Source organism: Balaenoptera borealis, assembly GCF_965194805.1.
Source record: "Balaenoptera borealis genome assembly, chromosome: 13".
Lineage (NCBI taxonomy): Eukaryota > Metazoa > Chordata > Mammalia > Artiodactyla > Balaenopteridae > Balaenoptera > Balaenoptera borealis.
The window spans coordinates 23,758,134-24,046,491 of NC_138870.1; the positions used below are offsets into that span (position 1 = coordinate 23,758,134).

General features: G+C 39.7%; 7 protein-coding genes across 21 annotated transcripts; 4 read left to right on the top strand and 3 right to left on the bottom strand.

Moving 5' to 3' along the window:
* Window positions 1-483: 483 nt before the first annotated feature.
* On the top strand, window positions 484-176,595 carry PPFIBP1 (PPFIA binding protein 1). 12 transcript variants are annotated; one of them, XM_082352116.1, is made up of 32 exons: window positions 516-675; window positions 56,084-56,176; window positions 91,042-91,217; window positions 110,297-110,395; window positions 115,220-115,425; window positions 128,011-128,097; window positions 129,189-129,302; window positions 130,327-130,458; window positions 134,351-134,443; window positions 134,765-134,857; window positions 136,228-136,342; window positions 138,122-138,154; window positions 139,594-139,655; window positions 143,108-143,183; window positions 146,020-146,174; window positions 155,999-156,114; window positions 156,697-156,753; window positions 158,039-158,099; window positions 158,429-158,458; window positions 160,890-161,061; window positions 161,544-161,576; window positions 163,708-163,858; window positions 164,118-164,246; window positions 166,191-166,341; window positions 167,045-167,156; window positions 167,971-168,059; window positions 170,786-170,908; window positions 171,457-171,582; window positions 172,175-172,363; window positions 173,626-173,805; window positions 174,524-174,589; window positions 174,731-176,595. In XM_082352116.1, the coding sequence occupies exons 3-32, from the start codon at window positions 91,184-91,186 to the stop codon at window positions 174,815-174,817; spliced, it is 3,171 nt and encodes a 1,056-aa protein (XP_082208242.1). In that variant the 5' UTR covers window positions 516-675; window positions 56,084-56,176; window positions 91,042-91,183; the 3' UTR covers window positions 174,818-176,595. The 12 variants fall into 12 exon arrangements, with proteins under 12 accessions (XP_082208248.1, XP_082208239.1, XP_082208240.1 ...); XM_082352112.1 differs by having other exon boundaries at window positions 517-675; window positions 143,108-143,192; XM_082352118.1 differs by lacking the exon at window positions 161,544-161,576 and having other exon boundaries at window positions 517-675; window positions 143,108-143,192.
* Window positions 63,347-76,185, bottom strand: LOC309609669 (uncharacterized protein C12orf71 homolog; the record flags this gene model as incomplete). The annotated part of the gene is given in 4 exon segments (XM_082351371.1): window positions 63,347-74,846; window positions 74,849-75,086; window positions 75,447-75,483; window positions 75,485-76,185. Coding segments are annotated over 4 exon segments (1,038 nt in total), but the record flags the coding sequence as incomplete, so codon positions are not given.
* A 373-nt stretch (window positions 176,596-176,968) lies between the features above and the next one.
* On the top strand, window positions 176,969-179,262 carry REP15 (RAB15 effector protein; the record flags this gene model as incomplete). Its single annotated transcript, XM_082351372.1, is given in 4 exon segments — window positions 176,969-177,014; window positions 177,261-177,740; window positions 177,743-177,950; window positions 177,952-179,262. Coding segments are annotated over 4 exon segments (765 nt in total). The 3' UTR covers window positions 177,983-179,262.
* Window positions 179,263-184,507: 5,245 nt separating this feature from the next.
* MRPS35 (mitochondrial ribosomal protein S35) lies at window positions 184,508-234,326 on the top strand. Of its 3 annotated transcripts, XM_082352260.1 has the most exons (8): window positions 185,069-185,246; window positions 188,527-188,573; window positions 189,706-189,873; window positions 191,930-191,990; window positions 199,828-199,967; window positions 209,982-210,091; window positions 211,725-211,794; window positions 233,172-234,326. In XM_082352260.1, exons 1-8 carry the CDS (start codon window positions 185,135-185,137, stop codon window positions 233,439-233,441), a joined length of 978 nt encoding a protein of 325 aa, XP_082208386.1. In that variant the 5' UTR covers window positions 185,069-185,134; the 3' UTR covers window positions 233,442-234,326. The 3 variants fall into 3 exon arrangements, 2 of the variants coding, with proteins under 2 accessions (XP_082208387.1, XP_082208386.1); XR_014233667.1 differs by lacking the exons at window positions 211,725-211,794; window positions 233,172-234,326 and adding an exon at window positions 204,970-205,074 and having other exon boundaries at window positions 184,508-185,246; XM_082352261.1 differs by lacking the exons at window positions 209,982-210,091; window positions 211,725-211,794 and having other exon boundaries at window positions 185,044-185,246; window positions 233,172-233,979.
* A 3,553-nt stretch (window positions 234,327-237,879) lies between these two features.
* Window positions 237,880-244,226, bottom strand: MANSC4 (MANSC domain containing 4). Its single transcript, XM_082352259.1, has 3 exons — window positions 243,803-244,226; window positions 241,078-241,212; window positions 237,880-238,666 (listed from the first exon to the last, which is right to left on the bottom strand). Exons 1-3 carry the CDS (start codon window positions 244,029-244,031, stop codon window positions 238,023-238,025), a joined length of 1,008 nt encoding a protein of 335 aa, XP_082208385.1. The 5' UTR covers window positions 244,032-244,226; the 3' UTR covers window positions 237,880-238,022.
* A 1,428-nt stretch (window positions 244,227-245,654) lies between these two features.
* LOC309609977 (uncharacterized protein) lies at window positions 245,655-250,031 on the bottom strand. 2 transcript variants are annotated; one of them, XM_082352292.1, is made up of 2 exons: window positions 249,045-250,031; window positions 245,655-245,913 (listed from the first exon to the last, which is right to left on the bottom strand). In XM_082352292.1, the coding sequence occupies exon 1, from the start codon at window positions 250,028-250,030 to the stop codon at window positions 249,368-249,370; it is 663 nt and encodes a 220-aa protein (XP_082208418.1). In that variant the 5' UTR covers window position 250,031; the 3' UTR covers window positions 245,655-245,913; window positions 249,045-249,367. The 2 variants fall into 2 exon arrangements, with proteins under 2 accessions (XP_082208418.1, XP_082208417.1); XM_082352291.1 differs by having other exon boundaries at window positions 245,655-245,709; window positions 248,941-250,031.
* On the top strand, window positions 250,029-270,729 carry KLHL42 (kelch like family member 42; the record flags this gene model as incomplete). The annotated part of the gene is made up of 3 exons (XM_082352232.1): window positions 250,029-250,900; window positions 260,774-260,967; window positions 265,251-270,729. 3 exons carry the CDS (start codon window positions 250,029-250,031, stop codon window positions 265,700-265,702), a joined length of 1,518 nt encoding a protein of 505 aa, XP_082208358.1. The 3' UTR covers window positions 265,703-270,729.
* Between the last annotated feature and the right edge of the window lie 17,629 nt (window positions 270,730-288,358).

Here is a 288,358-nt window from a genome sequence, read left to right on the forward strand (position 1 = left end):
AAGATAAAAGGGTAGCAGAGCGAGCTGGCGGTTTCTTTTATTTGCCTGACTTCAAGCTAGCCATTTTCTGCTCCACGCGCCGCCGGACTCGGACTTGCCCGTGACACAGAGGCGATTGTTTTTCCTTCAAAAGGGGTCTTGGGTGGGTTAGTTTCGTTTCTGACCCGGGAGGTGGTAAATGCGCCAAGAGAAGTTTAAAACAGGACCCGCAAGGATCTGCCCCATACCTTTATGCTCCTTCCCTTAGAGAGAGCAGGAAAGGCAGCATTTTTTTTCCAGCAACACCCACTTCCAGCCCTCGCCGGGCTCCGCGAGGAATGTGTAAAATTAGTGGGCTCCTCTGAGTGACAGTCCGCGGGCCCAATCAGCGCGAGGCGGGGCGCGCCGACGCCCCCCCCGCGCACTCTCTTTGGCTCATTCCTGCGGCGGGGAGGAGGGAGGGCGCGAGGGAGGGGAGGTACCTGGGACTGGGAGTGATGTCAGCTCCCAGCTCGGTGCCTGCCCGGATTCCTGACATGGTGTAGGGCCGAGAGGGTGGGGAAGGCGGGAGCGGGGCGGGAGAGGACTCGGGGTAGCCAGCCTGTGGCGGGGCCAGAGTGCCGGCGCTTTGAACTCCGGGCGAAGGTGAACCAGAACTTTTGCAAGTCGTGCAGGCGGCTCTCTTCCCTCAGGCAGGTAAGGGAGTTCGGCTCCTCTCTGGGACCGGAGGGCAGTGGCACCGTTGTGCGGTTGCAGCTGCTCCTCCTTCTCGCCGCTCGATTTCCTTTTCCAGCTCCCTCCTGTTTCCCAGTGGGAACGGGCATTTTTTTGGGGGTGGGGTAAGGGCTTAACTCCTGGGGCTCCCAACTAGCTTATGTGTGAAAAATACCTCCAGGATAGGACCTGTAAGATCTTGTCTGGGTACTTAAACCCTCCACACCCCAGTCTCCTAGCAATACTTGAGACCCCCAGTCGGAGACGTGGAGTGTGTGTGTGTGTGTGTGTGTGTGTGTGTGTGTGTGTGTGTGTGTGTAGGAGGGGTGTTATTTTAAAATGTCACAAAAAGTTTATGGAATATCGACTCAAAAATTATGCTCTTGGAGAGAGAACAAAAGTTTTGTATTTTTTTTTGGCTCCCCTGTGGCCATGTTGATTTAAATGAAAGTCTGTCATTGTTATTCTTATATATTCTTATATAGGAATATAAAAAATCATTTTATACAGTCCAGTCAGGTTGTGAGAAATTCATATGGGGTGTATTAATTATGAGCTTGTGGGAAAACCGGTCTCTTGGGGGCATATTTCGACGCCAGCTCTTTTTCACTCATATTTTAACGGAGACTTCCTTTGGTTGCCAACTTTGTGTTCTGGAGGGTTTAGGAAGGCTGCTGAGAATCTTCAGATCTGTCTTCTGTGGCTGTTTGAGAGAAGGATGAGGGCTGGTAGTTGTTTTCATGGATCTATTTTAGAGAAGCGAGTTTTAACAGGGAAATGTGGCAGAAGGCGCGGCATACAAACTCTTAATTAGAGGAACATGAATTTTTCAACATGTGGGACCAAAACAAATCCTTCCTTTCAATAAGAAGTGCAGAGAGCAATAGAAGGAGAACTTGATTTAGTGCCCCAGTTTGGTATTTAGGGGAAGCAATTGCCTGTCGGGAGCAAAAGGGTATTTTGATAAGTGGAAGTATAGAATTCTGATTTTGTGTTTATTTCCTGTTTCAAATCCTTTCTATTTCTTGTTTAGAGATTTTGTGTGCCTGGGTCACTAACCGAGTATGATTAACTTTCTGGGGAAAAAATTATGGAGTCATAAGCTTACTCAGAACCCTCCCTTCTCAGTGCTGAAGGCTTTTTCTTTTGGAGAAGGAAAGAAAGTGTCTGGGCTGAGACTTCTGAGTCAAGTTTCCCTTTTCTTTCACCAGAGTGCTTCAGCAGTGAGGATACTTCTCTTGCCAGGTCGGGAGGAAACGGGCGTGGACTTCTTTGTGAGTCAAAAGCTGCATCCCAGGTGCCTGTACGTAAGGGCATTTCCGGGAGAGGAGGAAAGAAAGAAGCCACATCACTGCATCTAATAAACCCAAGTCGGGAAGTGTGGAGATACAGGACTTCGTCGATGGGGTTCTCCCTCTTTCTAGCCAGATGACATTTAGGTGTCAGGGCAAAAAAAGAAGTGTTTTGTTTGCTGTTGTTTATAAAACACCTGGGTCTGTATTGCTCTTGAAAAATTTAATTAGCACAGGGTAGATTAAAAGTAGGCTTTTTGCAAAGGCAAGGTATGCTTGACTGGAAAGACCAGAACATTTTAATTTTGGTTTGTGTTTTGGACTAAGAAACAGAAGTTGCCTAATGTCACTGAAATAATGGTGACCAAGTCTTTTCTGTTTATGTTCTGTAGGAAGTACATAAAACATATGGTATTTTCCAATGTACTTTTTCAGCAGGAAAGAGCAGGAGGTGAGGTGGAATTCCTGTGGGCTGGTGTGAGCTCACTGGAGCCTTGGCTGTTGGAGTATTCAGGCTGCTGTTTGTGATACCCAAAGACAAAGCTGCAAAAATCAGTCAAGTAGTATCTTTAGGATGTTATCCTGATGTGCCAAATTCAGATTTATACTTCTTTCCAAGAAACGAGTCCTGGCTTAGGGACTTGAATATATCAAAGCTTTAAATTGTATTCACAGTTTGTGGAGTAACAGTAATTTTACATACTTAGTTTTAACCAATATTTCTCTTTCTCCATCTGTGTGTAGGAGGCAGATGTGGTATAGTAAAACATGGTGCTTTTAAAGGACAAAACTTGAAAGACGTTTGAGTTATTGAGAAAGGTAGGATCAGGTTTTGGTTAAATTCTTTGACCAGCAACTCTCATAGTTACGATAGCTACTTTAAAAAAAAGGATAATCTGGCCCTTGTGGGCAGATGTTGACTTGAAATTCAGGGCACACTGTTGTTGCAGATCAATAGTGCCTAATTTCAAGGGCATTGTAGACATTTTTTGGAAACAAGTTCAGTGAGAGAGAGTTCATTAACTGTTTATGTAGTCTTTTTGTCACTCACTGTGCCAGCATGAGATAAATCAGAACAAGGTCATTTTTTTCCCCTTAGTTACTGACTAGCTGACTTCTTTTTAAAACCTGTTGTTCATATTCATGAAATGTTTGTATTTTTATAGTTAGTTTAGATTATGTTGGTAATTTGTTACATTAAAAGTAACTTTTTGAGGTTTTCAGCTCCCATTTTTAAAAATATGTATATCCCAAATAGCACATTTTTCCAACTTAACTCAAAGAGGACCTCATTCATCATTCTGTCTTTTATTACATTTTTCTGACCTGATTTGAATTACCTGTTCAAAACAATGAATGAATGAGTGAATGAAATGTATGAATATCTATTCATATTTGGGTCTGTGTCTTGATTCTTTATTAAAGAAACGTTCCTTCAAGGCGAAAACTTAGGCAAGAGACAGTGTACAATGATGACTTCTTTATTCCCAGAGATTTCCCTAGAAAGTCATATTAGTTTTCAAATTAAGAAAAAAATCCCAGTTGAGCAGCCAACTGTGAAATCTTTCAGGGAGCCATGATTTTATTATTGTTTTTTAACCATGGTGGAACAGATGGGTTTAAGTATGAGAGTCAAACCTGTTAAGGTTAGTGACACTGGGTGTTGTTTGGGGACAAAGGGAACAAAGTGTTTGTCCTCTGGCCAGCATTTCCCTTCACCTAAAGGTTGATAATTTCACAATTCAATCAGTCATCAAACTGACCCCAAATCGACACTATCCAAAAACCACTCTGGGCTTGTGCAGTTCTTTGCATCTGTAGTGTGTTATGTCCTTTGTTTCTCAAATTCATAGCAGTGCATGTCAGAACCATTTTCCTAGCCAAAAGCCTACAGCTTTTGTCACACATATCACCACCATCAAGACCGATGCTTTATTAAATGGAGCTAATGGATTAAAAAACCGAAACTGAACTAACCCACCCTAGAAAATACAAAGACTCTTCTATTTCTTTTACTCTCTTTATTTTAAATATAGTAATTATTGATGCCAGTTTGGCATTGGTTGATAATGTTTCAAAAAGCCAAGTGGTGAGGGTTTCTTTCCCTTCAATACTTTTTCCCACTTTTAAGGATCTAAAACACCAAACAACTGGATTTTAGATGGAAAAGTGGGCCCTGCCAGCAGTTTTAAGTTTGCACACTTGCTAGGCAGTTTTTGAAGGAGAGGAGGGTTTGAGTGAAACCTCTACTAGCCTGTACTCCTTGAAGAGCTTCTATTTTTGAAATGTGGGTTTGGACTCTGAGTGATCCAGGTGGGTGTGTTGTCTCAGTTTGTTATTGAACTTTGGTTGCGTGTCTCCCTAGAACTTGGTGTGACTCACATTTTGACTGACCCACATTCACATCCTTGTTTCTGTTGGCAAATGTAATGAGTTCAGAATAGAAAGATCGTGGAGTGGTTTCTGTATAGAGGTGCACCTAAAAATGCCCGTGACTGAAGGAATTGTACAAACTCAGATTGCATTGACTCTCAGTCATTCTGGTAAAGGCTCATGCCTCAAATGTGGACCGTGGAGGAAGAAGATCAAGTACCATAACTTTTAGGGCTGGCCACAGATTTTATGGACACCCTTTGAACTCGAATAAGGCTAGGTATTTTCACCTCTCCTTTAACTTAGAGAAATTAAGCATTTGTCCAAAAAAAGCAGATGCAAGTTCAAGGGAGCAGGTGTGCTGATTCCTCGTGTTGTGTGTGGGTTAACAAAGGAAAACTTAAGTTTACCTGGTGAGAGAGACTAAAGATGCTGTTTTCAGTGGCAAGTCCATTCATAAGTAAGTGGCCAAATTCTTTAGGCAAGCAAGGTAGTTCTTGGGAAGAAGTAGGTGGGCCCATCTGAAACTGTTTTACCTCTTCCATGCTATGAATGTAACTATGAACCATATCATTGAATATGGCTATGTCATCTTGTATTTCCTGTGATCCTAGGATATAGCTCACAGAAGTCCTTTTGCTGGCTTTCTGTCACCCTTCTCTCCATATATAGTACTTTTCACAAATATAATCTCGCCATCACAGAACTGTATGAGGTTTTTTTTTTTTTTTTGTATGAGGTTTTTATGAGGAAAGTTTATTGAACTTACTTTATTTGAAAAAAAAATGAAAACAGGCTAAAACTCTATGGTCTACTTAACTTGATAGTGTGGCTGCAGTTGCATAAATAATATCCCTGCAACCATTATCTTTTTCTAAAGATAATGCTTCTCATAACAACACATGGTCGAGGATTTTATTTTGCTTGAATTGGAATTTGAACTCGCTCTACTTTTTTGTATGAATGATGGAAGAGTCAAATGAGCCTGTAGGTTCTCATCTAACATAACTCTGGCAAGTGAGTGAGTTGGAGGAAGGGAAACAGCGACGACGCAGAGGAAACGCTGATTGAACCTGCGAGTCTGCCAGGACGGTTTGTGTGAAGTCACCTGGGTCTCGGTGTTTTTCCTCTGGATCAGCTGCTTGGATGCTTCTGTAAAACTTTCACATTCTTCCAGCCTCCACCCCCATCAGTGGGTGACTTTGCACAACGAAGAGGGCTTTTAAACACAGATTTAAGGTTCTTCTATTGCTTTCTTCTCAGGGTACCTTGATTCTCTAGGGTGACTTGCATTCTACATTACCCTGTGGAGCAGACACAGATAGATGCCCAATCATATCCATCCTGCCCACTTTTTCCCTACAGCTGAACTATTTTAATTCACCATGATAGTTAAAAAAAAAAAAAAAAAGTTTGATTTCCCAGAATCCCTTGCAGCTGGGTGGCGTCTAAGTGACATAGTCCTGGCCAGTGAGATGCAAGTAACTGGGAGGGGCTCTCCCGCACACTCTTATAAGGGGACGGCCTCTGTGAGCTCGCCCGTGAGGCTATTGCTCTTTGTACTTCTCCTTTCTCCCAGGAGCAGGGATGCTGTTTTCTAAGCGGAGAAGCCATCTTGTGACCAAAGACGAGAAGCTTGAGGGGTAAGCAGGTTGGCAAGTTGATGGCCTTCTGGAACGGCTGTACCAGACCTGGTCTGCCCACCTCTTGATTTATTTTGAGAAAAATAAATCTCCATTTGGTTCAACCACAGAAGTTGGGTCTGTTACTTGAAGCCAAATGTGATCCTGACAGTTTAAATTTTAAAGAAGTCATAGTTCATCTTTTCTCTCAGAATTAAAAGGCAGCATCCTGGATAACAAAAAAAGGGTTCGGACTTTGGAGCCCTACCGACCCTCAACTTGAATCTTGGCTTGGCTATTCATTACAGTCTAATCTTGGCAAGAAATTTAACTTCTTCGGGTCTCAGGTTTCCTCTCTGTAAGATGTGGGACTGATGTTTGTCTCATAGAATTTTCGTCAGTATTGGAAATTATTAATAGAAATAATAATGACAAATTTGGTACATAGATTTTCAACAAATGGTGGCAGCTATTACTGAAGGAGAGTGTAGTGAGGAGCCTTAAGAAGGAGAGGCAAGTAATTCAACTTCTAGTAGGTTCTCAGTAAACATGGATTGAATGGCTGAATGGTAGATTAGCTTTATGGCTGCAACCACTTGCCTCCATCTACTTAACATTCATTCCAAAACAACACCCATCTCTTATCCTCAGTCCCACCTGCCTACACCAGAATACTTGGAGCTTTTCTGTTCTCCAACTTTGGTTGAAAAAGCAAAGGGTATTCTTATGACAGTTCTATTACCTGTAAGCGTGGAGATGAAGGGGGTGGGCTCCCGAGTCAGACAAATGTATTATAGATTAGAATCTCCTGTCCTTCTGAGCTGTGTGATCTTGTCTTCTGTGAAATGGGAATAACTGGGTGGGTAATGAGGATTACATACAATATATGTGAAGCATCAACAGCTGTGGTCCTGGCACACAGTGAACACTGGATTGATGACGGATATTTTTACTATTTCATTGAACATTTGTTAAGCAATTCTTGGCCTTGGTACTCTTGGAGATATAAGGACAAATAAAACATGGTCTTTATCCTTAAGAATATGCATATACAGGAGATGGGGGCAGAAATGGGGTGACTCTCCTTACACATAACCATAGTAAAAAACAGATTTAGAAAACTATTTATTTGTTAAAAAATTGGGCAAAAATATACTGACTTAAACAGATGTCTGTGATATGTATTTTAAGAAAAAAAGCCACCAAGCATACATGTATAAGTTATATTTGTCAATGCAGGAGAAAAATTGCTAAATGGGGTGGTTTGTGGAGGATGGGATGAGGATGGCAGGGAAGTTGAGGGACCTTTAATTTTTTTTTCTTTTTTCTTTTTTTTTTAGAAATAGGTAATCCTAGGAACTGCTTTTCTTTAAGTGGATTTTTTTTTTTTTTAAATTTTTGACTGTGTTGGGTCTTCGTTTCTGTGCGAGGGCTTTCTCTAGTTGTGGCAAGCGGGGGCCCCTCTTCATCGCGGTGCGCGGGCCTCTCACTATCGCGGCCTCTCTTGTTGCGGAGCACAGGCTCCAGATGCGCAGGCTCAGTAGTTGTGGCTCACGGGCCCAGTCGCTCTGCGGCATGTGGGATCTTCCCAGACCAGGGCTCGAACCCGTGTCTCCTGCATTGGCAGGCAGATTCTCAACCTTTGCGCCACCAGGGAAGGTGGCCTCTTGATATCAAGAGGCCTATCAAGGCCTCTTGAAGGTAGGTGGTGGAAGATTGTGCTGTGAGAGAGCACATTGGGCTATGAACTTGAGCAAAGGATTGGGTTTAGTGGGATCCCACTAGAGGTGGTAGGATTTGAATGGGCCTTGAAGGATGAGTAGGAATTTTTGAGGAGGCAGTGTGGGGAATGAGCATGCTTGGATTTGGAGCAAAATGTAGAATATAATTAGATTAGTTTTAGAGAAAGATAAGATGGAAAGATCAATATTGTTAAGAGAGGTAAGATATACGATAGCCAGATCTCAGAGGGTTTAAAAAGAGTGACATAATGCTTTAAGATGAGATTTTTTTAGTGTGTAAGTTGGGGAGGGATCTGAGAACTATTACTTTATAAAAATGACTCTTGGAATAGTATGTTGAGTGTTAGGAGGGGTATTAGGAGGGGCAAGGGGAGGGGGGAGGGATAGAACAACCTGAAGAAAGGCACACAGCAAAAGTTAAATTTTAATGGGAAATATGGTGAATTAAGATTTGATCATCTGGAGTTTGAGATTCCATCATGACCCACAATAACCTACCTTCATTTTCTCATTGTGTAAACACGTAAAATCATAGAACCTGTCTTATTGGGTTTTTAAGAGAAAAACCACCACAACAATAATAATAGCTAACGCTTGCATAGCACTTGGTATGTACCAAGCACTGTTCTAAGTGTCTTACATATTTTAACTTAGATTTAATCCCTACATCAGCCCTGAGAAAAGGTACTGTTCTTATTCAAGATGAGAAATCTGAGACACAGAGAGGCTAAGTGAATTTCCCAAGGTCACACAGATTGTGTGTGTTGGACTCAGGATTTATTTATTTATCTATTTATTTATTTAATAAATTTATTTATTTAATTTTGGCTGCGCTGGGTCTTCATTGCTGTGCGCAGGCTTTCTCTAGTTGTGGTGAGCGGGGGCTACTCTTTGTTGCGGCGCGCGGGATTCTCATTGCGGTGGCTTCTCTTGTTGTGGAACACGGGCTCTAGGCATGCAGGCTTCAGTAGTTGTGGCATGTGGGCTCAGTAGTTGTGGCTCACGGGCCCTAGAGCGCAGACTCAGTAGTTGTGGCGCACGGGCTGAATTGCTCCGCGGCATGTGGGATCTTCCCAGGCCACGTCCCCTGCATTGACAGGCGGATTCTTAACCACTGCGCCACCAGGGAAGTCACTGGACTCAGGATTTAAATGCAGATAGGTACAGTCTTCAGGGTCAGTATCCTCAACCACTTGTACATGGCATGTGAAAAGCTATTAAGAATTGTTAGTTGATTTTATTCACATGAGGATGTTAAGCAAGAATTTAGAAATTCAGGTTTGGAGTTTAGTCCCTCGAGTGATGGACCATCTCCATAGGGCTGCTGCCTAAAGAGCGAGAGTAGGTGAACTCGCCAAAGAAGAGGATGCAGAATAAAAAAAGAAGCAAGTACACAACCTTCAGGGAATTCTTGACATTTAGACATGGTCAGGCCAAAGAAAAGTTATTAAAGGTGATAGAGCAGGAATGCCCAGAGAGGTGGAGGTTGATGGTGGCAAGGGAATGAAGCACACGCAACACAAGTGGACCGTCCACGCCATCCACTGCCGCAGACCCGTTACAAGGACGAGTCTGAGAAACGGCCCCCGGTCCAGCCCTCTGGCTGTTCGTGAGCTGGGAGAGCAGTTTCAGCACAGTAGACGTGGAATTCAGAATGCAGGAGATTGAGGAGTACATGGGAGGTGATGAACCTCAGGCTGTCCCGTTAGCCCAGCCTTTCAAGGAGTTGAACAAGGAGATTCGTGCTCTGACAGCGTGGGTTTGAGGAAGGTCCAGGCAGAGAGGGTGATATGAAAGCAGCAAACAAGAGGGGAGAAGGAGAGGGATAGATGGAAATTAGGCGGAGAGTGTGGGTTAGCTTTGAAATCTGTAAGAATGCTCCTTCAGATGGAATGGAAGAAAGGATGGGGGAAATTGGGGGAAAAATGTGATTGGAAGAGATAAGAGCTGAGTGAGTTCACCCCAGGCAGTCTGCATTTTTTTTTTTTTTTTTTCTTCAGTCTAATAGGAGACAGTGGGAGGAAATTCATAGACAAGTAACTCAGGCTCCAGAGAGCCTGGCTCTCCAGGATTATTGGGACAGAGGAAATTTGAAAGAATGACAGAAGTCTCTCATCTAAACAATGCAAACTGACACATTTGCCAGGATGTGTCTCCAGGCAGGAAATTAATTTATTGAAGTGGAAAGTAGTGGCACAGAAAAGAAGAGGAGAATGAAATGAGACAAAGGAAAACTTGACTGTATTTGAAGGAGGAATTTTTACACACCAGACTGAATGGTTCGCAGAACAACTTCTCAGGGGAAACCTGAGCGTCCTGAGTGATGGGAAGCAGCCGGGTTCTGGAACCGCAGCCTGGGTTTGGTTAACACTGAACCACCAGAGCACCAGGGAATACTCTATAAGGGGGAGTTGTCCAGCAGAGAGACCTCTGCATTACATGCTGCTCCTGGTAAGGTCTTTAATCTTCAGTTTAACTGATTATTTCTAGAAAGATCTTTGGCCGAAAGACATTGGGTTGCACTGTTTCAGCAGATTTGTTGTTGCAATGACATGAGTGGGATGAGAAAAGGACTGAAGCAATCTAATAATTAAGAGTGTGGTACTAAAAATCAGCACCACTCCCATCAATCCATAGGTGGGTCCTTTGGGGGTTGCTTTGAATGATGTCAGTAAAAACGTATCCAGGCGTGGGCAGCATATTTAGATGGGCATAATATTCTTGAGTTCAGTGGTTCTCAGTGGGACCAGATACATAATTAGTGGAGCCCAGTGTAAGATGAAAATGTGTGGCCCCTTGTTCAAAAAGCAGGAAAAAGTGCTGTTAAAGGTACTAACATAAAAAGCTTTTCCTTTTCTCCCATAGTCTCTCTCTTTACTCATCATGGTGTTTATTTGCTATTTAATGTCATTCTAAGTGAAGGAAAATTAAAAGTAAAAACTATCAATGTGAATTTCATTGTTCATCTTTATATTATGCAATGCCAGTATTAAATGCAAATATAAGAGTGTTTAACACATATGCAGAATTACTGAAGTCACACACTTCATAGTATTTTGTAGTTTGTAAATGCATTTGTATATTCTTCCTACCAGAACACAGGAAACACTGCACAAAACTGACTACCCTTATTTCACGTCTCCATTTGCACAGTCTATCAATCTTTGGCTTATAGAAGGAAGGACTGAAAGGAAAAAGAACCATGGGTTGCTCTATCTTTCCTTCTTCTGTGCCGTCATCTTCAGCGTCAGTGGTTGGTTAATACAGGGGAGTAACAGGAGTAAGAGAGGATATGCAAGGATTCTTTGGTTGTCAGTGTTTCTTAGAAAGACACTGCCTTGTTTCTACATGTACAGCAAGTTCTGGATTGAATAGAAAGCATGGCCTCTTGTTGCTGTCAGCACCCACCCACCTGCTTACTCAGCTGCATTTGTAACACATTTACCTTGAACTTGCTTTGAGTCTTATTGAAGTCCATGCATCGTGAGTCCACCGAAATTCTGTGCTTATGGGGCCCTGCAAACACTATTATGAATAGGGCAGCGAGGAATGGTGGCCACACGTATTAAACAGATCTCCTCTGCTCACATGCATGGTCCACTGTGCCATCAGACCTCATTTACAGAACACAAGTTCAAAGTTTATTAGGAATCTTGACCTCATTTACAGAACACAAGTTCAAAGTTTACATTATTAGGAATCTTGATGATGACAGCAGAGCATTAAACCAGGTGTGGGGCGTTTCTGAGCCTGGGGTTCTGTGTGTGACTACAGGTTACAAGTCCATGAAGCTTGCCCTGGTTCTTGGAAGTCAAAGAGCTCAGTTTTAAGCCTGAGCTACATTCTGCTCTTAAAGTCTCAGCTTCATTATCAAAGTTTACAGTGGGTCAGGTTTGCGTGTGGTATCCTAGAGACCCCCCTCCTGGCCATCAGCACTGTCAGTTTTGCCTTTCAAGTGTTTTCTGAATCACTCTCCATTCCTTCCACCAATGCCTTGGTTTACATCCCCATCAACTCTGACATAGACCCTGCAGTTAGTCTCTTCCCTGTATTCTGCACCTCATCGCCAGACACATCTTCCAAATAAACCTTTGGTACAAGGACACCCTGCCCTGCCTGGTCCTTGCTTTGATCTCCTGCAGGCTCTGGCTTGCAGCAGAGTTCTCACACTGGTGGGCCTGGGATGAAGACGGCCTGCAGACAGGTTTGGTTTGACCTACGCAGTATTTTAAGAAATTTACGCCAGTACTTAAATTTTTTGGAGATTTCACTTATTGAAATTCAGATTTAACAAAGAGAAGATCTGGCTACTCTGGGCTCTTGTTTCCTTGGGCTATGCTGGTGCCCTAGAGAACAGGAGGACCTGTGGACACGGGGAGGAAAATTGACTCTTTGTTCTGGCAAAACCTTCACTTTCGTAGATCTAGAGCATGTATTTGCCTGTTGTTCTCAGGGAATGCTGTGAAGCAATTGGAATGCTGATCTTTTAATTTGAGAAGTTAACTTCTCCAACTTTATAATGTAAGTTGGGTGTATGCTTTGTAGCAGCCCTTGTTTTTTTTTATGTTTTTTTTGGCCCTTGGTTGCTTTTTTAGGAGAAAAATTTACTAGGTCTCACCTGGTCAGTGTCACCACTGTGTCACTTTGTGACCTCACCTGATCTTGACCTGTTTCTCCAAGCTTGTCTTCGTGCTCCCCTGTGCTCAGACCCAGGCTCTGCACCCCTGGAGTGCTTTAAGTCCGTTCAACCTTCTACATTTCCTATTGTTTTTCTCTTTGCTTAAACCCTCCTCTTTCCTCTAGGACCCCTTAAAGTAGTTCACTGGGAGACCCTTGCTGAGAGCCTCAGTCTGAGCTCAGACTGCAAACTCTGCTGGAAGCAGGTAATTAAATTTTTAGAGCTCTAAATGCTAAAGTACCAAGTGGGTGATGAGTTCAGGTTGTTTGTGAAGGTTCCTTCCAGCCCAGTGATTTGGAGATGCCATGATTCTGCCAATGCCTGTGCCTGTATATTACCATGCACTTGGTATCTAGTTGTTTTTTGAAGTTATTCTTTGTGCTAGGAACTTTGCTTGCTCCATTTCACTTAAATATGAGGGCGACATTAGCATTATCTCCATCATACAGATGAGGAAACTGAAAGCTTTCCCCAAAACTGATGCTCCAAATGGCTTATCTCTGGTTATATCTTAATTCTTCAGATAGATTATAAACTTGTTGAAGGCCATGACTGTGCCTTTGTTGCCAGGCCCTGCTACCCAGTAGAGACTCAGTGAATGTTTAAAGTGATGAAAGTAATGGTTCATTCGGCCAATATGCATTGGGGCCTAGACGAGGCTCCATGGGGACGCAAAGGAGACTCAAGTAGTATCAGTCATATTGTAAGATAGACCTCCTCCCTGTGCACAAAGACAGGATAGTTTTTTTTGTTTTGTTTTGTTTTTTTTTTAAAGAAGCAATTTTTTTAAAAATACAATTTAATTCTATTTTAATTGATAGGAAATCACCTCCAAGTTTATGTAAATCTTTCAAATTCCTAGTACATTTATTTTTATTTATTTATTTATTTTTGGCTGTGTTGGGTCTTCATTTCTGTGCGAGGGCTTTCTCCAGTTGTGGCAAGTGGGGGCCACTCTTCATCGCGGTGCGCGGGCTTCTCACTATCGCGGACTCTCGTTGCGGAGCACAGGCTCCAGACGCACAGGCTCAGTAATTGTGGCTCACGGGCCTAGCTGCTCCGCGGCATGTGGGATCTTCCCAGACCAGGGCTCGAACCCGTGTCCCCTGCATTGGCAGGCAGACTCTCAACCACTGCGCCACCAGGGAAGTCCAAGACAGGATAGTTTTTGATCTTGGGCTGTGGATTTAGATGAACCTATAGCTGTGTCTCAGTTTCTTCATTTGTAAAATGAGGGCAACAATAGTACATAGTTTGTAGCAGTGGTTTTAAACTGGGATGATTGTGCCCCGTAGTAATCATTTGGCAATGTCAGGGAACATGTCTTGTGTCACAACTAGGGGTGGAGGGAAGACTGACCTTCAGTAAGTCACGTCCATGGATGCTGTTAAACATCCTACAATGCACAGGACAGGGCCCTTCCCACAACGAAGAAATAGCCCCCAATGTCAGTAGTGCTGAGGCTGAGAAACCCTGCCTTGTAGGCTCCTGAAGATGAAACAAGATAATGAATACAAAGAGCTTGACATAGTTAACTGTTACTCTAAGAAAACAATCTCAAAGACTGCAAAATCAGCTTTTGGGAGGGTGAACCCCAAAAAGATTAATTTCAGAATATCTGTGATTCTTGCTGAGGAAAAGCCTTATGCTAAGGATTTCATGCTGTCTTGTTTAGAAATGACAGACTCACTGGAGATTGTGTGTGTTAAAGGATTTCATGCTGTTTTGTTTAGAAGTGACAGACTCACTGGAGATTGTGTGTATTACACTGTGTACTAACATGAGCTGGCGTGGATTTATCAAAGCTGTAAAAACAATTATTAATTTTTAGGGTGTTCCTGATAAACTTCCTGCTTGCTTAACTGGTTTGTTCTGTGGATATAATTTTGGCGTGTGGGTTTAAATCCTCTGATGGAAAATGTTTTGGTTAGTGAATTTCCAAAATGTGTTTTGATAAGTGGGACATGAAAAGTTTTTGTTTCCACATCAAGAAGCCTATTGTTTTTGTAGCCCTAAGTTTAAAACAAAGCCACTTTCCCCCTGCTTACTGCCTTACCTGTCTACTGCACAGTGTTTTGGTGTTTGTAGGCTTGGAGAGCTTTTGGATTTCCATCTGTTTTTTTTTTGTTTTTTTTTTTTTTTTGTGGATTTGAAGTTGAGGCTGTTATTAAAATTTTTTGTAATTATAAAAGTAATATATGCACCTTCTAGAAGATTTGGTTAGTATAGAAAAAACATAAAGAAGACGCAATTAAAAAAAAATACTCCTCAGTATTCCTGCCACACAAAAGTACAACTACCTTTGGTGTGTTTCCTTCCATTTTCTTCATTCATGTATTTTTTTCCATATTTGAAATATTCTGAGTGTGTAATTTTGTGTCCCACTTTATTTTTACTTACTTAATTTTTATTTATTTATTTATTTGGCCACACCGTGTGGCTTACGGGATCTTAGTTCTCTGCCCAGGGATTGAACCCAGGCCTACAGCAGTGAAAGCATGGAGTCTTAACCACTGGACTGCTGGGGAATTCCCTTTAACATTGTTTTATTTGCATGTCCCCACACTACTATAATATCTCTAAATATTATTTCTAAGGACTGTGAGATGTTCCATCTATGGGTGTTTTGTGATTTACTTAATCCCATCCAGCACATACAGCCTGTTTTCAGTGTTTGCTGAGCATCTTTCTGTATTTCAGATCATTCCCATCTTTACAGGAGATGACCAAAAGTAGAACCAAAGGGTGTGGGTCACAGTGCCTGGATATCTTGATCCATGTTGATATCAGTTGCCAAAAAGTTTCTACTAATTTTTGCTGCCATTAGCAGTGATATTCTCATTTTAATAACATTTGATAACTTTCTAGTAGAAAAGGTATTTCATTTTTCTTTTTTATTTATTTGCTATTTATGAGGTCAAACATGTATATGACTGTTGGCCGTATTTCCTGTTTAACAAACTGTTTATATACTTTCCCCATTTTATCAATTGGGAATTAGTGTTATTCTCATTTGTCATAAACTCCAGTTTATGTATTTCATTTATTTACCCTTATTAACCCTTTCTCATAGTTATTGCAAATATTTTCACCTAGTTTTTTTCCCTAATTTTTCTGATTAAAAAATTTTTGTTTTTAGTGATATAGAAGTTTAAAAATTTTATGTAGTCAAATCTGTTGATTTTCTTTTCCCCTGGGGATCTTCAACCTTCCTTCATCTATATTCAGATGAACCCTTTCTGCTCTGGAAGTCACCATACTGAGTCATCAGTGTTTAAAATTCTGTCCCAAAGTAGACTGCTATCGAGTTTCCTAATGAGGATAAAAGTGCTTGGTCTAATATGGGCACCCACTATGTACCATGGACACCCTTCACATGAGCGTGAGTGTGTATGTCTGTGTGTGTGTGTGTGTTTGTGTGTGTGTGAGTGAGACAGAGAGAGAGAGAGACTAGGGAAAGTTGATTAGAAAGGATGAGCCTCTTGTTGGGACCCCGCCCATTCGGTTTTGTTTTAAATTTCCTTTCTCTCAGGGTGGGAGTGAGCTTCTGCAGGCAGGGGGCCTTCCAGAGATTCCCAAGTGGCTGAGTGCCTGGGACCAGCAGCTGGCTGAGCCACCTGTAGCTGTGCCTGGCACAGCGTTGGCCCGCAACGACTTGTTTGTTTAGTGCAGGAGAAGGTAGGCTGAGCCGAGACGGGGCCTCTCTACTCCTCGCCATCGAGGTCCATTCTCTCAGGCTCCAGGTTGTGTGCTGCTCGGCCTCTGGAGGTGGCTCTCTGCCCTGCAGTGGACTCGTGGTAGCCCACAGCCCTGCTCACCTGCAGGTCACCAGCTGCATTAGCCGAAGCCCGAAGAGGGAGGTAGCAATAGCAACCAGCGCTCACCTGTTCTGCACATTCGTTTCACTCGGGCTTTTTAAATGCTTCTCACCTCAACTTTATGAGGTTATACACTATTTTCATCGCCGTTAATTTGGAGGAAACCACCACTCAATAAAAGCATACTTAAAATCTGGAGCTTATGAAACAATTCCATCACTGTAATTTCTTGGTGTAATTTCTTAGTGATGCTATTGGGCAGAGGGTAACAGCAACTGTTTTAGGTTTTCGAGTCAGATATATCTTGGATGGAACCCTAAGATAGTCATGTCTTAGCATATTGAATTGGTTTTTGCGTCTCTAAAATGGGAACAACAGTGTCTACCTTGTAGGAACGTTAAATTGAGATAGTACATGCGAGATGCCCAGCACAGTTCCTGGCCCATTCATTGTGGAAGCTCAGTAACGATTGTTTCCTAGTCTCAATGCTGAAAATGCCTTTGTTCTTTTTTGTTTAAAAATTTCAGAATAGCTGGTAAACCTGCTCAGACTTGTGAAATTTTAGTGAATGTTATTTATATTTAAGTGCAAGAAGCATTTCTTTATCTGCCCTACTTATTTTCCTGTACAGTAGATTTTCTTTTCGGGTGTGGCTAAGTTGCCTACTTCTCTGAAATCCTTCTGCTTGGAGAATTTCCTGATGAACCCCCAGTTTAGGACTATACTCACAGCCAAAATAAAACATGCTTTGTCTATGTGTTTATGTACAAAGCACAGACAGCTCTCTAGAAGGGCGATAACTCAGGCATTCCTTTACACATAGTTGAGAATTTTGACATTATTCGTGGAGTTGTTACTTGTCCATGTATCATAAACATTCAGGTACCAGAGCAGCGTTAAAGAAAGTTATAGAAAATCCCAAGAAAATACAAAGTTGTTAAATAACTTAGAAGAGTTGTTAAATAAATCTTCATTTTTTCATACCATATAAAAGTTGGGTTAGATCTGACTGGTCCTTATGCTAGACCTTGTTAACCACTTTAAAAAAAAACTTTGCTAATATTATTGTTACTTCTGACTAAAGAATCTCAACATGAGGGTTGTCTTGCCATTTAACTTCTACTGTATGTTTATTCAGACTTTTCCATTTTAATAAATTGAGCCAAGTATTTATAAATGTTGTTATCGTAGAATTATATTATAATCCAGTGCAGTCTTGTTTCTATGGAGTTAGAGATAACACCCTGTAGGAGTCTTCTTTAAAATATGCCTTGGACCTTCTTGTTTTTTTGTCCCTGAAGCCATGATTGCATTTTCAACAATACATCAACCTAGTATTGGAATGGGGAAAAGTTAATGAGGATGGGGCTTTATTGGGTTAATAACTAATGCTCTCATTCCTATTCTGAGAAATTTAGATCTGTAGCCTTGTGGTTTTTCCATTCCCTGCCCTCTCTTTAGTAGCAATAGAGAGACAAGGATGGGAAAGCCTTTTAAGAATATAATTTATATAAATTCATAAATTAGAGTTGTGCTTTTATATAATTCATACCGTGTGTATATGCTTTCTGAGAAACATGGATATAGTTAAGTATCAGTGATTAAGTGAAATTTACATGATTTCTCAGTTCCCTTTTATGTCTTGAGTTCGAGGATTAAAGTGAGTGAACTGTTGGCCAAATCTTGCGAATGTTGCAAACGGAGTGCAGTACATTATAAAATGCCACACCCAATTTTAATGGTCAGTAGGCAATTGTTTTCCTAAAGTTCCAGGCCTATTGTTTGATTTCTTAATTTGCAGCCAAAGTGGACATTTGGGGGCAGAGTGGGTAGCGATGTTAAGGGTTAAGAGAGTAGGTTAAATCTGGAAGAATAAAATTGGTGCTGACCTGACTACTGATTTACAGGATACAAAGGACTAAAGACTAGGCTTTGTGATCCTGAGATAACAATCCAGTTCAGCCCTGTGCCCATCACTTCAGCCAGATCATTTTGGCACCAGCCCTTCGAACAAAGCCTGAGAACCCAGCAAGTTTTACCAGGCATTTCTTGTTGCTACTGGTTGGCTTTTGTGGCGTCGGTAGAGTAATTAGCTCTCATTAGCATGCCCGCAAGCCGTACTGCATCCACGTGCCTCACAGAGATGCTTGCTTCTCGTCCTGAAACCATAACATCCCCATCTGATCTCTTTAGTCCCAGCATTTTTGTATTGCAGAAACAGAATGCCAACTTGGCAAGAGTAAAATCCACCAAGTGCCTCAGATAACAGTAGCAAAACCTATTGACGAGGGTAGGAAGGCTTTCCTAAGAACAATTACTGTGTCTAGGAAATTGGTGAGCTGTTTAAAGCTTTTTCTTCTTTTTTCCCCTCTTGTGTATGTGACTGACATGAAGCAGGTTACACTGGTAGTCGTATAACTTGATCCCCTAGTCTCTTGTCAGCCGTATTCCAGAAGCTGTGGTCTGTATCAACAAAGAGTCTGGAGTGTTTGGAGTCACTGAGAGACAGAGAGACCTTTGGTGGTGATTTGTGACCCTGTTCAGGACCCCATGCCATCGGTAGTCCTTGTTCCCATGAAATATAGGTCTGTAGTATGAAGGTGGGAGCCATAAAGGCAGAAGGAGGGAGGCAGGGTTTTGGGGCTTTGTACACAAGCCTGGAGAAATATGTAGACAAATTGCAAATTGGCAGAATTTTATATGAAAGGACCTTGGAACCAAGAATCTGGCAGTCTGATCCCAACATTGATCAGCTGTGTCATCCTGGGCAAGTCACTTAACCAGGCATAAAGTTGAGATAAAAATACCAGCCCAGGGGTTTCCCTGGTGGCGCAGCGGTTGAGAATCTGCCTGCCAATGCAGGGCACATGGGTTCGAGCCCTGGTCTGGGAAGATCCCACGCGCCGCGGAGCAACTGGGCCCGTGAGCCACAACTGCTGAGCCTGCGCGTCTGGAGCCTGTGCTCTGCAGCGGGAGAGGCCGCGATGGTGAGGGGCCCGCGCACCGCGATGAAGAGTGGCCTCCGCTTGCCGCAACTGGAGAAAGCCCTCGCACAGAAGCGAAGACCCAACACAGCCAAAAATAAATAAATAAATAAATATTAAAAAAAAAAAATACCAGCCCAGCCCTTGCAGGGAGAGCTGTGAATGTCAGATGAGACAGCGTGTGAAAAGCTATAAAACATTAAGCAGTAGTATGATTTTAAGTTGAGTTTTTTATAGAGAATACATTATCTACATTTTTAACATTCTGAATCCAAACCTCTGGTAATAAGATACAGGCACTGTGCAAGCACCTGCTTTTCCTCTGATTTCTACTCCTGTGACATCCCTAACTCCATCCCTGGACCCTAACCTGGACGAGAGCCTGGATGATGGCTAGGTACTTCCTTGAGGTTTATGTGGGAGACAGTGTGCTGCCTCCTGGGCAACGTGGTAGCAGTAGCTCTTGATTCCTACGCAGGCCTGTCTGCCATCTGCTTTCTCGGGGATGCAGTAAAGAGTACAAAGTCATCAATAATCGTTCAGCTCCAGGAATTGTTCCCTGTTATTAAAAGTTTGGAATGTTGGGAATAAAGTGTTCAGGACTCATTGTCATACATTTATGTAGCACTGTTCTCTTCAAGTGGCTTTAGAGTAAAGATTTCCTCTGATGTAGGTTATAAAGCATGTGTGTCTTATGTGGGGAGGGGGTATACTCGAATGGGCAAGGGTAGCTTGGCACCCTGTGGTCTGGTGTCAGTTTCCAGTACCACGTGATGTGATGTTGTGATGCACAGATCACTCACCTGGCGATGTCTCACCTCCCCTACTTGTGAAACTGTGATACTCCTGGGCATTATTTAAACTCCTGTCCCTGTTGACTGCATTGGGTTGGTGTTCAGAAAGTGGTCTGAGTTGATTATCAAAATGTGTAACTTTTAAATGGAATCACAAGTATTTTTCAAAGACTGTCTTCAGCCTTCACAGGACCTTTGATAGAACATGTCCCTCTAGGGCCTGTAACTTCCTCAGTATGATTTAAAAAATAACTTTCTACACTTAGAAAACAGCTTGTCTTTTTTTGGATTGGCTGGAAGCACACCAGGAGTTGGATGCTGAAGGAGTTTAGGGGTGAGGAAAAGAAGGCAGCAGGGTTGGGCAGAGGACAAGCTGACTGGCAGTGTGGGTGTAACTGAGGCCCCGGCTGCCCTTATGGTGAGGTCTGGAGCTGGGGTGGCCCTGCCCAGTTGTCTCTGACTGAGGCAAAGAGCTGGACCTATGTATCCCTGAATCAGCCAGTGGTAGGCACCTGGCCACCCCTTCTGGGGGCATTACTTTGGGTGAAGCTGTGTCCTGCCACTGGCTGAGGACCTTCCCTGTGAGCTGGCAGCAGCTGGGCATGGGTGCACTGGCCCTAAAAATGGGGTCTGGTTGGAGCACAGTAGTGACCACTACCCTGTCCCAAAGAATCTAATCCCTTAAGAGAGAAACAGACAAAATATGTAGCACCAAAATCCCAGCAGTATGGTAAGTCCCTTTATCTGCAAAGTTAGAGAGTTTGCATCCGTTAGCAAAACTGAAGGAAGAGGTCATACCCCTCCGTTAATGATAAATCAAACAGATCTCTAGCCTCTCCGAAGTTTGAGACACTTGCATAATATTTACACCTGGTTATGGTATATCAGGTTCTATATTTGTGAAACGGCTGACAGCTTCTATATTTGTGAAACGGCTGACACGTAATTAAGTACTTTTTCCCAAGCATGAATTACAGCATGTTTGGAATATTCATCATATGTGTACATGAAGGCAGTTGTTTCTGGGGTATTTAATTCATGCTGAATTTATAGGATTGGTGGGTCACCACCACAAAAGGCAGGTAAAGCACACAGACCATGAAACTCAGAACATTCCAGGGGGCCCTACGGATGGAGGGCAAACATGGGGGAGTATAGCTTCTGTCGAAGCTACCTGATACAGTATTTCAGTCATGGTTGAGGATAATGGTTTAGGAGTCACATTTTCAAGGGATAAGTTAATGTACTTTGAAAAAACGAATCAGTTTTCTGGCATTTCCAAAAGCCAGTTGTGCTCTGCAAGCGTCTGAAACTGTCTGGCATAGTTTGTGGGGTGAGTGGGATGAATAAACAAGGCCAAAGTTGTACGTAATATCTTTCCAACTGCAGATCAAGCCATATTGCAAAAATGAGCACTGTTCCCCAGCATTTTCTATCTTTTAGTAAGTGAAGGAGGTGGTGGGCTCTGCCGACCCATCATCTTAATAGTTTGGGTGTGTTGTGGATGATTCGGGCCTGGCACCAGCAAAGGTGATAGAGTCTGTGTGTCCTGACCGATGGACCTCACTTCCAGTGAGTCCCCCTCAGCAGTGAAGTAGCTCTTGTATTCTTTGCCTCAGTCTGCATTATCACCCAGGAACTCTGTAACGCCAAGTCATGGGAGGTATTCCCAACCTGTTTCCACCATGGGTGGAGTGGAGAGATAAATAGGTCACTGTCTGTTATGCAGCTGTTCTTGGCCTTAGCTTCTGTATTAAAAACACACATCTCTGAACCTCTTGGAGGGATGTGATGATTTGGTAATTGCATGATTTACCAGCTGCTTTAGTGTATTGCCTAGAAATGGGAGACGGCACGAAATAAAAAGCTCTCCAGGTTTCCTCAGCTGAGAAGGAGATTAAGGCAGCGTAGTGATTGCCGTAGAGGAAAGGCTGAAGGGGAGACTGTCAAATGCATGCAGTGTATCTTCTCGAACCCTCCACTTGGGTGATCTTTCTCCATGTGATCCCTGGGGTCTCAGGAGATCTGATAGTGCAAGGAGCAGACATCCTTATTGGGGGCAAGGAAAGTTGTCACGTTGTGCATGTCTTCCTCTGGCTTCTCCATCTTTCTAAACATGCCTGCACGTGTGCATTTATCCTTGGCGTTCTGGAAAGTTCAGATGAGGAATCTCCAACTATGACTTTTCATTGTGACACATCTGCAAAGGATGAATAGAGAAAAGTTTCTTGGCCAGGAAATGCAGTCCTGTGTAGAGAGAAATAACTGTCACTAGGAGAGAAACTTTCAAAGAACCAGAAGTTTTAAAAAAGGGAAAAGAAAAAGATGGAGGAAGCCTATCAAGGAAAGGAAGGGCCAGAGGTGAGCCACAGGGTGCTACTTGGAGCTATGGGAAATAAATCATGAACGAGTGACGCGGGAAAAGGTCAAATGAAAAACACCACCTGTTAGGGCTGGCCAGGGCCCAGGACAGAGGCAGCACCAACTGGGCTTGGAGATCCACTGAAACTCACTCCACACAGAACTGCCCCACCCGTCTACCCCACTCTGCCTCTATCCACCTGGAGCAGGAGGGCCTGACACCTTCGTGGGAAGGATGCTGTCGGGCTGTTTGGAAAGCGAGACCTCGAAGTTTGGGAGAACCTCGCCTCCTTCTCCAGCTGATGTTCATAACCTCCCAGAGAGAAGACGCGGTGGTGAAGGACACAGGCTTGGGAACCAGGTGGATTTCTGCCCCTTAATAAGAGGTATGACTTAAACACTGGGCCTCGGAAAACAGGAATGCTGATGCAGTTGGTTATGTTTCACAGGGTTATTGTGAAGAGTGAAGTGGGGCTTAGTGAAGTAAATGCTCCACGCTAGGTAACTGTTGTTATGTGTCAGGAATTATAACTGGATTTGGAGAAAGCACCTTCCTGTACTTTCTGGCCTCCCCGTAGGAACTTTGAACCCGACCTGGGTCTCGGCAGGGATTTGGACCCCGTCAGTGGCCCTGCGTGGGGCCTGGACGGTAATCCGAGGCTCGGGGTAGGTTGTTGGAAGCAGCCGCAGGTCCTTGCACGGGGCTCTGGGTGTCCATCCACGGCCCCTCCTCAGAGTTCCTGTTCTGAAAGGCCCTGACCTTTTCTGTAGGCCGCTCCTGCAGGGACTGTACACACATTAGCTTGGAATGGGTCTGGGTCCTATTTTTTAAAATTTCCAGGGATAATGGGATGCTCCATTCTATATACGTAAATATTGATTCACCTCCTAAGCGTCTTTTATATACAAGACACTGGACCCATAGAGGTGCAAATCGGGGCTGCCTGTCGTGTGTTAGGGGGTTGCATGATTATGTTATTTGTGCCTTCCTGCAACCCTAGGAGAGGAAGGCAATATCACTAGTTTTACAGAGATTAAATAACTTGCTCAAGATCAGAGATAATGCCCAATTTCACTGACTGTAAGACGCATTTCAGTTTCTGTGATGCTAAAATGTGAAAAAGTATATCTTTTTAATTAATGAAATGTAGTGAATAGCGGAGTCTGGATACTACCCCATGCCTGTCTGATTTCAAATCTTGTGGGGGGGTTTTTCCCCATCACACGCAAGGGCTTATCTAGCTGGTGAAGATTAAAAGAAGCACAGAGAAGAGGACAACTAATGTATTAGTTAGGACTTGTAAGGGCAGCAGTATGACAATAGTTGCTGTTTATTGACTACCTATGATGTTGCAATGCTTTTCTGTGCTATAATTCATAAGAGCATTTTAATCTTTACAATCACTCTGAGGTGGATACTGTATATTCTTTTTTACAAACAAGGAGACTGAGATAGGTACTCTTATTCCCATTTTCACGTGAGAAAACTGACACGGAAAACTTCCTGAGGTCACATAGCTCGTACTAAAAGTAAATTCTGTAACATGGTACTTAAGAGTTCAAGTTCATTTATAATCATGACAGATCTGGTTAAGGTTCCAGAAGACTGTGATCTGATAGAGGGGTGCTCATTGCCCTCTGGGTGCACCTAACCCAGGCCTGGGTCAGGAAGAATTCCCAAGGGGGTGGCACCTCAGCTAAGATGGGAATGTCCATCTCTCCATCCCTTGCCCCTATGATGCTAAAAATAATTGTGGTTACCCTAGGTTACAGACCTCTGCCAGTCCCATCTTTCCAAACCTGGCATTAACTAGAAGGGACTGACTTTATTTATAATTTATATCCTTTCCATGTCCAGAGAGCAAGTGACATAGTTTAAAAGGAACATTGTAAATTAGGAAGTTGTTTGAGAACGAGAAGGATGACTGCATGGAAGGTCTTGGAAATCGCCAAAATAGGAAAATAAAACCCAAACACTTGATGACATTGTGTAATTTAAGTTACCTGCAGATGACCGGCCAAGTCATCTTTTGACAGCTTTTATGTTATGTCCTGCCTTCTCAGGCCCCTGGAGAACCCCGTGTGCTCACAGCGCTGACTGACCAAAGTCTCTGTGGCAACTCAGCTGGTACTTAGCTTTTCATTTTTCTCCTATTCCTTTTATGGAATTAATGATTTTTATCTCAAGTTGATGTGTTGTTAAAGGCTGTGAAGATTGTGAGTCAAGCTGCCATCTAGAAATAAAGCAGAATATATTTAATTGGACAGATTTTCTGTCATTTAAAAATAAATTTTGACAGACTCTGGTCCATAAGTAGACAGAGATATTTAAAGATATTGAAAGAGCCTGCAGAACACGGAGTCCTGATTTCTGATTCGCAAACTGCATTCCAGGTTTATTTTTGTCCCTCAGGAACCCCTGACCCCCGGTGTCCTTACCTTTAAAACAAGGGGGGTGCGTTAGGTATTCCCAAACTTCTCAGGCTCTAAAATCTTTTGATTCAAACATTTCTAATCAATTCTAACACGGCTTTTGTTCTGATTCACCAGGGTGCCTGCCTAACGCCAAATGTTGAGTTCATCTCTGAGTTGTATAGTCAGTGAATTGAAATGGATGCTATGTTTTAAATTTCGATCACCTGCAGACTGCATTTCAAAGGGAAAGTATTGTGGACATTTTTCTTCCACATCTTCTGAATAGAGAGAGACTCATTGTTAATGAAGAGAATTGAGCTGCGATAGGTTTCGGCGTCAAGATGCCCTTTTGCTGCAATAATCCCTGACAGTCAACCCCAGAGCCAGTGTCTCGCTGAGCTGCCCTAAACTGCGGTCAGGAACGCTGACACTGTGGGTAGGCTTAGAGGAGGGATGGTGGGAGCAGAGAACAACTGTTTGGGTAGCTTTGAGAGAGGCCCAGCTGGGTAATGGAACCTGGAGGTCGGGATGAAGGGACAAATGGGGCGGAGGATGGGGGAGGAAAACGCATCCGTCTTCAGCCCACTGCAGCAGCGTGTGATTCCAAGTCCGTGTCTCACGGGGGAAAGGTTCTTCTCCCCTTCTCTGGTTCAAGGCTGTCTGGTGACACTGAACTTAATATACTTTGGCATGACCCTGGTCACTGCCCTGGGTTGCGGGGCAGGGGACGATTGAAAATAAAGATAACTCAGGCAAAACTTCTTCAAGTTGGTGACTGACAAGTCTGATCTCTCCTGCGGGCCCTCAACGATGCTGCCACTATCGTGGCTCCGTCCAGCTGGCTTGGGGACTGTGCTCACCAGGGCACTGTGTGAATGCTGTTTTGTGCCCTGCTGTGTTGGGTTTTCCTGCAGCCCTTTCTGGCTTACAGATAGGTTGCCCCCACTGCCCTCTTAACTGTCCGGAGGCTGGAGGCCTTTGGTTGCCCTGCTGGATAACCAACCCGTCTACCATGTATGAACTGACTCCATAAATTGCCCTGCAGAAGCCAAAGCACCCGGCATATTATGGGGCTGATATTCTGTATGACGTGTGATGGAAAAGTCCCCGTGCTTGATAAGTTCTCAGTCAGCAGCCTTCGAGTTATGTGGCTAACTCTCTAGGGGGTCACTGATTGCCTATGAATTGGTGACCTATGAATTGAATAGAAAACAATTCTGGTCTACAGAGTTTATCTGCAATGAGATGATAGGAAAAGGCCCCTAAGAACGCTCCTTGATCACTTTGGGCCTTAGCTCAGGGACCCAGCTTGCACCGGGGGTGCCATTCACATCATTTTTATCCCTGCCCCTCATCCGATTCCCTTAGTAATTCCCTGTACCTTTGAGACCATTTTCGAGTGTCCTCTGTTAGAACAGGGAGATGGAACTGGCTGTGGCCAATGATTAAAGGGTTCCTACTACTTTTTCCCTTTTCCAGGTCTCCCAGACTGAGTAACTAGGATGCTTTCTGAATTATGTGCACTATTTAAATAACTATAGAGACAGTTTATAGGTGCCTTGCTAAGTGCCTTGGATAAACCTGCTGTCTCACAAATTGAGCAGGGCACAAAAAGGCGACTTTGGGGAATGCCAGTGTTTCAACAAAATTTAATTTGATACCACGGCTACTTAACAATACCCATCTGGTTAACACTGAGTGCTTAGATGTGTATTATGGTAAATGCCTTAAAACTGGCACCTTGTAGACATTAGCCGGCAGTCCTGTCCAGAGTCCTAAGTTCTGGAGATAGTGCATAGCCAAGAGTAATCAAGACAGTGCCAGTGCTGGTGTAGCTAGCTACCACACTCGGGCCAACAAAACTGTTTTTAGTCAGTTATTCCTTACATGTTGCCATTCAGCAGATCTCTCAGCCTGGTGAAGCTGATTATTCTATTTAAAACGACTGCTCTATGAAAATTTGTATTTTCTCTGGTAAAAAAAAAAAAAATGTGTGTTAGGAGGAAATGATTTGGAGTTTAGCTCACCACACAGGGTTCTTATTCAGCATTTTCATCAGTGACTGGGAATTGTGGTTGAAACATAGCTGGGAGAGACAACTGATGACAGTCAAAATCCAGAAAATAATCTGTACGTGACATGGTAAAGTGAAGCTGGTAGTATCTTAATTAACAGGGTTATATGTCATGTTGTGAATTTACATCTTAAAAAATTAAAAGTGGCCATAACTTGGTTTGACAAAAGCTTTCCAGGGGTTGTTTTCAAGTGCATGCATTGTGATGCTCTGCTAGTAGAAAGTTAAGGAAAGGTAAGCTAACTATGTTTAGCAGATTTAATGCAAGTTAGTGACCAGCTTCTTGGAGATAATGGTCCTTCTGTGCTCCAGGTCAGAGATTCTAGTGCTGGACTCCATACATTCCATTTTAAGAGGAGTGTTGCTCAATCGGAAGGTTTCCAGTGGTGGGGTGTAGAGACAGTGTGACCAGGGTCTGGAAATCGTGTCCTGTTAAGAGTGGTTTGGAGAACTGGGGCTTGATGTCCTAGGACGTTAAGGGAGACAGGGCTGCTGTTATAAAACTTGTCTGCTTGTCAAGCAGAAGAGGGAATAGGCTTGTATTGTTTGACCCCTGAGGATAGTCCTGAACTGGCTGGGGTAGGGTGGGCAGTCTGACTCAGGGAAGGCAGGCCCTTCCGGTAACCGAGTGAGTCTAGCCATTTAGAGGAGGTGGCAGGATTCATCCAGATGCTTCAGAAAACATTCAGGCTTTGAGTGGGCGCTTGAATGTAGATGTTGGCTCAGGTCCCCGTCAACAATAAGGTTCTGTGATTTTGTAAAAATCACAGAGCCAGCTCCTCCTGGTTCTTCTCAAAAATTATTTTATTCAGAGAGCTAGCATGGTGGAAGAAAGGCATCTCTTTCCTGTGGCACAGGTCATGGAAAGTACAATAACTGCTTGTTTCTGATGAGAGCCGGAAAACCTCTGGAAATTTCTCTAAACGTGGCTTTTCTCGTTCCTTATTTTCCGCAGATCCTGTTAAGACTCGAGATTCCTTATTCCTTTCTTTGGTTTTGTGTTTCACTTGAGTGGGCTAAATAATAGTGATTATTATATGCAAAAAAGGTTGCTACCAGTTTGTTTGGTTTTTTCCTTCCTGATGTGAAAGCTAAGCCTTGCTTTCCTCTTCTTGGCAGAAATTGTGCTTTTCTTTAGAGGAAATCATAAATCAGGATTGAAGGCAAAAAATATTTTAACCCCACTTTCCCCCTTTCTGGAAGGAGTGACAGTAACTTGGCTATGAAACAGCACTGCAAAACAGAATTAAAGCATTAAAGCCTTTTACTATTAGCAAGCTTGTATTTCCATTGGCTCAAATCCTTTTAAGAAATATTATTTTGGGGGAAAAAAGCCTCTGTTTTATGTTAATGGTCCTGATCCTATTATCAAGTATGTTTATTCTTATAAGCATGCTGGGCACCATTTTACATAAAATTATGAATAGCTTAAATCATAGTCTTATGGTTGAAAGAGGCTGTGCATTGGAAAGAAACCCCAATTATTTATTTGTCAATCTTAATCTTTCATTCAGTGTTTAAAACTTAAATTGTGAAACTTAAGTTGAGTTATGAGTAATGAATACAGAATATTTTGAAATTAGCAATTAGCCCACAGAATAAAACTACTGCCTGAATACATCTGTTGCTTTTGGAGGAAAGCATTTTTTGGCATAATAACATGCTGGTTTTGAGTCATCTTGTTGTGGTCGATACGCTAGTTCCAAGATCTGCTGGAGAAATCAAAGTTTCGACGTAGGTTTTTGATTTTCTGTATGCCTGACTGTAAGGTTTCTGACATACAGATGGCTAATATGGCCATTCCCATGGCCATTAACATTCATTTCTGTATTTTAATGAAACACATAAATACTGAAAGAAAGAAATATTGCATGAGACTTGCGTCTTTACCAAGGTTTCCATTCTTTGCCAGTGATTAACATTATCACCGAATGAAAAACCGGTTTTGGGGTATCATTAAACAGAAGCTATCATGGTATTATTACCCGCCAACTGATGAAAGACTAGCTGTTGAGGGCTTAGCTTGCATTACTAGTTTTACAGATTTTGTGAAAGATTTGATAGGAGGTTAGGTTTACAGGAGTTAGGAATTCAACATGGAGTCTCATGTTTATTGTTTCTTTCTCGCAAGAATCAGGAATGTCATCCACATTAGGATTGTTGTCATTTACTGAAGGAACAGGAAGCATCTGTTGTGCTCTGCTGTTGGCAGTCTGAACTTGTCTTGGTTTAGAAGAGTTTTCTTCTTGCAGGCTACTTTTAGGCAAACACAGCCCTGACATCCAGCACTGACCAGGAGAAGGCACGTTGGAAGAATGGCTTGCAGAATTGCTAATAAATCATTTAACCTCTTACTTCTTGGAATTGTTGCATTGTTGGAGGCTAATAATTTAACCTACATAAGCCTGCAGTTCTAAGAAGATTGATTATTTTACATTTGCTCAGGCATATATACTTGGAGGAAGGGGGAGAGAGGGGGATTAAGGGTCTTAAAATGTCAAAGGACCCCCCTTTTACACGCCCTCCCCCGCCCCCCGCAAAAACCCATTTTGAGACAGGCCTTACTGACTTGTCCAGGTGGCTTGGATTTTGTTTAATTTCAAAATCTGAAATTTCATTGAGTCCTCTTTGATAATTCTCTGCTACTGGCTTCATATGTATTTTGGGAAAAATAAGAGGGAATCTGCTTTAGAAATCTCGTGGAGCTTGAGTTATTTTTAAATTAATGAAGGAAAAATTTTTCTCCTCATGCTGAGCTTTTTTGTATCAAACTAAAGTTCTCAGGAGTAACATCATGGTAACAATACTTTTCCACAAGGAAAGGGAATACTCTGAAAAAATAAAAATGTGAAGATGTTTATCAAGTACCTGAAAGTCTGTAGAATGATAATCCATATAAATGTTTACATGGCTACATTTGCTACCGACAAGAACTCTGTCAGCTCCTATACTTATGTTATTTTTACCACTAGGTAGTTCATAAAAAGTCTCCAACACTGTAGGCATATTATATTTTGTCTAAGTGCTAAATCCCCCCTCCCCATCATAGGTTTTATATGAGAAATGAGTGATGCAGATTCACTGGGGACAAACCTGGAACTACTAGAATGTGAACTGCTTTCTTATATTTCCAAGTATTCAGGAAAGTTCTCTCTTCCCTATAGATTTCTAAGTAGATCCTCTGATTTTGTTTGTTTTCTGATAATTCTGGATGCTGAGAATCACTCAGTTGTTTAGAGGATCTTATTGTGTTTGAAGCTCTATTTCTTTATTTCCTGGAGTCCGTTCATTGCTTTAGCATAGCCCCACGATGCTCCTTTTGACTTTGGGTATTTGTGTACACTTTATACACTCATAGGATTTTAGTAATGAGTGGGTATGTTTGAGTGGAAGTTGGCTCTTGAAATATTTTGGAATACAATTATTAGGCATTTTATATTCTACAGATGCTTTATTAGCATGTCCACATACTCTGTTTCCTATACCTTTGCCTTTTCCCTAAAGACTTTCCTGGTCTTTCCAAGATTATTTGGTGTTTAGAGCCCGTAACTGTGATTTTTAAACGAACAGGGCTACTTTCAGTAATTAGGTCATACAACCAAGAATTGAAGATGCTTATTTTCGTTTTGTCTTTTTCTTTCCCAGGATGGAAGCAGTACAGAAAAGTGGGAATATACGTAATTATACAGGATATTATATGTTATATATCATGCACACTATTCTGTATGGGTCAAGAAATATCTTACTCATTTGGGGGGACAACTGGGGAAAATCGTTTCAGTATATACTCCCCTTGCCTCCCACCCCCACACACAAAAATCCCACACACACACATGCACACACACACAGACATGCTGCTTAGACTTGTGTAATACCTGTAAATTGTACATGTGTTTTATCTTCTGTAAAATAATCCTAAAGGATCATGTGTAAAGTGTACTGTACGACCTCAGTTAGGAAGTTACGTTATTGCAAAGTCTTATTAGCATCACCAGAGGTAACAAGGTTAAATGTACTTACCTAAACTTGCCATTAACCTATTTTGCTGGATATAACTCATAGCCACCATAATGATTTTTTAAGCACCAGCAAGTACATATGAAAGTCTCATCAGTGCTAAATACTAGTAACAGTTTGTAGTAGCTTAGTTTCTTTATCTTTAAAGAAAAAAACCTTTTTAACTGTAAGATTTTCTCATTCTTCCTGAGGTTAGAGGAATGTGATGGTTCAAGGGGGAAAAAAAGCCAACCCAGTAACACAGTACCAGAACTCTCTGTTATTTTACAATTGGTTCACAGGGATACCTATGATATTTGAAAACCTAATTATAGTTATACCTCATGGCATAATTATAATCTCCTTTCCTTCCAGACACAAAAATTAAATGGTGAAATTTCTATGCACATACCCAGCACCCATGTGGAACAAACCCTGCTATTTTCCCTACATGAAAAATAAATGTAATTGGGCCAAGCTGACATTCTAGAGAAGACACACAGACTAGGAGATGGTAAAGTTGTTTATTCCTCCCCGTCAGAAGACAAAAACACTGTAATTGTCATTTAGACTAGAATGTCGAATGCAAGTGGCTGAGGCTTTTCTTAATGATAAAACGAAATCTTTGTAATAGTTCTTCGTCTGTGGAGAGAATTTGTGTTGACAGGTAAAAATTACACATGGAAAACTTTACACATTTGAATGTTTTCAAAATTTGCACCCAGAAATTTGTCTTTGTGTAGTATATATTATCGCTGTTTTAATCTTTGAAAATCCAAGTTTTTCTTTTATTCTCAAGCAGCAGTCAGTAATCCTGCATTCTAAATATAAATTTAAAATGTAACTATAAATTATTGGGCTGGCTTAGATCTTGACTGAAAAATAAAGAATAAAGAAAGAAAGGATTACAGATTTGCCTGAGAGATGAGTTCACAAAACCTCAGGAATGAATTCAATGCAAAGTAAGTTCATTTGTTTCCATGGTTTAGATTTGGCATCCTTTGCTGCAGAAGCTCATGGATTCTCTCCGTTTGGGTTTTGGAAATTAATTTAGATTGGGCTGGTGCTATCTTTTAGGTTGGACTGGTATTCAGAGGGAGACGCAGGGAGGAGGCCCAGGTTAGGTTAACACATGACCTGCATCCCACGCATGCTGCAGATGACTGGCACACTTTAGCTGTTGCAATAAGGCAGGCCTGGCTGAATCTGCGCTTGGAGGTGGTACGAACAGATACAGCTCTGGGGACTCTTACATGGGCTCAATACGAGGCGAGTGCTTTCCTCCTTCAGCACAGCCAGAAGACATGGGTATTATTACCTTCATTTTAAGCTGAGTGGACTGAGGTTAACACATGTTGGGCAAATCGAATGGACACAGAGTGAGCAAACCGAATCCAGCTCTCCTGATCCAGAGCCCGGGAGCCTAACCGCTTGTCCCCCGAGCACCACTGGTGGTTCACTTCTGTGCACCTGAAAACTAACTTGACATTCCACGCGCCGAAACGTTTATGTTAAATCATAAGTAATACTGGCAAACAACAGTTCATAAGTAATCATCTCATCACGAGGAGGTAATTATTGCTAGATTTGGTGTTTTGAACTTCAGTTCTTTATTTATGGATAAACTATATATGATTTTTCTTGTATACAGAACCCTCTGATGGCTTCTCATTTCCAAAGTCTTTAAAATGGCACAGAAGTCCTTTGTCATCTCCCGCCCCCAACTCCTCTAACTCCTCTGACCTTTCCCCCTGCTTCTTCCTACCTTGTTTACTCTGCTGCAGCCACAACTCCCTCCTCTCCGTTCCTCTAGTTCTCCAAGTGCACTCCTACCCCAGGGCACTTGCACTTGCTCTTCCCGCTGCTTATTGCAAGCTTCCCCCCAGAGAACTGCGTGGCTCACTCATTTCCTTCAGTGCTGTGTTCTGCTGTCATCCTATCAGGGTCACCTTCCCTGACCATCTCATACAACATAACAACCCTCCTCTCTGAGCTCCCTGTTTCCTTACTCTGCTTTATTCTCTCCATGGTGTTATCACTCTCTCTTATATTTTCACTTGTTTATGTATTTGCTGTTTCTAGGCAGGGACTTTGTTTTTTGTTTATTGCTATATCCCCAGCCACTAGATAAGTGTCTGGCACACAAGAGATGCTCCATAAATATTTGTTGAATAAAATAAGTGAAAGTGTGTGAATATGTACACATGCACAATCTTATACATGGTATTTTGTAGCCTGCTTAGCATTAGGACTAGTATTCCATTATATGGCTAGTTTGTAATTTTCAAAATTATAGGACTTTTGATAATGTAAATTGTCTTCCACATCCTCTTGGTAGAAATTACTCAGGTTTCTTTGGACCTACATGGTTTGTTAACCTCAGTTTGTCCTTCAAATGGTAGTTGGCTTTGATTTTATTTTTTCCTTACCTTTAATTTACAGAACTAATTAGTTGCTAACTCCTGTTGGGTTTCCTTCCCCTCCACTTTAAACATCACTATTCCTTATTCCCATTACTATTAACTAAGCCATTTTTTTTTTTAAAGTCATAGTTGTGCCATGTTTTCAGAAATCTTAGAGGAAATGGGCTTTTTAGACTGCTAACATCAGGTTTAATTCTTACTTTTCTCACTTCCAGTTCCTGTGTCCTCAGGCGAGTTAACTTCTGAGCCATAGTTTTGTTGATTATAAAGATGGTTATGATAATATTTATTTAGCAGAGTTATTTACAGGTTTAATCGCATTAACTCATGTAAGAGCAGTGCCAGTTCATTATTATACGCTGAAAAATCCAGGTAGATTGGAATACCTGTGTCATCGGGTTTTTTTTTTAACCTCAGAATATAAATGAATGTGGTAGGTGTAATTATAAAGATGCCCTCCCAGGATGCCTGTCATCTGGTTGTTCAGTCAAACAGTAACCCAGGTACTGCTGTGAAGGAACTCTGCTGATCAAATTACAGTTAGTTATCAGTGGACTTTAAGATATAGAGAGTAGCCTTGATTGTCCAGGTGGGCAAATTCTTTTTTCCACAGTAAATATTCTTTTTTTTAAATTGAAGTATAGTTGATTTACAATATTGTGTTAGTTTCAGGTGTACAGCAAAGTGACTCAGTTCTGCATATATGTACATATATATATTCTTTTTCAGATGCTTTTCCATTATAGGTTATTACAAGATATTGAATATAGTTCCCTGTGCTATACAGTAGGTCCTTATTGTTTATCTATTTTATATGTAGTAATGTGGATCTGTTGATCCCAAATCCCTAATTTATCCTCCCCCCCCCTCTTTCCCTTTTGGTAACCATAAGTTTGTTTTCTATGTCTGTGAGTCTGTTTCTGTTTTGTAAATAAGTTCCTTTGTTTCATTTTTTTAGATTCCACATATAAGTGGTACCATATGATATTTGTCTTTCTCTGTCTGGCTTAATTCACTTAGTATGATAATCTCTAGGTCCATCCATGTTGCTGCAAATGGCATTATTTCATTCATTTTTATGTCTGAGTAATATTCCATTGTGTATATATACCACATCTTCTTTATCCACTCATCCGTCGATGGACATTAGGTTGCTTCCATGTCTTGGCTGTTGTAACTAATGCTGTTATGAACATTGAGGTGTATGTACCTTTTTGAATTAGAGTTTTCGTCTTTTCTGGATATATGCCCATTAGTGGGATTGCTGGATCATATGGTAACTCTATTTTTAGTTTTTTTAAGGAACCTCCATACTGTTCTCCATAGTGGCTGCACCAATTTATATTCCAGGTGGGCAAACTTTAAGTAATTGCATAAGCCTTTAAAAACTGAAGACTCAGTCAGAGAGATGGGGCAGAAGAGGGAGGCAGGAGGACAGCTGAGAGGAACTTGACCCGCCACTGCTGACTTTGAAGGAGGCTACCAGCCAAGTGGTCTCTAGAAGTTGAGAACAATCCCTGGCCGACAGCCAGGAAGGAAATGGGGACCTCAGTCCTACAGCCACACAGAATGAATTCTGCCCACAATCAGAATGAGCTCATCCATAGAGATTCCAGAAAGGAACACAGCCCTGTCACTACGGTGACTTCTGCCCGTGAAACCTGGAGCAGACACCCAGTTGAGCCATGCTGTGCCAGACTTCTGATGCACAGAAACTGTGAGATAAAAAATAGGTATTGTTTCAGGCTGCTAAATTTGTAGTCATTTGTTGTGGCAGCAATAGAAAACTTAATACTGTGAGTCTGAGAAATAAGGCCAGTATTGGAAGGATGTTTGGACATAGCTGCTATGATCTTTATCTGCAGCATTTCTGAATGAACATTGCCTCACAGAGTTTTCTCCTTTCTGGAGGTTTTATCTGCTGGAAAGACTGAGAAACTTCCATGGAATCAGTGAATGCATCCTTTCCCTCAAATCAGCACTGGAGATAGAGGGATACTCATGCATTCTAATAGTCTGACTGTCCTTTTTCCTCAGAGGGAAACTCATGCATTCTAATAGTCTGACTGTCCTTTTTCCTCAACTTTTTCGTCACAATACTTCCTCATGACAAATGTACTATATGTTCTTGGATAAAAGTTTAAATTCAGTTGATGCCCATCTTTTCAGAAAGGAAGTTTTGGCTTCTGGCTGTAATTTAGAAAGTGGACCTTAGGACTATTCCTGGAGATCTTCTGGCATTTCCAGATTTTGTAATACCTTTATTCTCTTAGCACTCCTTCTTTCCATGTCCATTACCTTTCTTTGTCCACCCCTAGTATTTTCAATCACTTTTTGAAAGTTACTGAGTTTGGGTCTACAAGAAGAGAAAGAAACTTGCATTTTTGTGGATGGCTGGGCCCTTCTGGCTTCCCTCCCTAGCTTAGGGACTCTGTGTCTAGCAGCCCTCAGAATGCATGATTCTTATTCATCCTTCAATATAATCATGCGTTAGTTCATGCCTGAGCCTCTGGGGCAGCTCTTGGATGTTAAATCCGCATCTGTCATATCTTAGTCTTTTTCATAACATGCACGCAAAATATTTTTACAGATGGTTATTTTCATCCATGTATTACTGATTTCTGTCAGCTTTATTTTTTTACCTTAATTTTTGAAACTCTTAAGTTACAAAAGCAATAGGTGCTCATTGTAACATGCAAATAATATCATAGTATTAAAAAATGGAAACCTTCCCCTATTCTTTTCTCCACTGCTTTCCCATTCCTAATCTTCTGTAATTAACACAATTAAAAATTGTTTGAATATCCTCCCAGACATATACAACGTTCATACACATAGGTATGCATATCTGGAATGTTTTATTGGCTTACAAAAACGTTATCATACTGTCGTTTTACTTAGCAGCTTCCTTTTTCTTTGTCCAGTGTGTCATGAAACATCTTTCCGTATCTGTATACAGTTGACCCTTGAACAACATGGGTTTGAACTGCACAGGTCCACTTATACGTGAATTTTTTTCACTAAATACTACACTATTATACGGTGCACCATTGGTTGAATCCTTGGATGCGGAACTGCAGATACTGAGGGCTGAATGTAAGCTATATGCAGATTTTTAAGTGCGCCGAGGATTAGTACCCCTAACCTCCCCTATGTCCGTGTTGCTCAAGGGTCAACTGTATGTAGCTCTGTCATGTTTTAATAATGACTGTGCAGTGTTCTGTTGGACAGATATGCTATATTTTTTATATTTACATGTTTTCCAATTATTCATTATCTCTGAAATGTTGCAATGCGCATCTAGGTACATAGATCATTTTTTATAGAGTCTTATGTGTTGTGAGGTAACAAGGTATGTTTGTTTGTTTATTTATTTATTAAGCATCTTTATTGGAGTATAATTGCTTTACAATGTTGTATTAGTTTCTGCTGTATAGCAAAGTGAATCAGCTATACGTATACATACATCCCCATATCCCCTCCCTCTTGCGTCTCCCTCCCACCCTCCCTATCCCACCCCTCTAGGTGGTCACAAAGTACCGAGCTGATCTCCCTGTGCTATGCAGTTGCTTCCTACTGGCTATCTATTTTACATTTGGTGGTATTTATATGTCTGTGCCACTGTCTCAGTTCGTCCCAGCTTACCCTTCCCCCTCCTCAGGTCCTCAAGTCCATTCTCTACGTCTGCGTCTTTATTCCTGTCCTGCCCCTAGGTTCTTCAGAACCTTTTTTTTTTTTTTTTTTTTAAGATTCCATATATATGTGCTAGCATACGGTATTTGTTTTTCTCTTTCTGACTTACTTCACTCTGTATGACAGACTCTAGGTCCATCCACCTCACTACAAATAACTTAATTTCGTTTCTTTTATAGCTGAATAATATTCCATTGTATATGTGTGCCACATCTTCTTTATCCATTCATCTGTCGATGGACACTTAGGTTGCTTCCTTGTCCTGGCTATTGTAAATGGAGCTGCAGTGAACATTGTGGTACATGACTCTTTTTGAATTATGGTTTTCTCAGGATATATGCCCAGTAGTGGGATTGCTGGGTCGTATGGTAGTTCTATTTTTAGTTTTTTAAGGAACCTCCATACCGTTCTCCATAGTGGCTGTATCAATTTACATTCCCACCAACAGTGCAAGAGGGTTCCCTTTTCTCCACACCTTCTCCAGCATTTATTGTTTGTAGATTTTTTGATGATGGCCATTCTGACTGGTGTGAGGTGATACCTCATGGTAGTTTTGATTTGCATTTCTCTAATGACTGGTGTGTATATTTAAAGTGTTGATAGATGCTGCTAAGCCTTCTTCAATAAAGTGTATTGATTTATACTCCCACCCATGATTTAATAGACTCTTTGAAGGACACCCAAGAAACTTGATAGTTGTGGATTCTAAGGAGAGGAACTGGTATCTGGGGCGTAGGAGAGAGGGATGGAGACTTAATTTTTAGAACAGGTCCTTTTGTACCTTTAGAATTTTGTGCTGTGGGCATGCATCATCTATTCAGAGAAAAACAACAGCAGCCACATTATTGGATTTCCTCTTGTCCCACACCTTACAGGTATTGTGCCTCACCAGTCTTTTTAGTACTATTTGAAATAAAGGGTCTTTTTTTAATGTATATTTCTTTGATAATTGGAAAGGATGCTTTAGCTTCATTTTATTGAATTTTAATTAAAAATTTTTATTTAAAATTATGAATACATTCTCACTGTAAAAACAAATAACTCAAACATTGAAGATAAAGCCTTAATCTCCCCCATCCCTGCTCCTTTGTGGTGCTGCCACCCTTGCTGTTCTCCCCAGAGCTGCCAGGCTGCCAGTTGGAGTGTAACCTTGTAGAATTACTCTCTGCATTTAATATGTCATTTTGTTTTTTGTGCGTGTTTCTTTTAAACATAAAGGTACTTACAGAATATGTAGACCCCAAAGGTTTAGGCACTGGACCAGCGGGTGTGAACGCTGGGTCCCTTCCCTGTGTACGTGTGTGTGCTGTGTGGGACATTGAGAACTTACTGAACTTCGAACTTTTGATCTCCTTTCTTCTTCAAAACTTGAGATAATATATACAGTCCTCTGCATATAAGAACAAAGAATGAATATACTTTTACCTCCAAAATCATATTTAAGGATATTTGAAAGGAAGTCAAGTGTGTAGTTGAAAAATCTTTAACATTCACATGGCTCATTTCACAAAAATATAATTCTCTGAACTTAATTTATCATGATTTACCAAGCCTGGTTATATTTTCACTTTTTCTAGTTGATTTCTAGGAGTTGAATAGCAGGGAGATGAAGATACACTAAAGGTAAATTTTTGCAGGACTAACTTTTCCCTTTTGTACTAATCATACTTGTTTCTGCTTTCCTCCCAAAGTCTCCCAATTCTTCCACTTAGCCTTTGATGTGTGTCTGTCCTCTAATATTTTTGTATGGATGATACTTTCAAGTTCCTGCCAGAAAAATTCCAGGAAGACCCTTTTTATCTTGCCTTGCAGGTCTCTCTCAGCTCCCTCCCTCCTCCTGATCTGATCTTTGTTCCCACGATGTCTCTTCTTCATTCTCCCAGGACACCAATCTCTTCGGACCCCCCATCAAGGGTAGGTCTTCTCACTGAGGTCCCCCTATCACCCTAGAACCCTTTGTCTTCCTGTCTTATGCCACAACTGTCCTGTGACCTCCGCTTTCAGGCTGTAGGGCACTGGCAGGCAAAATGATGAATCCCTGCTCTCTTCAGCGGACAGATAGACAACAACCCTTTCATTATTCATATCCTGTTTGACTTCCTAACCCATTTCCTTCGATGACTATTACAATGGTTTTTCACAGTTTTCAAGTCTCAGTCCAGAGTCCTCACTCAGTCTCTAAGGATGACATCATCTCCTTTTTTAATTGAAAAGATCTAGGTCAGGGGTCGCAAACTAAACTGCCCACAGGGGCCATCGAAATTACTGAAATGAAAGAGGAGATGCGCAGGTGACAGCCGTGTCGCAGGAGGGGACGGCAACAGTTGTCCTGTGGAAGCCTGGCCTGGTGTTGCCCATCTTCTCTTTTCTCTAGAAAAATCAAATGTCTGGTTTTCTAGGTGAAATCTCTACAAGTTTAAGTCATATTTTTTTGAAACTCTACAGAGGCCGGCAAAACAGATCTGACAGCTGGTCATCTTGACTTTTAAGCTTTGTTTTCTTTTTTCACCTTAACATATTTCTGTCTTTTCATTTACCTCCTTTTCTTTGTCTCCAGGGTCACTCGTTTTCTTTCTGTCTTGGGTGTTTAGTCGTTTCCTCCCCATCATCTTTGATCTGCATAAAGACCTTCAGAAGGTCCCCTTCCCTGAAGAACAAATAATTCTTCAGTGCTCTTGCCTATATCCCATCCTTTCTTTATTCTTTTATATTGAGTTTGTTGAACAAGGGGACTATATTCATTGCCTTTACTTACTCACTCCTTTAACTTTTCCCATCTGTCCTTTGTCTTCACGACTCCTCTGAAGCTCTTTCATTCCTTGGATCCTGCGATTTGTACTAACCTGAATATTCTTCTCTGAACACTACTTCTCCATCTGTTTTCACTTGCCCACCTTGCTACATCCTAAACATATTATTTCTCTGAGGTTTTCTTACTGGCCCTCTCTCTCCACTTTTCCCCTTGGTCCTGGTGGCCCACTGTGTGTGATCTCCCGGTCCATCAAATTCAGCACGTTCCAGTGGGATTTATTACATCACCTTTCTCCCACTCCCAGCTCTTTGAACTGACTTACATCGGTGTTAATGGCACTGCTATTTTTCCCAGGCATTTAGGTTCAAAACTTTGGAGCTGTCTTTGAGTTCTTCTTCACCTCTTCTCTCATATTATATTACAATATATTTTCTCCATGCAAAATATAGCTGGTGTTTGTGCCTTCCTTTCTTTGACTTGACTGTGAATTTGGGTACAGGTGGTCTCTTCCCACCTCCTTGTGTCCATATGAATTTATATGAAACACAGCTCTGACCATGCCACTCAGTGGCTCAGAAAACCTCAACACCTCTCAGTTACTTACCCAACCTAGTCCAGTCTCCTGACCGCCACTCGTCAAAGGCTTTTGGGATCTAGCCACCTCTCTCTCTTTCCCTTCACACGTTGCACTCCATCCAACCAGAACTACTGCCATTCTCTGAACACCCTCCATACTTCAGCCCCCATGCTCCCGTTTCCTCTGTCTGAAACTCTCTTTCTCCTTGTTTCTTCCAACCCTTCCTGTGGTCTATTGAACTTCTATACATTGTTTAAACTTTCATCTTACACATCATCTCTTTTTTTTAAGTAGCCCCCCCCATAACGACCCTTAATTTTATTTTTCCCACCTGATTTTTTCCCTACCATTTCCTTTCCCCCCTCGTGTTATATTATGCTCCATTACGTTCCAGATCATTAGTATACCTCTCTTTCCTCCTAATGGACTATAAACTTTTTTACAGACTGTGCCTTATTGTTAAATTTTCACTCCCTGCAGCACGTAGCCCAGTGGTAGGTACGGAATACATGTTTTAAATGAGAACTTTGGGGTTATTAATAATTAAAACATAGGCCATTGGATTTCCTCCCCCCCTGAAAGCCAGCAGATAAGAATTCGTGAAGTGTCTGTGCTAAACATCAGGCTTGACACATGGCAGGCCCTTAGTCAAAGGAAACAAAAATTGCTGTCCCTCACTTGAATGCTTCCTAAACAGGCAAGAAGATTAGTTCTGTGGCAGTTCAAGGACAGCTGAGTCTGCCTGCTGTTTGCAAAATATGGAAGATACATTATCACACGGCAGGGGTGGTTTTTGTTCAGAAGTACCGCTATAGACAGAAATTGGCAAGAAATCAACAATTTAGTCACTTAGTTGGGGAAGAAATATGGGGGCACTTCAAGGTTGAGCTTTAGTTTTGAAAAGACTTTCACTTTTAATTAGGGATAATCATGACTTTTAAAAGATAATCATAACTTTTTTTTTTGAGAGCTTACTGTGTGCCAAGCTCTTTTTCTGAATGATCTCAATGAATTCTCCCACAGTAGGTGTGAAGTATTGTCTCCATTTTACAGATAAGGACCCTGAAGCCCAGAGAAGTTAAGTAAGCTGGTTAAAGGCACACAGCTGGGATTCAGCTCAGCTGCTTGCTCTAGAGCCCCCTCCCCCCAACCTCTCTCATACTAGCAGAGGGAGTTGGGGAGAGAAGGAAAACCTCAGTCTGGAACATTTGTTTCCTATCCTTGTGATCTGAATACTACTTTATAAGCCCAGGGCTCAACTTCTGTTCCTGCTCCAAAGATAATGTTATAGCATCCTTAAAAATTGGCCCTCAGTTTGTTTTCCACATTACCGAATGTCACCAGAATGGACAAGCACTCTGGTTTTGTTCAGTATACCACGTGATATCTCTATTTCCCCCTCTATCTATCAACAAGGGACAGGAAAAAAATTAACCAACCTGAATTTTAGAAGTGAGCTGGAACATGTTAAGTTGCACCTGGGAATGCAGTCAGACTGTGGAATACCCTACAGGACAAACAACCCAGTTTCTTCAATAAATAGCTTGCAAGGGGAAAGAACAGAGATGAAGGCGGGAAACTGTAGATTAAAAATTCTTAGGAAAATTTCATAGGAAATCTCTGTACCTTCTCTCAGTTTTGTTATAAACCTAAAATGGCTCTTAAAAAATAGTCTTTAAAAAAATGAGGCAAAAAAAAAAAATTCTTAACAAACCTATCAACCAACCTCCATGGTGGACCCTGAGGCGATCCTAATGCAAACAAAGAAAAACAATTTTTTTTTAAAATATGACTTTCATGAGACAATTGGAAATGTGATTGACTGGAAATGTGGTGGGCTTGAAATAGAAATTCCTCTTCCTAACAATAAGAGTTATTGCTAATTTTGGGGGGTGTGGTAATAGTTTTATAGTTATAGTATCTTTTAGAGAGATATAGTATAATATTCATGGAAGAAATGTTAGCATTTCCGGGACTTGCTTCAAGGTAATATGGGAGTATGTGTGGGAGGAGTGTAGATGGAATAGGATTGGCCATGGGTTGTGATTGTTGAGGCTGGTGATGGGTGCATGGCACTCGTATTAATCTACTTAACGGTTGTATATCTTTGAAATTTTCTGTAATAAAGACTTGAGGGGAAAGTGAGCTGGTAAATTCAACTTATGGTACTATTTCTAAGTCTAAGAGGGTTGTTTAGCCTTCATGAGGTTTTATCCTGACTCAATATTCAGACCAAGTAGAATCAGGCACTGATTCAAACCCAAGATAAAGTTTATGTCTCTTTGTCATTATGGAGAAATTCCAGATTTAAAAAAATTTAAGGGCATTGGAAAAATAGTAAAATTTGCCTTTCATGTAACTTCTGTTTATTCTTAAGAGAGGACACTGAACGGATCTGTAGTTGCTTCAGAAAGCCAAAGCCCATCCTCATATCCTGAGGGAGAGGCATTAGGGTCTGATGGGAAAGAGGAATCAGTTGTGGCTGGTCAGGCAGCTAAGCACATGTAGCAAGAGTAGGATCAGAAGTTATTTTTTCATGTTTTCTGGGTCATAGAAAGGTTTTGGGTGTGGTGGGTTACGCAGCCTCCCGGAGCCAGCCTTCAGTGTCCCGAGCGTGGTTCCTAGCCTCTCATTCTCATTCCTCCCTCTCCAGGACCCCTCCCATCTCCCAGGCCCTTCCTTCCTAAAGTTCTTCAGTGGCTTTTGTTATCATGACTGGTTCTTTCAATGCTGGCACCCTTTTGTCTTTAGGTCTTCTCCCCTGGCACTTATCAAAACCCATCTTGTCAGTGGCCACTTACAAACTGATGAAGCTCAATCACAGATGAGCCCAGGGCTCTCTCCTGAACTCTCCAGACCTGTTTTCCCAACTACATTGTATGCATTCACCCTGTGGTTCCATGGGCATTGCAGTCTCAGTGCAATCAAAATTTAATTTTCACCCCCCATCTCACACATACGCATAAACACACACACATATACATGCATACACTTTGTTTTATATTCTCTTCTGAATTCTGTCACCGCAAGTCAGAAACCATAGAGCCATCACTGGCTTCCGCTCCTTTGTGCCTTGATAAATCTAAAGCTTTTCTCAGCCTCCCTCTCGCCTCCGTTCTCTCTGCTAGTTCATACTTTTAGAAACCATAATTGCATCCCTTGCTTCCAAATTTGATATTATCTCCAGAGGGATCTTTTAAAAGTGAAATTTGGGGACTTCCTGGTGGTTCAGTGGTTAAGACTTCACCTTCCAGTGCAGGGGGTGCAGGTTCAATCCCTGGTCGGGGAGCTAAGATCCCACATGCTTCCCGGCCAGAAAACCAAAACATAATACAGAAGCAATATTGTAACAAATTCAGTAAAGACTTGAAAAAAAAAAAAAGGTCCGCATCAAAAAAAAACTTAAAAAAAAAAAAAAAGTGAAATTTGATTGTTTTTCTCCTGTTTTAAACCTTCTGCAATTGTCTCTAAAACTTTCCGTTAGGGTACTGCTGTCACTAAATTTGTGAGCATCTCCTCCAGTCTATGTATATTTATTATAAAATAATATATACATTATTGCATGAATATTTTAGATATTGTAAACACACAAAAGTAGGAATTAAAAGGATATAAATGTTTTAAAAATAATTTTATATTTATCAATGGTACAAGAAAATAAATGCTCTCAGCTTTAAAAGTTTTTGGCTTTTTGTCATTATTGAAAAAGTTAATTTATAAGGTACATATAGATCCAAATGGGAGACATGCAGTGCTTACTACTTGTTCATTTTTAATCCACCAGCTCCAGAAAAGTTTGATTGAAATCAGCCAGTCAATTGCAATCTAGTGTAGTATTCTGAGGGGTTAAGAACAGACCTTCTAGGGTTGAAGCCTAAGGTTAGAATCCTGTCTTGACTACTTACTAGATGAGATAATTTGCTAATCTGTGTCTCAGTTTTTGTATCTGTGAAATGAGGTAATAGTAGTCTCTCCATCAGGGATAGTGTTGAAGACTGAATGATTAACAGACATCAAGCACTGAGAACAGGGCCTGATCCATAAACAGTAAGCCCTCAATAAATGGTAGCTATTATTTTCTTCTTTAATGTTAATGAATTCTTTAAAAAAAATAATGGGAACATGCCACAGTTTCCTATTTTTAATAGGGCTTCAAAAATTAAAACTCTTAATTTTGTACATTTTAATGCCGATTAGAAAATTCTGTGTTCACGTTTTTAGAGAGTACAGATAGGACAGGTTTTATGGATGTGACATTATTTGGGCAAAAAGAAAACATAATGGAAATATTTTCAAACTTCTGTTTTCAAAATACATGTTCCTTTCAGAAACTTTTCTCGCTGTGAGAATGTCATCTTTACATTAGAGGGACTAGGGACCCTTTATGGGTTGTGTGATTTGAACAAGTTGTGTCCAATTCGCCAGTTTCTTGTGTCACTTGTGCTTGTGTTATTGGTATTATTATCCACCCATGGTTACTTTAAGCCATTTGTCCATTTTATGGTTAAATTATAGCGATAACATCATCCATCCATCCGTACACTTACCTGGGTGCGTGCAAACTGTAATACCCTTGCAGTCCTCAGAAGGACCCAAGGAATGAGGACTCCTCGTGGCTGTGGAACTCCCGGTCTTCCTTCAGAGACCTCTTGCATCCTGTGTGACCAGCTGGCACCTATCTGTACTGAGATAGAGTGCCAGTAGCAATCCATTCATGAAATGTAAGTAAACTTTGGTCTCCCTCGCAACAGAAATAGTTGCCGTGGCCGACCGTGTCATCTGGTCCAGCTGCTGAGGGTGCACATGCTGGTCCACGCCTCTGCTTTTGTACTCACTGCTCTCCCCAGGCCCCACATGCTCCTCCTCACTTCAGTTATTCCAGTGTATATTATATACATTTTATATAGCGACAGAGGGTAAATATCTCGGGTCCTGTTGTCTTCAGTTAAAAGTATATCACACTGTTTTGTTTCTTCATGGTCTTCATTATGACAACCTGAGTGGTTTCTTAATTTTATTATTTTGACATGCCAATATTAATTAAACCATTTACTATCCCTCTAAAAATAGATATTCAGGTATTTCCAGTTACTTATTATTTAGAATTCTGTATTGAACACCTTTGTGTATATTAAATTTTGTTTTAGGCAAATTATTTCCTAAGATCAATGCATTGGAGTGGAATTACTAAGTCTTACTGCAGTAGAGCATTAATGCTTTCCTCAAGTATGAAAGAATTAAATCCATTGCCACTAGCCGTGAATGACCAGCAGTTTCACTACAACATTGAAACTATGAATGTTAGGATTTTTTGTTTTGGTATAAGTAAAATGGTAACTCAGGGCTGCTTAATATACATTTTTGGTTACCATTTTGAATGAAAATTTCCCCATGTTTTAATTTATATAATATTTTTCTCCTAGGAGATTGGGGCTTAGATTTATTTTCCTTAAAAGTATAAACACTTAAATAAAGTTGTATTTTATATACTCTGTAGTAATCATTTCCTTTATCCAGTATGGCCTTTCTATTAGCATCTCTAATAAAAGGATACCTGTAATATTATTCTGCCCATTTGTTGGATGAGGAAACTTGAGGCTTAGGTTAAATAACTTGACCAAAATCATATACGTGAAAAGCTATGGACCTGGAATTAAATTAAAACACAGGCTGATCTATTCCAAATTCTACACTTTCATTCCTCATGCTCTGCTCTCTTTGACAGAAATAATACATGCTCTTTAATGTAAAATTATAAAATACAGATAAGCAAAAAGGAAAATAAAATCACATTCATTTGAAATTCTATCACTGTCAGCATGCTGGTCTATGATAGCATATCTCAGAGGAGGAAAGAAGACTATCACAGACAGACCCTGGGAGTAGGAGAGGTTTTGAAAAAACATGGGTACACTTGTCCGTTCATTTGCCACTTCACCTGCCCCCCCTGCCCATTTCTGTCTATTGAAAGATATGTGACTGGTAGTAGACTTCTGCAGGGTCAGTGATGAAGAGGAAGAAGGAAGTATTGAAAACCATAGATGGTTATCCTTCCTGATTTTTTACCTTATGTACATGTATATTTACAAAAATCAATTAATATATCATGAACATCCTTCTGTGTCATTAACCATTGGTAACCACACCCTTCTAAACCTTGGCCTGCTTAATATTCTGTCTAATGGGTGTGCTTCAGTGTAGCTATTGCTAGACACAATTAGATTGTTTCTATTTTTTCTTGTAAATAACATTGTGAAAATTAGGTACAAAAATCCTTGCCCACTTCTCCAAGCATTTAGTTTAGCTTAGTTAATGTGGAGTGCTGGGTCAAAGGCTATTACATTTTTAGGGCTTATGATAACCAGGGCCAGTTGCCAGGATACCCTTGAAAAAGCCATCTACCAATTTGGCCCCCATTAAAATGAGAAAGAAGAAAGGGGAGGAAAAGAAAGAGAGCAAACAATTTCTTGATAGCACGAAGAGGATAAGAAAAGCTAGGGTGTCAGCCTTGGATGGTATGATTTGAAAGAAATGGCGTTGCCTTTTTTTGGGATAGAACCTTTCATGATAGAGGTGAGCTGCATTTTGTCCCTTGTATTTTTTTTCTTATTGAAGGTTAGGGGTACATGAGGAGTGGAACATTAAATGTTTCATCCTGTATCCTTTTTTATAATTGCTATGGATTCTCTTTTGAGATTTAGAAAATTTATAGGTCATTGTGTCTTTCTGAATATGAAAGCTGAAAATCAAATAGGTATTTTAACTGCTGTTTTTCTAAATGAATACATCTTATTCTAGTTTAAATAAGTCTGTAAAGCTCCAGGTCTTATACTGGTTGACAGGATTTTTAATGGGAGGTAGCTGAGTTGGACCTATCTTAGGCAGGAAACTCTCAGCTTTGGATATACTTGGACACTTCTTTATTATAAGATGGTCTTGTATTTTGAATGTATATATATAAGCCTATATATATATTCAATTCCTTATATTTCAGGAGCGCAATTCTTAGGAAATAAGTCAGTGAACCCACCAATCCATTTCTTTCTAAACACACATGATGCAGAGATCATGGGCCTAGTCTGACGATGAAAACACACCTATTCCATGTGGGGCAGTTTAACGGGAAGAGTCCTTACTGCTGAGTCAGCAGTGATAGAGTTCATAATGGGTCAGCCCACTTTCCAGAGCTTTGATGACCTCACTGGGTATGTTGGTTCACAGAGTTCTACTGGCATGATAAAGTGTTATATACCAGTGAGCTGAAGTCATTGTTTTTATTGAAACAATCACTATACAAATTTAACACTAGTTCAGAATGCTCTTTCAGAATGCTGTGGGATCCAAGTGGTTTGATCTCATATTTTTTGAGTGATATTTGCAGTAACACATTAATGATAGAGGAGGAAGGACTTGAATCTATAGGATTTCTTGGGTATGGAGACCAGAGTTTTAGGGGTAGTGCAGTTGTTTTTCCTATATTTTCATAAGGGACAGAACATTTATAGAATATTTTTCCCTCTGAGGACATGACTGACTGTAGTCAGCAGTCTCTGATTTCTACCAAACTACCCCTATGCTTTAAGTGTGCAAATAATGGGAACATCTACTCTAAAATTCTTGCCCCCAAATGAATTGAAATCCACTGTTTAAATATGAGGTAAATTTTACATTATGGTTCGTGATATTTTTCATATGAAGTTTTAATATGTTGTTATGTAAGATTTTCACTGTGGTCCATGATATTTGTCATAAAAAAATGAAGTTTAAAGTATTTGTTACAGAGGAAAACCGGTGTGCCCAGAAGCTGAGCTGTGTTCATTCTCTCACCTCCACTCCCAGCGTACTGCCCCACAACACGTGCAGTCGTGCATATATTTATTTTTACTTAAAACTTTATGGCAGACTTTAATCACTTCAATCAATTCAGTAAAAAGTGCAAAGAATAACAACTTTTGAATTCCAAATTTTCTTAGGATCTTTGAATTAGAATCTTTTTAGGAAATAAAAAATAATTTGCCAATATTGGCAAAGCTGGGCATAAAACTTTAGAATTTAAAAAAAGGCAAGCTGTTACTAAACAACACAAATATGATTGTGAAACATGTTAATTTAAAAACATGTGGCCCTTTGACAGATGAATGGATAAAGAAGATGTGGCACATATATACAATGGAATATTACTCAGCCATAAAAAGAAACAAAATTGAATTATTTGTAGTGAGGTGGATGGACGTAGAGTCTGTCATACAGAGTGAAGTAAGTCAGAAAGAGAAAAATGAATACCGTATGCTAACACATATATGGAATCTAAAAAAAAAAAATGGTTCTGAAGAACCTAGGGGCAGGACAGGAATAAAGACGCAGACATTGAGAATGGACTTGAGGACACGGGGAGGGGGAAGGGTAAGCTGGGACGAACTGAGAGAGTGGCATAGACATATATACACTACCAAATGTAAAATAGATAGCTAGTGGGAAGCAGCTGCATAGCACAGGGAGATCAGCTCAGTGCTTTGTGACCACCTAGAGGGGTGGGATAGGGAGGGTGGGAGGGAGGGAGATGCAAGAGGGAAGAGATATGGGGACATATGTATATGTATAACTGATTCACTTTGTTATAAAGCAGAAACTAACACACCATTGTAAAGCAATTATACTCCAATGAAGATGTTAAAAATAAATAAATAAAAACATGTGGCCCTTATTTGATGTAATATGTCAGTAGACATTGTGAATACTAAAATTTTGCAACCTCGAGGGAAATTTGACTATTGAATTTGATTTTGACACGGAAAGTGGGATCACTGAGTACTTTGGGACCTCAGAGATTATCAGGTTGTTCATTCAGCTGGTGTTTACAGCATGGTGCTTAGTACTGTGAGAACACACAAAAAACTGGACGCTTAACCTTTTTAACACTGAAGGGATTAGTCCGAAGCCCTTTGTCCAGCCTCAGATTTTCAAATATACATAATGTATAATTTCTTCAACTCTTTAACTTCTGTTTTGGTTTTTTTTTGGCTAAGAGTCATCACTTTCTTGTACTGCTTCACTTGATCTTTACTTCTATCACTAGTCCTAGCCGTTAGCTTTTTGTCTGACCATCCCACAAAGAAATAAGTTTTCAGTCTGTTCATATGAGTTACTGGATGGGCAGAAAACAAAGCCGTGTTGGAATACAGATGTTTATGGTTGGCTGGGCCCCATGTCACTAGCCAAACAGCCCAAGTTTTTAATTTAAATTTGCTTCTCGGCTAAACTAGCCTTACTTGTCAGGGACCTTGAACCTACAATTTGAAAATGCCAAGGGTCTATTTGAAAGAGTCTATTCTTTGATAACAAAATCTCATTGAGGAGGCAAAACATACTTTGGGAATATTTAAACAGTGGAAATCAATGTGTGATTAGATGCCCAAATGAATGAATGGGTCGAAACATGAAACGCTGTTGGCAGTGAGAGACGGGAACACTACATGGGGGCATAATATGAAAGGCTTTATTATTTGAACAAGACCTGAGAACTGGCTACAAATATGGTGTGGGGCATGGTTAGGCATCAACCTGATTTATTTGATTGTAACTCCTACACACCCTATTTCCGGTCAAAGGGAGCCAGGATTTTGGACCCAGCACTATCTGGCTTTGAAGTTTATGAACCTTTATCCTATATGGTTACCCCTACAACTTTATGCACTCAACCACTCTATAAGGTTCCCTCCTTCCTTCAAGGTCCGACTCAGTGATGGCCTCTCTCTAACATCTTTTTTTTTTTTTAATATTTTTCCTTTTATTTATTTTTTTTGGTGGGGGGTTAGTTTATTTTATTTATTTTTGGCCACGTTGGGTCTTTGTTGCTGCACATGGGCTTTCTCTGGTTGCAGCGAGCGGGGGCTTCTCTTCGTTGCAGCGCGCGGGCTTCTCACTGCAGTGGCTTCTCTTGTTGCGGAGCACGGGCTCTAGGCACGCAGGCTTCAGTAGTTGTGGCTCGTGGGCTCTCGAGCGCAGGTTCAGTAATTGTGGCGCACGGGCTTAGTTGCTCTGCGGCATGTGGGATCTTCCTGCACCAGGGCCTGAACCTGTGTCCCCTGCATTGGCAGGCGGATTCTCAACCACTATGCCACCAGGGAAGCCCTCTAACATCTTTTTAGATCCCCTGATCTGGGTCCTGTAGCACTTTGAACCTTTAATATACATCTTTAGTTTAGTCCATTATGTACTCGTTTCCCCTCCTGGATTGTGAAGATCCAACCCTCATAGGAAATAGAAATTATATTCCACAATATTTAACACAGAGATTTGGCCTGTACACTGGATGCGATGTTGGCAGTAGAAGTGCAAAAAGGGGAGTCTGGATCGAGTATGGCCTCAGAAGCAGGAGTAGATGGGATGAAGCATGAGTAGACATGATTTGTTGGAGAAAGAACAGGCCATCCAGTTTACATGAAAGAACAAAAACAGGAGTAAGATTGGAAAAGTAAGTAAGGGATAAAATGAGGAGGGTCTTAAATGTCAAACTCAAGGATTTGGACTTTGCAGATATGGGAACCAATCAAAAACTAGCCTAAGAAGATGGCTATGATCATCTCTATCTAAGTATGAAGTTGGTGATGAGTAATTTAGTGGTATATTTAGATCATATAAACCTATCTTTCAGTACAAAAGAGCACTGGCTCACATTTAGGTGACACGTTTCCCCCAGGCATCCTGGAGAATTTCTGGATGTGGTGGGGATGACTCAGCAAGGGGATGTCTTCCTGAACCGTGTAGTGGTTGATAATCTGGCTAGGGCTCTCTTGCTGCAGATATGAAGAGTAGTCATTCCATAATTTCTGTTGATGCTCCCTCAGCCTTTTCCGAAATGGCAAAATGGTGGCGGGACTTCCCTTGTGGCACAGTGGTTAAGAATCCACCTGCCAATGCAGGGGACACGGGTTCGAGCCCTGGTCTGAGAAGATCCCACATGCCGCAGAACAGCTAAGCCCATGAGCCACAACTACTGAGCCTGCGCTCTAGAGCCCGCAAGCCACAACTACTGAGCCTGTGTGCCACAACTACTGAAGCCTGCACGCCTAGAGCCCGTGCTGCCCACCAAGAAAAGCCACTGCAATGAGAAGCCCGCACACCGCAAAGAGTAGCCTCCGATCGCCACAACTAGAGAAAGCCCGTGCGCAGCAACGAAGACCCAACGCAGCGAAAAATAAATAAATAAATTTATTTTGAAAAAAATGGTGGAGGATAAGAAGCAATGGGAACAAATTTGGAAGTCTTAGGGTCCCGCTGGTTAAGTCTTTATCCTGAAGGCTTTCTGAAGGGCCTGAACTGCCCTTTCTGGAGAGGCCTTGTTTACCAAGGGAAAGATAGACATTGGTCAGTTTGTTTGAGTCTTTGATTACTCCTGGTAAAAAATAGAGTATTGTAGGCTTTTATATTCCCAATACCCTAAGATTAGCTCTAATCTTAGAATCAGAAGGGTCTTAAGAGTCTATGGAACTCCAGTTATATTATTATTTTAGGTATCTTATCCTAAACCATGCAGAGGTGTACTTTACTGTACTTACCTAACATTTCTAACGAACAAACCTTTTGAGATTTCCTTTTATTATCTGTGACTTTTATGAAATTAAAATTATTATCAATACAGCACAGAGAGTAATAATACCAGCACGGGACCCAGGTTGCCTGAGTTCTGATCCCAGTTTTTCCATGTAACGGAAGTGTGACCTTGGGCAAGTTAATTTAACCCCTCTCCCCCAGTTTCCTCATCTGTTTCATGGGGATAATCATTCACTTCCCTCTGTTTTTGCCAGAATTAAATGAATGAATTTGTTGTTCATTTGCTAAAAGTAAAGCCGTTAGAATAGTGTCTGGTTCACAAGTTCCCAATACCTATGACTTGTTGTGTTGTAAATGAGAAAAAGCAGTCAAAGGTGAAGTGACTTAGGTAGTTACCCAGCGAGATGACTACACCAGGATTAGTGTTCCTCATTTCAGGATTTAGTCCACTGAAATAGCTGTTTCCTAGACCAGAGGTCAGCAAACTTTTTCTTAAAGGGCCAGATCAGATAACAAATGTTTTATACTCTGCAGACCTTACCGTCTCTGTTGCTACTACTCAACTCTGTCACTGTGTCTTGCAAAAGCAGCCATAGATGACATGTAAACAAATGGGCCTGGATGTGTTCCAATAAAACTTTATAAAAACAGGTGGCAGACCGTATTTGCCCTGCATACAGACTCCTGCTTTTAGACACTTAAGTCTAACCTGAATAGAAACTTCGGATTCCATTTAGTTGTAAAATATGAAATATGGCATTATTATAGTAAACAGTAACTTCACTTCCTAACGATTATTAGTCTAACATGTTACTCTCAGTTATGATGGTCATGCTTTACAAAATCAAAGGGATTGAAAAAATAAATAGTAGTAATAAATGTGTTTTCCATCTCAAAGGGATATATAGAAGTCACTTATTTAGTGGTTTGGAGAATTTTCTTGGTATTTGAAATCTGAGATTTGGGAAGGATGTTAAGGGTTTGTTTTATTAAATGGATGCAAATACAGGCAGGGTTTTGTTTTTTTGTTTTTTGTAACCTCTGTATAGGAAAGGTTTGTGAGTCATATAAAAAGTTGTTTGTAATTATCCTTGTCATTACACTAAGGGTTTTTCTGCTGGAAATGTTGTTTGCATGGGTTCAGATTTTTTTATGGCTTACTTTTCAGTTTAATAATGTGTTCTTGTTTTTAAATTAAACTTGTCAGTGAGCCTTTTTGTGAGTGGCTGACTGTTGGTTAGTTCATATTTATAGCTTATGTCTGTTTCTAAGGAAATGACTAAAGTCTCTTGAATTCGATCAAAACTGTATCACAAAGGATATCTTTGACTTATTTAAACAAGGCTCACAATGGAAACTCAAAAAATCTAGTGGTTCATGTTTATAAATGTTTTTATGTATTCAGTCCTGGTTAGGCCAAATAATTGGAGTTCTGTGCTGAGGGAGGGATTGAATATACCCATTGCCTCTTAGTGAACCTGAATTCCTCTGGAGCAAGTTCAGGCAATACTTTCTTATAATACGCTTAAAAAAAAATTGTTTTCTAATTTTACATGTTGCTTTGAAGTGGGCCTTATAGAACAAAGGTATATTTTTTTCTTCTCCTTAAACTGTTTCACTGATATTTCTCCTTCCTCATTCCTATTCAAGGCCCTGGCATATGTAAAGCATCTAAACTTTGCACATGTAATTTCTAGCAAGGACGCTGATGGGGATGGGGCAGGGCCTGGAGAAGTGACTGACTCACAGAAATCTCTGCGTCTGGTTCCCTGCTGGAGCCCCTTGTCTCCCCACCTCTGCAGTATTCACAGACCCTCCCCACCCTAGTCTCATGCCCTCACTGTGGGTTCAGTCCTTGTCACAGTGTAGGGGCCCTCCTTCTGTCCTTTGTTCCAGGGCAGTGGCTGGCAAGGAAGAGAAGGCCTGGCTCATGCCTGCTCAGACACAGGCTGACCTGTGCTCTGGGACCCAGGCTGGAACTCACATTTTCCCATAAAGGCTCTGTTAGAGATGGTGGTTGGATTTTGGTGTGATTATGTTTCTAGATCAGCTACGTTATAAGCTCACTGGGATTTCTGCCCTAGCTTTTTTAATGTAATCACTGTTTAGTTTGCACCCTGTTATAAGCAGCTCAAGGAACCAATTCTCCAACTAAATCTTGGATCAAAGTATAAAACAGATAAAGGTGAAATTGCTCTGCCTGCTACCACACATCCACTCAGCCCCGCCTCTGTTCTCAGAAGCACCTGTGGGGCAGGGTTCCTAGACACTCACTTCGAAAACTGCTGATTAATATACCTGTTTACTGTTGAAGCACACACTAGTCTTAAAATCAGGCTTGCTTATGTATGCATTATTAATTGCTTAAAATTTACCTGGATTGGTGTGTATATAGGGTCATATATGAAGTCAGCTTTAGCGGAGGCTGAATGGACAGAATCTTACTTGAGCTGAGAAATTCCTTCAAGACAACCTCTATCCACCATTCGTGCCCAAATTCTATTTTAGTAACACATTTTATTTCAATGTTAAGCACCTGCCTCTTCTGAAGCTCTTTTTTTTTTTTTTTTTAAATGAAAATGTTCTCAAGAACCATATCCATTAAGCTGTTGGAATTTTGGAGCTGATCCTATCGCTTCCCTGCTTAATTAAACATGTGAGGTCACTGGCTCCTCAAAAGGGCAGAGAGAAAGAAACAGCTACACTCCTACCTCATAATTTTGTCTAGAACTGGCCCTGATCATATATACATTTGAAAAGCACATGTGAGGTAATGTCTCTAGTATTTAACTTGGAGACACTCAGCTTTCTCATTTGGATGGAGGTAGTTATGAGGTATTGGAACTTTTACTATTCCTAAGCATTCCTTCACGACCAAAATATATGGTAGTACTGTAATGGTGAGGATATTCATGCCCAAATATATACTACTGGGAATTTTTTCTAAGTATACATTATTTAAAAGAGATACAGGGGCTTCCCTGATGGCACAGTGGTTAAGAATCCGCCTGCCAATGCAGGGGACACGGGTTTGATATCTGGCCCAGGAAGATCCCACATGCCGTGGAGCAACTAAGCCTGTGCGCCACAACTACTGAGCCTGTGCTCTAGAGCCCGCGAGCCACGACTACTGAGCCCGTGTGCCACAACTACTGAGCCCGTGTGCCACAACTACTGAATCCCACACGCCTAGAGCCCGTGCTCTGCAACAAGAGAAGCCACGACAACGAGAAGCCCATGCACCACAATCAAGAGTAGCCCCTGCTAGCCACAACTAGAGAAAGCCTGTGCACAGCAAGGAAGACCCAACACAACCAAAAATAAAAACAAATAAATAAATTTATTTTAAAAAACAACAAAAAATAAAATAAAATAAAAGAGATATGAGGGGGACTTCCGTGGCGGTGCAGTGGATAGGAATCCACCTGCTAACACAGGGGACACAGGTTCAATCCCTGGTCTGGGAAGATCCCACATGCTGTGGAGCAACTAAGACCGTGAGCCACAACTACTGAGCCTGTGCTTTAGAGCCTGCGAGCCACAACTACTGAACCCACGTGCCACAGCTTCTGAAGCCCGTTCTCTGCAACCAGGGAAGCCACTGCAATGAGAAGCCCACGCACCACAACGAAGAGTAGCCCCTGCTCACCGCAACTAGAGAAAGCCTGCATGCAGCAACGAAGACCCATCGCAGCCAAAAAAAAAAAAAAGAAGCAGGAATCAGACAAGTCTAGAAAACAGTGCATATGTTTGTATATATTGTTTATGTATTCCTGTTGGACAAGAAAATAGTAAATTTCCTCATTTTTTTTAAACCTTAACAACTAAGTATTGGGAAACTATGGTTCATTCATTTACTCAGCAAACATTTATAAAGTACCTAACATGTGCCAGGTACTTTGTGCTATAAAAATTAATTATGGTGGGTTTCTGCTGAAGGTCAGGCTTCAAGGAATATTTGAGGTTGTCCAGTAACTGAGGAAGTAAGGAAAAAAGAACGCTGGAAGGGAGGAAGGAAGAGAAAGGAAGGGCGAGGAAGGAACAGCAGAAGGACAGATGGAAGGAAGTCAGTTAAATCTATTGGTCCTTAACACATAGTATTGTTTTTAATTGCACATGTGTTATCTAGTTTGATGTCATTTGCTTACATAATAATTTAGGTAAATTATATGGTAAATTATTATGGTGTGTTATAGTTTGAAGTTAGTTTTAATTTATCTTCTTTATATTTGTTTCTTTTCAGTATAAGAGAACTTTATGGATCAGATTGCTAATCAGTACATGGAAGATTTGAAGAGCTGAAGGAAGAAACAGTATTAAACTTGTTTTTTTAAATGTAAGTAAACTCCCTCCTCATTATTGTTCATTTGTGACATCTTTAAAACCTGTCAGTACATGCAGTGTGTAAAGTTTTTCCCAGGAGTAAAGTTACTTGACTATGTAGTTAAGTCTATGAGAATTTATGACCTACCACCCCCTTTAAAATTTTTTAAATTCTAAAAGCGATATGACTAACAAAGGTGGTTGTAGAACTTAGACATGTTGTGACAATCAGTGAGCAAATCTTTATTTGGCGTGGAGAAGGAAAACACAGACCTGGTAACACATAAAAAGCATTGCCCTTTTCTCAAATCCTTTATTGCTCTTTATCCCACGGGTCGTTTTAGTGCGCCATGTAAGTCAGTGAGAATTGTTTGGTCAACCCATTAATGACCCCACAGGCTTAGAGAAGTGCGGTGTTTCCGTATAAGCTCATTTACTCCTTTCCTCCCTGTTTCTTTTGCTCAGGAATCATAACGATACTTAACTATTTATTGAACTTCTATTAAGTGACCAGCACTTGACTAATTCAATTCAATCAATACTCATTCAACGAATACCTTTTCTGAGTGCTTGCCACGTGCTAGGCACTGCACTACTCTGACACTACTACCTTGTGCTGTCCTCGTGGCAGCCTTGTAAAGTAGGAGTTAATATTTCAGTGATGGTGATCCAGATGAGGGTACTGAGGCTGAGAGGGAGGTAAGGAGCATGCAGACGATCACACGGCTTGGAAGAGGGGAAGAGCGTAGGGTGTGAACCCCATGCTGTCTGACTTTGCTGATTTGCCATATTCTAAGTAGTGTTTAAACGCTCATCCTTGGCACAGTTGTTGCTAGAGCCCGGAACCTTCTGGGTTGTGTTCTTAACAGGAATGTGATCCTAATCCTTCTGAACCTTTGCTGTCGTCACAATAAGGAAGGAAGTTAGAGAAACATCCGCCCAAATTTGAAAGGTAGCTTTGGTACCTGGAGAGTGATTTAAGAGATCTAATGTCTAGAACAGCCTTTCCACGGATTTCCTGTGTGCCTTTGAGATATTTAACATCTACGGGAAACAGTTACTCTTATGCCATCTAAGGAGAGCAGACCAGATGTTCTCCAGGGCGTCTTTCAGTCAGCTTTTTATTGAAGTACCTTACACACAGAGCAAAGTGCACAAATCATAAGTGGATGGCTTGATGGAATGATTGTCACAAAGTGGACACATCTGTGTAAGCATCGCAAGATAGCAGAAAATTACCAGCACCCCAGAACTCTCCTCCCCCTGATGCTCCCTAGAGTAACCAATTTCCTGATTTCTAATGCCATTGATACAGTTTTGCCTGTTTTTAAAGTTGATATAAATAGAATCATATAGTTTATATTCTTTTGTGTCTGGCTTATTTTGCTTATTATGTTTGTGAAATTCCTCTAGGATACTGTGTATAGTTTATTTTTTTCATTTTCTTTACTATCATGGTATTCAATTGTATGTTTATTTTATAGTTGCTGGCCATTCGGTAGTTTCCAGTTTGGATGTATTATAAATAGTGCTCCAGTGAGTATTTTTGTGCATATCTTTTGGTGATGATCATATTTTGGTCAGGGACAACTCAGTAATTTGGATTCAGCAGCGCTGTGAAATAATGTTGAAGTAAACATCTTTACAAGCAGACAAGTTGATTTGAGGTAGACAGGTGATATGTCTGCTTCAGCGTGATGTTCTAAGCATGCTGGTCGGGAACATAGATTACTCTTGGGGGTGTGGCTGGCTGGAAGTGCCCTCTCATATTGTGTGTGATGTGGTAAGCTTTTGCTCCCCTGACTGAGGAGGGCTTCGGTTGGGTTCAGGAAGGGATTACAGACAAGGAGAGAAAATAGATCCGGAAGACAGATGTGTCTGGGCTCCCCTCGAAACGGTTAGGATATGTCACCAGCCAGATCAAGAGCCTGGACAAGTGACAACCCAGAGGAAGAATCAGCTTCGGAGACCTGAAGAGTCTAGGAGATGAACAGAGAAATAAAAATTGATCTGGGCAGGCAGGCTGGAGCTCTCAAAGCATTTTTTGAACAACTTTATTAAGTCTAACTTTTGTTTTAAGGAAGCTGTGAAAAAACAGTCCCTAAAGTATGAATCTTGAGTCAAGAATGAACTTAATAAAGTTACCAAACTAAGAATAAATGTATTTTTCAAACAAATACAGGATGTGAGCATGTGGGCTTTGCCGGGAGACTGTTTCGTGTTCAGATCACAGCTCTACTTTCTTTCCCTGTGATCTCTCTGTGCCAGCTTCCTTATCTGTAAAATGGGGATATGGACACACCTACCTTATAGGTTTCCTGTGACAATTTACTTCGATAGTGTCAGGAGTGTGCTGCTGGGTGCATTGCACTGGTACTAAAAATAATAACCAATATTCTTATTTTTTCTGATTGTTATTATTACTGATATTACCCATTTGACTCTGTATCTGATACTTTGTAGAAGTTTTCAGATTATTTTTTTAAAATATGAGATTAACTTAGTGTTTTTTTTTAAGTATGGTGAACACTAACAAAAATATTTTCCTACTTGTCCCGCCTTAAACTGAAACTCAGAGGGAAGATGAAGGGAAACATTTGTCTGTGTGTCCTTGGCAGGTCCCTCTCCAGGGTGTGTCAGTGAAGACACTCTTGGTGGTTGGAACTGTTTTACTCCGTTAGTTCAGGAAGAGACCAAGGGAGCTGAGATCCACAGGAAAGCTGGGTTATTTTACACAAAGGAAATTCATAATTTTATATATTACACTGTCAATTCTTGTGAGGCATTTTGCAAACAAGTGTCCTTATATACCAAGGAGCTTTGGTGAGAGGCTCTGTGGGTGATTCACTACAGACCACAGCTGGTATAGTGTGTCCATTCCAACTGGCTATGGTTGGGGACATCTTTCCACTTGTTGGTGAATTCTGGACTAGATATTGGGGCAAATGGTGTAGATAAAGCTTGATTTTGCCCTCTGTGATTATGATCTAACAAATGAATAATCTAGTGTTATAAAAAGGAAACTTTTAGAGTGAGTTGAGTCAAAGACAACATTTGACGCAAGACTCTGAAATTCTAGTTCTGACTTCTCTACAAATTAGCTGTGGGACTTCAGGTGTATTATTAATCCTGGGTCTCAGTTTTCTCATCTGTACAATCAGAAAGTTAGACTGAGACTTTGAGGCAGAGGAAGATTCTGTGAATTCTCTAAATGTAATAATATCAAGTTTGGGGTGTAGCTGTATTTTTCTGAATGCTATATTCTTTCATGGGTTTGCCGCAGGTCAGAAGTTCTGTGACAGCAGATTTTGGCATTTATGATAGTAGGGGAAGGAGCAGTTTTAAGATATGACCTAAGTTCACAAAATAGTGAACGTCACAGCAAATAAAAAACAAATGACCAGACTGTTGTGCAGGCCATGTAAGTATATATAAATTCATTTTCACACTGACATTTACTTTAACCAGCTCTCAAACACTTGCTTTGTTCATCAAAGGATGTTTATATTTCTGTTAAACTACGTAAATAAATATTCAAGACATTGAATTTAAATATATGGCATAGCTGGATTATGAAAGCTGCCTTTGGCCTTATCTCATGTCTCTATTTAAATTCTCAGTTCTCATGTTACAGTCCCACAGTTGGGAGTATCACAAAATTTGGATACGTTCTGTAGTTCCAGATGTTGAAGAAATTATTTATTAAAAATGATATCTAAAAACTAGCATTGAAATGATTCAATGGATTCAACTGACTTAATATAATAAGATTACTAAATAGTGTTATCACTTAATAATTACTTTTAAGTTCTTACCTCTATCCTCTTGTACCCAGGGGTATCTGCATGAAGCTGGTGTAGGAGGACTTGTAGGAAAGATTTAAAGTAAACTGAGAACTTTGGAATGTTTGTACTTTGAGACATTTAGATGTTCTGGCAGCTGACAAGTAGAAGAAATATCATTTGCCTAGAGTGCAGGCAACGCCCTGGTCTCTCCCACGTGGTAGTGGTTCTTGAGATCACGGGTGACGGTGGTGAAAGCTGTCTGGTTATACCACCTTGAGGCGGAATGGACCCAGGCACAGGAATGAAGTGGGACCTCAATGCGGCCTCCTCTTCATCAGGCCAAGGAAGGCCATGGGAATGTGCAGGACGTTACTCGGGCCCGCCCACGTGATCACTCCACCTGGTCGTGCAGTGGCTTCTAAGCAGGCGATTTGTAGCCACTGAGATAGCATCATCCCCAAAGAGCAACATCCACCCCAGCTCTGTCCCTTTGCGCCCTTTGTCCATACCCTTCGTGCAGTCTCTATCACTTTCATTATTACATGGGGTTTGAAGTTCTCTATCTCCTGACTATGTGTCTTGGACCAAACATTCTTTATATATATATATTTATTTTTTTGGCAGTGTTGGGTCTCCGTTTCTGTGCGAGGGCTTTCTCTAGTTGCGGCAAGCGGGGGCCACTCTTCATCGCGGTGCGCGGGCCTCTCACTATCGCGGCCTCTCTTGTTGTAGAGCACAGGCTCCAGACGCGTAGGCTCAGTAGTTGTGGCTCACGGGCCTAGTTGCTCTGCGGCATGTGGGATCTTCCCAGACCAGGGCTCGAACCCGTGTCCCCTGCATTGGCAGGCAGATTCTCAACCACTGCGCCACCAGGGAAGCCCAAACATTCTTTATTCTAGGCAATTTGAACTAAACATTCTGAAAATACTGCTTGGGGATGGCTGTCTTGTTTGGAATCATGTGTCACATATGTGGTTTTGTCTTGTGCTTCATTGATTCATCATAACCTGAGAAAATACATAAGTGAATTTCTTTTCTTCATGAAATTTACGAAACCTTTTCCTTTTTATTTTTCTTCCCTCTAGTTATCTCTCTCTCTCTCACCAAATGTCTAAGATCACCTTTACAATCAAATGGAGATTTAGTTGGGCTGTTAGAACTCTTCCTTCAAGCAGACGCTTCCATGTGTGTGAGCGTGTGGATGGAGTTTGAGGGCTGCTTGAAGCTCTTTGCTTAACTTACCAAAGTCATGGCCATCTTTTTATTCTCGGTTGTTTTCTTTTCTCCTCACCTCTTGGGAAACTGGTAGTCAGTGCCTTTGACTTTTTTTCTCCTTAGTACATATATGCAAGAGTGTAACTGTTGACAGAGAGCAGGAAATGTTTACACATCTAAGTAATCAAAGTATGTAGGGAGCATGTGTACATGCGGGCATATGTACATGCTAGCTCTGTAGCTGCACAGATGGTGTGTGTTTCTCTCAAGTCGCCATGCATTTCCACAGTTAATGAGGAGGGCTTAGCATCTCTAATGGCACTTAGGTATGTAGTCTCAGCAGTGTTTTAAGGAGCAAGAGGCTTGCGGGAATTCTGACTCCCGCTTAGTGGATCTGTGGTTTAATATTGTGGTATTCTGGGGAAATCTGGGCTCTGGCACCAGAATTTCAGTTAGCCAGGGTCTCCATCGCTTTGAGAGTAAAGAAGTGGGAGAAGGGTTTTCAGTCATTCTTAAATCCATTGTTTAGCAGTAGCTCAAGGCTTTGTGCGTTATAATCACAGAAATGAGGTTGGATTCCCAGGGTGTGTTCAATGTTCCTTGCGTACCATAATGCTAGCCTCTCCTTGTCAGAACACGGCCCAGAGCTGCTCCAACCAAGAGGAGACTTAAATTAGGGGTGTGGCAATTCACAGGCATTGTAGCAGGATTCATTTAGGCTTCAGGCAAAAAATAATATATGCTATCTCCTTAGAAATATTACGGTTGCTTTCAAAGTTTGAAATAGCCTTGACAGCTTCCTGTGACCATTACCTTGAACTGAGGTGTAACCCTGGCCGACGACCAACTCCTAAATGAGGTACAATAAATTGTATTTGCCGTCTGTGTTTTAGTTTGTATTTCAAAACACAAGTTGTTGTTGTACCATCATCTTTTCTTGTTTGTATGTTTGTTTTTACTTTATTCCTTTACCTTCATGGTAGTAGTTATATGCTTGGCTTTAAATATTTGGGCCATTTGATTCTGTGATATTAAGAGATTTTAGAAGAAAAGGTCATCAGCTGTTTTTCTGGGCTATTCTGGGCATTTTGTACTCTATTTATTTTGGACCCAGCTTTTCTTGCCCTTGGTTTCTGATTAGCTGTTCCTCCTCCTTGCCTTGGCCTCTCATCTTGCTTGGAAGCATTTCAACAGATCTGTGTTTGGATGACTGTTTTGTTTAACAAATAAACACTATCTCAACCTTGGGAAAAAGTCAAGAAGACAGGATGGAATTCTCCATTAATGCTTCTGGTTCAAAGGCATGGAATTCCTGGAGTAGGGAAGCTGGCTTCTTAGTACACTGATGTCCGGGAGTTGTTTCCTGTTTGAGATTACAAAGGGAAACATGGGATTCTGGGGCATTCTCAAAAGTTTTGGATAATTTGGTGAGACTTAAATAGTCTTATTGTTTATACATTTTTAGAAATTAAAGAATGGATTATTTGGTTAGAAAAGTGGGCTTTTTGGTTCTTCAGAGTCTAAATTAATCTTGTCTGAGGTCTGGCACAGAACACCCCTTTCAGAGGCCTTTTACCCAGATTGTTGGAGTTGTCAAAAAACTAAGTATCAAGCAGGAAATAAGTGGTCTTCAAGGAGTATCAGACTTTAAGCATAAAGTTTTCACCCAAGAGAAAACGGTGATACCAAAACACCCACTTACGTTGACCTTCTTTGTGAGACTATCTAAGTGACTTTACAGGGACAGGAAATACCAACTAATTCTACTGAAGTGTTACAGGACCCAGAAAGTAATTTGTTTTTTTATTTTTTTGTCTTCTTTTAAAAAAATTGAAACACATTTGACATACAATATTATGTTAGTTTCAGGTATATTACAAAATGGTTTGACATTTGCATATGTTATGAAATGATCACCATCATAAGCCTAATAACCATCGATCCCTGTACAAAGTTATTATAATAATATTGACCATATTCCTTATGCTGTATATATTATGCTGTATAATATTGACCATATTCCCCATGACTTGTTTGTTATATAACTGGAGGTTTGTACCTCTTAATCCCCTTCACCTATTTCGCCCACCTCCACATCACCTTCCCTTCTGGCAACCACCTATTTGTTCTCTGTATCTATGAATCTGTTTTCATTTTGTTTTGTTTGTTTGTTTTTTAGGTTGGACATGTAAGTGAGATCATGCGGTATTTGTCTTTCTCTGTCTGACTTATTTCACTTAGCAGAAAGTGATTTCTGTTTCCTCCCTCTGTGGCCTTCCTGAATCCTCAGGAGGTAGAGCTGAGAAAAAATCAGTGTGTTCTCTGCACTCTTGACCTGACAGAATGCAGCTGATTCTTGTTTGTTGTAGTAGTGACATTCTGTAAAGTCACCAAAATGCTGAATTAGTGCCTACTGAACCATTGCTCCTAGGGGATTCACAGGCTTAGGTTCCTGTGAGCTTCTGTCACAGCGTCTTCACAACTGACCAATACATAACCTTGCTTCCATTTAAAGGGACCTTCTTTAATGGTGCTGATACCTTAACATTGAATTCCCGATGAACAGCACTATAACTCATGCTTGAACTAAGCTTACCTAACACATGCATTTTCTCCACAAGGCACCTCACAGCCTTCTTGCGTTTAGAAACGCTAAACAGCACTTCAGCCTCATGCTTGGGGACCATTTTAAACACTGAAATCACCAACCAGAAGCACAAAAATATGAAAAACATGGCACAGGATAGACCATGAAAAGGACACTTATTTATAGTAGGAGAGCTAAGCTGAAACGAGAAGGCAAATCATTGCCTTGTTTGACCTCAGCTGGGACCATGCACATGGGCACTCAAATTTTTTGCCACTCTGTACATGGCCATGAACAACTGCAAAAGTGCCACTGATACTGATTTTGGGGTTACAAATGAATTTTAGTGAGTGGGCAGATTCACAGACATCTACTGTATAATATAAGCAAAGTAATCCCAGACATTGTAGCAGGAACCCTCCTCAGCCCAGCTATACAGTTCATGTAGAAAGCCAATCATTTAAGGTAAAAGTGAGTTACAAGTTAGTATTGTGACCAATATCCAGAACACATTTTTAGACAGCTTCATATAAGATGAAGGCCAATTAGTAATTCCTTTTGTTGAATAAATGACAGTTAACACTTCCGCCCTCACTTTGAACATCTGTAGAATAGGAACAACGTCTTGTGTATCCCCATGTCCTTGGTATGAAGGGTAATAATGGCCAACACATAGTGGGACCTCAGCAAGTGAATGAATAATAAATAACTGAATGACAGAATGAGCCAGGAGAAATCTGCTCCATGGTGCCTGGGCACTTGAGGGCACGATATGAATCTGATGTATCTTTTCAACTTAGATAATTTCCATTGTGTTCATTAAATTAACTCATGTAAATGCTTACTAACTGTCAGAGAGAGTAATGTCAGAGCTGGTGTAGCATGGAGGATATTGCAGCTGGGCCTGAGGATGAAACAGGAGGACCACCAAACGTATTGAGAAAACTACTTAAGGGCTGGAACTGCACTGGACTCTTTCTTCCATCTCACCATGGAACCTGGCTGGCAGGATTTTTTTCTCTAACATTCCTGATACCAACTTCTCTCCACTTCAGCCCCACTCCCACACTGCTGTTATTAGAAACTTCTCTCTAGAACATGGATTTGTTCATCTCAACCTCTTGCTTCAAAAACTCCATTCTCCCCATAAGAAACAATTCAAAGCTTCTTAGTGACCCAGCTCCATCCCTGCACCTCAGACTTCAATCTCTTAACCATCGCACTGAAGTTCACCCTGTGCTCAAGCTAAACTGGACTCATCACTGGATCCCAAGCATGCCTTTTAGGACTTGTGGCCATCGCATAGACTGTCCCCTCTGCCAGTGTTGTCTGCCCCTTCGCCCAGCTCTTCCTTTCAGCTCTAGCTCAAATTACAGCCCCTGTGCTATGTCTGGCAAGATGCCTGTCCCTCCCCAAGTGTGAGCTCTGCAGAGGAAGGGTCTGTGATACTCACCTTTGTGCACAGCCTCTAGCATGTTAATGTTCAGTAAACGTATTTGAATGAGTGAATGCATCTAAACATTATCTAGAGGAAATAGGAAGGCTTAAAACGTCTTTTTAAACAAAAAAGAGAGGATAGACTATCAGTTTCTACTAAGGCAAGTAGAAAGCTGTGGCTGCCCTTTTGTTAGGTAGCTTTGTCTGTTGTACAAAACTGAGCTTTTCCACTCAGGAAACACCTACACTGTGCCACACTCCCTGGCCCCCAATATAAACATCCAGGGACTAGACTTAATTAAAGTAGAAGCTAGTGAAATTTTATGTGAGAGGAAATGACATTCAATTTCAGATATTATCTGTTTCAATTATTTCCTGCAGATTAACGATTCATTTCACCAAGTATTTATCGTGGAGCTACTATGTACAAGAAACTGGGCCAGGGGCTTTGGAGCGTGAAAAGATAAGCAGGACACAGGGGCTTTTGTCTAGTGGGAGAGAAAGTCGTGGAAACGCATTTCTGTAAAACAGGATAAAATGTACACTTACTGCAGGTAGAGCCATGGTTAGCACAAAGGAAGGAGAAACTTATTTCCAACCTGCTCAGTTCCGTAGAAGAGCTTGGATCTAACCTGAGCCTTGAAGGGTGCATTTGGGAGTAGGTAGGTGGCAAGGCAGATGGAAGGAGTAGTAGCATGGTTAGGGCAGTTCCAAGGGGCGGGAACAGTATAAGCAAAGGCACTGAGGCAGGAAAGTACAGGGAGCGACAGCAGGGGACAAGTACTGCAGCGAGCATGGGGGCGAGGGTGGAGCATTGTTAAATAAGACTGGCAAGGCACATCATAACCTGATGGAGGGAAAAGTAATGGCAGTTTGCTTGGAATTAATTCTGTGGTCATTAGGAGCCATGCAAAATTTCAAAACAAAGGAGGTATATGACAGCAAGGGCAGTGGCTAAAATTTACAAGCTTTTACTAGGTGTCAGACACTTTTACTAAATCCTCACTGTAGCAATTTGAGGTTCGTACTATTACTGGGTTGGCCAAAAGGTTCGTCCGTTTTTTTCTGTAAGATGGCTCTAGGAGAACTTAGTTGTCTTTAACTTCATTAGAAACAATTTTGTTAGATTGTATGTGACAGCTGTCATGCCAGCGTGCATTTAAAAAAAGACTTATCTTACTTCACTCTGTATGACAGACTGAAGTAAGTCAGAAAGACAAAAACAAATACTGTATGCTAACAAATATATATGGAATCTAAGAAAAAAAAAAAAAAAGGTCATGAAGAACCTAGGGGCAAAACGGGAATAAAGACACAGACCTACTAGAGAATGGACTTGAGGATATGGGGAGGGGGAAGGGTAAGCTGTGACAAAGTGAGAGTGGCATGGACATATATACTACCAAATGTAAAATAGATAGCTAGTGGGAAGCAGCCGCATAGCACAGGGAGATCAGCTCGGTGCTTTGTGACCACCTAGAGGGGTGGGATAGGGAGGGGGGGAGGGAGGGAGACGCAAGAGGGAAGAGATACGGGGATATATGTATATGTATAACTGATTCACTTTGTTATAAAGCAGAAACTAACACACCGTTGTAAAGCAATTATACTCCAATAAAGATGTTAAAAATAAATAAATAAAAATTAAAAAATAAAAAATAAAAATAAAAAGAGACTTATCAAAATTGGTGAATTTTTGTGTAGCCATTTTAATATTGAAGATGGAAGGAAAACAACATTTTTGGCATATTATGCTTTATTATTTCAAGAAAGGTAAAAACGCAACTGAAATGCAAAAAATAAGATTTGTGCAGTGTGTGAAGGTTCTGTGACTGATCGAACGGGTCAAAAGTGGTTTGTGAAGTTTTGTGCTGGAGATTTCTCGCTGGACAATGCTCCATGGTTGGGTAGACCAGTTGAAATTGATAGCGATCAAATGGAGACATTAATTGAGAACAATCAGCGTTGCACCACGTGGGAGATAGCTGACATACTGAAAATATCCAAATCAAGCGGTGAAAATCATTTGCACCAGCTTGGTTATGTTCGTCTCTTTGATGTGTGGGTTCCACATAAGTTAAGTGAAAAAAACCTTCTTGACCACATTTCCGCATGCGATTCTCTATTTAAACGTAACAGAAACGTTCCATTTTTATTTTTATTTCATTTTACATTTATTTATTTATTTTTTATATTTGGCTGCGTCGGGTCTTAGTTGTGGCATGGGGGATCTTTCGTCGTAGCGTGTGGGCTTCTCTTTAGTTGTGGCGCACAGGCTTTTCTCTAGTTGTGGCATGCGGGCTCCAGGGTGCATGGGCTTGTAGTTTTTGGCACACAGCCTCTCTAGTTGAGGCGCCCACGCTCAGTAGTTGTGGCACATGGGCCTAGTTGCTCCGCGGCGTATGGGATCTTAGTTCCCCAACCAGGGATCGAACCCGCATCCCCTACATTGGAAGGTTGATTCTTTACCACTGGACTACCAGGGAAGTCCCTCCATTTTTAAAAGAAATTGTGACGGGTGATGAAAAGTGGATACTGTACAATAATGTGGAATGGAAGAGATCGTGGGGCAAGCAAAATGAACCACCACCAACCAACACCAAAGACCGGTCTTCGTCCAAAGAAGGTGATATTGTGTATATGGTGGGATTGGAAGGGAATCCTCTATTATGAGCTCCTTCCGGAAAACCAAACGATTAATTCCAACAAGTACTGCTCCCAATTAGACCAACTGCAAGCAGCAGTTGATGAAAAACATCTGGAATTAGTCAACAGAAAACGCATAATCTTCCTTCAGGATAATGCAAGACCGCATGTTTCTTTGATGACCGGGCAAAAACTGTTACAGCTTGGCTGGGAAATTCTGATTCATCCGCCATATTCACCAGACTTTGCACCTTTGGATTTCCATTTATTTAGGTCTGTACAAAATTCTCTTAATGGAAAAAATTTCAATTCTCTCGAAGACTGTAAAAGGCACCTGGAACAATTCTTTGCTCAAAAAGATAAAAAGTTTTGGGAAGATGGAATTATGGAGTTACCTGAAAAATGGAAGAAGGTAGTAGAACAAAAGGGTGAATATGTTATTCAGTAAAGTTCTTGGTGGGACTTCCCTGGTGGCGCAGCGGTTAAGAATCCGCTTGCCAATGCAGGGGACACAGGTTCAATCCCTAGTCTGGGAAGATCCCACATGCTACGGAGCAACTAAGCCTGTGAGCCACAACTACTGAGCCTGCGTTCTAGAACCCGTGAGCCACAACTACTGAGCCCACGTGCCCACAGCCCGTGCTCTGCAACAAGAGAAGCCACTGCAGTGAGAAGCCTGCGCACCTCAATGAAGAGTAGCCCCTGCTCACCGCAGCTAGAGAAAGCCCTAGCGCAGCAACAAAGACCCAATACAACCAAAACTAAATAAATAAATAAAAATTTTAAAAGTTTTTTTAAAAAAACCTCTATTCTACGAAAAATAAATAAATAAATAAAAGTTCTTGGTGAAAATGAAAAATGTGTCTTTTATTTTTACTTAAAAACCGAAGGCACTTTTTGGCCAACCCAATAGCATCACATTTTAAAGATCAAATGGAAAGCCCAGAGAGCTTAAGCAACTTCCCCAGGATCCACTGCAAATAAGCAGTGGACCTGGGATTTGAAGCCAGGAAGTTTTATTTAAGAACTTGGGTTTTGAACCTGGGATTAAAGCATAGAATTCAGAGAGTCTCTGAACTTTCTGAATTGTTTGCAAAGTGTTTAGTATATATGAATGTGTGCATTTGTTTAAGAGAAAATCTATAGCTTTAATCATATAAAAGGCATGCTCCATAAAAGGTTAATAAGGACTATGGTAGCACCCTCTTCTCTCAAAAGTCCCTCAGGATATTCAATGCATTATATGGTGACTTTAGGCTTATGCTACTTCTTAGATTGGAAGAAGCAGAACAATCTAGCACCACTCAAAATAAAAGGAAATGTCAAAACAATTTGTAGGAATTGTTAGTATTGTAAGTGGCAAACTGTTCTTGATTTGTGAGAAGCATAGAAAATGCCCAAGAAGTTCTTTTGAAAGTCAACATGAGATATCCAGGCCTTGAAAACTGTGGATAGTTTGAGGGCAGAGACCCTGGCTCTGCATTGGGCAAAATTACTCTTACAAAAGCTAAATAAACTCCTGAAATTTGAAATGTTTTTTAAAAGTGCCTAGATGCTAATCTTCTTTCAACTGCACTAATTTGTCTTTTTACAGTTAGGGGGACTTAGGGGATGAATATTTATTAACCCATGAGACTGAAAATTCCTTAAACCCGGTGGTAAATCCAAAGGCAGGTGCCAGGATGAATGAATCCAGATTAAAGAATTGCCCAGTTTATTCCACTTGAGAGACCAGATTAATACCTAAGTTTTGTTTAGAGGAAAAATTTTAATGCTTTAAATATGTACATCTTTAAGACGTTACTATCACACAAGAATAGCAAATACAATACTTTATTTTAGTAACAGAGATCTGGATTCCCTACTTACTGGAGTTTTTCTTAACATTTTTCCCATCTTTGTTTTCTCGTTTTCTCTCTATTTTGTGTTTTTTTCTTGGACTGTTTCAAAGGGCTTAATATACAGTCCCCATTCAGACTTGTCCAAATGTTAAAAAATATCTTTTATGGTAGTTTTGTAGATTTGAAGGATTCAATAAGGATGGTAAATAGCAATTGGTTGTCATGTCTCTTTAGTCTCTTTTTTGAACTATTTTGTCTCCCTGCTTTTTTTGTTTTCTCTTATTTTTCATTTCATGACATTAACATGTTTGGAAAGTCTAAAATAGTTGTCTAGAAGTATGTCTTTCAATCTGAGTTCATCCATTGGTTTCCTAATGATTAGATTTAGATTAAACATTGCTAGCAGGAATATACTGCTTCTCTTTAGAAGGTACAAGATGGTGGTTAGGCTAAATTTAATCATTGGATTAAGTTGGTGTTCACTGGACCTCTCCATTGTAAAGGTACCTAATCCCCTTAATCACTAATAAGTCATCTGTGGGGTTATTCTTGGGGACCATGTGCATATCTTGTTCCCCGACAGTCAGTTATTCACCCAATGATTTTCGCATTCATCTTTGATCCTTATGTGAATCAGTTGCTATGTTGGTGGTTGCAGTATGGTACTAACTGCATTTTTGAAAGTCACTTTACTGGAGAAAAATTCTCCTTCTCATTCCCATCCCTATTTGGGAAAAAACTAGGCCCCAAAGACAGATGGCAGAGGAGTTGACGAAAGGGAAACTTGTAAGCAACTATCCAAAAATATATTAATATTTTAGATGTCTGAAGTGTTTTCTTTGTGAGTGGGTGTATAGGAAAGTTCTAGGAGAGAGAGAGAGAGAGAGAGAGTGTGTCTTTTAGTTTCAGGGATTTGCCCTTAAAATAATAAATCCTTAAGATTTATTAAGGATTTATGATGCAGATGAGGAAAAACAAAGTAAATTGCCATTCTGATTTCCTTCTAGACTGAGAGAATTCAGTAATAATGAGATGAATTTTCATTCAACCCAGCCACAATCTGAAAAGATATTGATGTTTGCCCTCCCATTTGAAAACACTCAGTGGTTCTTTATAAAGCATGTTAGATTGAAATCAAATGGGCATCAAAACCATGAAATTCCTATGAAAGGTGGGATAGTAAACAGAAATTGTTTAGTAGGGGGGTTTCTTGATCTAGGCTTATAATTCTTTTAAGATTTATCCTAAGGCTTTTATACCTGCCTTGCTCATGACTGACTCACTCAGTGACTCAGTGTTATCTGATGAGGATCTTATTTCACTTTTGAAAGCAGAGTGTTGTTCTCTTTGTTGCGGTAGTAAGGGGTAGCAGGAAAAGATTGACTCTGGGCAGTGCAATTGAAACCCCCCCCATCCATCTTGAGATTAGAGAGTACCCTGCATGCAATATCAGTTCTCCTGCTTGCAGTTCATAATGAAAAGACCTATTTTTGAAGCATGTAACTATCCCTCCTGCCTAAACAAAACTATTCTTAAATATAGGGGTAATTATCAGCACTCTCTATGAATTCATTTATAATTTGCTTTATTTTTCTTTTCATTGTTTTGTAAGAGGATCTTGGACACTATTTTTGTGACCAGGTAGACCTTGGACCCCTGCATCCTTTTGAGCCATGAATTTTCACATTATGTTCTTTAAGTCTGGAAAAATGACTTGCCCGTATTTTGCTGGCATAGTATGATCACACACTTTTTTCTCTCATTGAGATCTTGCTGAGTGAGAAATTGGTGTGGCATGAGATGGTCTATAAAATTTACATTAACCTATCCCAATTCTGTGTTTGGAGACAGCTGAATACTCCTTGCATTTGTTTGATAATTTCTTACCCTGCATGCTGGCTTATATTATGGTGTTGTTATAGATTCCAGAATATGAATATTTAAGGCAAAACCTCGCTAATTCAAGCATCTGAACTTTATGGGTCTCAAGATTGAGCAATTCACTTGAAGGAATTAGATTGGCATGTGCCCGGCTAGCGCAGTCATTCACCTAGAATCTTGAGGTTTCTGCAAAGCTAGAGTCTCTCCATGGCCACGCCCAGTTTGCTGTCAGTCCTCTTGGTGTGTAGTGGCCTCCACCAGCCCTTTGGACACGACACAGAGCAGAGAACCTGGTCCTAGGTTGGCATGGGCTAAGAGCTTCATAGCATATTTGACGCTGTAATAAATGAGAAGGTACTGAAATAGTTCCCATTTTTAAGCACTTTGACTCACTTTCTAAGATGTAGCACAACAACCCCAAGGAATATTTAGCATTCCAATTCTTTATAAAGAATATTTATTACAAAGGCTTGTAAAGTGCATTGCTTGAATCGTAGAGGTGGGTTCATACTTGTCAAACAGGTTTATACAACACTGAAAAATAAACACAAGTATGTCAGAAATCTTACAAATGAACAGGGCTTCTTATTCAGTGTGGGCAGTCTTAAAGTGAGTTTTTGGGTGAGTTTTTCTTAGAGGTTGACTTAATTACTAGAGAAATAATTGAGCAAACAACAAAACTGGTTACAAGCGCCATGACGGTAGGAGATGTCATCTTTCTTTTAGGCGTATCATGGTGTCTGGTTAAAGCAACAGTAAGGCTCCATGTATATTTGTTGAATTAAATTTTCAAATTAGTTGCTAAATTCCTCTGGTCTTAGGTTTCTCAATCAAGGTGAAGCCACCTCACTTGACTTTTCACAGATTGCCATTTTGTCTTCCTGTCTGCCCCCCACTCTCCTTTCCTGCTCTTAATCCTGCTGGCCAGTGACTTTTGACTTAAGGAATAGCAACACTAAGCTGTTGTATTTCATTTTTCAAGAAAATTATGTAGGAAAAAAGAGAAGTAGGACATATTCACATCATTAAAAAGATTATATAGAGACAGAGAGATCACTCTGTACCAGACACTGTGTTAAGATCTTGCAGTGAAAAGGAACCGAGACCTGGTGCTTGCCCTCAAGAGGTCGGAGTCTGTAGGTAAAATAGTCATATCAAGAGAGCTGAAAAGTACAAGTCATGGTGTGAGGGTAGGGACTGGGGGACAGCTTAAGTAAAGTTGACTATGTCAACTGGAAGAATCAGTCTTGGCCTCATAACAGCCCTAGAGCAGGGTCTTTAAGGATGAGTGCCCCAGGCAATGTGGACTTGAGAAGGCATTGGGGGAATTCTCCAGGGAATGGAGAAGGCAATTCCTATGTTTGTGTATTGGCTCTTATGAGAAGCAAGACAGTTGTTCTGTTGGGGAATTTGGAGAGTATAGATTAAAAGAAGAGCTGGGAGAAGAAAAGGGCAGGCATTGTGAATGCTAGTAGATGTGGTGGATATGCCATGGCTTGGGAAGGAGGGGCAAAGGTTGCATCTGGAAGGAGGTGCATGAAAGTCATGGAACGGGAAGGGTAATGGGACTCAAAGTCTTGGTGAAGTCAAAGAGCAGCTGAAGGTGGAGGAGGGCATTCACGTGAGCTAGTTGAATGGGAAATATTCTCAGAGAGGTGGATAAAGTGAGGAGTCTGGCTGTGCAGAGATTCAGGGTGTGACCATGAGCATATACTGCTAAGAAGGCCCTGCTCTTTGATTCCTTCCCTCCCATGGTACTGTCTTTCCTGGGACAATATCCTCCCCAGTGTCTCTCATGTATAACCATCCAGGATTGCACACCTTAACTCCATGCCAAACTAACCACATTTGTGACTCAAGCAACCTCATATACGAAACCTTGTAAAATCAACCTCCCCATGTTGAATTGATTATTGTTTAGTAGTCAGTATGGACCGTGTACAAACTATTGTATTACCAGCCATAACCCTTTATAGTCATATGGTTACATGGCTTTATCTCTTAAATAATAAGACAGCTGGAGCTCAAAGATTGAATTTGTTTTTGCTTTGTTTTTTGTAAGCTAGAAAATTATCTTGTGCTCCTATGTGCTAAATATTTGTGGAAGGAAGGAAAAAAGAGAGGAAAGAAGAGATAAAGAAATTAAAATTGTGGAAAGGAAGGAATTTGAAACCAAAGAATCATATGAACTCTGAAGGTCCTATAGGGTGGTAGCAAAAGCTGAAGGAGGGCTCTTGAATAAACCTGAAGGTGAATAGGGAGGATGGTGGTGGTACCCGGGAGGTGAGGTGATAACACTAATAGGGGCTAAAAGTGTGATTACAGCCTTCCTCAAAGAAGTTGACATTTATTGGAAAGTTTAGTGACCATTGTAAAGGAATTTCAGAGGGCACAGTGGGGAATGGACTGGGAGGGAACTTGGTTGAGTCAAGATCTGCTGAAACCCATAACTTTTTGTAAATATTGCTTCTGTGTGGGAAATATTTCAATGAGAATTGACTCTTAAACTCTCACTCTTGGATGTTCCTTGGATCAGGGCTTCTGGGGATATCCTCAGGAGAATGAATAATAGCAATAACATTAGTAATGATATTATTCAAGTGCTTGCATTATCTCATTAATTCTCACAACAACCTTATGAAATCTGTATTATTACCTTCCCCATCTTATGAATAAGGAAAGTTAGGCATTCCCAATCCTTGCATTCCTCCTAAGTGGGCTACTTATTCTAGCCAAGGCAAGGTGTACTAGAACCAGTCAGGTCTTCTGGGAACATCAGATCCGCCGCCTTGAACGCCTGAAACTGCCAATTGAACTTGGCTTCCTGAGGGACTTGGTATCCTCTGCCACTTGCTTGAGTCCTGCAGGTTCAACCAAAGCCATCCTGCCATGTTGGGAATTTGATGGGTTGTACTGCTGCCTTCTGAAAGCGGGGATTTGGATTAATGATAAAATAGGTTAAAAGTGTATAAATGTATAAAGTGAAATAGGGTGAAATATAGTAAGAAGTGGGGAGAGGAGGGAAAAAGAATGCCTTCAAGTTAGGAAGGATGATAATACTGAAACTTCCCAGAGAATATATTTACATCTTCGGGCCAACATATAAACTTTCAGCCTGAGCCAACATCTTGAGCTGGGAGCGGAAGACATGGATAACAAAAATATGTATTTTGTTTATTGGGAAAAAAAATAGCTCATGGGGATTGTAGAATAGGGGCTATCAAAAAGTTTAAAAATCTGGCAATATGGGGTGTCCTAATTCGAGGGATTCTTGAGGTTGGATTCTCTTCTGTGAGAGAGTCGTTTCTTTTGTGCTAGCTGATGGGGGCTCTCAGTGGCCTTCTCGGGGTGCTCTCTCCCCCAAAATGAAGAGAGGACTTGGTGCCTTAGCCAGCGGGAGATCCACCCAAAATTCAGACAGGAGAGGGCTTGTGTGCTGGAGCGAGTGTCCTCCTTCTCTTGCAGACCTGATGAGATTGAGGAGGTCTCTGCAATACTTGTCCTTTGGCTGCCAGTGACCTGGCTTATTATCTGCCAAGAAAATGAGTTTTAGATATTGTGTAACCTAGACAACAGTGGGGTCAATATTTATCCATTTATGGAGCTCAGATCCTTTAACCAAAAATAACCCAACGGTACATGCGCAGTTTCAGTACTCATTAATACTTACACACACATACACACACACACACACATGCACACCTATTTTGGTCATAATTGTTGGCTTTTTCTTTACTTTCCTACCCTCTTCTCTGCCTTGGTGCTCCTCAGTATTTTCCCTTCAACTCCACTCTGACCCTTTTATAGCAGGTAGTAATTCTCTGTGCATTCCTGCCTGGCACCTCCGCCAGGCCTGTCCCCTGCTTGCCTGTGAGGCACCTCTGTGCTCACCTCAGCAAACTCATGTTTCTGAAGCCTTGGAGGAATCTGGAAACTGGATGACATCTTCATTTTCTGACGGGTTGAACTTGGCCAAGTCTTGGCAGCTCTCATGTTCTTGATGACTGACCTGAGCCATACCTGGAGGGGAGCTGCTAGACAGCTGAGAGTCTTCCTCCTGAACAGATTCATGGAACACAGAGTCCTCATCTTCATCGTCTTTCTGGTTCTCCAGAAATTTCTCAAGCTTTTGCACAAGACCATCCAGTTTGCTGAGAGTCAGTTGTGTCTTCTCTTTGGGATACTTGTCTATCCACTGGTTGTCTCCACTTAGGTTCCAATTAGCCATCGAGTCTGAATTCTTAGAGGCCATGTCAACATCCCAGGCCAGGGTGATGCTTAGTTTGCAAAACTGCGCTGGGTCATCCTGTATTTGGTGTCGTCTCCCCAGGAGTCTCCCTATGTTTTCAGTCTGCCGTGTCCCTTGGATAGGAGGGACAAAGTGGACTGAAGGACCTTCAGAAGATGTGTCTTCAGAGGAGATGATGATCTCATAGGAAAAGGTGTCCTCACAGGGGAAATAGCCCACAGAGAGACTCAGGTTTGATTCAGAGCTGCTGGAGAATGAGTGCGCCGTGGAGTTCAAAGGCGCAAATCTCAGGTCTCCCTCATCCCAGGGATCTTCAAAAGAAAGAAAAAATAAGTGGGATTGGGGAAAAGAAGAAGGTAATACGGTACTTATGCAATAACGTTATGCATTCCTTTTTCTGTTTGGAGCTATCGCATTCTGATAGAAGTTCATCCTGTTTTGCAATCTGCAGTGAAGAATGAAAGAGGCAGCCCTCTCTCTTTCAAAACCTGTTCTATACGACCCTCTCTACTAAGCATCTTCACCGGATGCCTCACATCATCTGTTACTACAGTTGAAAGAACTTGTATCATAAAAGAAAAAAATCATCATGGTATAAAATTTGAAAAATATAAAAAAGTATAAAGATCAAAATAAATATGCCTGTGATTCCCCCTGTCCAGAGATAATGATAATCATCAAGAAAACATTTTGGTGGACTCCCTTATAATCTCTTCTTTTTCTTTATATGTACTTATATGTATGTGTGTGTATATGTATATATATATATATACAGTCACATATATATGTAGATATGAAAGTCATATTAGTTGAAACTGAGATTATTATATTTTGTGGCACAACCTACAATAAACATATATATGGCTATTCTGTCACTTTTTACCACTTTCTTGTTAATGACCATTAGTAGTTATTGTTCTTAACAGATAAATCTGCAGTAAACCCCCTTGTTAATCTTTGTCTCTCTTTATATTCTTAAATGTGGGTTTAGTGGATCAAAGATCACAAATGTATTAAAGGCTCCTTAATAGTTGTTACCAAATTGCTTCCCAGAAAGGTTATAGCCATCTAGATGCCCATCCTCCCACCATCTGATGGCACTTTTTAGTGCAGCTTTTTCTATGATGCCCCAGTAAGTAACTGGGGCGGAGGGTAAGAACACACACACACTCACATGCATGCACGCACATGTTGTAGTCTCTGTGATGCTCTGCTCTCGTGGCTGCCCACGTGAAAGAGGTGCTGCCAACGCCTGAGCCATAAACCGGGGAGGTGAAAAATCCTTCAGATCCTGAGTCTCAGTGGCTAAAAGTCCAACTGCCAGAAGTCTGTATTCTGGGACTGTTGGCTACCATGGCAACACAAGGACCCAAGTTACAGTCAAAAATGTGGGAAGAGAGAAAAAAGGGATAGAAAGCTACAGTAGCCAGTGCCTTGCTCCCAAAATATCCTGTATCCACATTATCCCTGCTGATGAGGATCCCTCTCGAGGGCAGAAGGACAAATGCCATGGCGGTTACTTCCCTCTTGTCATGTGGGTGTCCAGGATAGTTCCTGTCTAGAGGGAATTTAGAGCCTATTTGGGGAAACGGACATAAACAGCCTCTTATAGGACAGAATGGTAAGTGCAGCAACAGAACTTAAAAATAATGTCATGGGAGAATGGAAGAAGGCGCCTTGTGCAGCCGGGCAGAGATGGGGGAGGGGGGGTCTGAAAAGCCTCCAAGAGAGGATTCCCTCTGATCTCAGTATTTAGGGGGGTGTGGAAGTTAGTGAGGTGGAAGGTGGGGAGGGGTTGGGGGAGAGGACCTTTCAGGCAGAGGGGACACGTGAGCAAGGATCCCCCAGGTGAGAAACAACCAGGTGTGTGGGGAGATCAAACATGAGGAGGTAAACGGGGTCAGTGAGATGGTGGAAGGTCTTCCACCCCTGTTAGGGAACTTGGTTTTTATCCTGTAAGCCTGTACTTGGATGGAAGTTTCATTTGTCAGGCATTCTTCCAGGTAATTCAAAGTATATTGGATACTCGACATGATTAAAACAAGCAAACAAAACAGAACTTCCAGTGCACTTGGCAGCATGAATGTTATCAGTTGGCTTTCATGAGAACGGAGTCAGTTGGTTTGCACTGGGTTGAGGAACGGATGGGAGGAGACGAGGTGGGAACAGTGAACCTAGACCATACTTCAGCAGTGTCTGGATGAGAAGGTGAGAGGGGGAGGCAGAGGCAAGGTTAGTTTCCGCACCCACCCCCCAAATACAAAAACGGTGCATAGTCAGTACAGGGGGAGAGTTTCAAAACCTAAACGGTTGGCTGCTGCTTTTGGAGAGAGTAAGGGTGGGATCCATGGCATGGACAGGGGGCTCGGTAGTAATAAAAGGAGTGTGTTATCTCCTGGTATTAGAAGGAAAAAAGTGAAGACGGTTGTGGACAAGTTTGGAGGAATGCATCGTTGAGGACCTCTGTTTTCTTCTTCGAGTGTCACAGCTAGGCTTCCGCCTTATTCCTGAGATTGTCTGCCCTGTTTTACACCAGTTCTGTTACCTGGATCTCTGTCCTCGTTGTCCTTGTTTCCTTGTTCCCGGTGTTATCTCCTTTGACGGCCTCTTCAGTAACATGAGCTGCCTTGGTTTTTCTAGAATTAGAGCTTTGCTTTTCCTTGCCGTCTTCCTCTAGGCGCCTCTGCTGCTCACCAAGTCCTCCCACCTCCCAGTCTACCCTTCCCTTCCCAATGGCATCGTGGAATTATGTGGGATTGATCAGGTCTCAGTGGGTACTTTGTAGGTGGGGAAGTAAATCGTTCATTGTCTGTTTCCAAATGTGCAAATTCTGAGGACAAATGTGGGTCGTGTAGGATTGAAGGCTGTCAGTTGCAGAGGCTAAACAAAAAATAACCTTTTCTAAGAGCAAAATCATCTTGGCAGATGTAGTGACAGCAACTGCCAACCTGGTCTAAACTGTGGGGCTATGGGGTACTGTTTTTTGGTCAATTCAGTGATTCTCAGGAAGGGAGTAGGGCTTCCACTCAGAGTTTCCAAGGAATGAAGTGTGTGTGTACTTGGAAAAAGCATGTTCTTTTTTTAAAAATTTTTTTTTCATTGGAGTGTAGTTGATTTACAATGTTGGAAAAGCATGTTCTTAAATTAACATTGCTTAGATATGCTTTTGGTCACTTTTTTAAAAATTTCAAGTTTCAAACAGTATTAAAAGAAACCATATGGTTTTTATATTTATCCAAAAAGAAGCATGGATTTCAACACACACACAAACACACACACCCAGAAAGGAAAAAAGCCAAGAAACACTGGTCCGACTTAAAAGAACCTCAACTCATTGGAATCTGTCAGTTGCGTAAAGATCTTTTTCAAATATTTTTCTGTCTTTGTTTCCATTTAACAAGATTACATTTAAAGTTTTCTACGACTCTCAGGTTTTTTGCTGTTGTACCAGTTAAATTTCTAGGTTCTGTTAAATAAGACTGTTTTAGGTGAGTCTGTTTCAGGAGTTATGATGTCCTGATGTAAGAAATAGGCAGAGTTGGAGTTGGGGAGACACCATCTGTACCCAACAGAGGCCACCTGGCAAGTGGCCACAGACTGCCACAAATCCCACGAGTGATTGGGGTTCTAGATTAATCCCAGAGGGTGCAGGTCAGGAGCAACATGCTATGTTCCCTAGCATTTATTGGCCACTTACTACATGCCAGGTCCTATTTTAAGCCCTTTATATGTGCTTGTTGTTTAATCTTCACAGCAACCCAGTCAGTTACGTATCGTTAGTTGCTCTGTTTTACAGACAAAGGAACCAAGGCATGAGCAGTTATATACCCCTCCCACATCCCCAAACCGTAAACCCTAGAACCTGGATTCAAACACAGGCAGTCTGGCTCCAGAGCCCATACTCTTACCCTCTCCACGCTCCTGTCTCTCGGGAGGATGACCCCCCACCTCCTCCCTGAAAGATTCTTAGGAGAGTTGACTTAGGCCAAAATCAAACCTGTATTCTGGTTCCTTTAAAGAAACTCCTTTGAGTGGAACAGTGTGTTCTAAGTAAGTGGTCCGTAGAACCGGCCCAAAACAATGGCATCCACATCTGGGGCAGGCTAGATTTAAAGTAAATATTCAGCTTCCGCTTTGGCATGATGAGATCTGGATCCCTGTGCTCTAGCTTTTCATGAAAACTCTGTGACCTCCTCCCAGAGCAGTGGGAACCTAGAAAAGGATTCATGAGTAGCTTTCTTCCCACGCAGCCGTGGTGAAGGTCAGAGGAAAGCTGTGTGCCATACCGTTACCCATGGAAATGGGACTAAACATAAATATTTAAGTAGGAAAGAACTATTTCTCAGCCTAAACTTCTAAAGTTTAGAGTGATCCTGAAGGTAAAAGAGCTTCACACAGGGGAAGCCTCAGAGAAAACTTCAGATTTTATTTATTTGTACCATACTGCCGTTTCTCTGTATATTCGCTCTGTGTGTGTGTGTGTGTGTGTGTGTGTGTGTGTGTGTGTATGTATATATATGTACATATGTATACATATATATTTCATTTTAAATACAACTCAAGTAGTGAAAGTCCCTGAAACTCACCTTTTCTCCTGCCCCAGAAAAAGGATAATCACTGTTAATTGTTTGATATATATTACATAATTTGTTCAGATATTTTTTCCTAAAGCAACATTGAAATAGCAACAACACACGCCATCTTTAGGATGCCATGCTGAGGGGCGCATTCAATTCTAAAAGATAACTTAGCTTTTACATCTAATAACAGATCAGGGGATTTGAGGTTCTCATTAACAATACCCCTTGTGTTAATTTCTTTCCTAGGGCCATATTTTGACTTGGTGGGCTAGCTTTTCTTGCATCACAGGTATATTATCTAAATAGTACAGCTGCTCATCATTACGTCTTCTCTTGAAGCAAAATCATCTATAATAAAGCCCTTGAGGTTTCAAAAATGATAGTACGTTGTGAATTTACAACGTTTTAGAACTGAAGCCAGTAGTAATGGCAGTTTTGAAAACTGGAACACTTCCTCAAATCCATTTGACTTGATGGGATTTGTAGCCTAAATAAATAGAGTGGGAAGTTTCTAACTTAGAAATTAAGCTACTGTTATGGTTAATTTTGTGTGTTAACTTGACTAGGCCACAGGGTACCCAGATATTTGGTTCAACATTATTCTGGGTGTCTGTGAGGTTGCTTCTAGATGAAATTAACATTTGGATTGGTGGACTGACTAAGGCAGATTGCCCTCCCTGGTGTGGGAGGGCCTCCTCCAATCCTTTGAAACCTGAATAGAACAAAAAGCTGAGTAAGGGAGAATTTGCTCTATCTTGCCTGCCTGTCTTTGAGCTGGGACGTTGGTTTTCTCCTGCCTTTGGACTCAGACTGGAACTTACATCATCAGTTCTCCTGGTTCTCAGGCCATTGGACTTGGATTGAAACTACACTATTGGCTGTCCTGCGTCGCCAGCTTGCAGAGGGCAGATTTTGGGACTTTTCAGCCTCTGTAATTGCATGAGCCAATTCCTTACAATAAGCCTCTTTTCTCATTCATTTTTGTATATGTGTGTGTGTGTGTATATGTATATACACACATTCATATGTGTACTATTGGTTCTGTTTCTCTGGCGAACCCAGACTAATATAGCTACTTATTTTTCATTTTTTGAAATTATGAAATATTTTAACAATATAAAAAGACGTCATGAACCCTGTCATATGATACACTGAGGACACAACGTCATTTTTATGGTGGTCTTGCCCAAAATGTATAATCACAGCCTAATAATGAGACAATAACTGTCACAAACTGCAGAAGACTAAAGAGAAATAACAACTAAATGCACTGTGGGATTCTAGATAGGATTATAAGAATAGGAAAAGGACATTAGTGGAAAACCTAGGGAGACTTCACTATGTTCTTTATTTTAGTTAATGGTATTATACCAAAGTTAATTTTCTGGTCTGATTATTGTAGTATGGTTGCATAAGATATTAACATTAGGGGGAGTGGGGTGAAAATATATGGATAATGTTTTTGTGACTTCTCTGTAAGTCTAAAATTAGGTCAAAATAAAAAAATTTAAAAATAAAAAATAAAAATAAAATAAAAAAATAAAAATAAAAAATTTAAATTTAAAAATTTAAAAAATTTTAAAAGTGTAGTAAATGATGTAACAAACACCTATATACTTATAACTCAGTTTGGTCAAGTCTTAAATTTTGCCATATTTGATCCATTATTTTTTTGAAAAGAAATAAAACATTTTAGATAAATCTTAAGTCCCTTTATATCCCTTCCCTGATCCCCTTTTTTCCCCACCTCTCCCATGATTACTGTCCTGAATTTGATGTTTATTTATCTTGTGCTGCTATAATATGGTTTTACATATTAATATTATTGTTTTACCTTTGGAGACAAAAACCAATATAAATATAAATTTACTTAATACCACTGAACTGCACACTTAAAAATTGTTAAGATGGTAAATTTTGTGTTATGTGAATTTTGCCAAAGTGAAAGAAATTTGGGGGAAAAAAACATGGTAAATGGACTACAGGTGATTCTCTTTAGAAAAGAGGAAGTCCCCATGGTTTATTTTGCTTTGTAACAATTATTGTGACAAAGACATCCATTTTCCAAACCAAATTCGTACCTGAAATATTTGCAGTGTTTATCTTGGGGATTAGGGAGAGGACAGGTATAATTTCCTATGCTCTATTTATATGTTCATTCCCAAACAGACAAAGCCTTATCAAAGCTCATGTACTTAATTAAAGGAGGATGGCGGTGAAAATAGTGTTTTGGTGTGAGCAAAGTTAAATGGTGCTTTCACATGTTCGGTCATTTAATTTTCATGACAGTCCTCTGAGTTGTGTGTTTTCACCCCAGTCTTAACTTGTGCAGTTCATATTACCCAGATCTGCCTCCAGAGTCCAGAGGCCCTCTGGAGCTAGGTTGCTGCTGCTGGGAACCAGCAGTAGATGAGAACTATAGAACTATAGATTTCATTGCCATGAAAGAAGCTCACAGGTTGAATTCTGCCACACACACAGCATGTAATGGCAAACAAGCATAAAAACATTATAGTGTTATTTTGTAAGCTCCAGAATTGTGCTGCCCAGCAGGGTAGCCACTAGCCACATGCGACAATTAAAATTAAATTTTAAAAAATGGTTCTTCAGTCATTCTCACCACATTTCAAGTGCTAAGTGACTACCTGTAACTAGTGGCTACCTTATTGCGCAGGGCAGACAAAACATTTCCATCACTGTAAAAGTTCTATTGGACAGAGCTGCTCTGGAAGGTCCTGTGGTCTGTCCTCTTGTGCATTTGGCTAGTACTCTGAAAGAAAAGTTTTGTTAGAGGCAGATGGAACAATCCTCTAGCTAATCTATCAGGATTTAGCTAACTTTCATGTCAGGATCAGGTGACAAAATTTCCTCCAAAGTGTCTAGAAACAGGACTAGTGGGAATCTTTAGCTGAGGGTACCATTTTGAAAGGTTTAGACAACTGGGTTGGATAGAGTCTTATATTCAGTTTATGCAAGAGAGGGAATATTTGTACAATACTTAGAGCCCATTGTGAACATCATTTGATCAATGAAAAATCATGTGCGGCAGCCATTATGCTGTGAGAAACATAGTTGACTGGATTTTCTGTTTATATGAGCTTTTGATTAGTCATTCAAATGCTGACTGCCCCAGAGTACAGGTTAAAAATAATTATCACCTTTGCTAACTTGTTCATGTTGAAGTAATTTGAAAAATCGCAGACAGTATAATAGCCTTTGTATAGATTGTCTCATTCAGTCTTTACAACATCCCTTTGCAGTAGGCATGGCAGGTATTAACCTCTTTTGGGGCTTGATTGAATTCCCCAAGGTCCTGTGGCCAGGCTCTTACATGATGGAATCAGTTTCTTTTTTCATTGAGTGAGAACTCAGTGCAAATCATTTGTACAATTGCCAAACATAGGCATATAACTTTTCTTGTTTTATTTCTTAATGTCAAGGCTCATACCTAACTCAGGCCAAGACTGATAGTGCCTCGTGCAACACCAAATACAGAGAACCTATAATCCTTTCCTATCTCTCTGTTAAAATATGTCCTGTATTTTTCAGTTTTTTTAAATAAACAACTGCTTGCTTTCCATTTGAGTGCTCTATCAAGTTCCAGGCCACTTCTAGCAGCAGCAAAGTCATTTTCAACCTAACTTTTTGCTTCATCCATAAAATAGCGGTAATAATGTCTTCCTTGCAGAGTTTCTGTAATGATTAGAGGTTATATATGTGGGATGCATGGCAGATGGTTTATTTTCATTGCATCATTGAAGAATCTGCAACATCTTCTTCTTTCACTGGCATTGCCCCTCTGGGAAAAATGTTTTTATTTTATTTTAAAATTTAAAAAATAGACCCATTGCCAACTCTGATCGTGTATTAAAATCATGTGTGCATTTAATAACTATACTTGCGTTTGTATGGCTATCTGAATGTCTCCCCTCACTGGTTGGAGCCTCCAGAAGAGCAAGTCTGGTCCCTGTCATTCTAGGCAGTATCTGCATCCTCCAGCAGGGTGCCAGATCCACGAACCTGTCTGGGATTCTGGTGGTCATAGGGAACCACCCTTTCCCAGTGTGTAACTAACATGGGAGCCACACTGGAAACTTTTCCACTTCTAGTGTATTTTCCAGTTGGGGTGGAAATACCCAGAAGGGATCTTTTTGGGGCTAAGCATTGGTGAAATGAGTGTCATCCCATCTGGATGTTCAGATGACATAGATGCAAATTGTTGAGGCCAACAGTTGTTCTCCCTTTGATACCATTCTAAATTGGGTAGATGGTTTCCTTGGTGGAAGAAATTTTTGGGAAAGGATGGGGAGGATGTAGACTCTACAGGTGCTTTTAGTTACCTCGTTAGCATTTTACTACCTTTCCTTAAAGGACTAGCCGTAAAATGCTCAAAATGCAAAGACCTTTGTTCACATTCTCTAGGGGATTGCAAAGGAAAGGGGTGGAGGTGGGAGCCAGGGATGGAAATCTGAGGAGATGAGTTCAAGGTTGATTATCTAGAAGGACTGGAGAAGAGTTCAGAGGCGGATAGGAGCTGGCCTCCAGTGTTGTTCTTATATTCTGGAAAATCAGAAAGATGGTGTATAGTGTCTGAAGTGTGAATGAAGCGTGAATGTGAATAGGAACAGGAAATGTGAATGCCAATTATAATAGTTAACTTCAGTGTAGTTAGAAGGGGATCAGAAGAAAAGCAGAATGGGAACAGGTGAGCCTGGGGTGGGGCGGGATGTAGACTGGATGTCTGTCTGCATCTCTCTGGCCATTATCATCAGCCACCACAGAGTCCCCACCAGTAGATACTGCCTGCGGCCAAAGCCTCCCGTCCTGCTCGCCCTCTCGCCTTTAAAGGGTTTACCATTCAGTGCCTTATATTTCTGTCCAACCTTTTCTTAGCACAGATAAAGCTTTCCCTCCACTCCCCTGAGGCTGAATACAATTGAGCTGTGGGGGAGGTTCCCCACCTCTGGCTCAGTCTCCGGCAGCATCTGTGAATGGATACTGTCGTATGTCTGCACAATGGTCTCCATTTAGTTATGAACCACTTGTGCACATCTCCTTCTGGAAGGCAGTTTGTTACCCAGAATGCACTTGTGGTCGCCTACCAGCTTTGGAAATGGTTAATGAAAATGACATTGGTTAATGAAAATTGTAGGAAATGATCAGGCAAGACTTCTTCAAATCTTTTAATGTTAAAAATAGCTTTTTAAAAGAACTATAAAAACAGTACAAGATGATTATGGAAAATTAGAAGATACAAGACAAAGAGAGGAAATACTTTTAAAAGCAAAACTTTAGGGATGGAAATCAGAGCAGTGGTTGTCAGAAGCTGGGAGCAGGGAAATGATATCTGTTGTAAAGGGACCAGAGGGTGCTCTTTGGGGGATAGAAATAATCTGTATCAGCATTATCCAACAAAAATGTAATTGGAGCCAGAAATGCAAGCCAGTAACTTTTAACTTTTAATTTTCTAATAGGTACATTAAAAAAGGAAAAAGAAACAGCTAGAATTATTATTATTATTATTACTTTAAACCCCAGGGCCCCACCCCTGGGGAACAAGGGGCAGGGCCCTTCCTTCTTTTTTTTTAATTAATTTATTTATTTATTTTTGGCTGTGTTGGGTCTTCGTTTCTGTGTGAGGGCTTTCTCTAGTTGCGGCAAGTGGGGGCCACTCTTCATCACGGTGTGCGGGCCTCTCACTATCGTGGCCTCTCTTGTTGCGGAGCACAGGCTCCAGACGCGCAGGCTCAGTAGTTGTGGCTCACGGGCCCAGTTGCTCCGCGGCATGTGGGATCTTCCCAGACCAGGGCTCGAACCCGTGCCCCCTCCATTAGCAGGCAGATTCTCAACCACTGCGCCACCAGGGAAGCCCCAGCTAGAATGATTTAATCTGTATTATATTTAACCCAATATATGGAAAATATTTAATTGCACCATATATTAATAAGATTTTTACATTTTTTTTTAAGATTTTTTTTTTCATGTGGAACATTTTTAAAGTCTTTATTGAATTTGTTACAGTATTGCTTCTGTTTTATGTTTTGGTGTTTTGGCCGCAAGGCATGTGGGATTTTAGCTCCCTGACCAGTGACTTAACCCACATCTCCTGCACTGGAAGGCGAAGTCTTAACCACTGGACCACCAGGGAAGTCCCTAGATCTTTTGCATTTTTTTAAACCAAGTCTTTGAAGTCTGGTGTGTATTTTACACCTCGGCACATCTGATCTTGGACCAGCCACATTTCAAGGGCTCAGTAGCACTAGGCAGCACAGCTCAACGTTGTTTTGGTGGTAATTACACGATTGTGTACATTTATCAAAACTCATTGAATTGCGAAAAAATACATGCACCCCGATGTTCATAGCAGCACTGTTTACAATAGCCAAGACATGGAAGCAACCTAAATGTCCATCGACAGATGAATGGGTAAAGAAGATGTGGTATATATATAAAATGAACTATTATTCAGCCATTAAAAAGAATGAAATAATGCCATTTGTAGCAACATGGATGGACCTAGAGATTATCATACTAAGGTGAAGTAAGACAGACAAAGACAAATATCCTATGATATCACTTATATGTTGAATCTCAAAAAATGATACAAAGGAGCTTATTTACAAAACAGAAATAAACTCACAGACACAGAAAACAAACCTATGGTTACTAAAGGGGAAAGGGGGTGAAGGAGGGATAAATTAGGAGTTTGGGATTAATAGATACACACTAATATATATAAAATAGAAAAACAACAGGGTCCTACTGTATAGCACAGGGAACTATATTCAATATTTTTTAATAATGGAAAAGAATCTGAAAACTAATACACATATATATATAACTGAATCAGTTTACTGTACACCTGAAACATTGTAAATCAACTATACTAAAATAAAAAATAAAAATTTAAAAAGTTAATGATTATGAAATTTTTTAAAAAACTCATTGAATTGTATACCTAAAAAGGATGACTTTTGCTTTATTTAAATTATATATCAATTAAAAAATAACATTTTCCTGCTAGCCAGAATGAGCCAATCTAGGTTCCTTCCATGAACATCTATTAAAATTATCCTCTTAAAATGCATCTCAGAAATGGAATTTGGCAATTTTTTGAAAACGAAAGTTATAAAAGCATACATTAGAACCACCCAAGGCTAGTAATTTCTGTAGACTTCAGATGTATATGTATGTGTGTGTGTGTGTGTGTGTCTGTTTTTCCATTACACAGCTCAGTTTAGAAAGGGCTGGTGAAAATTGAATTAATGCAATTTTTCAAAAAGGATTTAGATGTCTTTGACAAAATAAAGATGAAGACAAATTGTTTTGAGAAAGGCCCAGTGCTAATTCTAGGAAAGAGCTTGTCATTTTCTCTTCTGTTTCATGGCTACTTCTCTTGCAATGGTATTAAAAATCACTTCTCTCTTTCTTCTGCTTCTGTTATATAACTTGCTTTGTAGTAACTGTTTTGACAGTGGATCTGTCTGTCTGCAGGCATTTTGGGGGTGTGTTGGGGGGGACAAGGATGGAGCTCATGTACCCACTTGATGGGAGGAGGTTGGTGGGGCAGCTGGTTGTGGGAGAGTAAGTTTAACTTTCATAACTAAAGCCAGGAAATATTTTTGGCTGTGGAAAGATGTGTCACTAATTATAAATAATGTCGTTTGCCTTTTGGCAGCTATTTTGGTATTTTCTTTTTACACCTAAAATTCCATGTTTACATTCTGTTGAAGCTAAGGTGAACATTAACAATTTACAAATGAATACTTCTAACAGAAATAGATGAAAAGGATATCTTCTAAATGGCCCAGGTATCTGGACTGACAATAAAAAGATAAAATTCATTGGGGCTGAAAAGTCAATTCCATAAGTGTAGGCTGGGGAAGACACCCTGATAAGAAATTATCCCACAGTATTTGTAGAGGGCAAAGTGTGATACCATTGTTTTAAAACTTTACAGTCTGCAGAATACATTTAAGATGTAGACCACAGGTTAGGAACAAGATAAGCTCTTGTCATTTTGTTTTATTTTAGTTCAGGTCTTAGTTAAGTGTTTTGTGTTCAAGAAGCAGTTCATCTAAGTTTGTAGTTAACAAGATGAATCTCATCTACAGCAGGGGTGATGGAATTTCAATGTGCATTGAAGATGCAGATCCCTGTCCTCAGAAGTTTCTAGTTTAATAGACTAGAGTTGGGGCTTAGAATCTGTCCTCTCAACATACACTTGCCAGTAGACTCCACCTTGAGAAACACTGATCCAGAAGAGCCGTTTAGATTTGATTGGATTTTCTCTCTATATTAGACACACTATGGTGAATTCACATAAAAGGTAGGATCCCGTTGGGAAGGTGCTAACATAGCTTATAACACAAGGCCGCATTCCACGTGGTCCAGCTGGAATGAAGTGAGGGAGCTCAGAGCGGGAGGGCAGTGCCACCAACAGTTGACTCAAGGATGTGGGTAGGATTCAGGTTAGTGGAGACAAAACTGGGTGTCCAGGCACCTTGAGGGAGATAGTGTGCAACCCAAAAGGGAGATGACATCACCTGGGGAAGGAGCCTTACTTAGATGTTGACTATGATTTTGGAGTGCCAAGGAAATTTTAACAGGAAAAAAGAATTATGAAAATAAGAAAGCAACACGTGAAAGAAACCTGATTGATTCTTGTCAGTGGTCCTTAAACTTGAATGTGCATTAGAATCACCTGGAGGATTTGTTAAAGTATAGGTTGCCGAGGCCCACTCTCGGGGTTTCTGATTTCGTGGGTCTGGGCTGGGGCCTGAGAATTTTCATTTAAGTTCCCAAGTTCTGATGCTGCCTGGGCTGGGAACCACACCCCGAGGCTCACTGCTGTTAATGAATTTGGTGTCTTGATTTATCAAGGATCCACGGATGAGGACTGGAACAAGTCCCGGGGGCAGGATGGAGAAGGAGATGGCCGTCAACATGTTATGTGGCCTAGAATGCCTTCCACATGGGCTGTCTTTCCCCCTTTTTCTTCTGAGATTTCTTTACACTCAGAGCAACTGATCAAACCAAAAATACCCTGGAGGTGGGGTCAGGAATGTGGTCATAGAGAATAATTTGAGAACTATAAACGTACATTCATCATATGCCCAGAGTACTTCCAAAACCCTGATTGAAATTGTATCATATTTGAGGACCAGCATTTACTAGACTATTCACCCACTGCTTCATAGAAATCTCAACTGTAAAACTGAACTCATGACCTTACCCCCTCAAACTTGCTCCTCCTGCAGTGTTCTTTATAAATGGCATCATCCTCTGCCCAGTTTTTTGTGTCATAGGCTGGACATGATCTGGGACATTATTCCTTCTGTCTCACACTTAAGCCTGCATCTAATCATTCACAAAGTCCCATCAATTCCATCTCCCAGTATAGCTTGTCCACTTCACTGTCATCACGTGATCCATCCACCAGTTCTCACCTGGACCTTCCCACACCTTCTCTGGCTCCCTCTGATTCACTATCTACACAGAAGCCAGAGAGATTCTTTTAGAAACACAAATTGTATCAGGTCATCGCTATGCTTAAGACCCTTCAATGTCATCCCTCTGCGTGACATGGCCCCAGCCAGCGTCTCCTCATTTTGAGCCACTCCCCTTTATTCTTTAAACTCCAGTCCCACTGACTGTGTCACTTCCTGAACTGAACATAAAACCACTGCTCTTTGATGAGGTGATTATAGACCTGTATCCCAAGGGTATCCACAGAGAAGGTGAATGTGGCACTGGTCCTTAGAGAGCTTTTGTGCAATTAGAAAATGGTGGCCCTCCAGGGAGACGCGGCACCTGGGCTGGAACAGGCTGGATTTCAGCCTCCACTCACCAGGGCAGGGCATTCTGTACAGGACACAACCTGCACAGCCAGAATGATGACCCTGACTTGAAGATGTCAGTTGGTTCACCTCCAAATTAAAATAGGTCTGCTTGTCCTATTTAGAAGCAGAATATTGGACAACTTCTGGGAATTCCTGATAGCCCAGTGACTTAATAATAATTGTAAATATGAAAAGGCTTTTACCATGGAGCTATAGAAACTGTTCTTTGCGTGACCAGGATAACATGTACATGTCTTTCTAAGCCAGCATGGTTACATCTCTGCTGCCTGATCAGAAGCCTCATCTCATAGTTGAAGATCAGGAGTGATTTACAATCTAGAATGTCGCTATCAGCTTGCGTCTAAGTTTGAAACTGAACATGTAAAGCCCCAAGACTACTGTGGTTTTCCTATGTGGAGGAGGGCCTCCAGTTCATCAGAGAGGCGTGGCATTCTTTCGTACGATGTGTTTGCTCTTGTGAAAATGACTTGAAGTATTTGAGAGCTGGCAGCAGAAGAGATGGGAGGAGACCTAATTCTTGCTGGGCATGAGTCATCTTAATACAAATCTAAAGTGAACGTTTTATTAAGCAGTTTCATTGTTGGTACAGAACTATTCCTCAATCCTAGGTTGCTTTGATGTACATGTTATATATCCACGTGTCCTCTGCCAGGATCCTAGCATAGACCTCTCCCTGAACAAACACTGAAGACATATTACGTATTATGATAATTTTGCTTTTGATTTGGGGGCTGTTTTGTTTCTTGTTTTTAAAGTCAGTGTTGAATATTCAGGGGGTCTTTGTCTTTTTTCAGATGTATGGGAGTGCCTAAATCTTATCTGGGGAGGAGTATAAGAAAGTATGAAAAACAACCATGCATACTTGATACCTTTGTAATTTCAAACGACTAATGGACGGACGCTCCCTGCAGGTCATTGCTGGGTCTCTCAGTAGGAATGGAATTCGAATCTGGGAACAAGCAATCATTTTGTAATTGTTTGTTATGACATTGCAATTGCTGAATATGCTGTATCTAATTGAATTAGTGTATCATGTTCATTACTGGGTCATAAAGGCAGTTGTTGAATGTTGTTACTGAAAAGAGCATAACATGGCCAGCACATCATGGCCTTAGAAAACTCAGTCTTCTATACAGAGCTGTAGCTGGGCTTTTCAGGCCAGCTGAGCTCTAAACTCGGCCTCCTAGGGTGCCCTGTACCTTTGTAATCATGGGTCCTCTTATCCCTGGCGGGCAGTCAATCTGCTGCTGCCACAGCCCAGCATCTCATGCCAGGTCTCACCACTTGTGATAGTTCACTAGGGCTGCCATGACAGAGTACCCCAAACTGGATGACTTAAACAGCAGAAATTTATTCTCACAGTTCTGCAGGCTGAAAGTCCAAAATCAGAGTTTGGCAGGGTTGGAGGCTTCTGAGGAGAGGATCTGTTCCAGGCTTCTCTCCTTGGCTTGTAGATGACCGTCTTCTCCTTGTGTTTTCACATCATCTTCCATCTGTGCACATCTGTCTATCCAAATTTCGCCTTTGTATGAGGATGCCGGTCAGAATGGAATAGGGCCCACCTGAATGATCCCATTTTAACTTCGTTATGTCTGTAAAGACCCCCTCTCTAAATGAGGTCATGTTCTTAGGACTTCAACATATGAATTTGGGGGGAGACACAGTTCAACCCATCCCACCACTTATAGTTGAGCTTCGATACAAATGAGCCTCAGAAATCTAGCTATACTTATTTTGGAATCTTCCTTAAATCACCAAAGAAAGTCTGTAAATTAGCTGAATTTTCACCCTTTTTCGGTACCCAACAGAGCACCTTAGTGTCGGCAGTGTTGCTTCTGCAGTTAACAATGCACTCTCTCATTCATATTCCATGAGTCATTAGGCCAGAAAGTGTTAGGTAAATGAAAATAGATATGAGAGCAGCACCTTTAATAAGGGGGCTTTGGCCATGCCCTTTCCACCCAAGTCCATGACCTGTAAAACATCTAACCCATTCCACGTTCGGAGGATTTAAAATCCTGTAACATGTTGATCTGTAGTGTCTTTTTACTTGACACTTGTTTTGGTTACACCACTCATACACAGCCTTTATTTGCCACATAAGCCTTGTTTAGCTGAGTGGTTTTGACACTCACAGCTCTCCAGTGCTTTGGGCTGACTGTTTATTCCAGGAGTTTACAGCTGAATTTTCTGGCAGGTCATTCTGACACTACCCAGTGATTCCTTTGGGGATGTAGGTTCTTGAGCTGAAGGATGTCTTCCTTTTCTCCTCAGGGCGTTTCCCAGTTTCTGGAAGATGGCGGTATCTGCCAAGCCTCTCCCTCTGTAGACCCCTGGCTCCTGTCACACTTGTATGCCCCTATCTGTATTTTTTAATTTGCTCCTCCCCACGTTCCCAAGCATGTTATATGTTAATGTCACTGGTGTGTACCTTCTTAGGCTTCTGGGCGTTGAGACACAACCTATTTTTCATTTCTCCTAGCCTAGGAGACCAGGATGAATGGGAGCTTTTCTCCTCTCTCTACTAAATGAGTCAGGCTTTGTCTCTTCTCAGGCATATTCTATAATATCAGCAACCTGCTAATAAAACTACCCATCCCTGCAAGAAGCAGAATTTAGGGCCGTTTAGATACTGCATGGCATCATGATCATCTGTATGTCTATGAGCCCGTAGCAATGTGGAAGGAGACCAAGGTCAAAGGCCTTTTCCGACTGTGTCTGAATGGGCCTAGTAATCTTTACTATTAAGATGAAGTGGAATATTATAAAATTTCTACTAAATAAGAAATAAATCTATCAGTAAGGCTATCAACCATCTCAGCTTTCCTTTAAAACATAGATTTCTACCCCAGAAGTTCTGTCTCTGGCTGGTTTCTTTTTATTTACAGAAACTTGAGCTGTTGACTGTCTAAGCAGAGGAAGGCCTGGGACAATTGTGAAGAATCAGAGCTAGATCTGCAACTTATGAAGGGTGACAGAAAGAATTTGAGAGTTGTTTGTTTGTTTTTTGGGTGGGACTTTTAGGTCTAGAAGGTTTTTAACATGTTTATTGGTGGAGTGGAAGGAAACAGATGAATAGAAAAAACAGAAGGTATGAGAGAATGAGGGGGTGAATATGGAAAAGGTTGGGATGGTATCAAGAACACAGTGGAGAGTTTTCCCATGACAGAAGGCTAAGAGCCGGGAACAGGCAAGTAAGTATATACAGAAATTTTAGATAGAGGAGAGTTCCCTGGGATTCTCAGTAAGGTAGGGTATGACGTAATCTACTGAGATTAAGGGTGGGCAGGAACAGGAATAGATTAGGGGAGAGTTTAGTAGGAATTTTTAGAGACAGCCATTATGAGGAATGTGATAGGGAGGGAAATAACGATGAATAAAAGGATTGTTGAGTAACATTAGGTGCCCATTCGAGATTAGATAGCAGGCATTTGAAGTGGAGCCAACCCAGCTTCCTCTAGCAGTGCTCGGTACAACGAAATCAAGACACAGCAAGGAGTTTCATAAGGAGAAATACATTTGTAATGCTGTATTACTATTTGACAGAAGGCAGGACTTGAAGGCATCCTGAGATTAAGATAATTCCAAGACATTCAATACACATGGTATAAACAGCAAAAATGTAAAAAGTATACTTTTACATAGTAAAAAAGTATAGTTTCATACTTATACAAATATATAAATGCTATATATGTATTTTTATTTTTATCAATATATTATGTAAAAATAGTATATTTTGATGAGTACATAGTAAAAAAGTATATTTTTTATGTTTGTACAAGTATATTATTCCTTTGCCTTGTTTTTTTTTTTGGCTGTGCTGCACAGCATGTGGGATCTTCATTCCCCGACCAGGGGTCGAACCTGCGCCTCCCGTATTGAAGGCGGATTCTTAACCACTGGACCACCAGGGAAGTCCCCTTTTGCCTTGTTTTTAAGCTCAAGCAAACACTACGTTAAGTAGAATGTGTACCTCAATCACTTAGACTATCCAAGTTTGGGGTTGCCACTTGAAAATAAGACTGATGCTGAAGTTGGCTAGGGAAAAGGTATGTCTCTGGCAGGTAGGCTCACCTAACCAGGTCCATGAGATGGACTTTATTGGAAAGGAAGGGTAGAAATTGGGGATGGTCACTTGAATGAAAGTTCCTCAGTGCCTAGAATATTTACTGGCATATGGTGGGTGAATGATAAATATCCTCTGAATAAACATGTATATGTGTGTACGAATGAATGTATGGATTAGCCATGTCATTTTGAAGCACTAGTCCTACCAGATAAAGTATGGAAAATCCTGATTAAATTGGTTATTGGTAGCCCAACACTAGGCATTCAACATATAGCTATGGTGAAAGCAAGCTTTCAAATTCCTGTTAAGACAATTGAACATATTTTACTTGCTCCACTTTTCTTCTCTGTCTCCCCCATTCCCTTTCTCCTGAAAGCTGTGGGTTGCCAGAACGTTTATTAAAATGAAAACAAAAATCTAAGTTGATGATCTAAGACATAAAAGAGCCAAACAAGTCCATTAGTGTACTGTTCTTTAACATGCAATACTCTATAGCACATTTGGTGGTGATTAATGAATAATTTTGTGTTGAATGGATACAAGCAAATGGTTATTCATCTGTTCATCAAACCTGTACTGAGTATATGTCCTGAGCTAAGCTTGGTATAGAAATCATTAAGAGCAGGGCCTTAATTCTTTAAAAAGCTTAGTCTGGTAGAGACAACATTCCATGGACCTAGTCAAGTGAGCCCACCTGCCAGAGACATCCCTTTTCTTTAGCTAAATATAGCGTCTAGTAGAGATAACCAATGGTTCCATATGGTACCTGGTAACAGAGGTTAAAAAAAAAAGTGCTATGGGAGTACTTGATGCTGTGGTTGTGGATTTTCCGTGGGTAGTCTGCCATGACATACAGCTTTCATGTACAAGATACAGGTGCTTCATTAGGCTTTAGCGTAAAGGATGGTGGGGATGACTCTCAGTGGATGATAATTTTACAGTTCTTCTTGCTTCCTTCCTTTGGTGGGTGGAAGGAGTGCTTGTCATGCTTGGGTTGGGAGTGGACGGTTGGTCGCCTCAGTAAATGGCCACTCCATCTTTCTATTGATTAGGCCACGGGCTGGAGTCCTTTCTTTTTCCTAAACACTGTATCAAATTCTGTTAGCTTTTCCATCAAAATATAGACAAGGTGATAGGAACGTTGATATCTTGTTAGGGAGTGTGTTACATAGGTATGTGCGTTCGTCAGAACTCATCAAACCATATAGTTAAGCCCTGTGCATTTCACTCTATGTAAATTCCCCTTCTCAGTCTCCCTCTCCCCACCTGGGCCTCAAATACCAAATACATGAAACTCTCCTTCCTCAGGGCCTTTGCACTGGTTATTGTTGCTACCTGGAAGTTCTTCCTGTATAGTCACATGATTTTCTCTCTCACCTTTTTTCAGGGCTTTGTTCAATGTCATTTTATCAGTGGGGCCTTCACTGATTATCATATTAAAACGGTAACTCCCTGCTATTCCCTTTTTGCACAAAGAGCCAGCAGAATGTACAATTAAGATCATGGGCTCTGGTTTCAAATCCATTTTCTAGAGCTGTATGACTCAGGTGCCCTTTCTGTGCCTCGGTTTTATCACCTAATATCATGTCAATAGGGTTACTGTGAAGATTTAATGAATTAATACATGAAAAGAACTTAAAACAGTGCCTGATACATAGTAAGCTAATGTTATCTTTATTCCCTTTCCCTGCTTTGTTTTTCCTAAATTATTTCTCACCATCTGATTTACTATATATTTAAAATATTTATTTGTTTATGGTTTCTTGCCATTAGAATGTATGCTTCATCAGAGCAACAACTTCTTATTTACTTTTTTTCCTTTTCCATTTTCTTTCTTTTTCTTTACTGCTATACCCTCATCACTTAGAATAGTGCCCGATATGTTATAGGTTCTCAGTAAATATTGTTCAATCAATGGGAAAATGAGCAAATCGGAAAGGGTTTGGGGCAGAGGTTGGCAAACTTTTCCTGCAAAGGGCCAGATAGTAAATATTTGAGGCTTTGTGGTTGTAACTGTTCAAATCTGCTGCTGTAGCATGAAAGCTGCTTAGATGATTACATAAACAAATGAGTGTGACTGTGTTCCAGTGAAACTTTATTTACAAAAACAGGCAGCGGGCCAGATTTGGCTTATGGGCTGTAGTTTGCCAACCCTTGGGTTGGGAAATAAATTTTGGCCTTGCTTTCCTGATTCTCATTATCCTTCCCTTGAGCACATCTCCCACGGCAGCAATTAGTGCTAGTCACACAGACCTGAAATAGTAATAACTTGAAAAGCATTATATTACTTATTATTACTTGGCTCAGTCCTCATTAACTGTACAAAGTTTCCATATGTCTTTTAATATCTTAATAGTGAAAAACAATGTTAAGAATATATTTTGTACTTTCAACTGTATAATTTCAGGGGTCTGGTTTTCATTCTTTTTTTCTGCAACAGCTGAAGACATATCTGTACTGCTGATTATGGCCAGAGGCATGTATGCTATAAAAGAAAAAAAATGTTGACATTCCACTTACTGTACAGCCAAGAGTGTAACTGACACTCAGTTGAAATAGAAACCAATAGAAATTACCTACTAGACAAATAGTTTAGTCTTTAAAATTATTCTAGTCTTATTTCTGTACAAAACTCTTCCCTAGCCCACAATTTTTACCACTCTTCCCAGTCAGTGTGGTATGCTGGTAATATTCTTCCATTTTAAAATACAGTGTGCTTTGGGCCATGGTGTGTGAATGACAAACTATGAAATTTTAGTGCAAAATATAATAGCTTTTATTGCTGTATTAAAACAGAGAAGATCAGAAATTATACATGCTTTGCTGCTGCGATGCATTGTAGTTAGACATGTAAGTAGTTCCTTACAGGTATACATTTGAGATATTGCAAGTTCAGTTCCAGACCACTGCATTAAAGCAGATATTGAAAAAAAGGTGAGTCACAGGAATTTTTTGGTTTCCCAGTGCATATAAGAGTTATGTTTACACTATGGTATAGTGTAGTAGACAATAGTCTGTCAAGTGTGCAATAGTATTATGTCTTAAAAAAACCAATGTACATACCTTCATTAAAAAACACTTTGTTGCTAAAAAATGCTGTCATCTGAGCCTTCAGGGAGTCGTAATGTTTGTACTGGTGGAGGCTCGTGCCTCAGTGAGATGCTGGTGGCCGCTGACTGATCAGGGCGGTGATTGCTGAAGGCTGGGCGGCCGTGGCAGTTTCTGAAAATAAGACAGCAATGAAGTTTGCCACATCAATGGTCTCTTCCTTTCCTAAGTGATTTCTCTGTAGCATGCAATGCTGTTTGATAGCATTTTACCCACAGTAGAACTTTTTTTTGAAACTGGAGTTAATTCTCCCAAACGCTGCCACCGCTTTGTCAACTCAGGTTATGTAATATTCTGAATTCTTTGTTGTCATTTCAACAATCTTCACAACATCTTCACCAGGAGCAGATTCCATCTCAAGAAGCCACTTATTTGCTCATCCATAAGAAGCAACTCCTCATCCCTTCAAGTTTTCTCATGAGATTGCAGCAACTCGGTCACATCTTCAGGCTCCACTCCTAATTCTGGTTCTCTTGCTGTTTCCACCACATCTGCAATTACATCCTCCACTGAAGTCCTGAATCCCTCAAAGTCATCCAGGAGGGTTGAAATCAAATTCTTCCAAACTCCTCTGAATGTTGACATTTTGATCTCTTTCCACGAATCACAAATGTTCTTAATGGCATCTTGAATGGTGAATATTTTCCGGAAGGTTTTCAATTTAATTTGCCCAGATCCACCAGAGGAATCACTATCTATGGCAGGTATAGCCTTATGAAATGTATTTCTTAAATAATAAGACTTGAAAGTCAAAATGACTCCTTGATCCATGGGCTGCAGAATGGATGCTGTGTTAGCAGACATGAAAGCAACATTAATCTCATTAATGTTGTACATCATTGTACATCTCCGTCGGAGTTCTTGGGTGACCAGGTGCACTGTCAATGAACAGTAATATTTCAAAAGGAATCTTTTTTTCTGAGCAGTAGATCTCAAGAGTGAGCTTAGAATATTCAGTAAACTATGCCATATGTAGATGTGCTGTCACAGACTTTGTTGTTTCATTGATAGAGCCCAGGCAGAGTTGATATTAGCATGATTCTGACGGACCCTAGGATTTTCAGAATGGTAGATGGACATTAGCTTCCGCTTAAAGTCACCAACTGCTTTAGCACCTAAAAAGAAAGTCAGTCTGTTATTTGAAGCTTTGAAGCCAGGCATTGACTTCTTCTCTCTAGCTATGGAAGTTGTATATGGCATCTTTTTCTAATAGAAAGCTCTTTCATCTACATTGAAAATCTGTTGTTTCGTGTAGCCACTTTCATGAATTACCTGAGCTAGGTCTTCTGGATAACTTGCTGCAGCTTCTACATCAGCACTTGCTGCTTCACCTTGCACTGTTATGTTATAGAGAGGGCTTCTTTCCTTCAACCTCCGCGAACTTCAAACTGAAATTCTGCAGCTTCCTCACCTCTCTCAGCCTTCATAGAACTGAAGAGAGTTAGGGCCTTGCTCTGGATTAGGCTTTGGCTTAAGGGAATCTTGTGGCTGGTTTGATCTTCTATCCAGACCACTGCAACTTTCTCCATATCAGCAATAAGGCTGTTTCACTTTCTTATCATCATGTGTTCACTGGAGTAGCACTTTTAATTTCCTTTAGGAAGTTTTCCTTTGCATTCGCAACTTGGCTAACTGTTTGGCACAAGAGACCTAGCTTTCAGCCTACCTCCGCTTTCAACATGCCTTCCTCACTGAGCTCATTTCTAGCTTTTGATTTAAAGTGATAGATGTGCAACTCTTCTTGTCATGAATACTTAGAGGTCACTGTAGGGTTATTAACTGGCCTGATTCCAATATTGTTGTGTCTCAGGAAATAGGGAGGCCCAAGGAGGAGAGAGAGACGGGGGAAAGGCCAGTCAGTGGAGCAATCAGAACACGCACAACATTTATCAATTAAGTTCTCCATCTTATACGGATGCTGTTCATGGTGCCCCACAGCAATTGCAGTAGTAACATCAGAGATCACTGATCACAGATCACCATAACAAATATAACGATAATTAGAAAAGTTTTGAAATATTGCTAGAATTACCAAAATGTTACACAGAAACATGAAGTGAGCAAATGCCGTTGGAAAGATGGTGCTGATAGACTTGCTCGACACTGGGGTGCCACAAACCTTCAATTTGTAAAAAAAAAAAAAAATACAAAGCTACTGCTATCTGTGAAGCACAGTAAAGTGAAGCAAATTAAAACGAGGTATGCCTATGTGTGACTGCCACTGATGTTAATTTAATACAAATGCTTTTTGTTTCACTTCTCCTGAATTTAGCCATATATCATCACTGTCAGTGCTAACACTTTTCTACTTTCCATTTAATTATTTTCATCATTTGACATGTATGGAAAGAGAATAAACCTGAACTGTACTCCCCACTTGTTGGGGTTCTCTTGCGTATGTGTCACCCCTTCTGTCTGTGCTCCGTGGCTGCAGTTCCCAATTAAAGTACCATGTACACACCTATTCCCCAGAACCCCACCCAGTGTGTCCTCCAGAGCAGTGCTTCTCCAACCATCTCTGGTGAAGGACTAGGGTTTTTGTTTTTTTTGTTTTTTTTTTCTTATTCCAATCCATCATGGATTCTTTTTTGTAAAATTCAATTTTAAAATAATAGGGTTTGGCAGCAAAATTATCATGTAATTGGATATCACAGCAAGGTCAAGTTGCTATAAAATTTCCTGAATACTTATGCTCAGTTTCTATACTTATCTCATAGTAGACCAATAACAGTTGGTGAACTAGCACCAGTTCATAGACCATGTTTTAAATAGCACCACTTTAGAGAAAGAAGTAATTTTCAGATGTTTTTGACCCAGTGTAAGATACACTTTCTTACATCATGATGCAGTACATATGCATGCATGTCCCTACAGACACACACGCGCGCGTGCACACGTGTGCGCTGAAACCACTGGAATGTCAGCTCCATAAAGGCAGAGTGACTTGTCTTTTTTGCTTGTCTTTTCCACTGTTCTGTCTCCAGGACCTGGCACATGGTAGGCCTTCAGTCAGTATTTGTTGCAGGCAGGTATATACATAAAACCACATCAAAAGTTTCACAAAATAATACTTTTATTTCTTGTGAGACGTTCTGATGTCTTCTATTTTATTAAAATAAATGTTGATTATAGTCTACTAAACTTTTTCACTACCTTTTAATCTTAGGGGTTTATAACATACTCCTTTAGAGGGTGCTTATATATAGGCACCTTGCCCATTCCTTCCCTTTCAGAGCTTTGTGGAGCTGTTACCCAGCCCTGCCCTCCTTAAGGGTGCAATTCTGGGTCTCACATATCCCAGAACTGCTTATCTCTTAGCCAACGAAGACTAGATTGGTAGACCTGGGTGGGAAAATAGGAGAGAGATGAGTCTTCAGGTTATAAGACCTAAAAAGAAGAGGTTAGAGTAGGTTAGAAAAATCAGAAGTTGAAACCTGCTCAGTTCCCCTGATACTTCTCCATCGTATCGAGAACTAAGTTTGCAAACTCACAGGAGTAATAACATCATTCCAGAGTAGCACAATGAATTTGGTTTACCTGCCTCTTGAAGAGCATGAAAATTCATTTTATGAGATTGTAGCTAGCAAGGGTGATAGCAGTGATCAAATTTATCTTAGGGCTTCCCTGGTGGCGCAGTGGTTGAGAGTCTGCCTGCCAATGCGGGGGACACGGGTTCGAGCCCTGGTCTGGGAGGATCCCACATGCCGCGGAGCAACTGGGCCCGTGAGCCACAATTGCTGAGCCTGTGCGTCTGGAGCCTGTGCTTTGCAACGAGAGGTTGCGATAGTGAGAGGCCCGCGCACCGCGATGAGGCGTGGCCCCCGCCTGCCGCAACTGGAGAAAGCCCTCGCACAGAAACGAAGACCCAACACAGCCATAAATAAATAAATAAATAAATAAATAAAATAAATAAATAATTTAAAAAAAAATTTATCTTAAAAGTTAAGGTGAGAAGATAGGTTTCTGGCCTGTGCAGCTAAGAGGAAGCTCACACTATTTGCCAAAACAGGGAGTATAGGAGCAAGAATAGTTATGACATGACAGTGTGCATGTTTGAGGAGCTCCCGGGGCATATGCATTTGTGCTGCAAGCATTTGATGTCCACCACATGAGACACTGGGGATGCAGAGATCAGAAATACAGTCTCTATTACCAAGGAGCTCACAGCACAGTCAAGGAGACAGATACTGTGAAATTAGGGGTCTCATGAAGTCATACCCAGGATGCTCCGGGAGGGCCCAAGGGTGCCTGAGCTGTCTTGAAAGTGTGTGTATGGATGGAAAGGGTGCCTGAGCTGTCTTGAAAGTATGTGTCCCCGGGCTTAGAAGGGGCAGTGCAAGGAGAGAAGTGACAACACAGAGGTAAGAGAGCAGGGTGTGTTCAGAGAAGGGTATGCTGTGCAGTGTGAGAGGCAGGCGGGGGTGGGTGTCCTGGAGGTGGTGTATAGTTTGGACTAGAAGCATATGCGATAGGTGGTCCTGGTCAAAGTTGGTGGTCCTAGTCAGGGCATAATAGCTGTTTGATAAATACCTGTTGAATGAGTGAGAGGCATACTTGGGTTTTGGACTGAAATCTTACTTCTTGAGTGACCTTGGGCAAATCCATAATTTCGTGCAGTCATCATAATAGCTAATAATAGTAGGTAGAGGGAAATGGGCCATCGTTTCCGTTTATCGCTAGATCTTCAGACTTACTGACATTTAATACACATCAGTTTTTCAAATAGCAGCAACATCCTTTTATTCAAGAAGTGAAAGATCTTGGCTTATTGTAATGAACTTTTAAAATCAACTCCCTTCTTGTTATCATTCCTACATAACAATAGCATAGAGCCAGAAGGTTCCTTTCCTTTTATTTTGCCCTATTTTCCTTGCTGCTTCATTTATTTGAATATTTAATCATGTTTTGTGGTTCTTCATTTTTGTGAGCAGGAGAAGTAACTCTTTCTAATACACAGTCATTAATATGCCCTCTTTTATGCTCTGCCTTACATCTCTCTGTGAGAGGCTCTTCCATTTTCTGAGCGTATGTTTTTGTTTATGCAGGTGGTTAAAATAACAAGTGCTTTCTTATTTGGTTTGTAAATATTTGGTGAGTCCTTGGTATGCTTGAGGTTATGATAGAAAAATAAAATATTTAAGCCAATTATATCAGGGTCAAGGGTGTTTGAAAATCCTATTGTCTGAAGATATGGATGAAGAAGTTTAAATATTTTATTATGGAAAATCTCAAATGTATAAAAATGTAGACAGAATAGTATAGTGTTACCCTATGTACTTATCACTCATCTCAACAATTATCAAATCATGGCTAATCTTGTTTCATCTATATCTTTACTCTTATTCCCTTCTCCTTTATTATTTTAAAGCAAATTCCAGATGTCATACCATTTCATCCATTAATATTTGCTCCTCTCTATTATTACATAAGCATTAAAATAATTCCTTAATATTGTCAAATACATGGTGTTCAAATTTCCAGTTATATCATCAATATTATACTTATTTTTACAGCTTGACAAACTTTTTACATGTGTGTTGTAACATTAGATGTCACCCCTGCTGCCAACATCCCCACTCTTTTCAACACTTCCCCTGCCCCCTCGACCCCCATGTCTTACCATGTTGCCCTTTTCAAGTGATTCTGAATTAATTTTCTAGGGATGTTAGAGAAGACTGCAGGTGAAAGGATTTGGGCTAATACAGTGTGGAGGAGGAAATACGTGATGACAGATACATAGCAGAGAACCAGAAAACAAGGAGGATTGCATAAGAATCTTAAGAAGTTCCAGACATAATGACTGAGTAGTTGAAGTTTAAAGGGAGATATTTTTTCAGGTTAAAACCTGAACTGCTTCTTCAGAGCTGTTATTTTTAGATCAAAAGTAGAAGCAGGAGCTGGGGAGAAGAGCTGTGCCCTTGTTTACCTTGGTAGCCAGTTCTCAACTCCTCTGGGTGGGGCTCGCTGTCCCGAGGGGAAAGAGGGCCTCTTGTGCTCTAGCACAGTGACCGAGCGCATGTCAGAATCACGTGGCAGCTCATGCAAACCCTGCCTCTAGACTTTCTGACTCAGTAGATCTTGGCCCAAGGATTTACATCTGAGCCAGCTCACAGGGGATGCCGAGGCCGCTGTGGGATCAAGCCCCACACCTTGAGAACCACTCCACAGTCCTTCCTACTCCAATTTTCAAGACGTTGCTTTGCCGAGATTGTGTTGCTGCCTACATGGGAAGTCATCTCGCAATGATTGACATCCCTAGTGAGCATCTTGGGGGAAAAAATTGGTGAGAGATCTGTGGGTAATTTATATGAAACTGTATTGTTTTCATAATGACCAAGTAATAACTTGGTGCTCCACCAGCCTAGCTGAACGTGTGTAAACATTCTTTCACTGAAGGGATTTCTCCTTTTAAGTGTCTTAGTATCCATCTGTGGGCGTGGAATTCGAAGTTCTCTTTCAAACTTAAAACATTTTACCTAAGGAAAGCTGAGAAAGTTAGGACAAATGTCATTCTCACCAAAGTTTAGAAACAGACTTTCTAATTTTCTTACAACCAACCTCCCTTCCTTCCTTCCTTCCTTCCTTCCTTCCTTCCTTCCTTCCTTCCTTCCTTTCCTTCCTTCCTTTCCTTCCTTCCTCCCTCCCTCCCTCCCTCCCTCCCTTCCTTCCTTCCTTCCTTCCTTCCTTCCTTCCTTCCTTCCTTTCCTTCCCTTCCTTCCAGAGAGACTGGGCAGCTGACCTGGCCTAAAACATCAGTTAGTCAGCAACCCTGTAAAAAAGTATGGTTTTCTGTCAATGCTTTAGCCACCACACCCATTGCTGAAACATTCCCTGATATTTTACCTTATTCAAATCTGCTCTAAATGGATCCTGGCCAAGCTTGAAGTATACCCAAAATATGCTTTTACATTTTTTTTTAAACCCATACTATAAAATATGGATGTTACCTCCAGGAGACTGCTTTTCCAAGACTTTTCTCAACTTCTTTTTCTTAAACCATCGGAATAGGAAACCACTAAACTGAGGACTCTTGCAAGCAGAGCTGATCTCTGAAACAAATCAGGGGTTTCTCCAGTTTGAACTACAACCTTGCAAACCCCACTCCTTTGTTGTTGTTGGTAGTTGTATTTTCTGGTGCCCTTTCCTTCAGCAAGTCGTTCAAAGAAGTATGTATTAGCTATTTACAATCCAGAAATGAATCTGGTATTGTGTGAGAATTATCGGATGATAAAGTTTTTACTTTCTAAATGGTTTTGACCACCTAAAAGATGAAATTGTAATCAGCAGCTTTGTGGGTAAGCAAAGAATTAGAACAGAAGAAACTGGATATTCTGAGTTTTATTTTGGATCTTAGGTGCATATAATTGGATTATTCATTATCCTTTATTCATGATATATTATCATTATAAGGCCATGCATAGCCTACTTATATTCATCCATTTTTTTATTTGGTTCCTTTAAAAATATTGTTTTATTTCTAATTTCTAACAACCATTTTGAATCCTAATTTTTAAAATTTGAGGTGAAACTTACATACAGTGAAATGAACACATCTTAAGTGTATTTGATGAGTTTTGACAAATGTAATAACTTGTATAACCAACACCTCCATCAAGATATTGCACAGAAAGCCCCCAGTATCTCCTTCAATCATTCACCACTTCCTGCAAGTAATTCCTACTTTCTGTCACCATAGTTTACCTATTTTTGGATTTCACATGAAAGGAATCATATAGTACGTAGTCATTTATGTCTGACTTCTTTAGCTCAACGTAATGTTATATGTATCAGTCTTTTTCATTGTGGAGTACTATTCCATTGTATCAATATTAAGTATGTGAGAATGCCCAGGGGAATCTTCCTCTCAGAAATGTTTCTGAGGATATAGGAACATCTTTATAGAGCATGGGATTTTCTGAACCCTTTTATTTAGCCTTTAAAAATACTTTGACCCAGGCATGAAAATTGATGTTGCCTTATTAACACAGATGCCCGCGAAGTGAGGCTGCCTCTAAAGTCGCTTAAGCCATGGGCAAGTCAGACTTTTAATAAATATGGAAGCTCTATTCTTAGCTTTAGTGCTTTACCACTTCAGGTTGCTGTTCTTATTCTTCTATATAGTCCTTTAATGACCATTTCGAATTTATTGAGACTTATTTTGTGGCCTTACATACGTGCATGGCCTGTCCTGGTGAATATAACAAGTGGACTGAAAAGAATGTATGTTCTGCATTTGGATTTTTTTTTTTTAATATTTGTTTATTTATTTAGCTGCGTTGTGTCTTAGTTGCAGCACGCGGGCTTCTCTCTAGTTGTGGCTTGCAGGCTCTAGAGCGCGGGCTTAGTTGCCCTGCGGCACCGTATCCCCTGCATTGGAAGGCGGATTCCTAACCACTGGACCACTGGGGAAGTCCGTGCATTTGGATGTTTTGTTCTATAAATTCAATTAGGTCAAGACGGTTGATAGTGTTGCTAACATCTATATTATTACCTGAATTTTTTCCTACCTTGTGTGTCATTCTAAAAGAAGGTTGAAGAGGAGGAACAAATGAAAGATGGGACAAACAGAAAAAAAAATGGCAGGGCAGTAGACTTAAATCCAACCATATCAACAATTATGTTAAATATAAATGGACAGAATTTGTGTAATTCTCCCTTAATTGTGTCAGATTTTGCCTCATGTCATTTGAAGCTCTGTTATTGTTGCAAAAACATTTGTGATTGTTAGGGCTTCCTGATGAATTGACTCTTATCATTATAAAATACCCCTCTTTCTTTCTAGTAATACTTCTTGATTGGAAGTCGTTTTTCTTATATTAATATAGGCACTCCTCCTTTCCCAGGCTTACTGTGTCTTTGGATTTAACCAGTCTGACAATCTCTGGCTTTTATTAATGTTTATTCAATTTATATTTAATGTAATGATAAATTATATGATTGAGTTTGTCTACCATTCGCCGTTTGATTTCTTTTTCTCCCGTCTGTTCATTGTTCCACCTTTACTGCCTTCTTTTGGATTAACTGAGGATTTTATTAGTAGTCTATTCCATCAACTCAATTGGCTTTTTACTTCGTCTTTTTATTTTATAGTTTTAATGGATTATATTATATATTCTTATTACAGCCTGCTATGAATTAGTGTTAAACATCTTTGTGCATAATCTAAGAACCTTACCCCCTTCTATCCACTGAGCCATTAAGACTGTGATTTTTTTCATAGGCCCTAACCACTCTGCATCATGTGGCTGGGGAAGTGCCCACAAGTGAAAAGATGTATAAATGTGAATCTCACTCATTATGGTTCCCTTTACTCAAGAGCTGAATTCCCCATAGTTTCTACCTGCTTTTGGTCACTCTCCAATTTCTTTAAAATTGTTTTATATGTCATCCAGTGTTTTGTATTGCTATTTGTGGGACAGTAAGTCCAATACAATCTATTCCACTGTTATTAGAACTGGAATTCCCATTTTGTCATTTTTAATAGTGTAATAATAACTTTTGAGTCCATCCCTAATTCAAAAACTTGACAGTAACCTTCATTTAACTTTATAACCCTTTTTCCCATTCTGTCCCTCTACGTCCCTGGCTTAAGGCAGCCATCATCCTGAATTGTGTATTATCGTTCCCTCTTTTCTTTTTGTATAGTAATATTGAATCTATATGTATTTCTAATATATGTGTGTGTATTTATATATTTGTATTTAATTGTTTTTAACTTTGTAAAAAGTCTTGCTGAATTTACCAGAGACTTACTTTTTTATTTGCTTTTATTTATTTTTATTTATTTATTTTTTTTAAACATCTTTATTGAAGTATAATTGCCTTACAATGGTGTGTTAGCTTCTGCTTTATAACAAAGTGAATCAGTTATACATATACAATATGTTCCCATTTCCCTTCCCTCTTGCATCTCCCTCCCTCCCACCCTCCCCATCCCACCCCTCTAGGTGGTCACAAAGCACCGAGCTGATATCCCTGTGCTATGCGGCTGCTTCCCACTAGCTATCTATTTTACATTTGGTAGTGGATATATGTCCATGACACTCTCTCACCCTGTCTATTTGCTTTTATATTGCATAGATTTGTCCAAACTACACATGCATTGTTTTAGTTTATTTTGAAAACTGTATGCAATTATGTTGTGTAAATATACCAGTTTATTCATCTCCTCTCACATTGATGGACATTTGGGTTGTTTTCACGTTTTTGTCCTTGTGACAAGTCCTACTATGAACGTTTGTGTATTACTCATGGTTATATACCTTGGGGTAAATATTGCTAGATTGAAAATGAATGTAAATGTTTAATTTTAGCCCATTTTACATTCCCATTACCATTCTATAAGAGATTCTGTGCATTCACATCCTTTTACAGTACTTGGTACTCTCCAATTTTTTTGCCAGCTGACTGGGTGTAAAATGGTATCACATTGTTATCTTAAATTTCTTGACTATTAATAACATTAAGCATCTCTTCAGATTTTTATTGGTTGAAAGTGTTTCCTCTTCTGTTATATGTCTGTTCGTGACTTCACCTCTCCCATTTTTTTAATCAATTTGTAAGAATTCTACACTTGGAATACCACTGAACTACCACCTATATTTAACTAATTTTAATTTATTAAAGAAGTCTTTGACCTTTGAATCTGTCATTCTTCCTGACCACCCTGTTTAATTTGCAAACCTCTCCAAATTCCTGACCCTCTGATCTCCTGAGGATAACTGCTCGATTTTTCTCCTTTAGCACCTACCACCTTTGCCATATTATATACATATTTATTAATTGTGTTTACTGTCTGTCTTGTCCTTACTGTTACATGTAGGCTGCTATGTGATAAGCATAGAGATTGAGAGTAAGCATTTATAAACTTTTATAACACTTTAATATTGTCATATTTTATTATATTAAACAAAGACTTAGTCTCTAACAAACTGGACATTTTTTAAAAAATTAGTTCTTCACCACCATTTTGAAAAGCATGGCCTAAGTTCTCATACCTCCACATCATAGAATTTGAAAGGTACATTTAACAGAATAGAGAAGAAATAGATAACTATCTGTCTTTCTTGGAAAAGTGTTCATGCTCTACACATATTATAGTTGCCAACAAAGATGAATATTTGTTTTTCTAAGTTAGTGAGGTGATGAGAGCTTTTCTAACGTGAGCATTATTTTATTTTATCAGCATTCCCCATGTTTATAGCTGAGCCTGGCATGTGTCTGTCTGTCTCTCTTTTATATATATATATAGATAGTATCTCTCTAGATACTATCTAGAGCTCTTTGAAGTTCATCTTTTAAAATGAAAGGGAATGTAAGCCACTTAATGATATAAAATTCAAGAACCATACACTCTTTGGCTTAATCCTTTGTGTTCTCAATTTTCATGTTTTGAGGTTTCCAGCCTGAAGTGTGATCATTAAATTTGTGCCCCATCTCTCTGGACTGTGCACTAGCTAAATGTGCAAGTAGATTTTTGAGAACTCCTAGGTTCATAACCTAGCTTATTAACCCCCTGATTTCTGGGTGACTGTAAACGCATGCCTTGGGTATTTTTGTGCTGTAGTATTTCTACATAAAATGGTAGTGATATTTTATACCTTCTGAAGGGAGTAAAGTTCTGGGAAATTCTTAGATGAAATCTATGAATACTATAAAATCAAAGTAAGATTTCACAATGATTAAATGGCATTTTATTAGAGTGAATGCACAATAGAGAACTGATCTAAGCAGCTGTTTATCAGAACTGTAAATATGTTCGTAAAAATAAAGTGGTAAGACCTGGTTACTTGGAAACAGAGGGCAAAGGTTTCTTTTAAGCAACATATCCTTTATTTCCCAGGTGTTTGCTACACCATAGTATCTGCAAAGTAGCAAGAGCCTTACTTAGGCCTGTTGGGTGAATTTATGTGTGTGCTTAGCTGGTACCTGAAATGTATTAATTAATATTGAAAATCACATAATTTGCCTTTTTCCTGTTAATGACCAAATTTTTTGCAAGGATAATTTCAATTTATTTTTTAACTGGTAAAAGAGTGAGTAGATTGTGACACAATTTCAGCCTAAACCTATCTGTGAGATAGGATCAGAGAAACAAAAATTTAATATTATAGTGGAAATCAGACAGACCTAGTTTAAAAACTGGTCTTTGTAAACTGGTTTTTGTTACACTTACTTGCTGTCTTTACTGGCAAAGATCAACAAACATCTTTGATCTCGTTTATAGAATGAGGAATTTATGCATTTTTTAGGGTTCCTCTCATGATTAAGGATTATGGATAGTTTATATTAATGTGTCAGAACCACTGTAGGCACTCACTCAATACATGATAGCGATTGTTATGTTGCAAAATACCAGTAGATGTGTATGTGCTTATTATATATGTTCCTGAACCGTTTTCTTAGACAAATCTTATGGTAATTCCCTATTGCGGAAAAAAAAAAAAAATTAAAGGCAAAATTGAGAGAGCAGAGATTAGGTGGGGCTGGTACAGAAAGAACAAGTCTTATCTACGCAGCATCCCTCATGGCCCTGAGCAAAGTTCCACAGCCACCTCTGATGCCCTCACAGAGACCTAGAGCTCTACAGAGTACAGCATGGAAACCATCCTACTGGAGTTTAAACACCCTGTGTGCAAGAACTGCATTGTACTTATTTTATTAATTGATCAGTTATAGCATGTGGTCCTGCAGTACAGTAGGCAGATGATTGGTCATAGTTTGTTAAATGATTCATTTAATTCAGCTCTAATACGTCACAAATTCTCTGTATTTGACTGCTAGGTGGAGTTATAATTTGATGTTGAATTATTAAACCTGCCAGGAAGCATGTGTCATTTAAGGATGTAATGATAACATCATTATTTTTTCAGATCTAGGTTGGAATTTGCCCTTGACAAATAGCAAAATGATGAGTGATGCAAGTGACATGTTGGCTGCGGCGTTGGAGCAGATGGACGGTATTATAGCAGGTAATCTGCATCCTCTAAAAGATGCAATCATGACATTTACTTTGCTCTCTTGGCTTTTTTTATTACAACTCTTTTATTACCTCTCCACTTTCATATTTTCATTTATTGTCTCTCTCCAATGCCTTTAGGTTCCCCATGGTTTCATCTTTGTTCCTGTTCTCCAATTTTTGCCAGAATTATTCTTAAATGTCAAAAATTCTAGTACCATCCTGGGCTTCTGATCCAGGATAAAGGTGATTCTGGTCCAGATAGTCTGTGGACTGCACTTGGAGGGATACTGCTCTACCCAGTATCCAGGAGTGTTTTGATCTTTTCCCTTGAATTCCACATTCACTTTTCCACCAATGACTCTCACATCTATTTATTCTTCCAATTCTTTGCTATTCTTCAGGTCCCTGTCTCTACCAGCCAACCAGATACTCCCCTGAAATGTCCTGTAGACACATCAGTGTCATCATTTAAAACATTAATCTCATTATGTGTATATGTATAACTGATTCACTTTGCCATACACCTGAAACTAACACAACATTGTAAATCAACTATACTCCAATAAAAAATTAAACAACAACAAAAAAACCCATTGAGCTCATTATCTTTCCTCAGAAGCCCCTCTAGTTGTCTTTGTCTTGGCTAATTTCATAGTCCTCCATCCGTACAGTTTCCTAAAGCAGAAGTTTAAGTCATGCTAGACACTTCCTACATGTTCCCCCACTTAGTTAATCAAATTCTATCAATTCTACCTCCTACCAAATTCTACCGTTCCCTCCTCTCTAAAATCTGTCCTGTCTGTGCTACCATCGTCTTGCTTTATCTAAATAACCCTCTCACTTGATGTCCCTGACACTCTGGCTTTCCTGCTCTAGTCCATCCTTTTCCAGACCACCAGAATCTTTTTTTCCAAAATGCCAATCTGATCATCTTCTTTTTAAAAAATCTTCAGCAATTCTCTATTATAGAAGCTGAGCAAAAGCAGTCGACTATCATCTCCTTGTTTTCTCATCATAACTGAGGGGACTGACTAGTGGATGAGCCCTTTTCACTCCCTCGCAGGCCCCCAGGAGTGGTGGCTACCTACCTAAGGTCTCATGTCATATTTTGTGTTTTGTCTCAAGAGGAGGACTTCCATGTATTTAGGAACCAAATACAATGAGGAGATGTCTGAATGGGCTTCGGGTGGGCTTGTCATGCACACACCTGGTGGTCAGGGTCAGGGTACAGTTGGTCTCTACCAGCTACCAGGGTCAGGATACAGTTGTCCTGGCCCCAACTCCTTCGCTTTTCTGGTCACAAATTGGACTCTACTCTGCTTTGGTGGTTTGAAGAAACCAAAGGTATTTTCCTCTTCAGAAGTTTCTTCTCTTCAGGGAAGTGTCATGCGTGGTTTGACCTCCTTTGTTATACTTCTATGTCCTGGAGACCCAACTTCAATTGGACCTCTTTTGTAGATTAGACCACACCTTGAGTACTGTATTCGATTCTTAGAATATTATTTTCAAAGTGTCATTGGCAAACTAAAACTTACCTAGAGAAGGTAAGCATGAAGCTGAAGAGTTTAACAAACTAAGGAACTGGTTATGTTTAACCTAGAAAAGTGTATTCTTGCTCAGGGCATGATATTGGGTTGGCCAAAATGTTCCTTCAGTTTTTAAGTAAAAATAAAAGACACATTTTTCATTTTCACCAAGAACTTTATTGAACAACATATTCACCCTTTTGTTGTACTACCTTCTGCCATTTTTCAGGCAACTCCATAATTCTGTCTTCCCTAAACTTTTTATCTTTTTGAGCAAAGAACTGTTCCAGGTGCCTTTTACAGTCTGCCAGGGAATTGAAATTTTTTCCATTAAGAGAATTCTGTAAAGACCAAAATAAATGGAAATCTGAAGGTGCAATGTCTGGTGAATATGGCAGATGAATCAGAACTTCCCAGCCAAGCTGTAACAGTTTTTGCCTGGTCATCAAAGAAATAGGCGGTCTTGCATTATCCTGATGGAAGATTATGAGTTTTCTGTTGACTAATTCCGGATGCTTTTCATCAAGTGCTGCTTTCACTTGGTCTAATTGGAGCCGTACTTGTTGGAATTAATTGTTTGGTTTTCCGGAGGGAGCTCATAATAGAGGACTCCCTTCCAATCCCACCATATACACAACATCACCATCTTTGGATGAAGACTGGCCTTTGGTGTGGTTGGTGGTGGTTCATTTCGCTTGGCCCACGATCTCTTCCGTTCCACATTTTTGTACAGTATCCACTTTTCATCGCCCATCACAATTTGTTTCAAAAGCAGAACGTTTCCGTTATGTTTAAGTAGAGAATCGCATGTGGAAATATGGTCAAGAAGGTTTTTTTTGCTTAACTTATGTGGAACCCAAACATCAAAGCGGTTCACATAACCAAGCTGGTGCAAATGATTTTCAGTGCTTGATTTGGATATTTTGCATATGTCGGCTATCTCCCACGTGGTATAACGTTGGTTGTTCTCAATTAACGTCTCGATTTGATCGCTGTCAACTTCAACTGGTCTGCCCGACCGTGGAGCATCGACCAGCAAGAAATCTCCAGCACGAAACTTCGGAAACCACTTTTTGACACCTTCGAACAGTCACGGCACCTTCTCCATACACTGCACAGATCTTTTTTTTTGCGTTTCAGTTGTGGTTTTACCTTTCTTGAAATAATAAAGCATAATATGCCGAAAATGTTACTTTTTTCCTTCCATCTTCAATGGCTACACAAAAATTCACTAATTTTGATGTTTTTATTCAGTGCATGCTGATATGACAGCTGTCACATGCAATCTAACAAAATTGTTTCGAATGAAGTTAAAGACAACTAAGTGCTATTAGAGCCATCATACGGAAAAGCCGAACGAACTTTTTGGCCAACCCAATATATGCTATTTTTTTTTTAATTTAAAAAATTTTTTTATGTATTAACTTCCTTTTTAAAAATTGAAATACAGCTGATTTACAGTGTTAGTTTCAGGTGTACAGCAAAGTGATTCAGTTATACATATATATATATTCTTTTTTCAGATTCATTTTCATTACAATTATTACAGGATATTGAATATAGTTCCCCGTGCTATACAGTAGGTCCTTGTTGTTTATCTGATATATGCTTTTAAATAGTTGGAGGACTATTCAACCATTTACTCTGTCACAATTTCAGAAAATATAACAACTAGAACCAATTCTAGGCTCTTACCAGAGGTTGCATGTAACCTTACACTTTTAGTGAACCTCTAGTCAAGGAAAGTGGTATTTCTGGAACAGTAGTTGAGGGATTACATTTTACATATTCCACTAGATTGGTGGTGTTCCTCAGCCCTGGCAGGCCTTCAGGACCAACATTAGAGTTATTAAGAAAATCAAGATTCCCCAGCCCCCACCTCAAACTGAGTCAGTCAAAGCTTTGTGGGTAGGACCTGGATTTATGTTTTCAAATTACCATCAGTATTTCTCCAACTGAGGTAAGAGGGAGAGGAGGAGAACTGACTACAAACATTTGGGGAATTTTTCTGAATACATATCTCTCCCCTCTCCCCACCTTGTTTTGTGATGGAGACCAAACAGAATAGAGGGTTACCATGGGCTCATGTGTTTTTTAATGATATCATCAGATGATCCTAATACTTAAAACTGCTGGAATAGGACATTATAATCTGTCTGGGTTTTAATGCTTTTCTGTTCTTCCTTCCTCCTGACATACTCTCCTCTATTTTTTCTGAGTTCTCATCTCAACTTTACAGGGTTTCCTGCGGGGGTTGATTGAGACAGTTATGTGGCTCCATTAGCGTTCTCCACTGTGCATATCAGTGGTCACCATCAACACAATTTGGTAGATGTTTGGTTCAAATCTTGTGGTCCAGTATTAGGAATATCAATGGAATGAACCAGCTGAAAGGGAATTCCTTTCCCCATTGTGAGAACTGGCCAACTGGAGAGAGAACTTACACATTGGCTCACCAGTCTCATCAGTTGTAAGACCTTCAGATGTGTGAGGTGATGGCCTAAATATTATAGCTGTTGAAATTTAAGTAGAAAGTTAGTATGTATATTTGATGGTATGTATATTTGATAGACCAGAAAATAAAAATCAAAGAGATGAAGAGGTGTATATGGGTGCTTTCAGAATGGGCTGTGAGTCAGTAGTATGGATTTAAGTAGTAGAATGTTTTCTCTAATAAGTAATAGAAAACAAAAAGGGCTGTAAAACTATGTTTTCAAGCTGATGTTATCAAGAGCATTTGATACTAGGCTGCAAACAAAATCGTTGGGGGGGGGGAACGTTTATACACACATGCACATACATATACAAATGTACACATGTAAGTTACTGAAGTTCTTCAGAGGTTAAATTCTGGTCAGTTAACTGGGAGCTGGCCCTCTTACCTTTGAAATTATGCTATGCAATTTCCACCTCAATGTGCAACTTATTTACAGGGCATTTAGAGTTTATGGTTTCTAAAATTTGTATTTTGGGGAATACATGGCTCCACCCAAACTGATCTACTACCTTCTTAGCCCTTGTTTCCTTGAGGTCAGCACATCTTACCCCAAAGCCTACCATACTCTTACTACTACACACAGCTGGCCCCCCTGTTAGACAGCTGATCATTGGTATGTATCATTAATTGCATGGTTTTTATTATTTCACCAAATGACTATGCCTTGGAGAGGTTTACGTGATTGAATTCTCTTTTCCCTGTTCCTTGTTTGGTCATTCCTCACTGTGACTAGACTTGCTTGCCATCTTCAGCTTTGGTATATTATCCAACATAAATTGCTCTCTCCATGATTTTTTTTTTTTAAACCTAGGTTCTAAGGCCCTGGAATATTCCAATGGGATTTTTGATTGCCAGTCTCCCACCTCCCCGTTCATGGGAAGCTTGCGAGCTCTGCACCTTGTGGAAGACCTGCGCGGGTTGTTAGAGATGATGGAAGCGGATGAGAAGGAAGGCTTGAGGTGCCAGATCCCAGACTCCACGGCGGAAACGCTCATCGAGTGGCTGCAGAGTCAAATGGTAGATGTTTGCTTGTTACAGGTCCCGCGCCGTGAATCTTCTGTTGCTTATTCCAAAATTTAGAACATAGAATAGCTGATCAGAACAGGAAAAAACAGTTATAGGGCAATAGGTTTGCCCTGATTTTATCCCTTAAGAGATTCCGATTCCCTTTTGACTCTAAGGATAGTTTTTTTTTTTTTTTTTTTTTTTTTTTTGGCTGCATTGGACCTTCGTTGCTGTGTGCGGGCTTTCTCTAGTTGCGGCAAGCGGGGGCTACTCTTTGTTGGAGTGTGCGGGCTTCTACTTGCGGTGGCTTCTCGTGTTGCGGATCATGGGCTCTAGGTGCGCAGCCTCAGTAGTTGTGGCTCGCGGGCTCTAGAGCGCAGGCTCAGTAGTTGTGGCGCACGGGCTCAGTTGCTCTGCGGCATGTGGGATCTTCCCGGACCAGGGCTCAAACCCGTGTCCCCTGCATTGGCAGGCGGATTCTTAACCACTGTGCCACCAGGCAAGTCCCAGGATAGTTTTTTTTAAAGTGCTCTTAGTATACATTTCATGAGTGCCAGCTGGTCACCTGATTTTACCCATAAAAGTGGACTAGCTTTTCAATTTTGCTTGAATGACCTGCTGTGGCTTAAAAATAAATAGTCCTGTGAGGGAAAGAACCTTGCACTTAATAGATGCTTTCCTGGTAATACTGGGAAGTTTACTGTAAAAGGACCCAGTAGCAATTTAAAATAGGGAGTGCAGTGAATAGATACTCCTAATAACAAGGGAGGTTGGTAGCAGTAGTTGATGTCAAGTGCCATCTAGTGGTTGTGGCAGTCATTTCAGTTCCAGTGCGTGAGTTAGGCTGTGGATTGGGCTTTAAATGGTGTTCTTATTCACTGAACAATGAGCCTCTTTCTAGGCATCCGGCAGATCTGCCCTTTCCCGGGACACAGTGGTAAATACCATGGTTTTAGTATGTGTTAAACACGTAAAATCTAAAGAATATCACAAAAATATTCAGAGGAGAAAGTAGAAAAGGTGTTTATTTTGTAAGTATTTAAAGGATATTCAATTTTTAGGAAGATGCATGAATAAGCCTAGAAGTTAATTGTATCAATATTTATATAAAAGCTAATGAAAATTGTATGAAAGAATTAAGATCTGTTTTTGGTCTGTGGTGGAAATGTAAGCTGTTTGCTTTGGGAACCTTAATAGTAGTACATCCTACGACTAAAGCATTTTCATGTGATGTGACACAAATACCAGTGCTCCCACCATGTCCCATGCTGGACCTTCTTACCTTTCTGGCCAGTATATTGTACCTTCCCATTTCAAGCACAAACAGTACGATCCATCTTTTAGTGGTGGTGCAGCTATGCCACCTTGATAGTTAGAGATATTTTACTTTTTATAATACACAGTGCCTCATGATTGTACTTTATAATTGCTCTGCAAGTTTCTCCTCTAGAGATTTAAGTATCCAGGTTTGCTGATTTCTTTGGGGAATTGCTTCATGCTCTGAAACCAAACATTTCCTAGCGTATTCCTTAGGCTATTTCTACTTCCTCTCTCACCCCTTCTTTTTTTTTTTTTTTTTTTTTAAACTTTGGATTTATTGATTTATTGATTGATTGATTGATTGATTTAGTTATGGCTGTGTTGGGTCTTCGTTTCCGTGCGAGGGCTTTCCCTAGTTGCGGCAAGCGGGGGCCACTCTTCATCGCGGTGCGCGGGCCTCTCACTATCGCGGCCTCTCTTGTTGCGGAGCACAGGCTCCAGACGCGCAGGCTCAGCAATTGTCTCACCTCTTCTTTACTCCATGTTTTCCTGACCATTCAGCACGTAATAGGAAAGGAACTTATGCTGGTAGAGAAACCCATTCCCAGCCAGCATCCAGAGGCAGCCAGTGGCAGCCATAGCTTGAGAGTACTGCGGTTGAATTTTTCACTTGTGTCCAAAACATTTCCATTAATATGTGCTCAGTCTGTTCTGTTACAGTATTTCCGGAAAAGATTGAAAGTGGTGATGGTGGTATCTGAACCTAAATCATGTCATTCATACCTTTTTCAGAAACTTCCAGTGACAGTCACAGCTCACTGAGAGAAGCCAAAGTACTTGCTGGATTGCAAGGCCTTTAGGACTTGCTCCTCACTGCTTTCTGACCTAGTGTCTCATTGCACTTCCCCTCTTTCACTCCACTTCAGGCACATGGGATTCCTCACTGATTCTCCAACATGCTGGGGAAACTGGCCTCAGGGCCTTTGCACTGGCTGTTCACTCTGCCTGGAAAGTGCTTTCCTCGGATATCTGTATGGCTAGCTTTCTTGCATTCTCCTTTAAAAGTTGCGCTCTCAGTGAGGCCTTTCCTGGCCACCCTATCTAAAATTTCACATATTTATTCTTCATAGTACATCTCCCTGCTTCATTTTTTTCTAAAACTCACCACTTTCTTACGTAATAGGTATTTGCCATTTTTATATGTATTTTCTATCTCTCCAACTGGAATGGAAGCATCATGAATCAAAGATTTTTGCCTATGTTTAAAACAAGCCAAAAGTGTATCGATGTTGTCTAGAACAATGCTTGGCATTTAGTAGGTGGTCAGTAATTATATTTGTGATGAATGATGCTCCATGAATGATAAGATGACATATACCTTGGGATGAACTGAGGTTATTTATTGTGTCAAATTTATTCTTTGGCTGCATCATGGCTTGTTAATTTGTGTTTTTGGTTGCTCTCTTGTCTTAATATTTGACATTTTAAAGTTAAGTAGCCACAAAATGACACATACTTTACATACCTTACAAAGATTCAGTTTTCATCCAAAAAATGACAGTAAAAAAACTAGATGTGAGTCCAGGGAGGTAAGTTTTTGGAGGGTGAAACTTATTTGTATTTGTCCAACTGATTTATATCTGTCCCCTCACGTGGACCCCAATCCTTCCAAATTACATGTGTTTTCTCAAGCACGTAGAAAATGAAAAAATAAAGGAAGAAAGATGGCAAAGGGCAAAGCCCAAAGCAAGAAGGGGAGAGTGGGAATGAGTGTTTGGAATAATAAAGGCATAGGTGTGACATGAATAGTCAGAGCTTACCCTGTAGCAGACTTTAATTTTAGATCCAATAGGTAGAGGGTCTTAAGGCTTGCAATTTAATGATGTGCTGATAGTATAGCTTTCTCCCATTTTAATATGTCAGAAGTTGTGATGTGTCTTACGATCTTAAAAGAGGTATCCATTATACACGTTTTAGCTGGGATTGTTTCTTTTTTCTTTTTTTAAATAATAAGGTACCTAGAGTAGTCAAATAAATTCATGGAGACAGAAAATAGAATAGTGGTTGCCATGGGCTGGGGTAGGGAAGAATGAGAAGTTAATATTCAATGGGTACACAGCTTCAGTTTTGCAAGATGAAAAGAGTTCTATAGATGGATGGTGGTGATGATTGCACAACAATGTGAATGCACTTAATGCCACTGAACTGTCTACGTAAACATGGTTAAAATGGTAAATTTTTATGTGTGCTTCACTCTAATCAAAAATTTTAAAATTAATAATTTGATAAAATTTAATGGCATCTTAGAATTGGAGGAACACAGAATCCTACAAATTGTATTGTACATGGGATAATCATCAAAATAACGAATAAAGGAGATCCTGCCGTAAAAAAGCTGTGAATGATAATAAAGAAGGCAGGGCTGTAAATTGGCAGTTACAAACGCTGGCTCCGGAGACAGGTTGGCTTTAAATGTTGGCTTTGACTCTTAGAAGCTTGTAGAATTTGGGGAAATTTTCTTAAGCTCTTTGTCTCAGTTTCCTCATCTGTAAAATGGGAGTGATAGTTTCTGCCACACAGGGTTATGAGGATCCCACAAGCTAATGTATGTTGAGTGTTTGTCAGTGAGCCTGGTGGAGGGTTAGTCAAACAGGTAATACTGAAGTGTGGATTATAGAGAGCAGAGGGAAATGTTTAACAGGACCCTTTGCAATGAGGGAAAGAAAGGGTTGAGTCCAGTTACAAGGGGGGTTAGGTTACAAATTATTTCTACAGTTTACTTCTTTGATAAAAGAGTACAGACATTTCCCAGACAACGGGGAAGCTTCCACAATATTTTAGAAAAACTTATTAGTGATACTAGTTACATAATTAAGATTTCATTCATGTTTAATGATGGCCAACTTGAGAGTCCATCTACTTGACTGACTGATGCTAATCTACTCATTAGTGCAACTGGGCATTTGAATTTCTAACTATTATTTTACCCAAGCCATGAAGATCCCCTGGTTTCCTGTAGGGTGCAGGTTATTCCTTCACTACTGATTTCTGCTGCCTGTTCAATTGTTTCATATGATCAAAAACTGGATAAGAAAAAAGAAAATAGTAACACTAGTAGCCTGTTAGAGTGAAGGGTATTAAATCTACAAGAATGAATTTGTTTTAATCAGGTAGCTATACCTATAGCCTTCTAGGAATGAATAAGTTTCTTTTAGGACTAGGAAGTTTGTCTCCTGTGGTTAAAAAAAAATCAATTGAATGCAACATATTTGTTCAATAACTGAGGTATAATTCTCTGTTTTGATTGTGAAATGTGGTGTGTTAACACAAATATTAATAATGGAGAATTATGTGCTTTATCAAGCTCAAAGTCTAAGAGAGCAAACAGAAAAATATGTCTAATTGTTTGAGCCAAGCAAGTTTTTGCTTACTTTAGAGCTAACTCGATGAATTGCCCTAGAACATTCTTACAATGCTTTTTCCAGTAGATGGAGCTGAGGTTCATGACCTTGACCAGATCCTGAAACGCCAAAGTGTCTGATCATTTGGCATTTTTAATTGTGAAGCAGTCTCAAAATCACCAGAAATTACAAAAAGGCAGTTTTCAACAAAGTGAATGAAAATACTGATGGTAAAAACTGCAAGTCAGGCACCATAAGCCATGAGATAAGTAGCATATAAAATGGGGGAAATGAAGTGTTCTTGACTGGCTTCTGACCTGTTGAATCATTATAATGCGTTTCTACCTTTTCTCTATGTTAAAAAAAAGATAATATTAATCCTAAATGTACCTCGTTCAAATGTTTCTGTAAAAATAACGATACTCATAATTTATTTAAAGAGTTCAGACACGGGGTATGTTCTCTCCAGGGCTGCTGGCTGTTCTTCCTGAGTCCCTGACCCTCAGCCACACAATCCATCCGCATCCCACCGTCCTCTGATCCCTGCTGCCCTCTGGCCAGCTTCTCTTTTCCTGTGTGCCTCCAGGGAATGTTTTTTCAAGCCTTGGCAAACAAGGTACATCCTAAGATTGTATCCCATATGTGGTCACAATTATCTGAGTTATGCCACGTCTCACTGAGACATCCTGGTTGAAGTTAAACCTGTTTTTCCCTTAGGCTTCTGGAAAATTCACATGGGAAGGGTCCACAGAAACAGGAAAGCAAATGGACCAAGTCAGCAGAATTCTCCATCAAGAGAGACCAGTGCTGTGTGAACAGTGAGAGAGGCGCTTTGAGTGGAATCCCAGGCTACCAGTAGTTGTTGGGATTGAATAGAAAGATTCCTCTATTCTTTTATGAAAGTGAGTTAAGAAAGAATAAGTGGCAAGAAAAATAGGGACAGCATTTTTTCTTGATCTCAAGTTCCCCTTCCCAAAGTAGAAGAGGTTCTTTGGCTAGCTCTGCATCCTGTCACATAGCTAGATTTTAATAAATATGAATAAAGGAATGAATAATGGGTGAATGAATGAATATGGTGCACTCCTAGAATAGGAGCTGAGCCTTAGTTTCTAGGGGACCTTATGTTCTCCATCCTTCTGGGACTCAGGGGACTTTGGAGTATACCTGTGACCGGGATAATGTTGCAGCCTCAACGTGTACCCCCTCCCTGCTACAGAAGCTTCGGGAGCATGGTGATATGCATGAAAATAAGGCGAGGAGGGGTACAGCCCATCTTCTCTCCTCAAGAAAAGTGTCTAAAAGAACCCTTTAGGAGACACTAAAGCAGTCTATCTCCTCACCCTGATTGGCTGTGGATGCACGAATGAGAGGTGCTGGCCTGCCCTAGCTGTGTAACAGGATAGCCATTGTATCTTGGCAATTAATATTTTAATTTGGGACAAATACCCCAAGGGAAGCTCTCTCACTGTATTTCTAATAAGACTGGCAGATGAAAGCACTTGGCATCTGCTGCTCTCCCCAGCATTTCAGATGTAGTTACATTTTTGGAGTAGTGAACCTTAGAGGCTGGCCTACTGCTGTGGTTTCTCTCGCTCCAGAGCACTGTTTAGTTAAGAAGATTCTTTCTGTCTCTGGGAAACAAGCACCGTGAAAATTAAAACCCAGAAAAACAAAACCTCAAAGCTGTAGTCTAATTTTGACCACATCGTAATCTTGACTTGGAAAGTACAGAATATATTCAGGCTCATTCTGAGTTTCAGTCTTTGATGTACTTTCTGACAACATTGAATAAACTGATGTCTTTCTAAGAGACGGTCATGATTGGGCTTTTGGGATGGGATGAAATGTGTGTGAGGTTTATTTCCCCTTTTGGTTTTCTTTCTGAGCAGAGATGCTGAGATTTTGGAATAAATAGAGGGCTTCCTGAAGACGTTGTTCTTCTGAACTGCAATAGAAATTTTGGAAGGAAAAATAAGTGGGCTGTTTGCAAGACTGACCCAGAGTCAGAGGTACTGTAGTACACAGGGGCACTGGCCAGTTGGAGGGGATGCTCTACTGGTCCCAAATGGTAGCGGTGTTGACCTGAGATGATTGTTTACAGCACAAAGGTAGGCCTCCCCACCCTAATTACACCACAGCAAGTGCGAGGACAGGGCAGCAGAGCACCGCCTCCGCCTGGTGGCTTGATTTCCAACGTTATTGGTGTAGTGTTCTTTGACTCTTAGGACAGAAGAGTATGAGATGCCTTATTGCGGTGTTGGACCCAAATGAAATATGACTGTGAAATTTGTGGCTGAAAGATTCAAGTCTTATCTCACTCTCTCCTCCTCCTTAGTCTCTCCTAGGAGAGCAGGCAATAAATGTTTGCATGAGGTGGTAGAGATACAATACTGTGATTAGGACATGAAAGACCCTGTATTAGATATGTCTTTTGGTAGCTAAAGATAACATTTAATTAAAGGAGCTTGAGTGAACTGCACCTTCCCTTTTCTTTCTTTCTTTCTCTTTTTTTGGCCGCACCATGCGGCTTGCGGGATCTCAGTTCCTCAACCAGGGATTGAACCCGGGCCACGGCAGTGAAAGCCCGGAATCCTAACCACTAGGCCACCAGGGAACTCCCCCCCCCCACTTTCCTTTGTTGATACTGAATTTTAAGAAATAGAATCATGAAATCAAAAGGGCATGGCAGTTTTTAAAACTATATATATTTACTGGGTGGAGAGAGAGAGAGAGAATGAGGGTGTGTGTGTGTGTGTGTGTGTGTGTGTGTGTGTGTGTGTGTGTGTGTGTGTGTGAGATAGTACTAGTCCAACTATTTCTTAACATTTGTTGTCCTTATAAAATTGGACTGATTTTCTTTTCCCTATTTTAATTTAGTTACCATTCTGATTTGGGAATGTTATATTCGAAATGAGTTCTGTGTTATAAATAAGTTTAATTGTGGCAAATCACTGCTTGTATGTTGACCTTGGATTTTAACAGGACAACAGAACTCAGGAAAGAACAACAAACCAAAAATGAAGGTTGGGGACAAAAGAGGGCCAAGTGTAGGCTAATGCAAACCAACAGAACTAAGAAAATCAGAGGAAAACACAGCATGATACTTTCAGCAAAAATAACACAAAAGACTCATACCTACCATGAATTAATAACTATTGAGACTGGGTGATGAGTACAAAGGGTTTCATCATTATAGTCTTTACTTTTATATATATTTGAAATTTTCTGTAAAAAAACATTTTAAAAAAGAGACCCACATAAGGCAAGATGTTAACATTTATTACATCTTTTTACTTGATTGTGTATTTATATTTGATGATTAAGGGGAAGTTAATATGAAAAGAAGAGCTTCTACTTAGATGGCAAAGGCTGAAGTAGATGGTGCTTGATATTACGTGTAGCACCTGCCACGTGAGGTCAGGCAGTTCACATTCTTGGGTGTGGTTTCTGGCTAGCCCTAGGATTCTATAATTCTATGAGGAATCAAGCTTTGTAGACATTTTTCCTCCATTATGCCAGGAAAATCTGGCAAACACCATGGGTTCCTTAATTAAATTAAAGTATCACTGTTACAGCCCAGCTGCATCTCCTGCCCTACCCTCCCTGATGTGCTACAGTCCCGCCCTTCCACACACCGTTAGTTGACGATTACGTTGTTGAAATCCTCCAGTTGATTCCAATTTTGACTTAAACTTTCAGCTGGACTGAACATGGTCAACGTAGGGTTGCATCATGAGTTGAACTAGAAAGAGTTATTCTGAAGGCATCTCTGGAATTTTGAATAAAGTAATATGGGCTGGTGTTCAATGTATTGGATGTTAAATTGACTCAACAAGAGTTTATACCAAATATGTTTCTAATTATGAGCTTAGGGTTTTGTAAGCATCATGGGAGAATCAAAAGAAATGTAAGAGAGTTTCGTACTGAGGTACTGTTGGGAGGAATAAGTGACCAACTCGCGTAAAATCACTAGTAAGCCCTCCCTGGTGGAATATGATGTAAAGTTAATTGTGAAGTTCAAGACAAGACACAGAAGAGAAGTCAGTAGAGGAGAAGAGAATGGCACAGTATAAGGAGGTGGGAACTGGCTATGAAAGATGGATTTCTATGAAAGATACAGGCAGAGAGGAGTGGGAGGGGGTACAAGGGTGGGCACAAAACCTTGGAGTAGATGTTGGAAAGGAGAATGGACGAAAGTTCATTGAGAGGAAGAAATTGATGAGGAGGAGGAAAGAGGCAATAATTGTAGGTCAATTCACAGGGAAACAGGAAATCAAGGTTCCAAAGTAGAGGAATGATAAGCTTTTAGGAAGGAGTTAAGGCTCAGTTCCCCTGAGACTGGCAGGAAGGAAGACAGGGAAGACGTAGGAGGCAGTACGTAAGGTGCGTTGAAGAAGGAAGTATATGAGGGAGTTCATGCTAGAGGACCTCAATTACTGTCCATTAAAAAGGCTCTGAGGTCACCTCTTAAATGTGGTAGGAAGAGGGGGGTACAGGCTTGAGGGGAAAGGAGCTAGTGATCATGGAGTGTGTGTACCAGGTGGCAGAGGAAATGTGAATAAAAGTCTTACTGAGAAGGAAGAAGGCCAGGATAAAACCAAACATTCATTCATCTTTTATTCGTCTGATGTTTATTGAACTCCTATCATTGTTCCTTCATTCAGCAGTCAGTTAGCAACAGTCCTTCACTGCGCGTCAGATGGAAAGAGGAACCGACAGAGAACGCAAAGTCTGTTGGAAGAGAGAGACGCATAGGTAGCCAGGTCTAACCTAGTCCTTTCAGTGTGATGCCTGCTGTAGTGAAGGTTCATCCGGATGCTGTAACTGGCATATAAGTGAACAGGCAATTCAAGGAAGACTTTCCAGACCAAGCCCCATTTGAGGTGGACCTTAAGGAATGAGGAACAAGGAGGAAAGGGGAGGAAATACAGTCCATGCAGAGGGAATAGAATTGGTGTGTGAGAGAGCATGCCGGGTTTGGGGAGGCTTGGGGTGGTCTGGGGGGTAGAGCACAGGAGATGGAGGAAGAATAGGGGCGGTAGGGTATTTGCCTAATGGAATTTACCTCTTGCTAACATTTTTGAGGCAAAGGTAACAAAATTAGCAGAAACAGAAATAAACGTGAATAGAATAGACCTTTACCTGCTTGAGTAAGTCAACACAGTGCTTTGAAAGCATGTAACCATTCCAGTGGTGGCTCTTTTGCTTTATGTTCCTATAGTGATTTTAGTGTTTAAAAATAAACTACTCTTGGACTTCCCTGGTGGCACAGTGGTTGAGAATCCGCCTGCCAATGCAGGGGACACGGGTTCGAGCCCTGGTCTGGGAAGATCCCACGTGTCGCAGAGCAGCTAAGCCCGTGCGCCACAACTACTGATCCTGTGCGCTAGATCCCGTGAGCCACAACTACTGAACCTGAGAGCCACAACTATCAAGCCTGCGCGCCTAGAGCCCGTGCTCCGCAGCAAAGAGAAGCCACTGCAATGAGAAGCCCACGCACCAAAACGAAAAGTAGCCCCCGCTCGCCGCAACTGGAGGAAGCCCGCGAGCAGCAACCAAGACCCAATACAGCCAAAAATAAATAAATAAAATTTTAAAAAATCTAAAAAAAATAAAAAAATAAACTACTGTTGAGTGTTATGAGTGCTTGTAAATATCAATACAGTGTTAAGAAACGTGAGTATGCTCATTGTGGTCAATTTTTAGTATTTTTAAATGGATAATTTTGTAGAACTGGTTTTGAAACAACTTATTTCCATATCATAGACAGTGGTTTCATGAAACACTTCTAGAACTTGCCCTAAAAACACTTCTAATCTTGCTCTAATCTCCTTCAGTCAGGAGAAGGAGGATTTTTGTTTTTTGTCTTCACTGAGCAGAAAGCTTTTTTTTCTATCCAATGAAATGGATCTGTTTATAAAACATTGCTTATGTAGTTTTAAAAGCAGATGCCTGCTAATGTTCATAATCAACATGAGGAATTTAAAGCTGTATAGGGCCGGTCTCAGCACTTTTTTAGATGGAGAACATACATTACACATCCTGGCTCTTTTCCAAAAACCTGTCCTCAAGAAGTTAACATAAATTTCATTTTCCTGGTAGTCCTCAGGGATGGAAGTTATCCTGGCCACTCCGTCAGACTCCTCCTAATACTTGTAATTTAATTCCGGGCACTTCAGTTTACAACATAAATAGAATTATGCTGTGATAATTGTGCAGGTATGTGGTCAAGCAGGTGATGTTAAAAATTGTATCCACACAGCGCGTGCTTACTAAATTAGTTTCAGAGTCTCTTGTGGCCTCATGGGAAATACATCCAGTGCACCGATGTTTTGAGAAGAAACATCCTGCAATTTTCTTTTTTGTTTCTTTTTTGATCTGTTTCTTTTTGTTTCCTTCCCAACACATAACTTTTGTTATTCTCAGAATTTATACTTAAAAAGTGCATTAATTGGAAAGGCAGAATGATAAAAGCACTTAATTCTGGAAAAATAATTGCTGTCACATCAGCCGTGTTCTGGGCAGTAAGCATGTACAGTGTGTATTTTCTTGAAGTCTGAGGTTGTTTATTTGCTTTTTCAGTTGAACTCTGGGCGGCCCCATCTAACCATTCTGGGAGGCCCCATCTAACCATTTTGGACTCCACTGGCTTTTATTTCTGTTGTATTTGAATGAGGAATCAGGAAATTCTATTGGGATTACACATTATGTGATTAGGAACTATTTAAATGAGATACCAAGAGACACAGCACATATACTACTCTATTTCAAAATGACATTTTTTTTTTATGTTGTCTGCGCTCTGTGAGCCTTTTCAATCTGTCTCCTTAATCACTTGTATATATTGCAGTACAAGACAGCTGAGGAAAAAAATCTGCACTTCCTTTCCCAATCTGTACTTCCATTGGCATTTGTGCCATCCATAAATACGCCCAAATCTGATAAAAAGGGGGCAGAAGGGAGGAGAAAAAAGAGTAAGCACTAGTCTAAGTAGAGCACTGGGCTGGATGCTTTGGAGGTTACAAGATGATACCAGTTTGCAGGCTCTGCCTGGAAGCTTAGAGTAATAGTAGGTGAACAAGCAAACCCACGAGAAGTTAATGAATTCAGAACGGAACGTGGTAAATCACCGATGAGCATGGCTAGTCAGTGCTGCAAGGGGAGGTCATTGTGGACTCAGTGCTTAAGCTCGTGGGGGAAAAGAGAAAGGCTTCAAAGGGGAAGGGAAGATTTGTCCTGTGATTTGAAGACTTGAGTAGCAGGAAGAGGCCGGTGGTGTAAGTTGCCCCTGCTGTCTCCCGTGTAAAGGCCGGCATTGGTAGTCCTGGATTTGGGACTTTGGGAGGAGAGGGCAGGAATGGAAGGACCTCCCAGGTCATTCCCGCTGATAGAGGCATTCAGGGGGAAAGAGCGATTTTGTGCCCACCCACATGCTCACAGAGCTTTGCGTGCCCAGGTGGGCATCCACTGTCAGTGACTATCAGTAGCCACTGTTCCTTTTGGGTCATTATTTTCTTCTTGATGAGTTTTTTGTTCTTGTTGTTGTTTTGTATATGAACCGTGTTTCCTTCTCATATTTTCTACTAAGGGCAGTAACAGCTGCGCTGAATTCAATTCAGGTTCCTTGGATTAAAAACATATGCAATTTTTATTTACCCACAGTAGTTCAATTTTTACTCTTCTTTTTTTTTTTGGTAGCGCCAGGTCTTTAGTTGAGGCAGGCAGGCTCCTTAGTTGCGGCTAGCCGGCTCCTTAGTTGTGGCATGTGAACTCTTAGTTGCAGCATGCATGTGGGATCTAGTTCCCTGGCCAGGGATTGAACCCGGGCCCCCTGCATTGGGAGCGTGAGTCTTAACCACTGTGCCACCAGGGAAGTCCCTCACAGTAGTTCAGTTTTAAAGAGGGTCAGGCTTACCCATATCACTTCCTTTTTCAGGCAAATGGACACCTCCCTGGGAATGGAGATGTGTATCAAGAAAGGCTGGCACGTTTAGAAAATGATAAAGAATCTCTCGTTCTTCAGGCAAGTGATTTTTAAATGCTGTTTTTCCCTCATGACTTAACTTACAAAGACCATTTTAAATTGGGATGGCAAGTTCAGATGCTCTCAGGAGCCAGACTGCTAATAGAAATAAGTGCAGTAGGCCATCTGTGCACGTTCAGGAGCTGTGAGGACTGTGGCAGAACAAGCATACATGTGGACAGCACTTCTCAGCCTCTGCTCTTCAAGGGCCAGTCTGATGACAGTGGCATCTGATTTTCTGATGTGATCTGTTTTTTTTTTAATATATAGCAGAAATTCTGATTTTTATACTATATATGTGTGTCTATATATTCATACATCTATTCCATAAATATGAATAAGTATTTCTGAATCTGAATATATATTTAATTTTTCAATTTTGAAAATGATACCATGGACCAAACAAAACACAAAGTGGGTAGTGGAGTCCTGTTTGTAGGCTAAATTAGAGTTTTCCTCTCCTTCATAATCTTTTAAATCCTTGGCACGTGGTTTTACTTTGGTATGTTGAGCTAAAAGAACTGAAGCATATTTACCAGGCTGGTGATCGTTGGGAGGAAAACTCAGGTTTGCAATAAGCACTGAGGATGAAGGACTAAGCCAGTGGCTCCTCTTGGACCTCTGAGCTACACCCTGGCTTTTGAACACATTTGTGGACCGTGTGATCATGAAAGATCTCATGGAATTTGGATTCCCTGGACTCTTTATTTGTCAAGCGTCAGATTTAAATAGTCCTTGATGACTTCTCTTTCAAACATTAACTTCATTTCCTCTCTTAATCTCTAATACCACCTCCTACCCCCACCATCCCTCAAAAAAGATAATTTCTGTATGTGTTCTTTCTCTGTAAAGTGTTGCACATCCCCAATCAGCCCTAACTTCCTTGAAAATTGCATAGGAGTCCTCAGACCAATAAGCAGCACATAAATAAGAGTGTGAAGGTCTGGTTTCTTATTAATTCTCAGATTTCTTTTTTTTACAGCCAAATGAGTGGTAACATCATCCCAGTTTTTGTTCTATGTAGAGAAATAAAGTTGGCAGTGGGACCCAAATTCTTCCTAATCCATTACAATATTTTGCTCTAAATACAGGTAAGTGTGTTAACAGACCAGGTAGAGGCTCAGGGAGAAAAGATTCGCGATTTGGAGTTTTGCCTTGAAGAGCACAGAGAGAAGTTGAATGCCACAGAAGAAATGCTACAACAGGTATGTTCAGAAGCCGGTACCGAGGTGGGGTTTTCCTGCTGGACTATTTGAGATGCAACATTTATATGTTGTGTTTGCTCTGATGCAGGGGTGAATTTCGTGATTCACTTAGCCTGGTTTATTTTACTTTTTTTCTTTTTGGCTGCGCCGCTCGGCATGTGGGATCTTAGTTCCCGGACCAGGGATCAAACCCACGCCCCCTACAGTGGAAGCATGGAGTCTTAACCACTGGACCACCAGGGAAGTCCCCTGGCTTATTTTAAGCAAAAAACCTAGAGTAGCAGGTCTCTAAACACATACACACAGTAGAAAGTGTTCACTGCAATTAGAGTCTGGAATAAAATATTAATAGGATTGTAGATAATTTAAAATTTCTCCTTTATGCTTTCATATGGTTTCCTAATTTCCAACCATGAATGTATATTTTATGATTAAGAAAAAAGATAAGTACCTTATATGACTTATTGGAAAAATTTTATAATGTATGTGGGTACACACACATATGGTGCTCGTCTATGAGAGGGTCTATAACACAGCAGGTAGAATACACACTGGAGCGAGACTGTTAAGGGTGAGTCCCTGCTTTGCCATTTCCTTCTGTATGACTTTCTGCAAGTTCTTAACCTCTCTGTTCCTTAGCTTCCTCGTCTGTTGGATAAGAATAATTCATGAGTTATCCTTATGAGTTTCTATCTCATAAGGTTGTTTCGAGGACTGAACCACTGAATACCTGTAAGAACAGTGCCTGGCACATAGCAAACATGATAGCATCATCAGTGTTATCATCAGGCTTAAGAATATATACGTTTATATATGTGTGTATCAATATAATGCTTATTGAGCATTAGTTCGGCTCTTTGAAGGGTAACTAAAGCAAATAATTTTTTCCAAATGTATCTATTTAGTAATTAATCTTCACATCCTCTGCTTAAGAGTTACTGCTTTGCAGTCATAAGTGAGACACATCCATATGTGGCTGTTTATCATAAAACAACTTTTGGATGTATCTCTTAAATTCTAATAGGAGCTTCTGAGCAGGACATCCTTAGAAACTCAGAAGTTGGACCTGATGGCTGAAATATCTAACTTGAAGTTAAAACTGACAGCTGTAGAGAAGGACAGATTGGATTACGAAGATAGATTCAGAGACACAGAGGTAAGTGATACCCTTCCTGTCTCTTTATATACATATACATATGTATGCACATATATGTGCATACTTATATATCTCGCACACACGTATTCCTAGAACAAGTTGAAATTCCTTGGAGTTGTGAAAGAGAGGCAGTTAATTACTGTGTTCCCTCATTATCCATGCTTCTTTTTAAGAATAAACTTACACTGACTTTTTATCACTGAATGATAGTGGTAATTTTTATTTTGAGACTTTTGATGTGAAATATTAATCCTTCCACTTGCCTTTAGAAATACTTTTGACTTTCGGACATTTGGAGCTTCTGTCTATCTAGCCATCCATGCATCCATCTGTCCATCTGTTCATCCATACTGATTCTCTTCATTGTGGAAATAATGGGTTCAAGTGCATGATTTTACTAGTAGTTCTTATTTAAGCACACTGATTACTTACTCTATAGTAAGTAGATTTTTAAATGTGTATAGCAAACATGCTTTCATTGTGTAATCATAAAAATCACAGATTTTTAGAGGTCATTTAATTTGGCCTTCTACTTTTGGTCTAATCCACATGTAAATCATTCCAAATAAATACAGCTCAGTATACTTTTGTGAAATTCAGGGTAGATTCTACAACTTGAAATACCCATTTACCTGGCTAAACATGCCTTCTTGTTTGTTTGACCTAGTTTATTGTTAATCCAGGTTTTCTAATTTGTTAATTGCTTTTTTGTCACGGGGGGAGTTCAGAGCATATCCATATGAAATCTATTCATTTGAAAATAAATATAAAGCACTGTAGAAATTTTTTCTCTCCTAGGGCCATCTCTTCCTTTCTCTTTATTTTGTTTCCTCAGTTGGGGTACGGAGAGGTGTCATACTGAATTAGAAAATGGGAACCAAGAAGGAGAGAGGAGAAATCATTTACTTACTTTCCCCCTCTATCTTCATTTCAAATATTTGTTTTGTGCTGACTACATGCCATCACGATATGATATATATTATCCACATGTTATCCACTGTGTGAAAGTCCTTCATAGAGCTGAATTTAATAAGGTTTACTCCATTGCTATTTTTAAAATTAAATTTTCTGTCAAAGATGTAACTATAATGGAAAGTCTTGGTATATGTATTGCTTATTCAGTAGCAAAAGGAAATCTCCAACTTAGCTCATGTTTTAATCTTAAAGCTCTTTGTCAGTCACCTATATGTTTTTCATTTAATTGAGACTGGGGCTCTTAAAACAAAACTTAAGAAGTTACCTACTTTCATTAAAATTCTAGCTTTTGTGCTTTCTTTAAAAATCTGTTTGGATATCTCTTCTTTTCCCTTCTGTCTTTCCCTGACTCCACAGCTGCTACAGAACACATTGGTAGAATTCAGTCAACAGATGGATAACATGGCACTGGAGCGAACTCTGGTGTCAGGAAAGAAGTTTATAGTTTGGGGGCATTAAGAGGTGGCCTTATTATACACACAAAGTTTAGGGAAAGTCTTAACCGGCACAACTGTGGTTAATTTGGATACGAGATGTTAACCAAATATTGGGACTAAATTGAAGTAACTGTTTTAGGATTTTTAGGATTTTTTTTTTTTTTTTTTTGGGTAAGACCCCAGAGCAATATTTACATCTCTTGAGTTTGTCTGCATTTTTTATAAATCCTTTTTTTGGTGTTTCCTTGCTTCACTCGTGCATTCTCTCAATCATATGCAAGGTGATCTTGTTATCAAACTTGTAGTAATCCCTGATAATTTTCTAATAAACATTCAACACTATTGTTAAAATGTAGCATGCACATACTCAGAGATTATGGGCTATATGATTAACTTTGTTAAACATGAAAATAAAGTAGTCTTCAAAATTAAAACTAAAAAAATTAAAATTGAATATGCTCATTTTCTTAGAATGAGCATAGAATGCTCATTGTCTTAGAATTTTAGATTATTTGGAGATTAATTTCTAAGAAAACATTGGAGTAAGGGAAGAAGTATAGATACTTCCAAAAGATTGGGGGTAAAAGTCTCGAAACTTTGGAAGATTGAGGGCTTGCCTGTCCCAGGAATTGCTGATAGATGTTTGGCATTGTTCAATGCTGCCCCCTTGTGGTAAGAATACAGATATCAGAAATGAGTTTCTGTGGAGCCCTGAAGAGTTTTCTGAAAAGGAAAAGATAACAGGGATTTTCTTTTTAAAACAGTGCTGAACTTCTGATAAGAAGTTAGTTGGAAATAATTTGTATTACATTTTAAAAAGTTTCATGTTAAGGAGCTACTTCCAGATTTTCCAGCTTGACTTTTCATGGGAAGGTAGGGCTTCTTTCAGATTAGAAATTTATGTTCATATTTATAGTGTTGCCACAAAGGATAATTGGGTAGGTTTTTTTTTAGTAGAAAAATGACCTCAATTTATAATTCTATTTTCTTCATTTGTTTCTTCTTCTTTACAAATTGCCACTGTTTCTAAAGGAAGTGGTAAAATACAACAATCCAATAGAATTCAAAGCTGTTTTTTACCAATAAGAAAGTGGGAAAATATATATAAGAAAGACCAGATTGATTAAGGAAGGCTACTAAGAATTCATATTATGCAAAGATAGTTAATAAATGGGAGATACATAAATGGGAGAAACTGACTTTTTCCTTGAACTTGAATTCTGAGCTTGTAGATAAGGACTCACAACTAAAATGTTATTAAGTGATGTCAAACAGTTATTTACCTCATTCATAAAAGGAGAAAATAGACTTCCTCTTATTGAAACATTGTATTAATAGTAATTATAATTAATATTAATAAGTAATTATTATATAATACTAGGTAGTACTTTTCCACCTTTTACAAGAAACTACAATTTAAAAGCTTGTAGGTTTTCTGAGAAGTGTATTTCACGACAGCATTCTTTTTTCTAGCCCCTGTGAGATTGAATTCTTACACTTAGAAGTTTAGAATAATCCCTCAATAAAAAAGTTTTATTTCTTATTGCATTGTTCTATTTGTTTTTTACAGCATTCTTGTGTAATTCTTTTCCGTCTATGAATCTGTGGCTCAGGAATAAATGTCTTGAAAAGAAAGGAACAAAAACACGTTAACCATTGGTGGGGTCTTCATGCCTTGTGGTTAAAAAAAGAAAAAAGTTTTCACAGAGTATTTGAGCCCTTCTTTGGATAAGTTGGTATTGTTTCACATTCTAATTTCCTTTTCCTATTCTCTGGGCTCTGGACAAAGATATGTCACTATTGCTCAGAATATTTAGACAATTTTATAAGCAAATTAGTTTTTTTTAAATAAAAGTAGAAAAGTTGTATGATTGTATTTGTATTATGAAAACATTAGGATTGCTTTCTTCTTCATTTTCCAAATATAAAATTATTATGATACTGAATATATTTGTAAATGATAGGGCCCTCATCTACCCTCAAGTTGTGAATCCTTGGTCTAAAGTGTTTAAATTTCATTTGATTCTCCAAGATTGGGCTGATGAACAATCTATTTTTTTGTAGAAAAATTAAGAAATTATAAAAGTATTTTTATAAATATCTATATACCACTGAAAAGTCTCTGAAAGTAAATGACTTTACTAAGGAAAATTTCTCTGGTTTATTTTAAAAGATAAGAGTTCATATAGTGGTTTTTAGTCTAGAAATATTTGCTCAATGATAGTAAGTGATCAGCTACATTTCTTAAAATTTTAGTCACCTTTCATTTTCATAATCAATCCCATCATTTTAGGGCAGAGGCAATGTTTTCAATGGAAAGATGCTTTAATTCTCAAGGAGACACATTCATTTTCATTTGTTTGATCTCATTCATCCAGCTTTAACTCAGGAGCTATTGACTGAAGATTTCCAAGCTGCTATTTTGGTAGATAAGTGTGTTACTGCTTTCCTAATGAATTTCCTTGTCGCTTTTTGGACAGGGGCTAATGCAGGAGATCAATGATTTGAGGTTAAGAGTCAGTGAAATGGACAATGAAAGACTTCAGAATGAAAAAAAGCTGAAAGCTACCAAAGTAAGTTCTCACAATGGCAAAAATTTTTGTATAAATGGCTCACTATCTACAATCAATAATATAAATAAAATACATTTTCTACTTAGTATATGATTAAGAAGGCGTTTTACAAGGGAATGAAGTTTTTCCCCAAGCTGGAGACCATCTTGAATTTAAACACTACTGTTCTGAATAAGAATCAGGATTTAACTAATCTGATAGAACATAACCTGTCATTTCTCTTAATTATCTAACCTCCTTTATAAACTGATACTGTTTTCTTGGTTACTTAGCTTGTCTTTTTCTATCTGTAGTTTTCTTTCACTCCTGTCTCTCTACCAGTCTTTAATGGCCAAACTTTCTAGCATGAAAATCAAGGTGGGTCAGATGCAGTATGAAAAGCAGCGGATGGAACAAAAGTGGGAGTCCCTGAAGGTGTAGTAGACCTTGGGTAATGGGGTCCATGGCCTGTTGCTTTCTGGCTTGTGTTGTTTTGCTGTGATGGTGTTTTTAGTGGTGTGTGCATTCATTTTGTGTGTGTGTCACCTGTTCTTTAAAAATATATTTAAAACTGATTAGAGGGACAATGCGATCCCTAATATTGTTTTCAGAAACATATGAAATAGTGAAAAACAATAAGCAGGTAAAATAAAAGTATTCGTTTATAAATTAAATCTCACTCTCTTGGACTATCTGAGATTCAAGCATGGTAAAATAATTGTAGCAATTCACCTGTGAAAGAACTCTGGTATCAATAGTAGACACTGTTTTCTTCCTTCTTGACGATAAATGTGTACATCGGTTAACTCTGTCATGGCAGTGAGTAGAAGTTACTGCTTAGAAGCACAGTGAGAATGGGCAGCACTTCTTGCTGGTGCTACTGAAAATTCCTTGTATTTGGTGTCCATTCCTACCATAAATAAAAACTATAGGGCCAACTTCTTAGCTCCATTGGAGAGCTACATCTTCTCATAATACTAAACATAGTACGTATCTTTAGAGACTGAAACTATGTTAAGAAAAAGAAAGGTACACTTATTAGCGTTGCATAGCTTTATTTCCTGTGTTAAATACAGCCAGCAAAACTTAAATTTGTCAAAGCTAATTCTTTACCAAAATGAAACGGAAACAAACATTAGTAAATAGATAGAACATTGGATTTGGGGTCTTAAATAGTTGTGTAGTTTAAAAAGAAAAAAGACTTAAAATCTGTTTTCTAAATCTCTTTTTTTCCATTGTTGTAGGAGATTCTATTCTTTTACCTTAGTGATGAGGATGAATAATTTAGTTCCATGATTTGGCTAAAGTTGTTCATCGCGTGCTACCTTACCCACTAATTAAGCTCTATCTTGTCCAGGGAACATGAGTGCCATCTTGAAATGCTGAATAAATGTCAAGCAAGTCTAATATATTATTTTCCAGTTTGCATTTTGTTTTGCTTGTATGACACTAAGCATCTAATTTGATTATCTTCCTTGATTAACTTGGTCAGATTTTTTACTTAACATAAGATTTAAACCTTAGGGCTGCCCTAGTCCTAATCACACTTTAAAAGATTTATTTTTAATTTGGTCACAAGGAAACTTGAAACAGTTATACCATAATTATTATAAGTTGTACTTTTATTAATTGTCTTGCTTCCTGCTTATCATTGCCACTGTCTGATTTCTGAAGTTTGCGTCTAAATTCTTGTAGTTTTTTGTTTCATTCACAAAAACTAATTATTGACTTAAGAGTTAACAGACTCTCTGAGTATTCCCTTTTAGTCATAATCTACTCTTTTTAAATGAATTTATCATTTGTAGGAGGAACTGGCATCTCTAAAAGAACAGCTGGAAGAGAAGGAATCTGAAGTAAAAAGACTACAAGAAAAATTGGTTTGCAAGATGAAAGGAGAAGGGATTGAAATTCTTGATCGAGGTAAGAATATGTATTTAACATTTGTTCTCTTATTTTGTTAAAGTCGTCCAAGATCTATAATAGAAACTGATGTTAGATGATGTGTACCATTAGCATCTAAGAGAGAGAGGAGTAGCAGAAGCCATCTGGGCCCAGGACTGCAGGAACTCCTCCAAGCCTCTTTACTGTGCTTGGGCATCTATTAACTTCCTCTTGAGCAGCTGAGAAGGGCACCTCTGTACTTCAGTGGGACTTAATTTTAGATTACTACATGGTAAATTCCCATCATGTCCAAATTGCAATACAAGGAAGTGTCAAAAAGAATTAAAAGGAACCAAAACTGTGTGTCAAAAAGAATTAAAAGGAACCAAAACTATGTCCCAAGATTATTCCCCTCTGAACTGAACTTGAGACAACATAAAGTAAAGCATTTAGGAACCTTGCCTGCCTTTTTGAGAGGAGAGAGGGAAGGCTCTGTATCTTTGGAAAGTTAATGAACATTTCTTATACGTTGAGCCCTCAACCTTCTAGAAAGCAAAATAGGTTAATTCTGTTTTGGGAAAACTGTATGAATTTATCCAAAAAATTGTTTTCATAAATTGAGGAGGTTTGTCCTGGATATTATATGGACTGTAATTTTTCATAATGTAGGTTATACCTGCTAGAAAATAACTTGAATGAAATGTGGGTTTTTTAAAAATTATATTTGGAAATATATATGCCTGTAACATCTGACAACACTCGGTCAAATTTAACCTTTCTTTGTTACAACAAATGATATGGCAAAAGCAACTTCTGACTCATTCAAAACAGAACAAATTCCAGTTAGTGTAGATTTGGTACATTTTTATCTATTGCTTTATCTATTTTGTCTATTTTATCTACTATTGTCTGTACAATGAGGGGCTTGAATTAGATTACCTCCAAAGTCTTCTTGGCTCTAGAATACCCTGGTTTTATTTACCTGTAGGTATCACAATCCCCTGTCCATCAGAAAACTCAATTCATCCAACATTGAGGGAAATGGATTTTTCCCCTCTATTTTGGCATGTGTAGAATGTATGTTCTTCAAGGTCACTCACAGACAGGTCATGCTTTCAAGATTCTAAGGAAAAAAATGGAATCATAGAGGCTATGTGGGCTAGAGGCTGTGTTGGCTATGTTAGAGTAATGCTACCCAAAGTCGGATCTGAGGAGTAGCACTGGTCTGTGAACCACCTGTTAGCAGTACACAGCCAGGCATTAAGAGCAAGTGTTTAGAAACTTCATGGAATCTGATGTTGACATAACATCTACCTGCGTGATCAGTGGACTCATCTTGGTGAACAGGAGATGGACCACTTCAGTGTTGTTGAACTTGAGCAGTGAGATGAATATGACATAAGCAGTGTCCTAATCACATTCAGGAGGGTCACATATCAGACTGTAATGGAAATGTGAAAAACAACCAATGCAACATTAGCTGGTTTTTCATCACAGTTAGTGTAAGAAGCACTTGTACTCCGAAGGCCCAATTTTAATACAAGAAAATCAAGGTTCAGAAAGATGAAGTAACAGAGGTAGTAACTCAGATTTACATCTTCTGATTAACTACATTAGGTTCTCTTTCTAACCTCACAGAGGGCATATTATATTGTAGTTATCAGTCCTAAAGTCATAAAATAATGCTTAATATTCAGTCTTTATGAGGTTAGAGTCTCTTTATTTTAGGTAAAAGGAGACCAAATAATAGTGCTTTTAAAATATTACTTATTGTTGTAATGTATGCTAACTTCCAATTCGATGGGTTTTCCTGCACAGATGAAAATTTTAAAAAGAAGCTCAAAGACAAAAGTAAGGTTTTTGGTGTATTTCCATCAGCCTTTACATTCACCGAAAGTACTACTTGGACTGTTCTTTGCATGTGTTTTAAAAACATTTCTCTCCCCAAAGATGTAAAATTGCTTCATCAATAAGCTCCCCATTTCTTCAGAGTACACGAAATAGAGGGCAAATAAACAAACAATAAAACAAGGAGTAAAAGACCATTTTGCTTATTGTTCCTGATTCAGCCCTTTTGCTCTGCACGATATAGCAGAGCACCCAGAGTGGTGGAGGTGAGGAAGCGTTTTCTCTGTGGCCCAGGAGATACAGGGTCAGAGGAGAAAATAATGTTTATACTCCTATGAAAACCTACTGTTTTTACGGTTTACCACAGTTGAAGATTGTTTTGAACTTTGCTTTTGTTTTCCAATGTTTTGTAGCCCACTTTTTCACTGAGATCTATATTAAGGGCTTCTATAAACATATCCTCTTGTGTTACAAAAGAAATTGTACCCAGGCTGACTAACAGAGACTAGATTTAATGCAGTGTAAAGATAAAGCCTTAGTGGACTTTCCTCCAGACATTAAGTTCTTAAGGGAATTTGCCATAAAAAAAAAAAAAAAAAGCAGTTCCTAAACAGTATACCTTAATTGAAAGTATTATATCAGAGCTGAATGATGCACCACTGTTTTAAAATTTACCTTCAGTAGTATTTTTTTGTCCTCAAAAGCAGACAACTTTAGCTGAACTTTTTCCTCTGTTTCAATTTTTTTAATTTGTGAATTCATTTGGGGTTGACTTTCCATATTTAAAATGTTTGTTTTTTTATTACTAAAGTAACATGCTTTTGTATTTGAATATCACATTTTAAGGAGAATCACTTACTTTGGCCTTTTAAAATAGTATTGTTTAAAAACGTTTTAAAATAGTACTGGAAATGAAGTTTATAGATGAAGCAAAGTACTTGTTATCCTTCTGTATGGAACCTACAGCCAGCTTCTTAGCATGATACTCATGTAAATATCACGTTCCTTCAGGCTCTTACCATTTGTGTCTCCATCTTGGTTATAACCGAACATCATTTTCTCTGCTTTTGTCATATATACACCATTCATTGCTTTCACCTGCTTTATAAGTTTCTTCGTCGAAAACTCTGTATTTTTATTGTTATAGCACTGAAATTTCATCTTCAGTGTTCTTATGAGGATTTTGTTCTTGCTTTGAGAGAGGGTAGTTGTTTTCTTTCTGGAATGATGACTATTAAGGTGAGTTAGAAAGTGTTCATTTTTCAGGTTTTCCCTAAAAGAGAATATGAATGGTAAATGTGCCTTTAAAAAAAAAAAAGAAAGTGGAACAAATTATTAACATCTTTACCTTGCAACATTTCAATCTGAAGAGTCAGTAGCTTCTTGTTATTGTCACACAAGTTAACTAAACAGACTTCTGATTTGATGTTGTGATATTTCAGATATTGAAGTACAAAAAATGAAAAAGGCTGTGGAGTCTTTGATGGCAGCAAATGAAGAAAAGGTAACTAGATGAAATTTAAGTGTTTATTTGGATGTGTAATAACATCATTTTGATCATTCCATGCATTCTCATCAGATATCCCAGTTTGAAAGAACATCGCCTAAACACAGCTCACATTAAGGGGCAAGCATTCTCCCTTCCTGCCCAAGTGGGCCTGCTCTCGGGGGGCGGGTCATAGACGTACTTGTGCTGCACAGACAGGAATGGAGACCAGCAGCCCTGACTCCACTGAGAATCCACCCCTCCCGCCCACCCCCTTGAATTTAGAAAATGTTCAAGTTATCAGATCAGCTCTTTATATTCAGGTGACAAATGAGACAAAGGATACAGGCCATAGTACATCCTTTCTGTGGTCCCTGGAAATTCTGGACTGCCCTATGAACTCTGAAGGAGGTAGCCATGGCAACTTTAGCTTCATGATCATGTTGATTTTCTTCTCTAGGAACATGTTATTTCCTTCACACTCCTGGCCTCTTTCACATCTGGGATTGTCTCTGCTCTCCTGATGGTGAGATACCAGGAAACAAGCATAGGCACCATGTAATCAAGGATGGCACTCGGCTTTGTTTTAGCTATGCTGGCCTAATGCCAAGGTCTCCAAGAGGGTCTTTCCTCCAGCTGTTGCTTCCCCTTACTTCATCCTGCTAAGAGCAGGGATGCAGGGACCCTACTAAGGAAACGTGCTTCTTCTTGGCTTCCCTGACCAGCCATATACCCAGCAGGCAGGTTCAGCTCCTGTCATCAGAACTGCTCTCCCCTCGTGTCCTTTAATGAATAGAACAGGAGACATTTTCCCACGAAAAGAGTAATTTCAAGGAAATAAAAACCAAGCAAATGCCAAAGAACTTTGTCTTGATCTTTTTGTCTCATCATAAGCTTCTTTCTCTAATTCTTTCTTGCCTACTCTGTTTGCATATTTATTTATTTATTTATTTATTGCCTTTCATTCTTTTCGTTCTTTATTCAATGGAAATAAACTCTTTCTCCTACCCACCTACCCATATATAGGTTTCTTTTTGCTAGTCTTCCCCACATCAAATAAAAAGAAAAGTCATTAGCAAGCTGCCCACATAGATTTAATTTGAAAAAAAAAACACTAAAATTCATTTTGTTTTAATTTCTCTCCCTCAAAAAGCAACAATAACAAACGAAAATCCTAGTGTTGAATGAGGGCTTACTAGATGCACAGACTTCTCTAGGAGCAGCAAGAGTGACATAACTTCTTGGTGGTTCCAAGAAGTCTTCAAAGAGGACATATTTGGGCAAATTCTGAGGGAGAGCAAAGAGTCATTCATCAGGAAAATGAAGGATTCTGGGCAAAGGATCCATGAGTGAAAATATGTCTCAGAACCAAGGCTTGAAACAGCCAGTGCGTGCTGGGAATGTTCTGGAGCAGGAGATACAGGTGGAGGAGTTGGGTGTATGAGAGAATGCTATGGTGAGGCTAATGATTTCATGATTTGGGTTCTCAGCTTTAGACCTTGGACAGTGAGATAATTAAATTGCCATGTTAGAAAGCTAACTCCAGTGGCAGAATGGAAGCAAGGATAGGGAGGGAGAATGAAGACAAAAGAATTAAGAAGCTGTTAAAATAAGTGAGAAATGAAGACGGGCTGAAATAAGGCAATGGCAGTGAAGTGGTAAGGAGGGAAGGGATTTCAGAGAAATTTACAGGTCGACAAGATTTTTAAATCTTTGGATTTGGGAGTAAGTTTCTGGGTTGAGCAGTGGGGTGAATGATGGTGCCCATAAAAGAGTTAAGGGAATCCAAGCAGAGACCGAGATACTGGAGGCAAATAATGAGCTTCATTTTAGATGTACTCAATTTGATGTGTTCATGGGACATTACAAGGAGATTTCTCATAGAAAATTGGAAAATCAATCTAAATTTTAGGATTAATGTAGGATTATAGATTGGTGGGGAGTGAACCCCATCAATTTTAGGAGAAATGTAGAGTTGAAATATATAGATTGGTGGGGACAAAACTATAGTTCATGTGTCAGTTTGCTTTTGCTCCATGATAAATCACATTTATTATTTCTCATACTTTTGTAGGTGGGCTAGATTGCTCTTCTAGTCTGGGCTGGCTTTGCTGATCTCTACCATTAGCCGGTGGCTGGAATGGGGCTGGATGGTTTAAGATGGTGTAACTCACATGTCTGGTGATTGACTGGTCTAGGTTGACCCCAGCTGGGTTGTCTCTTCTCCAAATGGTCTCTCATCCTCCAGTAGACTAGCCTATGCTTTTTTTTTTTTTTTTTAAGGAAAGCCCTTTAATTAATTAATTTATTTATTTATTTTTATTTTTAGCTGTGTTGGGTCTTTGTTTCTGTGCGAGGGCTTTCTCTAGTTGCAGCAAGTGGGGGCCACTCTTCATCGCGGTGCGCGGGCCTCTCACTATCGCGGCCTCTCCTGTTGGGAGCACAGGCTCCAGACGCGCAGGCTCAGTAGTTGTGGCTCACGGGCCTAGTTGCTCCGCGGCATGTGGGATCTTCCCAGACCAGGGCTCGAACCCGTGTGCCCTGCATTGGCAGGCAGATTCTCAACCACTGTGCCACCAGGGAAGCCCTAGCCTATGCTTCTTCATGTAGTGGCCTCAGGGTTCCCTAGGGCAGCAAGAGAGGGCAAGCCCCAATGTGCAAATACTTTTCAAGCCTTTGCTTTGAACCACATTTGTTATATTTCATTGGCCAAAGTAAGTCACATGGCCATGCCCCAAATCCATGTGGGGGGAGCTAGGGAGCCCATTTTTATAATTTACCACACTGAGGGCCTGGGAAGAGAGAAGAGGGTAAAGGACAACACGTTGAAGCTCTAACATTTTATATTCTGGGTTGGGAAGATAGTGGGGGTTATGGAAGTAGAATGTTTATCTGGTCAAGGAATAAACAAATCAAAACAGAAGAAAAGAAAGAGTGGAGAGAAAAGTGAAAGAAGGAAAGAGTGGGGGTCAATCAAGTGCCATCTAGAAGTCAAATTAGAAAAAGGATGAAAAGTGTCTGTTGTTTTTAGTAAAGAAGGTCACTGATCACTAATTGAAGCAGCTTTGGTGGAGTGTTTTGAGGAGGGAAAAGCCAGATGGTGATTAATGGCAGCTGGTAAAGATAGCAGGTGTAGATCTTTCTTTCAAGCTCTCACTTATGTTAGAGAGGAGAGTAAATGAAGTTGATTTTTTCTTGTTTTTTTTTGTTTCCTTTTGTATCTTATTACCTTGTTTTGTTTTTGTTTTTTAAAGATGGCAGCTGAAGGATAGGATCTCTAAATTTAGAGGTACTTTTTCTATGTCTCTGATGTACGTAGGCAAAATATTCTGGACATTACCAGTTTTACTAAAGTTTAGAAGTATTCTTTGAATAATGTAAATAATTCATGTCTACTTATTCTTTGTGTCACAATTACTTTTGTTGTTTTAAAATCATAGTATTAAAGATGATAATTTATTTATTAATAGGATCGGAAAATAGAAGATCTTCGACAGTGCCTGAACAGGTACAAGAAAATGCAAGATACAGTGGTACTGGCCCAAGGTAAAAAAGGTAGTGTAGCTCTAAAGATTTTTCTGCTTTACTTGACTTTTAAGTGGCTATGAACTTTTTTACATTTGGCCTCAATTTCTTTCATGAAGTATATCCATTATTTCAAGTTAGGTGGCTCATTTCATTCATTCAGTGATGTTATTAGGCATCTGTTCTCTGCCGGAAAGTGTGTCGGCTGATGAGTACACTGTTGGTTGGTTGCCCAGAGAGAGCCTCTCCACGGAGTTGATTAGGTAACATTGCAGAGAGAAAGAAGGACAGCACCTGCAAGGACCTCGGGGAAAGAAGACCTTGGTGTGTTTATTAAAAAACAAAAGGAGACCAGTGTACCTGGAAGGTAGTGAGCAGGGGGGAGAGTGAGACAAGATGAGATAATAGAGGTGAGCACGGCCGGGTCATGCAAGGTGAGAGGTTCAGCTCTTATTCGAGCCCAGAGGGATCCACTGAATGGTCTGAACAAGTCAACCGCATGATCTTTGTGACAAATGGACCATCGTGGACTATGGACCGCTGGGACTATTCCAGCAGTGTTGGAAGGAAGGGAAGTCAATCAAGAGGCCCTTGCAGTATTGCAGTGGGAAGATCTGATGGTGCTGATTGGAAATGTATTTTGGTGTTAGAATCAACTCGATAGTGTGATGAATTAGATTAGGAGAGTGAAGAAGAAGAAGGCATCAAGAAAGATCAACATTTGTGACTAAAGCAACTAGCAGATGATGGTTCCATTTACCAAGAGGGGGAAGCCTAGAGAAGGAACATGGAAGTGGTTGAGGAGGATTGTGTTCAGCTTTGAATGTGTTTTAAAAATATCTGTAAAACATCTAGGTAAAGATAGTATGCATTTTGTTGTATTTATTATTATTTTATCTGCTGATGGGCCAGTTGGCCATCCACAAATGTGGCAAAGCTTTGGGGGTCATTCGAAACACACAAAAATGTGAAGAGCTTTGAAAGTTCTCTTGTTCATTAGCACTGCCTAGTTGGGGTTATTTGCTTTGAAAGTAAGTGCTGGCTACCAAATATAAAATAGATAGCTAGTGGGAAGCAGCCGCATAGCACTGGGAGTTCAGCTCGATTCTTTGTGACTACCTAGAGGGGTGGGATAGGGAGGGTGGGAGGGAGGGAGATGCAAGAGGGAAGAGATATGGGGATATATGTATATGTATAACTGATTCACTTTGTTATAAAGCAGAAACTAACACACCATTGTAAAGCAATTATACTCCAATAAAGATGTTAAAAAAAAAAAGAAATTACCTAGAATTACACATATCAGTAACTATTAAAAAAAAAAAAGTAAGTGCTGGAAATAAATAAGTCTTTTGGAAGGTACTTATGGGACACTTGGATTTTGAAATTTTAATCTTGATGGGTTCACAAAGAAAGAAAATTCTGCTTTAGACCAGGATCTTTGAAAAAAATGGATCTTCATCTTTTTGTCCAGAAGGCCTATTATTAAGACTTTATAAATATCTGAATGAGCAAATGAACCTCTAATTATCAGTGTAGACTTATGACAATTCTTACCACTCACCATTTTCTAAACCTTCACAGGAGTCTCCTAAGGAATATTGCAAATTCTCAAGTAATTAATTTTTACATAGTCATAGCATTTAAAACATTGTTTGATTTTATAGAATCTCAACACTATAATTCTAATATTTAAAAATCAAGGAAGAGCAGATTGATTTCTGTAATTAGACTACATTGTAAGACACTTGGAAAACAGATAGAAAGGGTAAAAAAATCACTCAAAATTGCACTGGCATGATCATTGCTGGCATTTTCATGTAATTCTTTCTGGCCTTTTTTTTCTACGCATATAAATACATAATTAAAAGAGATAGCTTTTAACCATGTACAGCAGGATAGATTTTTATGAACCATTGAAAATTATGTCCTGTTATATTGAAGAGTTATGTAAACAGTGATTTCTAACTAGGTTTTATATTTATTTAGGTAATCCTCAGGCAATTTTAAGAACACCTAAATTCTAATAAAATTAGAGTAAAAATCTAATAAAAACCTAAATTAAGAAGCTATGTCTAGTTAGTATCTTTAAACAAGTATATGATTTGCCATTTTGTATTATTCAGAGAATAGTTGGAAGGACCATTCTATTTGTAAAAAAAGAATATCTGGCACTGTTGTTCAGCACTTAATCCTTTTCATTTCTAGAGATGTAAAAAAATTCTCAGAGTTGCTGGTTTGCTGGTTACGTGGTTCCTTCTCTCCATTAGGCCATTCTTTCTACTTTAAAATGAAATGAATGGCAAAAAAGGATCCTCTTAAGAGGGATCAAAGGGTCATCTATTTTTTCTTCTTTTCCTTTTTTCCTGTCTACGTTTTTTCAGGAGCACAGTAGCAATGAAAATGGAGTTGTCTAAATGGTGACTTTGTTGCTGTTCAGAATCAGTTTTGTTGTACCACTGGTATTCCTCAACTGGGTTATTTCTGAACTAAAATTTATAAAGCCCCAAATGTTGACATAGAATTACAGGAGGGTTGTTGGACTAAGTTAACTTTTAACATCAATGCTGTGAGTCTATGATTGTGTCTATTAAACCACTAGTAATTAATACCTCTACTAATACCACTACTGGATACTCATGTGGCCCAAGAGTCCCTGGGCCTTAGGTGCCCACAGTTTAAGATGCTGTTTCCTAGGTCCCACGTTTTTGTTCTTCAAGTGATGCCAGGAGTTGACTCTTTGATTTTTAAGGATCAGAAAATTTTTTATATTCAAGATAATTGGGATTCTTATCTTCCTCCAAAAGTAAAAAATGAGGAGTTGCTGGTGTCCACTTTCCGCTTTGTCGTTGCTTAGGCCAAGATGGCGACTTTGAAGACCTGCTCCCTTCCAGTTCCTTCTCCACTTTGCTGGACGCACAGGGCTTTAGTGATCTGGAGAAAAACCTGTCATCTACGCCGGTAATGGGATCTCCCAGTCATGACCCATTTAACACAAGTGCTCCAGAAGAGGTATTTATAGACTCAATAGTTTCTTCATGTTAAAGAGACTCTGTCATTGAAAGTTAAAGTGCCATTGATAACATCAAAGACATGGGTTCTTTTCTCAGTTGGGTTACTGACTTGCTTTGTCCTGGCAATTATTGTGACCTCCTGGTCTTTATTTGAAATGTGTGTTTTTTCCCTCTCTTTATTAATAAATAAACACTTGGGCCGTGTCAAAACCGCTTATGTAATTCAGGAAAGACATATGAATCCCTTGGAGATGGATGTCATCTTCAGTACTAGATTATAATCTACTTCCTAAAGAATAAGTAGGGAATAAGTAAAGTGGAGGTGAAGTGAGATTATGTAAATTTATTTTAGTCACTTGTGGTGGTAACTGTGAAAGATGATGGACTTCAGTTAACATGCTGGGGATTGTGGAGCCATGTATTGCCTGGGGGTACCCAAACCTGAAGTCAGCAAGTGAACTGATCTACAAGCGTAGTTATGGCAAAACAATAAGAAGCAAATTGCCCTGACAGATAACACATTGATTGATTGATTTCTTGGTAAATATGGAGTCATCTGCATGGAGGATCTGATTTACGGGATCTGTAGTGTTGAAAAATGCTTCAAAGAAGCAAACGCCTTCCTATGGCCTGTCAAATTATCTTCATGAGGTGGAGTGAAGAAAAAGACCACCCACTTTTTAGAAGGTAGAGATGTTGGCAATAGGGTAGACCAGATCAACACATCTATTAGAAGGATGAACTAAGATGTCTACCATGATTATTTTTGTAATCTGGTCAGTTAATAAACAGTGACTGCTTTCAGTTTTTTTTAAAAAAAGATCATGGAAGAAAATTTCCCCCTGACTTTGTTAAACTTGAAAAAAGCAACTAGAGGGACTTCCCTGGTGGCACAGTGGTCAAGAATCCGCCTGCCAGCACAGGGGACACGGGTTCGAGCCCTGGTCCGGGAAGATCCCACATGCCGCGGAGCAACTAAGCCCGTGCGCCACAACTACTGAGCTTAATCCACTCCATTAGATAAAAGCATATCCGCAAATACCTTCACAAAAAGCCCTTTACTGCCTTAGGTTCCCTGTAAGGCCACTATGGGATATCCCTTTGTTTTTAGAGTTTTTGATCTTTTTGAAAGGTTCAATGAGACAGCACCACCTTGAATTTTCCTGTCTTCACAAAGCCACACCTGTGGCTTCATCTTAAGACTGTTTTCCTGACAGCACCTGTGCTTGATCTTTGCCCTGAAACCATTTCTGAATTTTAATATGTAATGTTCCGTCTAGGGAGACTAGGAATGAGAAACAGTTTAATTTTTCAAGTAAATAATCTTGGCTCCTTTATATTTAACAGTTGCTTCTTTGGTCACCTCTCTTCTAACATTTTATTGTAAGTAGCGAGAAGAAATCAAATGGCATATTTATTTTTTATATCAGTTGCTCATAATTACGTAATGAGAATATGAAATTTGAATTGAATGAAAGTGAATTCAAGGAGAAAGCAGCATTTCTTTTTTAAATGTAAGAGAGAGCTAAAATATGCCGTTACAAGGAATTAGCGGGAAGGGGAATTGGATGAAGATAGTCAAAAAGTATGAACTTCTGGCTACAACTAAGTACTGAGGATGTAAAGAACAGCATGGTGACTACAGTTAACATTGCTATATTGTATATTTGAAAGCTGCTGCTAAGAGAGTAGATCCTAAAAGTTCTCATGACGAGGAAAAATTTTTTTTTTTCTGGTATCTATATGAGGTGATAGAAGTTAGTTTAACTAAACTCAACTGTGATAATCATATCACAGTGTAGGTATGTCAAGTCGTTATCCTGTACACCTAAAACTTATACAGTGGCTATATGTCGATTACATCTCAATAAAACAGAAAGGAAAAAAACCCAAGGAATCAGTTAAGGAATAAGAGCTATTTTAGAGGGAAAAATCCCCTAATTTTTTTTTTTTAACATCTTTATTGGAGTATAATTGCTTTACAATGGTGTGTTAGTTTCTGCTGTATAACAAAGTGAATCAGCTATACATATACATACATCCCCATATCTCCTCCCTCTTGCGTCTGCCTCCCACCTTCCCTATCCCACCCCTCTAGGTGGACTCAAAGCACCAAGCTGATCTCCCTGTGCTATGCGGCTGCTTCTCACTAGCTATCTGTTTTACATTTGGTAGTGTATATATGTCAATGCTGCTCTCTCACTTTGTCCCAGCTTACCGTTTTCATTCCCCGTGTCCTCAAGTCCATTCTCTATGTCTGTGTCTTTATTCCTGTCCTACAGCTAAGTTCTTCAGAAACTTTTTTTTTTTAAGATTCCATATATATGTGTTAGCATACGGTATTTGTTATTCTCTTTCTGACTTACTTCACTCTGTATGACAGACTCTAGGTCCATCCACCTCACTACAAATAACTCAATTTCATTTCTTTTTATGGCTGAGTAATAGTCCACTGCATATATGTGCCACATCTTCTTTATCCATTCATCTGTCAGTGGACACTTAGGTTGCTTCCATGTCCTGGCTATTGTAAATAGACCTGCAATGAACATTGTGGTACATGACTCTTTTTGACTTATGGTTTTCTCAGGGTATATGCCCAGTAGTGGGATTGCTGGGTCATATGGTAGTTCTATTTTTAGTTTTTTGAGGAACCTCCATACTGCTCTCCATAGTGGCTGTATCAATTTACATTCCCACCAACAGTGCAAGAGGGTTCCCTTTTCTCCACACCCTCTCCAGCATTTATTGTTTGTAGATTTTTTGATGATGGCCATTCTGACTGGTGTAAGGTGATACCTCATTGTACTTTTGATTTGCATTTCTCTAATGATTAGTGATGTTGAGCATCCTTTCATGTGTTTGTTGGCAATCTGTATATCTTCTTTGGAGAAATGTCTATTTAGGTCTTCTGCCCATTTTTGGATTGGGTTGTTTGTTTTTTGATACTGAGCTGCATAAGCTGCTTATATGTTTTGGAGATTAATCCTTTGTCAGTTGCTTCATTTGCAACTATTTTCTCCCATACTGAGGGTTTTCTTTTCGTCTCGTTTATGTTTTCCTTTGCTGTGCAAAAGCTTTTAAGTTTCATTAGGTCCCATTTGTTTATTTTTGTTTTTATTTCCATTTTTCTAGGAGGTGGGTCAGAAAGGATCTTGCTGTGATTTATGTCATAGAGTGTTCTGCCTGTGTTTTCCTCTAAGAGTTTTATAGTGTCTGGCCTTACATTTAGGTCTTTAATCCATTTTGAGTTTATTTTTGTGTATCGTGTTAGGGAGTGTTCTAATTTCATTCTTCTACATGTAGCTGTCCAGTTTTCCCAGCACCACTTATTGAAGAGGCTGTCTTTTCTCCATTATATATTCTTGCCTCCTTTATCAAAAATAAGGTGACCATATGTGCATGGGTTTGTCTCTGGGCTTACTATCCTGTTCCATTGATCTATATTTCTGTTTTTGTGCCAGTACCATACTGTCTTGATTACTGTAGCTTTGTAGTATAGTCTGAAGTCATGGAGCCTGATTCCTCCAGCTCCGTTTTTCTTTCTCAGGATTGCTTTGGCTGTTCGGGGTCTTTTGTGTTTCCATACAAATTGTGAAATTTTTTGTTCTAGTTCTGTGAAAAATGCCAGTGGTAGTTTGATAGGGATTGCATTGAATCTGTAGATTGCTGTGGGTAGTATAGTCATTTTCACAGCGTTGATTCTTCCAATCCAAGAACATGGTATATCTCTCCTTCTGTTTGTATCATCTTTAATTTCTTTCATCAGTGTCTTATAGTTTTCTGAATACAGGTCTTTTGTCTCCCTAGGTAGGTTTATTCCTAGTTATTTTATTCTTTTTGTTGCAATGGTAAATGGGAGTGTTTCCTTAACTTTTCTTTCAGCTTTTTCATCATTAGTGTATGGGAATGCAAGAGATTTCTGTGCATTAATTTTGTATCCTGCCACTTTACCAAATTCATTGATTAGCTCTAGCAGTTTTCTGGTGGTATCTTTAGGGTTCTCTATGTATAGTATCGTGTCATCTGCAAAGAGTGACAGTTTTACTTCTTCTTTTCCAATTTGGATTCCTTTTATTTCTTTTTCTTCTCTGATTGCTGTGACTAAAACTTCCAAAGCTATGTTGAATAATATTGGTGAGAGTGGGCAACCTTGTCTTGTTCCTGATCATAGTGGAAATGGTTTCAGTTTTTCAGCATTGAGTACGATGTTAGCTGTGGGTTTGTCATATATGGCCTTTATTATGTTGAGGTAAGTTCCCTCTATGCCTACTTTCTGGAGAGTTTTTATCATAAATGTGTGTTGAATTTTGTCGAAAGCTTTTTCTGCATCTATTGAGATGATCATATGGTTTTTTTCCTTCAGTGTGTTAATATGGTTTATCGCATTGATTGATTTGTGTATATTGAAGAATCCTTGCATTCCTGGGATAAACCCCACTTGATCATGTTGTATGATCCTTTTAATGTGCTGTTGGATTCTGGTTGCTAGTATTTTGTTGAGGATTTTTGCATCTATGTTCATCAGTGATATTGGCCTGTAGTTTTCTTTTTTTGTGGAATCTTTGTCTGGTTTTGGTATCAGGGTGATCGTGGTCTCGTGGAATGAGTTTGGGAGTGTTCCTCCCTCTGCTATATTTTGGAAGAGTTTGAGAAGGATAGGTGTTAGCTCTTCTCTAAGTGTTTGATAGAATTCGCCTATGAAGCCATCTGGTCCTGGGCTTTTGTTTGTTGGAAGATTTTTAATCACAGTTTCAATTTCAGTGCTTGTGATTGGTTTGTTTAAATGTTCTATTTCTTCCTGGTTCAGTCTCGGAAGGTTGTGCTTTTCTAAGAATTTGTCCATTTCTTCCAGGTTGTCCATTTTATTGGCATATAGTTGCTTGCAGTAATCTCTTATGATCCTTTGTATTTCTGCAGTGTCAGTTGTTACTTCTTTTCATTTCGAATTCTATTGATTTGAGTCTTCTCCCTTTTTTTCTTGATGAGTGTGGCTAACGGTTTATCAATTTTGTTTATCTTCTCAAAGAACCAGCTTTTAGGTTTATTGATCTCTGCTATCGTTTCCTTCATTTCTTTTTCATTTATTTCTGATCTGATATTTATGACTTCTTTCCTTCTGCTAACTTTTGGATTTTTTTGGTTCTTCTTTCTCTAATTGCTTTAGGTGTAAGGTTAGGTTGTTTATTTGAATTGTTTCTTGTTTCTTGAGGTAGGATTGTATTGCTATAAACTTCCCTCTTAGAACTGCTTTTGCTGCATCCCACAGGTTTTTGGGTCGTCGTGTTTTCATTGTCATTTGTTTCTAGGTATATTTTGATTTCCTCTTTGATTTCTTCAGTGATCTCTTGGTTATTTAGTAGTGTATTGTTTAGCCTCCATGTATTTGTACTTCTTACAGATTTTTTCCTGTAATTGATATCTAGTCTCATAGCATTGTGGTCAGAAAAGATACTTGATACGATTTCAATTTTCTTAAATTTACCAAACCTTGATTTGTGATCCAAGATATGATCTGTCCTCGAGAATGTTCGATGAGCACTTGAGAAGAAAGTGTAATCTGCTGTTTTTGGATGGAATGTCCTATAAATATCAATTAAGTCCATCTTGTTTAATGTATCATTGAAAGCTTGTATTTCCTTATTTATTTTCTGCCTGGATGATCTGTCCATTGGTGAAAGTGGGGTGTTAAAGTCCCCTACTATTGTTTTGTTACTGTCGATTTCCCCTTTTATGACTGTTAGCATTTGCCTTATCTATTGAGGTGCTCCTATGTTGGGTGCATAAATATTTACAATTGTTATCTCTTCTTCTTGGATTGATCCCTTGATCATTATGTAGTGTCCTTTGTCTCTTGTAATAGTCTTTATTTTAAAGTCTATTTTGTCTGATATGAGAATTACTACCCCAGCTTTCTTTTGATTTCCATTTGCATGGAATATCTGTTTCCTATCCCCTCACTTTCAGTCTGTATGTGTCCCTAGGTCTGAAGTGGGTCTCTTGTAGATAGCATATGTACAGGTCTTGTTTTTGTATCCATTCAGCCAGTCTGTGTCTTTTGGTGGGAGCATTTAATCCATTTACATTTAAGGTAGTTATCAATATGTATGTTCCTATTACCATTTTCTTAATTGTTTGGGGTTTGTTATTGTAAGTCTTTTCCTTCTCTTGTGTTTCCTGTCTAGAGAAGTTCCTTTAGCATTTGTTGTAGAGCTGGTTTGGTAGTGCTGAATCCTGTTAGCTTTTGCTTATCTGTAAAGGTTTTGATTTCTCCATCTAATCTGAATGAGGTCCTTGCTGGGTAGAGTAATCTTGGTTGTAGGTTTTTCCTTTTCATCACTTTAAATATGTCCTGCCAGTCCCTTCTGTCTTGAAGAGTTTCTGCTGAAAGGTCAGCTGTTAACCTTATGGGGATTCCCTTGTGTGTTAATTGTTGCTTTTCCCTTGCTGCTTTTAATATTTTTTCCTTCTATTTAATTTTTGATAGTTTGATTAATATGTGTCTTGGCATGTTTCTCCTTGGATTTATCCTGTATGGTACTCTCTGCACTTCCTGGACTTGATTGACTATTTCTTTACCCATATTAGGGAAGTTTTCAACTATAATCTCTTCAAATATTTTCTCAGTCCCTTTTTTTTTTCTCTTCTTTTTCTGGGACTCCTATATTTCGAATGTTGGTGCATTTAATGTTGTCCCGGAGGTCTATGAGATTGTTCTCAATTCTTTTCAATCTTTTTTCTTTTTTCTGCTCTGCGGTAGTTATTTCCACTATTTTATCTTCCAGGTCACTTATCCATTCTTCTGCCTCAGTTATTCTGCTATTGATTCCTTTTAAAGAATTTTTAATTTCATTTATTGTGTTGTTCATCATTGTTTGTTTGCTCGTTAGTTCTTCTAGGTCCTTGTTAAACGTTTCTTGTATTTTCTCCATTCTGTTTCCAAGATTTTGGATCATCTTTACTACCATTACTCTGAATTCTTTTTCAGGTAGACTGCCTATTTCCTCTTCATTTGTTTGGTCTAGTGAGTTTTTACCTTGCTCCTTCATCTGCTGTGTATTTCTCTGTCTTCTCATCTTGCTTAACTTACTGTGTTTGGGGTCTCTGTTTCACAGGCTGCATGTTTGTAGTTCCCATTGTTTTTGATGTCTGCTCCCAGTGGGCAAGGTTGGTTCAGTGGGTTGTGTAGGCTTCCTGGTGGAGGGGACTGGTGCCTGTGTTCTGGTGGATGAGGCTGGATCTTGTCTTTCTGGTGGGCAGGACCACATCCGGTGGTGTGTTTTGGGGTGTCTTTGAACTTAGTATGATTTTAGGCAGCCTCTCTGCTAATGGGTGGGGTTGTGTTCTGTCTTTCTAATTGTTTGGCATGGGGTGTCCAGTACTGGAGCTTGCTGGTCGTTGCGTGGAGCTGGGTCTTCGTGTTGAGTTGGAGATCTCTGGGAGAGCTTTTGCTGCTTGATATTACATGGGGCTGGGAGGTCTCTGGTGGACCAATGTCCTGAACTCGGCTCTCCTACCTCAGAGGCTCAGGCCTGACACCCGGCCAGAGCACCAAGAGCCTGTCAGCCACATGGTCTCTCTTCAGAAGACAGGCCTGGGCCTTGAGAGAGACAGAAGACGTGGAAGTGTGTGTGTGGTCTCTGCAGTCAAAAGTCCTGAGTTCCAGTGCTGACTTTCCTGCTAACAGGTCTTTGGCTTCTGTTTCTTTATCTGCTAGCGCTGGAGGGTCTCCTGCAGAGGCAGAGGGTGGCTGTGGCTCACCGTCAAAAATCCCGTAATTGTTAAATATTTATACTGAAAGAAAAAAATAACGTATGGTAGCCAAGGCATGTGCTACATTTATAGAAAGAGGCTGCTTTTACAGAGGATACACCTAGAGAATCTCGTATCCTTACCAAAAGAAGTCTTTGCTATGTGAATTGTAGTTTAATCACAGATTTTTAGTTTGGACTAAAAATGATTTGAGGAGGATTGAGGGTGTTCAGCCTCATTTTAAAAGAAAAGCCAGGAGGGTGATTTGAGCATGGAGTGAAAGCCCTGAAGTTTGAAAGGAAATCAAGAGAATGGGTCAGTCTGCTATTGTAGCTATTTTTCCCTGTGATTAGGAACCCAAGGAAGTACATGCACTTCAGGAAATGGGGATGGTGGCTAAATAAATTGCCCAGGATGAATCATAAAGATTCAAACTGAAAAAAATGATAGTGAAATAATCTCCTATTTTATAATAATATGACTTGTTAAGGAACAAAATTCAACTGAGTAAATTTTAAAGATCTTGTTGGCTTTATTCAGCAATTCATGAATCCAGCAGCATCCCCTTGACTTTTATAGGTGGAAGGGAGCAGGAACAGAGAAGTCTTACTTGGCATTTGCTGATTGGTTAAAGCAGGGTTATTTCCTTACATGGAGCAAAGAGAGGTCTTGGGGCCCAGCCAGGTAACTTGTGCTGAGCAGGAAGTGCTGACTGGTTGACCTAGGCCTTCCTTTTCTGGGAGAGCCAAGCAGAGAAAATTTAGTTATTTTCAGGCTTGCTAACATGGGGCTTAGCATGAGTGACTCCATCTTGTGCCCAGTCTGGTTACTTTAACAGACTGCACATTTTATAACCTTTTATAGTATCACAGAGTGAGAATATCACTCAGTAACTGAAACAAAAATCACCAAGCTGAATTTATTGCTTATTTAAGTAAGTGAACTTTGCTGGTCAAGGACATTCTCTTTGAGTGGATCATATGGAGGGTTTTTAGGATGCCTGGAGCTCAGGGGTTGGGCTCTCAGTGGCAGGAGTGAGTTGACGTCAGCTGTGTGTGGTTGTGAAGGCGAGACTGTTGTTGACTGGCTGGCATTCAGAAGTGTGTTCCTGGTGTGAGTCCCTGCCTGACTAGCCGACTCGCAGAAGCCAAGAGCTGTCTCAGATTGGTTGACTTGCAGAAGTGAGTTCACTCATTTTTTTGCTGGAATATTTTTTGAAGTGTTTCATTTATTGCTTCATGGAGTGGCTCACAATCTAACTCCTCTCTGGTTGTCAGAAATTACTGAAAACCAGTGTTTAGAAATCCTTTGACCAAATCCATCCTTAGGATATACAAAGCATTTTTGGGGGGAAATGTATTATGTTTTTTTGTTGTTTTTGCTATAATATTGTTACTATTAATCAACATGGTTTAAATAGTATAGCCACAAAGTCTATTATAATTTGTTTTAATTACACTTTTTGTCAATTCTGTTCATCAAAGTTAGTCAGCTTGTTCACATATAGAATAATAATTAACTGGCTTGACCAATGTTCTATATTAGACTAACGGTAGAAATTAAAATGGAAATCGTGCTTTGTTGACGAAGCTCTTTAACCAAATCTCATCTAAAATCATTGCAACCCTGTAAGGTAGGCATTGCCATTGTCATTTTACAGAGGAGAAAACTGACTTGCCTAAGTTTAAGGCAGTTAAGTGATTGCCTATGGTCAAGGTCACTTAGGCAAGTGTGTCAGGGCCAAGATTTCAACCGGGGCTTAAAGTTGTTAGATTTTACTATTAACTTACTTAATGATATGTTTTATGTCTTATTCTCAATATTCGGTGTCTTCTTCAGAAGCAAGTTCAAAAATTACTTTCTTCCAGGATGTTTTCTCTGATTAACACTTACAGATGTTTATATCCTGAAACCATTTTATAAATATAAGAATACAATTCTAAACACAGGTGTATGAAATTTTAGCCATAAATAGACCACTTAATTGTCTTATTTATTTTTTGTCACTCTGTGGCTTGTGTTTTGTTTGTTTGTTGGATTGATTTTTGGTCTTTTATTATTATATTACAGTTCCACACCAGCGTCTTGCAAGTTTCAATCCCTTCATTATTGCCAGCATCTAAAGGCTTGGAAACGTCTGAAAAAGTGAAATTGTCTCCTAAGCCAGAGATGTCATTTGAGGAGAAGTATATATCATTTATGATCTAACTGCAATATAAATAACCAGAAAAGTAGATCCACCAAAAGCAGGGGTGTTATTTTCAGACATAATCTTTTACCCAGAGAAGCAAGAAATAGCAAGACCTGTGCCAGGGAACCCCATGCAGTTCTGTACTATTAAAATAAAAGGTGTGAAGTAGGAAGTAACTGGAGATGAGGCTGGGGAGGTGTGCTGATTAGGTTAGAGAGGGATTTTAGGGAACTTGGATTTTATATCCTAGGTCATAGGTGGCCATCAAAGGATTGCAAGCAGACTAGTGGCAGTCATGTATGTGCCTGAGGCTGTTTGGAAGACGCTGTGAAGGAGACAGGAGAGGGATACAGTAGTTCCTCTGTAGGCAAATAGAATTTGGGGGGACCATCTTCCCAAATTAATTGCCTAATCTTACAGTTAGATCAAGTAAAATTAAATAGAATATCAAAAAAGAGAGAGAGAAATAACTGTCCTTGCACAGTTTTTTGTTTTTGACAATTCTGTTCAGCTGGAATATATATGGTCTTTTTTTTTTCATGAAGCTCATAAATACCTTTTTTCTTTAATATTTTAGTGATGGAAAACTAATCCTTGGTTCTGCTGTTGAAACTCAACTGTGCGACAGTCTTTCGTAAGTTCTATTTTATCAAATGTAAAAAAATATGATTGATGCTTGGGAAAGAGGAAGCTTCTGTTACACTAACAATGACTTAGTATTAAAAACAAATGACTCTGAGGCATGAATGAACTCATGCAGCCGTAATGATCGGGTTGGGGGGGGTGGAGTGGGGTTTGTAAAGTAACACATCAACACTCGCTCTTTTACCATTATCTCATGCCAGGTTTCTGCCATCCTAGCCTTTCTTCATCAGTTTTCATTTGAAGTTCAGTGCTTTTAATTTCATTTTTGTACTGACTTATATTCTGGATATAAGTGTATCAGAAAAGCATCGCAGAGAATGATGTGATGGCTGGCAAGGCTGCCGTGGTTTTTTGCACTTTCAGCTTAATAAGCTGACCTAATAGCTAAGTTTATCCAAGTTAATGTCTGGATTACATTAGGAAAATCTATTTTCAGAGCAGTACTCAAAGATGAGATCTTTTCTTTGCTCTCTGTTATCTTTTACTGTATTTGGTAGTCAACATTTGTAGCAACTTATTTACACATAAATACATGAGAAATGCCTTTTAAAGGTTTTGTTGGTGTAGTATATTATTCTGTGTCTTAGAGCAATGAGGTTACTTTTTTTCGCTCTGTTTTTAAACTGGTCACATACTCCTGCCTTCAGTTTTTGAGTAACACCAGCTCCGTATGATTGAATGCTACTTATGTGAAAGAGAAAGGCTCTCCAGATGTTCACACTGTCACTCTGCCTTTACTAGGATTGTACATGAGTTATTATAGGCAACAATAGGGATTCCTCTATTATGCTTGATTAGAACTGTAAAATGAAGTGCTTTGCCAGACTCAGAAAATTGATTCCTTTGTAAATTGGAAAGTAAAACTTTTGTCCTGTATTTTCATTAGGATGATTATACATAAAAAGTACATGAGTATTTTAAAAGTCCCCGGTGTGTATGTGTATTTGCAACGGATACGCCACTAATCCGTGGAAAACACTGGTTTATTTTCAAATATTGACATCACAGGATAGTCCTAAGTGTTTTTCCAGCTATTCTGACATGTGCGGAACATTTAGAGTTATTGGCAGGGCCGTTAACCACCCCTGCTTTTAAAAGAACTGAACATTATAATTTAGTTAAGCACATAAGTGACTGCCTAAATCCAGATTTTCTTTTATTTCCAGGTTTCCGCTCACATACAATCTTAGTTTCTTTCCAAGGCGTTCTACTTAGAAACAGTGACACCAGAGCCACTTATTATTAATCATAATTGTTGTTATTGTTATTTTTAGAACTTCAAGTCTGCAAAAGTCTAGCAGCCTGGGCAATCTGAAGAAAGAGTCATCAGACGGGGTTGGTCCTGTGTTTCTTCTGTCTGTTACCCTGAGAAGAAAACATTTAGGGATCTTCATCTTTTCCCGTTTGTGGTTTCAATAATGGAAAATTATTAGATACCATAGTTAATGATAAATATTAAGAAATATGAGTATAAAAGATTGAAAGTAAAGCCCAAAGTGGAGACTTTAATAAAACATTGTAGGAAATAAATGAAGGTGAGATTTTGTAGCTTAGGAATAGATGTCAATTTATTTTAATTTGTTGAATTATATATATATGTGAGAAATTCTGACTAGATAAAGGATTCCTATAACAATCTTAAATACTATTGTTGTTTTGAACAGGAAAAGGAGTCTATTCCGAAGCCTTCAGAGGTAATTTTTATGTCCAGATTACAATGTAAAAATGTTTGGGAGTTCTAATATACATAGTAGACTTCTTAATACATAATACATAAGACTGCTTAATACGTAATACGTAAGACTGCTTAAATGTCTCCAATAAACCAAAACTCTCAGAATCTGCAAAACATGCCAAATGAATGAAGCCCAACACAAAAGATCACATATGACATGAATCCATCTATGTGAAATACCAGAATAAGTAAATCCATAGAGATAGAACACAGACTGATGGTTGCCAGAGGTTGGCGAGAGGAATGGGGAGAAACTGCTTAGTGAGTAAGGAGTTTTACTTTATTTAGAATGATGGAAATGTTTTGGAACTAGATAGAGGTGTTGGTTGCACAACACTGTGAATGTGATAAATGCCACAGAATTGCTCACTTTAAAATAGTTACTTTTATGTTATATGACTTTCACCTCAATAAGTTATTGAAAAAAACAAAAACAAAGCCCCAAACTCTCATTCACGCTATTTGGTGATCATAATAACCATACCCGGCCTTCCTTAGGCTTCACAAAAAGCCCTTCTTAGAAAGATCACCAGCTGTTTATTTTATATAACCACTGTCCATCTGCAGCTAACATTCTGGTATTTTTAAAGGCATCATCAGCATGGGCTCTGGTTCTTCTTTCGTCTGATTTTCGGTCATTAACCTTGCACAGGTCATAGTCCGGTAGACATACTATCTCCAGATGCAGTCCCTTGACTGTTGGCTCTTAGTGCCTTGAGTTGTGATACAGGTATAACTGACAAAACACAGACAGTGAACACAGCTGTAATTCAAGCCATTGTTCTTTTTGTCTTGCTAATTCAATAAGTGGTGTGAAATGATTTTGGCATCAGCATTAAGACATAAATAACAGTACCACTACATTGTGGCATTTGTACATTTTTAGTTACTATGAATGGTAGATATATAGAGGAAAATAACCACCTTAAAAGCCTGTATCCCCTCACCCTTCTCTCCACTTCTGCAAAAAAGAAAGAGAGGACAAGAGATGTTCAAGAAATGAGAACATGCAAACAAAAGAATCCTTGGATAATACTAAAACAATATAAGAGACCATGTTACTATAACTGCCAATTCAAATAACCAAAAAGCTCAAAAATTAGCTACAGGCATACCTCGGAGATATTGCAGGTGCAGGTCCAGGCCACCATAATACTGCAAATATTGCAATAAAATAAATGTTGCAATAAAGTGAGTCACACAAATTTTTTGTTTCCCAGTGCATATAAAAGTTATGTTTACACTATACTGTAGTCTATTACATCTGCGGTAGCAGTATGTGTAAAAAAAAAACAATGTACATACCTTCATTAAAAAGTGCTTTATTGCTGAAAAATGCTAACTCTCATCTGAGCCTTCAGCAAGTTGTAATCTTTTTGCAATAGTAACATCAAAAGTCACGTCACAGATCTCCATATAATAGTAATGAAAAAGTTTGAAATATTGTGAGAATTACCAAAATGTGACATAGGGACACAAAATGAGCAAATGCTCTTGGAAAAATGGCACCAATGCAGGGTTGCCACAAACTTTCAGTTTGTAAAAACACATTATCTACGAGGCACAATAAAGCGAGATGCAATAAAATGAGGTATACCTGTATTTAAAAATCACAATTGAAGTTCTTGAAAAAGATCCTGAGATATTGTAAAGATCTGAAGTGGCTTCTGAATCAATCAAGAAAAATTTAATTTTAGTGGGTTTAGTTAAGCGTATCTGAACGTATCACAGTCTTTGAAAACTGGTGATCCATGTCTGGTAACTCACAGGCAAGATGTGAATATAACCCAGAATCCTGTTTCAAAAAATATATATTTTAAACAGTAGCTGATTTTGCTTTCATTTTATTATTAATTCTTTGAGAGGAATATTTAAAATAACTGGAGTAGAAACTCTTTATACTGCTTGTATAGAAGCTTGGGACTAATGCCTACATTATAGAATAATTACATTATATTGGGCTTCTACCGATGTAGTTATAAAGACTGAGAACTATATCATAGCGAAATCTTTGTCATAAATGATAGAACAGTAGGAAATCTACTGCTCTTCTAGTTACATAATATTTTATCTCCATGTCTTTGAGGGAATGAGACAAATAAAATTAAAATAAAATTTGAGAATGTCGAAATCTATCCTAAATACTTAAAGCCCTAAACACGTGGATTAAGATTAGTGATGAACATGTCTTTATTGTTGTTCCTTAAGTAGCTTTCAGAACTGACCTTTTTAAGCTTCTAACAAGGCATTTGACATTCGTAATCAATTTGTTAGTTCAGTTATTCTTTTAAATAAAATCATGTGTGTAACGTGTTTAGTACTGTGCCGGGCATGTACTAATAATGATGCACGTTCGTGCTGTGTCACATTCATTATCACTTCTCTCTCAGGCTAAAGCTCTGGTGGAAAGCAGCGCATTTGGGAGCCTCCCGCACAAAGCTCCGGGACACGATGCGTCTGTGGATGACAATCCCTTCGGCACTCGAAAAACCAGATCTTCCTTTGGTCGTGGCTTTTTTAAAATCAAAAGTAACAAGAGGACAGCAAGTGCTCCAAACTTGGGTATGTGTGGCCAAAATGCCTTTGCCTTAATTCTTCCAGAATGAGGAAAAGATCAATCTTTTCCCTTATTCATCTATTTGTACATTTCTCTTTCTCAGAAATGACGGTGAATGACTTGGGGGAAAAGTTAGCAAAAAATGCTTCCGTGGGCTTAATTCAGAGGTAAAGATAGCTCGGTGTGGACTCTCTCACCCTGCTCTCTGTTCTGGGTGTAAACTTAGAGGAAAGACCAAAAACCGTGATTCTCTCTGACATCATTATAAGCAGTTGCCCATCTGTTCCGAAAGAGGATAAAATTAACCCCATATTGACACTGCTGATGGAGTCTGTGTGTAGCGTCGGAAGCACAGGGCGGTGCCCGCCTTCCCTCCCACTGTGTGTATTTTGTGAGTAGGAGTTTGATCTGTGTTTCATTTTGTCATTCCCCTGTGTTCTCTCCATTGGACTGCGTGTGATTGTGTGCATTGTTGGGATTTCTGAAGATCGTAAACGAAGTGCCAGTGCACCCACCTTAGGTACCGTACCCCTGCATGCCTCCTTCGCCAGCGCCTCGCTCCCAGCCGAGCTAATCCCTGCTCTTTGGCGTCTGTAATCTCTAGAAAGTGAGCTGGCAGCATCAGAAAACGGAGTCCTCTACTCCAGAGTGTTCCTTCCTCCTTCTGCTCAAAAGGACTCTCTGTAGAGCCTTTGCTTCCAAGCCTAAACGCTGCTGTAACCCATGCTAATGACACCTTGCGAGCAGCTCTGCGAGGACCTAGATGCGCCCAGTGGCCATCCGAGTGCAGGGCAGGAGTGCCCTGGTGTCATAAATCCAACTCCTTCACCCCGAAGCACATATCACATCACACTAACTCGCAGGGCCTTGCAACTCCTCCATGGTTACATTTCCCCAGCCTCCAGAAAGAAATGTTTTTAGCCAAACAGGTCTGTGGAAGACATTGAAAACGTTCATTTTAGACTGACTTCTCTTAGGGGAACATTCTTCTGACACATTATTGCTTTGAAGATGCGGGTGACATTTAGTGACAGGAGAGGTAACTTTATGCGATATCTGAGGAGTTACCCCCAAAGCGATTTTAGGAGAGGGAAGCTCAGTTTTCCTCTTTAAAGGGCAGAATACAGTAGGGGAAAAATCCTCAAAATAAAAATAAAAACAGGATGCTTTTAAAATAAAAGTGGGCTGGACAACATTTTCAGGGACACCCGTAACCGTCATGGCTGTAGGATTTGAATGGAAATGTTCTTTTGGGTTTTCCCAGTAGGTCCTATTACCTTGTATAGATATCCACAGAGGTATTCATGTAGATCAGCAAAGGTGACCTCTCTCTTTGCAGCCTTAAATGTCCAGAATGAACACAGGGTGAATAAAAATGATCTATTCAGACAACTATTTTCAAATGTTTTTGCATCTTTCTTAGAAGATATACATTGTCAATGCTAAGAGGCAAATGCTGCTTACCATAACCTATAATCACAGCTCTGCTTCATAGAAAAGTCAGCCTCTGCAACTTTTAGATCTTGCTGAAACACTGTCCCTGTGGTTTTTGTACAACTTTTACTTAGCTGTATGAAAGTGCACATTCTCACATTGAGGAAACAGCATTCCTCGTGTTTGCTAGTGTGGGATCGTCTGTTAAAAGACGGCTAAAAGAACTAGGATAGTTGGTGCTAGGAGGTCTGAGAGTAGCAGATTTGGATGTTATTGTTTTATGGTAGAATCAACTGGCATGGATTTATATCAAATGAAAAATTTATGAAGACCCAGTTCATTCTTCTCTCAGTGTCTGAAACATTACATGATAAGTAGGAATACATTTCTTGTACAAAGAATTGCCAGAACTTGGTAAACAATTTGATGTAAATGCCAAAGGAAAGGAGGGAATGAAAAGAAAATGACAAAGAGTTTGGACTGGAGTAACAGGGAGAAAATTAACTAGTATTAATGAAATATGAAATACAAAAATGTAGGAGAAGACTCTCAGGAAAATTGGATGGATTTGTTGAGCCCAAGATATCCCTGGCACATCAAATTGGGAATATCCACAGACATTCAGATACTGAAGCTGGGGAGAGAGATTATTAGGCTCAGAGATTCTGATACCAGCTGCTTATAAATGAGCAAAGCCATCATTTCGTGCTGAGCATAGAGTACGTGAGCTTGTCAAAAGATCCTGCAGAGGGAACCCAGGACAGAATCTTGGAGTGGAAGAAGAGAAAACAGTGCTACAGCAAAGAAACTTTCAGATGACAGATCTAGGAGCATGTCATGTCAGGAAGCTAAAGGAGATGACAGTTTTGGAGGAGGTAGTCAACAGTACCAAGTGCTGTAGCAAGATTGAGTATAATTTCATTACAAATTCAAATCAGTCAAGGAAGGAATATGGTAATCCTATCCCACCTTTGAATCTCGAAGAAGTTGTAATTTGTAAGTTAATGAACTTGGTACACAATAGAGTAGGCTGTAGAGTAGAACATAGATTTGTGTTCCATTTTTTAATATTTGCAGGGTGTTCTTTGTAAGTCACTGGTTTATAGACCAACAGAAGAAGAATTCTTAACAGTTGCTTAAACCAAGGAGGTTAACATCTAGTCATGTTCATTCCATATTTTAAAATTCACCAAGCTTGTATTCTGTTCTTGGAATAGCTGAAACAGAGAAGGAGACACCCGAGCACTTAGATCTGGCTGGTGTATCGTCTCAGCCAAAAGATTCACAGGGGAGCAGTCCCTTCCAGATATCGCCACCATCGCCGGATTCCAAAAAGAAATCTAGGGGTATCATGAGACTCTTTGGAAAGTAAGTAACAGAGCTTTGTCTTATATGTGGCTCAAATGTAGGAATAAATGGAAAATTGGCTGAAAATAGTTACGAAATTGTAAGGCTTTTGTGATCCTTTTATGGATGGAGATTGGGATTTGGGATTCATTAACTCATTGAATCTCAGTTAAAGTTTAAATCCAAATGTCTATTCTAACCATACATAAGCATCAGTTTAAAATGTTCTGATTAAAGTCGAAGGCTTCCTCAGGTCTAATGTGTTGTGTCTTCTTTTCAGACTTAGGAGAAGTCAATCAACTACATTTAACCCAGATGACATGTCTGAGCCTGAATTCAAAAGAGGAGGGACAAGGGCAACTGCAGGACCCCGATTGGGTTGGTCTCGAGATTTGGGACAATCTAACAGGTAAGAACAGTCAAACGAATGGTCTTTTGCATCTCTGCCCAAGCATCAAGGTCTCGTGAGCACCTGTGGTGTTAGTATTGACCCTGGGCTAGACAGTCAAATCCATGCTTACTGCTGTGCCTTGTGGAAGGATCCATCATCTTTAGAGCAGTGCAATTCGGCTGTGGTTGGTGAAAAACTGTAAGAAGATGAGGGCTCTGTGAGCTAGGTGAGGACCCAGAGCTAAAGTATCAGCAGCATCTGTACTAGAATGGCTCTTGGACTTAAATTTTACATAGAAAACAATTATTAGTACTCTAAAGCATAGCTCTGGAAAGATGGGATAGCATAGTGGTTAAGAATAGGTTCTACAGACTTGTGGTTGCCAAGGGGGAGGGGAGGCGGGGGAGGGATGGATTGGGAGTTTGGGATTAGCAGATGCAAACCATTATATATAGAATGGATAAACAACAAGGTCCTACAGTGTAGCACAGGGAACTATATTCAACAGCCTGTAATAAACCAGAATGGAAACGAATATGAAAAAGAAATATATATATAGATATATATGTATACCTGAATTACTTTGCTGTACACTGGAAATTAACACAACACTGTGACTCAGCTGTACTTTAAAAAAAAAAAAGAATAGGTTCTAGAGACAGACTGCTTGGACCTGATTTCTGGCTTCACCGCTTCCTACAAGCTGAGTGACCTTGAGCAATTACTTCCATGCTCTGAGCCTCTGTTTCCCATAGTATGAATTAGTACTTACCCCAAAAGATGATTGTGACGATTAAATGAGTTAACGTGTGTTAAGTATCTGGCAAATAATAACTGTTCAGTAAACATTAGTAATTGATAGAGTCTGTGAAAACACTTAAAAGACATACATTCTATCCGAATTCTTCAATTTATCAGGACTGTGTAATGTTTTTATCTATTAAGACTCTAAGAACTTTTCCTACACCCTTATCACAGTTTAGGGCTGGTTTGGAACTGCTATGCTGATTTGCTCAACATAAAAAAGGGTGGAGTTGGCAAATATATAGCACAAATCATTGATACTAAATCTTTTAAGATGATAATGGGCTAGAAACCTTTTACACATGGTCCTTCCCACGCAAGCAGAATGCTGGGCACAAGTTTCATCAAGGAGGAAACTCTCTTTGGCCTTCTTCAAATACCAAACAGTCTCATTTGCCATATGTTCTCTTTGTACACAGTAGAGGACTTGCTTGTGCTGTTTAAAAAAAAAAATTTTGTTCATCGCCACATTTTTTTTCCAAACAGGAACACTACTTGTAAAAACAGTAAAAGAAACTAACACAACATTGTAAGTCAACTATACTTCGATAGAAAAAAAAAATTAATGAAAAAAATAGTAAAAGAAAGCAGAAATTTGCTTTGATTGTACTTTCTCATACTCAGTGATGGCATATTGCCCTCTTCTCATTGAATACCATCTGGAGAGAAACCATAATTCTACTAAAGTTAATTCAAGTTAGACTTGAGTTTCTTTCAGTCTGGCCTAGTGTTTTCTGTTTGTAAATTCAATCTTTAAACAACATTAGTTGAAAGTAGTATAATAACTTGAGCTGTTGGTTTAACTCAGTCGTCTTCTATAAAACATGTTAAATCATGATGAATCTTTTGTGGTTTTGTTTGACATGAAGACTATGGTCTTACAAGGGAGCTTTCATTTCCATTATCACTTACTCCACCAAATATGTACTACAAATTAGGCTTTCCATAGTCAAAAGTGTATCACCAGGGAATCTCCATGTCTATTGAATATGCAGTTGTTCAGCCCTGATGGTAACTTAGCAGATTGGCTTTTAATTGTTTTTCATGCGATTGTTCATTTTCCTGTAGTGACCTGGATATGCCAATTGTTCAGCCCTGATGGTAACTTAGTGGACTGACTTTTAATTGTTTTTCATGCGATTGTTCATTTTCCTGTAGTGACTTGGATATGCCATTTGCCAAGTGGACCAAGGAACAGGTTTGCAATTGGCTTGTGGAACAGGGCTTGGGGTCCTACCTGAACTCTGGCAAGCGCTGGATTGCATCTGGCCAAACACTTTTGCAGGCTTCTCAACAAGATCTAGAGAAGGTGAATGCTTCTCTATTTTGTTTGCACAATGGAAAGAGAGAGAGAGAGGAATATGAATGTAGATTGGTTTTATATTCCACAAAGGGGAGTGGGTAGAGCTAGTAAGTACTCTGGAAAAAGTCTGAGTTTCCCGCTTCATGCTTATTTTATCTCATGGACTTAAAGGGAGGACCCGGTCTTAATGATTCCTTATGAAACACTTAAGCCACTGGGCATTTTAATGAAAAAATAATTATATAGACATAATAATAAAGTTTCAGTTCATATTTCTCAAAACCATTCTATGGCTTTATCATTGGTCCGTCTTCTCAGTGTAATATATGCAATTCAATTTCACTTTGCAAAAGGGAAAATAAAGAGCCCTACACTTAATGTCCAGCTACTTAACATTTCTTCCCAATTATTTAACATTTAGTACAAAATAGGGGTAGAATTCCTGTTATGCATGCTACAGCTCCTATCTTGCAAAGGTAGGAACCTAGTGGGGAACACCTAACACACCACTAAAGCAACTGCAGTGGTCTTGACTTTCCAGGGGTCTTTTGTTCAGCAACACTTTACAGCCTGGGTTAGTGTTCTGATTTAATGTAATTATTGGGTCTTCAACGCTGGCTTGATTTTCGAGGAATTTGCATCCTTTGCCAGTGGCATCCAGCCCACGTTGACAGAGTTGTAATGCCAGTGTTTCTTTTTATTAATTCAGGAACTTGGAATCAAGCATTCACTTCATCGAAAGAAACTCCAGCTGGCACTGCAAGCCCTGGGATCCGAAGAAGAAACCAATCATGGGAAGCTGGATTTCAACTGGGTCACTAGTAAGAGGTTTTAAATTCATGAATGAGTGAATGAATGAATTTTATACACACACACACACACACACACACACACATAGCTGCTTTTTCTTTTTTTTGTTTTGTTTTGTTTTTTTGGTTTTTTTAATAGATCTTTATTGGAATATAATTGCTTCACAATACTGTGTTAGTTTCTGTTGCACAACAAAGCGAATCAGCCATATGCATACACATGTCCCCATATCCCTCCCTCTTGAGTCTCCCTCCCATCCTCCCTGTCCCACCCCTCTAGGTCATCGCAAAGCACCCAGCTGATCTCCCTGTGCTATGCTGCTGCTTCCCACCAGCCAACTCTTTTGCATTCGGTAGTGTATATATGTCGATGCTACTCTCACTTCGCCCCAGCTTCCCCCTCCCACCCCATGTCCTCAAGTCCATTCTCTATGTCTACCTCTTTATTCCTGCCCTGCAACTAGGTTCATCAGTACCATTTTTTTTTTTTAGATTCCATATATCTGCGTTAGCAGACGGTATTTGTTTTTCTCTTTCTGACTTACTTACTCTGTATGACAGACTCTAGGTCCATCCACCTCACTACAGATAACTCAATTTCATTTCCTTTTATGGCTGAGTAATATTCCATTGTATGTATGTGCCAAATCTTCTTTATCCATTCATCTGTGGATGGACATTTAGGTTGGTTCCATGTCCTGGCTATTGTAAATAGTGCTACAATGAACATTGTGGTACATGACTCTTTTTGAATTATGGTTTTCTCTTTTTCATCACAAGAATGGATGTTCTGTGGCTCATTAATGACACTCATTTCTATCCTTAGGATGGTTGGATGATATTGGTCTCCCCCAATACAAGACCCAGTTTGATGAAGGACGGGTAGATGGTCGAATGCTTCATTACATGACTGTTGTAAGTAACTCACTCCTGGGGTTTGGGGGGGCTAAAACTGTTTTTCTCTGAAAAACACAGAAATAGAATAAGCAAAATACAGTGTTTTCACAATGATTCCGCTGGAGTTTGAAGGGATTATTTTAACTTGAGGAGAGGGGCAGGCATATTTTTCTAAGTTGAAGTTGTAGGATTTGATGATTGCAATAGCCTTGGGAAATTTTGAAATCCTTGGGAAATTTGAGCTACATGAAACCTAATTGAAACTAAGCTATCCAAAAAGTTGATTTTGTATATATTCAATAACGTAGACATTGAAGTGTACACTTTGAATGGGTGAAGTTTATGGTATGTGAATTATATGTCATAAAAATGTTGAAAATGAGAGAATGTAGAGTTTTGCAGCCCTGGCAGTTTCTAAGGGATATATTCCTATAAGCAGTGACCACTCAAAAGGCTGGGACTTGTCATCCACTGGGACTTTCTTTTCCCTTCCCTTCCACTTTTGAGCACTGTTTCCTGAAACTCCCTAGCCCGTCTCACTTCAACCCAGTTCTGCTGGAGTTACCAGAGTAAAGAAGAGATAGGCCTTCACTCTCATTCCTTCATTACTGTTTCATATTTTTAGCCTTCTGTCCAATGGGTAGAAAGTAGACTTTTCCCTACTTTACGACAGTGGGGAGAGATGGGTTCCGGGAGAACTTGTTCTAGACTCCATGGTACTAGGAGTGTTCTGCCTAAGATGCTTTTATTTAAACGGGCTTTTGTGGATTCAACTACCACAAGTATCTTTTTAAAATAAGTTGAAAGTTTCAAACAGCTAACTTAACTTATTTAGGAATTTTTCAATATCAAAGAAATGTGGGGTTCAGCTCATTTTCTTCTCCATCCCTGAACCAAAGTCTGAACCGTGGTGGGCACATCCTGTAAACTGAAGGTAAAATAACACCAACGTGTGACATGTTGCATACTTACTGTGTGCCAGACACTCTTTCAGACACTTTACTCATAATTAATACTCAGTTCTCAGCAGTCCTTGACTTAGCACTCTGTTATCCCCAGCTTTCAGATGAGGAAACAAAAGAATTGAGAAATTGGGTAACTTAACCAAGGTTCCACTGTTAGAAAGTAGTAGAAAGTCATAGAGCATTTGTGCCTGTTTGCCTGCCTATCTAGGTATGGGTATGTTCCTGTGGCAATGTGAGAAAATTGAGGCTGAAAATCACAAAAGGCAAATGTATAACTTTTGTGGCTATAAAAGAATAAATTACCTTAGAAAATTTGACCCCAGAAATCCTAAGTCACAAAAAGTCTGTTTGAAATTGGTATCCTGGATTGGATCCTGGGTCAGGAAAAGGACCTAGGAGAAAAACTGGTGAAATCTGAATAAAACCTGGGTTTAATTGAATTTTATTATTGTCCATGTTAATTTCTTAGTTTTGCTGAATATCGTGGTTATATAAGGTGTTAACATTAGAAGAAGCTGGGTGAAGGGTCTGTGGGACTCTGTACTATCTTTGGCAACTCTTCTGTAAATCTAAAATTACTTAAAAGATTTTTTAAAATCCCCCCCTCAAAAAGGCGTGTCTTGATTTAAAAGAAATCCCTACTTTTAAAATCCCTTAAACTAAAATAATGAACATTTTATTTACATTGTAAACATTATGCATAACCCACGTGAAAATGTTTTGAATGGGTGTCTCAATTTTAGATTAAAATATGTTAAATGCCCTTTCTAACTTATCATCAGGCACTGTTTTTAAGCCATTAATCTAGAAAAAAATTAAGGAAATAATTTTTGCTCAGTAAGTAGCCTTAAGGATTTAAACTGTTTTATAATTTTATTTTTAAAATATCTCTGTAATAGGTTAATTTTTTTCCTGTATAAGAAATGTGTTCTCGGTAAGGTGTGCCTAAAATGGATGTTTTCCTTGTTTATTTTCTGGGTGTGTTTGGAAGTAGATTGGTGCTTACCTTGACACTGCCCGCCCCCCCCCCCCCAACAAATCACCTTCTTCTAAGATAATTTGTTTTGGTGTGTTTGAAAAGTTCCCAGTAGCCACAGACTGGTGAAAGTTATTCCTTAAAGGAATCACTTGGTGATATATGTTGCTACATATAACTTCTTCATTTCTCTTCTCTCTTGCTTCTCACCAGAAGCTTTGCATTGATTAACATATAATTTTTCCAAAACTGTTCACAGCGTCTGCTAGATAAAGCACAGTATTCTAGAACCAGAGATTTCTTGAGGCTGGGGGGATAGTATAATAGGAGCACTCTTCTGGTTATCCCCCAAACTGTGATGTGTGCCTTAGCTCAGAAAACCAGCTCTTGGTCATCGGTGAACATTGCTTGCTCTCAGTTATCTGCTTTATCAAATCAAATCAAAGCAGGTCACCTTTTGTAGTGGCCTAGCGAGTGCTTTTCAAACTGTGTTTTTCAGAACTGTGCAGTCCCACAATCTTATCTCAGTGGAAGAGAGAGAAACAGGTAGCAGTCAGCTTCAGTTGGGACAACGTGAATTTTGGTTCTCTTCTATTGTATACTGGGGTCCTAGAGAAAATTTTGTTCAGCACAGGAAAAAGAGTTCTGTTACTACATAAACGCTTTGAAAATCCTGACAAGCCCTTGAGGCCTATTGTTAGAGGTGCACTTCTACTTTTACTTGAGTTTTCTGAGGTTTGCCTGAGAAGGTTCTCCTGCTCTAGGTCTGCTCGGTGCGCGCCTCTTTTTGTTTTGTTTTGCAGGATGACTTACTGTCTTTGAAGGTCATGAGCGTGCTCCATCATCTCAGTATCAAGAGGGCCATCCAGGTCCTGAGGATCAATAACTTTGAACCAAACTGTCTGCGGAGGCGACCCTCTGACGAGGTAGCATCTGAGGTTGAGGTTTACACAGCATACACATTCCGTGCATGTGACTGCCCGTGTGGAGACCCTAGGACCCATTTCCTCTTGGAGCCTTCAGGGAAGGAAAGCGTCTGGTTCCCTCAGAGCCTCAAATCCAGCCTCATTTACTTCTCAGGCTTTGTCTTCCTATATTCCTTCCTTTCCCCCCGTGATGGTTCTACCTGTATAACTGAAGCCAAGGATTGTGTTTTAGTTTTCCTTCCTCCTTTCTTGGGTGTATTTTATTTTCCTGCCTCCTTAAGCCCTAAAGTTAAGTATCACTGTAAAGGCTACCTTTCCTAAAGCACTGCTTTATTAGTGTGCAAGAAACTTAAAACTCTGGGACACAGATTCCTTAAAAGAGAATTCAAACTAGCAAACACCTTTTTACCTTTTTCTCTATCAACATTTACTGGGATGTCGAACAACTCCGCTCCAGGAGGCAGGCTCTTCAGAATGAGCATGCAGGTTTGATATTTGGAACCCCATAGTCAGTGACTGAAGCTCTGGGTGGTGGTTTGTTCCCACAGAATAGCATCACCCCATCAGAGGTTCAGCAGTGGACCAATCATCGCGTGATGGAGTGGCTACGCTCCGTGGACTTGGCGGAATATGCCCCCAATCTCAGAGGCAGTGGTGTCCATGGCGGGCTCATGGTAAAACTCTGTTTTCATTTAAAACCAACTTCTTATCGTTGTGTTTCCATTAGTCTAATGAGTAGGCTATTACCTGTTGCTTGTCATGATCCTAAAGTCATCTAACTGAACTCTCCTGCAACATTTCTAGTGACTCTTTACTTTCAGAGTATTCTGTCCCATATTTTTTATTTATATCCTATAACTCTAGATTGGATTTAAACCCATTTCTCTTTTATTATCCTCTTTCATGTTGGATAACATCTGGCCACTGGCTCTCATATGATCATGTTTTAAAATCCCTGCAAAGATACAGACTATATTTCTGCACGTTGATGTTGCGTAAGGAGTTGCCTCCCAAAGGTACCACTTCAGAGAGGCAGAAGCCCCGACTTTGTAATGCCTGGATGTCAGGACCAGCTCTACTTCTCACTAGCTTAGGCAAAACAAAGAAAAGATATTTAAATTGAAGATCAAAAGTCCATAGTCTATCTCACTGGGCTGTTGAGAGGGCCATTGGAGATAACTAAATGAAAGAGCTTTGCAGATTATAAAGCACAATGCAGACATGTATGATACCTGCTGTCTTAAAGAATCTTAATTTTTCCTGTAGGTTCTAGAACCTCGTTTTAATGTGGAAACAATGGCTCAGTTACTGAACATCCCACCAAGCAAGACCCTGCTGCGAAGACATTTGGCCACTCATTTCAACCTTCTGATCGGTGCTGAGGCCCAACACCAGAAACGGGGTGCCATGGAGTTACCAGATTATGTACTTCTAACAGCTACTGCCAAAGTGAAGGTTGGTTCAAGCTCCTACCATTTAATAGTTGCCTTTAGCAAAGGCTCAGTTTTGACTGTTACCTGGCTATCCCATTTTCTGAGGTTTACTAAGTTTTGTGGATGGGTTGAAGGTAAATGCATCTTTAAGAGTAATTAGGAAAATGCATTTTTGAAGGTTTCCTTCTGGGGGGGAATCTTTGCTCAAATCATTTATTTTATTAGAGTTAACAATATAAGGAACCTGATGTTGGCTTCTATAATTGATGCTTTGCCAATGCAGGAAGCCCATGACTTGGGCCCAGTATTGATTATAGTTATCCTATGGATAAATCAAGCATAAGAGGAGGATTTCTTCTCATACTTATCATTAACCAGCCTTGCAAGCTAGGAAAAGATAATTAAGAAATGATCCACAGTAGACCAGTAGAGAATCAGTATCTCCAGATTTACCTGGATTCATGGATCATACCAAATTCAGATCACTTTTTCTTCTTTAAATCACTCTTCCGTGAGCTCTTCTGAGTCCGTTATCTCAACTAACGGAATGTAGAGATAGGGTTTATTGGTTCCTCCACAAATGCGGCTCCTCCACAAACTTCTTTTTTTTTTAAACCACTTTTACCTACCTGACACTTCCTCTTTAGCTCCCTTTCTCCCTTAAAAGATGTACCAGATTTGAAACCTCTGAGAGATTCTGTTCTGTTTAAATTCTCAGCATCAGCCTGATCACCATCTCCTTAACATACAGTCTCAGGGACTATCCAGTGAAAAGATGGAGTTTCTCTTCTCTCACTGGAAATTCTCTCTCCAGTAGAGCGGGTTTCTTTTCAGCAGTTACCAGTCCTGTTGTGGAAGCATAACAGGCATACAGGATAATCATAGCCTTACCCAAAAAGAAAATACAGTAATGACCATTTTCTTTTGCTGATCTTAGATTAGAAAACCTTGCAAAATTGAATTCAGCCCTGAGAAATCTCATTGCATTAAGGTCTGTCTATCAAAACTAAGACTCTTGGCATATTTTGCTTTTCACAGTGACTACCCAGCTAGTTGGTATGAATAAGGAGGACAAGCTTAATCTTCTGAGAGTCATAATAAGGATCCTTTATCACATTTGGATGTCAATCATATGCCTAGGATGCCTTTGTTTTTCTTATACCCACTTAATCATCCAATTGCTTTTCTCTGTAGTGTGAATAATTAAATTATACATGTTATTGGTCCTTTGTCATATGAATTTTATCAAGTCCCTGGATGTTTTTGTTTGCTTTTCTTTTAAAGCCAAAGAAACTTACCTTCAGCAATTTTGGTAATCTGAGAAAGAAGAAACAGGAAGATGGGGAGGAATATATTTGTCCAATGGAATTGGGACAGGCCTCAGGAGGTACATCTAAGAAAGGATTTAAGCCTGGTTTGGACATGCACCTGTATGATGAGGACGACTTGGACCGGTTAGAGCAGGTAAACGTGACCCTATATACCTGTTTTAAAGTTCTTCCAGTATTGAAACACTACATGAAAACTTTGTGCACTGTGTCTACTAACCAAAGACATTTTCCTTAAATGCCTACAAATAAAGATAATAATAAGATAAAAGCGAGCACTTACAGATTGCTTACTACAGCCCAGGCACCACCCTAAGCACGTAACGTGTTAATGTTCAGGTTAATCCTAATACATGGGGAGTATTGTTATCCTCATTTTAGAGATAAGGAAACTGAGGCACAGAACGGTCAGGTAACTTACACAAGACAGAAGAGCTGGTAGAATCGCTGGGATTCCAGTCTGGCCGGCTGGTTTCAAAGCCTGTGCTCTTTACCTATGTTATACCCTCTCGGTATTAGGGAAATCTATGTATTAAAACAAGTCAGGAATGGACAGCTCATACTCCTTAGCCTTTTCAGTATGAGGGCATGCATCTGAATATTGCCTTCTAATTAACAGTCTGCTGGTGCCATTGTCAGCATCAGAGCATTAGGCTACATGTGCCAGTAAAGTGTTTCTTCTCATTTTTAACATCCAGTTGCATTAGTGGGAGGAGATGCAACAGAAGTGTTCTGTTGCTCCTATCCCGTTCAGTACCACTTGCACTATTTCTTCTTAGATTTGTGTTCATTTTGCTGTACTTTCCTTGAAATTATTGCGAACGAGTAGTCATGTCACGGTATGTTCATTGCAGATGGAAGACTCAGAAGGGACAGTGAGACAGATAGGTGCATTCTCTGAGGGCATCAACAATCTAACCGTAAGTTGTAAAACGAATTTCAAATGTTCTTCTAAAAATAAGTTTGACCATGACCCCAAAGGACTGCACGTGTAGTGGAGAGCGGGTGGTGCAGAGCTGGTGGCACTCGGTGTGTGTGACTCCCACCTCCTTGTCTTCCAGCACATGTTAAAGGAAGACGACATGTTTAGAGATTTTGCTGCCCGTTCCCCCAGCGCCAGCATCACCGATGAAGACTCAAATGTCTGACCGCAGCACCTGCATGAGCACGGGGAGCCCTTCATCTTTGTTCCACTTTATTTCTCAAACAGTCACAGTATCTACAATAGGCAACAGATTGTATATTGTACATCGTTCCCACTTCTCATTTAGAAGTGGAAATGGAAAGCAGGGAATAGGTGCCGATTCTAAAGTTGCCATGACAAATAAGACACTGGTGAATGAGAGTATAATTGTTTTTCCTCTATTTAATGTAAAGAAAAAAAATCTGTGATATATTATATTTAAAGTGTCGCATTTAATATGAGTATTTTGCCATAGTGTTTCCATCTACATTCACAGCGTGGAGGATTTGGGAAGCAGTAACCAGTGAGGGAATGATTTTTGACAGCACTGCAGCCCTTGAAGCAGGACGTTATATGCTTTCAAAATCAACATGTGGAATTTCTTTAAGCATTCAGTGTGCCCACTAAATGCCAGCCACACCTCCACTTGCCTCCACATATTGTCCCATTTTTATATATTTTTCTAAATATGTGTATATACTTAGTACATAGAAAATAGAACTTTTATTTTGTGACATAAGGAAGATGGTAAAAAGATCACATTAAAAAAAATACAGTGATCAAAATTTTCGTATACCAGCTGGTTCTTGGAGAGGTCATAAATGATCTTTCTTTCTCCAAAACTGAATTTAATGATGTTGATCATGCAGACTAAATTAGCATATATGAAATATCCCTTCTTTGATGATACATCACAAAATTGTTGAATAGCTTTTTAAGAATTTCAACCTTAATCTTGGATCCTCTTACCTCATAAGGGAGAATTTGAGGGACATTTAAATACTATTAACTTGAATGCATTCAGAAACTCCCCCAAATTTTGTAGAGATAATTTCTGAAGAAACAAACAAAACAAAACAAAGCCCTTTACAGTATTAAGCTTCTTATCTTCCTCTTTGCTAAATATATCATTACATCAAAATACTAACAGTCTTCCTAATGTTATTCATTGTACATTTCTCAGGCTATCAGTGAATGGGATTTTTTTTTAAAAGCTGAATACTTGTCTGAATATTTTGTCTCAGTCAGAGTTCAGTAACACAAAGGCTGCAAAATTAGTTTCATAATGGCTATATTGTGATGATAAAATGCAGTTCATGTTTTTCTGTAGCACAGGTCCCAGATATTCTTTATAAAGAAAATAAAAAGCTGCAACAAAAACTGTTATTATGTTTATTATTTTCTAGAGGCATTAGAAAAAATATTCTATTTTTTATTCAGTACTTCATCATTACTCATGATAGCCAATGGTGGTAGACAGGTTTTCACAAATTGGCATAGGGTGGGTAGTTCAGTATATGTCAGTGGACTTGCTTAATAAACTGTATTTGAATGTCAGTGGTATGATCTTTCAAGCTAACAAGTTACCAAGCTTTTCATCAAGGAACCTGTGATACTAAATTACTATTTATTCATAACTAAAATAGTTCAATGCTAATAATAATCTTTTGCTCCCTATCATTCATTATTTGGTAACTGATTTGGACTCTTATCGAATTTGTGTTTTGCTTTAACGTGAATATGTGTCACCATTTGAAAAACAATTTGTTATTCAAACCTGGCTAAAAATACCAGGAGACTGTTATAGATGCCAAGTATTCTTTATTCAGGACAATGTAACATCACTGATGATATGTGATATGGTTAAATTTTTTTGATGATATATATTTTATTTACAAAATATTATGCACTGCTGGTATTACCATATGAAAAGAAATAAAGTCAATTGATAATTGCCTCATATTTTTATCATCTGTTACTTTCTTTTCCTTTGCTTGTAATAACCAGTAGCCTTTATTTCTGCTATAGAGAATAGTAACACCAACTCTTAACAGTTCACAAACTCCCATAAATTTGTTTGAGTGGGATTTATAGCATGTATCAACACATAGAAATTTGAGGCCTTTGCTTGAGAAACTTCTGCATGAAAGGAAACACAGGCAGCTGAGCTGGGGGATGAGGAGTCATGGCAGAGGGATATCAGAAAAGCAAAGGGAAATGACTTGCCTACAGGTTTGGAGAAGTTAGTTGTAGAAGGAAGTGAGTTCTATATGTATGGTTCTTTAAAGAACTAAGTGCTATTTTTAAGTAAACTAAAATTTGGAAAAAAGGAAACATGTCTTGGAAGAGGTTACCAAATATTAAAAGTAGAGTGAATACAAGTAAAAGACAGATGGTTTTTTTGTGAAAGTTAATATCTCTAACTTCATAAACCAGCAGGAATCTGTATGACTACAACACACCCAGCTGGCAAACAGGAAGACCTACATGTTTGTTTAGCTGTGTGTATATATGCTTCCCTGAAGAGTTAGAAAACTGGGACCATGTTAGCAGATGTGACTTCGCTGCAAAACTCTTACTCTGAGAAAGGACAGTTCGCCTGTTTGATATGCGGAAGTAGTGCTGAGTGGGTGCAGGGAAAACGGGGCAAAAACCATCACAGCAGTTGGCTCTAAAGGACGGCAAAGAGGTTCTCGGCATCTGTGAGGTGGTCAGTGGAGCCATAGTCCGTGCAGCCCAGAAACTGAAGGAGTATCTTGGATTTGAAGACACGCTGAGCAATCTGTGCCCAGCTCCAAACACTCTCAATGAGATCTTCTTAATCCACTTCGTCACTTTCTGCCAAGAAAAAGGCGTTGACAACTGGCTTACTACCACCAAGATGACCAAGCACCAAGCCTTACTGTTCGGGGCGGACTGGATTTGGACCTTTTCGGGATCCGATAAGCAAATAAGGCTCCAGCTGGCAGTACAGACTCTACAGATGTCTTCTCTTCCTCCCGTGGAATCTGAGCCTTGTGACCCCTCCCATCCAGAATCCAGGGCGGAGGGGTCTTTCAGCAATAGAAGTAGGTTTGATAAGCTGGAAGAATTCTGTAACTTGATAGGAGAGATTGTCTGGGCCTGTTTATCATCTTTGGTGTGCCAGGAAAGCCTAAAGACATCAGAGGAGTTGTCCTGGACAGTATCAAATGTGAGACAGTGAGGGGCCATCTGCCGGGAGGGACGGCCGTGGCACGATTCATCCTGGAAACTGAAGATTGTGTCTCCATCAGGGAACTGCTTGGAAACTGTCTGAGTAAGAAAGACGGGCTGAAAGGTGGGCAAGGTTTATATTAGCATCCTCTGAACTGCCTATGTGAGATGAGACTGGCCTGTAAGATAAAAAGGAAAAAAATATTTTCATAAGCAAGTTCATCCTTTTGCATCATCCCCTCATGGGATTTCTTTTTTCTCCCCTCCCCCGACCCCACATTGAATGAAAACTATCACCTGGGTCAAAACATCTTAGTATCATGATTATGGACAGAAAAAAACATGCCTGTATTTCGGGGAAAATGTAACAATTTAGCTTAATCTTTTATTTATTTATTTTTGGCTGTGTTGGGTCTTCGTTTCTGTGCGAGGGCTTTCGTTTCTGTGCGAGGGCTTTCTCTAGTTGTGGCTAGCGGGGGCCACTCTTCATCGCGGTGCGCGGGCCTCTCACTATCGCGGCCTCTCGTTGCGGAGCACAGGCTCCAGACGCGCAGGCTCAGTAGTTGTGGCTCACGGGCCCAGTTGCTCCACAGCATGTGGGCTCTTCCCAGACCAGGGCTCGAACCCGTGTCCGCTGCATTGGCAGGCAGACTCTCAACCACTGTGCCACCAGGGAAGCCCTAATCTTTTATTTATTATTCAACAATTAAAGTGGGAAGAGAGGATAATAAAGTCACCCTTAAAGTTCGATTTGAAAACTGAATTGTGTGTTTGATAGAGTAAGTCTAGCATTTGAAAGTGTAAAGTGTGTTTTGACTTCTGTGGGTGGGAAGTGGGTAGGGCGAGGTGGCGCATCAGACTACAGAACAGGTTTAATTACATTTCCAAAACCGGTTTCGTTTCAGGACTCCTAAGCAAAACCTAGCTTGCCTCTCTTCCTCTCTACCCTGATCCCACCTCATCCCAAGCTGCTTCCTCTGCACAGAGAGGACCTTGATGGGATCCCTCTGGGACTCAAGTGTTAGCTTTACCTATGATTTAAACACAGTGACCCATTTAACTATCCCTCGTAATAATGATTAACATCTGTTCAGCATTTGCAGTAAGGAAAGTGTATTCACGTATAAAAAACATCTTTACTTAAAAGCCTGGGTGGGATTATAACAGCACTATAGGGAAGGAAACATAATTTTCCCTCTATGCTTCTAGAGGACGGAAGCAAAAACAAAAAACAAAAAATGCTTAAAAGTGTACATGGAAGATCAATTCATTCCACATGATTATTAAATGCCTATTACTTGGTAGGCCCTGGTCCATGCCCTGCCAATCAGCATTAAAAAGAACCAAGTCCCCACTCTCAGGGAGTTTTCCTCTTAATGGTGGAAGATAGACAATAAACAAATACATGCACATATATTTTAAATGCATATTTACACTCTCAGGGAGTTTTCCTCTTAATGGTGGAAGATAGACAATAAACAAATACATGCACATATATTTTAAATGCATATTTACACTCTCAGGGAGTTTTCCTCTTAATGGTGGAAGATAGACAATAAACAAATACATGCACATATATTTTAAATGCATATTTAAATAAATGTCAGGGGTGGTATAAAGGAAAATTAAGTATGGGTAAGGGGAGAGAGAGTGAAGGAGATGCTATTTTGTATGAGGTGGTTAAGGGAAGCCTCAGAGAGAAGGGGGGCAATTTACCAGCGATCTGAATGGAGAGAGAGAGCATTCACGCAGGTAACTGGGAAAGAGTGTTCTAGGCATAGGGAACTGCAGGTGCCAAGGGCCTGACATGGGAGTGGAGTTGATGTGTTTGAGGCATAGCAACGGAGGATGTGTGGATGGAGCAGAGTGACCCGGAAGGAGATTGTTAGGAGATGAGGTCAGAGAAGGAGCCAGCAAACAGGAGAAGCAGATCATATCTGTAAGGACTCTGGATTTTACTCTGAGTGATATGGGGACAGACATGCCTTGATCTGACTTACACACTAAAAACCTCACTTGATTGCTGAGTGGAGACTAGATTGCAGGGAGGAAAGAGTGGCAGAGCCTGGGGTGGGGGCAGCTAAGAAACTGTTATAATAATTCAGAGGAGAGAAAAGAGTAGCCTGGACCAAAGTGGCAGAGGAGGAGGGGTGAAGAGGTCAGATTAGGAGGAGTTGACGGTAAAGCTTACGTCATTTGCTAATGATTGGATGAAATATAATCACAATTAGAACGCTGATTTCCAAACTTCTTAAATTTGACATTCCTTCATTCCAGGAAACCAAAAGTTCAAGGAAAGCATTTTAGCTCTCTGTCTTCGATAAGCAGGGACAAATAGGTGCGAGAGACCTCTCTTCAAGTTGTTAAGCAAGAATTATTCTTACTTGGAATGCGCCTGGCAGGTTATAGTACTCAGTCAACTTATGTTTCCTTGTGTATAGTGACCCCTGTCTGCAGCAAAGCTGTGTAGCGTAAGCCATCGAGAAGGTGGTGTAACAGAGTAAGAAGAGTTTTCAACCTGGAATCAGATGTGGGTTTGAGTCCCAGTTCTCTTAAGAGCAGAGTCTAGTGGTTTAACTCTTCGTTCTCTTATATGTAAAATGTGAATGACTTCAACTAATTCAAAGGAGACAATGCCTGTAACAACATTTTCTATACTGAAGTGTAAGCCCACCAAAATTTTGAAAAGTCTAATACAAATTGTAGACATTCGTGTTATAAATAGGTGAAAGAGGGACTTCCCTGGTGGCGCAGTAGTTAAGAATCTGCCTGCCAATGCAGGGGACACGGGTTCGAGCCCTGGTCCAGGAAGATCCCACATGCCGTGGAGCAACTAAGCCCATGCGCTACAACTACTGAGCCTGCACTCTAGAGCCCGTGAGCCACAACTACTGAGCCCGCGTGCCACAACTACTGAAGCCCACGCACCTAGAGCCTGCGCTCTGCAACAGGAGAAGCCACCGCAATGAGAAGCCCGCGCACCGCAACGAAGAGTAGCCCCCGCTCGCCGCAACTAGAGAAAGCCCGCGCGCAGCAACGAAGACCCAACACAGCCAAAAATAAATAAATTTGTAAAAATAAATTAAAAAAAATAAATAGCTGGAAGATATAAGTCAAAGACTCACCATGTTTTCTTTTTGTTTTTGTTTTTTTGGCTGCGTTGGGTCTTCATTGCTGTGCACGGGCTTTCTGTAGTTGCGGGACTACTCTTCATTGTGCGGGCTTCTCATTGCCATGGCTTCTCTTGCAGAGCACCAGCTCTAGGCATGCGGGCTTCAGTAGTTGTGGCACACAGGCTCAGTAGTTGTGGCTCGCGGGCTCTAGAGCGCAGGCTTAGTGTTGTGGTGCATGGGCTTAGTTGCTCCGTGGCCTGTGGGATCTTCCCGGACCAGGGATCGAACCTGTGTCCCCTTAATTCGTAGGTGGATTCTTAACCACTGTGCCACCAGGGACCATGTTTTTTTAAATGAAAATAAAGTTGTGAAGCATTGGCTGATTTTAAAAATACTGTATTCTCTTTTTTTTAAATCTGCATTTTGATGTAAAAATTTAAGTACAGAAGTATAGAAAGTTAAGTCTTCAGGAGTCTCACCAACACCCCCATACCAGTTTACTGTTTACCCTTCAGGAATGTGTAGTGCATATTGAAAGTATTTTACACAAGTGGAATTATATCTACAAGTGTCTTGTAACCTGCATTTAAAAAAACTATATATTGTGGATAAATTTCCATGCTAATACATTTATATCCACTTCATCCTTTTTAAGGCTGACATCAGTGGTTCTCAGTCCTGCCTGCATATTAGATTGACTTGGGAAACTTAAAACAAAAGCAAAAAAACCCACCAAGTTTGCAAACACACCTAGACCAACTGACTAGCATCTCAGAGAGAGGCCTAGACAGTTTTTTTTAACCTCCTAATGTATTGATAATTCTAATGTTCAACTGGGATTAAGATGTAAGTGTCTAAGTAGTATGCTATGTGGGATTAAGATGTAAGTGTCTAAGTAGTATGCTATGTTGTATGTATACACCATAATGTATTTAATCTATACTGTTTTGATGGATATTTGAGTTGCATACCTGGATATTTGCATATTGTCAATTTACCATGCTTGTAATAGACATACTTTGTTCACTCACTTTTTTTTGTAAGTGCATATTTATTTATTTTCGAGTTAGTGTTTTCCAGTTTTATTGAGATATAATTGACATGCAGCACTGTATTAGTTTATACAGCATAATGATTTGACTTACATATATTATGAAATGATAACCACAATAAGTTTAGTTAACATCCATCATCTCATATAGATGCAAAAAAAAAGAAAAAAAATTTTCCATGTGATGAGAACCTTTAGGAGCTACTCTTTTAGCAACTTTCAAATATACCATCCAGCAGTGTTAACTATAGTCATCATGCTGTACATTACATCATTAGTACTTATTTATCTTATAACTGGAAGTTTGGTTCACTCACTTTTTATAAAGTTAGTTTTGATTAAAAATAGCTCTCTGACAAAGTCATTGGATTAATGCAGTTTTCAAATACAGTAAAAACCAATTATTAAAAATCTTAATATTTAAAATTGATCTACACAGAACTGACTACATAATTTGTGGGGCCCAGTGCAAACTGAAAATATGGAGCCCTGTGTTTAAAAACTATTAAAAATTTCAAGACAGGGACAGCAGAGCATTAAACCAAGCACAGGGCTCCTCTAAGTATAAGTCACAAGCCCATGAAACCAGCCTAGCTTCTACAGTATGTTGGGTTATTTGGTCACTAAGGCTAAAGAAAAGATTTCTATCATGATTGAGTGATTGCACCTCTAAGATCTTTTCTAATTGAAAAATTATGTTATTCTTACTAACTCCTATGTACATGACAGGACATGCTTTACTCTATACACTGCATGAAACAGATAGCATTATTGCCCGTTGATAGCATTACAGGTGAGTTTTTAACTTTCAATATAGAACGAACTTCATAGTACTTGATATCAGGGAAAACAATAAGTATTTTTCTGGCTCTCCTAATTCCAGTCATATCGATCTACTTTAGTCTTAGGGAGAGAGTAAAACGAAAGCATAAGCAGTTTGAATGAGGAACTAAGTCTCTTAACATCTTGCTCAGAAATTGAGAAGTCTCTGGGTATGAACTAATTCTATAAGGATTCATACTCATTTGTCCCTAAATTTCTATGGGATAGGCCTTGTACTTTATCCTACTAAAATTATACAAAATTGAGAGAAAAAGAGGCTGCTGCATTGACCCTGAGCTTAATTCCAATGGCCACCTTTATATTATGCCTTCTGAAACATTACTCACCTAATCACTGTGGTCCTCAAGAGGATAATATTGTTCCCATTTTCTCTGAAACTGAAGTTCAGAGAGGTTAGGTGGACTTGCCCAAGATCACAAAGAAACAGAGCCTGGATTCAAATCCCTCATCCATCTGATTTAAAGGCCATGTTTTTAATCTTAAAAATGGAGGACAGGGGATAATACCATGTGAAGATGGAGGTAGAGATTGGAGTGATGTGCCTACAAGCCAAAGAAAGCCAAAAACTGCCAGCAACCATCAGTAACCAGGAGAGAGGCATAAACAGATTCTCCCTCAAAACATCCAGAATGAACCATCCCTTGCCAACACCTGGATTTTGGACTTCTAGCTTCTAGAGCTGTGAGAGAATAAACTTCTGTTGTTTTAAGTTACCCGGTTTCTGGTACTTTGTTACAGCAGCCCTAGCAAACAAATACCTAATACACCATACTTCTGCTCTGAAGCAATAATGGGATAATAAGAGGTCAGAAAAGATGAGGATGGTGATTATTACAAATATTTGTCCTTATCATGCTGCATACTGATTGATGCCCATGGCACACTGGATGTTCACAGGTAGAATACCCTGGGACACCTGCACACCTCTGCTCTACTTGGTATGCTTACCAAGAGACAGTTGTGTTTGTTCCCAGTTGTTCTTGTTATCATACTTTTGTACTTTGAGTATTATACATACCGATTGAAAAGAAGAGAGGATAATTTTATTAAGAGTTGTATGTTAATCCATCCTATGGTAGAAAATAAGAGCGCTCATTAAAGGATAACCATTATTTTCTAGGTCCTGATGAGTTCTGCCGTTTTGTAATTCTAACCTGATCTACAAACAAGCTAACCAAATCATTGATAGCAGTTACAGCCTATGCGCACGGGGTGCTCAGTGTATGCTAGTATTGTACCCAGACGTTTGATTGATTAGGACCACACATCCTAAAGATGGTGAAGTCCAGGGAGATCAGCTCGGTGGTTTGTGACCACCTAGAGGGGTGGGATAGGGAGGGTGGGAGGGAGGGAGACGCAAGAGGGAAGAGATATGGGAACATATGTATATGTATAACTGATTCACTTTGTTATAAAGCAGAAACTAACACACCATTGTAAAGCAATTATACTCCAATAAAGATGTTAAAAAAAAAAAAAGATGGTGAAGTCAAGTTTTAAACTCAAGTACTAGTCTGGTTCAAGAGGCCATCCTTTTATTACTATCGGATACTGCTTCTCTCCTCAAAGCATATCACTTGCACTAGCTGAAGACTTCCTTTAATTCAAGAAAGTGCAGAAAAGCAGCAATTGCGAAGAAGGGGCTTAGGGTAGACTACCTGACTCTTGGGCCATCTGAGGTTCTGCCCTCACCTGCCCTCTGTAAGCCACATTTCCCCCATCCCTATGGTCCTTATTTACAATTGTCTTTGGACTGACTGCTTCGATTTTTTTTAATTAATTAATTAATTAATTAATTTTTGCTGTGTTGGGTCTTCGTTTCTATGAGAGGTCTTTCTCCAGGTGCGGCGAGCGGGGGGCACTCTTCATCGTGGTGCACGGGCCTCTCACTGTCGCGGCCTCTCGTTGCGGAGCACGGCTCCAGACGCGCAGGCTCAGTAGTTGTAGCTCACGGGCCCAGTTGCTCCGCGGCATGTGGGATCTTCCCAGACCAGGGCTCGAACCCGTGTCCCCTGCATCGGCAGGCAGATTCTCAACCACTGCGCCACCAGGGAAGCCCTGCTTCGTTTTTGTTTTTTGTTTTTTTTTAAATCTTTTTACTTTCTTTTCATTACGTTTTCTATGCGGAGGGTATTCTCTTGCACATTTCACTAGGGCTCTGAATTCGCAGGCCCACGTGTTTCCTGTTTCTCCCTCCTAGGGGCGGGGCAAGACGCGGCGAGCCTGCGTAATAGGGCCTCAGACCCGCCCCTTGACCCGGTAGCGCACTTGTCCCCTCCCGCTTGCCGTCTTCGCAGCCATGGCGGCCGCCCGGCTCCCTGCATGCCTGGTACTGCAGCCGCGGGCCAGAACCCTTCGAGCCTTTTCCACCTCTGTGTCTCCGGCCACTCGCTCTCCGAGACCAAGCCCGTGTGAGTGTCTGCCCTGTCGCTTCCGGGCTTTGGGGGAGGTGAGAGGGTGGAATACAGGCCCATGATGGCCGCCGCGGTGGCGGAGGCCGGTACGTCCTCTGCCGGTCTGTCGCTGGCCCGCCTAGTAGGAAAGCCGCGGATGTGGGTCTGCCCTTTGTGCGGAGTGTCGCCTGGTTCTTGACAGCCAATTTCTGTTTCCGGGTCTTTGGGCGCCGCGAGCTTTCTCCCTCCCTTCTGCGTGACCTGCGCTTTCAGGTGCTCCCTCCTAGGGCCACTGGCACAGGTCTCTCTCTGGTTGCTGGTGCTCGTAGTGTTTGTTGGGCAGTGTTGAACCACGGATTTTTCCGAAATTTAAGAGAAGGGTACAGGTGTCCTAGAATAAACTACAGTTCTGAATTCCAGGGCTAGCTATGCCACCAAATGGGGTTGACCTTCATTCAGTAGGCATTATTGAGGTGACCTTCATTCAAGAGAGATTTTAGGGATGCCCGATACCGTTCTTGCCCTGGAGGAATCTAGTGGAAAAGTCTAGTTGTGCATAGACTAGTAGAAGTGCTGTGCAGTGTGAGGTGCTGTAATAGAAGCGTGAATACTGTAAGGGGGCGGGGGGCACCGAGGAGCAGCCCGCAAGAGTTAGGAAAAGCTCAATCGAGGGGTCGCGTCCAGTCATTCACCAGGTCCTATCCTGGTGATATTTTCTGTAATATGTCTAATGTTCATACTACTAACTGTCCAGTTTAGGCCACTATCTCTCACTTCTACGATAGTTTCTTCACTGGTCTCTCTGCTCTTGTTCTCCTACCTTGAATTCTCACAACAGCCAGAGTGAGGTGTGCAAAAAGTAAATCTTAACTTGCCACTCCCGTGTTCAAAATCTACAAATGGTTTTTCATTGCTTTGAGATAAATGGTAAATTCCTTAATGCACAGTAGCTCTTTCTAGTCTTAACACTCTTTCTTTTTAATCTTTCATTCATCTACTCATTCTACAAATACTTAACTCCTACTGTGTGCTAGGTGGTGTTCTAGATACTGGGATACAGCAGGGCCCTTCATCTCATGAAGTTTACATTCTTGGGGGGAAATCAGATCATAAACAGGGAAACAGTGTCAGTACAGTGTTAGGTGCTATGAAGAAAAATAAAGCAGGGTCTTGAGAATGATGGATTGGGTGAATAGTGGCTGTAGGATAAGATAAGATAGGGTAGTCAGGAAAGAACTCCTGGGGGAGTGACATTTGAGCAGATCTGCGGGAAGAGCATTGTTGGCATAGGGAATTGCAAGTGCAAAAGCTCAAAAGTGAGAACAAGCTTAGGGGTGTGACCAAGGAACAGAAAGAAGGCCAGCGTGGCTGGAGCTAAGTGAGTAAAGAGAAGAGTGGAAGTATAAGATATCAGAAAAATACGTAATGACCTCATCTGGTAAAGGCTTATGGGCATTTGGCTTGGATTTTGTTATGAGTTTGGGATCACATTGGTAGGTTTGGAACAGGGAGTGATATAATATGATTTATACTTTTTAAAGATCACTGGCTGCTGTGTGGAGAGCCAGGGGTAAGAGTGGAAGCCAGGAGACCAGTTGGGAGCTGATGTAGTACTCCAAATGAGATGATAGTGACTTGGATTGAAGTAATAGTGGAGCTGGTGTGGTTGGATTTGGTATATAGTCTGAAAGTACTGCTAACAGGACTTACTGACGGATTTGATATGGAGCTTGAGGAAAAGTCTCAAGGAAGCATGTTAGATTTTTATCCTGAGAACTTGGATGAATGGTGATACCATTTAGAGGGCCTGGGAAGACTGGAAGAAGGAAATCAAGAGCTCTGCCTATGATGTGTTTTAGTTGAGACGCCTATTAAATATATCTCTGACCTATTAAATACCACTTTTCTTAGCGCTCCTTATGCCCTACTCTTAAATTTCAGCCATGTTGAACTTGTTTACTTTGATTTTCCGTCTTCTCTCTCACTCTAGAACACTTTTTCTACTTGCCTGTTCCCATGGCTACTTCCTGCTCATCTTTAAGGTTTTCGCTTGAAGTCCACTTCTTCAGGGATATTTTCCCCAACTAATTGACTAGGTTGGGTCCCCTGCTGTATGCTTCATTAATATTTATAGCTGTTTATTGAAATTACTTGCTAAATAGTTATCTTATTTGACAGACTCTGCATTCAGTGAGAGCAAGGACTGTGTTTCTGTTGTTCTTTGCTGCCTTTTGAGTTGCTGGTACACAATATCACTCAAACAATTTTTGAATGAATCAATGAATTACTGTTGAGGGATGAATAAGAATTTGTCAGATGAAGAGGTGAAGTGGAGAGGAAGTAGGGGACAGAAGGCAGGCAGATGAAAGGGAGGCACATTGTAGACAGACAGAACAGAAAGTTCAGAGAAAAACTCAGGGACCTGGTACTGGAAGTTCAGTGTAGTTATGGGGCCTTGTGAAGCTAGAGATAGTGGTTCAGAATGTGAGGTCTTTTGTGCTATGCTGTCATCACCCTAACTACTTGGTCTTTAGTTTTCTTGGCTAAAAGACCTCTAAATAAGGATAATAATAGTACTTACAGTTATTGTGAAGAATAAGATTAAATGAGATAATGAAAAGCATTTAGCACAGCGTCTGGACATGTGAAAGTGCTGAATAAATACAGTTATTATATATTATTTTAGTATAGCAAAACATTAATTTAGAGAGACATAAGTTAATATTTTAAAAGGTAGATACTGTATGTAAGTAATTTACCCCCTTGTACAGTTATGTGATTTATTAGAAATAGCTGTGATTTTTGTTATTATTGGTATTATTGTAGCATTGGCAGTGCTAATAAACAGTAGAAAAGGAAAACTGAAAGTTGTTTTGTGTCTGTGTGTTTGTAAAGAACAGAATAATTCCAAATATGAGCAAGTATATATTAGAATATTTCAAGCCAGTTACTTTTAAAGATGCAAAATACTTATTTCTAATTAGATATTTTATCTTGGGAAAGTAAGCTTATTTGATGATGAACCTTAAAAGTTACTGAAAATATTGCTCTAGTTGATGAGTTCACCATATCGTCAATCACAATATATTTTATATTCAAGTAACTCTTGGATTTTCTTACCTATTTCTGAATTTTCATTTTCATTAAAATGATTTAGTCCCTGAACTTACAGAAAATGGATTATTGTTTCATTTTTATATTACTGAATACTTTAATTATGTGAGAATTGTGGGATCATGAACAGTGTTGAACAGCTCTGTGTTATAAAATTCTCTGTAACTGTTGTGTTGTCTTTTAGCTACAACAGAAAGAACATCCAGATATGAAAGGCCGCTGAGAAGAAAGGTAAGCAGCTAATGTACTCTAGTATAGGCTGTCTTACTGGTTTCTGAAATTCTAAAGTGAGGCAGATACTCATTATGAGGCAGAAGGGCGCTGCACGAGAAGGCTTCTTCTCAAGGGGCTGTTGGCTGGGTGACTACCACAGCCCTGGCTCTAGTCTTCCACTGCTTTTTGTCAGTTCCCTGAGAATGGATCATCTTTGAGAGGTGGACTCACTCACATACTCCCAGGAAATAGGTGTATAAACCAGAATAAAGAATTATTTTTGATGATGCCTTGAACAGTCATGCAGCCTGGGATGTATGTGTTAATCTAACCAGTTTGGTCTCACCCTGTAGGCATCTCTGTGGAGGAATCCAAATTATACGGTCACCTAGGAAGCATGGAGTCAGAACAAAGGCACATTGTTGGAAGTTAAATGGCACCAATTATAATCGTATAGAGTAGTCATTTTCACAGGAATATTAAGTGCTTCCAGGACATGTACTGCATGTCTATTACTTAGATGGGTGTTGCCTAGTTTTGCCTCTTCAAACCTTCGTTTTGGGTTTAAAGGGAATGCTGGCCATCCCTGTCTATCAAATACAGTTTAAAAAATAAATATGTTAATGTGATTGACTAAAATATCACGTAGTTATTCTCTGGGCCTAGGAAACATAATATTTCTCATTATGTATCTATTCATTTAGTTTAATCCTAATTTATTTATTTCTGAGTTCTTATTCTTTATGTTCCTTTTTCTTATTTCCTTTATTTCCAAGTTTGTCTCATTGTCACCTCATATACTGACTTTCATCAAAGTTTTAAAAATTATTCAAAATATATCATTACTTACCCCTTCATAAACAATATGTAGAAAGTTTGCTAAAAGTCTAAGTAAATAAATAAGATAGAGAAATTTTCTTGCGAAGGAAATCTGCTGTTAAAGGGGATCCTTGCTACTGGGTTTAAGGAAACTGTGCCAGAGATACTTAGGTACATTTAGTGTTTTTTCATTTCAGCGGCATTAGCTGTGGGAGGTCAGATTTTATGTAGGTTGTAAGTCCTCTTATGTTTCTCTTAATTGCAGCTTTTTTGCTTTAAAATTAAAGAATATGTTCATATTTAAAATATTAAACTATTTTACATTCCTCAGGCATTACCTCCTAGGACAGAGAAAATGGCTGTTGACCAGGACTGGCCTAGTGTTTACCCTGTTGCAGCACCATTTAAACCCTCAGCAGTACCTCTTCCTGTTCGAATGGGTTATCCAGTAAAAAGAGGGGTGCCCATGGCTAAGGAGGGAAATCTGGAACTTTTAAAGGTAAGATAAGTTGCTGGTTCATTGACTAAAACTTATATCTAAATAAATGCTGATCTCCCTCTGACACCTACCCTCTCCCCCAACACTTCAAGGTCCAGTGCATAGCAGCTTACTGTATTTTAATTCAATCTTTTTCCAGGTAATAATGGATATTATGTTTTGGTTATCCTCGGCAAAGAAGGCTCAAAGAACCCTAGGCATTTAAGAATGTAATTGATTGGTCCTATGGTTTCCTTTTGGCTTTTTCATTTCTATTGTATCTTTTCTATATTGTGTCTTTCAAGCAGAACTAAGAAAAGTGAAATAACCTAATTTGAGTTTGAGAACTGGGAGGTGAAGTTTTTACTTTTGAAAAAGAGATTTAAAACTTCTACAGAAAATTATTTAGTATTATTGTTATAGTCCTTAAACTTCTTTATTTCTTGAAGAAAAATTGGTCATGTTAAATGCTTCAGTTGATAGCATCTGTAATGAGTTGATAGCATTTATAATGATTTCTGAAAAACAGACTTCTTAAAGAAAATAAAAATATGCGCAGCCTGGGAATGCATATCTTAGATGGTTTCCTTTTACATACAATGAAATTATCAAGGAATTGTATTTTCTGCTAAGTGAGAGTCTTTGTGTAAAACAAAAATTGGCTAAAAGTTGCTGGTAAAAAATGAGATCGTAATATGAAGAGGGGTTTGTTTGCTGCTGGAGATAGGCAGATGAAATTTAGAAATGGGAACATTTCAAGATACAAGAAAACAAACACCTATAAAACTAATCTTTTCTTCAAATGAAGAGAGGAATTGAACTTAGTTTAAAGAAAAGGTCTTTGGAAAATATCACTTGGTGAGCGAGAATAGCAATATATTTGTAATGATGGTTGTGAATGGAATTTTAATAAACATACAAATCCAAACATTTAATGCATGCCATCCCTTTTAAGAATCACCTTAATGCTTAGTCCGATGATAAGATCTGTTCCTAGTAAGTGCCATTGAATAAGCTTGTAAACTGAGGTAATATGTACAGTGTTCATAGAGCAGTGCCAATATAAATGCTGTGTAAGCATTAGCTATTATTTTTTTCCTTTTATGATTTTGAATCATGTTTCAAAAATAAAAGTATAGAATAAATAAACAAGTAAAATAAAAGTATAGAAAATGAAGTCACCCACCTCATAATCCCAATATTTGTTGCCTGTTTTCTCTTGATTAAAATAATCATTTTCTGATTAGCACATAAGATTCCAGACATAATGTTTAGAGTAACTTTCTGTTTGTTCAAAGTTTCTTTCCAAGTGAGTTTCTTTAAATTTTGTCTTTAGATGCTTAACATTATGTAAGAAATATACTAGGAAATGTTCATTATTTATTTGATGGAATCAAATCTTTGACCTTACCTAAATTTCCATTGGCCCTATAAATGTTTAGAGAACCTCTCGGTGTATCATAAAGATATTCCCAACTTCATTTAAGATCTGCTTGCTTCATTTATTCATCCATTCAATTCATAAAATGTCTGTTGAGTATAAAGTAGAAAATGTATCTCAGTGATATGTATTCCAGGGGAATTAGGATTATTAAACAATGGTCTGTGTCCTAAAGTGCTTTCAGTTTTATAAGGGAAATATATACTCCTGTAGATTCGTCGCAAGAATAATACTATAAAAATAATGTTTCTTCTCCACCATCATTCTCATAAGATACTTGGTACTGAATCTTTATTTTAGGAAATTCATTTCTTGAATTTACAACACCTGTGACATGGAATCAGTATTGCTTAAAAAAAACCCAGATTTTATTTATTACAAGGTTTGTGGGCCTTATGATTTAGTTTTATGAGAAAATTGTCTGTTTCTTGTTTTTAAGACACTTAGGCAGGAATTCCCTGGCTGTCCAGTGGTTAGGACTCGGCGCTTTCACTGCTGGGGCCCAGGTTCGATCCCTGGTTGGGGAACTAAGATTCTGCAAGCCGCGCGGCATGGCCCCCCAAACACACACACACACACACACACACACACATAAAGACACTTAGCTAATTTATCCTTTAAAATTCTCTATTTTAGATTCCCAATTTTCTGCATTTGACTCCTGTAGCAATTAAAAAGCACTGTGAAGCTCTTAAAGGTATGTGGTTGTTTTGTAATATGAACTTAATATTTTATTAGTTTCACAGGAATCTCATTTCTAATGATAAAGGGGTCAGTTTATCAAGAGGATATAATATTTGTAAATATTTGTGTGCCCAAAGTAGGAGCACTTAAAATACAGAAAATATTTACAGAATTCAAGGAAGAAATAGAGAGCAATACAGTAATAGTAGGGAGCTTCAGTACTCCACTTTCAACAATGGGTAGATCATCCAGACAGAAAGTCAGTAAGGAAACATTGGATTTAGACTTACATGTTAGATCAAGTGAATTTAACAGACATTTACAGAACATTCCATCCAACAGCAGTAGTATACACATTCTTCTCAGGTACACATGAAACATTTTTCAGGATAGATCATACTTTAGGCCACAAAATAAGTCGTAATAAACTTAAAAAGATTGAAATCATATCAAGCATTTTTTTCCAACCACAATGATATGAAACTAGAAATCTATTACAAGAAGAAAACTAGAAGATTAACAAATATGTGGAGATTAAATAGCATGCCCCTAAACGCATATTGATTCAAAGAAGCAGTCAAAGAGAAATCAAAAAGATATGTTAAGATATGGGATATCCCCAAAGCAGTTCCAAGAGGAAAGTTTATAGCAATAAATGCCTGCATTAAGAATCAAGAAAAATGTTAAATAAACCACCTAACTTTAGATCCCAAGAAACTAGAAAAAGAAGAACTAACTTAGCCCAAAGTTAGAAGGAAAGAAATAATGGTTGGAGTGGAAATAAATTGAGACTAAAAGGACAGTAGAAAAGATCAGTGAAACTGAGGGATTGTTTTTTGAAAAGGTAAACAACGTAGACAAACCTTTAACTAGACTCACCAAGAAAAAGAGAGGCCTCAAAATTAGAAATGAAATAGGAGACATTACAACTGTTATCACAGAAATATTGGTACAAAGGATCTAAGAGACTACTGTGAACATTTTTATGCCAACAAATTGGGCAACCTAGAAGAAATGGATACATTTCTAGAAACATATAATGTACCAAGACTGAATCATGAAGAAATAGAAAATCTGAACAGACCAGTTACTAGTCAGGAGATTGAATCAAAAACCTCCCACCAAGAAAAGTCCAGGACCAGATGGCTTCACTGGTGAATTCTTTTTTTTTTTTTTTTAATTGAATCGTTGATATACAGTGTTTTGTTAGTTTCAGGTGTATAGCAAAGTGATTCAGTTATACATTTATATATAAATATATACATATTCTTTTTCAGATTCTTTTCCCTTATAGGTTATTACAAAATATTGAGTATAGGACCCTGTGCTATACAGTAGGTCCTTGTTGGTTATCTATTTTATATATATTCGTGTGTATATATTAATCCCAAACTCCTAATTCACTGGTGAATTCTACTAAACATTTAAAGAATTACCAATCGTTCTCAAACTCTTCTAAACAGTAGAAGAGGAGGGAACACCCACACTCATTTTATAAATCTAGCATTACCCTGATACCAAAACCAGACAAGGACAAATTACAGGCCAATATCCCTGATGAGCATAGATCAAAAATCCTCAACAAAATACTAGCAAACCAAATTCAACAGTACATTAAAAGGATCATACACCATGATCAAGAAGGATTTATTCCAGAGATGCAAGGTGGTCCTACACCTGCAAGTAAATCAACGTGATACACCACATTAACAAAATGAAGGATGAAAATCATATGATCATCTCAGTAGATGCAGAAAAAGCATTTGATAGAATTTAGCATCCTTTCATGAGAAAACTCTCAACACAGTGGGTATAGGGGGAACAAACTTCAACATAATAAAGGCCACATATAACAAGTCCACTACTCATATCATATTACAACAATGAAAAGCTAAAGGCTTTTCCTCTAAGATCAGGACAAGACAGGGATTCCCACTGTCACCACTTTTATTCAACATAGTACTGGAAGTTCTAGCCAGAGCAGTTAGGCAAGAAAAAGAAATAAAAGGCATTCACATTGGAAAGGAAGAAGTTAAATTGTCTTTACTTGCTGAGTACATTATCTTATACATAGAAAATCTGAAAGGCTCCCAAAAAACTATTAAAATTAATAAACGAATTCAGTAAGGTTGCAGGATACAAAGTCGGTATCAAAAATCAGTTGCATTTTCTGCGGTGAACATGGGAGTTCAGAAAGAGAGATTTTTTAAATTTGTAATTTAATTTAAAATTTAAATGTAATTTAATTTAAAATTTAAATGTAATTTAATTTTAAATTTGTAAATTAGATTTCTCTTTTTCTTAAAAGAGAAATTAAGAAAATACTTTTATTTACAATAGCATCAAAAAGAATAAAATACTGGGTCAGGGGAGGGGGAATTGAATGAAGGCAGTCAAAAGGTACAGACTTCCAGTTATAAGGTAACTAAATACTAGGGATATAAGGTACAACATAATAAATATAATTAATACTGCTATATGTTCCGTATGAAAGTTGTTAAGAGAATAAATCCTAAGAGTACTTATAAAAAGGAAAACAAATTTTTTTTCTATTTGTTTAATTTTGTATCTGTATGAGATGATGGATATTCACTGACTTCCTTGTGATCATCATTTCATGGTTTATGCAAGTCAGATCATGATGCTGTACACCTTAAACTTATATAGTGCTGTGTGCCAATTATATCTCAGTAAAACTGGAAGAAATAAAATAAAAACAAAATACATGAACGCAAAATAAGAGTATACTTTTAACCAAGGGGGTGAAAGATCTGTACACTGAAAACTGTAAAATATTGATGAAAGAAATTGAAGAAGACACAAATAAGTGTAAGATATGGATTGGAAGAATTAATATTGTTAAAATGTCCATAAAACCCAAAGCAATCTACATATTCAGTGTAATCCCTGTCACAATTCCAATGGTGTTTTTCACAGAAATGTAACAAACTCCTAAGATTTGTACAGAACCACAAAAGACCTCAAATAGCCAAAGCAATGTTGAGAAAGAAGAACAAAGCTGGAGGCATCACACATCCTGATTTCAAACTATATTACAAAGCGATAGTAGTAATCAAAACAGTATGTTATTGGCATGAAACAGACACATAGATCAGTGGAACAGAACAGAGAGCTGCAAAATAAACTCATGTATATTTGGTTAATTAATTTATGACAAAAGAGCCAAAAATATTTAAGCAGGAAAGGATAGTTTCTTCAATAAATGTTGGGAAAACTGGACAGACACATGTAGAAGAATGAAACTGGACCACATTTTTAACACTATACACAAAAATCAACTTGACGTGAATTAAAAACTTGAACATAGACCTGAGATCATAAAACTCCTAGAGGAAAACATTGGGTGTAAGCTTCTTGGCATTCATCATGGCAATGAATTTTTGGAATTTGACACCTAAAGCAAAGGCAACAGAAGCAAAAATAGGTAGCAAGTGGGACTACCTCAAACTAAAAAGCTTCTGCACAGCAAAGGAAACCATCAGTGAAATGAAAAGACAATCTGTGGAATGGCAGAAAATATTTGCAAATCATATATCTGATAAGGGTTAATATCCAAAATACGTAAAGAACTCATATAACTGAATAGTAAAAAAGCAATCTGATTTTAAAATGGGCAGAAGAATCAAATAGACATTTTTCCAAAGAAGACATACAAATGGCCAGTGAGTACATGAAAAGATTCTCAACTTCACTAATCATCAGGGAAATCAAAATAAAAAAAAAAAAAAAAATCAAAACCACAGTACCTGTTAAAATGACTGTCATCAGGAAGATGAGATAACAAGTGTTGATGGGGACGTGGAGAAAAGGGGACCCTCGTGCACTGTTGGTAGGAATGCAAATTGTTGCAGCCACTGTGGAGAACAGTATGAAGGGTCCTCAAAAAATTAAAAATAGAACTGCTGTATGATCCAGCAATCCCACTTCTTGGTATGTATCCAAAGGAAATGAAGACAGAATATTGAAGAGATATCTCAACTCCCATGTTCACTGCAACATTATTCACAACAGTCAAGATATGGAAACAACCTAAGTGTTCATCGGTGGATGGATGAATGGATAAAGATGATGTGTATACACGCACACGCACACACATGCATGCACGAACAATGGAATATTATTCAGTCACAAGAAAGAAGGACATCCTGCCATTTGTGACGATGTGGATGGACCTTGAGGGCATTATGCTAAGTGGAATATGTCAGACAGCATGACAAATACTGTATAATTTTATCACTTATATTTGAAATCTGAAAAATCTGAGGTCATAGAAATAGGGTAGGGTGGTGGTTACCAGGGACTGAGGAGTGGAGGGAAAAGGGAGATCTTCAAAGAGTACAAACTTGCAGTTATCTGCTGAATAAGTTCTGGGGATCAGAAACCATAATCCTGGCTCAGGTAGGATAGGGACTTATTGTTGAATTATAGAAAGCATATACATAAAAAGGCTGAAGAAAATATTGTAGAGTGTTAACAGATGCAAATCAATATGGTCCAAACTGAAGATAGTGTAGAAGGATGCTGAGTAGCTGAATAGTCAGTGGGGCCAGTAATGGGATACTTTGCAGAAAAGGGTTATCTTGAAGAAATTGTTCAAAATTTTAAAGAAATTAGAAGTGATATATACCTATGGTAAAATTAAATAGTACAAGAGCTGATGGTGAAAAGTAATAGTTTCTTGCTTCTCCTTTCCCTCCCTGGCCCCTCATTCCAGACGTGTTCTCTTTTCATCATTAGGTCTTATTATTTGTGTGTGTGTGTGTGTGTGTGTGTGTGTGTATATAATTTTATATATTCTTTAAACACATACATAAAGAATATATGTTATATATACTCTATACATAGTATATATACATGTAAATTATATGTATAGTTTGATATATATAAAATGGAACTAATCACCTGAATATGATTATACCTCCATTTCTAGACTTATTAAATTTCAACAATATCTGTTGATTGCTAGTTGTATAGAGATTTTACTCACCTGTACGACCATCTTTCTTCTTTCCACATATATGGAGGTAAAGGCAAAGAGCACTTTTTGTTCATGGTTCATAATATATACAATATTCCAATTCAATTTCTGTTCTAGTTGTATTGGACTATATATAGGTAAGCAAATTTGAGTTGTTTTAGGTTTGTAGCTATTACTTATTGATTATGTAGTTCAATGCAAGAGTTAGTACCTTTGAAGTCTTAAATTTATGCTGATTTAAAGGTGATGTATACATGCTCAGTATACTTGTTAAGGCTTTTCAGGAAAGAAAATGAAACCTAGAAACTTCACAGGTAGCCTGATTATGCTAAAAGGAGAAATAAGTTAGTGAACATGATTATGATGAAATTTGAGCTTCTGGGAGGGCCTTCCATTGAAAATTATGAGGAAGAAAAGAAAATAAAGAGGTTTTAAAAGGAAGGCTAAAAAGTAGGAATAATAATCTTACTCTTGAAATGAGGGAAGAAAAATCTCTTGCTATTTTCATTCATTTATGTGGTCTTTTGTTTTGGGACATTAGGATGCATTTCTGTCCCTTTGTATGTTTCTATATTTGTTGATATTAGCCTGATATTAGACTGACACAGATCACCGTTGCACATTTGTGCCCCATATGACACAAATCATGTATCATTTTTTGATCCTTTGTAAAGCCAGTTAACAAATGCATTACCCTGTGATAAATTCAGTTTTTTTCCTTTTTAAACAATATTTTTAAATGTGCATTTATAATTTAGAAACTGGTCATTGTAATGAGGTAGTTCTAAAATACTTAATAATTTTCAAATGAAAGGCTTTCATACAACATATTTAGAAGAGTAGCATTATATTTTACAGTATTTAAGTGAATGTTTTAATCTTTCCTTAATTACACTTTTGCCAGCTTCTAGATTTAGTTTGTATCTTCCAAATAACTCAGAGGCTTTTCAAATATTTCTTCTCAGTTTTCTTTCAAGTAGGTCAGTTCAAATTTTGTATCTAACTTGCAAATGGAAAATTTGAAGCACAGGAGAGTTAGGTAATTTACCAAAACTTTAATAATCGTGGCAGAAGTTAAGTAAAAACAAAGGTCTTCTGAAGTCTAGTCTGTTGCTCTACCTATCAGATGAATAAAAGGCTAATAGGGGTCTATTATGTACTTTTCAGTTGGCTGTGTTTTCTTGAACATATAATCAGGTAATTTAATTTAAAAGCTGTAATTATCATCTGGTGATTGAAATGACTTACCCAAAGTTTAAAAAAAAAAAAAAGTCGGTACAAATCCAGTAACTCATAAAATTCCCCAAACTAGTCTGTCTTATAAAGTGCCTGGCAGTGTTGCATCTTACAGTACAGGAAACTGGAATTAGTTCATAATGGGAATGAAATTTAACCTCAGTAATTTTGCTCTGTTCATTTTATTTAAATGTCAAAATGTTCTTAATGGCAAAGATATTTCTTTCCCCTCAAAGTGTGTGAGTATTGATCTCTTAAACACAGTTTTTAGGGAATGGTGTGAGCTATACTTAATTTGCTAACGTATATTTAGTCCCAGATCTTGGGAAGTCTCTGTAATCCAGAGTGACATTTTGCTGACTGATATTAAAGCCTAAATGGGAGCTAAATATAGTGCTTATTATAAGAAAGTTGTTAGCTGAGGGAAAATGTTATTGGAGAAAGCACTGATCCATGGGGTCTAATGTGTTTGACCTAAGAAACCGATTACTTTTTCTTAGAATGAGGCTATTTAGGAAATGAGGTTTCTATTGAGGGGAACCTGATAACGCCAGAAGTTTTCATCCCCAGCTGAGAGCCCTGTACCACGCTAACTTGATAGGAATAGGGCAAAATAAAATCAGCTGCCCACCTATGAAATCCCTCAATACTAGTAGTACTGATAGCTGCGGGAGGCTGGGAGTTCTCTCTTGTCCTTTAAAGATTTGTTTTTCATTTGAGGCCTGAGTTTACACGTCTGTGCTGTGAGCAGTGTTCTCAGTGCTTGGAACTTGCGGTTGTAGCCCAGGTCTCAGAGCCAGACCCACTCCTCTCTAGGCTCGCTGTCTTGCCTGAAGGTGAGGACAAGTCTGTTCCTTTTTCCCTTGAGCCCCAGTGGCTCAGAAGTCACATCGAAGAAACATGAATTACTGGAAGGATCCTTTAAAGGTGACCGAGGCTTTTTTACCTGTTATAGTTAGAGGCCCTATTGAACTCAGTTTCTGAAAGAAGGTTGACCACATCTCAGTAGAGCTTCTTTATTTTTTGTGGCTGTGCCGCGAGGCTTGCTGGATCTTAGTTCCCTGACCAGGGATTGAACCCAGGCCACAGCAGGGAAAACGCCGAGTCCTAACCACTGGACCTCCAGGGAATTCCCTCTTAGAGTTTTTTCAGAGCTTCTTTCACTTCCCTTCAGCTGATTTTTAGTAACCTTCATTTGGGTGTGAATTAATATTATTTGTTGCCTTTTCAAAAACAGTAATTCTCAGGGCACTATGAATTGCTTGGTTTTAGTTGGCGAGGAAATAAACTGTCTCATAACAGATATGTGCAAAGCTATAATAAACTTCCATCAAGTCATAGCTCCGTTTTAACTGCTCCCCACCAAACCTGAACTATCCAAATCATTCCCTTAATTAAATTCCCTAATTAGGATTCACTTAGGAAGAAAAGGGACGCATGCAGGATGATGATGTATATGTAAGTGCAGAAGAGAATCTGTTCTTTCATTTCATGTTTCATTTCATGTATCTTGAAAGGTGATCTCCCTCAATAATTTGATTTTGTTGGGTAGCATACATTATAAGGAGAATTTACTTACGAAACTGTAAATGAGATAATTTTTTTTAATTCTCAGATTTTTGCACCGAGTGGCCAGCTGCATTAGACAGTGATGAGAAATGCAGGAAGCACTTTCCAATTGAAATTGACACAGCTGCTTATGTATCAGCGGGACCATCTATTCGAAACCCCAAAGCACGAGTAGTGACATTAAGGGTAAGAGTTAATTTTTAAAAAATAAGAATTATTGGAACATATTATTTTATAATAGTATTTTGTATGTGTGATTATAAAACTGATACATATTTATCATAGAAATTTGGAGAATATAAAAGTTTTTTAAAGTATAAAATAAAATTGCCTGTAATTCCACCACTCAAATAACCACTGTTGACTACAGGAGCTCATTTTAGTATATATATAGTCAGCCTTTGTGTATATTAATGGGATGATACTATATTTGATTAGTTGTCTGCTCAAATTTTGTTTAAGAATGTGAATTTAAAATTTTCAATATTATTAAACACTGTTTAATGTTAATAGTGTTATTAAACACTATTTAATGAATAGTGTGTAAATGAGGGTCTGTTAATGTGCCAGGACAATGTTTGAGGCTAGGGATGCAACACTGATCAATTCAGACATAGTCCTTTTCTGAGACTGAAGTGGGAGAGACAAACAAATAATTCTATTGCATAGATCTACCATAATTTATTTAAATTACCCGTATCATGGGACATTTAGGCTTTCTAACAGTTTTCTTTATTAGAAAAATATAACGAATATTCTTGAGATTAGTATTTGTATATATTCCTGATTATGTTCCTAGGATGACTTACTAAAATGAGAAGTTAGGTCAAAGGATATAGATCTTTTGAAGATTTTTGATATATATTGTGAAAGGTTTTTGATTATATATTATAAAATTCCTGCAGGCAATGTAACAAATACAACACCAGCAGACTGTGAGAAAGCGTGTTTTCCTGTACTCTCACCAGCCTAGATATTATTATTACCTATCAGCTTGATAGGTAAAATATATCTTATATTTAAAATATGTATGCTTTTGAATTCAAATGAAGGTGAGAATGTATTCCTTTGTAAAGTGCTTTTTTTTTTTTTTTGCTCCTTTGTGCATTTTGATGGTATATTGATTTCTTATATACTTCTTTTTTTCTTTTTAATAACAGCTTTATTGAGATATAATTCACATACTGTAGAATTCATCCTTTTAAAGTTTATAACTCAGTGGTTTTTAGTATATTACAGAGTTGTGCAACTATCACCACTACCTGACTCCAGAAATTTTCATCACCATAAAAAGAAATCCCATACCCATTATCAGTCAATCCCCATTCTACCCTGCTCTTCACTACCCCTGTAGCTCCTGTCAACAACTAATCTACTTTCTTTCTTTGTGGATTTGCCTATTGATATTTCCTATAAATGAATCATACAATATGTATACTTTTGCTTAGTATAATGCTTTCAGAGTTTCATCTGTTATAGCATGTATCAGTTCTTCATTTTTTTAATTGCCAAATAATGTTTCTTTTTATGGATATACCGTGTTTTATTTATCCTTTATCCTTTATCCTTTTCAGTCAGTAGACATCTGAGTTGTTTCCACTCTTTGGCTGTTATGAATAATGCTGCTGTGAACCTTTGTGCACAGGTTTTTGTGTGGACATAGGTTTTTAGTTCTGTTGGCTATATACCTAGAAGTGGAATTGTTGGGTCGTATGGTAACTCCATGTGTAACATTTTGAGGAACTACCAAGCTGTTTTACAAAGTGACTGCACTATTTCATAAGCAGTGTCTGAGGGTTTCAATTTCTCCACATCCTTCCTAATGATTGTTGTCAGTCTTTATAGTTTTCACCGTTCTGATGGGTGTGAAGTATCTCATTGTGGTTTTGGTTTACATTTCCCTAATGACTAATGATGCTGAGCAATTTTTCATGTGCTTATTGACCATTTGTATATCTTCTTTGGGGAAATGTCTTTAAATTCTTTGCCCATCTTTTGAATAATTTGACTTTTTGTTTTTCAGTTGTGTTTTTTATTTATTCTTCATACCAGTTGCTTATCAGATATATGACTTGCAAATATTTTCTCCCATTCCATGCATTGTCATCTCACTTTTTTTTTTTTTTTTTAAATCTAGCTTCACTTCACCATTTTATTTATATATTTATTTGTTTTTATTTTTGGCTGTGTTGGGTCTTCGTTTCTGTGCGAGGGCTTTCTCTAGTTGTGGCAAGCAAGGGCCACTCTTCATTGCGGTGCGCGGGCCTCTCACTATCGCGGCCTCTTGTTGTGGAGCACAGGCTCCAGACGCGCAGGCTCAGTAGTTGTGGCTCATGGGCCTAGTTGCTCCGCAGCATGTGGGATCCTCCCAGACCAGGGCTCGAACCCGTGTCCCCTGCACTGGCAGGTGGACTCTCAACCACTGCGCCACCAGGGAAGCCCTCATCTCACTTTCTTGATGGTGTTCTTTTAAGCACAAAAATTTTAATTTTGATGAAGTCAGATTTTTGCAGTTTTTTTCTTTGTTTCTTGTGCTTTTGGTGCCATATGTAAGAAACCATTGTCTAATTCTAGGTCATGAAGATTTATTCCTATGTTTTCTTCTGAGAGTTTTGTCTCTTACATTTAAGTCTGTGATTCATTTTCAGTTAATTTTTATATATGGTGTAAGGTAGGGAACCAACTTTATTTTGCACGTGGATATTCATCTGTCTCAGCACTATTTGTTGAAAAGACTATTTTCCCCCCATTGAATTGTTTTGACACCCTTGTCAAAAATGGTATAGTTATTTTTAAATTTTTTACTTGGCTACTTTACCAAATTGTGTTTTTTAACCTTTCTTATCAAAAATTCCAAATGTATAGAGTAGAGAGAGTAGTATAATAAATACCCATACACGTGGCACATTGTTATATCAATAGTAATTAATATTTTGACAAATTTAAAATATTGAGTGCTTGATACACTTATACACATACACACTCTTGTGTCCTTCTTTGTGTGTTTTTGGTTTAAGTGTTTACTTTAAAATTACTAATATCTGACTTTTCATACTAAAATACGTTAGTGTGTTATCTCTAAAAATTAATGAAATTTTCCTATATAATTCCAATATAATTAATACAGCTAATAAAATTTTCAGTAATTTTTTAATATCATCTAAAATGTGTACTCCATGCTCAGATTTCCCCAGTTGTCTCACCAAAATGTTTAAATAGCTTTTTTGTTTAAACCAGGATCCAGTCAAGCACTGTTACATTTGCTTATAATGTCACTTAGGTCTTTTAAAATCTAGAACAGCAAAGGACCTCACCACTCCTCTTCCCGCTCCCCCAAGCTGCAACCCCCATCATGACACAGACATGGTAAAGAGACAGAAATTTTATCCTGCAGCGCTTCCTACCTTCTGAATTTGTCTCCATGCATCCTGGTGTCATTTACCTTATGTCTCTATCTCCTGTATTTCCTGTAAAGTGGAAGTTAGATTTAAAGGACTGATTAGATTACAGTAAACTATTTTGACAAGAATACTTGATAGATGTTGCTATGTATTTTATATTGCATTATATGAGAGGGCACGTAAAGTCTGGTTGCCTCATTCTTAGTATGCTGAGATTGATCACTTGGTTAAGAGGCTGACAACCCGATCTTTCCATTGTGAGGTTATGGGTTGTCATTTTTTGCTTTTCCCTTGAACAGGTAATGTGTAGATGGGTATATTCAGCAAATTTTGATCAAGTAAAATCATATTCTTTTTGATGTTCAAAGTTACGTCCTAACTTTGGCCAGTAGGATCTCTTCTAAACTGATTCCTATGTCCTTTTCTTACAAGCCCATTAGCATTGGAAAATTTCCTTGCCTTCTGGCACAAGATGGACCAGGCTTACTATATAGAATATTCCTTATCCCAGACCTGGAATTAGCTATTTCTCCAGGAGCTCTGATACCTTTTAGTGAACATTGGTGTTTGGAGACCAAAATTGGGATGCTAGGACTTTTCGGTTGATTCTTTGGGTGATTTCTCAAGAAATAAATGATAATTAATGGTAGTTTTAGTTCTCCTTTTTAAATATCTATAGCTTGTTTTTTCTTTTTGTCTTTTGCGTTAGAGTTTCTAAAATGTTTATGTAGTCCCTTGTGCTGTTCTCTACTTTAATGGGTATGCCTCTAGTATTTAGCCTCTGAGATTGGATTTCAGTTTAGAGATAATAATCCCAACTGTGTTAACGATGTGTCCTGTTCCTAGTTTACTAGCATTTTTGAAAGGATCTCCTTTGAATTTTTAAAGTAATGAATTATATTAATTGATTTTCAATTACTGAACCATTTCTGAGCCCTGATCAGTTTATGGTACATTATTCTTTTACTTTACCACTGACTGATTTGCTGTGATAATGTTCTATTTAGGATTATTTGTCCTAATCTCATGTTGCTTTGGAGAAATTTCAAATCCCTCCTCTCACTTACCAGGAACATGCCACATGCCATTGCACATGTGCCCTAGTAACTAACTCCTAAGTTAGTATTGGAAACCTTTGTTAAAGGAGTCTTGATGCACATCACGTGTCTTTTTTCACACAGCAGTTATGGGCAGTTTTACCCGATGAACCTTTTTTTAAATTAAACTTTCACTTTTAAAATAGTTTTAGATTTACAGAGAAGCTTCAAGGATAGTACAGAGTTTGCCATATTCACACCAAATTTCTCCTGTTGTTAACATCTTATGGTACTGTGGTACATTATAACTAATGAATGAATCAATATTGATACATTATTAATTAAAGTTCATACTTTATTCAGATCCTTAGTTTTTACCTAATGTCCTTTTTTTGTTCAGAATCTCATCCAGGGTACCACATTACATTTAGTCATCGTGTCTCTTTAGGCTTTTCTTGGCTGTGATTGTTTCTCAGAATTTCCTTGTTTTCGATGACTTTGACAGTTTCGAGAAGTACCAGTTATGTATTTTGCGGAATGTCCTTCAGTTTCGATTTGTTTGATGTTTTTCTCATGGTTAGATTGTTAGGTGTTTTGGGGAGGAGAACCTCAGAAGTTAAGTGCCATAGCAAGGGTATAGGCTCCTCACGTGACTTATCACTGATGATGCAGCTTAGATCACCTGGCTGAGGTAGTGTTGGCCAGTTTTCTCCACTATAAAATTACTCTTTTTTTTCTTCCTTTCCATAGTGTACTCTTTAGAAGGAAGTCACTGTGCACAGCCCACACTTACGGAAGTTATGCTCCATCGCCTCGAGGGAGAAATATAGATTATTTGGAATTCTTCTATGTGGGGTATTTGTCTATTCTCCTCCATTCATTTATTTACTCAGTCACTTACTTGTATCAGTGTGGATTCATGGATTTTTACTTTATCCTTTGGATTATGGTCCAATAATACTTTATTTTGTTGCTCAAATTGTTTCGTCTTTGGCAGTTGGGCACTCTTTCAGCTGGCCCCTCTGCTCCTTTGTCATGCCCCATCATTTGTTTTTTAAACACTTTCTTATTTTTTGGCACCACAGAATGCTCCTAGCTCATTTTATATATTCCTTGTACCATTCCCAGAATCAGCCATTTCTCCAGGGAGCCCTGACTAATGTACTTCTGATTCACCTATCCTGGAGGATGACTGCCCACCTTTCTGAGGGGCCTTCCAGTACAAAAAGTTCATTTTGGTACTCCATGTAATCTGTATTTTAAATTGGAACATTCCAAGTGTGCTGCAAAAATACGTGGAAAATTTCTGCAACCATCTTTGCATTATATGCTAACAAATAGACAAACTTGAACCTTTAGAAATATTTTCAGTGATACAGCCATAATTGATTTGTAATTTTCTTTCTTTGGGTTTTGGTATCAGGGTTGTACCATCTTTATGAAATGAATTTATGAAGCTTTCCAGTGTTTTTTTCAATTCCATAGGACAGTTTAAATATCATAGCAATATATTTATGTATTTAGAGACACTGAAAATATTTTAAAATCACAAAAGATGATACAGATTTACTGTATACATTTCATAAAATATAGATCAACAAAAGGAAAACAGAAAAAGAACTTAAAATTCTACTTTGCTGGGGCTTCCCTGGTGGCGCAGTGGTTGAGAATCTGCCTGCCAATGCAGGGGACACGGGTTTGAGCCCTGGTCTGGGAAGATCCCACATGCCGCGGAGCAACTGGGCCCGTGAGCCACAACTACTGAGCCTGAGCGTCTGGAGCCTCTGCTCCTCAACAAGAGAGGCCGCGATAGTGAGAGGCCTGCTCACCGCGATGAAGAGTGGCCCCCACTCGCCGCAACTGGAGAAAGCCCTCACACAGAAACGAAGACCCAACACAGCCAAAAATTAAAATAATAAATAAATAATAAATAAAAAATTAAAAAAAAATCTACTTTGCTGATATCATTCCACAGGTTAATAGAGTGTCCCTATTATAAAATAATAATACCTGATACATTGTTAAGAACCTAATAAATGTTACCTCTTTTTAATAATAATGGTAACAACAACAAACGACAGTTGAGCTCTGTTTTATGACAAAAAAAAATCTCTGAACTCAGAGTTAGAAAACCTAGATTTTTTTTTTTTTTTTTTTGGCTGTGCTGCGCGGCTTGCGGGATCTTAGTTCCCGACCAGGGATTGAACCCAGGCCCAAGGCAGTGAAAGCGCCAAGTCCTAACCACTGGACCACCAGGGAATTCCCAGGAATCCTAGATTCTAATTCATGTTTTTGGTCTTAATTTTTGTGGGCCTTTGTCTTCAGTACTAGAATAGACATATAAAGTCCTTACCTGTTCTAAATTTGCTTATTTTGTTTCATATAAAAATAATCTCACTTTTTATTTGAAGTATGCCACCAGTTACCACTTACTATATCATGCTGCCATCCCCGCTTGTCTCCTTTTTGTCTCATGCCACCATGCCATACCTTCCTCGATCCCTTTTATCCCTTCTGCCTGACTCCTGTTGGCCCTTCTGGACTCTTTTCACTCTACCTGCTGACGGTTGAGGCTCAGGGGTGGTGTCCAGACTGGTGTCATGTGGTTCAAGGGTAAAAGTAGGTAAAACAGTAAGACTAAATAAACCATGTGTAGTCCAGCATGAGTTTATGCAGTACTGTGAAGGTAATGAAATATTATAAAATAATATTCAGAGATACTCAAATTTTTAAATTTAGAGAAGGAAAGTTGGTATCATATTTTTTTGATAGTCATAAAAGTAGTTCAGAATTAAAAATAACATATTTGTATAGGATTTTAAGAGGGGTGGGATAGGGAGGGTGGGAGGGAGACGCAAGAGGGAGGAGATACGGGGACATATGTATATGTATAGCTGATTCACTTTGTTATAAAGCAGAAACTAACATGCCATTGTAAAGCAATTATACTCCAGTAAAGATGTTAAAAATAAAATAAAATAAAAAAATAAAAGATGAGAAAATATGAAAAAAAAAGTGCTTTCTTCTATTTAATCTCTTTTATTCCTGACAAAAATTCTGTGAATCCTTTCTATTTTATAAATGAGGAAACAGACAGGAAGATCACATGATTTGTTTAAGGTCACTTATCTGATAGGTAGCAAATCTAGACATCAAGCCCAATTCTTGTCTTATGTGTAATACCATAGTTCTTTAATTAACTGCATATTCTTGTAAATGAAGAAAATATTTTACACATTTAGACATTTTTCAATTTATGTAGTTCTTTTAAATGAGACATTTGAAGATAAACCTGTAACTATGATTTGAAATGTGAACATTGTTTTGGGGATAATGTTAATAGTACAATGTTGACTCTTTAAAATACAGTAACTTGGAAAAAGAAAAGTCTGAGGACAAATAAATGTCACTCAACTTCAACCTAAGAATACTAGTCCGGGTTAAAGACTACAGTTTTGCAGTGCCTTTGAGTGCTAGCAGGTGGCGTGAGTGCACTGCACAGCTGTTTCTGCAATATTTATGAGCTTCTGGCATAAGACTATATAAGTTTTGACCATTAAAATATTAATGTGAACAATGAGTTTTAAAACAGTCGTCACAGTAATGATCAGCATTGCTGCCACATGTTTTTGACTGCTTCTTACATAAAAAACTAGAACACAAATTTTTTAAATGGTAAATTTTTAAATGTATTGTTAAACATCATGATTTTATTGAAGGAGTTTTAAAAGGGAAAATCACTGCCTGCTCAGTATCTGAATGTAAAATCTGTTTCTTTCTCTGTACTGTATCTGTATGCATGCAGATACACATACATTTTCATAATTATAATCATAATGTAGGTACGTTTTATGATTTTCTTATAGGTAATTCTCCATATTGCTAACAATCAGAGTCATCATAAAACTGCTTATTTTATCCATCAAGCTAATAACCTGGTTGTTGACATAAATTCTTTTCAGGGGACTGTGGTAATTTCACATTGCCTACAACATATGACCATTCTGTTGGATTGATATTTAATAGTCAGTGTTCTTACTAATATTCTTGGAGTACATTTATATTTATTTTTTTATTTCCTGTTTTTTCTATCCAAATAAAAAAAATTCACTGCTTAAAAAAGAAACAACATATCCTCCCTTTTTTAAATTTATGTATTCATTCAGCCAATATATGTATTCATTCAGCCAATATATGTTGCATGCTTTTTAGGTGCTAGGTCATTGCCAGGAACAAGACAGTTATTGTTCTTACTCTCGAGGGTTTGCAGTCTGGTGGGAAAATAAATAAGCTCTTATGCTATGGTTGTCTTGAGTGAAATGCAGGGTTATTGAAGCTAGAGGGAAGAAATAGGTGGGATTTCAAAATCTTATTTAGCCTTTTCATACAGTTCTGATTTTTGCTTATTCTTAATGCTCTCCATGGAAAACTAGTCTGTTGTTTACCTTACTTACCTGCATTGTAGTCTCTAACCTGTTTTCCTGGATCAAGCCTATTCATCTCTAGATAATACTTTCAGCCCAAGCCATAATTCTCTGCAAATTAAAAAGTATGTTCATTTATTCCAGCATTTTCCAAAATATGTTTTAAGGAAGACTAATTTCATGAATTGTCCCTTGAAAAGTGGAATCTGAAGTTAAATAAATTTTGGAATTATTACATAACAATGCTCATCTTGAAATTCAGCATGCTCTTTAACATGTTGCCTCCTCTAAGAAATCCTGCTGTGAAGAACCCAGTTTAACTCAACATTTCCTAAATGGACTCAATAGAAACAGCCTTTTTAAAGAAATCATTCTTTTTAGCAGCCTGTGGGACTAGTATTAACATTCTGAGAAATGTTGAGCTGAATTATTTCAAATGTTTTGACCCTTCATGGATGCTGTATTCTGGCTTCCACGAGACATCTGTAGCTTTTAAAATAATTGCTCCTGGGACTTTCCTGGTGGCACAGTGGTTAAGAATCTGCCTGCCAATGCAGGGGACATGGGTTTGATCCCTGGACGGGGAAGATCCCATATGCGCGGAGCAACTAAGCCCACGCGCCACAACTACTGAGCCTGTGCTCTAGAGCCCATGAGCTACAACTACTGAGCCCGCATGCCACAACTACTGAGCCTGCATGCCACAACTTCTGAAGCGCGCGTGCCTAGAGCCTGTGCTCCACAACAAGAGAAGCCACCACAATGCGAAGCCTGCACACTGCAACGAAGAGTAGCTCCCGCTTGCTGCCACTAGAGAAGGCCCGCACGCAGCAACGAAGACCCAATGCAGCCAAGAATAAAGAAAATAAATAAAATAAAATAAAATAAAATAAAATAAAATGAAAGCCCCTAAACTGTTGCAGTGATATGGGTCTCATAATTGCATGGTAGAAATTCTTAAAGCACCTATGTTTCATCCATTTATTTTTATAAACAGCTTTATTGACACTAATTGAGTTGAATTCTACTAGTTAGTAATACTCGTAAGCACTGTAATTTCATTTATTTAAGAGACGTGTCATTGGTTCTTTTAGGAAAGGTACGAATGCCCAGAACTTTCAAAGAACTCCAAACACTTTGCTCCCGCTATTTTTTTTTTTCCATGAGTAAGATCAGGCTTCATGATACTTGTGAATTACTAATTCTGTAAAGGAAGGAGTTTGAAAAAGTTTCTTTTGGTTTCTTTTTTAATGTTAGTGTAAATAATTTTGCCACTGTTTTCTCATTATGCAAAGTATATAAAGTAATTAAAAAAATTTTTTTTCTTCTATTTTTAAGGTTAAACTTTCCAGTTTGAATTTAGATGATCATGCAGAGAAGAAACTTATTAAACTTGTAGGAGATCGATACTGCAAGAGCACAGATGTGCTTACCATCAAGACAGATAGGTAAAGGAAAAAAAGTGCAGCAGATCTGTCACATGTGTTGCTTTATTGTCCCCCAGTCCCCTGGCAGTCCTTGTATTAACCTGTTAGGTCAGAGAAGTTATCTCATTCATATTTTTAATATCCTCACACTAGCCTCCTGTTGCTGTGATCTTTATGTGCATGGAGAGGCTTGCCTAGCTGAGTTAAAGTGTTATTTTTAATATATTTGTGTATGTAAAACTCAGGGAAGATGTTAGATGGAAACGAAAGAATGACTTGCCAGTGAGTAATACTTAAACAGGTTTCTGCAAAGTCAAAGTATAGAAATCTTATATTTCAAAATCAAAGTTATTAAATTAAATATGGAAATTAATTTATCAAGGCATTTTTGTAGATAAGCAGAATTTCAGTGCTAGCATAGAAGTTTGTAAAAGCAGTATTAAATTTATTGTATATGAATTTATAAATTAGGTCATTTGAGGTAAAGAAAGGCTATTGGTATGTTTTTGCTAAATGGTTATTTCTAGAATTATTCTTTGGTTGTTTCTAAATTATGTCAAAATATAAAGAAAAACAAGTGGGCAGATATCCTCTCTCCCTCCTTATCCTAATTTCAAAGCATTTGGAGGTGTCAATATCAATTAAGTTTTATGTTTTGCTTCTTAGTGGTATAAAGAAGTAGCATGACATACATACAGAGATGGCAACAGTGTGGAGGTGGGAAAAGCTTGGGAACCGTGATTTTAGATTATTACCATATAGGAGAAATAAATTTGAAATTTATGAATAATATCTTTTTGCTAGCTTTAGCTTTAGAGAATGTAAAATAATGCTGTGTTTTTAGTTTGTGCAATTTTTAAAAGTACTTTTAAAATGTTATTGTTAGAAATTCTGTAAGTTTCTGATCTTTTTTTTTGCTAAGTTTGTAAGTGTCTGTGTGTGTGTGTGTGTGCGCACGTATATTTTATGGTAACAACTTTGTAGAATAGAGAACTATTAAACCGAAGTACAGAATAAACAGAGTCCAGTTAAAGTCGATTATCATATGATAATTTTATATTTAAAGAAATTAGAAGTAATTATTTCCTTTTCTGTATTATTTTATTAGCCTAAAAGTTAATGCCAGCTCTTATTTATGTAGAAATTTAATCTAATATTAGGTCATTAGTTTCATTTTAAATATAATAGCAAAAAAAATATAGCATTGTGTAGTGTAGCTCATTTTTAAAAGAATCACCTCTGGGGAAATCAGGGTGAACATTTAGATTAGCATCAGTCTCTCTGTATTCTTTAAATGAACTCAGCAGGTATGTTCACACCATCGCAGACTCTTAGCCCTGAGATCGTGAAGGACACTTGGATTGGACACATTCATATTAAAAATAGTGTAAAGCTATTATCAGATATAAATAACTTTGTTAGTGATGAAAGCAAAGATATCCTCTAAATAAAAGTAAAAATAACATCAGTGTTCAATATCCTTAAGTCATAAACTACATAGATCATTTTTATTCCAAGAACAGAATTTTCCTAAGTCACATAGGGAATTCCTGAATATAAGTTATCCTTTGTATTTAGTATTTGTATACTTTGCAAATTTTTCCATGTACTGAATTTTTAGAATTTTGACTTCCTCCCTCTCTGTCTTTTAAAGGTGCCCCTTAAAGAGACAGAATTATGATTATGCAATGTATCTACTAACAGTTTTATACCATGAGTCTTGGGTAAGTGATTGTGTATGAATGTTTAATAACTTTGTCATTGTAATTTGGATGATGTTAACCTTTCAAAACAGTCTGTGTAGCCAGCACTCAGATGAGTGTTTAATGAACCACTATTTAAGCTAAGGACATGTGAAATGTTATAGATAACTCCTACTGACATTGAAAGTGAGGATCTTGAAATAGATAATTCAGTCCATCTGAGGACCTTCAGAAATCAGATGACGAAAATGCCTTTAAAATTCAGAGTTTCTGACTTAGGCTAAAAAATTCAGAATTTTTTACTTTTTGTTTGTTTGTTTGTATGACTTTAGGTGAAAGTTGTCAATGTTATGGAAGGGAGATCATCTATATTACTTGAACTATATAATTCATCCTGTTATTCAAATAAACTATAGAACAAAGCTCCCAAACTTTGTAGAAAGTTATTTTAAATGTTTATTAAAATCTTAGTTAACAAATAGCCTTTCATGTGAACATTTCACTGGTATACATTAGAGACAATTAAGGGCAATTAATTATTTAAATAGTATAAAAATAGTCTTGTGTCTGACTGAATTTATTGAGTTTTAGTATAAGTATACACATTTATGAGGAAGATTTTGCTGTGAATGAGCATCAACTCATTTAAAGTTGAAAACTAATATGTTTTGGTAACTCACAGTTTTATATAATATTTTAAAAAATTAAAATAATTTTAGATATGCACACAAATTAAAATTTTTGAAGCTTGCTCAACATAGACATGGGATTTAATAGCATTTCATGTTGGGAACATTTGAAGGAATGGGGGTAGCTGGAGAAAGAGTCACTCTCTTTAGATGCTCAAAGGACTTCATATGAAAGAAGAGTTAGATTTGTTTTTCATGACTTTTAAGGGTACAACAAAGTAGAAGCAGTAGTGAGACAGATTTATTTACTGAATAAAATCTCTCTACAAGATTCACCTAAAGATGGAGTGGGCTGCTTTAATAGGTAGAAGATGTTCCATCCATTGGCTACTTAGTGGGGATATGACAAAAGGAACGTACTCTTTGGATGTTAGTTAGTTGCATTAGATGATCTTTGGAATCTCCTTTCATCCCTAAGAAATTCTGTGAACACGTACAGCTGGTCTTACAGATTTCATTGATGTTAATAATAAAACAGTTGTAGCACAAGGGTATGAGTGGAAAATTTTTTAAAAAATAAAACTTTGTTGCGAGGTTAGTAAAGAACAGAAAATAGCTGGTAGCTCTTCTCTGCTTTTGAGGTATTCTAATTATCATAATTCATCCCGATTTTCTAGTTCCTAGCTTTAGGAGCAACATCATAATAGCAGTTAATCTCTTTCCTGTCAACTGATTTTATAAATGCCTTTGGCTTGGGGTCATTAAGTTCCCTTTTGAACCAGCAACATGGCTGAATTAGCTTCAGCTCTATGGCTGCTGCTTAAAGAGTTAATACCAAACAATAAAAGCCAACCAGTTTTGAGTCTCTTATTTTGCCAGCAGCCTGTAAAATGAATTTGCCCCAAAGGAAATGACAGGCATAAATAAATTCAGTGAAAGTTGACTTACTGGATTCTTTCTGTGGTTCCATGACATAAAATTCAAACAAGTTTGTATTCTGGATTCATGCAAGAAGCTTTTGATCTTAATGCTAATTACTTTGATGCCAGAGTAAGTAGCCACATACAACTGTCCTAAACGTAATTAAATAATTCCTATATTAAACTTGGCTCTTGATCCTTTCTAAACAAGTACCATCAGTGAAGAAGCTTTAAGAGAATGCAGATGAGCTGTGAAATTTTGCAGAGCTGGTGAAACAGAATTTTTATTGAATTGAAACTCTTTTTTCCTTCACCAGCATGGAATTCATACTTGAAATTGATGTTACCACCTGGTATTTAATCAAATATTTAAAGAGCCCCTTTTAATTCATTCCTTTATTTTTAAGGCTAGTTTCAGAGCATTTAATACCTAAAAGCTAAGCTCTGTGGAGGTTACCTCTAAGTAGCATTGAGAGAAAGTAGTTGGTAGTTTTATGTAACATAATACTGAAACTTCTCTGAAAAGGTATGCGTTTAGACTTAAGTATAAGAAAGTTACTGTTGTGTGCTATTCAAAACAGTTTAACTATATAGAATTATCAAAGTAGAAGTTGTTGACTTCTAAAACAATAAAATGGGTTTATTCGGGAACAGCAAAGAATTGCTATTTGGGATATGCAATTTATGGTGCACTGTAGGTAAGTCCAGAGAACAAAGAAAAGGGAGCCTGCGTTTATAGGGAAAAGGAGGGAGTTGGGAGGGGCTGTTCTAAACGAAAGTTCAAGGGAGGAAAGTAGGAGTTTAGGGTGGTGATGACTTCATTTCCAGAGCAGAGATGTTTCTCATTGCCTGGGCTGTTGCTGAGCAAGGAGAAATTCTTCCTTTGGGATTGTAAAGTAGTTGCACTTTCTGTTTGAGAGTGCAGGGTGTGCTTCTTCCAGTGGGGCATGTAAGTGAAGGTCAGTGCATGCAAATAATGGAGTGTGAGAATGCATGAGAGCTCCCTCTACAGGCCATTCCCAACTCTAACTTTAATTGAGGTTTCCTTTATTAATTTTCATATTCAAAAGGCATAGACTTCACAAAGCATAGACTTCAGGCATAGAGTCTTAGTAATGCTTCAAAGAATGATTATTGCAGTGCTAAGAAGGGAATGAGAAACAGATATACATTAAACCATTTATTCTTCAGCTGTTCAAAGAAGCAAAGAGACGTGTAGAAATTTGGTTTAATATTTCAGTATTACACAATGTTAGCATAGAAGTGAATTAGGTTTTAATCTTTGGAACCATTCAGATTTGGATTTGAATCCCACTACTTGTTACCTGTGTAACCTTGGCCATTCATTTAACGTCAGGCTCAGATTTCTTCTAAGGGCTTTTGGATAGATCAGGGAGAACTTATGTGAAATGTCTGGTGAATAGTGGGTGCTCATTAAATGGTGGCTATTAACGTTGTTAACTACTAAAACAAAGATTTATCTTAGAATTTCAAATTCATTTATTTCCAGTTTCTGTGTATAGCTCACATTTAACTTGACAAAGACTTTATACAGATCAAGTCAGCTCTGTGCCCTGTTGTATTTGAATTTTTACAACGTGTATCTGACTCACATTCTGACACAACTGAAAATAAATGTTAACTTTGTTGCATGTTGTTCTTTAAACCTTCCACAAGTGATTTGGTTAAGAGATGATTGAATGAAGCATTTTACAAAGTGACTTGCACAAAAGATAGACTAAATCACAGACAGGGACAGATCATCCAAAATGAAAATAAATAAGGAAACAGAAGCTTTAAATGACACAATAGACAAGATAGATTTAATTGATATTTATAGGACATTCCATCCAAAACCAGCAGATTACACGTTCTTCTCAAGTGCGCACGGAACATTCTCCAGGATAGATCACATCTTGGGTCACAAATCAAGCCTCAGTAAATTTAAGAAAATTGAAATCATACCAAGCATCTTTTCTGACCACAACGCTATGAGATTAGAAATGAATTACAGGGAAAAAATCGTAAAAAACACAAACACATGGAGGCTAAACAATACGTTACTAAATAACCAAGAGATCACTGAAGAAATCAAAGAGGAAATCAAAAAATACCTAGAGACAAATGACAATGAAAACACGATGACCCAAAACCTATGGGATGCAGCAAAAGCAGTTCTAAGAGGGAAGTTTATAGGTATACAAGCCTACCTAAAGCAACAAGAAAAATCTCAAGTAAACAATCTAACCTTACACCTAAAGAAACTAGAGAAAGAAGAACAAACAAAACCCAAAGTTAGCAGAAGGAAAGAAATCATAAAGATGAGAGCAGAAATAAATGAAACAGAAACAAAGAAAACAGTAGCAAAGATCAATAAAACTAAAAGCTGGTTCATTGAGAAGATAAACAAAATTGATAAGCCATTAGCCAGACTCATCAAGAAAAAGAGGGAGAGGACTCATCAATAAAATCAGAAATGAAAAAGGAGAAGTTACAACAGACACCACAGAAATACAAAGCATCCTAAGACTACTACAAGCAACTTTATGCCAATAAAATGGACAACCTGGAAGAAATGGACAAATTCTTAGAAAGGTATAACCTTCCAAGACTGAACCAGGAAGAAACAGAAAATATGAACAGACCAATCACAAGTAATGAAACTGAAACTGTGATTAAAAATCTTCCAACAAACAAAAGTACAGGACCAGATGGCTTCACAGGTGAATTCTATCAAACATTTAGAGAAGAGCTAACACCTATCCTTCTCAAACTCTTCCAAAAAATTGCAGAGGAAGGAACACTCCCAAACTCATTCTATGAGGCCACCATCACCCTGATACCAAAACCAGACAAAGACACTACAAAAAAAATTACAGACCAATATCACTGATGAATATAGATGCAAAAATCCTCAACAAAATACTAGGAAACAGAATCCAACAACACATTAAAAGGATCATACCCCACGATCAAGTGGGATTTATCCCAGGGATGCAAGGATTCTTCAATATACGCAAATCAATCAATGTGATACACCATATTAACAAATTGAAGAATAAAAACCATATGATCATCTCAATAGATGCAGAAAAAGCTTTTGACAAAATTCAACACCCATTTATGATAAAAACTCTCCAGAAAGTGGGCATAGAGGGAACCTACCTCAACATAATAAAGGCCATACATGACAAACCCACAGCAAACATCATTCTCAATGGTGAAAAACTGAAAGCATTTCCTCTAAGATCAGGAACGAGACAAGGATGTGCACTCTCACCACTATTATTCAACATAGTTTTGGAAGTCCTAGCCACAGCAATCAGAGAAGAAAAAGAAATGAAAGGAATACAAATTGGAAAAGAAGAAGTAAAACTGTCACTATTTGCAGATGACATGATACTATACATAGAGAATCCTAAAACTGCCACCAGAAAACTGCTAGAGCTAATTAATGAATATGGTAAAGTTGCAGGATACAAAATTAATGCACAGAAATCTCTTGCATTCCTATACACTAATGATGAAAAATCTGAAAGAGAAATTAAGGAAACACTCCCATTTACCATTGCAACAAAAAGAATAAAATACCTAGGAATAAACCTACCTAGGGAGACAAAAGACCTATATGCAGAAAACTATAAGACACTGATGAAAGAAATTAAAGATGATACCAACAGATGGACAGATATACCATGTTCTTGGACTGGAAGAATCAACATTGTGAAAATGACTATACTACCCAAAGCAATCTACAGATTCAATGCAATCCCTATCAGATTACCAATGGCATTTTTTACGGAGCTAGAACAAATCATCTTAAAATTTGTATGGAGACACAAAAGACCCCGCATAGCCAAAGCAGTCTTGAGGGAAAAAAACGGAACTGGAGGAATCAGACTCCCTGACTTCAGACTATACTACAAAGCTACAGTAATCAAGACAATATGGTACTGGCACAAAAACAGAAACATAGATCAATGGAACAAGATAGAAAGCCCAGAGATAAACCCACGCACCTATGGTCAACTAATCTATGACGAAGGAGGCAAAGATATACAATGGAGACAAGACAGTCTCTTCAATAAGTGGTGCTGGGAAAACTGGACAGCTACATGTAAAAGAATGAAATTAGAATACTCCCTAACACCATACACAAAAATAAACTCAAAATGGATTAGAGACCTAAATGTAAGACCGGACACTATAAAACTCTTAGAGGAAAACATACGAAGAACACTCTTTGACATCAATCACAGCAAGATCTTCTTTGATCCACCTCCTAGAGTAATGGAAATAAAAACAAAAATAAACACATGGGACCTAATGAAACTTCAAAGCTTTTGCACAGCAAAAGAAACCATAAACAAGACGAAAAGACAACCCTCAGAATGGGAGAAAATGTTTGCAAACGAATCAATGGACAAAGGATTAATCTCCAAAATATATAAATAGCTCATTCAGCTCAATATTAAAGAAACAAACACCCCAATCCAAAAATGGGCAGAAGACCTAAATAGACAGTTCTCCAAAGAAGACATACAGACGGCCACGAAGCACATGAAAAGATGCTCAACATCACTAATTATTAGAGAAATGCAAATCAAAACTACAAGGAGGTATCACCTCACACCAGTTAGAATGGGCATCATCAGAAAATCTAGAAACAACAAATGCTGGAGAGGGTGTGGAGAAAAGGGAACCCTCTTGCACTGTTGGTGGGAATGTAAATTGATACAGCCACTATGGAGAACAATATGTAGGTTCCTTAAAAAACTAAAAATAGAATTACCATATGACCCAGCAATCCCACTACTGGGCATATACCCAGAGAAAACCATAATTCAAAAAGACACATGCACCCGAATGTTCATTGCAGCACTATTTACAATAGCCAGGTCATGGAAGCAACCTAAATGCCCATCAACAGACGAATGGATAAAGAAGTAGTGGTACATATATACAATGGAATATTACTCAGCCATAAAAAGGAACGAAATTGAGTCATTTGTTGAGACGTGGATGGATCTAGAGACTGTCATACAGAGTGAAGTAAGTCAGAAAGAGAAAAACAAATATCGTATATTAACGCATGTATGTGGAACCTAGAAAAATAGTACAGATGAGCCGGTTTGCAGGGCAGAAGTTGAGACACAGATGTAGAGAACAGACATATGGACACCAAGGGGGGAAAACTGTGGTGGGGTGGGGATGGTGGTGTGCTGAATTGGGCGATAGGGATTGACATGTATACACTGATGTGTATAAAATTGATGACTAATAAGAACCTGCAGTATAAAAGAAAAAACTAACAAAACAACTAATACTAAACTTTCATTGGGTTATTTGTATGGAAATATGTTAATATAAATGTTTCAGATATTACATGAAATTTCTAAAAATCTTATATGTTCTGGTATAATGTTATAAGTCATAATCCTAGTTATTACTTTAAAATGTGTATCTCAGAAATAACTAAAAAAAAAACAAAAACACAGACAGTGGTGGGGGAAAGAAAATAAACACTTGCTTTAGAAAATGTAGAGATCTGAAATCAGATTCAAAGGGTTCTTGGGTGATTCTGATATTTAATTACTAATGGTTGCTTTTTAAAATTTGAATTTTTGGCTGTCTTATTTGGACTTCATGATAGTCTTGTTGCCAGTCAGAAATATATCTAGGTTTGTATTAAAGTGGTTCTGAAAAGTCATGTAACAAAATGGATAAAAGGGATAATTTTATACTCAGAGTTTATTTTTAAAGGGGACCTTATTGCAAGTATTTCTGATAAAAATGATGAATCCTTTTGCAGAGCCATAATTGCCATTTAGTCTAGTGGTTTATGAGTTCATAGTGATCTTTTGTGTATGCTCACATACACATAGATTACCAGGTTATATCAGAGAATGCTTGAATGACATTTATTTTCTCTTCTTAGCATTCATCAATGATTTTGTTATTTACAAGGTACAGTGATAGGTATCGGTGGGATTATCAAAATGAATGAGCCTCTGTTTTAGGCACCTTTATTCCTAGAGGAATTTGCTGGTTATAATATAGTCTGTTTCACTAGGTAAGGGAGGTTGGAACATAGTGCTGTGAGAGGCGCATACAAGGATTAATTCTCCCTTGAAGCATCATGGAAGTGGTGACTGGTTTTGGAAGATGAGTAGGAGTGTGCAGTAGGTGAAGGACTCTAGGCCTGGTGGGTTTAGAGAGCAGGCAGAAGTTTGGTGTGGCCAGGGTACACGACCAACAGGGCAGAGGTAGGAGATGAGACTGAAAAATAATTCAGAGCCAGGCTGTGAACAGGTTGTAGAGCTTATTTACATACAGAATGTAGATTTGTATCCAGAGGGCAATATTGAAATGATGTAGTAGCATTTTACTAGATGTGTGAAAAGGCACCTCTTTCAGTGTTTCAGTGTTTATGAAAGAGTAAACCATTCTCATGGCAAATATTATGCGTGCTTTCATTAAAATGAACTGTTTATTGATTGATGAGCAAATGTTTACTGGTTGCCTCTTATTTGCTTGGTGGTGTTGGATATGGAGATTAATACCTAAGGAGAAAACACTGTCTCTTCTATTGAGGAACACTAGTAGAAGCAAGTTGGTTTAGTAATAAATATTATAAAAAATGTTATAAAGGTTATATAATTTACTATTTAATTTTTTATTTTTCTCTACTTATTTATTTCTTATATATCCTTCAAGGCTTTGATGCCCACTCGAACCTCTTTTTTTTAACTGAGATATTATTGACATGTAATATCTTATTTTCAGGTATACAACATAATGATTTTGTGTGTGTGTGTGTGTGTGTGTGTGTGTGTATATAAAACACAAAATGATCACCACAATATGTCAGCTTAACATCCATTACCACACAAAGTTAATAAAAATTTTTTTCCTGTGATGACAACTTTTAAGATTTACTCCCTTAGCAACTTTTAGGTATACAATACAGCATTCTTGACTGTAGTCACCAGGCTGTACATTACATCCCCGTGACTTACTTATTTTATAACTGGAAGTTTGTACCTTTTGATCACCTTCACCCATTTTGCCCACCTCCCACCCCCAGCCTCTGGCAGCCACCAGTTGTTCTCTGCTTCTGTGAGTTCAGGGATTTTTTGTTTCTTTTTTGTTCTTTTAGATTCCACACATAAGTGAGATCATAACAGTGTTTGTCTTTCTCTGTCTGACTTATCTCACTTAGCATAATGCCCTCAGGGTTCATCCCTGTTGTCGCAAATGGCAGAATTTCCTTCTTTTTTTATGGCTGGATGATATTCCATTGCATATATATGCACCACTTACTCTTTATCCATTCATCCATTCATGGACACTTAGGTTGTTTCCATGTCTTGGCTATTATAAATAATGCTTCTGTGAACATGGGGGTGTAGATATCTTTTTGAGTTGGAGTTTTCATTTCCTTCAGATAAGTACCCAGAAGTGGAATTGCTAGATCATATGGTAACTCTATTTTTAGTTTTTTGAGGAACCTCCGTACTGTTTTCCATAGTGGCTGCACCACTTTACATTCCCACCAACAGTGCACAAAGGTTCTCTTTCCACATCCTCACCAACACTTGTTATTTCTTGTCTTTTTGGTAATAGCCATTCTAATAGGTGTGAGGTGGTATCATTGTGGTTTTGATTTGCATTTGCCTGATGATTAGTGATGTTAAGCACCTTTTCAGGTGCCTTTTGGCCATCTGTATGTCTTTCTTGGAAAAATGTCTATTCAGATCCTCTGCCCATTTTTTAATCAGGCTGTTTCTTTTCTTTCTTTTTTTTTTTTTTTTTGCTATTGGGTTGTATGAGTTCTTTATATATTTTGGATATTAATCCTTTATCAGATATATTTGAGCCTCTTATTCTTTGACTCCTACTTTGCCTAGATAGCAAATTATACTATCTTATTTTCTTGACTACAAAAGTTGCCTTAGTCCGTGTTCCATGGGTTGTTTTCCCTGTATGTTTTGTCCTTTTAACTAATCTGGTAAGACTCTCATTAACATGCATCTGATCTTACTGTATTTTGTTCTTCAGAATATCTGGGTCAGTGCTAGGTAACTACATGTTTAATAACATTTAATAATATTAAACTAAGTGTTTAATAACAGCTATTGAAACATTGTCTATTCTTTTGGAGATCCAAAAATAGACTTTTGAAGTAGGTTTTCAACTTAAAAAGTAAAGTGACAGAGTAACAAACTCCCTTTCCAGTAATATAAAATGTAGCATAGTTGTTAGATGTTAGCAATAATTAGCTTACTGGTATAGCTTTTTAATGATCTATTAATAAAATTATTAATAATCAATAATTATGCCCAAATTTTAAGAAATATCTTTGCAACAGTTTGAGATACTTAATTTTCATGGATGTATGATTTGGGCTATATGTAGATCAGGTTTGTTTTTCATTTGATTATGTGTTTTTTCAAATACTTAAAGGAAAAGTGTTCTAATGCTATATCATTTTGGAAGTTCTCTACAGACATTTGCTTCTATGAGTTTAATTCATGATGCTAATTTATATTTGACAATGTTAATATGTTAATGGAATCTGTAGGATAATATTGGCTACTCCTAGCAAGATACATCTCTTTAAGGTGAAAGGTACTTATGCATAAACTTACATATTAACTAATTATGCATAAACTAATATTACAGTCTTCATTAAAGAAAAACAACTAGTTAAACATATTAATTGAGCTACCATGAAGAGTCTGAGCATTCATGATAGACCAGTACCAGTAAAGAGTGATTGCATGTTACCTTTCACTTGATTCCAGACAAATAGAACATCCGGTCTTTGTTTTAAAAGTGGATCTGTGGTGTTGCTTGGAGAGTCGACTGTGTCTCTGTCTCTGACTCTTTTTTCACCTCTGTGCTGTTTCAAATGATCACCTTGGATGAATACAAAAAGGAAACCAAAAAGGGGGTGGGGGTGAAGGAGGAGTTGTTCCATTTTTTTAAAGTGCTTTAAAATACTGTGTCTTTTTTTTTAACAACAGAAGCATTTAGCATGGCCACCCATTTTAAATTAGTGATAACTTTAAAGATCAGGAATCAAAAAATTTACCTGTTACAACCTCTTCATTATTTTCACTGAGAAATTAAGACTTAGAGGAGAGATCAAGCATTTTGCACAAGGCCACAGAGTCTGTGAACCTAAGGAACTCAGACCCGAACTGCAGCTTCACAGTTTCATATGCTTTCCATGGTATCATATTACTTAGTTTTATTCAACTTTGACTTCCATGATAAAATATTAGGAAATAAAAGAGATGAAATCAAACCCGAACTTTAGCTGCTAGTTCTCAGACTTAACTATTAACTGAAAATTTATCTGTCTCCATAACCGGTTTTCAGCTGGGGCTTGCATCAGACTCACCTGTGAAGCTTTTCTGAGCTACAAATGCTTAGAAATTTGATTCCCTGCAGAATCAAAATCTCTAGAGGTGAGACCCAGATATATTTTATTCTAAAGGCTCTGTTGCTGAGCTCTTGATTGTGAATAATTTCCCTAGTCTTTGAGTATTGTTAATAAAGAAACTGATTAGAAGGCTGGTATATCTCTTTTAAGACAGTTTTTGTACATGTACCTAGTGTCAGCACTGAGGGTGTGGTATGGGAATTAGAATGAAAAGATCAAGAAAAAGGAAGGATTTCTGTATCATACATGCATAGATTTTTTAAAAATTTATTCTTTTTTATTTTTAGTATCTCTATTGGAGTACAATTGCTTTACAATGTTGTGTTAGTTTCTGTTGTACAACAAAGTGAATCAGCTATAAGTATACATATATCCCCATATCTCCTCCCTCTTGAGCCTCCCTCCCATCCTCCCTATCCCACCCCTCTAGGTCATCACAGAGCATCAAGCTGATCTCCCTGTGCTATGCAGCAGCTTCCCACTAGCCATCCATTTTACATTTGGTAGTGTATATATGTCAGTGCTACTCTCTTACTTCGTCCCAGCTTCCCCTTCCCTCACTGTGTCCTCAAGTCCATTCTCTACGTCTGTGTCTTTATCTCTGCCCTACCACTAGGTTCATCAGTACCGTTTTTTAGATTCCATACATGTGCATTAGCATACAGTACTTGTTTTTCTCTTTCTGACTTACTTCACTCTGTATGACAGGCTCTGGGTCCATCCACCTCATTACAAATAACTCAATTTCGTTCCTTTTTATGGCTGAGTAATATTTCATTGTATATATGTGCCACATCTTCTTTATCCATTCATCTGTCGATGGACATTTAGATTGCTTCCATGTCCTGGCAAATGTAAATAGTGCTGCAGTGAACATTGTGGTACATGACTCTTTTTGAATTATGGTTTTCTCAGGGTATATGCCCAGCAGTGGGATTGCTGGGTCACATGGTAGTTCTATTTTTAGTTTTTTAAGGAACCTCCATACTGTTCTCCATAGTGGCTGTATCAGTTTACATTCCCACCAACAGTGCAAAAGGGTTCCCTTTTCTCCACACCCTCTCCAGCATTTATTGTTTGTAGATTTTTTTTTTTTTTTTTTTTGGGCCGTGTTGGGTCTTCATTGCTGCGTGCAGGCTTTCTCTAGTTGCGGCGAGTGGGGGCTACTCTTCATTGCAGTGGCTTCTCTTGTCATGGAGCATAGGATCTAGGCACGCGGGCTTCAGTAGTTGTGGCGCGTGGGCTCAGCAGTTGTGGCTCGCAGGCTCTGGAGTTGTGGCACATGGGCTTCGTTGCTCCGGGGCATGTGGGATCTTCCCGGACCAGGGCTTGAACCCATGTCCCCTGCCTCGGCAGGCAGATTCTTAACCACTGCGCCACCAGGGAAGTCCATGTTTGTAGATTTTTTGATGATGGCCATTCTGACCAGTGTGAGGTGATACCTCATTGTGGTTTTGATTTGCATTTCTCTAATGATTAGTGATGTTGAGCATCTTTTCATGTGTTTGTTGGCAATCTGTATGTCTTCTTTGGAGAAATGACTATTTAGGTCTTCCACCCATTTTTGGATTGGGTTGTTTGTTTTTTTCATATTGAGCTGCATGAGCTGCTTGTACATTTTGGAGATTAATCCTTTGTCAGTTGCTTCATTTGCAAATATTTTCTCCCATTCTGAGGGTTGTCTTTTTGTCTTGTTTATGGTTTCCTTTGCTGTGCAAAAGCTTTTAAGTTTCATTAGGCCCCATTTGTTTATTTTTGATTTTATTTCCATTGCTCTAGGAGGTGGATCAAAAAGGATCTTGCTGTGATTTATGTCAAAGAGTGTTCTGTCTGTTTCCTCTAAGAGTTTTGTAGTGTCTGGCCTTACATTTAGGTCTTTAATCCATTTTGAGTTTATTTTTGTGTATGCTGTTAGGGAGTGTGCGAATTTCATTATTTTACACGTAGCTGTCCAGTTTTCCAAGCTCCACTTATTGAAGAGGCTGTCTTTTCTCCATTGTATATTCTTGCCTCCTTTGTAAAAGATGAGGTGACCATATGTGCGTGGGTTTATCTCTGGGCTCTCTATCCTGTTCCATTGATCTATATTTCTGTTTTTGTGCCAGTACCATACTGTCTTGATTACTGTAGCTTTGTAGTATAGCCTGAAGTCAGGGAGCCTGATTCCTCCAGCTCCTTTTTTCTTTCTCAAGATTGTTTTGGCTATTCGGGGTCTTTGGTGTCTCCATACAACCTGTAAAATTTTTTGTTCTAGTTCTGTGAAAAATGCCATTGGTAATTTGATGGGGATTGCATTGAATCTGTAGACTGCTTTGGATAGTATAGTCATTTTCACAATGTTGATTCTTCCATTCCAAGAACACGGTATATCTTTCCATCTGTTTGTATCATCTTTGATTTCTTTTATCAGTGTCTTACAGTTTTCTGCATACAGGTCTTTTGCCTCCTTAGGTAGGTTTATTCCTAGGTATTTTATTCTTTTTGTTGCAATGGTGAATGGGAGTGTTTCCTTGATTTCTCCTTCTGATTTTTCATTGTTAGTGTATAGGAATGCCACCAGAAAACTACTAGAGCTAATCAATGAGTTTGGTAAAGTAGCAGGATGCAAAATTAACGCACAGAAATCTCTTGCATTCCTATACACTAACAGATTTTTTTTGACTTGACGTGGTAGGCAGTAGGCAGCTGTTCTTGAGCGGGTTGATGATACAGTAAAGTAACACTTCTCATATATATTTGCCTTCAGGTAAGACTTCATTTTATATCTGATGCTCAGGAGCCTATCATATACTTAAAGGCCATTAAGAAAAATTTCCACCCAGTGGCTGAAGTCATGAACCTTGAAAGTTATACTGTTCTCTTCCCTCCCCCTCTCCCCTGATATCTAATAAGTCACCAGGTCTTTTCAGTTTTAGCTTTTAAATACCTGTTAAAACTATTTTCTCCTCTTTATCCCTAGTGCTACTATCCTGATATGGGTCTTTATCATTTTTTACCTGAATAACTATAATAGCCTTGATTTTCCTGTCTCATCCATCTTCCAGATTGCTGTTAAAGTAATTATTCTAAAAAGCAAGTCTGCTGTATCATATCCCTTTATAAAATCCTTCAGTGGTTCCCCATTACCTAGCATAAAATCTAAACTACTTAGTATGTCTATTCACAGAAATTTACCACCTCATTACCAGCTACTCAGGAATTGTAGGTTATGTATCCTGTACCATAATGAACATAATGTGTTCTTTCATAACTTTGCATATGCTGTTTTCTTTGCTTATAATCCCTTTTCAAATTGATCAGACTTGCAAATTCATAGGAATCCTTTAATACACCTCAGATGTAACCTGTCTCAGATGTTTCTTCCCATCCTTTTTCCCTTCTCCCTCTGTCAGTTAGCATTCCTTTTATTGCTTTTATGGTAATTGCCTGTATACATGTCTGCCCAGCTCCATTAGACTATGAGGTCACTGAGGAGAGGACTGTGTATTTCATTCATCTTTATATTCCCAGCATCTAGTACAATGTCTGGCATATCAGCATTCAGTAAATTTTTAAAAAACTGATCTGATTTGAATTGAATTCCTTGACATACTCAGTTAAAAATTTAGCTTTGATAACTAAAAGTATTGGCAGTAGCTTTTTAATCCATTGTGGATATTTACGTCTTCCTATTTTTTATGATTTTCAAGTAACTTGAATTTTTTTAATTGGTAAAACTGTTTTTCCTCATCTAGCACAATGCCTTACTTGTAATCATGAGAAGTGGAATATTACTGTGATTCGTGGTCTAGGCAAAGGGAGTTATAAATAAGATGGTAGAAGGTGACACATTTGTGTATTTAGTGGAACAGATACTTCTTTGCTTTCTATTAGATTGGAGTTCACTGACCATTTCATGAAGTAGCTATTGTGCTTTTCTTTGTATTGAATTCATGCTTTACAAGGAGAAAAAAGAGATAGGGTCAAATTAAGTTATTCTTTTGTTCTTTTTTCTGTGTTTCTATGTTCCTTGGAACACGTTCTACCACTAAGAAGCAGTATGATTTGGGGCAGATTATTTAATTGCTCTGGGCTTCAATTTCCTGATTTGTAAAACAGATAGTGATAGTACTGCCTCATAGGGTTGTTATGAAAGTTAAATGAATTAATACACGTAAGGTGCTTACTCATCCCGTGCCACTTTCCTCACCTTGGCCTTCATTCAGGCCTGAATGTCCTAAGCTCGTTCCTGCCTCCAGCCTTTATGGATGCTCTTTCCTCTACTGAGATCACAGTTTTCATCTGCCCGGTTCCTCCTCAGCTCTAGGTTTCCTACTGGATTGGCAGTTCCAGGGCAAGACAGTGCCTGGGACAGTAGTTGTGTAATAAATATGTACTGAGTGAACGAATGAGTGAGTAAATAATTGAGCCAGCTGCGTAGAAAAGAGAACAGGATCATGTGGAATGGAAGGTTCCTTCCTCTAGGGCTGTAGTCAGAGCAGGTTCTCTCATGGTAGGCAGGGAAGAAAGGAGACGGTATATATGTATATTTATTGTATACATACATAAGTTAAATAGTGAAATTGTAAATGTTTAATAATTAAGTTATTAAAGTTGAAGTCTACAAACTAATCAAACTGCCTGAATGGTGATCAATTTGAGCTTACATTGGTATTTTTAATTGCCCCCCCAGTAATTTGAATATGTTATTGTTTATGCTTTAAAATTAATACATGTCAACTATACTTCAAAAAAAGAAACTCTTAAACAACTGCCCACTTCAATCCTGGGTATAATTTCAGAAGCTATAAAAATTTGGCAGTGAATTACAAGTCAGGGTACGAAATTATAAATGAAATGTAATCATAGCTGTGCTTTAAAAAAAAAATGAATTTAGAAGGGCACACAGCAAATATCACAAGTATTGATTGATTTTCTTTTCTTCAAATGTCTCAAGTGTCTGGTAATTGTTTACTGCATGCCAGACATTGTATGTAAAAGACGCATAGAAGCTCCAATTGATGTCATCCATCAGAAAGAATTTCCTCCTTTTTCGCTTGGGCACAGAGGGTCAGGGGCTTATCTTTTTAATGCAATCAGAATTGAGCTGGAGCAGGGCTGGGTTACAGTTTTTTAAGATTTAGTTCACCTTTGTCTCTTCTCAGGCATTTTGATTGGGAACTTGGTGAGTCCGCTTCCACATCTCAAAGTCTGCTTAAGAGTCACTTGTGCTCTTCAGAAGTTTTGAGCTTAACTTCTAGCCCTTGCAGCAGAATCTGGAAGATGTCTTGAGAGGGAGATTGGTTGTGTGAAACAGGACTTCCTCCCTCTAGTAGGACTTTGTCTCCTAAACACTATGAGATTATAGGAGATTTGCTCTTCAGAAGCTTGACTCAGCCTCCTCAGCTTCCCATAAGTAGCCCCAGAACTAAAACCAGTCATGTTTGGGGCTCTTCAATTCCAATCTGTCATACAAGCCCTGGGTAACAGCTCAAACCTTGCTCATTTCTCTTTTCCCGAGTAGAATCCTTCTGCGTGGGCCAAGGGCCAGTCTGATACAGAATTGGAAAATGGCCTCAGGGAAGAAAATGGCTAGGGATTTTCAGAAGGATGCTCCCCATATGCTTGCAGCCTGGAATTCACATTCATCTAGTCCTAATTGATTCTAAAACTCTCTGGTGGGACTTCCCTGGTGGTACAGTGGTTAAGAATCTACCTGCCAATGCAGGGGACACGGGTTCGAGCCCTGGTCTAGGAAGATCCCACATGCCGTGGAGCAGCTAAGCCCGTGTGTCACAACTACTGAGCCTGCGTGCCACAGCTACTGAGCCTGCATGCCACAACTACTAAAGCCTGGGCACCTAGAGCCCATGCTCCACAACAAGAGAAGCCACCACAATGAGAAGCCTGCGCACTGCAACGAAGAGTAGCCCCCACTTGCCACAACTAGAGAAAGCCCATGCGCAGCAACGAAGACCCAACACAACGATCAATCTATATATATATATATATATATATATATATATATATATATATATATATATATATAAAACTCTCTGGTATATTGATTACCTGGCTTTTTTCCAGTTGTAGCCAAAGCAGAGGCATCCTGTGACCTGTTACATCCTATTTGAAAGTGGAAATCATAATGTAAAATTAAAAGAAAGAAATTTGGAGGTTTTTTCCCCTCAAGGATTTTATATTTATACCTCTTATATGAAAAATATTCTGAAGTGACAAGCATTATATAAAATGTTATTACCTTTTTATCATTACTAGAAGATGATTTTGGAATTGCTTTTTTGTTTTTCTTCATTTTCAGGATATTTTATTAAGGGGACATTTTACAAAGGTTCAGTAACAGAAACAAGTGAGGGTGCAGTTCTCTGGGGTGGTGAGAGTGGGGTGCCATCACACCGCATATCTGAAGGCAGGGGAGGGAGGTGCTGCAGAACCCGAGAGAGAGCTGTATGGATGGGCCACCTGACAGGAACTGTGGGACATGCCCTCCATCAGGGAGAGAGTTGGGAAGGACAACCCTGACCTCACTCTCCATCATTCTCTAGGTCTCTTGCTGGTGCCTCCCATTAGCCAAACCGAACCAGGAGCCAGAATTCAAGGGGTCCCTATGAGAGGTCCATTGGGATTGCTTCTTAATATATCATTTAAACCAACAGCTCTTCCATTTAGCTCTGTTCTTTCTTCACTGATAAGCCCCATTTGGATGGCAGCCATCTGTGAAAACTTATGTATTAATGACTAGAAAAGATTTCCCTCAAAAGGTAAATATAGTGATAACAATTACTCTTTATTTTTCCTGCTTGAAAAACAGAAATTCTGAAGATCTTTTTTATTGATACATGTAACATAGGACTTCAGAAAATTAGCTTTCTTTTTCTTGAGACAGGTCTTTATAAGAGGTAAATTCTCCCTGTGTGTGTTTTTGTGTTTTCTACATTTGGTAAGACATAAAAAGCCTTCACCCAAAGGAGACTGCTGGAAAACTGGAGATAATTCAGTTATTTTTAAGAACAGGCTATTAACTGAGAAAATTAAATCTAATCAGTGATAACATTTATCAAGAAGACAAGAAGTAATAAGCATCATGAAAAATACTACCTTTCTATCAGTGATAAATAAATACCTTTTTTTCTGTATTTTTTTAATCTACATTTGATAAATATCAGTCATATGATTTTGTGAGTGGGAATAATGATGGCAAAACATTTGGACACTTCTTGTGTTTATATTTACCTTTAAAGTTTCGCTTCACTGCTTGATGGTGGTAGTGGTGCCCTTGCCATGGGAACATAGATTTTGGAGGTGTGCCAGCAAGGGTTTGAATCCTACTCTTCTTTATTCTTCTTAATAAGTTGTGATATTAGTAGTAGATGGTTATTTAGTGTTTACTGTGAGCCAGGTACTTTAAGTATGTAGCTATTCCTTCTTTTAACCGTCAGGACAGTTCTGGGGAGTCAATTCTTATAGAAATGCAAGCCTATCACAGTAGTAAGTGCTGAAGGTAGGATTTAAACTCAGTTCTATAAAACACCAAAGCCCATGGTAAATACTGTGCCATACCCCTCCCTGTGTGACCTTGAGGGAATCACAGATATAAAGCCCTCTACCTGTAATTCTGAAATGTAAAAAGCTTTGGAAATTGCTAGTCTTTTCATAACTTATTTGGTGGCAAAATGAACTCTGAATGGATGAGAAGCTATTTATAGCCTTTGTAAATCCCATTTAGTGCGAATATTCATACCTGTTGCTAGAAAAGTAGTAATATGTTTGATTAGGGGGTGCTGCCGTAGACCTCCTCTGGAGATGTTACAAAATTTACTGTGTGCGTGCTGCATTAACTTTACAAGTTAAAATACAAAAATTCTGAAATCTGAAACATTCCCAGGTGACTGTGCCCCTCTAACTTCTGTAATACTTAGTTTTCTTACCTGTAGAGATGTCAAGATCTAACCCAGTATGTCTTAATGTGAATTATATTAATTAATACATACATGTAAGTATTAAAGTACCTGGTATATAGTAAGTATTCAGTTGGGGGATTGTTACTATTATTATCTTGGAATTTATATTTAGTTGTGCAGAGTTTGGATCCTAAAGCTAGAATATGTGGAAAACTAGAGTTTTGTTTAGCTTGTAGCTGAAGCCCAGCACTGCATTGTATCTGTACAGGATTAGTAGGAAGCCATGCCCTTCACAGAATATAAGTGACTTTCCCTTACCAAGGGCTATTTAGAACAGCAGTAAGTATAAACGTACACTATGCTGTAGTTTAGGATTTCCTAACCTTTTTCATGTCACTGCGCACACAGAAAAGTTCTCTACTGAGATAAATAAGGGAGGGGGATGCTTGTGGCTGCCCGTGCTGCAGCGGGCTCGCGTGGCGCCCGCGTGCTCAGCGAGTCAGCGTCATGGCATACCTGTGAACACGCCTTGGCAAAGCAGTGTGGAGTTGTACATGCCGCATATAAGGGGAAGATAAAAAATGCTGGAAGTTGTTAGTGGATTTACTTTGGTTATCTCCTCTGATTAAGCATCTATTTCTAGTCAGTTAAAATCCAGAAACACCTAGGTGAAACATAATTTTTTGAACAGTTAAGTCTCTTGATTCTTGTCTTCTAACAGTTCAGAATGAGATGGAGTGACTGTTTTACTTAATGCTTTATAAAATGTGTTTGTTGACCTCTTAAATTAAGTTTATTTCACTTGTAAGTTAGAATTATGAAGAAACTATGACATTGTCTTGAACATTTAAAGCATTGGCAAGAGTGGATAGGCCGGTGATATATTTAATTTCGGACATTTTTTTTTTAAGGGGCTGACGTTTATTCCTTCCTCATATATTACAGTAAAAATTGGGTATGGTGGGGTAATTTTGTCAGTTATTTTTTTAAAATGTACAAATTCAGAGTTTGGCTGTTAGGAGTTATTTGCAACAGGGCTCTGGGGGTGGGGCACAACAGGAAGTTATTTCATATTATCCCTGCCCCTCTGCCAAGCGAAAGCCTCCCTACCAGCTAAAAAGAGTGTGCAGAGCAGATTCTCAACCAGATAAGATGTTTCTAGAACGTAGGTTGGAACATTGTCCTCCGCCATAAATTCGGCATAGGGAGGCGGGGCAGACGTAGGGGAGCTGCGAGTACAGAGGCCCCACTTGGGCTCAGGAGTCTGGGATCTGAGGAAACACCCTACATCTGCTTGTTTCTCTTAGAGGAAAGAGTACACAGTTTAAAGGATTAAAGGAGGGTTTCTTCTTCTTGTGGGTCTCTGTGGTGGAGGAGCTTCTTTCCTGGGCTGTAGTGATCCGAACGGGGTTTGCTGGGTTGGTGGCATCCCCAGTGGCTTGTTTGCCTTTGGTGGGGCTCCTCTTTATCCTTTGAGGGGCAGATTTCTAGTGCTTTTCTCTTTTCGTGAGCTTTTGGAGCGGGAGTGGGGATGGGAGGGTGGCATGGCTGGAAACTGTTCGCCTCCTTCTTGGTGCTCGCTTGGCTCTGAGGAGCCTTGGAGCTCTGTCTGCTCAAGCTGTGGTCTGTTTCAAGAGGAGTTTTCAGAGTTAAAATATTATTTCTGACAGCCTTACAAATCTGCCTCACTTTTAATACTTTAAAAACTTTATAATTTGGAAGGGTTTACCACCTTCAAAAGTTGTAAGACTAGTGGGTCATTCCATAATAGCCTGTGGCTCAGAATATTGTTACGTGTTAATTTGGAAAGAGTGTGGCTGCTCTTCAGCACTTCTCTGAACCGGGGCATGTTACATGTCAGCTGCGTTGCTTGATTTTCTTCACAGTGTTACATCTTCATTTAAATCATGAATCTGAATTGTATTAATCTAAAACCTACCAGTGTTCCCTAAAATAACATGGTAATAATTTTTGTAAGAAAAAGTAAGTAGTAATGAACATTGTTTCCATTATAGGAACAGAAAATAAAGATAATAAGACAAAATTCCAGAATATATCAAGTCATTATGACAAAATCACACGAACTTTATATTTTAAATTTATTTTAATGATTGGTCTTCCCTGTCATTCCCAGAGGCATGTTACAGAGATAAATACAGTCTCCTTTCAACTCTCATATTTGGAACCTCAGAAATTTGAAATGTTTGATGTGTTAGAGTTTCAGGACTGGAAAGTTGCAGGGAGTGAGTTTTCTGCATCTTTCGGGAAGCAGTATTGCTGTTAAGTGCAATTCGCAGGGCAGATAAAGTGTAAATTTTGTGGGTAGAATTAGTGAGTGGTAACGAGGTGCTCCTGTGACGGAGTGTGCAGCCCGAAGCTGCTGGTGCCAGCGGACAGCAGTGCTAGATCCGGGAGGGCAGTCAAGGCGTACGCACCGAGTGTGGACCAGACTTCGAGTCATAATTTTCAGAATTCAGAACGTGTTTTTTCCTTTCAGAAAACTGAAGAATGGGAGAAAAAGAAGACTGAAGCAGACATGGAAGAGTATGTATGGAAAGACAGCTCCTCAGAAAAAAACATCCTGGAAACCCTTCTCCAAATTAAAGCTGCTGAGAAAAATCTGGAATTAAGTAAAGAAGAGCTCCTTGGTACTAAAGAAGTTGAAGAGTACAGAAAGTCTGTTGTTAGTCTTAAGAATGAGGGGGACAATGAAAATACCCTTTCTCAGTACAAAGAATCAGTGAAGAGACTATTAAATTTGACATGAATTATATAGAAAAATTGCCTTGATTTATTAATTTTATGATATATATGTAATCATTATCTAATTTGATATACAGTTGAAGATGTTAAAAAACCATTGTTTTATTACATCAGAGTTAAAATTATTCCTTTCATCCTAATGTACAAAGGTAGTGATTATTCAAAAGTTTTCTTACTTATGCACTGGGGCAATCATACTAATTAGATCTCTGTGATGTCTTCTGGTTCTAAAGTGTTTGGATTTTATTTCTACCATAACAACTTTAGTGTTCATATATATACAATGTTGTTGTTTTGTCACCTGCTCCATTTCTTTCCCTACAAATTAGTACTTATGGGTTGCTTTTGAATCATGATTTTGGTTATTTGGGAAGCTAGGCCCAGAACCCAGTCCCCTGACTGAAGTTCAGTGTTTTGTCTACATAACTGCTGTCTGCCTAGTGAGTTTTTTGCACATGCTGATTCTGATTAGAAACAGGTCCTTGGCAGTATTTTCTAACCTAAAAAGTTTGTTCCATTCCTCTATTTTGGGGTCACTTTATGTTGATTCAGTTCTGTTTAGCATCCTGCTTTCCATTTTCTTTGGCTCATTTCTCCAACCCCAAGCTTGCAGAAAAGTGGAAATGGAGATTAGCTGGTATTCATCTCTCTGGATGCCCCTGCTAGAACTTCCACATCTCAGGAAAGAGATGAGGTATAAAGACCCTGAATTTAATTGGAGTAAATGACAAAATAACTGCCCTAAGAAACATTTCATTCGATTTAGCTGTCAATTCAGTACTTTTAAGTATATCTGTAAGTCATTTCTTACCACTTAAAGTTGTCGACAAGTGATTAATTTAAAATTGAAATAAAGGAATTATGGAGGCTGTTATTTGCCTAAAACTTATTTTGCTTGACAGAATTTGAGAACATAAAATGCCGGAAGGAATTTCAGAACAGTTGCTCAAAAGATTTATATAAATTGAAGATATGATTTAGTATTAGCAAGGCCAAGAGTCCGTAGGTTATAAAGGACAACAATAGGGCCTTGAGTTCCATCCATTCCACTGGATGGAAATAGCGAATAAAAAACAAAGTAGATACAACTGAACTTCTAGATCAGGTTTAAAGCATACATAAGTGTATTGAAGTGTTACATTTCTTAGAGAGTCAGAGTTGAGGAAATCTCAGATGTGGAAACAGGATTGAAGAAGGACACATTTGAAAACAGTAGAAGCTGAGGAGAGGTTGTCATTTGGGAACATGTAAAGAGGTGGTAGATTAGGGTCCTCAATCCTGTAGTAATAATACAGTGAAGATGGAAGCAGATGGAGTAATGATACGTAGTAAAGAATTTGACCTTGCTCACAGAGAATCTGGCCTCTCCCGTCAGCTTCTGGGAGGTACTCTGTCATACCTCATAGAAGTGTCTTTGGTCAGGGCAGGAGTCAGTCACAATGGATTTTCGGTGGGGCTCGCTACACCTGATGATAGTCCTAGGCATGCCAGGAAAACCAACCATGTGTTTAGGGTTGGGGGGCTTTGAGTCTCTTGCTAAATCAGTCCACCCAGCAGCTGAGATCAACTGCCCAGGTACTTGATCAGTCAGTCACACCTATGTGATGGAGCCTCAATAAAAATTTAGAACACTGAGGCTCCGGTAAGTTTCCCTGGTTGGCGATACTCTGGACATACTGTCACACACTTTTACTGGGAGAGTAATGCATCCTGCTTCCACGGGGAGAGGACACCAAAACCTGTGAGTTCGGAACACTCCTGAACTTCATCCTAGGTGCTTCTTCCCTTGGCTGATTTTAATCTGTATCCTTTCCCTGCAATAAACCGTAACTGTGAGTATAATAGCTTTCATTGGGTTCTGTGAATTCCTCTAGTGAATTATCGAACCTGAGAGTGGTTTGGGGACTCCCCATCCCCCGAACTTACAGTTGATGTCACAACTAAGGGTGGTCTTGTAGAAGAATGTGCCTTTTTTTTTTAAATTGAGAGTTATGTTTTATTCGGCAAAGTTTGTTTTTTTTTTTAATTAATTTTTGGCTGTGTTGGGTCTTCATTTCTGTGCGAGGGCTTTCTCTAGTTGCGGCAAGTGGGGGCCACTCTTCATCATGGTGCGCGGGCCTCTCACTATCGCGGCCTCTCTTGTTGCGGAGCACAGGCTCCAGACGCGCAGGCTCAGTAGTTGTGGCTCACGGGCCTAGTTTCTCCACGGCGTGTGGGATCTTCTCAGACCAGGGCTTGAACCCGTGTCCCCTGCATTAGCAGGCAGATTCTCAACCACTGTGCCACCAGGGAAGCCCGACTGTGCCCTTTTAACCTTTGCAGTTTGGCTAACTCCGAGCAAAGACCTGAAGACTCTAAGGCTGTGGCATTGACACCTAATGGCAAAATCTTAGAGCTGTAAGATTAATACAAAACTGCCTCAAAAGGGTAACCGTTGCTGTCATTGTAATGTTAGCAATAATTAAACAGCATTTTTTGTCATTATTTAGACTCTTGTCCTTAAGCTCTAAATGATCTAATGTATACAATGAATATCATATTCATCCTTACAATGAGGATTCTAGGGGACACTTTTTGCTGTACTGATGATATGCAATCACTTCTGACTTCAAACTCTTAAATTTCATAGCTCAGAAGGTGCTTAAACACATAGGCAACTAAGAAATAGAACAAACCTGTTTTCTTAATTGTAGGGAGCTTTAGTTTTTTTCTTTGCATATTTTCTTTCCAAAATTGGTAAATATGTCATAATACTGGACTATTACAGATTTTTTTCCCCAAAGGTCTGGCTAGTTTCAGTGCTGGAAAAATTTCAATATCATGATTATTTCGTAAATGGTGGTAACAACCTTAGCCTTAGTTGTTGACTAGGCCCTGTGATCTTTGTTTCTTAAAGTTTTAAATTCTATTCAGAAGTTCTCTTTGGTCCCTTTGGCTTCCAATAAGGACATGGTTTGTAGGCCTAGTCGTTTTTGTCTTGGCTGACTGTTCAGGTCGCCTCTATAGTCTAAGTTTACTCAGTTTATCTGATGGTCAAAGGTAGGGGCTGAAGAAGAGAAGGAGTGTGTTTGTTTTCTTACAAAGGTAAATATGTTTTTCCCAAATTATGGTAATTTCTATAAAACAATTAGCAATTTTAGGGAACAAATAAAATTCTGAGAAATCCCAAGGAAGAAAAAACTTTTTTTTTTGGCAGCCCTAGTTGGAAAACCTTCAAACAGTTTGTATATATTTGAAAGAAAATTAAATAACCTTTTAAAAGAATGTATATACAAATAATTTTTAAAGACAGCTTCCTGAATAACTTAAATATTTTAAGGTAATTTAAATCTTGATATCCCCCCCTAAATTGCCTGAGTTTTTTTCCCTAATGTATTAAGAAAGAAATTGATAACATTTATGATACTTAATTATGAATAGCAAATGAATGTAAATCGATTACATTTTAAAAATTCAGACTTTTATTGTGGTTAATATTCTGAGGGAAGAGTACTATTTTATTAATCTTATAATAGGATTTCCTCTTTATTCATTATGCTTAATGGCTGTCTTTTAATGTCTGTTCTCACATTAAAAAATATTTTCAGAGATGAGATTAAGGGCCTAAAGTTTAAGATCATTAGAGACTTGAATTACAGTTTTCTACACTTAAGAGTCAGAGTATAAGATTTAGGGGGTGAATCTGGTGTAAGTGGACAGAGCTTGAAATACCTAGAGCTAATATTTGCACCTGGGAAAACAATTTATACAACTGAGGGACATAAACTAAAACTCCCAAGATTTATTCAACAGAAAACTCAAAGATCTTAGTGCCATAATTATTGAGAGTCATGTCAGTTTTAGAAAAAGATGATGATGGGTTAAGATTGAGAAAGATTAATCAATTGAACATAAAAAATTATATAAAAATCAGGAAGCTTTTGCTCATGGGTTAGTAACTGTAATCGTTTATAGTGCTTTTTTGCTCAAGCCACTAAAAGATTTCATTAAAATATGTGACAATAATATGACCTTGACAGGAACCAAATATGATGTTTTCCTCCCTGTATCTTTTTTCCATACTCATTGAGAAAATGGAGGCTTGTAGTCCAACAGTGATTTTGAGCATGGACTTTTGAACCATGTTGCTTATTAGGTCAGGCTTTGCTACATACTAGCTGTGTGACTTTAGGCAAGATACTTAGCCTCTCTTTCCTCAGTTTCCTCATCTGTAAAATGTGATAAGAACAGTATAATAGTTAACAGTAGCATACTTATCTCACAGAGTTCAAGGAATCAACAAGCTAATACATGTACAGCACTTAAAACTATCGCTTACATGGTGCTGAATAACTGCAGAGATCAGAATTTTGGAACTTCAGCAAAAGGTACACTATTCAAAAAATGGAAATAATCAAAAAAGCAATTATGTTTATCAAACATTGGCATTCTTTAGAGATTGGTAAGAATGGGTATCTGTGCTTTTTATTTATTTGTTTTTAACCAAACTGCCCTCATCTTACAGAAAACTAAAAATGATTCTCTTAAAAGCTTACAATGCTCACATCTTTTACCATTAAGAGCGCTCCTTCAGAATGGTACATTTTTAAATTTGCTTGGATCCTGACTTTCTCTGTCCTAGTTTATACTGGCCCTGGTGCTTTCGACAGCATCCAGATGCCAGGATGACTACACAACAGCAGAGAAAGATGACAGAGGTGCAGAGGGCCACAGGAACCAACCACGTCTTGGAAGTCACAGGTGCCCCATCAGGTGGTGTGTCTTCATTCTCAGATGTACGGTTTCTGCTGTTGTACCCTTTGGTTTTGTTCAGTAATTGTTTGCTACTGTTGAGTTGAGATGGAATAGGCATATGAGAAAGTTTTGTGTTTATAGGCACAAAGAAAGGAGAAATAGTCTTGTTATCTGGATTGTTGATGAACTCAGTACTGGCTGACACCATATTTACGTTTGTGGTAATGGAGTCATTCAGAGAAATGAATCTTGCCCAAGAGTCTGTGGTTAATTCCTTGGAATACCTAGTATTATTTGTGGTTGCAAACAAATCTTGATATGTGATTGATGATGGAGCCTCTACTGATGGTAGCATTTGGTTTATCATGGTCATTTGTTGTTTATCTAAATACATAGCTTTTAGAATCCTTAGTCTCTCCCGTATGTTAGATGAAGAACGGGTATTTAGATATGTGGGCAGTGATTGTTCAAAAACCAGCAAATCTGGATCTACACCTGAAATATAAATAAGGCATCATTTAAATTTTATTTTTAATTTAGAAGACAGAACCTTAAAGTACAGTTTGGAGAAGTCTTGGATTTTGCCACTGTAAGTTACTGAACTAAGCTAATTTCAAGTTCCACCACTGCATACTTCTGAAAGGCTTAGAAACATACTAGCCACGTTTGAATTTTTCTTAACTTTCTAAGACACTTTCTGTTGCAAATGAACTTGGCTACATCACATCGTGGAGAAAACTGCCAGGGCTTTTGCGCAATAATAGCAGTATTGGGCAAGAGCTGCAGAAACAGTAACCATTTGATGTGTATGACATATTAAAGTCAAACAAAATGGGGCCTGAGAAGTGTAACTATTCAAAATTATTAGCAGAGCCCTAAATCTCATCCCTTCCCAGTACCTGAGGGTCCAGTGCCTGAGGGCCTTCAGTGTTCTCTCTCTTCTTGTAAAACTCCTTTCCCTCTGGCTTCAAAAACTCTCAACAGCTTTACAGTTGTCACACTGTTTCCCTTTCAGTCTCTCTTGAGCGTGCTCGCTCTCTCAACACACCACCACCTACTCCCTTCCTTTCCTTTCTGACTTGTTTTGTGCCTTCTGTCATTTTGTTTCCATCCTGACTATTCTGCCAATTCTGCTTCTGGGGTGATCAGTACTTTCCCTGTTTCCTGATCACTGTATCTCATTGCTTTGGCTTCTCTCTTGTTCTTGATACTGATGGCCACCTCTCCTTGCATTCTTCTCCCGTGACTCCCTGGACCCCAAATTCCTTTGGCACTTTATCTCAGGCTGCCTGCCTCTCGTTTTTCCCTTCCTTTGCTGGTTCTCTCCTTGGTCCTCACTGATTGTCCTATAATCTTTAGTCTTTAGTCCTTGGTTTTCTGCTGTATTTCTCGTCATCCCATACCAACCACCCTCCCACCCCTGGCCACCAAGAGATTATCCTCATCAACAGTCACCACTACATTGATGGCCCTGAAATCCACATCCTCAATTTTTTCCTCTTTCTTGAGCTCTGATCTCATTTCTCCTGTGCTCTACTGGAGGTTCCCACCTAAACATCTCACATCACCGCTGGCATTCTCAAAACCATCATCTGGTCTGCCTCTTTGTCTTTTTCAGCGGCATCATCATTCTTCTATCACCCATGCTGGACTCTGCACTGCAATGGGATTTTTGACTCCTCAGTTCTCTTCTTCTTTATCCAAAAAGTAACTAAGTGCTATCCAAGCCCTTCCCAATATGCTAGCAACCATCCCTCCTCTTCGTTGCAACTACAGTCACCTTGTCCAGATATAACATTATCCTGACTGCATTTTCTAATCTGCATCCTACATATAATTTTCCTGGACTAAGATAACCAGACATCACTTTAATGATAGTGTTTTCTCATGAAATACCTTTGTTGGTTCCATATTTCTGACAAAGTCAAACCAAAACTCTCCTCTGTCCTTTTGTTACCTGGCCTGCCCTATCCTACCCATATTTCCATTGCAGCCCCAAACGTGCCCCTATTGGAGCCACACCAGTGTTTGTGCTTTCCTGGGGTGTGATACGGAGCTCCTTATCTTGCCTCTACCTGGCCTCTTCCATGAAGCCTCCTCTGAATAATTGAGCTTTCTTTAGTCTCCCCTTCTTTTGAGCCTTTGTACTTGAGGCAGTATCACACATTTTTGTATTTAATTGTATGTCTTACACTAATTGTAAGACTTGCTGCATCAACTAGATTAGAAGGAGCTCGAGGGCAGAGACATGGCTGTAATCTCCTGCAGTGTGGAGCACAGCATGGAGCATTTATGTGTTCAATAAGTACAGATTGATCAAGAAATTTACCTCCTTTGTATCGTGTTGGCAAAAATCTATTCTTTGATGTTTACTGATTTGTACCCTGAGATTATATACACGGGAAAGGACACTTAAATATGTATTTTTCTAAAGGAAAATGTAGTCGTTATCTTGGGACCAATGCTATGCTAATGTGTGGCAGTAAGTGCATTTCCCCATCCCTGACACCCATCTTTGTAGAATCCTTGTATACAGCATCAGCGAACCTCAAAACTGACATTTAGCATTTTCTTTATTTCCTAGTGGTATCCTTAACCACTATAGTAGAAATACCTATTTTGGTTCTTGCTGAAGGCTCTTGGAGTAAATGAAATACAATGCTCTTGTTCAGTCACAAATGATTTGTTATCTGGGATGAACTCATCCTTGCTGAACATGCCAAATTAATGGGAATTTCCTTTTAGTTTTCTGCCCTGGAAGCCCCAAACTTTTCCAGACAGAGTTCACTGGGAAATAATGATTTAGATTCATACATGGCTACTGCCAACCAATTTCTAGGTTATATGCCTCTACTAAAATATTACTGACATTCTTCAAAATACATACAAAGGACATAAATCATTACCGTCTGTTATGTTGTATAAAATGGCGCTGGTTCCAGGCTCCAATATGCAGCTCTCCAGGGTTGGGCAGTGAATATGGAGGCAGTTGACATCGTCATGAATAGGATCGTGGAAGAAGACAGCCAAGTTACAGGAAACTGAAAAGGAAGCAGGCAAAGTACATCTGCAGATGGTCTTGATTTCTGCAGCTTGATGAGCTCTGAGTAGCTTACATTTCTTTCAAGAACACTGGATTAACGGTACGTTGCAGGGCTATGTTCAGACATCTTACAGAACATTATGAACTATCGCAAATGCTTCTGTGAATATGGGAAAATGCCTCTTCACAAGAAAATAGCTACCAATATTCTCAGTAATCTTTCACACATCCCATGCTACACAGATTACCTGGACTCATTTCCCAGTCCCAGTATTTTACGTTCAGGAAAATCCAATTGGCTACAAAAACCTCTGGGGATTTATATAGATCAGATTTCTAGATGCAATACCCTCTCAGAATACTAAGGCACTGAAGTTCACCAGAGAGAGAAAGAGGAAAAAAATAGACAAAGCCTGTAACAGAAGGAGGAGTCATAGGAAGGGCAAAAACAGTAATGACCCGTGTTGTTGGGAGAGGCCCAGGTGGCGTAAAGGCAGCAGGCTGGGTGAACATTACCTTGACCCCGACTGCAGGTGTGTGCTAGCCCCATGCTGCAAAGCCACGTCCAGTGAAAAGCTAATCGGTGTCATTCAGAGAGGAAGGGAGTAGACAGACAAGGTGGTTAGCATTTGGGATTCTAGTGGGGAGGGGCTCATCACTTGCTCTTGCTGGCTCCCCTTTTCTAAGTAGATTTGCTCCATAAACGATACCGTGTTATTTCTGGAAGGTCAGATTTGTTGAATGCAAATCTTCAGTCTGTCCTCCTTTAAGTGCAGCACAGATTTTCCTCCTGCTGTAGTGTAGTAGGAACCATGTGATGGGAAATATTCATTGGCCCAAAGGTATCAGCTTCTTTAATAAAATGAGATTACGGAGGGAGAGTGTACGATTACCAGAACTCCGAGTGTGCCTACAGCTGCTGTGGAATTGCTGGCAGAACCTGCTCTGCTTCTGTGTAAGGTTAACTGCGGGGGTTACGTCTTCCCTATTACTTCTGGGACACCCCGTGTTTCTACACACTGTATTTTTCCAGAAGGAGAAAGAATAGGACAAAAGTCAATAATACATTGCTAATACATTATAGATTACAAATACATTCCCTGAGGACTGTGCTGTAAAGTTTAAGGAAAAGGAACAAAGAATATTCAAATTTAGACATCTAAATTTCTGATAAGAAAGTAGTGGATGCTGTAGGGAGCAATTTTTCAAGATCTTTTACATTCTTCATACATATTTCAGAGTCCCAGCTCTGAGTAGGTTAGCTATTGTAGGATTGTGCATTTTAAAGTTCTGGCTTCTAGGTAAAAACTGGGATGTGTGTTCATGCCTTTTCTTCTTCTGGAGAAAGAAAGCCACAACTTGGAAGCCACAGAGGCTCTGAAATCCTGGAATTCTACTGGATGCTTTTAGTATCCCCGGAAGTCCAGAGGCCACAGCTTCCCTGGTGTGGAGAGTCAGGTAAATTCATGCCATGGGAAAATGCTGAAAAGGTATCAACCCTCCCTCACCTCCTCTCAGTGAAGGCTTCTGGGGTTATAAGCATCTGAAAGCAGAATATCTAGATTTGCTACCTTTTCCAAAATTTCCCTTTAATAAATTAATTGCTCTCTTCTGTGCCTGATTAACTTTTGAGGGCTAAGCCTGTGACAACGTCTCACGCTGTGGTCTCTTGACAGTCGGTTTAGATTTTCCAAGGAGCTCTAATTTGCATCCCAGAAATCTTACACGGATAATTGGATAGGAGGCATTGACAATTAATGTCGGTAAGAAAACACGGGAAGAAAGTGTGGAACAACAAGAGAATTATTTTAAAGTACTGTGTTGCTTTTGTTGTTTCTTTCCAAGTAGCTTTCAAATCTTGGAAAAATGAAAAATAAATGAAGTCTTTAATCAAATGTAACTTGAAATTCTGCAACAATGTAATGTTTTCCTAATTACAGGCCTTGATTATATTATATGAATGATATTTAACCCTGAATCCAGATTTCAGACCAAAAAAAAAAAAAATTCTGTTAGGATATTTTGAAAACTAACTTTCTCTCTCTCTCTTTCTTTCTCTCTCTCCCGCTCCTTTCCTTTCTTTTCCTCTTTTTCTAGTTGACATATATTTCCCTATTTCTTTCAAAACATGAACCACAATCTAAATTCCTGTTCAATACATCCCCACACTTGGTCAACCCAAGCAAGCACATTTCAAAAGTGTGATACGATACCAATATCACCAAAAGAACCTTGAAAAGGAAATATTTTTGAAATCATATATGCTATATTCTGGGCTATAGAAATATTGTTAGCCAGCCCTCAAGGCAATATTTTCATTTAGCACTTTAGTGAAGAGAAGAGGTTCCCTGTTACCCGTAGGTTCATAGCCTCCCGGGTCATTACTAGATTTGTAAATGGAGCCTGCACTGGCCCCAGCTGCAAAATCAGTCTCAGTGTCTCTCCGTCTCTGCCCACTCCCTCATCCCAGGGCATCTTCTCTAGTTCTCGTCAGCTGTTCACTGCACCCTCTGCCTAAGGGTCCTTTCTTAGGTCCTCATTTTGGAAGTTTCCCCTGATCTTTGCTCAGGTCTATCATCGACACTTACCATCCTTCCTAAGACAGCAGCTCTGACTGCACTTCTGACCAGTGCTTTCGGAATAATACTTCAAGAACTGGGCCCCCAGCTTCTGAGACTCCTCCAGGTCAACTAGGAGACCTGGGAAGCGTCGGATCCAGCAGTCTCTGTAAAACATAGTGGGTGAGCAGAGAGAGTCTGAGGTCCACCCCATGCTTAAGAGCAAAATCACGTCTGCTGCCACGACCACCACATGCATCTCCCTGGGATGAAGACTCGGCAATAAGTCTGATGACCAGACAGACGCTGAAGCTGACCATCAGGGTTTAGAATGGTTTCTGGAACTTCAGGGCTGTTGCTAAGGGAGAAGGCTCCCTTGGAACTCTGTGAAGGGTCACTTTCTAGAAAAATGAAGCGGCTCTTTGACTGCACGTTGATTTTTCTTTTGTTTCTTCCCAGTTGCACCCCAGGTGAACATTTGACTTGATGCTGTTAACGCTGAACACTTTCCAGGCCATTTCAATACTCTGTCCTTTAGCCTTTGGAAGACGTAGATTCTTTCCTCTGCTTTTATTCTTTCTGTGAAAGTGAAGTCACAGACACCTTTTACTAAGTAAATATAAAGACAAGTTGAAATCCTAGCCAAGAGTCTTTCTGAGGAAAACAGTAGTTTAGTCACTTGATGTCAGATAAAGGAAGTATCCATTTCACAAGAAACAAGACATCATTTTGTCAGGACACTTCTATAAGGTTTTTTAAGAAACTTGTGACTGCAGGGGTTTTTTTTCCAATTATCTTTTCTTTGATTTGAAGTTCTAACATTCAGGTTCACTAGAAAACTAGTTTGAGCATGGGTTTAAATTCTTTGTTTTTGCAAAAAAAAAAAACCGAAAGTAAATGAAAACTGAAAATGAAATAAAAAATTTAAATTTTGCAGTGATTTTGAAAACACTTAATATGAATCCTGGTCACTTCTTGGTGCCGGGCATTTTTTGCAAAGGCCAGCCACAAGCTTTTTAAAAAGAAGATTAAAGATCCAGCCAAAAGAATATCCTTATAATGTAGATGGAGCACAATACCCATTAAAGTGTATTTTGTTCAGTCAAGACTAAAAAGCATAATTGAAAATTGTGATGAAGTTCAAAAGCATAATTGAAAATTGTGATGAAGTTGCCTAATCTGTTTTCTGATATTTATGTTTTCAAGTTACAAAGAAGTCTTTGGGAAGCACATACATAAAGGCATCTCTGAAGCAGATGTAGTTACAAGAAATATGCATTAGGGAAATAATAGTTTTAAATTTCTACATATTAATAAAGTTACTTCCATTGCAATGCCAAAACATTTGAAAAAAATATTAAGGACAGTGAAAATGGCTTCCTTTGTGAAGACTGTGTGTTCCATATCCCATACATTCCAAGATGAAATTAGTTCAAAGCATGGAACTGTTGCTTTTTTGTATCCATTTTTATACAAAGCATTAGTGGTAATTAGTTCGGGGCATAAAGTACCATACTGCTCTTTTAAAAAAAAAAAAATGAAACTTTTTCTCTCTTGTGATCTGTTTCTCTTATACTTTTTTGCACACTCACTCACTTGACACAAAAATGTTAACATTCTTTGAACTTTCATCTCTTCACCTGTCTACTAATAAGTTTAATAATCATCTTTTGATTTTTAGAAGCACAGTATTAACGATTGATAATAAAGAGGATGACAGTCAAAAGACTGAATAGCTTACAAAAAATTTCACTTTCTGCTGAGCAAAAATTATATCATGGACTAACACCTAACCTTCCATAAGCCACATAAAATGCACTAAAAATAAAAAAATATTTTATTCTAATGAACTTCTCTTAGAAAGCAAGTTTCAGTTGCTTACCTGCAAGCAATCTGACTGTTTCATCTGTTCACAGGAAAGAGGGAAGAGAGGTTTCCTAAAGGCAAAACAGGAGACAGATGAGGAACAAAAGAGTACTCCCTGTTTTACCATGAGGTTCCATAGCTATTTTGATTAGTTCATGCCCTGGGGACATAAACCGTAAAGTCAACTTTGTAACCTTCTAACCTCCACATCTTTCAGTCGCATTAAATGTGGTTTCTTTCCTGTGATATATAATTCCTTGAAGTTCTCATGTTCCCTGCAGGGATAATGGAACAATCCACATTTGTTTAATCCTTTTGCTGTCAGATGATGTTCAAGGGGAGACCAAAGTTGCATTTTAAAGAATCTACAAGTTCCAATGTAAAAGCAGGCTCTAAAATTTTAAAAATAAATTTTGGGGTGATTGATGAACATTGAGTCTGGAAACAGATAACTTCTTGGAGCTGGGTATTTTGAAAAGGAGAGATTAAAAACTGAACAGCAGGGACAGAGGGAGGAAACTTCAACCAACTGAGATGTGGAGCAGAAACATCCCCCCATGAGCCTGATTCAGTAGCTCTGGTGTAGGAACCAGAATTCTTATTTTTATAAAAAGTATCTCAGGTGATTTCCTAAGATGTTTGGAAAACACTGAAATAGGTGACTGAAAAAAGTGAAAGTTTTGCCTACATGAAGTGCTCAGCCTGGATTAAATAGAATCATTTTAAGAACTGTGCTACTTTAAACTCATTTAAATTGCCCCCTATGCTTTAATGAAAGCAAGATATTTCAGTTTTGCTTATTAAAAAAACAAAAAAGAAACAAAGTTGATTTAGAAGTATTGGAGGGACTAAAAAATAGAGATAAACAATTTTTAAGTGGTAGTGAAGTAATAGCATAGGTTTCCTAAATTCAAAAGATTAAAAAACAAAAAGTCAATATGTCATCCTTATTTTAAAGATGCTAATTGTAGTATTTACTTAACATTTTCATTTCATCAGTTCATAAAATTGGTGGAAATCATTTTGTAAAATGGGGCCTGAGAAATTAGAATATATCATTAATTATTAAATTGACATGCATTCACTTAAAAAAACCCAAACCATACCGAACAGTACAATAACAAATAATAACCATTCAAGATCTTACAATGTTAACATTTTGGTAAACATCCTTCTAAACATCTCCATTCAAAAAATAGATACTTATATACAATTTTACAAAAATGGATTCACACTGTTTCAGAAACTGTTTTTTAAAAATCCAGTGTAAAATTACATGTTCAGTGTCTCTAAAGAAAGCTCTACATCTAAAATTGTAATAGCTCTATGGTATTTCATTCTACCCATGTACCAAAATTTACTCTGAGCCTTAGCTGTAAAAGGGTATTAAAATAGATTATAATCCACAAAGAGCACTTACAACATGTAATAAACTTTCAATAAATGTTAGCTACTCCTAACATTATACATTGTTTTTCAATTTATTATTCAAAGCAACACTGTGACAAACATCTTGTACTTTGATTTTTTTCCATTCTAGGTCAAAAGGTATACCTTCCATAAAAATTCTTGAAGCAATAGCCTAACTCTGTGTTTGACCATTACTTTAGGCTTTTGTAAAACAGATCACGATGTGTTTGAATTGAATCATGGTGCCACAAAGGCCACTCTTTATTATTCATTAATCAGTGGATAACTATAAAAGTATACCTCCAGTTATAGACAAGCAATATTTTCATGAAGCTTAAAAATAATTTTAGGTCTTTTGTAAATAAAGTTTATCTTGCTTTGACTTTGCATTTCTAGCTTAACAGAAAACTTACTTTGTGAGTTATTCAAATGACTTGATCTTTAAGAGGCTTTCAATTCTAAATGACCTTATGTCAGGGGCCAGAAAGCTTACAGGATCAGTGCCCAGTACTGCCAAGCTGACACCCCAGATTACCTGCCCAAGATCTGCTCCGATAATATTACTGTCCGTGAATTGCCTTTCTAATGCACGTGATTTTTTTTTTTTTTTGGTCTGTTTTTAAAAAGCAAGAAAATACCAGTCTGAGGCATATCTGTGATGGCTGGGAAACAAAAGCATCCACTGGAAAAAAAAAAAAAAAAAGCATCCACTGGTGAAAGATTCTAAAGGGACCGAGGAGAGACTAAGAGCCTGTTCTTTGCTGCCCCACTGAATCTGGCACTGTTGCTGATGGAGAGACAAATAAATCCCAGGTCCAAGACTCTGACACAGGGGGCAACTTCCGGCAAAATTTCCCCAGTTAAATGCCTAATACTGGACGTGGAACATTAGAGGATGCTAAATTCATGACCACCTACCCCCAAAAAACCTTAGATGTCTCCATTACACGCTCATTGAGAACAGAAGTGTGAAAGGGCCAGGTGAGAACTGAGTTTTATCAGTAAGGATTTAAAGGCCAGGTGAAACAAGGTGAAAGCTAGACGTTTTCCCCAGGATCCAAGAAAATATCTTGAAAGAGTCAAGTCATAGGTCCATCTTTGTTTCCTTCACTTTTCCCAGGGAGGCCAGAATCTACTAGAATTTTTTTCTATGTCTTCAAAATTTTAGTTTCTTGTTCATGGTGTATTATAAAGAAAATAAGGGATGACAACACCTCACTATGAAGCTGTTAATTACACAGGAAGAAGTGCAAATGTAACCGAACAATGTGTTGAAAGAATTTCATGTTTTACCATACGACTTTCTTCTCTGTTTTTTAACCCTTCCCCTTCCTAACATAAAATGTTAATTAGCTTTGTAGAAGGTATCTTTTGTTTGAAATAGGGGGCAATGTACTTATGAAGAAGTTACTATTTAACAACTTGTCATTCATGAAGAAAGCTAAAACTTGTTAAAAAAAAAAAAAAGTCCAAATACATATTCTCTCCCCAAGTAGAGGACTACTATTTGGTTCTCAGTCTCTGGTCTGAGAAAGTTTCCAAGCGATTTTTGGTTAAGATAAGGGTGAACACACACACACACACACACACACACACACACACACACACACACACACACACACCCCTCCCTCCCAATACTATCCCTTCTACTCAAAGGTAACCTAACAATTACCGCCTACTCCCCCTTTTGAGGATTAATTCATAGCTCAGGAGCAGCACAAGATCCTTATTACTTGGGGTGAGCTTTCTACTTGCAATGTTCGGTGTAAGAAGATGGGGAAGAAGTATCCTTCCTTATGAAGTCCTCAGACTGTAGGGGCAGGGGTAGGAGGGGTAAGAGGGTGGCGAGAAGAGCCACCTCTGCAGGCAAATACGAGCAAAAGCGGCCAGACCTTTTTGCCCAGAGGTAACATTCCGTGATGGCTAGTCCAAACAAACTGAAATTGGGAATGCAATGGCTGTTAGAAAATATTTAAAAGAAGGCACGTGATCTAACTTTATTTAGTTGAGTTGTACTTCTTTCTTTTAATAGCATAAAGAGAACAGGCCGCAGCAGCAAATACAAGCTCCTCTGCTTCCCAGCCTTTTCTATCGGGGGCACCCGGTGCGCCGAGACCTGCAGAACCTGCTGCCATTTGGCTGGCCCTTCTTCCTGCAAGATGGCTCCTACGCGATGACCATTCCGAAGAATCAGCTCGAGGTGCCACCTACAGTGTGCTCAGAGACGGCCCGTGTGCCTCGGTCCCCCGGGACACGATGCCGGACTCGACAGGACTGGCGATCCCAGATGTGATGTCTTTTTGACTCCCGGACCCCGACTTATTTCATCCCCTTCCTCCCAGGCCCGTTTCTATTCCTTTTCCCTTCCCGCTGGTAAGGCGCCTTGGAAGAAGAGGCAACCGGCTTCATCCCGCCTTCCGCGCGCCCGGAGCATCGCCGCAGATCCGGCGGGCTGCAGGGTCGCGGCGCCCGGCGCGCGGGGGCGGCTGCGAGGACGCGCCTTCCCGAGGCCCGCAGCCGAGGCCCGCCACCTCCTACCCTCCCCGAAAGCCGGAGCCGGGCGGCGGGGGTCCTGCGGGCGGAAGTGAGAAGCCAGGCGTGGGAGGAGGCTGCCGGCTGGGGGCTGGGGGCTGGGATCCCCTCCCGGCCGACGGCCCGGGACGACCCGAGCGGGGAGCGATCGCCGCCCGGGCCTTTTTTGGCGCGGACGGAGGCCGGAGGGGCTGGGCCGCCGGTCCCGGGGGGCGAGGCCGAGCCGCCGCCCCCGGGACCGGGAGGAGTGGCTGCCTCGGCCCGGAGAGGCTGGGCGGGCGCGGGCGGGCGCGGGCCGCCCTGCGCCGCCGCCGCCGCCGCCTCTGCCTCCGCCGCCTCCTCCCGGCGCCGGCGCTCGGCGGCCGCCCCGGAACCCGGCGAGCGCTCGGGGGCAGGAGGCGGGCGCTCAGAGCTGGCGGGAGCCCCGGCCGCCCCCGGGGCCCCGGCCATGTCGGCCGAGGAGATGGTGCAGATCCGCCTGGAGGACCGCTGCTACCCGGTGAGCAAGAGGAAGCTCATCGAGCAGAGCGACTACTTCCGCGCCCTCTACCGCTCCGGCATGCGCGAGGCCCGGAGCCCGGAGGCCGGCGGCCCAGAGGTGCAGCAGCTGCGCGGCCTCAGCGCTCCGGGCCTGCGCCTGGTGCTGGACTTTATCAACGCCGGCGGCGCCCGCGAAGGCTGGCTCCTGGGCCGGCGCGGGGAGCCGGGCGGTGTCGGGGAGGGGGAGGAGGACATGGACGAGGTGAGCCTGCTGTCCGAGCTGGTGGAGGCGGCCTCGTTCCTGCAGGTCACGTCCCTTCTGCAGCTGCTGCTGTCCCAGGTGCGGCTCACCAACTGCCTGGAGCTGTACCGCCTGGCGCAGGTGTACGGGCTGCCCGACCTGCAGGAGGCCTGCCTGCGCTTCATGGCCGTCCACTTCCACGAGGTGCTGTGCAAGCCCCAGTTCCACCTCCTGGGCTCTTCTCCCCAAGCCCCCGGGGATGTCAGCCTGAAGCAGAGGCTGAGAGAGGCCCGGATGACCGGGACTCCTGTCCTCGTGGCACTGGGGGATTTCCTGGGGGGACCCCTGGCCCCTCACCCCTACCAAGGGGAGCCCCCGTCCATGCTCAGGTACGAGGAGATGACTGAGCGCTGGTTCCCGCTGGCCAACAACCTTCCTCCCGACCTGGTGAATGTCAGGGGGTACGGGTCCGCCATCCTGGACAACTACCTCTTCATCGTGGGCGGCTACAGGATCACCAGCCAGGAGATCTCCGCGGCGCATTCCTATAACCCCAGCACCAACGAGTGGCTCCAGGTGGCCTCCATGAACCAGAAGAGGTAAGCACGCAGCCGCTCTGCTGCTTTCCCACGCATCCACCTGTTCGGGACTCTGTTCCCGCGTGTTTACCGGGCAGTCACAGGAGGTTATGCTGAGGTGGGAATGACATCCTTGGGAGTGTTGCTGGCCTTGACTCTGGCAAAGTTCGCGACGAACTAAGAGGTTGCTAGGAAGCAGAGGCCCTAGTGAGGTCCACTAGCTGAGTAGTTTCTTTGCAGGTATTGCGCCGTTAGACAAATTGCCTTTTTTTGGCGTCTCAGTGGAAGAAAAAGATGTCTGTGGTTTCCTAGAAGGATACTTTCAAAGAAAGCTTTCTTTAATTTTGCTTGTATTTTTACCTTTTTTTTGTTTTTTAGGAAATAATCCTGATTATAATGACACACGGGCAGTAACCTGTAACACTGACTTTGGAGGATCTTGTTGTTAATGACTTTGAAGCTTTCCATACTGAGGCACCAAACTATGATCGGAAAATAATCATTGGACTTGTGTTAATATTAGCTATACAGGATTACCTTTCTTACTTTGTATCCTCTCTTTTGCATATCACTTTTCTTCCCAGACAGTCTTCATTATGGACCCAAGACTTGAGCCTGGCATTGGTCACCTGCAGAATTAGAACATTACCATCCACCCCAGCCTTCTCCCTTCCCATCCTGCAAATCCCTCCCAACATGCACTTGGGTGACTTGAAGAAAGGAAGAGAAAAGGAGGAGATTGGGGGGAGGAGGAGGGAACAGAGCCAGGAAAAGTATTGGAAAAGGAGAGCAAAGAGCATTATAGGAAGAAGTGGTAGGGGAAGAAAAGATGGTAGGGCCCAAGATGGCCCAGAGCCATTCAGAAGTGGGAAGAAGAATCAATGTAACCCAAGAAAGGACAGGAATACCTTTTCTTCTTGTCCGCCTGTACCCATCTCAAGCCCCACCATGGTTCCTGCTCTGAAGTGTGGAACGAGGAGCTGGGGGACTCACAGCCAGGCAAAAAAAAAACCCACAAAACTCTTTTAACAGGAATGGGAAGGTCATTACACATATTTACTTGACTCAAGGTTTCCCCCCCACCAGCCTAAGGGGGGGGAGGGTCCACTGGCGTTATTTCTACTATAATATAAAATTCAATTTGGAAAGTGTTTTTTTCTGATGATAAAAAATACATAGTTATCCTAGAAAACTGGGAAAAATGTCAAAGAATGAAGAAGCAGAAAGACTGTCACTCCCATTCCCTCTGTTCTGGAGGTGATAACCATCTACAGGTTGGCTTATTTTCTTCCAGCCCTTCTTTAGTGCATTATTTACACCATTAGGATGATGTATTCAAAATTTGATATCAGAGTGTTATTTTTAAACAGATTCTAAGAACTTTAGTTGAAGCAACAAAGGAACATGCAGTGGTGATGGGCGGTGCTCAGATTAGGGGTACAAGGCCCAGCAGGTTGTCACCTCTACACATGTGTCTCCTGCTGTACATTCGGTGCTCAACACGCCACCCCTAGCTCCACAACTCTAACACGGCACCTCATGGGATTCTCTTTTCTCCACAAATCCTTGGTAGTCCTTTCCCCCCGCCCCCAGGATTGCCCTTACTGTCCTCTTTAGGGAAAAAAAAAATTATTTGAGTAATGCATGAATACATGCTTAGAAAAATTGTAAATGACATGAAAAACCATGGAGTAAAAAAAATGTGTATCTGTAGACATGTTATATAAGTATATAAACACATATTTATACATTATAAAGGTATATTTATAAATACGGTGATAGTGGTTAACAGGGAAAAATGTATACATGTATGTATGTACACGTTGGGGTGTCTATGCATCTTATACATATTTTTACTCTAAAATTGATTAGCTTATGCTGATTATTATGGCCCTTGATATTTCCACTCAGAGTTTTTTCTGTATCAGCAAATGTAGATCCACCTCACTCTTGTTAATGGCTGTGCAGTGTTCCAGCCTGTGGATGCACAGTACTGTAATTAGTTCTTCCCTTATTCATGAGCATTTAGGTCGTTTCCATTTGCCATTAATAAACAATGCCATGTTGAACATCTTGGTATTCGTGTGCCTAGCTTAGTAGGCATATCTGAGTTAGTTCTATATGGCAAATGCCCAGAATCCCTGGATAGGTGGGGCAAAGCGTACGTGCATTTAAAATTTTGGTAGCTCCTGCCAAATCGCCCATCAAAGAATTGGTCTAGTATCCTCTCCTGTCAACAGTGTTTGAGCTTGCCAGTTCCCTATACTCTTGCCAAGATAAGACATTATCATCATTTTTAAATTTTTACCAATCTAATGGGCAAAAACACTGGTGTGAATGTCTCTGCTTGGAAGAGAGATTGTTTGTTTCATATGTTTATTGGCCATTTGTATATCTTTTATAAATGGCCTTTGCCGGTTTTTTAAAAATTGGCTTATCTTTTTTGTACTCATTTTAGAAGTTCTCTTCATGTATATACATATTAGTCTCTTGTCTCGTAGGTAATGTTGCACGTGTTTTTCCCCTGCCTTTACTTTATCAGAAGGCTCAAAAGTGAAATGCCTTAAGTGACCAGGCGGTAAAGTCAGTGAGTAGAGGGGTGGGTGAGAGTTATGATGAACCAGAGAGCTACTGACCCACCGCAAGAGGGCTCCACCTCTTGGCCACAGCTGGTTACTTCCGCAAAGGCGTGAGGAATGGTGTTGCCAGACATCCAGATATCCTGATTTTTAAATGTTGGCAACTTACTCCATTTAAAAAGCAAACAAGTCAACAACAACACAAACCTTGTAGACAAAACAATGTGTAGGCCACAGCTGGCCTTGTGAGCCTCCAGTTTTGGACTTCAGGTTTATAGGGTATTCTAATAGGAAGAGATTTTAAATATTTTGTAGTCAGATTGGTCACGTGGGTCCTATGAGCTTTTTATCTTGCATAGGAAAGACTTCTGCAAGCCAAGACTAAATACTCATCTATCTCGTGCTCTATTACTTTTATAGTTTTGTCACTTTACCTTGACATCTGAATCTGCTTGGGATTTATTTTCATATAAGGTACACTATAAGGTTATAACATGTTCTCTGAATGTTCCAACAGCCTTAATTCTTCACTGTGATTTGCTAAATCAATTATCCTATGCTAATTTTCCTGTTTTCAAATTGGTAGATTGGCCATTCCTCTACCAATGACACATTTTTAAATTTTTGTAGCTTGGGAATCTATTGTCTGGTAGAACAGACAGCCATTTGTTCTGTTTTGTTTTATTTTAATTCTCTTGGTTATTCTTCATACATTTTCTCCTTCAGATATACTTTAAAATCACCTTGTCAAGTCCTGTTGGAATTTTGATTGGAATTACATTGTATCAGGTTAATCTGGAGGAGGATTCACAGATTTCTGATACTTTGCAGCTGGAAAAATGGCTTGTTTTTCCATGTATTTATTTGGGTCTTTTGGTCCTTCAGAAAAGGTTTCTTTCATTAACTTTGCATGGTCTGTGTAGTTTTTGTTAGAATTATTCTTAGGTATTTTCTAGTTATTATTGTTCCTTTTTTTCCCCTACATTTTGTTTTTCATTATATTTTTTTAAATTGGGTTCCATATCGGAATTTGTACCCTTCTTTATCTCCTTCATACTTTGACTCAGATCTGACATGGTCTCAACCAGGAGTCCCTTCCTGAACCCTCAGTTGGGCCAAATGATCAAACTTCATGCTTTTCTAGCACACTCTTCACCTTGAATTGAAATCTTCTGTTTGTGTTTGTTTCTCTCCCTTCCAACTGGGGCCTATTGCTTATTCAATGCTTATGTATATTCACACTGCTAACATGGTGTCCAATAAATAATGGATGCTTAAAAATGCTTGGCTCTTTTGAATCGTGGAATATATTTTACATTATTGTAATAAAAGTGAACATGTATATATATATATATATATACGTTTTGTTCTTTTAAAATGTAACATTACAGTGAATATTTTTATCTTGTAACAGTCATTATAGTTATTTAGAATAGCTGAAAAATAATAGTAACATTTAATTAGACATTTACTCTGTACTAGGTGCTGTTCCTACTGCTTTGCATGTATCCTCTCACTTATTCTTCACAAGGATTATATTAGTCAGGTTCCCATTTTACAGAGGCAGATACTGAGGCACAGAAAGTAAATTGCTCAAGGTGTGTAAAAAGTAGAGTAACCGAAATGTAAATATCTGTTGACTAGATATAATTGTTTAGAGAGTTTATAAGTTTTGGCTTAATGACTGACAGTGACCATCTTCATGCAGACCTTTAACTTTTCCTTTTAAAAATGATTTTCTTCCAAGAAGTGGAGCACAGATATTTCATGCTACTGCATTGCTTTTCAGAACTTCATTGTGTGTGACTCAGCCTCACCTCAGCCTCTGCGCCAGCATTATTCTAGTCACTATTGAATAAACAACAAAGATGATATGGCTCCTGCCCAGAAGGAGTTTATAGTTGAGTTTGGATGATGAGACAAATAAAAATGAAACCTACAGTGGGATTATCCCTGGATAATGCGTCCAACACAGGTTCCGAAAACACTGGAGGAAATTTAGGACCTTGAGTACAAAGGGCACCTTTAGGCCTCTGGTTACACAGCGTTTCACATCTACCGCATTTCACTGCCTTTGCGATGTATCCGGATGGTTGACAAAGGGGTCAAAGGCAGAGCAGCCCGCTTTCCCCAGGGACTGAACAGTGCAGTGATCCCAGAATCTTAAATAACAAGAGATAGGCAGGAACCCTGGGACTGGGAGATTTTATAAAGCCCTTTGCACCCTGGAGAAAATGGTGCAAAAACAAAAACAAACAAAAAACACAAAGAAACGTTTAATGCTGTGCTCACTACTTGAAAACGGCAGTGTGAGTACACAGCACTGTTGGAGAGGCTGCTTTGAAGTCCAAGTACACAACACTGCCCGGCGGTCTGAACGTGAATTTGATCTCAGGAGTTGTCAGGACATAACTTTTTATGTGTAAAGGCTTGTGTGCCCACAGAATTGCTTGCTTCCCTCCCTCACTTTAATTAGCAATAACTTGCAGGAACTGGCACTGTTGCAGCCATCAGTTCATTAATTTCTCTACTTCTAGAGTTATCTCTAGTATCTTCTGTTGCCTTGCACCCTTGCTCTGAAATCGGAGTCGGGTTGTGCCATCCTGTTCTGTGTGTGAACACAGCAACGTTGGGAGAGAAACCTAACAAGTCTCCCGGCAGAGAAGGAATTACAGTTGTCAGCTTTGACTGTCCCCTTTCCTCTGAGCCAAAGTTTAGTATTTTAGAGCATTTCTAGAGTCATGAAAACTTCAAGAGATTTTGTCCTCTGTGGTTAATTGCAGTGGAGCCCAAGGATAGTATGAAGTAAAGAAAACTGTATGTCTATTCACCTCCCCCCAGTATAATTTTGGCCAACAGTTTAAACTGCTTTGTGCATTAGGTTTTCTCAGGGGTGGTAGGTAGTAGGGAGCAACCATGACTCTTTCTGTCTCCTAACCTTCCCTTCTCCCCTCCCTGGTCCCTGGGGGAGGGTAATGCTTGGGGGAAGTGGCAGAGGGGAAAGAGGAGACAAAAGGCGGTGATGGTCCACAGGCTGCACAGTCCTCCCCGGAGAGCTGGAGAAAGGGCTAGGGAAAGGAGCTTGCCTTTTATTCTAAGTTTTACCCTAATGGTAACAACTTTTCTAAGCAGCAAGTCCTAACAGTGGTTTACATTTCTTGAGCTCTCACTCAGGGCTGCATGTCGTGGTCACTACTTTAGGTGTCCTCCCTGTGTCCTGCTCACAGCCTCTCTCTGAGGTGGGCATTATTATTGGCCCCATTTTCCCAGAGGGGAAACTGAGGCTCAGTGAGTTTCATTAACTTGCACATATCACAGGGCCTGCACTCTAAGCCACTCAGACCCCGAATCATCCTGCCCTTCCGATGGTTATAATAGCTCTTGTCAGTCTTTGATACCTTTGTGCTGGTGGTTGGCTTGGTTCGTGTTACTCAGCTTTTAAGGATTTCAAAAGCTTTTTATTTCTTCTAAGTGAAGTAGAAATTAGATCGTCATCTCAGTTTTCTGACTTTCATTTCTATTTACTGTAAGTCAAGTATGTAGCTACAACAAATTGTTATTTGATTTAAAATTCTTCTTGCCTCCTGAATGGAGTGTGTCAGGGATCAATATTAAGAAAACACTGTAGGAAATTCCCTGGTGGCGCAGTGCTTAGGAATCTGCCTGCCAGTGCAGGGGACATGGGTTCGAGCCCTGGTCCAGGAAGATCCCACATGCCGTGGAGCAACTAAGCCCGTGTGCCACAACTACTGAGGCTGCGCTCTAGAGTTCATGAGCCACAACTACTGAGCCTGTGTGCCACAACTACTGAAGCCCGCACGCCTAAAGCCCGTGCTCCGCAGCAAGAGAAGCCACCGCAATGAGAAGAGTAGCCCCCGCTCACCGCAACTAGAGAAAGCCCGCGTGTAGTAACGAAGACCCAACGCAGCCAAAAATAAATACATAAATTTATAAAAAAAAGAAAACACTGTAGAGGTGAAACTTTTTAAAAATAAGTGATAGCTTGGATTCATACCTTTACCCTTCAGACTGTGAAGAGTGGAAAAGTTATTTTCAGAAAATGGGAAAAGGCAAGAATTTATGGAAGCGAGAGCACTTTGTCCAGAAATCCAGCACTTTGTCCATTACAGCCAGTGACTATTGCAGTTGACAAATGAGAAACCCATCCTCCTGAGGTTAAGAAACGTAGGCGGTGACATGCAGGCAAGCATTCCCTCTAGTGACCTCTTTCTGCAAGTTACCCTTTTCAACTTTTACAACGTGCTTTTCTTTTCCCTACTGAGACTCAGATCAACTGAGATTTAATGACTTGTTCAAGCTCACAGAGCTGTTGAGTAGGGGAGCTGAGACTTCCCTGTACAAGCCTGGGTTCATAATCCTTGGCAGTCTGCCTCTTCATCAAGTGGCCTGTTTTGGGGAGGCAATTGCATCATAAAACAAATTCAATATTGGAAAAGTGTTTCTCTTTTCAAGTGAATTTGAGCATGTTGGGGTCTGGAGAGACAGAGTTGTTTACTTTTAACTGCCTGTTCGTTCAGCCTCAGAAAGAAGCCCCTTACATATTGCTTAGAACAAATGATTATGCTGGAGGAATATCAAAAACTGTTTTGATCTTACAAAATTTACTATCTGTGTACCTTTGGGAAGCAAACACAGATTGTGGGCTGGTAAAATTTTAAGCTTTATTTCCTTCGGATCCCCAAATTTACACACACACAGAGGGCATCATGGTCAGATTTTAAGGACCATTGGCAGCAGGAAAGGTAAGCAACATGAACCAAGGACCCCCCAGTAACTGCCACCCCGGTGAAGTCTATTGGCTTGAAAAACTGAGTGGCTGGCTGAGTTTAGTGGACAATATGAGGTTCTTGATGAAGAGTACTCTATTTACTGTCTGATTTGAAAAACAAAACTAAGCTAAAACTCATTTTTAATGTAAACATTACAGGGACCTTTGAAAAAAAGCTTAATTTTTTAGTAGGTGACTAACATATGTTCTAGATCATAATGCACCATTGTTTATTAAACATCTGTCAGGAGATCAGGCATGGCTACTTGTTCACTGCTGCTTTTTAATCTACCCTCTTACATGCTTTTTCCATTTGGAGCCTCTACCCCCCATTCTTTCTTAGGATGTTGTTACTTTTGAAGAACTCATTGTGTTGGCATTAGATGAGGCCTCTCAGTTCACCGGGTCTAGCTTCTTTATTTCAAACACTAGAAAACTGAGAAATTATAGTGATGGTATCTTTTCTCTGTGTAGTACTTTCTGATAAGCTGTGTGGTGTAGTTGTCTCGACCACCCTGTGATGGGTATGGTCCCCACGCTAGAGACAAAGGTCAGATAGCTGGTTATCAGCAGAGCGGGTCTAGAAGCAGGTCTCCTGCTTTGTGCTGCTGCTCGTATTATTGTAAACTTGAGATGGTTGCACGTATCACAGTCGGCTGACCCAGCACTTCCAAATGCTTATCCTTCCTGGCCTTCAAGGAGTCCATTAATCTTTACTACATTGAAAAAAATTAATTTTTTTCTTTTCAATTCAAAAGTCATGAGGCTTTTATTTAGTATCTGAAGCCGATAAGCAGAGTTTAATTGTATTACTGAATATGGGCCTTAAAACCAATGCATTTCTCTTTTTAAAATTATTTACTCTTGCTGTAGGTGATCATTTGTTGATAGAGGTATTTGTTGAGTTAACATGTGTGAATACCCTAAGAATGCCAGATCAAAATATTTTTAACAGTTCAGTGCTTACCTCCCCCTACCTATATGTTGTGAAGCAATATAGAAGATGCCCTCATATCGAGGAGGATGGGTGAGTGATGTGCTTAGGTGAACTCATGGTAGAGGGGTGTCTGGACCGCCCTGTAGCAAACAGCCTTTGCATGTGCCTGTCTGTGTAGGCAGCACTGGTGTGTACCTAGGAGGAAGCCCACCCTCTGGGAATAGAGAGAGGCGAGGGAATGGGGTGGGCACTTGCTCCCACTCCTGAAAGAGGTATTGAGTTTATTTTATTTATTATTTATTTATTATTGAAATATAGTTGATTTCCAATGTTGTGGGTTTTTTTCTATTTTCTATTGAAGTATATTTTTAAATTTATTTTTATTGAAGTATAGAGGTATTGAGTTTAGCATATACAAAGTGGTTCTTGGTCTAAGCAAAGCAAGATTAGTCCTTGTTATATTGAATTGCTTATCTTCAATAGCTAAAGTTTGGAGAATGCACCGAACTTGTGGATTCTTGGGGATAAGGGTGAAATTTGAGATGCCGTTCAGTCATTCCTTTGTCCCCAGGCAGAATAGCACCCAAATTGGAGAGCTCATTTCCTTCAGATATCCAGCAGATTCCTCACGCTGCTTTAGCAGATCATGCCATTGTCTTATTTCTTTTTTCTTGTTTATATTGTCTTAATTTTTTTTTTAATTTTTTTTTTTAATAATATTCTTGTCTGCTTACATTCTTTTTATTTATGTATGTATGTGTGTATGTATGGCTATGTTGGGTCTTCGTTTCTGTGCGAGGGCTTTCTCTAGTTGTGGCAAGCGGGGGCCACTCTTCATCGCGGTGCACGGGCCTCTCACTATCGCGGCCTCTCTTGTTGCGGAGCACAGGCTCCAGACGCGCAGGCTCAGTAGTTGTGGCTCACGGGCCGAGTTCCTCTGCGGCATGTGGGATCTTCCCAGACCAGGGCTCGAATCCGTGTCCCCTGCATTGGCAGGCAGATTCTCAACCACTGCGCCACCAGGGAAGCCCCTGTCTTAATTTTTTGCTTTCAAGAGCTGTACATTTTATTTTTGGCTGCGCCGTGCAGCTTGCGGGATCTTAGTTCCCCAATCAGGTATCAAACCCGTGCCCACTCCATTGGAAGTGCGGAGTCTTAACCACTGGACTGGGAAAGTCCCTTTTGTCTTACTTCTTTTTTTAAATTATCATTTATTTATTTATTTATTTTACTTTTTTTGTCTGCGGGTCTTAGTTGCGGCACACGGACTCTTCGTTGTGATGCGTGGGCTTCTCTCTAGTTGTGGCGTGTGGGTTTTCTCTCTAGTTGTGGTGCGCGGGTTCCAGGGCGCGTGGGCTCTGTAGTTCGCGGCATGCGGGCTCTCTCGTTGAGACGTGTGAACTCAGTAGTTGTGGCGCATGGGTTTAGTTGCCCCGAGGCACGTGGGAATCTTAGTTCCCTGACCAGGGGTCGAACCTGCGTCCCCTGCATTGTAAGGTGGATTCTTTACCACTGGACCACCAGGGAAGTCCCTGTCTTCTGAATGATCAAAAGAACTGACTTTGTGGGCCTTTGTGTCTCTCTTTCAGGTCTAACTTCAAACTCGTGGCTGTTAATTCAAAACTCTATGCCATTGGTGGGCAGGCCGTTTCTAACGTTGAATGTTACAGCCCTGAGCAGGATGCCTGGAATTTTGTGGCCCCCTTACCAAACCCTCTGGCTGAGTTTTCTGCGTGTGAGTGCAAGGGGAGAATTTATGTCATTGGAGGATATACTACGAGAGGTAAGTAAAGGGGCCTAGTAAGTGGTCCTCCTACACGTGAGCTTTGGCAGCCTGGGAAAGGGCAGGAGGGGCTGGAGGAAACCCTCTAGTGTGATTTTATGTATTACATAGTATATATTTACATATCTGGAAAAAAGAGCATCCTGTGTGACAGGGGCAGTTTGGACAGGAGGGGCCTTTGATGCCTTTGTGTGAGCATGAACATTGAAAGGGGGAGGGGGAGCTGTGAACAAAATGTATTTTCTTCCTGCTTTGGAAAACCCTACCCTGTGGTCAGCCATCCTGTGACTTGGCTGGGTAACTCCCATCCTTCTCCCAAACGCACACTGAATCCGCCCCGTCCAACACTAGGGAATTTAGTGCCACAGCATTCTTGCAGATCTTTGTTTTCACTTTCTCCCTTGTGTTTGGGCACAAGCATATCAGATACAGATTCCAGAAATTCAGCGCCAGGCGGTTGTTCCCATATCATAGAAGGAGCAAGTACATAAAGAGAATTCTTTCCTGACCAGTGATGGGAGGGGGTTGTGCTGTGTATTAAACCGTACATATGTGTTTTTCACTTTTTTGGGTGGGCATTTTATAGTTAATGATGTGGAAATAAAAAGTTTCTCCAGAGGTTTTATACTGCTGGTCTTGGTAGGAAGCATCTCACAGCTTGGCTTTCTGTTACTTGGTTTTCTGTTATTAACAGTAAGAAAGGCAATGGTGGACCACCAAGAAGAGGTGTGTCTTTCCTGTTATCTCTTTCCTTCCCTTAAAGCAGTTGTTTCCAAGTTATCTCATGGCCAAGGCAGTTTATTTCTTCTTTTGGTCTGTCTGACTGTATAATGCCCAGAACTTTTAGAAAAGGCATAACTGGACTCTTAGCCACATTGAAGTAGTAGAGTTACCATTATATTTGACGTAGTGAAATAACCTGTCACCCCTGTATGGTGTGATATGGGCAGGACAGAGCTCTCCAGCCCTGGCTGATAACAGGCGTGCTGCTGATGGCCCCAGGAAGCTGCATGTGACCATTTATAACTTTGCAAAGAACAGAAATCCACGTAATAATAATATGAAGTAGGTGCCAAAAATTCTTTTCAACATAACCAGATGTGTCTTGTTTTGGGGATATATGTTTGAGGAAGAAGTTAAATGTAAGGTATTTTATGAGCATCTGATTTACTTTTTTTTTTTTTTTTGGTGACAGCAAAAGATTTTGATGAACACTTCTTAGAGTACCTCTAAACAGTTGATTGGTGGGGAGGGTGGTAGGCGGTGTTTTAGTTTCCTGTGGCTGACTTAACAAATGACCACAAACTTGGTGGCCTAAAGCAACAGAAATGTATTCTCTCACAGTTCTGGAGACCAGGAGTCTGAAGTCAAGGTGTCAGGAGGACCACGCTCCCCCTGAAGGCTCTAGGGCAGAAACCTTCCTTGCCTCTTCCCAGCTCTGATGGTGCCAGGTGTTCCTTGGCTAGAGGCTGCATGATTCCAATCCCTGCCTCTGTCTCCTCTGTGTGTATCCATGTCTTCCTCTTCTGTCTCTTATAAAGACACACACCTCTTTGGATTTAGAGCCCAGCTGGGTAATCCAGGGTGACCTCGTCTTGAGATTCTTAACTAAATTACATCCGCAAAGACCCTTTTTCCAAAAAAAGTCACATTCAAAGGTTCTGGGGGTTAGAAGATGAACATATGTTTCAAGGGGTCACCATTCAGCTTTCTACAGGTGGTATGTTTATTTATGCATTTAAGAAGAGGCGGTGAAATGGGAAGAGAACAGTGAGGGTTTTTCTTTTTCACTCTAAGTTTTCATTACTTGTCCTAGTGACTCTCCACTGATGATAAGATAATTGCCAGCTTTTCCTTTACGGATACTTGAAAGAAAATGAGACCTAGCAGTCATTTCTTTCACCTTCAACATTGGTGTTCAGGTTACAGTGGCCAACTTTATAGACTTAACTAAACCATAGACCCGGGAGAATTCCTGTGCATGTATATGTACCTCTATGTGTATCTGTGTGCCTTCTCTCCTAGGAAAGTAAATACAGTTATTTGCTTTTGCACATTTCTAAGAATTCTGATTCCTCCCTAGATTTTGTGACACAGGATGCGCCCTGTGGGCTGACCCAGTGCACACATATCCCTTGGCTTCTCTTCTAACCTGGAGCTGGCAAGCACAGACAGGCAGCACTGTGACCTGAAGACGGTGCAGCTGGTAGATTTCCTAGTGTTTCCATGACCCTGGCTGAGCAAACGTTCCTTAGATTTGACCTGGAAAACCCTTGCTTGTGTGTTTTCTAGTTTCACAAGCCACTACTAATGTGCCTCCTTCACTTGGGCCACCCACTGTGATTCCTGTCCCGGCTTCCCCGAGCCAAATCCCCACGATGGGATGGTTAGGTGATGTGGATGGATGACTGTTTGTGTAAGGACTGAAAACGAGTTTTCTACAATGGGAGGGCAGGACAGTTCCTCGTCCTCTGAAGCCCCCCTCCTCCTCTGCTTGGGCTCTTCCCAGCACTTCCTAATAGTTCCTTGTCTTTAAAACAAGAAGAGTCATAATTGTCATGAAAAAAAAAAAATTCAGGACTTAAAGTTGGCTTCGTAGCCTGCCGACTTCTTACGTTAGGTGAGACTTTTAAAATTTAGTAAGGAATAGTTTGTGATTTTTATGATAGCTGTTTGATTATTTTAATTCTTTGGCCGGCACTGAAGAAATGAAATTCGATAGAAAGTAGTAGTAACCACTAAAGGGAAGAAAGGTGATTCGTTAAATGTCAGAATCAACTCTAAATGTAAAAGCAGAAAGATCAGTCCACCAACTCAAATGACCTCATCATGGTCTGAGCCCTTGTTGGGTGAGGAGAGAAAACATTTACAGAAGACCTGGAAGGACCTTCAGACCTGGACCTGAGAAATAAATACATTGAAGCTTTGCTAGAATAAGTCCTTTATTCGTGGGGTGGGGAGCCAGGTTACTAAAGAGCACTAGTTGGATAGATTAGTAACCAAACTCCCTAGGGCTGACTCCTAGGATGAGCCGTATCACAATCGCTACAAAGAAAAGAATGAGCGGGAGGTCATAGTGTTGGTGGAAAACAGAAGCTGTAACAATTCTGACATTTCTGCAGGCTCCGGACGGGTGCACACACAGGATCTGGACTCCTTTCCCTTCCCTCTGTGCCCTCTTAGGAGACACTTGACTTGGTAGCAGAGAGCACAGTGGAGCTCTAATTACTGCCCACTGTGGGTGGGTCCTTCTGTCTCAGGAGGAAGTACTCCTCCTAGCTTCTGCAGCCATCAAAAGGCTGTGCGCTTTAGTTGGACATCAGTTCCCAAGCTGGGCTGTCTCTTACACTGATTTTGTTGTTTAAAAAACAACGGCAAACAGAAAGTTCATTATTTTGGCTAATTCAGAGCATTTTTAATTTTTTTTTCAGAGTCTAAAATATTCCATTCTTTCCTTGAGGAGAAAAGGGGGGGGGGGAAGAACAATTAAAAAAAAAAAGAAAAATGAAACTAGATATTTTAAATTTCACAAGCATTTTTCAGAAAGAGAGTAGGCAATATTTCCTTGAAAAAGCTATTCAAAATGATGTCAGGGTAGTCTTTCATCTACCCTCCAATTTTATCCACACAATAATTAACCATCTCTTGTGAAACGGGGGTGGGGAAGGGGGAACGGCCTTTGCCAGTGTGTCTCTGTTGTTACAGTTGGGAAACAGAATTGCCAATGATTCTGTGGCTTGAAGGCCAGAGGTGAGATTTTCTTGCATCTCTCCTGACTTGCAGCTCTGCGTCCTTTCCTTTAGACAGCTCCAGAGATCCTGCTCGGCTCGCTTGGCTTGTTTTGTAGAACCTGTTGTCAAGGATAGATCCTCTTGGGGCTCTGCCCGTCGTCTGCGTTAAGCAGGCAGTCATTCTGTAGATACTGATGAGGGTTCCGAGGCTCGGATTCTTTGTACGCTGGGCTGGTGGTTCTCAAAGGCGCAAGGGTCCCAGGGAGGAGGGGGTCCTCCGTCACAGCGGCTCATCTCCCTGGCCTGGCCTGACCGACTCTGACCGCCTCCCAGGCAGGGGACGTACCTGAACGACAGGCCAGTGGGGATGATTCTGCACGGATCTCCTCCCAGCCATTTCGAAAACTATTTCCCCGACCTCGGCTTTCCTGAAATAGTTTTGCCTCTGTGTTAGCCAATCACCCAGGTGGAGGTAGGCGTGTGTGTCCAGCCCAGGCAGCCGGCCTTGCTCCCGGTCGCTGTGTCATCATGCGGCTTCTTCCTGCCTTTCAGACCGGAACCTGAACATCTTGCAGTACTGCCCCTCCGCTGACACCTGGACGCTCTTTGAAACGTGCGACGTCCACATCCGCAAGCAACAGATGGTGTCCGTGGAGGAGACCATCTACGTCGTGGGGGGCTGTCTCCACGAGCTGGGGCCCACCCGGAGGGGCAGCCAGAGCGAGGATATGCTCACCGTGCAGTCCTACAACACTGTCACCCGCCAGTGGCTCTACCTCAAGGAGAACACGTCCAAGTCGGGCCTCAACTTGACGTGCGCGCTTCACAATGACGGCATCTACATCATGAGCAGAGACGTGACCCTGTCCACCAGCTTGGAACACCGAGTCTTCCTCAAGTACAACATCTTTTCGGATAGCTGGGAAGCCTTTAGGCGTTTCCCAGCCTTCGGACACAACTTGCTGGTCTCCTCACTTTATCTGCCCAATAAAGCAGAGACATGACTGAATTGACTTCATGTTTAAAAGAAACCTGGTTCAAGACCAAAAAACAAAAAAACAATGTCCAATTTCGAGAGAGACTGATTTTTAAAGGGAAAATGTGGGTTTTAGGCCGTTTATACAAAAGCTGTAAATACGCTTACTTGAACTAATTACTTGAAAACTTGTGGAAAAAAGAGACCAACTTTATTATTTTTTTAATTATTGATTTTTAAATTATGGGAGCAAATCCATGATGATGTTTTCATACAGATGTGATACCCTTGGGCCAATGACTGAAACTGATCCTCAAAAAGAAGATTCATTGTGCCTGCTTTGGTCAAAGGGCCAAAGTCAATCATTGGCATGAACGGTAAAGATGATTTTAAAATCATCTATTTAGGTCACTTGAAATATCATTGGTACCTTAAGTGAGAGATTATATTTTTGGTTATTAATTTACTTGACAAACATATTAACACTGTCTTTCTCCCCCGGTCACACCCACATGTATTGCAGTGTGTTTAAAATAGGTTCTCTGTTCGTATATTTTATTTGCACACGACTTTCCAGGAAACTTACACCAGTGGAACCCAGCACCCAGTCCTCGCCAAAACCTGCATAAAAACATTCTCAGCTATTTTTCCAGTCTTTTTTTTACAGTTATGAATGCTGAGTAAATAGGAAGGTATAACCTCTTATTTCATTTATGTAGCAGATTGCAGATTTATGTGGTCAGATAGGTAGTGTTGCTAGGCGTTCTGTATTTCTTAAAAGAGAGGATATATTGTTTCATTCTGTTCTTTTAAAAGGACAGATCTCTATGTTTTTAAAATCGAGTCTTAAATTTAAGTGGGAAGGGAAGGAAGCACCGAATAAGGGGAAAAAAATGCCTTTGAGAGTTACTTTTATTGACTGTATTTGACTTAGTTCTTTTTTTAAAGTTTGAAACAGTAACTTTATATTTCGGTCAGGCACCTTTCTAATTTAATCTCGGCTTTTTAATTCATGCTTTGCTTTTGTGGGGTAACGTGAGGGTGGCTTTGAAACGTTTGTGCTGGAGAGAGGGGAAGAAGCCCCTGTAGAGATGGAATGGCATCTGGTAGGATTTCTGGAATCCGGTAAGGTGCTCTGCTTGCCTTGGTTGTTAAATCAAGTGGAACCCAGCTCAAGCAGTTGTTTGCAGGAAGTCAGTTAACAAATGAATACAATTTTCTGCCAGTCACAGATCAGCATTTCTTTAAAAATATACAGGCATATCTCGGAGATAGTTCAGTTCCAGACCACTGCAATAAAGCAAGTTGCAAGAATTTTTGGGTTTCCCAGCATGTATAACGGTTATATTTACACTATACTGTAGTCTGTTAAGTGTGCAATAGTACTATATCTAGAAAAACAATGTACATACCTTACTTTAAAAATGCTCTATTGCTAAAAAATGCCAACCCTTATACCTGACAAGGTGGGGTTGCCACAAATCTTCAATTTGTAAAAAACGCATTATCTTCGAAGTGCAATCAAGTGAAGCACAATGAAACAAGATATGCCTGTATACACGCACGTAAAGAAATTTTATTTTCCTTGAAAAACACTTTCTGAGATTCTCCTATTTTCTGTGATGGAATAAGTTTAAACTGTGAGCTGGACCCTATCTTTCTGTCCTAACATTCCAGTTTCAGCATGCCTCGCTTTAAGAAACTCCCGTAGAAAAAGAAAAACTGTTGCAGCAAATTCATGCACTCAGCACACGTGCTGAGCGCCTCTAGTATGCATTCACCATGCAGCTGTCACAGAGGAGGCAGTAACCTTGACAGGCTTCAGTTTACCCAAGGAGTCGCCGCAGGGTTTCCGGGCAGCTGTGGCCTCCTTTACATGTATTATGGTATATTTAAAATTAGGGTCTACTTGTAAAAATTCTAGTTGCATAACTTTTCAGGAATACTTCTGTTAGGTAAAATGACGTGTCTTTATTGCGGACCTGGAGACAGATGTTTGCATCTTGTCACCAAATCTTATCAGCACTCTCCTTACAACACTATTTAAGGGTTTCTAAGCCGTATCCATTTGTTCTCAAATACTTAGCCTTTTTTTTCTTTTTAAAAAAACCAACAACTCTGAACTGAAATCTTCCTGGAAATGGTACTTTAATATTAGATTTATATTAATTTATATTCATAATAGAATTGAATTTCCAGTGACCAAGAATTTCATTACATATATTTAAAAATCTAATTTATTTTAGATAGCATTAACTTTTGTTACTATAGATCTTAACGTCTTTAAGGCTTAAACTTATATATTCATAAGATTCTAGCCAGTTGAATTAATTCTGGACAAACAATTGGAGATTAGCTCGTAAATACCCATATTGTAAAAAATACAGTATTATTCCTGCCAACCAGTTCTCTTCCTCATTACATTCTTTGGGTCCATTTTCCGAATGCTGACAATTAGATGCTTGGACCAAGTGAAGGCATACTCTGATCCACAAAGCTCTTTTTATAAACCAGGTTTGATGTGTGTGTGTGTGTGTGCATCTCTGTGTGTGTGTGTGTTTGCATTTGCACGCATCTGGCATATTAAGCTCTCTCTAAGATACGGAGACTCCTAACAAGACTGTTCGTTGGGGCTGCCAGTGGTACTTAGGCAAAGTGGAAAGTGCAGTAGGACAGATCTGTGGATTTGGGACATTATCCTTCCTGCTGTACACATCAGCTATGTTGGCATTTTGAGGGTAATTTTAATTTAGCCCTGTTCTCTCACTGGTGCCAATGTTATACGAAAGGCTGTACCTGTGATGAAGGCAATGTTGCTTTGAAAGTCTCCCTTTGTTTCCGCTCTTTCTCTACACGTGTTCTCCTTCTTTTCAGAGATGCTTCTGAGGGGTGCTGACCTCTCTGTGGGGAGGGGAGTTACTGGGATGACCCCAGTGGTGGCCACCCTGCCAGAAGCGGCCTATTTCACTGAGAATGGTCTGAATGGCAGAATGAGTCCTGAGTGTGAATTGTTAGAGGAAGGTTGTTGGTTCTTCCCGTCATTCTTTCTGGCTTTCTCTTCTGCACCCTTAGTTTCAGAGGCCTCTCCCTTTGTTTTTCTGATGAATGTGTAGGAGTTGACTATTTCAACCGTATTTGTTAAATCTTAACAATGAAGTACTGAGAAGGTTATGGTTACTAGTAAGAAGCAAGTAGATGTAGATTAAGCATGAATACCAAAGAATTTCACTCTGCCATTTTTTCTGAACCCAAATCCCAAGTAATTCCAAATGCCTTAGATGTCAATTAAAGTTGTACTGAGATGGGCAAAGCTCTTTCTCTACAGAGAGAGTAAGCAAGTACATGCCTGTTCTCTTTCAATAAACCATTACTGAGCAGTGTGGATGCCGTGTTTTCAGATTTCCAGGTAAATTCATGACTCTCCCTGTTTGGCTGCACAGGTAAATCAGGTGGAAAGGCTTTGGCCTTCCTGGTCGACCAACATTTAACAAGCAGTGGCTTAATGCAGAGCACTCGAGAGACACCATAGCAACAGAAAGGGAATATGGGTGAGTTGTTAGATGCCTTTCTCCTGCACCAGGGCTGGGAATACAGAACCTGTGTGCCAGCATTCTTTCCAGGAGGCATTGCGAATGAGCGGCACTCGTCTCCTCCGGGACAGGAATTGGTCCTAAACTCCGTGTCATTAATGCTTCCAGGCATCCACTGCCGGTCTGTCAGAGAGAGATGAAGTCTATTTGTCATCCCTGCCTTAGGCAGAGGAGTGAATGAATTACGTGAGTAGACACCACCCAAAATGGTTTTGAAAGCAGTGAGCTGATTCAGCTCAGTTCCCTGGTTCCCAGAAATATGTATTAAATATCTATCATGTGCAAGACAGTGCTAAGAAGTGGGGATACAGACGTAAGTAAGCCACTATCCCTGGCCTTGAAGAGCTTACCTGTAGCCTTGTGAAAATGTTTGCCGTGACGGTCGTAACTAGACTTGTTCGTCTGGAAGATGCCCACTTTTGTCAGGCGCACTGGGGCTCCCTGGCCTTCCTGCCTCTTCAGTCCTGGTTCCAATCTGTCCCCTACTTTATGGTTGACTAGCAATCATCATGAACCAGCTTTTCTCTAGATTTGAACATCACGTGCTGTGGTTTCTGTTTTTCACAGTATGCTCTCTTCTCACTACTTTCCGTAGTCTTCTCTGTACTTCATTTTTCAGAAAAGAATGATATGAGATCTGCTTTATGTAAAATACTTACGAGGCTCCACAGCTTATGGAGCTGAGAGCTCAGCAGCTTGATCCCAGGAAAAGGAGGAGCGAAGCCAGGGAAGCAGGTATTGGGAGAGAAGCAAGCTGTTCACGTGTGTGTTTGTACCTATGCCTTTAACACACTTCCATAAAAAGTATTAATAAAGAAATGGACATTGAGACACTAGTCCTGACTGAAAGTCAGTTGATTTTTTGCCTTTGTGATAACTGTCAAAGGGTATGTTTCATTCACATGAGAGTATTTATTTTTCATTTTCTGGTGTTAACTTAGGAACACGATACAAAATACACACCAATTGACACAGGCTGACTTCTGCACTTGACGTAACCATTTTAATCCATTCCTGTAGGAGACAGATTAAATGTAAAAGACGGTCAATTTTGAGTTGCAAAGGGTGCTGGAATGACCTTGATAGAGTTGGCTGGTGCTTTGTCAAATGGATGTCATAGTCTCTTACTAGTAAAGAGAAAGAAAATGTCATTTGCATTCTTGTGTCATTTTTCTAAAAAAATACTTAATGGGGGCTCTTTAGATGTCTCTGCAATGTTTTCATATCTAGTGGTCATTTTAGGCAAAATGATAATCCGTAGAATGAATAGTTATGTTTTGTTATGACTGATCGTTTGTTAAAAAGGTTGTACTGAGTCTTCAATTTCAAGTGTGGCTTAAAATGTAAACACATCACATGATTCATTTCAGTACAATGATGCCTATGAAGCACTTATTCAAACAGCATTCCTTTGTGTTTAGAACTACAGAAGAAAATCTCTTCAAATAAAATAGTTCTGAATCAGTGTATGTTGTCCTTTAAGTATGCGCTGTGGACTCAGGGCTGGGAGGAGGCAGACCATGCGTGAGACAGGTCCCTGCCGTGGGAGCGCCTGATTGCCTGGAAGGCCAGACGAACACGTGAGCCAGTTAGAGAGGTGGCATTTGGGCTGGAGGAGGAGTCATGTGGGGCGTCTCACGAGAGCTGCTAGTGTTGGGAGAAGAGGGATCGGGGAGGAGGGTCTCTGAGTCCTTATAATTCTGAATAAAAGAACAGAGTCTAAATCTCACAGTTTAGCAGCTGTGGCCCTCCACAATCTATGTTTTCTACCATTTCCCACTGTTGTAAGCGCCCCTCACTCCAGGAAAACTGAAACACACAACTCCTTTTCTATTCTGTTAGTTATGACGCTCGCTGTCTGCGAGGCTGAGAGAGGTTGGGGGTCAGTGTCACAAAGTGGGGTTCAGGGACTTCCCTGGTGGCGCAGCGGTTAAGAATCCACCTGCCAACGCAGGGGACACGGGTTCGAGCCTCGGTCCGGGAAGATCCCACATGCTGCGGCGCAACAAAGCCCGTGCGCCACAACTACTGAGCCTGCGCTCGAGAGTCCGCGAGCCACAACTACTGAGCCCGCGTGCCGCAACTACTGAAGCCCACGCGCCTAGAGCCCCTGCTCCGCAACAAGAGAAGCCACTGCAATGAGAAGCCCATGCACCACAACGAAGAGTAGCCCCCGCTCGCCGCAACTAGAGAAAGCCCGCGCGCCGCAACTAGAGAAAGCCCGTGTGCAGCAACGAAGACCCAACGCAGCCAATAAATAATACATAAATAAATAAATTTATAAAAACAAAACAAAACAGAAAACAAAATGGGGTTCAGTTACTAGATGATGGCCCACGGATGTCCATCTTCTTCTTCATTTTTTTTTTTGGCTGCACCCCACGGCTAGCGGGATCTTAGTTCCCTGACCAGGGATTGAACCCAGGACCCCTGTAGTGGAAACGCAGAGTGCTAACCACTGGACCGCCAGGGAAGTCGCCCATGTCCATCTTCTATCCTTTGATTGCCCTGCCTGTGGGAACACGTGTGCACGCACATGCCCTTCTTATACATACAATTTTAAGAATGACCCAACTTAAATTACTACTACTACCCCATTAAAAATCAAAGACACACTCGTCTTTTCCCCAAGGGAAACAATCAAAAATCAGATCCAGCTACTGTATCCAAAGGTGACATCACAGCTCACTGAGTCCCAAGTCCAGGGTTGTCAGGGATTATCCATTCCTCCGAAGCCCATGGGTGACCACCCATTTCTGGCAGTCTATAAACTAATGAAGAACTTAACTATTTCGTACACACCCCACACTAACAGAGCACTTACTCTGTGCCAGGAAATCTAGGCATTTTTCTATTTAACTTATTTAATCCTCACAGCAATCCCATGTGGTAAATATGAATATTACCGCCCTTTACAGTTGAGGAAACTGAGGCACTGCAGGTCACAAATTGCCATTTGGGAAAAGGCAGAAGGCAAAATGGCATGCAACAGTCACGTCCGAATGGCATACATTTTCCTGCAGGTAGCGGCTGGCAAGGGCCCTGGTGGTGGAGTGGGTTTCTGGGCAATCTGGGAGCCCATGATTCTGCTCTGCAGCAGGGTGTTCAATGGCCATGCGTGAATGGGTGTGCCCAGGTGGCGGCCACGACGTTCCTGTTGGCAGGGTTATGGGAGCTGTGGGGAGGAAGCCTGAGACCCTCTATAGGCGCTGTGGAATCCCAAGCCCCTGTCTGCAGGCCATAAACATTTCCTTGGCAACAAAACCCTTTAAAAACCCAATTAGATGCTGGTACATCTGATCTCTGGCAACTCTGTGGGCCAGTGGCCCAGAGCTAATGGAGCCCAGCTCCTTGAACTTGGAGCCCACCTTTGTGATTTCTGTCTCCACCCTTCACCCTCAGCTTGATGGCTCCAATCTCTTCCTCAGCTTTGGGACAACCTGAGGCAGTAGGGTTCTGCCCTTGCAGACTACATCCCAGGGAATACTGCTTTAGTAGAAACGGTTGCCTCTATGTGGCAGGAGGGGTTTGGGGATACAATTCCCACCTTATTTCTTTGCCTCCTCCGAGAACCCAGTCTGACTGTTTTGTTCATGCACCTTTGGTTGAAACAGACTCTGGCTCTTGCAGTTCTGCAAGGCACATATTGTGTGACCCTCTGTGGCTGCCTGGCTGCAGGCAGGAGGGCTAAGAGCATGGGCTACAGAGCGAGACTGGCTGAGTTTGCTTCCCAGTCCTGCCACTTTCTAGCTGTATAGCCTTGGTCAGGTTACTGCCTCTCCCTGGACCTCAGTTGCTTTATCTGTAAAGAAGGGTAACAGCAGTATCCACTCTATGGGATTATTGTGGAAATTGAATAAGGAAATCCATTACTCAAAAACAGCTTATACCAAAGAAGTAGGGGAGGAAATCCACATCCACACTTATTTGGAAGATGTGCTGGAATGAAGGGAACTGGAGTAAAAGAGACCACCCTGTGCTTCCTGGGATTGTTGGTGCCATTGCTGAGTGAGGGTTCAGGTAGGGACACCAAGGTGTCCTGCAACAGAGTAGCCAGTGCCCCTGGTACAAATTCCTGTTGTGGAGAGGAGATGCTAGCTATCACCTCTGGGCTGGAGGTAAATGGCCAGCCTCTGCGCCGGGGCAGATTCACGCACGGTGATTCTGTGCCGCTAAAACCTAAAGAAAAGGCATGTTTGTGTCTTTTCCCAGCTCTGTTTTCCAAGAGGTGAATAGGTGTTTTCTAGTAGTGCTGATGTTTATTTGTTCTGAAGTCTTTTCTGCTCTGTTGTGGGTCTTGAAAATCACCAATCTTCAAAAGCAGCTTTGTAAAGTGGCATTTCGATGTCACATACTCGTGGACTTGTTGCATGGCTTCAGAATGTTTCCCATCATGGTGCCTGCCCAGGGGTCTCTGTCAAGCACAGTGATTGCTTCTCTGACACAATCACCCTCCTGTTTCCTTCTGAGCTTTGTAGTTATTCAAGCTCTACTGTGTAAGTAGTGGGGTCAATCTTACTAAGAGGAAGCTGGATGAAACGGCAGCTCCTGTGAATGCTGTGTAGAGTAAACCCTGGGCCCATACACTCTCCTGCTTGGAGATGGACACATCAATATAGACAAAATTCCAAGTGAAGAACATTTCAATGTTGAGAGAGAACTAGAGAAAATTACCGTAGGACTAGGTGTATTTGCATGGGACAGAAACCCTAAAGTAACATACCTTAAATACAAGATAAGTTAATTTTCTCTGATGAAACAGAAGCCTGGAGGCAGGCAGCGTGGAGCTGGTACAGCCCATGGTGTGCTGGGCTGGCTTGTTCCAGCTCGTGAGAACCAGTTGTTAACATCTCTTCCCAACTCTATGATCACTGATGTCACATTGGTAACTCAAAATTGGCCATGGTGGAGTAGTCACGTCACAGAAATTGGCAAACGCTACAAGTCAGGGTTTTGCTTTCCAAAGAGCCTGTTGTTTAACATTTAACAGCACACCTCTGGGCATAGCTCTCTACAGAATTAGGGACCCAGGCTTTTTCTATCCTACTGCTCCATCATCCTTGTATGTGGTTCCCATTCTTGTGGTCATTCATGTCCACAATTGCTGAAAAAGTTCCAGACATTGAATTACATATTCCAGGTGGCAAGAAGGAATCCAAAAACAAGGGGACAAATATTGGGCACCAGCAGTATCTTAAGGACGTTTCTGGGAAGGTGCTATACAACATTTCTTTGGCCTGCACTAGGGACATGGCTGTACCTAACTGTAAGGGAGCCTGGGGGATGTAGTCTGTATTTGGGGATCCATCTGTCAAGCTAAAAGGTAGGGGTCTGTGGTAAACAGAGCTCTAAGATAGCCCTGTGCTCTTTACCCTTGTATAATCTCCTCCCCTTGAATATGGACTCGCAAATATGAAGAGATAGCACTCCTGTGATTCTGCTATATCCCAGATTAACTTTTTTTTTTAAATGGCATGGGTGACTTTCTTTTTATTTTATTTTATTTATTTATTTTGGTTGCACCAGGTCTTAGTTGCTGCAGGCGGGCTCCTTTAGTTGCAGCACGTGTGCTCCTTAGTTGCAGCTCGTGGGCTCCTTAGTTGTGGCATGCAAACTCTTAGTTGCAGCATGCATGTGGGATCTTGTTCCCTGACCAGGGATCAAACCTGTGTCCCCTGCATTGGGAGGCAGATTCTTAACCACTGTGCCACCAGGGAAGTCCAAAATTAATTAACTTTAAGATAGGGAGATGTTCTGTGTATGCCTGACCTAATCACAAAAACCCTTTAAATCCAAGTCTAGAGGTCAGAAATGGAGAAAGCTAGAGATTAGAAGCCTGAGAAAGATTCATTGTGCCATTGCTGGCTTGAAGATAGAGGTAGCCCAGTGGCAAGGAAGGCAGGAAGCCTCTAGGAGCTGAAAGTGAACCCCTGCTAACACCCAACAAGGAAATGATAATCTCAGTCCTACAACCACAAGGAACTGAATTCTGCCAGTGTGGTGAAGAAATTGGCTCTTTTTCCCTTAGACACTTAATTGTTTTAAAGCTGTCAGTGTCTTAAATTCCAGCATATTTTGTGCTAAGTTGAACTTGGTAAATTCTTTTTTTTTTTTTTTAATTTATTTAATTTATTTATTTTTCGCTGTGTTGGGTCTTCATTGCTGCGTGCAGGCTTTCTCTAGTTGTGGCAAGCGGGGACTACTCTTCATTGCAGTGCACGGGCTTCTCATTGCAGTGGCTTCTCTTGTTGCGGAGCATGGGCTCTAGGCCTGCGGGCTCAGTAGCTATGGCTTGTGGGCTCTAGAGCACAGGCTCTGTAGTTGTGGCGCATGGGCTTAGTTGCTCCGTGGCATGTGGGATCTTCCCGGACCAGGGCTCGAACCCATGTCCCCTGCATTGGCAGGCAGATTCTCTGCCACTGCGCCACCAGGGAAGCCCTTTAGTCAAGTTTTGATCCAGCAGTTTAACTATATCACCATGTATGAGGTTTCCTCAGTGTCCTCATGAGGCTGTCTGCTTTTGCGCTTTCAAGATGGCACATCCAGTGGGGAAAAGATCATCTTTGTTACAGCATTTCCTGTGTTAGTTCTGAGATTCATTCTGATTGAACTGGCTTAGGTAACACTGAACTGACATTGTGTTTGGGGGCATTGAGGAATATGCAATGAGCTGATTGCTATAGCAAAGTCACTGCTCTCCCCCTGGGGCCAGAGCTGAAATCAGCTTTCTTGGATCCCCACATGAGAGAGAGGATATACAGATGTATCTGTGTGTGTGTGTGTGTGTGTGTGTGTGTGTGTAGCTAGGGGACTGGGGCAGGAAGGAGCTGTTGGGAGAAAGAAAAGGAACTAGAATGTGAGTGATAACTACAAATGTCCACTACCCTACACTGGCAGTAAGTGTGACGTAGTTAAGGAAGGGAGATGTTATTTGGAGATGATACAATTATTTTTGATTTTCCCAAGGTACTGGTATGTGTAACTGATTAAGGTATAAGGAAGTGGAGACAGGAAGAACAATTAGCAGGTAATTGTGGTAAAATACACAGGAGGTTCTGAAGTCCTGAAACAGGATGGTAGCAGTGGAAATGGAAGCTTTTTAGAGACAATATGGGAGAAGATCTCCAGGATTTGGTGAGGGGTGAAAGTAGGGGGAATTATTTCAAGATTTTGATTCCTAAAGATTAAAAGTACTCTAGTGCAACTAACAGAGAAGGAGGGCTTGGGAGGGAAGCTGGTTTGTGGGACAGGGAGAGAAGGAATAGTGGGTTTCAGCCATTTTGAGTTTAGAGTAACTACAGAAGATCAAGAAGAACTGGGTAAATGTAGCTAGAGAGAAGAGCCTCAGGTCAAGGAGTGAACCTCAGGGACACCCACAGTTAGAGGAGAAGTTGAAAGAAACAAGGACAGTGAAATATCAACAAGGTCAAAAAGGAATTTCTGAGGGGAGTGATGTGGAAGAAGATGGAATTTGTGATCTCTGTTGATTTAAGTTTCAGGCCTACAGATTAGACCTAAGAATGATAATAAAACATGGAAGAAGGCAAAAAGAAAAAAAGGTTTATATACAAAAACAATGAAATCAAACATAACTTGACTGATATGGGAGAAACTCTTGGTTACCTTACCATATACATTTCCCAATTCTCCCTTGATATATTAGTTATCTATTGCTGTATAACAAATTTCCATAAACGTTGTAGCTTAAAGCAATAGACATCTATTATCCAACAATTTTTGTAGATCAGGAGTCTGGGTATGACTTAGCTGGACCTTTCATTTAGGGTCTCACAAAGCTGCAGTCAAAGTATTATCTGAGCTGCATTCTTATCTGGAGACTTGACTGGGGAAGAACCCACTTCTAAGGTCACTCAAGTTGCTAGCAGAATTCATGTCCCTATGGTTATAGGACTGAGACTCCTGGCTTCTTGCTAGCTCAGCTCTTAGAGGCCATCCACAGCTCCTTGTCATGTGGGCCTCCCAATGTGGCCATGTCTTTCTTCAAAGCCAGCTAGGGAGAGAGTCTCTAGAATGAGTCTTAGCAAAACAGAATTGTATATAATATTACATAATCATGGAAGTGGCATTCCATCATTTTTGCCATATGCTGTTGGCTAGAAGCAAGTCACAGGTCCCTCCCACACTGAAGGAAAGTGAATTGAACAAGAGTGTGAAAACCAGAAAGTGGGGGTCACTCTGGAGTCTGTTTCTCATACTTGACCTCAATTTTGTTTGGGGGCCTCTGTGTGGCTAGTTCTAGATCATAGTTGATCTAAGCTAACTGTGATACTGTTTCCTGATTTTCTGACCTCTCTTCCTGTGAAGAGTGGTCATATGAATCAGGTGTGGCAGTGGCAACTAAGCAACAGTCTCCTGGGAGGTCCAGGGAAATCTTTTGGGCTCCCCTGATAAACAGGAATGGTTACAGATGGTACCACCCTTTCTCCTTTTAAGTTTCAAATGAGTCTATGATAACTGGAACTACAACAGCACAGGTCCACGAAGGGGAGGCCAAAAGAATCATAGAGCACCAGCCTTAAGGCTAGTGATGCCTATAGCTGAACTTCTTGGGATGTCAGAATAATTCATTTTCATTTGCTTAAGCCACTGTACCCTGTTTTTTGTTACTTGCAGCCCACAGCATTCCTAACTAATACAACTGGCCATGATTTTTCTGCCCTCAGCCCTGAGTAATTATGTTTTTGACTAAAGTAGACAATATTGAAGATATCCACGAAGGCTGAGATCTCTGTTCTCTGACTGAGAATTTTGGTCTGTGACTTTGGCTCTGGTCATAGTTGGTTGGACATGGAGTGAACTCTTGACCAAAACTGGGCCAGTCAGATTCTCTTTAGCATTTAAACTGAGAGACACAAGAAAAGGGTGTTGGAAGCTGAGTCACATCAATTTCAGAGCTTTGAAATAAAACAAAAAAATATGAAGGTACTTTATGCACACATGTAATTGGAGTGAGAGGTAGGCAGACTAACTTATAAGCTTCTAAACAGTTCAGAAAATAAATAACAAATAACTGAACCAGGGTGGCAGCAATAGAAATAGAAAAGAGCACCAGCTCTCAAGAGTTAACTGTACATTTCAGGAATTTTATGAGCCAGATGTTAAACTTCTGGTAATTTTAAATTGGTCATAGTGGGAATATTTACACCACAGAAATTGGCAAACACTACAAATTAGGGCTTTAAAAAAATCTCACTTTATTATTATTATTATTATTTTTTGGCCACGCCATGAGGCTTGCAGGCTCTTAGTTCCCCAACCAGGGATTGAACCCGGGCTCATGGCAGTGAAAGGGCTGGGTCTTAACCACTGGAACGCCAGAGAATTCCCTCACTTTTTTTGATGTAATTTTACTAGCACACCACTGAGAAAGATTTTAGAGAGACATCTGGGTAGAAATGACAGGCCTTGATGATTGGTTGGGGCGGGTGTGGGGTTGAAAAATTGTTAAAGATGTTCCTGAAGTTTCTTATCAAAAGTTGTAACTCTGGGTGACTTGGAGGATAAGGATGTTGTTATAGCCAATAGTGGAAACATCAGTGGGAGACTAAGTTTTGGGGAAAAGATGATGAATGTGATTTGCTACATGAATTTGGGGTATAACACAACATGATGTGTCTCATCCAAAAACAAAATTGTTGCCTGTGTTAGATGCTCAGATCTGGCCGACCTGGTGTGTACATTTGGAATCAGCTGTGTAGAGTGGTGACTGAAGCTTTGTGAGTGGACACATGTTCCAAGGATGAGCATCAGAGTGAGAAAACAGGGCAACAGAGGGAACATTGGGAGCACCTAGGTTCAAGAAGCAGGCAGGAGAAGAGGGCACTGAAGGAGAATCTGAGAAGTCAAGAGCCATCAGTCCATAGAACAGAAGCACCTCCTAATTTTCAAGTCCTCCTTCTTGCATTTCTGCTGGACAGCTCTTTGGTCTTTTGCTCTCCTTTTGGATCTTAGGTTCCAAAAAAATTGCTTATACAATGCCTCAACCCTATTAGACTCAACCCTTCCTTTTTATTGTATTTTATAATGTTCCCTCTTCTACTTTGAGATGTAGTTTATAAATAATGTAGCCTCCCTACACACTTCATTACAAATCAACATGATGCTCTGATGGTGAAAGGAGAAATAAAAGGAAAATAATCTATTAATGAATAATATGTTTACCAATATGTACATGTTTGGGCACAATTATACTAAAAGAGACAATGAAGTAGTCAGATACTTGTACCTACAAGGAATCATTGTGCACGTGATTCAATGCAGCTACAAATGCAGACTGGTAAAGCTGTGTTGTACCAGTGATTCAAGTACCTGCTGTGGCCTTGCCATGGGTGATGTGGGTTTCCACAATAGTAAACATCTCTTGGCAAAATTCAAAAATCAAGACAAGCAGCTCTTGATTTACACAGTAGTTGTATTTCTGGAAAATTCAGCATATAGTCATACTATGCAAGAAGTAGTTGATGCCTGTATATAAAATGGACTTGGGTTCTAGGTAAGAAAATTATAAACAGAATTTTCTGAATGTCTTTGGGCCACACGAACGTTGCATGGAATGCTGGATAATTCATTGCATAGGACTGTTCCATTTATTGCAGAATATGTAACACTGGAAATACTGTGCACTAAATGTAGGAAATATAACCACCAAAATGCCCTGCCAGTTTCCAAAATGCCCCGCAGGGGGCAGTTCTAACCCCAGGGAGAACTCTGGTTTACTCAGTGCTCAGTGGTTTTGTGGTAAAAAAGCAGTGGAACTAGGATATCAGACGGCATTAACCATGTTGTATGGACACCTCTCAATTTCTGGAGAACTGGGGGCAGTGGATGTGCAGGTCAGCTGGCCAAGAAGAAGAGACAAAGGATCATAGCTTGGAAGATAGTTTGCTCCTTCAAAAGTTGAGTCCTTGGTAGCAACCTCAAGGACTTGATTTAAAAAACATTCTTTAGGGAATTCCCTGGCGGTTCAGCGGTTAGGACTCGGCGCTTTCACCGCCGAGTGAAAGCCTGTCTCACGACGCCGCCAAAAAAAATTCTTAAAAAAATTCAAAATAATAATAACAATGCAAGCTTATTGTTTAAAATCCAATCACACACATACACAAAGACAAGAAGGCAAAGGTATTTGTTGCAGATGTCTCTCACCCACTTAATTTCTTCTCCTTCCTTGAACAAGAATTGAGAATATCAAAAACATATATTTAATTCCTGTCATTAACTTTCTTATATATGTTTAATTATTTTAAGACAGAACATCAGGGGCTTCCCTGGTGGCGCAGTGGTTGAGAGTCCGCCTGCCAATGCAGGGGACACGGGTTCGAGCCCTGGTCTGGGAAGATCCCACGTGCCACGGAGCAACTGGGCCCGTGAGCCACAATTACTGAGCCTGCGCGTCTGGAGCCTGTGCTCCGCAACAAGAGAGGCCGCGACGGTGAGAGGCCCGCGCACCGCGATGAAGAGTGGCCCCCACTCGCCACAACTAGAGAAAGCCCTCGCACAGAAACGAAGTCCCAACACAGCCAAAAATAAATAAATAAAAATTAAAAAAATGTTAAAAAAAAAAAGTAATAAAAGACAGAACATCAAACAGGAATTCCAGAGAGATATTCCCTCAGCAAAGTATTGGAGACCCACAGGCTGCTAGTCTTAACCTAAGGTGGGGCTGGAACTAGCTGCACATTCCCTTTCGCTTCACCCCTTCTCTCTCACCCTCTAATTCCCCATGATTCCTTCCCATCTCCTGAAGTTTAAAGCCGTCAGCCCTAACTTTGCAGCAGCTCTGGGGAGAGGGTTGCAGGAGCTGGGGTGGCAGCAGCTGTAACCTCTTGTAAATCACCCCCTCCTCCAAGTCTTAATTTCACAAACACATAGTTCCACAGCTGCTAGAAACACTCATCACTCCTCGGCATCTAAAGAATGCTTTTGCGTGATCCTCGATTTTAATTAACTCTCAAATATTGAAGCAGTTTGCTGAGGTTGCCGATGAGACAGAGCCCAGAACCTGAGTGACCCTCTCCAGTGCCCAGCCCCATGTTCCACATTTTCAGATTTAAGCATAGGGTGCCCATGGGGGCCTTCACAGAAGCAAACGCCACTCATGATACGTGATTACTTATGGGTGGTTCCTGCTTCATGTAGTTATGAATGGATCTGAAAAGGGGCGACAATTGAATAACTTTGATTAGACATCTTTGAAAAGAGGTAAATTGCTAACATGTAATATTTTATCCACAGGATCAAATATTTGAGGAAAATACTTGTTTTCGGCTATTAATTTTATGCTTTCATTCGCACTGGGGCTAGGAGATTTGCTTTACCCCCCAGACCAAAAAAAAAAAAAAAAAAAAAAAGGCCTTACCTGCACCACTTACTATTCTCTGTGAAGTATGATTCCTTTTTAGTGCACTAGGAACATTTTAGACTGCTAAGTTGGCACTCCTGCATCACTTATTAACTTCGGGCCTTGTCCCTGAAGTCCCTCCTAATGCCTAACTTCTTCATCGTGCGATCATCTTCCTATTCAGATGTATTGTGAAGGGCAGTGCTTCTGAACGGGCATGTGTTTTCAGTTCACCTGGGCATCTTCTGAAAACGCAGATTCTCAGTAAGGACCTACTGTACAGCACAGGGAACTCTACTCAATATTCTGTAATAACCTATATGGGAAAAGAACCTGAAAAAGAATAGATATATGTATATGTATAGCGGAGTCACTTTGCTGTGCACCTGAAACTAACACAACATTGTAAATCAACTATGCTCTAATATAAAATAAAAACTAAAAAAAGAATGCAGATTCTGCTTTACAATCCACCTGGGGAAGCTTTTAAAAATGCAGATTCTGATTCAGTAAATTGAGATTGAGCCTGAGGTTCTGTTTTTCTCACAAGCTCCCAGTAAATGCAGATGTTGCTGATCAGAGAACCATGCTCTTGAGTAGAAAGGTAGAGTGGAGGAATGACAGGTGGGGTCAGAAGGGAAGATTACCTTTCAGAGATCCACAAACCACCTGGGAAAGTAAGCTACAGGAAGCGGTGAGAAGAGGTGCATATATGTGATTACGTACCTAGGTATATGAATGTATAAGATTTATATGAACATATAAACTCTGTTTATCTCTGTTTAAAAATGGCATCATTCAATAGACATTTGGCATAAACATTTAAAAAGGAGGTATGGAGCTCTTTAGGAGTGTTTTATAGATAATCTTTAATATTTGATGTGTCATAGCTTAAAATGAGTTAAAATGTATAAAATGCTTTTATAGTGACTGGTCTATTTTAAGCACAACCTAAGCATTAACTATTATATTTATTATTAGTATCACTATTATAGTTTAATGCTGACTCTACGATTCAAAGATCTAGGAATTAAAATGGAAAGGAGTTTCTTGGAGAAGCTAAGTCTTTCCTATAAAGGACAGTCATGGGGATAGTCACCAGGAAATGGAACAAATCAAAGAGCCACCTATGTCTTCCTTAAGTCTTGTGTAAAAACTAGACTGAGGAGGGCCTGGGAAGTAAGATCTTTCGAGGAGTTTTTACGATGTGGATTAGCTGCAACAGAGAAGCTGTAGTAGCTTCTAACCTCAGTTGTATCTGCAGCCTGAGACTCTCTGACAACTGAGGCTCCACATATGGGAAAAAAAAGTTAAAGTTGTCTTCTTAAAAACAGAAAAAGTAGGGACTTCCCTGATGGTCCAGTATTTAAGACTCTGTGCTCCCAATGCAGGAGGCCTGGGTTTGATCACTGGTCAGAGAACTAGATCCCACATGAACTAGGCAATGAAGATCCCACGTGCTGCAACTAAGACTGGGAGCAGCCAAATAAATAAAAATAAATAAATAAATAAATAAATAAATATTAAAAGAAAAAAAAGGTGTGGTGGTGAGGCATTCATTTTAAAAAATAAAAATAGAGGGGACTTCTCTGGTGGCACAGTGGTTAAGAATCCTCCTGCCAATGCAGGGGACACGGGTTCGAGCCCTGGTTTGGGAAGATCCCACATGCCACGGAGCAACTAAGCCCGTGCACCATAACTACTGAGCCTGTGCTCTAGAACTCACGAGCCACAACTACTGAGCCCGTGTGCCACAACTACTGAAGCCCGCGCGCCTGGAGCCCGTGCTCCGCAATAAGAGAAGCCACCGCAGTGAGAAGCCCGCGCACCACAACGAAGAGTAGCCCCTGCTCACTGCAACTAGAGAAAGCCCGCGCACAGCAACAAAGACCCAATGCAGCCAAAAATAAAAATAAATAAATTTATTAAAAAAAATAGAAAAAGTAAAACCAAAATTAGATTCAGCAATAATTAGCAGTAACTGAATTTTAGTGAGGTAAGCACCAAATTATAGCAATTTGAAGACTTTTCTTTGTCCCAAATCAGGTTAATTAGTTCTCATGCTTATTTAAGAAAGGTTATTTTTCCAAAATAGCATAATTAAGTGGGATTTGGTATTATAGATGAGATTTTTTTTATACCACATGGTTTTGTTGTTCTCGCGCCCCTTTTAAATGATAAAATCTTGTTTTTCAGTGGAGCTCACTGTCTTTAATTAAAGCTGGTATAACTGATTTTATAAACTTAATGTTTATCAGGTCCTGGGGAAAGCTTACTAGTTATTCAGCAAAACCATTAATAAGTATACAAAGCACTACCGTCCACCTAGTGGGCAAAATCTGAATTGCAAGCATTGTGCATATGTTGAGAGGCTTCAAACTGCTTTTGAGGGGTTAGCCCCACAAAACCCAGGCTCTGTAACCACAGGGCCCACGTGAGGTCAGTTGTGGCTCTGTCATTCCTAGGGGGGTTCAGTGGACCCCCCAAAAGTGTGGGCAACTCATGCACTGCCTTTGAGGCTGGTGCTCATACCTCCTGGAAAAGTTCACTGCTTATTTCCTTCTTAAGAATTTATTAATACGTGTTAGACCTCTTGGTATATGAGAGAAAAATAGGTAATGCTCTAATTATCATAACCGCACGCAAAGTTAAGTAGGACTTTCCCAAGTTTGTGAATAGAATGGAAGAAATGACATAAGTATTTAAGCTATGTTACTACTGATAGAGCTTATCAAAATTGAAGTGGCAAAGATCACAGTCAAAATGACGAGTAAGAGGCTCGCAGAATGTTTTACACCATTTTAATTCTTGCTTATTGCTTCTTATTGTGAGGCAGTGTAATAGAACAGAAAGACCACTGGTAAGGCACAAACTTGGTTGGAAGGCTTTGGCAAGCTCTCGGCAACTGTTTCTCCGTCTTTAAAATGGGAAAATAATAGGGACCATATACTGTTATGAGATTAAATAATACATGTTCCGCACTTAGTGCAGTGTGATCTTAGAGCCTAGTTTAGGGAGCAGCTGTGAAGGTCATACGTTTTTCCTTGGTTTTTGGATGTTTGCAAGGAGTTAGCACCTCCAGGAGCACAGTACCGCCAGCACCACCTGGGCTCATGAGCTCAGCATTGAGTCAGAGGAAAGGAGGTCGCTTTCTGATTCATGGTTCCACTTCCTGAGGTTCCTTAGTCATCTGCACTGGTCCAGACGAGGCTGCCCCTACTGAGAAACGTTCATGCCCTGTTTTGAGTCAAATGACATTATTTACTGATAGTCTTGGCTAGATGGAAAGGGTGTTTGTGTATTGCTGCATGATGTGGCCAAGGTAACACATATGTTCTTCCAAAGCTGGCTTTTATTTCTTCGGAGAAAGTTATGAATAGCCGCAGAGAACTGGAAACTGTCTTCCAGCTCAGAGGCACAGCGGAAGTTGGTGCTAGGTGGAGCAGGGCTGACTCACTTGCACGGCGACCTCTGGGAGGTGCTCCAGAACCTCTGGGTTGGCCACCTGTACTGCGGAAGCCATTATCCGAGGGTTGCTGCCCTGTTGCTGGTGAGGGTTGCCTTCCGGAAGACGTTCCCAAGCCCTTTGATTAAATATTAGCGTTTCAATCATAACGATTGCCACACTGATGGCTGTGTATGGCTGTGGTGGCTGATCCCGTTGCTCTGGGATTGTGGTGGTGAATAATCTGAATTATGTGAGTTTTGTGATTCGAAAGAAAAAAATGTATATCCACAAGAGTCAGAACTAGAAGTGTCTTTTTGTTTAAAAAAACGGGTGCACAACACTTTCCCTCTACTTATTAAAATGATCCAGGCTCAAGACAGAACGTTTGGTATGTGTGGAGCATAATGAAAACTGTGATCGCCCCCAGTTAGACCACACATACTAGTGCCCCCAGGACAGACCCAGTCCAGCTAGTACCTCCTTTCACTCTCAAGTATTCCTTTGGAACAATAGCTTCTGTGATCACTCTATCCTACTGCTCCCTCCCAGAGGGCAATACCGTGCGTACGGTGGTCAGTGTCTACAGATTCCTTTTTGCAACCGTAGGGTCACATGGCAGAGCGATAAAGAGCCTGTGGGCTGCGGGGCCGATAAACTGGCTCTGGAGTTCCTGCGTCGCTTACCAGCTCTGTGAGTTTCAGCAAATGCTTTTTTTAAAAAAATGAAATTATTTTCTTGTCACTTAAAAGGCATCAAATGATAAAAATGGTAAATAATTTCTAAGAGTAGACAGGAGTACAAGATTTCTCCCACCGCACCTCTACCCTCCTCCCCAGGGGTAGTCATCTTCAGTCGGATCGGTTCCTTCGCCTTTTTTGCACCTTAGTCTCTCATCTGTGAAATGGGCATATTGAACTCATCTCACATACATTCATCTATACGGACCTGATGTGCCCGCCACAGGTCCTGATGTATAGTAAATGCTCACGAAGGGTTATTAATATTATGATTCCTGGCCTGCTCCTTTGTAGGCTGCTTATTTTCACTTAGCAAGTATACAGAATGGTTTCTGAACCTCATTTGTAATAAACAAAAATCCCCCAGTAAATGTGGAAATGTGAGTTTTCTGAGGGGCCTCTATTCAAATGTTGTTCTTAAGCAAATATTACCAGGCTCAATAAGCATAGAAATGGAACCATCATCCCTCTGCTAGAAACTGGTCCTTCCAGGTGGGGTTTGGGGCAGTCTGGGTGTGTGGGAGACGGCGGGCTGGAACATTTACACTGCTGTTTGTGGTGTACCTGTTCAGTCATCAACAGAGAGCTTTAGTTTCCATCTGGTTTCTCTCACTGGCACTCAACTCACATGGAAAAGAAAGAGAGAAAGAGAGTAATGAAAGAGAAAGGCATCTAAAGGGCTCCATGGATAGGTTCAAAAACAAATTTGGTCCTATGATCCCAGGTTTTCATGTGGTCGGAAGAAGGCAGGAGATGGAGGTTTCTGAAAGAAAAGAACCCAAGGAGATGTATTTTGACATGTAGAAGATTAGCTGCTGTCAGTTCGCAGTGACGAGTGCTGTTCTGCAGTCAAAACATCCCGCTGAAACTGGGGACCGCTGACAAGAATGTCCTCCCTTTCCTGTTGCTTTATTTAGTGACAGCCAGTTCCAGCTTGTTTTGTCACAGTCAGGCGCTAGGGAGATGCCTCCGTTATCCTCAATAGGATGGAAACTTCTGGTTCACAGAATTTACTCTCTTTAGGCCTTTCCAGCCCCCTGTCTCTCCTTGCAGGCTCCACCCTGACTGTCTGTCACACTGGATTTGCAAACCCTTTCCTGAGAGTGGGTAGGGATCCAGAGTTTGTGCTGTGGTAATTGGAATGCCCAGCCCCTGCTCCCACCCAAGCCTATGTCTTCTTGAGCCCTTTTGAGTGGATTAAAATCCAGTCCCCCTCAAACCCCCAGGTGGGGAGCATGCAGATTAGTAAACACTAGCATTTTTTTTCAATTATCGAGCCATTCTGGCGCCAAAAGTATATCAATAGGAGTTTATTCAGAAGACATTCTTGGCACATTGGTAAAAGCAAAGGATTTTTACCAACCTGAAGACTCATAGGTTATAGGTCTGCGCTCCTTTCTCCAGAGATGACACCTTGACTCCAGAAAGCATTTCTTTATGTTCATGTTCTTTACATACACAGAGTGACATGTAGCAAATGGGTCTTAATGATTATATTCCATGTCTTTTAGTAAAATGCATCTTTAGGTAATAAATCTTTTTAACCACACAGACATTTTTTTTTTAAATTTATTTTATTGAGGTATAGTTAATCTACAATGTTGCATTAATTTCTGCTGTACAGCAAAGTGATTCAGTTACACATATATATATATTCTTTTTCATATTCTTTTGCATTATGGTTTATCACAGGATACTGAATATAGTTCCCTGTGCTATACAGTAGGACCTTGTTGTTTATCCATTTTATATATAATAGTTTGCATCTGCTGATCCCAAACTCCCAATCCATTCCTCCCCCACCCCCCTTCCCCTTGGCAACCACAAGTCTGTTCTCTATGTCTGTGAGTCTATGTTTTGTAGATAAGTTCATTTGTGTCATACTTTAGATTCCACATGTAAGCGATATTATATAATATTTGTCTTTCTTTGTCTGACTTACTTCACTTAGTATGATAATCTCTAGGTCCATCCATGTTGCGGCAGATGGCATTATATTGTTCTTTTTTATGGCTGAGTAGTATTCCATTGTACATCCATTCCATTCCACATCTTCTGTATCCATTCATCTGTCGATGGATATTTAGGTTGTTTCCGACCTTTGTTGTTTTTAACCACATTAATGCAACACTTTAAAGAAGTTTTTCTGTGTTAGCTATCTATTGCTGCATGACAAATTACTCTAAAACAGCTTAAAATAACATTATTATTCACACATTTTCTGAGGTTCAGGAATCCAGGAGCAACTTAGCTGGGTAATTTGGGCTCAGAATTTCTCATGAGGTTTCCATCATGATGTTGGCTGGGGCTTTAGTTGTCTTTGAGAACTTGACTGGGCTGGAGAATCCAATCCCAAGCTCGTTCACATGGCTCTTGGCTGGAGGTTTCAGTTTTTTACCATGTGGGCGTCTCCATAGAGCTACCCACAACAGGGCAGTTGGCTTTCCCCAGAGTGAGGGATCCAAGAGAAAGAGAACAAGACAGAGGCCACAGTGTCCTTTCTAAACTAATCTCAGAAGTGATATAACACCACTTCTACCATATTCTATTA

What these genes read in the sequence shown, in the direction of transcription:
- PPFIBP1 (XM_082352112.1), top strand. Translation starts at nt 91,184, where the DNA reads ATGGAATTCGAATCTGGGAACAAGCAATCATTTT. An exon ending in CTATTCCGAAGCCTTCAGAG is followed by an intron (nt 158,459 to 160,889) that starts GTAATTTTTATG and finishes CTTCTCTCTCAG; the next exon opens with GCTAAAGCTCTGGTGGAAAG. An exon ending in ATCATGAGACTCTTTGGAAA is followed by an intron (nt 163,859 to 164,117) that starts GTAAGTAACAGA and finishes TCTTCTTTTCAG; the next exon opens with ACTTAGGAGAAGTCAATCAA.
- MRPS35 (XM_082352260.1), top strand. Translation starts at nt 185,135, where the DNA reads ATGGCGGCCGCCCGGCTCCCTGCATGCCTGGTACTGCAGCCGCGGGCC. An exon ending in GAAATCTGGAACTTTTAAAG is followed by an intron (nt 189,874 to 191,929) that starts GTAAGATAAGTT and finishes TCTCTATTTTAG; the next exon opens with ATTCCCAATTTTCTGCATTT. An exon ending in GCACTGTGAAGCTCTTAAAG is followed by an intron (nt 191,991 to 199,827) that starts GTATGTGGTTGT and finishes TTTAATTCTCAG; the next exon opens with ATTTTTGCACCGAGTGGCCA.
- MANSC4 (XM_082352259.1), bottom strand. Translation starts at nt 244,031, where the DNA reads ATGCATGTGGTGGTCGTGGCAGCAGACGTGATTTTGCTCTTAAGCATG. An exon ending in CTGCTGTCTTAGGAAGGATG is followed by an intron (nt 241,213 to 243,802) that starts GTAAGTGTCGAT and finishes CTTCCTTTTCAG; the next exon opens with TTTCCTGTAACTTGGCTGTC. An exon ending in TTTATACAACATAACAGACG is followed by an intron (nt 238,667 to 241,077) that starts GTAATGATTTAT and finishes TTTATATTTCAG; the next exon opens with GTGTAGATCCAGATTTGCTG.
- LOC309609977 (XM_082352292.1), bottom strand. Translation starts at nt 250,030, where the DNA reads ATGGCCGGGGCCCCGGGGGCGGCCGGGGCTCCCGCCAGCTCTGAGCGC.